The sequence below is a fragment of the Chamaea fasciata genome, unplaced genomic scaffold, assembly GCF_029207755.1.
Source record: "Chamaea fasciata isolate MVZ Bird 193981 ecotype frontalis unplaced genomic scaffold, bChaFas1.0.hap1 SCAF_18, whole genome shotgun sequence".
Classification (NCBI taxonomy): domain Eukaryota; kingdom Metazoa; phylum Chordata; class Aves; order Passeriformes; family Sylviidae; genus Chamaea; species Chamaea fasciata.
This window is the reverse complement of record NW_027094103.1, coordinates 6,986,449-7,271,154: the sequence shown is the minus strand read 5'-3', so window position 1 is coordinate 7,271,154 and position 284,706 is coordinate 6,986,449. Positions and strand designations below refer to the sequence as shown.

Sequence of the window (284,706 nt, the reverse complement as noted above, 5' to 3'; positions counted from 1 at the left end):
TGAGAAATAGCCCTGAAGTGCAAAACATACAAAGAAATACAGGAGGCATAGACCCTATCTCGACAAATGCCATTATGGGCGCCTTCAAACTTCGCAAATATTCATTGTCCAAATTCCAGTGATGGGTCTGAATTTCACAATTGCCTTCTAGGACAAGCAAGAACAAAAGGATAAACCCAAACAACTTCGAATGTAGAACTGCACCAGAGGGGGAAGGAGGAAGCATTGGAAATTCATATATAAGAGCTGTGCAGATTGGCTCTGTTTACAAAGCTTTTTTTTTTTTTTTAGACTGCCGCCTTCTCCTGTTTGTCACTGTTTTGTGGTGTACAGTGAGTGGCAATCACAGCAAGCTGTCTGTCTCCATGTCCCCTCACCTGTGTGTTATTAGCAGCAGTGGTGCCGAGAATCCAGTGGCCGTAAAAAGCCCAGCTGCAGCCAAAATCCTAATGCACTTCCAATTCCCAGTGCATTAAGCTTGGAAGAGTCTGTTGTGTATTATCCCAGGCTCTGTCCAGTTTCTCTAGAGGTTTTCTGGTGCTAAAATCTTTGCAAGCATTTTTGTCAAATGCTTCATGCTTTAAAACTTAACCTCATTACACTCTCGTCTATTTCTGTATTGAAGGAGAAGGGAGCATGGGAAGGATCTTTTCCCTGAAAATAAAAAGTCCAGCCAACTTAAGTTAGATGCTTTGGAGGTTCTTTTATTGTAAACTACAGGAAAGGACTTTGGCAATGTGTTGAAATTGTTAGATTAAAGCTTTCCCCTCCATCACCCCTCATTTTGCCATTAAAGACCAATACTGCTGTAAACAATTTATGGCTTTCTTAAAGGAAGTCAGATAATCCTGGCTGATTTGTGGCCATTCCTTTATTGCCTTGCCAAACTCTGCTTTGTCATTTCTGGTTGGAGGAGAAAGCACACACAGCCACATATGTGCAAGTTTCTGACCTCATTTTGAATGTTATGAGAGAGTGAGCCACATGTGTCTTCAAGAAAAAAAAGTAAAAGAAAAAAATCCTAGAGTAAAAGAAGAAAAATTTCCCTAGTAATTATGTTTTTTAAGAAATATGGGGTGTAAAATATACCATTACTGATTTTACAATCACTTGGCCAGTCAGGCAGGAGACCTGGCTGACCCAACCTAGCAGAGAGCACCACTCCGCATTAGTGTCAAAATGGATGTTTAGTCGTGTGCAGCCATGGTGAAATTGAAAGTGGAAAGGAGCCAATGCTTCTTTCAGTGAGAGGGGAATAAGAAACCCTCCCTCTTGTTTTACAAATCTCTCCAGGGATGATGAAAATGGCTCTCTTCAACATCCATCTCGTCCTTACTTCTAGATCAGCACATGTGGTAGGAAAATGTGTAGATATGTCATGGCTTCAGAGAGACTGTGAAAATGAAAGGGGCACATTTTTCCCCTCTGCAGCCCTCCTCCTCCTTGCATTGTGAATAATTATGTTACCAATTAGTGAATATTTATTGTTATAAGCAGAGCTTGTAGTTGAGCGTATAATGACAGCGGCCTGGCACATTTCATTAGATGCGGTTTGCGGTAGCAGGTGTGCACTGCCTGTGTCTGTTTGGTCTGGAGTATGGATACACCCTGGACGGAGATTAAACCACTTAAGTCATAGGTGTGTCAACAAAGCATGCAGTGAAAGGCAGGGACTGACAACAGACAAAAAAAGACTGATTTTCAAGACCTGTCCTCTGAAATACTTGGCGCTAAGATTGTTGAGCACTCGATTCTGCTGTGACCATTGGAGAGTTTGCAAATGCCCAGCTCCTCTCCAGGTTGGGCCAGAGAGGTTTCAAGAAGTATATCCAGTAATTCAGGGACACAGAGTTACTGTGCCTTTTTTTCCTTAGCAATTGTGATTCTGAGATTTGTGTCCAGGGTCATATGGAGAGACTTTGATGGAACCAGACTTTCCGCTTCCTAGAGTCCACTCTTTGAACTTTCTAAAAAGCAAGAACATTGAGTCTTTCACCATAATGGTGAATTGCTTCAGGGAATCTACATCTGAATGTATTTTGAAAAGCTGGTAGCGAGGATATTCTGATTTGCATTGCTCAGAAATGGCTGCAGTGGTTTTAGTGCCACAGTGCTGCTACAGACTTTTCAGATACCAACTTCATTTCTCTTTCCTTCTGTCCAGTCCAACCGTGCATGAGGCAGCAGACTAGACTGGAAGTAACTCTGTTGTAAAACATCATTTGTCAAACTGTTAAGATCTCTCCTGAATGGAGCATAATACTTGTTTGTGGCAGGGTTGAGCTGATTACATTATGAAATGGCATCCAATGCAGAAAAAAGTATTGCCACAGCAGTAATTTCCAACATCCATCTCTAACAATAAGTCATCCCCAGATCCCTACCACAGAGGGCCAGGCTCTTTGTTTACTGTCAAAAAGAGAATTGTGAGACTGCAACCCTGCTTGGCTTAAGCAAGAGCTGTGGCATCTCACCAGTGTTGTATTAGTAAGAAAACTATTAAGACCCTACACAGCTGAGTTGTGTCTCCAGCCTGCCGTGACCTCTCTCCTGTCAGACTTTGTCTGAGTGGGATTTCTCCTTGGAGAGGATCAGCAGGACTCAGCCAGAAGGGAATCTGCTCCTGAGGAAGCAACACCTGGGGAGGGAGAGCTGTGCTGAGCTCTGCCACATCTCAGCACTCACCGTGAACACATACTTAGAGGTGGTTCCTTTCTCCAGTTTCACTGCTGAATTGGAGTTGCAGAAGCCCAGGGCAATACAGCTGTAGTAACACTTCCATTTTTTCAGAAAGTCATTGGGACATGAGCTAATCCTTTCAGAACACATGTAACATCTGTAGGTTCTTAACTACTTTCCTTATTAATACAACAGCGGTGAATAAAGGGACAATGTTGTTATAGATTATTAGTAATAAACATGTCACCTCTCGAAGTATATATATTTTATTAGCCTCTTCCTAGCACAGCCCATTTTTCAACTGGTTATAATTTCTACTACTTATTCTTTCCTTCATAAATTTTAGAATACTTACTACGTGCGTGCTTGCAGTAGTGAAAATAGCCTTTGAAGATATGTGTGCACCTTTTTTCAACCCATTTTTGAAAACTGCCTTCTTTTGTGTTTAGAATGAGTGATTTTTTTTTTCCTTTATTGTAAGCAAGAAGAACTTTTTTGGTTTTAAAGTCATAATCAATAGTGATTGCAGAAGAGCCCAGAGGACACTCTGGATTTGTAATGCCAGGAAAGCCTAAATAGGCTTTTCTGATGTGATTCATTGATATCTGGTGATGGTTTAACTCAAATGATAAAGGGATTTTCCCTATCACTCTGTGTTTCAGTGATGATGTTCCACTTCTTTGCTGGCTTTTATCTGCCAATTTCCACTACCCACAGAAAAGAGAAAATGTATATGAAACACCAACAAACAGGGCATTTTTTTTTAACAATTTCTTTCAGCTTCAGCAGTGGCCATTAGGTCTCTTTAAACTGAACAGTCTCCAGTGGGAGCACATAATAATGTGTTTGGTGTCTTCTCCAGCCTCTTGAAGCTAAGTTGTTTCACCACTTCTTGCTCTCTGATGGTGTTTGTATCCAGTGGTTGTCACTGAACCCATTTCCCTGTGTTTTGGGTTGCAACCATTGAAGAACCCAACACTGCTGCTTCTTTATTGACACTCTGGATTCATCAAGCTCATAAAATTAAACTGCATGTGAAATGCTGCAATTAGGCTTCAGTAATATATGTGGTTTTAACTTGAAATCGTCACTGGTTTAATCCCGTCCATTCCTGCCTTTTCATATCCCAGTGCTCCTAATCTTTGGAACTGTAGTTCCCTCTGCCTGGTTTGGGAGCCCTGGGTTCCCCTCCAGAGCAAACCTGCTGCAGCTGGGTCAGGGCAAACCCCATCTGGCTAATTTATGGGCAGCACTAATGGGTCCTCAAGGGACCCCATCAGGAGCCTCATCCAGGATGCGATGCCCATGTCACAAACCTCCAGGGGAGGCTGGGGCTGGTTTTAGGAAGAACCTCAGGATGAATGGGGGCATGGGGAACAGGAAAGCACGGGCTATCTCTGGGGGATGGAAAAATTATCACCCCCACAGCTACCGTTGTTCTGTCTCTCATGATCTCTGAACAAATGTCCCTGCATCGTCAGGTCAGAAATCTGCACAAATAAATTGGTGTGACATGTTTTTTCTCTCCTGTGTTTAATGGCTAGCCAGTCAATAAATAATTATTAAGCAATGATATAAGGGCTGCACTCTCAGAAAATTCAAAGTTTAGTTTCAGGAAAATGAATTCATCCAGGAAAAACACCTTTGTGCAATAAAGACTTGAGAAAGTAAAATGAGATTGAGGGCTTTCTTTCCCCAGGCTTGGATATTGCTTTATCAATACAGTTCTGTCAATAAGCTGTGAACAAACGCAGGCCTTGTCAGATTTACTAACTAATCACGGAAAAGTGTTGGCAGGGCTTAAAGGATTGAGTGACCAGACGTAGTAACTCATTTTAAGTGTTTCTGCTTGCTGTATTTTTTTTTCTTTCTTTTTTTTTTTTCTTTCCTACTCCTTACTTTTGCTGTTTCAAGTGAATAGGACAGCAAATATTTTCTTCTGGTACCTTCTCTCACACATAAAGGAGAGATGTGCAAATTCCATAGATTTTTTTGTCTTCAACCTAGTTCCTGAGCCACAGACACAAAAATATATATGTGCCTAAATACTGTCGCTCATTAGGTGCATGCACATTTTTACAAGCAAATATACGTATTACATGTGTGTGCTGCCTGTGTAAGCATGTGGTAGATTTTTAATTGAAGCCATTCCATGGCTCTGATGGCTCTGCAGTGATTTCCACCCTCAGCTTTAGTGGAGCTGCTCATTTGGGCTCTTGATAACAGGCTTTCCTTTAACTGAAAAGACGAAACGGGTACATTTGAAACGTTTTTTTCCCTCTTCCTCTCCATAATTTCTGTCATGAATTCCTCTGTTTTTGCTGTTCGTTCCCTGCTGGCAGTTGCCATCTGTAGCAATTTTTCTTCTGCCAGAAGGATTGGCAAGCAACTCCCTCCAGTGCCCACATCAGTGATGCCTGGGCGACAGCCCGGGTGCCGGAGCGCTGCACTACCTGCACCTCTCCCCCCGTTCCCCCACCCACACGTTCATGCTCACACAGCCTCAGTATGTCACTTCTGGAACAAAGCTGTGCTGCTGGGGGCTCCAGATCTCTGCCAGCCTGCCTGGGGACTCGTGGGGTCCAGCCCTGGCGTGCCCCTCCTGCAGCCTGAGCACGCCCCAAAGGTAGGGCTGCTCTTCCCTCCACCTTTCTCTGCAGGCACGGGAGGATTGTATTTCAGTATCGCTCGCTTGAAAGGCAGTGCTTGGCTAAAGCAGCTCCAGCTCACATTTGCTTTCCGTTGGGAGATTCAGACCTAAAGTTAGAGTTAATTAAGTCGATAGCCCCTGTTAGAAATGCCGCAAAGCAATGATGGTGTGAGGAGAATCCTCGCTCAGAAAGGCTGGGGTTTAGATTGAAAGCATTAATCTTTGCAGGAGTGAGGGAAGGAAAAAGAGAGAGAGGATAAAAAAACTAAGAAAAAAAGAAAGAAAACATTATTCAACGTTTTTTAGATCACAAAAAATAAAGTGTTGTTACGAGAGGGAGTGGATCCTCCATTTTCTGAAAAAGGGGGGGGAAAGGGTTTTATTGCAAATTCAAAATAGTTTCGTGTGTGAGGGTTGTGATGGTTATTAAGTGGTTAATAGCTGGTTGCTGATGTGGTTTGAATGATGGAGCTGGTGTTCTTTGTTCAGGGGCAAATTTTAGATTATTTGCTGTAAAGGGACAGATATATTTTTGCACACATATATATGCACAGGATATATGCTTCCACGTGGACTTTGGCTTCGTTTAAAGCACCCATTCTGTACTCCTAATGCCTGAGACTCTGCATCATCTTGAAAGAAGTTCAAACAAAGACAATTCGTAACTGAGCGCAGCGGTGGAAGGGATCTGGCAGCTGGAAAATGCGTTGGGGTTATCACAGCTGCCGTAAATATCCCCAAGACCTGCAAGGAGCTTGTTGCAGTAGCTTGGTGGGCAGGGCAGGAGGGGCAGGCAGGAGCCATCTCATGTTGAATTTTTCTGTCAGAGCCAGGGTGAGCAGGAGTCTTGCTGCAAAAATGTCCTGCAGAGGATTGCTGCTGCCATTTAACAATGACCAGTGGTCAGGGCTGGTGTTAATTTCACTGCATGGGAGAATGTCACTGGATATCGACCTTAGTGTGAGCAGTCTGTTATTCCTAAAGCTGAAAGAGGAACATATCCAGGAAAGACTGAGGCTCTGGTAAACCCGGGCTTGTGGCATGGGTGAATTTGGCCACGGGACAAGTGGCTGTGGGTCTCACAGGACCTGTGTGTGTCAGGCCTGGCTGCAGCTCCCTGTGCGTGACTTGAAGGCAGGATGCGGCATCGCCAGCCCCATCTCCCTCGGCTCCTTTCCTACTTTCCAGAACCCCCAGAGTTCTGCCTCTGGCCATGTTTCACAGTCAGGCTCTTCCCCTCGTGTCCCTGGTGGCAGCCCAGAAGGACCTGAACTTGGCTACCTAACAGCACCTAATGGAGAGAGCAGGGCTCCTGTTTCACCCGGCAGCCAGAGCTGCGTGGCTTCCCCCCAAAGGCTCTGCTGGTGCGAGAGCAGTTTCAGTGGCTCAGGCTCTGGTGGAAAGACTAAGAGCCTCTCTCTCCCCCAGCTGTCAAGGAAACTTGAGGAGGCATTCAAATGAGAGACACATGGATGTTTATAATTCACAGTTTTGCCATTGTTGTCACCAGAGATTTGTTCTTCCTGCTTGGTGAAGGGAAAAAAGGAAGGATAAAATTGGTACCATAACATGGCCAGACATAACTTGTTTGAAAGATGGGCCTCCAATTATTTACTTAAGGAAATAGTGGGAGATTTATTAATAACCTCTGGCGACTTAAATAGCTCTAGTGATTTCCATGTGTGACCTGAGGCCTCAGCCTTCCTGGCTGATTAGACACGAAACTCAACTAAAGAGCTGACCTGGTTGGTTTCAAGCGCTCTGCTGGTTAACTCCCAGATGTGAGGCCGAGGAAAAACAACGTCTGTCAGAGCCATTACAGAGCGCTCTGCTACAACAGATTTAATCTTGCCCCTGATTTCAGAGGAAACAGTGCAGTAGGAGGGCTGAAGCTGTAATGATCTCTTAGCACAAAAAACTATTCTCTTCCATGCATCTGAGAGTGAGCAAAAGTCCTCATCTATCACTGCCTGCGCCGGGAAGTCTCCGCTGCCGTTTGTGGATGTGTCACTTTTTTCTTCTTGACAAAATAAAGATTTTTTTTTAAAATATAAAGCCCAGAATAGTATATTTTTTTTCTGGCTATGTGTACTAGTATTTCCTGGGGCTGGTATCCATATTGCTGCTGGATGGTTTTGCCAGATGTTGTCTATATAAGATAGCTGGTGACCCTGAAATATCTCTCAGGCTTCACGTCACCACGGCAGGATCTGCTCATTCTCTTTGTTTCTCTTCTAATAGAAGCTGCCACGGGTTGGAAACAAAACTTTTCCTAAAAAACACTGAACAACCCTCTTCCTGCCTTCCATTGCCTCCAAATAAATAAAAGAAAAGTACCCCATGCAAGGACAAGAAAAAAGAGAAAACCAGAGGGAGAGGTTTGTTGGGGACCATTACCTGTGCTTGGCTTTTGCTGGGGTCACCACACTGATTTCTGATGCTTTTGAGCACAGGGTGGATAACTTCTTACAGATTCCAGTGTGTTCCCAGCTGACGGGGATGAGAAGAGTTGTTAATGTCTTACAGATTTTTTGTGGGGCTAGGAGACTAAAAGCAAATTAGGGAAAAACAACAGAAATTAAAACAGCTAGAATTGCATTGGCATAGCGTGGCTCTGATTGAAATTAAGGAGGTGTTCAATTACCAAATGGCGGTTGGTATCTGACCTGAAAACAACTAAACCTGATGCAACAAATTGAATAAAACACCACTGCAAAATAATTTAGATCTACTTAAAGAATATGCTGATGGTGTGGAACTTGGTGCTGTGTTAGCATTCATCTTGATGTCTGTCTTCAGATTGGCTTCCATACTCAGGTTCTGCTCATGTCTTTTCTTTAATTTTGCAAAATTTATGACTAATAGAAACTGAAAGGAACAAATGATGGTGTTGTTTATAGGTGGTAGCTTTAAAAAGGAAAAAAAACCCCAGGCTTAAGTGTTTTCCTGTGATTTATATAGATAGCCAAAGGCTGACTAGGGGAGTTTGGGGTTTTGTTTGCTCTGTAAATCTTGGTGATTTTCTGCTAGTCGTGCATTGTCCAGCTGACTCTTAAGGACTTACAGAATTGCATGACGATGAAGGATCATCAGGTGGAAAGCTTAAAAGAACGAAACAGTTTTATTCAAGCTGTTTAGGCTTTCTACTGCTGAAGATTCTTGTGTTAGAAGTACACTGGATAAAATCTCAGTAGGTATAAACATGTATTGTTAAAAAAATGTTTTGGACGGCCTCTGTACAGCACAAATGAGCATTTTTTTTAAAAAAAAGTCTTTTCTCAGAATTACTTTTACAAGTGCTAAGAAGTAACCTTAATCCTGACCTAGGCACTGTTTGTATTCACAGTCGTACTAGTCGCTAAGGACAAGACTTAAATTATTGAGCTTAAACTATGCAAAACTCAACATGGACTTTCTTCTTCCCTTTTAAGCCAGGATTAAATAGATTTATCTTGATCTTAATTTAAATTTGCCTAGGCTTAAATAAAATTGAATTTGAAACAACTAATCTGAGTTTTGCCATGCATTAGCAAAATTGTTTTTTAAAACAGTGGAAATTTGTACATAGACATGGCATTATTGTGAATTAGGCTGTTTAATTAATTAGATGTCTCTGGCTAACTGCTAGCCAAGGATTTTGGATCATGACATTTTCGTTATGTCTCGGAGCAAACTCATACAGGTTAATTCCAAATCTGTGCTGTGCTTTGTAACTGAGGTATGAGACTAAAGAACGTGATTAAGAACTTGTGATATTTTAGGGTTCACAGAATACGAAATTGAAGTTACATCTGGGTGTTTGCAATGTGGGACTCAGTTGAGTCTGATAAATAGATTTGAGTCACTTCATCAAATATCACGTTTCCCAGAAAGTGTTTTGTTTTGAAGAGAGAGGTCTTGGGTTTTAAATGAGGTCTTTTTCTCTGCCTTTGGGTGATGAGGAAATGCTTTTAGATCACATTTTTAAGCTTCACAGTGCTAGAAATTTATCATTTTCTGTTTCATTGAACACCAAGATTCCCACAGAATTACACTTAGAGATGGGCTTCAGGAAAAACAACAACAATCATAAGACTTAAGAATTGCTCTGTGAATATGAGTCTGAGAAGGAGCTCTAGACCTGAGAGTTAAATCCCTGTTCATCTGCACCCTATTGAAGCAAACTCCTCCTGCATAAAATGCCATAATAATTCTACTTTTGTAAGACATTTGGACACAGCATTGTTTAAATTACTTGGAGGAACAGGAGTCAAAAAACTCTGCTGAATATGTTCAGCTGTTTCACCACAATTTGATCACAGTAATAGAGCAGATGCATCATACCCATAGGAATAAACAATTTATTTGGTTTAATCTTATTTGGATCTTCTTTTTAAATTGGGATGGCAAGAAGTGCGAGATACTTTGTCACTGAAATGATTACCAAAGCTTGTTTTTTATTGAGAACTATGGAAAACCTTTGAAGATTCTGGAAAAAAAAAAAAAAAGCAGCATTCTGCATGTGAACAAATTCCCTGCTTTGCAACAAATTTTACAGCTTTGTTCAGATCCAAGTGTTGTGGAGATCAGAGGAATTACCATATGGGGGTGGTTTGTGCAGCACAGAAATCCCTGTTCCATCAGTGGTCTGCAGGAGGTGCTTGGGAATGAGTGCAAGAAACAGGACTGTGCAGGGTGAACCTTTCCCCAGTCTTATCCTCCCCATGTCTGGCAATCGGCACTTCAGGAACTTCCTGAGCCAGAGGTCACATCCAGACCATTGTGTTTAATTGCCACTGGTGGGCTTATCCCCCGTGAATTTGTCTAATCTTTTTTTGAACTCATTTATATTTTTGGCCTCTGCAACATCCTGTGGCAGTGAATTCCACAGTTTAATGACATGTCAATGTGGAAAAACTGCTTCCTTGTGTTTGGTGTAAAGAAAGGTTTACAGGTTTCATTCAGCAAAACTGATTTCAGCTCAAACATCAAAATTAGCACTTCTCTGAAATGGGGTCTTGATTCGAAGCCCTCTAGAGTCAAGAAGCTCTGCTTTTTTTTTTGCAAAATTGAAAACATTTTAAGTTTCCAGACTTGTTTGACACTAGCAACATATTTTTCTGTCAGTCAGGCAAATTATGTGAAAGAATTTGGTCATACCACTCAAAAGATGGATTTCTGACTCTTACAGCTAATTCAGTTGCTGTTATTGATGGTGTTAGTAGTAAAAACCCACTAATACCCAGCCTGAGCAGAGTGATAGCCAACATATGGTGCTGCCTGAAGTCCCTGTTTCCTCACAATTTCATTGATAGCAAAAAGCATTCGAGCTGGAATTAGCCAAGTGTTGTTTGTAGTGTTTTGTATGTTTTTGTAGTGTATGTATGTTTTACTTCATTTTGACCACTTCAAACAAACATTTTCCTTTGGCTTTCTTCGGTTCTTGGTGACATTTCAAGATTTCAGCGAACCAAGAATTGGCAGAAGAAGTACTTTGGGGCTGGAGAGGGAGCAGATTTGGAGCCTTTCAAGAGAAAGGGCCATACTTCTGTTTCCTACTGTGTCATCCTCCCAGCTCAGCTTCCCTCCTGTCCTGTAAAAAGAGAAAGGAAGCATGTCTGGGAGTCCTCAGTGAGCTGCTGGCTGCGTCCAGAAGCCTGGAGCTGGCAGGCAGAGTGCTCACTTGGAAGTGGTGGGTCCCTGACAGCAGGCATCCTTTCAGAAAGGGAAAACACAAAGCATAACAAAAATAACACAGTGATCCCAAGTGTAAAATGGAGCACCAGCCTCCTCCTTCTTTGATGGGATAGAGCAAGGCAGGATATGGAGGGAGGCAGGGGGTGCCTGGTGTTTGGCCAGCAGATGGAACTGCGGCAGAAGGACAAGAGTTCTGGCACACGGCCCTCACAAAAAGGCCACTGCAGAGGCTGTGTGTTCTGTCCAACTATTCAGTACAATAAAAAAAATTACCTCTGCCTGTAAACCTCACCCTGTGCCTGTGGTGGCACGGAGGGGTTAAAGTGATCATTGCAGGTCACCCAGCAGCTCTCACTCCTTATTGCCAGGGAGCTGGTGTCACCACACAGGGCTCTTTTGGCTTTTTCTAAAATGGAAATGTGACAACCCATGCGTATTTCTCTATTTTTTCCCTAAATCCTTCATCTCCTAAGTCTGTTATTCTTAATGGTGAAAGTTTTTTTCTGCAGCTACTTGAGTGGAGTTGCAGAGGGCAGAGCTGTCCCACAGCTGGTCACTGCCCACAAGTCCCAGCAGACTCAGAAAGGGAGCAGGTGTTTCTTAAGCAGGGATTTCATTTTGGGTGTTGATATCAGGAGGTTTAGTTAAATCTTTGCCTCTACTGTAAATTCATTAGTATAGGTGTAAAAAGCTAAGAACCAAAATCCATTTTTGAGTTTTCAATTTGTCTTGATTTTCAGAGCTCCTTATCTCGTATTGACTTAGGTATCTAATGACCCAATTCATCAAGTAGTTTAAGCGTGTCGCTAATTTTAATCAAGTGCGTAATCCCACATTTAGTTGGGCACACGTGTAAGTATCTTTCTAAATGAAAAATGGGTATAAAGCCTAATTTAAGACAAATCCCTGCTTGAATGTGTTGCCTTTGTTCTTCGTGAGGAAAATGAGAGAGGGAGTATTTTTGTGAGGAGATGTTTCCAGGGCAGACCTTTAGCGTGGAGCCAGGAATGTGCAGGTGAGCTCTGCCCCTCAAGGTGCGGCAGCGGCGTCTCCTGAGCTCCTCCTCATGTGCTGACCCTCGCCTCCCTGACATCCATCCCCCTTGCCTAACAGTGACAAATGGAGTTATAATATTGGTTGTTGAACCATAAGCTGTAGATAAATGTGCTTCTGAGAACCACCATTAAGTCCCTAAATGGATTATATATATTTGGTTTAGAAACCTAATATTTAATATTAGTGTACTCTCCAGCGGTTGGCTTTATTTCTCTTGATAATCTATTCCCACTCCATTTCCTTTTAGATTTCTAACCTCATTAAACCTTTCATATCACAGTTATTTTCTGTTCTAAACAAAATTAAAGACACACCATCCCCAGGTTTTAAGAGTCTAATTTTACTCCCGAACTGGAGGAAACACAGAGATAAACATTCTTTTCAGTGATGAATTTTAAAACCGCTTTACGAGTCAGCTGAAATTGCTAACCATATTGAGGATTGTAAAAGTCTGTGAAAGGCAGCATAATAAATGATGCTTGAAATGGCATTTGTTGTATGGGAGTTCAGATGCTTACATGCTCTCTTCCCCTTTTTTGTAAAAAATGTGAAGATGTATCTCACGTCATACAGTACCCTAAGAATTTATAACGTTTTGCTTCTGGTCTGATTGTCTGCAAGGAATCTCAGTTACCAGCAGGGGTTCCTTAAATTCACATGGCCAGGAGAAAGCTGTATCTGTGTAATACTCTGCTCCCAGTGTGAACATTAAACTGTTTTTTCTTGATCGAGGACACATTTCTTCCTTATCATCGGGCACTTTGGCACATTGCTTGTTCTGATATATATAAGTATTGCACTCTGCCTTACTAGACACATTAAAATTGTGTTTGGCCATTCCTCTTGTTATACAATGCCCTGGCCCCTACAGTGGCTGCTATAAGAAAAAATGCAATATATGTGCTGTTGAAAAGAAATCTGCAGGCTGGAGGAAGCTTTAAAACATATCCTTTATTTGCCCAAATCCGTTTCTCTTTCCCTTGTTTTCCTATAGGGCCTATAATACCTCTGCAAATTATCAAATTGCATTAATGGCATTAAATCAGGGTTATACACTTCATAGCCTGCCTGCTCCTTTTCTTTCCACTTCCACCAGAGTCCTGTAACTGAGTGATGACATCCCATCAATGTGCAACATTCCCATCACAGCTGATGGGGATCTCACAAGCACAGGATCACAGGGCAGTCTCTGTTGCAGGCCTGTTGTGTGTGGTGACCGCAACAGCAGCTCTCATCGTTCTGCTACTTCTAATTCCAGTGCCAAGACCTGTAGTCTGAGCTAGTAATTAGCACTGCATCTTCAAAAACTTGTCTTCCCTTTGCCTTGCAGCAGGGCAGATACTATTTTCCATCCCTGTTGTGCAGGTAGGGAAGGTTGAGGCAGGGGCAGGGTACCCAGAATACTTATGCTGCACATCAATAGCCGGAATTACCACCAGCAGCTCCTGGCTCCCTGTCCTTTGCTCATCTGTTAGTCTATAAGGTGGGAACTAACATTTTAGGGATTTGAAATCAGAGACAGGGGGCTCTGCAATTTGCAGAAGCTCTCAACATGCCACAGGAGCAGGCCTGGTGACAATAGGCATTTGTTTGACATAGAAAAAATGATAGTGAAAATTGGCTGAGCAGTTTCTGATCACTGAAGTCCCTGCTGATAGCTTTGTGCTACTCTTGTTCGAATTCACAGTAAGAAACAGCATGGTGCTAATCGCTGAGAAGTTCTGGGAGAAGGCTGGTCAGCAGGGTGCTTATATGAAGAGTGATGTGATGAAATGATAGGGAAATAGGTCTTTACCCTGACCCTTCTCCTCTCCCTTCCAATTGCAGTTGACAATCACCAGAAAGTTTCCTGGCAAACTGACCCGCAGTTCTGCTGGTGTACTTTTGTTTTCAAAGGTTCAGCATCATTGTCTTCGATAGGATGCTCTTATCTGGGACTTGGTCGTGGCTGTGTATGAAGTTCCTTCATTTATGTTCTCCTTCTGTTTTCTTCCACCATACATAACATTCAGATAAGGACAAATGTCCTTGAGTGCACTGTGATGCAAGAGGATGCATTATTACCACAAGGGCATTTTGAACCAGTTTCCACCAGGATTTTTACACCCTCTGAATTCATTATGCTCCTGCTCACCTGTTTTTGGAGCACGTGACAGTGTTATCATCCGCCTTTCAGAGGGTAGGAGCAGGTGCCTGGGCTGCTCAGTTTTAAGCTCTAATGGCTGCTTATTTAATTCAGTTTTATTTTCACCCACTTCTAGCAATCATCACCTTAAAAATCACCTCCATTATACCCATTCTGTTCTCCACTGCTGAACAAATCAATGCGCCTCTGACAGTCAGAGGCTGTGTGAGTGTGCGGGAATCCTGAGGAATCAATCCCACCCAGGTGCATCAGAGAGGATTAGAGGTTTTCCCCAGGGAGAAGCAGCTGGCAATAGAGGCCCCCTGTTCCCGTGACTCAGCAGCTCCACTCCAATTTCCCATTTCAAGTACAGAACAGCGAGCTCTAAATCTTCATGCCTGAGTGCAGAGTGGAGAGCCCAATACAAAGTTACTTTTGAGTTTGCACTGACAGATGGAAAACCATAATAACGTCCCTTTCTCCATGAGGAGTGATGGGTTCCCACAAGGCAGGAGAGATTCCGAGTGCCGCTGCAGAGGCTCAGGCGGTGCCAGGAGCTGGATGCTCATGTGAGAATCCAACGGATGTTGCGTGGTGTCTCGCCCTAGGTGGGATAGTTGCCATCTGTCTCAGACTGTTTGCAAATCTTCTCCAGTACCCCAAAAAGGCTGGAGGTTGAAGAAGGCAGGGGGAGTGAAAGCCTTTAAGGGTTGGGATAGATTTCAGGAGGAGATCAGGGTGGGAAAGCATGTTTCTACTCCACTGCACGAGTGGAGACAAAGGATTTTAGATGTGGGCTTGGTACTTCTCACCAATATTATACTTACTCTCAGGGGTTAATATGGGGCATCTGAATCCACTATCACTCAGCAGGCATCAGGATGAAAGAGACAGATCCTTATGACCATAAAATAGTGATAATCCAATGCCATAATGTTAATGAGCCTCAGGTTTCCAGGCTTGCCATATGCAACCCCCCGTTGGCTTTAGCAGACACTGCCATATGCGTCAGATGTCCAGAACAAGGCTTTTTTTCCCATTTCTCATGTTGGAAGAGACACCTTTCTACAGAAAAAAAATCTGCAAGTTTGCCTGTAGGTCAAAATAAAAAGGTTTTTCATCAAAGGAACAAGTTTCCTTCCCGTTTTGCTCACTGGTGCTTTCAGAAGCTCTTCTCATTTACGTCCGTCGTGCCAAGTCAACTCTTGGTGTTCCTGTACAAGAGACACTCAGCCTGCCTCGGACTGACTCTGCGAGTTGGGAGCAGATGTTGGCTCTGTGACAGGTCTGTGTCAGCAACGTGTTTTGATAAGAACAGACTATTCCCAGCTGGTTTCTGAAGAGTTCTTCTCTTTTTCTCTGTTTTCCTCCTCTCTTGCTTTGAGCCCTTCATCAGCCTCAGAGCACACATTCTGAAAAGATGTGTCCAGCTCTTTTCTTGACATTGTTTTATTTTCTGCACATCTCGAGGCCCTTTTTAAAACATTATCCTTCACATGGTTGGGAATCCCCCAAACTCAGTTTTTCCTTTGCTGACTAATTTCCATAGAAGAAGGGTCTGCATGTCTTTCAGTCAAGCAAGAACATGGAGACAAGCAGTCCCTGTTTAATGTAGCTCTGCCATAAGAACCCAAATAAAAACCCCAGATTTAACACAGTTAGCTACATCCTTTCTGGGGGCTCTTGGTGTGCCAGCCCAGGGCTGAGCTTTGGTATCACTAATCTGGGCAGGCTGTGAGAGATGGGCACAGCTGAGCCCAGGGAGTGTCAGTGGTGGAGAATCACATCCGAACGGGAATGTGTTCCCTGCCTGCATCCCAGCAGTGCTGTCAGCCAAACCATGGGTTTCTGTCAATATGTTGCTGGCCTCCAAATAAAGACTTGAAGAGGAGGAAGCTTGTGATGTCTCTCTAGATTAAATGTGGGAACCGAAGTTCACCCACCACACTTCTTATCTTCGATCAGATTCAGTGTTAGATTAGTGTCAGAAGACTGAAGGCTGTTGGGATAATTTTTTATTCCACCTCCACCTTCATGCATCTGCTTACCTGGTTAATTGTGGTTGGAAAATCCTGCAATCCCTTATTTTAAATATATATGACATTTCTGTTGCCTCAGCAGGGCAGAGCTCTTGGCTGAGCCCACACTCTTAGAGGATTCTTCAGAAACAGATCCATTTGCAGAGCCAGTAGCCAGTTTCCAGGCTCATTATTGAAGCAGTGTGTGATTGTGAACAAGTTACTTGTCCTCTTTATGCTGTAAATCTATAAAACCAGGGGGAAAGTAGAACCTCTTGGAGCTGCAGGCAATTCACACCCTCTGTATTCTCTTGGGTTACAGTGAAAGTGCACGAGCCATGCTGACCCAAGTAAATAACTCTCCTTTTTTACCAGGAGTCTGTAAGACATGGTTGCTCATTCAACTACTTTCTCCTGGAGTCTCAAACTCCCTGCAGCAGTTTCTCGGTGAACAGCAGGCTTGGGGACTGTGTTGTAATGGGAGACCTCTGTTTCCCTTTTAACCAGGACTTCAACCCTGCAAAACAATCAGCTCTTCCCTTTCCATTGAGAGGCAGCAGTATCTAATCAGGTTTCACTCCTTTGTTGTGTCTATTGATCCTCAGTACTGTAAGATGCAAATTGCCATGCCTGACAGGATTCAGGGTGTTTTATCATCAATGGAGAGTAATTATCCTTGGCTGCACCAATATTGGATTGTTAAGCCCCAGGATAATGCACAAGGTAAAGACATTTAGAAGGCAGTCCACCTTGGGGATTTGTGTAAATGTGATGGATAGAGTGAGAGCAGGATAGCTGAATTACAGCCCCAGGGACTGACAGCTGCATGGGGCTGTAGCCTTGATAATCCTCACAGAGAAGCTGGTGCTGCAGTTGGTATTGAGGCACAAAGTGTGTCTAAAGCTGTAAGTTTCCCTTTCTGTTTAATCCTTGTAGTGTGTATGTGCTGAAGAAGAAAACCTATGCAAGATTTTGAATGGATTCTGTACTCTTGTGAGAATGGCCAAACAACTTCTTCTGTTCATTAATTTATTTAACCCTATTTCAGGCTTTTCACGTAAGCATGTTTTAGAGGCAGAAGGATGTTCGGGTGCTTATTTCTTTGTCAGTGGATTCCAGTTCAATACTAAAAACAGACTTACAGTTTAATAAGTAGGAGGTGCTTTTATTTTTTTCTAAAATATCTGGTTAACCATTGCAATATTCTGGAGCATAAAGTAGTTAAGCTGTCTTAGCTGTGGGGAGAAAATGTATGTCAACAGAGATGCCATGTTAGCTGACTAATCCTCGGCTGATAGCAGCAAACCTGAAAGTAGTCTCAGGGAAGAAAATCTCTTTTTCCAGAGTTATCCATATGAGCTGAGTCTTATACCTGTCACTTTTTTTTTTTTTTTTTTTTTTTTTTTTTTTTAGCAGACCATTTCTCTAGCTGTGAAATAAATAAGAACAGAGATATAAAGAGGAAAAGGAGTGTTGGTGCCTGGAAACTGCTGAGATGAATGTTGAGGGTAGTTCCCAAAGACCTTCAGACTTCAGATGCACTAAACTTGCAAGCTGCGAGTTCTGTTAACATTTTTTAATGTTTTTAGTGGCAGTTCTTTCTTGTCAAGCAGCTCCTTGTGTTTGACCAAGACCATGACTAAGATCAGCCAACTTGCTTGGCATGCAAAGCATGCTTTATTCTTGTTAAAGCTGCTAAGGATACTGCAGAGCAAATGCCAGAAACTTAAGCAAATAGTCCATGTTTTACCAGAACTGGGCCAGATTTTGCAGCTCTTTGCAGCTCTGAGCTGGCAGCCCGTGCCCTGTGCTGCCACGGAGGCACTGGGGTTACTGTACTCCAGTGGGATTTTTCTGACATCCTTCACAAGCGCCCCTGGCTGCTTCATTTCACACGTTATCATCAAAGTGTGCAACAAGCTCCTTACATTGCTCCAGACCTTCAGATAAGTGAGAGAGGGGGTTTGCTCTGCAGTCAGTTCTGACTGCAGTTTGGAAATAGGAGAAAATTGAGAAAGATTAAGAAAATTGTCTCGCATACCTACGCTGTTTGTCATGTTTTTAAAAGGGAACAAGTCTCACAGATGTTTTGATTGCTAAGTCAGAAATGCACTGCTTGGGAGGATAGAGTCCAGGGAAGTCATGTTGGGGGACAGAATAGCCCCCCCCAAGCTGGGAGGGGGTTCTGTGAATGAAGAAAAACGATGCAGTAGAAGCTGATGCTGGTTGGGCTTCTCCCCCTGCCCTTGGCTGCCCAGAGCTTTTGGGATGCCCTCCGGGGTATGCTGCAGGGGGAAGGCAGCTCCTGCAGGCACTGGCCCCATCTGCCCTGCGCTGCTGAGCTGTGCTGGCCTCGGCCACGTCGCTGCAGGTGATCCCGCAGCCGGCTGTGAGCGCAGGAGCTGCTCGGGCAGATGCTGCGGGCAAGCAGCCTGGAGCCTCAGATCCCTAATTGGCTCCCTGCAGCGCCGCAGGCAGCTCCCAGCTCGCCCTGTGCTTTCCTGGGGGGCTGCAGCACCATTCCTCACAGCTGTCCTGGCAGCCCACAGGCAGCCTGGGCATGGGATAGACATGCCTTGAACCCCCCAAGCGTGCCGGACACACACAGCCTCAAAATCCGTATTTCAGTATGTCCCTTCTGCTTTTCTGCCTGTGCTCTTCCTGTGCTGCATAGGAACACTGGGGCTTCTCCAGGCTGTGAAATCTGTGGCCAATTTCTGGAAATGTCAGTATATGTAGGGCAGTATCTTTGGGGAATTTTTGTTGCGTGCTCCCTCTTCCCCACAATCCCTCCTTCTTTTCCCCAGAAGCATCTCAAAGCTGTGCAGTTCTGCAATTGAAATGTGCCACGGCTCATAGAATTCTTTGGGATGCAGAGAGCAGGTTTGTGGCCAGCTGGCAGGGCTAAGCACTCGACTCGTGGGGGGGAACCCACAAGTAGAGTTCTTCTCAGGATGAACTGGTGATGAAATTCCAAACACCCCAGACCTGGAGTTTGGGGAACTCGAGATCTAGACCCTCATTTTGTAGGAGAGCCTGAACCTTACTCAGACCAAGCCAGAAATCATGTGAGCTGAGAGGTTTGACCCTCAGAAGGGGGAGAGATGCTGGTGCAGAACCAGGGCTGAGACCTCTCCTGCCCCATGGCATCGTGCCACAGCGCAAAGCCTGCAGAATCCCGTAGTCAGTACAGATATTTTAGGTGAAGTATATGTGAGTGGAGGATCAATACCATATGGCATGCGTGTTAAAATAAAAACATGCGTACGCTCAGGGCTGGATTTGCTGTATTCCGCACGAAAGTAGGGGTTTTTTATAGGGAAAATGGTTAGATTTGATGGCGGTATGTAATTAGTAGTTTGCCAGCAATAATTACAGGGCTGTGCTCCAGAATAAATTATGTAGCATTCCTGTGCATATAATATGGTATACCACAAAATAGGAGTTGGAAAATTGCAACATTGCTGGATCATCATATATCTGACATGTTGAAGGGGTTTTTTTTTTGCTCTGATAGTTTAGGAAAAATAGTAAGTATGGTGCACTGTGAACCAAAAGGCTTGCTTTGTTAAATTAGCCACAATTGCAACCACAAATTATGGCTTCACAAACTATAGATTTAAGACTGGCTTTTCATAAATAGAGCTTCTTTGTGTTATAACAAAACATACATGAAAGAATGGAGCTGTACAGTGATGCCAAAGTAGCACTTTCAAAATCATCAGCCCATTCAAGCCTTTGGAATACAATCATAATATTTGTTCAAAGTTTAAAATACAGGAAGAAAAGTCATAGAAATCCCATAAGCTTAACACAGTTCTGGTGTAATTTCTGTGTGCCTTAATGAAATAATAGCAAGATAGCAACCTTGAAAGATAGGTTTGTATTAATTTGAAAGTTTGTGTACATTTGAAAGGTTCACTTACACAAGTGAATAATTTGTTACTAAGTGACTAAGCAAAGTTTCTGCAAAATGAAACTGGATAGAAGAATCCTTCTGTGTTTTTTACACATAACATGTGCAAAGAACCCACATCTTTCCAAGTAGAGGGAGTTATGCCAGTTTCTGCCAAAGGTAACTGTTCCCCAAAAAAGAGTTTTCTCCAATACTGGATGATAGCTGTAGATTTCTCCAAGTTTTAAAATATCCTACAGATTATTGGCATGCTCTTCCCAATTTTGAAAGGCATACTTTTGGCAGCAGCCAACTGAGGAGGGCCATGTGTTAACATCCTGGTTTAGCAATATGTATTCCCACATGCTAAGCTCTCGTACAAATGCAGTTTTTATTGCTGTTGACTTCAAACAAAGATGCTTTGACATCTAAAGTTGTATATGTTACAGATGCAATGCCTAACCATACTCATGCTGTATATTTTAGGATGAGCTGGCTGTGGTCCCAATTATCCAATGGAGTATAAACACTCCTAGGATACAGGGCCCCATACGGAGAGTCACTTCCCTGTGTTGTGCTGTGTTGTGCTGCTCTGGAACATCTTGCCGTGTCTGACGTTTTGTACTCCAGCTCATTTGCACGTTGTTGTTTAACACAATGTATAAATAACATATAGGAGCAGGCAACATCTCTTGTAGTCTGCCTTGGAGCGTGGAACAAGCATCGTCAAGGGTAGCTTGAGTCGCTCCCAATCCACAGGGTAGCAGGCTCTCCCTTACTTTTCCATTCCGTGTTCTCTCATCCTCACACTAACAGTGAGAACGAGGGTAATAATCCAATTGGGAAGCATTTCTAAGGAAGAAAAAAAAAAGGGGGGTTATTTATTGGCCAAAATCTTTTGTGCCATGCAGTTTAAGGCTTGCTGTTTTGAAATGGTGGTTGGCTGTTCCTTTGTGGCAATAGGTTGGCTTTCTGGAAAAAAATCCTTTAAAAGTTGTGTAAATGATTGTTCCCCTTCCACCACTATCCTCAGCAGGAAACCAGAGTTCTGCTTTACTTCTGCGCCCATCTTTACCAGTAACCTGAGCCCAGGAAGGGCTGGCTGGAGCTGTCTTCTGTCCTTGTGAAAGCTCCGGGATTTGTCCTAGCTGCTGTACAGCTGTGTTGGGTCTCCAGCGCAGTTAAGCGACGACTCATCCACTGCCTGTTCTGTTTAGACTCTCCCAGCAGTAGAAACCCTGCCACTCCTTTCATTTGCATCCAGGAGGTAGCTGAGCTGGCACTTTTGAGGCATAGAAGCACCCTCAATCTCTCAGGAGCATCCCTTTGGGGATGGTTTGCCAGGAGGGAGGTCTGTGAGGGCTGACAGATCCATGGGGAGGTGGGGAACCCCGGGGGCTGCACCACACTTGGCAAGAGTCCCAAAAAATACAAGTCTCACCCGTCTCCTTGTGGTTTTGTTCTTCAAAGGTAACTGGATTTGCCCATAAGGTTTTCACTCCTGTGGCTGGCAGAGTGCGTACAGGAGTTCTTGTAATAATAATTAGCTGTAAATATTTTGCATCTAATTCTGAAAGGTTACTTCAAAGAAACATTTCGTCTTATCGCTCAGGATCTTTTCTAATGTCGAAATGCATGTTCATGAGTGAAGCACTGCAATTACAAGGATGTTTAGAGAATCACAAAGGTATTTATTCTTGTCCTGGCTAGTTTATAGTAGCAAAAATTGCAAGTGGAAAGGCTAAGAAAATGTATTCTAAAAACAAACGTGTAATTGTTTTGTTGAGAGTTAGAGTCAACAGTGTTTATTCATGAGGCTTAGCTGCCCCAGGCGAGAGCAATCAGACTGGAGGTACCACCTCCTGTATCCTTGTTCTCTTTAATTGGAGCCATAGCCTTGGATGCCCCGAGGCGAAGGGCCGTCTCTAACTGTATTCTGTTCGGTTTATGAACATTTGAAAGTGCAGTGGAAAAAAACATTCTTTTGTTTAGACAGTTTCAGACTTCCCCTCCCTTTTCTGTTCAGCAAGTGAAAATTTTATGTCAAAATTAAGCTCTTGAGCAGCTCTAGATTTTGCATGTAATGTGATCCTCCGATGGCTAAATAGTTCTGCAGTGTTGATGGGCCTGGGAGCGGAGCTGTGTGTCACCAGCAGCCTCTGGGATGGATGGGGAGCTGCAGTCCTGCTCCGGCGCTGTCTGCACAGCCCTGGCAGGGAGCTGGCACTCCTTGGCCCCGCCGCACTCCCTCGCCCCACGCACACCGGCTTTTGAGGCAAATCAGAGCATATTTTAACAGTTGCACTGCAAATTCCTGTGTAACTTCACATCTATTTTAGGCCCTGTGAGGGTACCTAGCACAGCCCCAGCCTGGGGGCAGGTTCAATAACAGATTCAATAAAACTCCTCTCCGGCTGCCTCCCGACAGAAGCCCAGGTGGGGACACACGATGCAGGAGGCGGCGGCATCTGTTATTGAATCTCGCCCGGAGTTTATCCAAGCTCTTCCTGAGTGTTTTTCTACTCTCTCTACTGTATAATCCTGATTTCCTCATGATATCTTTATGCAACACAATGGTTAAGTGCTTTCTCCGTCTGTTGTCAGCACTGCCGGTATCAAACTGCTTGAAGCTTTTAGCTCCAAAATAAGAAGTGTGCTCTGGCTCAGGGTGAGAGGAGAATCTTCCGTGCTCTCTTCAAGCATCAGTCTGGTCTGATGGATTCTGTCTCGAGGGAGGGCTCTCCACTTGAGACAGATATGCTGGTGGAGTGGATGGCTGTGATCCTGCAGCCTTGAGTCAGGCCTGAGTGAAAACAATAGTCCCAGCCTATCTCATCTCATCTCATCTCATCTCATCTCATCTCATCTCATCTCATCTCATCTCATCTCTGAGAACAATCACGCTGGCCCCACACCCTGGTGTCCCAGCACCTTCAAGAGATTAGCACCAGTTCTGTGTGGAGTCCCTCCTGTGGTGTGCTCATGCTGTGTGTAAGGTGTTGGTGGTCAGATAGCATCTTGAAAAGACAAGAAAACAAGAATACATCCCGTCTGAGCTTGGCTTTCACATTGTCCCAACCCAGTGCTTCATCGCGGTGCTCGGAGAGGAGCAGTTCAAGCAACACCCAATGTTGTCATCATGGTTTGCACATTCGAGGGCTGAATTGAGAACACAAAATGAGCATCTGATACTGCACCCTGCGTGCATTTAGCCACCAATCCCCGCCTTTCTGGAAGGGTGTTAAGCGGTTTCCCCTGCCATTGATGCTACTTTATGTTTATTCTGTGCTGCTTCAAACCACCTTTGTCCCCCATTGTGTTCTACTGCAGTCAGAAGTAGGCAAAGAGGGAAAGGGCAGTACAGTGTGGCAGGTGACTGATGGGATGAGTCCTTGGCTCCAGAACACTTCTCCTTCACTGTTGGTGACTCACTGCCAGTTCCTCTGGAGGTCCATGCAAACAGAGGTTTGGAACTCTTCAGAGCCCTTTCAGGGGAATGGCCTTTCATTTCCCACATCTTCTTAAAACAATGTTACTGAGTGATTTACCAGATATCCCAGATTTTCCAGGCTGTCATTCCAGTCGTATCTTCACTGCAGCAAATAAGGCTTTAAAAGGCACCTATTTATTTAGTTATTTCATACAACTGGCAGGGCTTAAGTTCTGTCCCTGAATGGTATCAATTCTACTAAGAAGTATGTCATAGCCCTGGAGACTTTATCTAAATAATCACAGCTTTCTGGAGTGCAGTTTTCAGATCTGAGTTATTAGATTTAAACTTCTGGTCTTCTTAGCAAAACACCTTCCCTTCCATCCCATTTCATTGCCCCTGATCCAAGGTTGAACTGTCTAGAGGATGGCATAATATTTGCTGCATATTTGCCTTGACAAATGGCTGATTCCCACTCGGATCCGTGGGGCTTTGCTGTGCACCAGGGACAGCAGGCTCCTTGGCTTCCTTGCCAAGAATATTTGTTTAAATGCAGCAAGTCCTTTCTCCAATGTTGTCTTTGCAGAATGTGGAGGGGTAAGCCTTTTGATGTTTGTATTTACAGTGTTTTCACATCTGGATGTCATTTGTGACACAGGCTCTCCTCCTTTTTCTATCCCTGTGTCTTCCTGTAAAATTCATTTTGAACATACAAGCTCATGTGGCTTTAATGTGTGGTAGTCGGCCAATGCATTTAGCAGGCCTGTAGTAGGCCAATAAAGAGGTACCTTGGGTCATGCTGTGAGCTCTTGTAAATTTATCCCGAATTAACCCTGATTGGCATCCAGCTCCCCTGCTGTAAAGATACAGATGTGCATGCTCTCCAACATCTGCTGCTTCGTGAGGAGCTGTGCCATAAATCCACAACCCCCCGTGACCTGCAGTCTGGGCTGAGGGTTTGGGGATGCTTGTGCTCCTCTGCTCCCTGGTTGGGGTGGGTGCCTGCAGGAGGCAGGTGGCAGCGCTCCTGACACAAGAGCGGCTCAATCCTTGCATTTTCACAGGAAAATCCTGTTGGTGTTGCAAGAGGTTGTTCTTCTCTCTGAGCAACACCAAGGTACAGCTTCCGGTGTTGATCCTTCTTGTGCCTCCCTGTTTCATGCAAGTGGTTTGAATATCTTCATCCAACAGGTTTCTTTGGGGCTCATATTAATTCAGCTTCATCTTTTAAAATGCAAACTTGGGCATGGCAGAGCAGGCTCTCTCTGCTGCCTTCCCTTGCAGAGGAAAGCTGGGGAATGAGATCAGTTGGAGCAGCCAGAGCGTCGCTGCAGTCCTGCAGCCGGCCAGGATGCAAAGGGAAAAACATACCCATCAATTTCTAAATGTCATCTGAGATCCCCTGGAAATTATTTATTGTGTCTGCTGTCGTATTTAATGATTTAACAATATACTAATAATCATAATGTATTAACTTTGTGTAGTGATATACCAATCAATATAAAATAATGAACACATCTAATGGATTTAATAGTATACAGATGTTTACCGCCTCTCTCCCTGAAGATTTTCAGATAATTTCTGCAGGCCGGCTGAAAATCAAGCTCGGGCGGTTCCTTTCCCCCACCCCAGAGGCAGTCACAGTGCTGGTGCCATTTGGGGACACCCAAAATCCTGCTGAGTGAGGGCCAGCGTTGCAGAGCAGGCTGTTGGGGTGCAGGCTGAGTGAACGGGGGCTGCTGACCGGGGAGGGGCCGTGCTGAAAGCCCGCGGGTGTGACGCCCCGATCCCGCAAGGGGAGGGGAGGGCAGGGTCCGGCCCCGTCCCCATGAATCAGGTTTACTGCGGCAGGCGCTAACCAGGCACGTCAGGCAGCGGGGATTGTCGGCCCTGTGGCCATTGATTAACCATTTATTAAAGCACCTATGAATCACGGCAATAGTAATTATATTTTAAATGTACCTACTAACAACTGTTTTGCAATGGGGAAGGTTAATCACTATTAAACATTTCCTTTGCTTTTCTCCCTCTGCCCGGATCCAAATCCCCTGCGGGTCCAAATGCATCTCAGGGACACGGGAGGCTGCAACTAACATAGAAAATAGAGGGAAAGGAGCCCAACCTCGGCCCATCAACAGACCGGTGGCGGGTCGGGAGCGTGCGCACACCCGCACACCAGGCATGCACACGCCCGGGCGTTCAGAGAGCACTGACACGCTTCATCCACCCTTCGACCATGTGCACACACCCGGACACCGGCTGTGTGCACGCACACGCAGGCCACATACCCGCCACACACGGGCCGTGCACACGCTGGCTGTGCACACACACAGACTGCACACACAGACACAGACCACACACGCACACGGACATAGGCTGCACACACAGACACAGACTCTGCACGCATAAGGGGCACGCAGGCACAAGGCACACACACAGACTGCATACACGGCTCACACACACCTGCCGTGCAGACGCACCCCGTGCACACCTGGGCGTGGGCCGTGTCCGCACGGCCCCCGCACACCTGTGCGCGCCCCGACAGTCCCAGGGCCCGGAGCGGGCGCTCCCGCACACGCGCACGGTCACCGGCGTTCCCGCACTCGCGCTAAACTCAGGCTCACTCTCGCACCTCTCGCCTCCCCCGCCCGCGCGCTCCCGCGGCGCGCGCCCGCCGCGCCCCGCTGCCCCGACGGCGGGTCCCGCGCGCCCCCGCGGCGGGGCGGGGCAGTGGCGCGGCGGGCGCGCGCGCGGGAGCGGCGCGGGGCCGCGCGTCTCGCGGCCGGATTGGCCCCGCGGCGCGGGCGGGCGGGGCGGGGCGGGGCGCGGCGGCCGCGGCCGCGCGGAGCAGTCGCGCCGCGGAGCGCCCGGGGAGCGGCACCGCCGCCGCGGAGCGGAGCGGGCTCGGCGCGGTGCCTCCCCGTCCGTGCTTGGGAATAATGGCTACCGAGGCGTGAACCACGACAAGAAAGAAAGAAAGAAACCCGCCGCCGGGGGAAGCCCCTGGATGGGGTCGGGCTGGCGCTGCCTGCGGAGCTGAGCGTTTCCTTGCTCCCCTCCTCGGATGCCGGCCGGAGCCGCCGCCTGGGTCGCTTTTTTAATTTTTTTCTCTTTTTTTTTGCCTTTTTTTTTGGTGCGTCTGTGGGCTTTTCGCCCCTTCGTGTGTTTTTGGCCCCGCGGGTGATGGACCCGTAGTGCCGTCTGCGCGGCGGCTCCGGGGCTGAGCGGGCGCGGGGGCGCAAACTTTAAGCCCCGGGTTCGGCCGGGGGGAGAAAAAAAAAAAAAAAACACCAAGGGGGAAAAAATTAAAAGAAGAAAAAAAGCGAGGAGACGCTGTGCCTGCCGCCCCAGGAAGAGCGGAGGGAAGGAGCGAGCGGCGGAGGACCGCGGCGGGAGGAGGAGGAGGCGGGGGCCGGCGGGACCCCCGGGGCACCTCCGGGCCGGGAGCCGCGTTGTGCCGCTGCGGGGGGGCCCCGAGCGGCTCCGCTCCGCGCCGCGCCCGCCCGGCCGCGCCCGGAGGATCATCCCGCGGGGGCCCGGCGGGCCGGCGGGGCTCGCCATGGTCTGCGCGCTGCGCGGTGAGTAGCGGCGGGCGGGTGGGCGCCCTCCGGGCCGGGGGCCCCCCCACCCCCAGGGGCTTCTCGTCCCCTCCCCGAGCCCCGTTCCTCGCCGGGGGAAGTCTTCTCCAGCCGGGGAGCTGGTGGCTTTGCGGTCAGCCGAGGGGAGGAAATCGCCGTGCTTCCCGCCGGTGTCGTGGTGGCTCCGTGCGTGCGGTCTCTGTGTGTTTCTCTTTTTCTTCTTTCCCTCTTGCGCCGTTTTCGGTGCAGCCGGAGAGGTTGGCTCGGTTTTTTCCCGGCCGCGCCGCCGGTCCCCGCCAGCCCGGGTGGCTTCCTCGGGTTGGTTCGCGCCGCGTTCTCCCGAGCGGGGGTCGGGATGCGGAGGGGCAGGAGCCGCTCGTTTCCCATTCCCGGAGATGAACCGAGGAGCGCTCCCAGCAGAATTATGGAGGGGTTTTTGCGGGAGAGACTGGGTGTGTTTAAATAAAGCAGAAGGCAAGAAAGAGGCGCAGCAGCGCGGAGCTGCTTGGATGCGATGCGCTCCCAAGCTGCCTATTTTTTTTTTTTTTCCTTTTTTTTTCACCCCATTTCGCACATTCCTCCAGTGCGACCGCATCCCCTTTCCCACCCTCGCGGGGAGGGTGAATAATAAATATTGAACCTCTGCCTTCCCCGGGCGGCAGCTCCCGAGGCGGTGCAGCGCGGGTGACCCGGCGGACACGGCTGCTCCCAGCCACGCACCCACTCGCGGGAGGCCGTGGCGGCTCCGTGGGCGCCTCGGTGGTCGCCTTGGGCGGAATATCGCGACTTGGCTCTGTCGGGTGTTGCTGGCTGGCTGGCGCTGTAGCCGGCTGCCGGATGAGGCCGGTGTTGGTCTGGGATTTTCTGGCTGTTGAAAACGGTAACAAAACTCAAAAATCCATGCCCGGCGGTTTAACCCCTTCGGTGCTGCCACAGCCCCTCTGCTCATAAGGAATAGCAAGTCTGAAAATGGTCGTCGTGGATTTTTTTTTTTTTTTTTTTTTTTCCCTGTGTGTCTTTTGACCAGAGAAATCCCCGCCGCTCCCGGGCCGGGCAGGTTGTGCGGGCCAGGCTGGATCGCGGGGTGCGGGGCTGCCGGGCTCTGCTCCCCTCCCCGCGCCTGCTGCGGGGCCCCTCTGCTTAGCCTGAATGAAAAATTTAATCCAATTAAGAAATTAAACCTTGTGTGTTTAAAGTGACAAATTTGAAAAGGGGAGGGGGAGGCGAAATAAGATTTCCAGGTCACTGGTTAACTAAAGATGGCTTGGAAAAAGAGCTCGGGAATAAGGTGAGGGCAGGGGGAAGGAAAGAAGAACCTTTTTAAATGGCAAAGGCTTGTGTGTCTCTCTGGAATTTAAACTGGTTTTTAGGCTTGTAAAATCTTCTTGAAGTTGCGCATTTATCTCAGGAGGCTGCTTGCCAGCTAATCTTCTCAAGGCATGTCCTGATTTTTTGTAACATTACAGTATCTGAGGTCCTTTTAACCTAATTTTGTAACAAAGATAATTTCTTGTTATGTAAGTTACTGTTCTGAATGATTGCTTTGGGTCTTGGAGAGCGTCCTTAACTGGTCTCCCCTGTGCCGCAGAAACTGGAATTATTTACTTCGTTATCAATTCTTGAAAGAAAGCCTTGCTCAACTGGAAAAGGCTGCCAAGGTATTACAGGGGAACAGAGTCTTCGCATTCTTCTTTCTAGAGAGTTAAATCTCTGGTCATCCCTGATCAGAATTTACTTCAGAGGTTTATGTTTATGTATAAATCCGATTTTCCCCACATACAGACTTACAAGGGTGAGCTGCTTGAATTATACACACGGCATTAACTTCCCACAAGTGGCAGGCTCCTAATGCTCTCTTCAAGAATTTTCTTCTTTGCTGACAGCAGTTCCCTAAAACTGCCCTGTGCTAAAGCCAAAAGGCACCAGCTTGAGATGCCTGATTTTCTTTTCCCGTGGAGATTAATGCTCTAAGACAAGGCAGGCAGTATTTTATTTAGCTGGATACCAAGTTTTCACTAGTATGCAGTGGGGATTTTTAAATTTTATTTTGTTTGGAAGGTGGGCTATTCTGAGTGAAACCTTAAGCCGTGTTTATCTGAGAGGGGCAGTCTGTTCTCATAAACAAACGAAGGAGCAAAATATATCCCAGTGTTATTCTATCAGGACATGCAGTCATCTGCTGGACCTTGTGGCCTGGGCTGGCTAAATCAAATAGCGGTGTCACACGTAGCTCTGCTATTTAGAAGTTTAAAAAGGGATTGGAGTATGTCTCGAGTTACAGTGACAAACTGCAGATATTTAGCAGTAGTTGATACTTATTTTCCTGTGATTTTCAAGAATGTGCGATCTTGAAGTTAACTTTGAGCAAGGGGTGTAAAGATTAGTGTTTGCTGTTGCTTTTTAAAGTGAAACCTGGTAGGATGTTTAGTGGTGATATGTTGACAGAAGTGGCAGTGAAAAGGGTTGCATTCTTCAGCTGGCCAGTCTGTGCTGTGTGGCTCTTTCGGAAAGCACAGATGTGTATGTAATTTTCTGCCTTAAATATTTTCTTTCTGTCTTTATTTCCTTTTTCTTTTTTCATTTTATTCCTTGACTCCCAGCATCCTTGTGTTGAATGACCCACAATATCTAGGGCTTGTGGTGTCTGGATACATTGAAATACAAAACAGTCTTTTAAAATCCATTACATATTCATTCAAAGAAAATCATTTGTATTAGAATAGGAAATACAACATGGTTAATTTTAATGACTTTATGAGTTTGCAAGGTCTGAGTTCAGGTAGGTATAAGAATGTGTTACTCCTTGCTTAATAGCATGTCTGAGTAAAGATTGGCATTGTGCATCAGAAATGGAAATTTTAGGGTCTCCTGGAAGTCTTTTTTTATCCTTCTGAATAAAGATGGAAATTCTAAACTAGGTAAAGAAACATATGGTTTTACCAGAAATGATTTCCTAGACTGATCAATTACTAGGAGATGTAATGAGAAATATACTCCTTAGGGGGAGGAAGGAGGGATTGCCATTACATAATATCCCTTGGGAGAATTTCTGTATCGCATAATGAGGTTGATGATGGAGCATTTGGGGAAAATGCCTATGGATAGGAATTTGTTCTTCAGATTTCCGTCAGGAAAACATATTACTGGGAAACAGGCTTGTTAGAAGTAGTACTGATACGTTAGTAGGTGGGTGCTTTGCCTCCATACACACTTCTTTTGTTCTCATAACTACTGTGTAAGAGATTAGGTAACTGTAGGATTGAAACATCCGCAGAATGAGACATGCCAGCGAATAATTTCCTCATTTACTTAACACCAAGGGTAAACCATTAAAGTCTGATGTTCTGTTCTAGGCTTTGTTAAATGATTTCTGTTTATCTCTTGAAAATAGGTCCTGAGGAGAAGTAAATTGCTAGCCTTAATGGGGTAAACTCAAATTGCCTTACCCTCATGCTGCTGAAAATAAAATATATAGAAACATATATAGGTGGTGCGTGGATTCAGCAAAACTTGGTAGCTGGACGCATATTTTCAGAGTCCTTGTGATATCCTAAGGATCACCTAGGCGTTGGTGAAGCTTTCAGATCACCTTTCAGATGGAGAAGCAAGCGCTTGTTAAAAGTTACTTAAATGGAGTCTTACTCTTTTAGTGGCAGTTGCCTTAAGGAGGTAAATAATCCATTTCCACACACCTGCCCTTCAACACTGTTCGTGCTCGGAGTCCAGGGAGCAGTGGGGCTCCAGGAGCCACAGCCTGGCCCAGAGGTGTTAAAACCAACAGAGGAAAAGGTGAACAACCTTAACACCTCTGTCACTGCTGGGGAATTTGCCTAATTTGAGCTGCTCATTTAAAACCTCGAGTGCTGGGGATTTTAGCAGTGTTTCAGATGGCTCGGCCAGCTTCTGTCCCTGCAGTTGCAGATGCGTTCCAGCCTGGCGGCTTCCCCTGACAGCCGGGTTGTGGGGGCGCGGTGAGCCCTGACGGTGCCGGGGGTGTCGGCGGTCGGTCCCGGGGGGCGCAGCCCGGGCGGGATTTGGGGGTTCGGGTGCGGGGCCCGAGCGCTCGGAGCGCGGCGTGCGCCACCGTGTGGCTGCGGGCGCGCACTGCGCCCAGGTGCGCCCCCAGCACCGCCCCGGCCGCGAGGGCTGCGCCAGCTCGGGGCACTGTCACCTGTCACTTCCCTGTCCTCAGCTGCGAGATCCTGATCCAGCTCAGGGCACTGACACTTCCCTGTCCTCAGCTGCGAGATCCTGATCCAGCTCAGGGCACTGACACTTCCCTGTCCTCAGCTGCGAGATCCTGATCCAGCTCAGGGCACTGACACTTCCCTGTCCTCAGCTGCGAGATCCTGATCCAGCTCAGGGCACTGACACTTCCCTGTCCTCAGCTGCGAGATCCTGATCCAGCTCAGGGCACTGACACTTCCCTGTCCTCAGCTGCGAGATCCTGATCCAGCTCAGGGCACTGACACTTCCCTGTCCTCAGCTGCGAGATCCTGCCCCAGCTCCGGTCACTGTCACTTGTGTCACTTCCCTGTCCTCAGCTGTGAGATCCTGCTCCAGCTCAGGGCACTGTCACTTGTGTCACCTGTCCTCAGCTGCGAGATCCTGTTCCCGCTCAGGTCACTGTCTCCTGTCCTCAGCTGCAAGATCCTGCCCCCGCTCAGGGCAGTGTCACTTACCTGTCCTCAGCTGTGAGGTCCTGCTCCAGCTCAGGGCACTGTCACCTGTCCTCAGCTGTGAGATCCTACCCCAGCTCAGGGCAATGTCACTTACCTGTCCCCAGCTGTGAGATCTTGGTCCATAGTAAGGCAAACCACAGTGCTGGCTGCTCACTGCTGACAGCTGTCTTACTGTCCAGGTTCGTGCCAGGGCTTGACTTTCCAAAAATTAGGAATGTGATGCAGGATTTAAGCACTGAGAGTTTGCATAAAGTAATTAGTGATGTTTCCGCACCATGTAGAAACCGTTTCTGCACTGTTGCCATCAAGGATATGGAGGATAAGTGTGAGTGATAGTGGTGTCAGGACTTGATTGCAAGTGGTGATTTTCCTTGCTGCCCTGTCCTGTTACCTGCCAGCCGGGGCTTCACAGACAGGGACCCCTGCATTCCCTATGTCAGAGGCACAGGTAGTGACAACATCTCTCAAGGTAGCTAATGTGATTTTGAGGACAACCTGTGATTGGTTGTTCTTGGAAACTTCAACTAGAATGGTGCTGTGGACATGTATGTAGGAGAATAGGTTCTTGAAAACACCCATCTGTACCTTATATGGCTGCATGGAAAGGGTTAAAGATAAATGTGTTTTCTTTAATGCTATAAAAATAAACCTTCTTTTCTGGTGGGTGGTAAGAGGAGAGCTGGAGTTTACACGAAGCCAGCATTTCAAGGTGGCTGTTTGTGTTGTTACCAAAAATATTTCTAGCTTGCTTACAAAATGAGGGGTTTTTTTTAAATGCTTTTATTTTTGCAAGTACTCAGTCTAGCTTATGTTCTTTATGGAAAAAGTGTTACAGTTAAATTGCTGTGGAAGGTAGCTGCAAGATTTTTAATATTGAGTTGAAGCAGTCTGGGTACATTGTTTGCCATAATGTTTCTGTGGGGGGTAAAAAAACATCTGTACATGGATGCTGTTCCTGCAGTAACTGCTATTCCAGAGGAGAATCAGGGACAATAATGGATGTAAATCTTAGGGGTTTTTTTCCTGGAGGAATCAACAATAAAAAGTGTTTAGGCTATTAAGATACCTGCAAGAATATCCTCGCTCCAGAGCTGTCGGTTATAAAGTTACAGTGTATTCTGCCTTCAAAATGGTTGGAAATCCATCATAAATATCTCTTTCCCACATCCCCTCTATCTCCCTGGATGATTGGCTTTCTAGCAAAGCCTTCCGTAGAGGGTGTACTGTAATCCTTTTACGTTACTCCTTCAGTGCAGATTACGCAGCAAGAAATAATTAGGAGATTAATTTTCACCTGTCACTGCCAATAATAGATAACCTTGATACGGCGACAGGGCGAGGAATTCGGGAGAGAGCGGAAAAGCGTTTAACCCTGTCGTGATTGCAGCGGGGACCAGGCAGAAAATGGTTGCCAGAACATGACCTCCCTGCTGGCTGCCACGGGAAGGCAGAGAGACGTGTGAGGCTTTCGGCTCCCCCGTCTCCCGCAGACGCTTTGCCTTGATCCGCGGACGTGCGCCGCGAAATTCGCTCTGTGCCGCAACGGTGCCACACGCGCCTCGTGCTAATCAGCCCCGAGCAGCCGTCGGAGACCTTTGTAGCTTAGTCTTTTAATTCAAATGCAGTTCTGTTGCTTTTCATGATTTCAATTCCCAATCCTGACCGGTGTTCCTAGGCTGCGAGGGAAAGGAGCAAACTAATGAAGATGGCTTCATTAGGCAGAGCGTGGTTTAGCCCTTGCTTCTCTCCAACGAATGCAGCTGAAAAAACATCCCAGAAGTAGCTGGGCTTTTGGTCTTCAGAGAAAGCAGAGCTGAGGTGTTTCTGCTCCCTTTCAAAATTAATTACTAGCTCTCATCAGGTGAGCTTAAAAATAAAGCCTGTGCTCTAAGGCACTGAAGGTAAATGGGAAAGGAAAAAAAAGCCACTCTCTCCCCACACACACACACACACACACACACACACACACTGGCTTCTTTTTTATTTTTTCTCTCTTTTGTGCTTAAGTTTACAATCTGTTGAAAATGTAATGGGAAACCAGCCTACAGAAAATGCCATTATTCATATCATCGTGAGCTCATTTATTTTATCTGCAGTAGTAATGATAAGACAGACTGCTTGGCAATGCTGATAAGCTGAGAAATATCTTAGAGCTATTTGTAAAAGTTAAAGCAGATCTTGGTACTGAGAGATAGGGAAACTGATGAGCCTTTGGGCAATCTGCAGAGCTGAAAGCTAATAAAGATTTTAATAGGAAGGCCTCATTAGGATTAGGGAGATCTATTATCTGCGATTTACACAACACAAACAGTGGGGCAACTTCAATTTTTGCTTCTTTGTTCATTAAATACTGTTGCTGAATGTGAAGCCTTTTAACTCAGATCTGGATCTCTTCCTCTTCAAGGAGCCATCACCAGTTGATGGTTAATAAAAGGGGCAGCTGATGTGGCAATGTGTTTGCCACACAGGAGCAATGCCAGCAAGCCCTCCTGGCTGGGTACCAGTCACTTGCTGGAGGTATAGAAATGAAGTTGTTTGCAGGTGCCTGGATGGTAGGGTTCTCCTTAGTGTCTTTTTTGTTGTTGTTGTTGTTGTGAATAATACTTATAAACAACTGGCCCTGAGCAGCATCTTTAGAAAGAAGTAAACACATTGCTGTTGTGCTGGTTTTCTGGATGGTGACACCGAAATACTGCCATGGGATAGCCTGGCCACCCAGCTCAGCCTAATGGAGTGTCTTCTTCATTAATTATGATCACCCCAGAGATCTGTTGTAGGAGAGGAGCTGTCTCCAATGCCATTGGGGTTGCTGTGGTAGGAGTATGTGCCGTGGGTGACCTGATCCAGTGGTTTGGTAGTTACGCACAGGACTGATATTAGCGCCATGTGCATTCTTAGACGTGATGTAGAAAACCTCACTTTCTAAGGTTCTGCAAACACCTCATGGGCTCAACTGCTTTAGTCCTCATATGTAATATGGTGTAAGGTGCATGTAAGCTGCTGAAAGAACATTAGTTTACCTGGGTTTACGGATGTATTTAAAATTTTTTTCAAGGACCATCCTTGAAATTTTTTGTGCTTGAACTGAGTTGTAAAGCAGGAGCAGAAACTGTGCTGGAAAATTCTTTGGTTTGCATTTGAGGTCCAAACCACATTTTAACCTGATTCTGCTAACCTGCAGGTGAAACTATTTTTACACACAGGTAATGAGATTTAATTGAACCTCTGATACAAATGAAGAGCTTTGTTAGGTGATATCCATGCTGGATGGGAGAGGCCACATGTGTGACCACACTTGTGTTTGGGAGCTGTCTGTTTTCTTCCCTGTGTGGAGCACACGTGTGTACAAGAGCCTCAGCTTCTCCCCATTTTCATGGCACAGACCAGCTCCTGTGCTGCTGCTGTATCAGATAACCCCAGTGGTAATTACAGTAACATTGCTTCCATGGAAAAGTAGTATTTGGAAAGCATGTTCTTGTACCTTCAGTTGCCTTTAATATGATGTAGCAGCCAAAACCCAGAAGGGACCACCACAGCACCACAAGCTACAGAGAAGTCCATTCCAGAGTGTAATTTGAGTTCTGCTGGTTCAAGCCAGTGCTTTTATAGGGCCTACAGAGAACAGTGCAATGATAGATTTAACTCCAAGTATCCCATCCTCCATGTGCTTAAGGAACTCAGAGCAGCTGGAGCTGTAATCCCCTCCCCTTTGCCGTCAGCAGTGTGGAGACAGATGGGCAGGGCTGGGAGCACCTCCTGCCCAGGACTAAAATCAGTTTCTCCCAGTGGGTTGGTGTCAGTCTGTTGTACCTTGTCTGTGACCACTCACAGGTTCTGTCAGCCAACCAGCGTGGCCTCCGAAAGAAGTAGCGCTGTTTGCACCTAACGTGTTGCTCCAGCAGGGCTGCCATTTGAGACGTTTCTAATATTTATGTTTGATATGAATGAAACTTTTTGTTTTGTCTGTAGACCGCAACGGAACTGGAGCTGACTCGTATCAGGAGTGCCTTGATAACAAGCAAGGTATGAGATCAAGTCTCTCCAACATGGGCACTTGGGACTGATTTAGCTTGATTTCCTGCAGCTGAATTGGTTGCTGTCTCTGTCTCTCACACTCTGTCTCCTTTTTTTTTTTATCCCCCTTTTTTTTCCCCCCACTGTCTCCAAGCCAATTCACTGTTAACAGTTCCATGTCAGCTAACCTTTTAGCTCAGGGTCTCATTGCACATTTGTGATAAGTCTTCTTGTTTCTTGCACCCTAAACCCTCAGCTATTAATGGAGGAAGTGGGAAGGTTGTAAAACAGAAGTAGCATGTGCACTTGCTTGCAGCTGTCTTCTTCCTCGAGGTTTAGTTGCACAGCCAAGCAGAAAAATATTAAAGTTGAGCTAAGGGAAGGCATGTGTTAGGCTGGGTTACCTTAACACCAGACATCCTGTTATAATTTGTGTACTGACATGCTGCCTCAGACTTGTCCAGCCTGCTGTCTTCTGCCATGCTAAAGTTGGTAAGAGCTGGAAACATCTCTTGTGACTTACAAGAGAGTGATGACAGTGAAGGAGGAATCTGTTATCCTTTTGCTCTAAACCTGGAAACAAGAGTCACATCAGTAAAAATGAAAATTGCAAAAAGTACCTCAGAAACAGGACTTCAGTGGGAAAATCACGGATGCTGTATTTAGGAGAAGGGTTGGTGTGTTGTGTTCTCTTCAGATACCCTCTCTGAGAACTGCAGTCAGAAGTGCCACTCCATTGCTGTAGCCATGTAGTGAGTGTTGAGCCTTCTGGTAATCAGGGAGCATAAGCACCCTTCAGTCCAGAATATCATTCGTTATAAGCTGTAGCGAAGAGATAAGAGGAAATGATTATCCTCTAACCAGGTTATAGGCATCAATTACAGGTCAGCTTTTACCCTGCTGTTGACCCAGATCTGTGGCAGTAGCTAGAATGATCATTTCCTGAAATTCTGATCCTTCTTGCATAATTTTCTAAAGTAGGACCAAGAAACACAAAAAACCTGTCCCAATTTTGGTGCTTGGTTGGGTTTAATTTTCCACAGGTGTCTCTGCTTTCAGTATCCATCAATCAGTGTTACGTGTGCTTTAAGTCAAAGCTGCCATGAAGTGCATCTCCCCTTGCTTGTTGTTGGGATTGGGATGGGATTATTTGCGGGGGGTTTGGGTTTTTGGCGTGTTTTATTTCCCTTCTCTCTCTAAAAAAAAAAAATGGTATGTTGTTTCTTTGGTGGCCTTTATGGTCATCCTTTTTTTCACTATTTTTCTCTACTGACTGTAGTAAATATCTAATCATTGCTAAGCTTTCATTTCAGAAGTTACAACTGGAAGACTAATGTGGAAGAACTGTAATCAATAATAGCAATTCTTATTAGATTAGGTTTAAAAGTCTTGTAGACCAGTGTAATTCAGGATGCTCCTTTGATAGATAATTTGTTCTTGGGAAGAACAGTTTTCTCCAGTAACATTTTTCTCGTTGGCTGGGGAAGGCTGATCTACTTGTCATTTTGTAGAAAGCGATCAAGTTTCAGATTTAAAGAAAAATGAGTATTCTCATTTTTGGAAACTAATTGCAGTCCCTTTGATGTGCCAGTTACCCTGATTTATCTGACAGGTGGTATTAAACGGCGTTATATCCATTACTTTCATTTGTCTGTTAATACTCCAGGTTTTTCTTGTACTGTGATAGGTTTCTTTGGCTTCACCGTTAACACATGAACAAACTATCATTACAAGTACTTTGAATCCAGTGTGAATTGGATCTGGTTTGGGTAATTTACCATGTCCATGCTTCATCATCATGTTTAAAGCTACAACCTTTAAGAATGCAGAGGTTTGAAGGAAAAAGTATACACAGTAACTTGTAGTCAGTCTCTTACTGACTCCGGTACATTTTGTGAGCATGCCTTAGAGTTGAATCCTCCATTTGCAACAATTTACAGAATATAAAATACACAGCTGACAGTGGACCCATAATTTTGGTTGTTTCTGTTACGCTCAAAACAAAACACCACCAAAGGCTGAAAGTAGCAGTGGCTTTTTAAAAGTATTAAATCTTCAAGCTATGTGAAATGCTATTGCCATGGATTCCTTTTATAACAGCATGCTTGTCTCCTAGAAATTATGCTATAATGAGGTTTGGTTTATATATTTTACCCCTCTCCTCATTAAAGTGCTATCTCTCGGAAGAAGCGCTTTGTGTTTTGAAATACTGCGCGGTTAAAACGAAGGCAGGTTTATAACGATTTAATGTACTTGGGAGCCAAGGTTTTGCAGCTTTATGGCGAAGATGTTTTAACAAAGGGCTTTATGGTAAGGGTGTGCTGTATTTTAGTCAGGCAGTTGCTCAGGGGAAAATTTCCAGTGTGAGCATGTCACAGCAGCAAGGAGAAATTCAGAGGGAAACAGGCCTCTGAGATCCAGTCACCAGCCTGGCTGATATTAAGGCTTAATTCTTCACAGTTTCAAGCCCTGATTTTCCTTTCTTTCTTTCACCTCGTCACTCAAGAAAGACAAAGCCTTCTGCCATATCGTGTAACATTACAAGCAGGCCATTTATGCTTCCCATTTTTGTGCTCCAAGGTAGGGTGCAGGAGAGCGTGCTGGGAACAGCCACAGGTGGGATTATTACACCCTCTCAGAATGGAGCTTGGTTTTTCAGCCTTATATCTCCAATATTTGTTATTAAAATTGTACCCTAAAAGTAAGGCATTTCCTGAGTGTTTGTGGTTTGGAAGTAGAGAGGGCAGCAGTTCAGAGCAGTTGCGCATCCACCTCAGCAGAAGACGTGTCCTGGATCTGCCTTCTTTCTCTGGGATACACTTAATATCCCATGGTTTCCTGAGAGCCAGGGGGTTCTGCCATGGAAAACAGGTATAAAATTACTGCCAGACATAGTTGTTTCTGGAGCTTCTCGACAGGAACTCGCTATTATTGTTAATCAAACAGTGCTGGTGTAGAGGTTTAGGCAATGAAAAGCTTTCAGTGAGGGCCCTGGTGGCAGCCAGGAGACATCACCTCTCATCCTTGAAAATAGTGTGTAGAGAAATGGAAACTGATTCCAAGCGTTTCATGTTATTATGTGTAGCACCTTCTCTTATTCATAGTAAGTGGTGTTTTACTTCGCTTGAGCGATCTTCTCTGTGTCCCCATGCCCTCAGGTGGGCTGGTAATGAGTATTCTGCCCTACTGGGCTCCAGCTTTCCAAGCAGAGCTCCAGGTTCCTGCTGGAGGAACCCAATACCTTTCACTTTTCTAACTTGTCCTGAGGAGTATTTCCCCACAGATGAATTAGCTGGTATTTTTCCAAGATGAACATGGCTTCATCTTTTTCATGGCACTATTAACTCTGGCTTTCTTTGGATATGTTACACCACTTCCTGAGTTAAGTGCTGCTTGCTGCTGATTGGTTTTGTTAGCTCGTCTCAAGAGGGAGGATGAATGTAATTTGGAGCAGTGTTTGGGGGCCAGGAGGAGGGGTGGTTAATCTTGACAGGGATCAAAATGTGGCTGCAGCTGAGCCAATTGCAGCTCTGTCTGAGGTGGTGGAGCACTGAGTGCTCCTCCCCTGGGTTTGTGCTGTGAGTGGATCCCACTGGACTGCTGAGCACAGATAGGAGGTCTGCAGCACCAGCCTTGATTTTGAAGTAGTGGACATAAACCGAAGACTTTCTCATCCTGCCTGCAGTCCCCTGGGCTGTGCAGTCCCAGTGTGTGTCATCTTCTATTAGTCTCGATGCAACCAATGACCTTGTTTGTGTGAGCACATTAAGCACAACATTAATAGCTAATTTGACTGCTTTGGATTCAGACAGGCTGCAATCAATCACCTGAACTCTCCTGACTGCAAATATGCTTGGATGGGATTAAGGAGAAAGGATAAAATGCCTGCTTGGGCCAAAACTCTAGGAAATTGGAAAACCGCTTGTGAGCCTGTGTAGCTGATGTAACTGTAGCACTTGGTGAAAGCATGTTCTTCACTGGAAAAAAAAAAACCAAAAACAAAACTGCAAAAGTGAGAAATGTGTGGTCTTCATAGAGGTTTGTTCAGCCTTCTTCCTGCCTGTCAAATACTGGCATGGTAAATGGGACCACCATGGTGCAGAGGCATCTTTTGGAAGATGTTATTTGGATAAGTTTTAACCTGCTCCAGTTTTTGGATCCCTTTTGATCCTCAACAGGATTAGTTTCAGGATGGCAAAGATGAATTATGAAGCAGATAAATAAAAATGGCAGACTGGCATATAGCTGGAGTGGAAAGTGCGGTTAAAATGGTTCTGACACTGAAGATGTTATTTCCATTAAATGTTTTAAGATTTAATATTGATTTCAGTGAAATTACCCTTGAAAACAGATTTCCTCCAAACCTTTATTTTTATATATTTGTTTTGGAACTATTTTAGGAGGCAGAAAAATGAAACTCCAGCTTCAAACAGTTTTTATGTTTTGAAATTGGCTTTTTTCACTGTATGAACAATTTTTAAAATATTATTTTTATTTGTATTCCAGTCATGCCTGTGCACTCTAGTTATGGGCTAAACGTCATTTTGCCAACCACAACGCAGTCTGGGGGGGATCAGTTTCTGCCTGAAAAAGCTTTGGGCATGTATTTCTGATGGTCTGCATTGATTGCCAGTGCCTATTTGAAGAAAAACCCAACAACATTCTCATTTTACAATATGTTGGCTGCCTTTTTGTTTAAAGAATTATAAATAAATCAGCAGATTTTCCACAAAAACACATATGCTTTCTTCCTGATGAGCACGATGATGCACCAAGAATCCTTGCAAGAGGCCTTCAAATAGAGGACAGGGCTGAGGCTGAAACTGAAATTTTAAATAACTCTCTTCTTTAAGAAGGATCCTGGTGGAGCCTTGTTAGCAGAAGAATTGCCATTTTCTGACTAATTTTTTTCTTTTTGCCAGCATGGGAACAAAGAAAGAAAGAAAGGAGGAGGTAGAATAAAAGCCTGTGTGAGTGTGCGTACAGAGGCTGCAGCTCTCTAGACTGGTAATGGTATCTGGAAAGGGTCCAGGCTGTTGTAAATATGAACTTTTGTCAATATTCCCCAAGCTTCTTTGGACTCTAGGGTGGGCTTTATTAGCTGAAGGTCACACCATTGTGCTGTCTCCCTCTCCTGAGACCTCTGATACCTTCCTGAAAGGACAGCCCATTATCCCTGGGCTTAGAAGCCGGCTTTCTCTTCAGTGGCGCTGAAGCTGATAAGCTTAAGAGGCATATTTCATCCCCCCACTGCTGCTTTCAGGAAACAAACAGTGTTTATCATTCCTGATTAATTCCAGTTGAACAAAAAAATAAAATAGAAGGCATGTGTGTGTGCACACGTGCACAGGGATGCAGAGCTGAATTTTCTTTGCAGGCTGTTCTTGTGTAAGGTCAGCTCACAGCCAGCAGTGTCTGGAGCTGGAGCTTTGCTTTTCCTGGGTGCTGCGTCCAAAGATGGATTTAGTAACATCAGAGGATCCTCGGCTGCAATCAGTGTGAGGAGAAAGGGGTGGAAATGGGGATGGGGTAGCAGCAGCCTGAGCATCAAGGTTGGAATTGATTTGTGGCAATTAAGCATTAAGGCCTGTAAGAACAGGCCCACCCGCTGGGAGATTGGCTTTCCATCACCTGGGGAAGATGAATGGCCCCAGAAGAAAAAGGGGCAGGGATTCTGTACTCAGCTACCTGAAAAGAATCATAAAACCACCATATCTTGCTTTGGTATCTTGCAGCCCTTTTTATCACCGCTAAATCCCTTTGCCGGGAGTTGTATGCAAGCGAGTTGGGTGATAAAAATGCTCGTTGCTGCTGCTTTTTCTCCATTTCTCTCTTCGGCTCTGGCTTGAAATTTGCTAGGAGGTGTCTTACTGACTTTCTTGTTATTCCTCTCTCAGTGGGACTGTGTTCCATAGATGTCTCTCAATTTCTTAGGGTTATTTTTTCCCCTTGTACAGAGATTCAGAGTGTGGAATTCATAACAGCGAATAACGCATGCAACAAATAACATATTGCCCCTGTGTGCTGATGCAGTACGTACAGCATCCAGGTGGCATGTCCCAGTGGCTGGGTGTGCTGTGTGCTCTTCTCCAGCATGCCCTTGATGGGCAGGACGCCTCAGCTGGCTGTGCATCTCCAGGTTTTCGAGTGGAAAATGAGAGCATTGGCACTGTCCACAGTCCTGCTCCTTTGGATGAGCGTGTAGCTGCAGCCCAAGTCTGGTCTTTTGGTCACAGCCCAAGATGGGTCACAGATCATCTAAGTACTGTATGTTGCATCAAATTTTTATTTCACTTCCAGCATGGGCTGTGTTTAAAGCAGATTCCTGGTACTGGGGTTACAACTGGCTTTATTTCCTTTGCCAGAACAGAGATGGAACAAAATTAAAAAACTATTTTGCAAAGCTATATTTACTTTTTGCCAGCGAGGACCATATTTAAAGACGGATTTTGGTATTATGGCTCCAGCGCTAATGTAAACAGGGTCTGAAGGGAAAGGCTGTAAAATAATAGGACTATTGGTCATGTTTGGGAGAAGAGAAATTTCCATAGTACATTTCAAACTGGAATAGCTCTGAAGGTGTGGCTGGCCAAACCCAACTAACATTTCTGATTTAAAACCGCTATAGTAGCATGCAGTGGAATGGTGGGCCAGCAGTAGCATTTTTTTCACAGGTAAACTACACAAGCCTTTGTGAATTAGAGGCACTTACTTTTGTGAATTGGGTTAAACTTGTCATTCTTCACATGAAATAGAATACAGTTAAGTTTTAGATGAGAACCTCCTTAGATATACTACAGATGCCTTTCTAAGGGCAAAGTAGATTTGAGGAAGATAATTATCTAGTAATCTTAGTGAAAGCTGCATATATGGGTCTTTCTCTAGATGTGTTAACATGGTGGAAAGATTTTTATCAGTCCAGTCGTGCACCACAGACTGCAGTAGCATATGTACTTGCTTGGACCCCAAGTTCAGTGGTAAGTGCAATGTTAATATGTGCTTGGCAGAGCAAGCTCCTAATTTCCCTTAAAATGGAGGGGGCAGAAATGATCTCATCGGACAAGATGTCTTTGGGCTACTGCCCACTGTTAGGTATGTCCTAGACAGGGTTTATTTACTCGGTGTGGGCAGATTATTTCCCTTTCCCTCCCTAAATCTGGCCTGCGGTAACTGTTAGTGAAAGAGCTTTCCACCTCCTGTATTGCAGGAAGCATTTGAGCTCTTGTTGAAATATGAAGCTCCCTTCCTTTATTAAAATTAAGAACCACTTTCTCACATGGCAAAGTGATAATAAAGACTGAAATTGGATCTATAACTTCATGAAAAGAAAAAGATTTTTTTTTTTAAGACAAATCATGCATGGTAATACCTTCATTGTTCTCTTGCTCTGTTCTTTGTATTGCTTAACTCCCTGCAAACAAAGAACCCATAACTGGAATTGTAAAAATAATCCAGGCATTTAAGTCAAAACTCAAAAGGCCCTTGGGAATCTCATGCAAAGGTGTGTCCTTGAAATGGTGGTTTATGAATTGTCTGAGCAGGTTTGAACATCCTGGCCCTGAGGAAATCTATGGGAATTTTGCTGCTGACTTCAGCGGGGTCAGGATTCCACACTTGGCGCTTTGTACGCACTGCCAGGCATTGAGCTGAGCCGTCTTTCAGCCTTTGAGAAAGTCTGACTCCCTCCTCACAGGCAGGCGGGAGATTTTCTACTTGGTTGCACTTGTGAATTCTAGTTAAGGGGAATTGCTTTTGGTCCCTCCATCTTCGTCACTTACTTAAACAAACATGCAAACTGGAAACATGCACTTGCTCGGGCTTCAGCAGCGAGTGCCTCCTTGAGATCTCTTGTTGCTGATCTAGAACTTAAACTGATTGAGAAAGTGGCTTTAAGATGAGGTTCAGTCGTGCTTAAATGAAACCAATTGGGCAGAGAGATTAGAAATTTTATTTGTACTTGCCATTCAGATGTCTGAACCCAGCTAGTTTGAAGTATGAAGGTTCAGTCCCTGAGCTTGAGCACAGATCAGTAGGGAGGTTGTAAATTGAAGCAGTGAGTATTTCTTCAGCAGTTTATTGCAAAATAATGGGGTTTTGAAAATACAGGTCTATCCAGGGTCAAAGTTACTGGGAAAGAAAGGTACTTAAATAAACAATGAGGGCATTAGTCTGAAATTTGCATGCAGACTCAGATAACCAGGGCCCTTTAAAACCCACCTGAACGTAGATTTAGCCTTGTTGAGGAGGAGACAGAGCCACAGGACCTCTCCCAGCCCCTCCCACTGCAGTGACTCTGATCAGATGTCTCACCCCTGCCAGGGTGTTTGGGCAAACCAGTGGTTTGTCTGGCTCTGATTGTTGTGAATGTGGACATTATCTTCCTCTGTCATATCACAGTCCAGGGAGAGGAGGGGGGAGTTACCAGAGTTGGAGGGAATTTCCCCATGTCCCCAGTCTTCCACATTCATGGTGTAGTGGCCAATGACATCATCTGTTGCTTAAGAACTGCTGTTGATGGAATAAGCTCTGTATTTAATGAAAAACAAAACCCAAAGAAACCATATTCCCCAGAAACATGATCCAGGGCTCCAAGATAATTGGCACACTTTAGTTGCCTCATCCTAGTTCTCCATCAAGAGAAAAAGTTAAGGAAAACTTACTAGAGAAAACTTTCTAAGCTTTCAGCAACAATGTCCCACAGACTGCTGTTCATCCACAAAGCTCAACAACCTGGTTTATAACAAACTTGTTTTTAATTAATACTGGTAAAATAAGGTCAGAAATGTGAGCTGTGTGTCATTCGTGTTGCTCAGTAGTTGGAAGGGGGAGTTGGAAAGCTACATCCCAGGTACATCACGAGAGCTTGTTTAGACTTCCCTGCCACTCGGGATTGCAGAAGTGTTGCACTGGTGGAAAGATTGGCTGTAACTTTTCCATGTTTAGCTGTAATGGCATGTGCAAAAGCTTGAAAAGTTCTTAAAGGTGCCTGGGGAGGCCTGGCCATTGTGTCAGCAGGAGTATGCCTTGAAAGCTGCTTAAGAGAGGGACATTTCTTAGAATAGTTGCAAAAAGTAACAATCACAGCCCAGTGATTGTTAGAGAACATTAGAAGTAAATGGTTAATTTTTCCCTACTTTTCTTGCCCAAAAAAGAAACTTGGTTGTTCCTCACTGTGGCTGTGTCTTGAGGGCTTTCCTTAATGAGCCATCTCCTTCTGTCCAGTATGGAAAGAAAAACAAAAAAGTTAGAGACCTTCCTTTGTCTCCGTGTGATTTTAATCTGATTCATTCATTCCTAATCATTTTTAAGGATTATAAAAGCAAAAAACCTGTTAAATCTTGGTTCTTACTTCTTTTCTTTCTCTCCCAAACATCATCATTTGTTCTTTTATCATGTTGCATTTCTTTACCCGTGAATCAGCTGCCTTTTTGTTTTTGCTCTCTGTAACAAAAGTCGGGCGAGGAGGGAGGGGGCGATGGGAGCGCCGCTGCCTTTGATTCGTTCGACTCACAAGTGTTCCTTGGCCTTTCATACCGAGGAGTGGATGCGGCTCTTGAACAAATTGGACCTACTTGTTTGCTGGCCTAGGCCATCTTGTTATCCAGCCAGCTGTGTTTTGATCTTGGAGGGCCATTTGAAGATTAAATTGAGACATCTTTTGTTACTATTAAGTGCAGTAATTAAATCAGCTCAGTGTTATTTAAGTGTGGAAAATGTCGCTTTGCTGGCCCATGGGTGTCTGAAGTTGCCATTAGACAGCTGTGTTGCTTCCAGTGCTAATGATGAAGAGGTAGGAGAAAAGAGCCAAGTGCTCTCTAAATAATTTTCAACTCTTTCTGGGTTATGCTGGATCCCCCCTCCCCACCTTTTTGTGTGACATTTCTCCTCCATCTCTCCTCAATTCATGAAGAACAAGGTTTTTGGGAGGGAAGTTGAGCTTTGTCGGGTGGAGGGCTGGCAGGAGTGCCCACTCCTGAGCGGAGGGGTGGAACGGTGTGGGTGAAACGTGCTGAGTCCCCTGGATGGCAGCTGCTGCCCCATCTCTGAGTTTGCAGTTGCTGGCTCTGTGAACAACAAAGAAGCTGACCTAGCAGGGTGGATCTAATAAATGAGCAAAGTTGACTGCCTCCCCCCGTTCCTCTGTGGTGGGAGTCTGGCAGTCAGGTCAAGCACCGAGTCCATTTGTTCTCAGGAGGGTCATTGTAATACAGTGTGCTGGTGCAGACTGGCCCGACTGTGAAGTGGTGGCACCGGGGAGATGTGAACTCTGGCTCGGGCCAGGGCTGGTATCATTCAGGGGTCACCTGGGGCTTACTGGGGCAAGTCGGTTGCCCTTCCTCAGCCCCCTCTGCCTGCTGCTTGCTGAGCAGATTGCTTTGAGGGAAGAGGCTGGAGGTGAGGATTGGCAGCAGAGAGCAGAGCAGACAGACGCTGGAAGAGAAAGTGAGATCCTCAGTGGGAAAGGCAGTTCTTCGGAGGTCGAGTATGTTTAATGCTGGGTTAAGTTGCACAGCAGCATTGGCTCATTGCTGCTGCCAGCACTGATCACTTGAGCGTTGCCTTACCCTTCCCAGGGTGTCCTTTAGAACCCTGTCCTACCTCCTGTGTGCAGCCGGACGTTCTCCTTGCTGCTCCCACGGTGAAACCCGGCAGCTCTCGCTCCTCGTTGGGAGAGCGGGCGCCAGGCTCAGCCGCTGCCCGTGCCCGCCGAGGCGGAGCGTGCTGCTCCCTGCCAGCCAACGCTGCCGGCCTTTCTGTGCTGCTCCCTGCCAGCCCGCACTCCCGGCCTTGCCTGCTCGTTAGCCTGTCCTCCCTGCACCCGCCTCTGGGCTCCCATCCCCAGTAATTGCCCGGCAACATCTATTTGCGTTGCTTTTTACGCCGCCGTGTTTTGTGGAGGGGGAAGTGTGTTTGCACTTCGCGAGTGTTTCTGAGCTGTGGCAAGGGCAGAAGAATGGCAGATGGGTGGGGATGAGAGAATCAGGAGCGTGATGAATCTGTTTTTCTTACCTTGTTTAAAATTGCCTGTTAAAATTCAGCAGCCGCACCTCCGATCAGCCTAATGGTGTCTGCCATGTTGCGAATACACAGTCATTAGTTGGTCCAATTCATGCATGCTGAGGTAGGAGGGTGATGTGAATGCAAAGGAGCTGGAGAGAATGGGAGCTGGGGGGGCCAGGGAAGGAGGGGGAGAAGCTTGGTAATACAGTGACAATGAAACATACGGTAGTCACACTGGAAAACTTTCTCCTTCATTAGCAGGGATCTGTTGAGTTTCTGCTCACATTAGGGTAATTAACACAAGTACAGATTGTTGAACATCTGTGCAGTTTAACTATATGGCCGGTTCCCAGGCTTTAAACAGGGCTGTGAGGAGCCAAATGCAAAGCAGTTTGAAAAGCCCACACACTATTCATTTTACTGAAATTAGCATTTCTGGATGAAAGCTGATGTTACACGTCGGCTATAAATTTTCTCTGGTCTGTTGCCAGGTTGGCTAATGATCTGAGGTTAGTGTTTGTTAAAAAAAATTTTAAAATTTGTTACTTTTAATATTCTGGAGGGGAAGTTTCTTAAAAGGCAAAACAAAGAGCAGGCAAAACAAAGCATATGGGTATATTATATGTAATGTTCTTCTAATCTTTTTCCAGTGGAAGCTCAGTAAGGAATTGCTGGTTCAGCCTCTCTCTGAGGCTCTTGGCTCCATGAAACTACCAAGGGTTTTTTAGTATTTCAGACCAAACTGCAGTTTTAATTTTCTAGCCTTGTAAATACCTGGGAGGCTCCGCTTCCTGTGTGTTGTAGATATGAGCTGTGTAAATGAAATGCAGACTTCTGTCTGCAGGATGGTGACTACCCAGGCATTGCTTCTCCGTGCATCACCGTATTTATGGACAGTCTTCTGCAGTGGTTATCACAGAGGAGGGTTGTGTTGCTGTGGCATCTCAAAGCTTCCTCCTTGCTCCCTTTTTGACCTTGCCCAGCTGAGGGCACAAATTTTTTCCACAGGTGGAATTAAGTGTTCAAGGCCAGGCTGGATGGGGCTTTGAGCAATGTGGTCTAGTGGAAGATTGCAAAGGGGTTGGAAGTAAATGGGCTTTCAAGTCCCTTCCAACCCAAACCATTCTAGGTTTCTATGAGTTGCTGTGAGATGGACAGCCCTTATAGCTGGGACAACAATTAGTGTGCCATGTGTGCGGGGAAATTTTGTCTTATTGGAGAAGACTTTCATGTGTGAGGATAAAAAGCCTACCAATGTGCATAAAAAGAATAATCCTCATTAGCATTATTTTGTCCCTGCTGTTTTCACTAAGTAAAAAAATTCTGTTCCTAGTGGAGTTTTTTTTAATGTAATCCTTGTGGGCTGATGTGAACAGAGCTGACCTTTGAAACGCTATTTAAATTTTAAAAGGTTTGTATATTTTTTTGTTTAATTGGGAAAGGAAGGGGCTTGGTGTCTTGGAGGAAGTGTTATTCTTACCAGAAGTGAGTGATTTGATCCTTCTGTTCACCCGCAGCTCTTGCTCTGTAATGGCTTGTGCTCCAGCCCAGCATTTAGTTTGGCATCACTTGAAATTGTTGGTGAAATCATTGCTGTTGCACTCGCTCCTCAAAAGTCTGCTGGCAAACATCAGAAACTGTCAGAGCTTCATATTCTTTGTGACTAAAAAACCTTCTGGGACCAAAATCCAGTCTTCAGATTCAGTCCTTTAAATGTCTCAGCCTCAGGAGCACCATCACCCTCGGCCCTGTAATTCGGCCTCATAAATGGTTTTGTCACTGAAGGATCTCTTTCTGGGATGAAGGTGTCCGCACAGGACAGACTTGTGGAATCATACAGAACTCTGCAAGTTCAGTTAAATATGTGGTTTATTTCTGAAGCACTAATTTAGTTAATCTAGTCCAAAATGAAATTTAGTCTGGCCTACTTACTTTTGTAACAGGTTTTCAGGTAATTATGTGTGCATATGTGTACACAGGTGCACACTAGCTTAGTTAGGAAGAGAAAAACTGAATGAAGTGTTTAGCTACATTAGACTTCTTACCTTCTCCACCAAGGGTGTCAGAAGGCGGCATGTTGCTTGGTCACAAGAGCTTGGAGAGCATCTGTTACAAGAGGATGACAGGGGGCATTGGCCCTTTTAAGGCAGGATTGCAGTGAACTGAACATTGAGATTTCCTCTGTGGTGGTCTTGCCAAAAGGGTCCTGATCCCTTGGATAAGAAGTACTTGTTTAAAACTAAATTGGAAGAAAAAAAGTATCCTTACTGTTTGGGTTTTTTTCCTGGACTCAATAATAGGGTTACTTGGAGTACTGGCAGAATTGTATGGCTGAAGTTGATGAGGATGTTCTGTCTTAACCACGGTTAACATCTGTGCTCCCTAGATTTGTACCCTCTCTATCTCTGCTTGGATTTTATTTTGTCTCATTCAAAGAAAACCCAGCTCTATGCAAGAGAGTCGTGCTCAGAAAAAAACCCGAAGTGTATTTCTGTTAAAATATTGGATTATTTTCACTATTAGGCAAATCAAAGTCACCTATTTGGGTGTGTGGAACAGACCATGAAATTAAAGGGCTTTTGTATTTGCAGGTACACAGCCAAAATTTAACAAAATTTTTCTTTATTAATGCCCCATTCCATTTCAGACCTGCTTTTTGGGAATATTTCCCACAAACTGGACTTAAAATGTCAGGAAATGGCAATGAATCCAGAGAAGTGGTTTTGTGATTTTGGTAGATAGAACTGCAGCTGGTGTCTGTCAGCCTTCAGTTACATGTCTGTATCTGAGAATGTATGTGTAATGATTTTTCTAGCAGAATTTGCCAGTGTGTACTGGAATGCACTGAGGAACTTGAGGACATAATTTTGAAGGCCTCCTAAAGTTTCCTTGGAATTTTCACTTCATATATCACTAAGCCAACTTCTGTGAAGCAGCAAGTTCTCTTGTTCTCCTGCTTTGAGCAGGCAGATGTATTTATTTAGATATCTAAAATAAGCTCAGGGAACCTGACACTGTTCTTTGGGCAGGCTGCACATCCTCGGCCACCTCTCAGACCTTTATCAGACTCCAGACTGAGTGTCCTGCTAACTCTGCAGTTGCGTGGTTGGAATTATCTCCATTGTGTAGATGGGAACACTGAAGCAGATTGGAAATTACTTGCCCCAGGCCATCTAATGCTGACAATAGACCACACAGTCCCTCGGCCTCTTTCTGTGCCAAAACCATTCTCTTGTGTCTGCATATGGAAAAAACAGAGTAGATCGAGCGGAGAGTGGTATTTGTTGTGATAACAATGTGCATTGGGTACCAAAAGGCCATCGGACAGTGATGGATACATGGCTGTGAAATTAAAATCACCCAGAGATGCTCAGGAGGAAGGGCTGGAGTGGTCTTTGGGCAGGGGAGCAGGCAGGGAGGTGCAGCCAGCAGCGGGTCCGGCAGCCCCTGCGCCAGCAGCACATTTGCATTCTCCTGTCAGGGAGCTGGAAGCTGCCACCGAGCAGTTTATACTCAGCCTGTGCTGGCCTTGAATTATGCATGACCAATTTATCATGCCCCCAGCTGAAAAACTAATTGTGTCCCTGGGATATATTTACTAGAAATTGTAGTTTGCTGTGCTGGGGTCCCCGGAGTGTCCGGCCGCGCAAACGACTGGGAAGTCAGAGCATGTTCAGAACAGGACTCCTGGCTCCACTGCAGCCCCCGTGCTGCTGATAGATTTTTCACTTCGATTGCCTTTCCAAGGGTTTTCCCCCTCCTTCCTATTTTTTTACACTGCATTACACTTAATCGGGCTGCAGGAGTCCTTCCAGTAGGCTCCAGTATTAAAAAGCACACGATGTGCCTGAAAAAAGGCAGTTTATTCAGGAAATGCCAGCCAGGTTGGCGGAAGGGGGCTGCTTTCTTCTGTGTGTGGTTTTACTCTTTTTTTTAATAAGCACAGTGTGGCTTCATATAATGTTTCCAATTACCGTGAACATCCCCTCCCTCTCCAGGTCTAGTGATGAGATTCCCTAATTGCTGTCATTTGAGCAAGAGGTTGAGGAGGAGAGGATTTCTTTTCCTCATACAGAGCTTGTGAGGTGGGCTGAAGCTTGCAAACCCTGTTACCACCAGGGCTGTCAAAGGAACATACAGTGTCCCAAATGGAGTTTCTTGGTGGTGAAGTGACAACTACCAAACCTGTATCAGGCTGTAAACCCTCTCATGAGGTAGTGCTAAATCATAAAGATCATCTGTGGGGGCGAGGTTTGAAAGGGAAGGAGGCAATTCACTGATAGATTAATCACCAAGTTCAGTCTGTCCTCCCCCACTTGTCACAGGAGGAGGATGTCAAGGAGTTAATCACAGTAAAGGAGTCAACAGTAACAAGACTGAGAGGCAGAGGAGCCCTCTGGAATCTCTTGTTCCCTTTCTGTTCTCCTTGTCTGATCTCATACGTTTCCGCCTGACGCCGAGGAGCCACGTCTCCAAGGTCATCAGGAGCCGTGCCAGCTCTGTCTGCATGGCCTCACTGCTGGCAGCACAGGCACAGGAATCGGAAGGTCTGCTCTTCTGAGGGGCTGGGAGACCACAAGCCAGGGCTTAGGAGAGAAGGTTTGCTCCCCTCCACAATGGGCGGGAGCCTTTCTTCTGACCATGCTGAAATGCGCCGTACGCTCCATGGCCAGGCCGGGCTTTCCCACTGCCTTGACGGGACTTGGTGCATGTCTTCTTGGGAACAGAGCTGCAGGGAGTGTGAACTGGGCTGGAAGAAGGGTGCTGGCAGAGGGGCCTTCTTAACTAAATTTAAGATCTATGAAGTAGTTTATGCAAACTGTTTGTAGCATGGAAAGTTGAAAGAAGCGAAGGTGGTTTTACGTAGTTTCTGAATGTCACAGATCTGGATCAGCTTGTAAACTTTCAGAAGCTCTCTACAGCTTACCTCTTGTCGTTCCCAAAATTTGTATTCATCATCAGTTCCCTGGAAAGATCTGGTGGAAAGATTTGTTCAGGTGACTACACGTCTTGCTGTGGAAAAAGAAGAGCAGATCTGCTGTGTGATGAAACCATGCTCTTTGCTGAAATATGATACAACCAGCATAAAAGTGGATCTGAAACTTGTAAGATCATTTCAAAGGGAAAGCATAAACAGATTTGTCCCTGGATGCTGCCAACCAAAGCAAAACCACTGTGGAGTTCAAGGTTGGCATGAACTGCCAAATTAGGACTACCCAATAGCGGATCTCCTCAAACCCTGGTGAATGAGAAATAGTCATGAGTTGAGAGATGTCCTTGCAGATCCCACATTCTAAGGTTGCCTTGCTCCCTTGAAGCTGCTGATTTCCAAAGAACAGTGGGCTGGTCATGGAGCTCGGTGGTTCAATGGGTCTGTGCAGAGGGACAAAGGAAATTCTTGAGCTGAGCTGTACAGTGTTTGTTCCGGTCCATTTTTCTGGAGGGTGTTGTAGCACTGAAGAATATGCAGCGCTTTTTGAACAGTGGGGAGAGCACAAGACAGATTGGGAATAGGATGGAGACTACTGTGATGTAGCAACATTTGTAGTGGTGTGGAAAAGGTAGGGTAGTAGACAGTGCACATCACAGCATCTTTTGTTAGTTTTTTTTAGCTGCAGCAACTCAGTGTCTGGATGCTTTTGCCCTTTCATCATTCAGAACGAAACACATTAGTGAATCCAGGTTATGTTCCTTTTGCTGGTGATTCTTATTAGCTTGTTAATGATCATGCTAGGTTTTAAGTGCCTACAAATGTGAGTTCAGGGATAACTTGAGTTCAGGGCAGCACAGTGTCCTGATTTTTCCTATGAAAATCTTCCATGTTTTGTTCTAGTCCAGACCCTGTTAACGTCACAAATAGAGGGGGAAAAACCACTGGCACTGTGTTGTGTTATGGATATTGCTCTTCCTTGAACCTGCCTCTTACGCTCTTTCCAAGGGAGCTTGTCTGGCAATTCACAGTTCCTGAGTGGCTCTACTGGGTTGGGGTTTTTTTTCCTCAGTTTTATTATTCAGGCTTTTGGCTTTGCTCCTTTTTGTCAGTCTGTTGCTGTGCTGTGTTCAAGTTGCCTGAGCTGTTTGGTTTTCTCCCATTTGCTTTGCTGCTGCTGTGGGACGAGAAGCTGCAGCGTTGCTGGGGAGGGTCAGGTGCAGAGGAACCCACAAACAAGCTGTGGCAGCAGCTCAGAACATGCAAAAAGATGGTGAAATAGGGGTAAAATAGAAGTCAGTGACTGTTTTATAACAGGCTAGATGACACAGACTGACACTCCCCTCACTCTTACATTCTTCTCACCCAAAGGTCCTGTCCTCGATCCTTTTCTTCCTCCTCCTCTTTCCTTCCTGTCGCTAGAATACTGCAGTGTCAATTTTCATTTAGTCCTGTGCCTAAAGTTATGTAAATAAAGAAAAGCAAGTTGTGATCAGCGAAGAGAGATGTGATTTTAGGAAGGGGATTTTTTTTTTTTTTTTTTTTTTTTTTTTACTCATGCGAAAGTGTTGAGGGGAATTACGCCGGCATCGGCTACAATTTAAACATAGTGCTTGCTACCACAGTTTGAAATCAGTGTGAACTTAGCTAAAACACATTCTAGCTTGGGAGTTTCTGAGGGGGGTTGGTTGGAGCCCCATGTTCTGAGCATTTTTAAAGTGTCACCATGTTTCTCCCAGTCAGGAATGAGAACTAACAAAAACAGATGGAGGAAGGGGGCAATGCATTTTTCTCATAATACAACCACGGAAGCATCTCTGGAGTCGTGTGCACGTACAGTGGCACATCCACGTCCCTGGCTTAGGGAGCTGTGGAGGAATTCTGAGGCGGGGAGGGTTTGGGGGCGGGGGGAGAGCGGGAGAATAAACCTTGCCGCTCTAAGAAATCCTGAAAATGTCCATCAGAAACGCAGCGAGTATTCGGAGGCTGCTGGAAGCGTTCCAGTATCGGAGTCTTTGTCTCCATCCATCAGAGGCACTGCAATCTTTGTGCCCCCAGCTTCAAACAAGGGCTTCACGCTGTCCTTGCAATCTGCCTTTATGCAGCGGAGTGTGGAGGCTTCTAATTACGAGGCCGAGCGGCGCGGCGGGTGGGGAGCCGTGCTGCGCCCCGCAGCCGCGCACCTGATTATCCGTTGCTGAGGTCGTTAGAAGGGTTACTCCTGAGTTTAAGCCTGCTCTGCAAGACCCCTAATTATATGCTGCTCTGCAAGTTGCATTAAAAAGAAATTGTTGAAAAGACAAAGGACAGAATAACATTTCCTCCCTCCGTCTTCCCCTCTCTCTCTCTCCCCCCTCCCCACCCACCCCGCGGCACACACAGACACACTCCCCCACCTCTCCCTGCTGGGCCCGGAGCTACTTCTCACGCTTGAGTTGGTGCAAGCTCTGATAAAGCCATTGAAAGATGCAGCAGGGAGACGGAGCGCTCCCAGGGACAGAGGGAAGCAGAAGAGGAAGCCGAAGTAAAATGACCCCCTCCCAGGTAGATACAGCCAGGCGCTGCTTGCTGAAGGAGTTGTCCCACAGAGCAGAATTAGAGAAGAGATTAACCATCCTTTATTGTTTTGTTTCACTTCCTAGGGAGCAATGTAATGTGGTTTCTTCCATGGTGAAAAACCTGCTTCATCTGGAGCTCCAGGAAGCCTGAATCACTATAGATAAGGCATTCAAAGTGCAGTATCCCTTGCACATGCTGCCAGTTCTCATTTTAATCTCCCCAGACATCAAAAAAATTAAAATGTAAAATTCTAAGCTATGCAGTTGAGTGACGTGAAGGCTGCATTCGCTGCAATGCAATTTGCAAATCTGGGACATGCACACATGTGTCCATTCCTGTCAGAGATAACGGGTTTATGTGTCCTTTCCATGAGCCCGTGAAGTGTACCACTAGCAGAGATAGAGAATTGAATGGGTTCTTCATTACCACATGTCTGGACTGCTAATGGAACTAATCCAGGTATAACAGTACCGCTAAATGTTTCCAGCACTTCCTGGTGCAATGGTAACATTTTCAGTTTATGGTGGAGATTATTACAGGGATATCTGCAGTACCAAGGGCAATGTTTTTTTCAAGATTGTTATTTCAAGGGTGGGTGTTTTTATTACTCTCTGCATTCTAGTTGTACCTGAAAGCCTGAGTGGCAGACCAGGATCTCACCACACTAGGTTCTGTACAAACATGGTGGGGAAAAAAAGGATTCCATGCTGCAGATCGGGATTTTTTGAGATGTGGCTGTGAAATTTTTTCATTGCTTTTGTAGCTGTAGAGAAACTCATATTTGAACAGGAATTTCAAAGTCAGAATGTCAAGGTTTGAGTCACTTCTGCGCTGGAGTACCTTGCCGACTCTGTCATGTTGTACTGTGCTCTAATCTGTGAGCTTTAAACCTTGCTCAGTCTCTTGGATATCTCAGCAGCAGTGCTCCATTGTATGCTCCTTGTTTCTTACTAGTTTGGCTTCATTTCATTCTGGTGCAGAGAACTGGACCCACTGCCCACCCAAGCCACTAACAGCAGGGGAACTTCTGCCCCTCCTGTCTCATAAGACACTTAATTTTTTTCCCCGCCCATGTTTTCATGCACTCAGTTTGTCTCTGCGTAGTGAGGAAGGTCCCTGCAGCAATCTCTGGGGCTCTGGTTCACGTGGCTGAAGGGAGCAGAGGTGCAGCCACACTGGCAGCACAACACCTTATTCCTGTGCATGTGCTGGCATTCCCTCTGAAGCTCTGGCTCAGGCACCAGGGAAGGATTGAACGTGCTTCTCTTGGTCACCCTGTGCTCACCCGCATCATTCCCTCCAAGGTAACATCCCAAACCACTGAGGGATAATTTCCTTGTGTTTGTGTGTAGTGTGAATTCACAAGCATCTCTCTGTGTACAGTGTGAAATAATCCCAAACCCTGAATCTGATAACCCCAGATTTTTTTCTCTGCATCATCTTGGCATAGTCCTTTTGCTCTCTAGTGTTCTGCTTTCCACCACTGCCTCTTCAAACATCTTAGGTGTGGTTATTGTAGGGCATTGTTCCTGGCTACCTCCCCAGCAGCAGGATGAAGATGGCCCTCATCCCACCTGCAGTTTGATACCGCTTTTATGTTTTGGCAAGATGGTACAACAAAGATACCAGCTCCCTGAAGTTACTCTAGAGAGCAGAATCTTCATTTCAAACGGTATTTGGGGATCCTTGAGTCATGCCTCGTATTTTCATGACATCTGTGCCTTAAGATAGTTCAAAATCTCTTTGATATAAAAATGTCATCTTGTTTGGGGTGGAGGTGTAGCCTTGTCTTCAGGCCAGGTGCAGGAGTGCTGGTACCTGTTTAGTAGCTGTGGTACTTTCCTTGTCCACACTCTTCTGTGAGTCTCTTGTTGTCTTTTCAGTTTCTGTTCTGTGATATCTCCCTGCTTTAAAACGTGCAAAGAGCCATCACGGTGTTTTCATGCATGGTTTGTCGTTTCTTCAACCCCAAAATCCCCAGAGTCTGCAAGTTGAGTCATTTTTCTGCTGCCAGAGTTGTGCAAGAGGTTTGCCTCTGGAGAGAGCAGAGAGTCTTGAGGCTTCAGCCATGCATTGTTGAACAGTCTCCAGAGTAAGTGTCAGTTTGAAGTAAAAGAACTTGAAATCTAGAAGCAGGGAAGATAAAAGTGAATTTGATTATAGTGCTTTTCAAACCCCATACATAGGCAAGATAATGAAGCCGGCAGCATGTTCAGCCATAGGTCAGGTCACTTAATTCATGTTTGACACCAAAACCCATGGTCATGGCATGAGCCACCGCTGCCTTTGGAACACAGCACTCTGACTTTCATCTGCCAAGGAGGGGTAGAAGGGACATGGGATCTCACTTGAGCCGTGATACCTTTAATCTGATCATTTCCCCTGTCTCAGAATCAAAAAGTATCTAAATTCTTACCTGTCATCTCAGAAGTCTTGCTCTGGTTCAGAGGCCACCTAGATATGAACTCAGACAAGCCAGATATGGCTCACTCCCTCTAGACTGGAAAAGGATAGCTTAGTATTTTTTATATTTTACCATGCTTTTCTTTCCATTGTGTGAAAATGGTTTTGGGAAACAGATAAGCACTGGCTGAGATCAGATATATGTTTGTACTAGTGGAGGTGAACAAAGAGTGCTTTACTTGAGCTGTATTTCTTTATTAATTACTTCCCTGTTATAAAGACTAGATCTCCTGGCTGTCGCCCAGGTAGATGGGAAGTATCCACCACAAAACACTGCAGTTGCAATGCAAAAGAAGTTTGCTTGGGTTTATATGAGACACTGATAAAATGGGCCCATGAAAACACGTGTGCCGAGCTGATGCAAGCCCTGCCCCTAGAGCTGGTGTTGATACATGGTGGCCTTGCACACCAGAAGGATTTGCTGCCATGGATTATGACTCCAGTTCCACCCTAGACTCCTTCATTTCAGCACAAAAGAACTGAACACTTCACAGTGGCTGCTGCAGATTTATATTAGGACTTGTAGCAATTGTCTACATCCACTTCAGTTTGTGGTATGGTGAAGTGTATTGAAAGAACCTGGTCTGCAAGGACTTGGAGAGATCAGGGAGCAAAGGAAGGGATACAGTGAGACAATGAATGCTGGCAATTATCTGAATTTCAGTGGAATATCTTAGCTAGGACATCCTGAACAGCTGTGAATTTTTCTGTTTGAAAAGCTCAAGACGAATCTCTTCCATTCTTGTACAGCTAAAGAAAATGTTTTTATTTGAAGTAAGGGATGAGCAGGTGGAAGAAAGTGACTTCTTTAGTGCCAGCCCTGAGCCTTACTGTAGTAGAAAGTGTAAAGTCATAGAGTCAGTGGTCATGATTCAGAGTCAAAAGATTACAGGGTAAAAAATATTTGAAAAACACCAGAGTTCCTTATTTGTGCCTTCTGAGTAGCTGAGCTCTCTGTCTGGCCAGCTGCCCCAACCTTAGGACTGTAAGCAGCTCTGTGTATGGAACGTTTTCTTTCCCAACATTCCGTCAGTTGATCACTCAGTTTATTCCTCCCACTCTTTAGGATTGATACTAGGCAAATATGTTTTAAAAACGTTGTCAGTGGCCACTGCTCTCACCTTGTCTTCACCAGCACTTGTGCTGTGGCTGCAACTGGTGGAGCTGGGTGAGCAGAAAGCTGGGATGGATCAGTTCAGCAGAGGTTAATGCCACTGGTGTGCCACAAGAGCCCCATATTAAATCTGAACCTCGCAAAGATGTCTGAAAACCAGCAGAGCGGGTGGCTGGAAGATTAACTCTGCACAGGGACACTTCGGAGAGCAGAGAGTCACAATAGCTGTTCCAGTGCCAGCTTTGTCCCAGCTGCCAGAAGGGACTTTGTCAGGGGAGTCCTTTAGCATGGCACTGCTCCCCCAGCTGCTGGAACAATTGCTTGAGACCACTGGCAGTCAGCATGATTAAAGCAGCCTTCAGGCAGCTTTATTTTACATGGGCAGCTAGCCAGGTCCAAGGGTTGGCTCTGCCGGGAAGGATGGAGAAGGAAGTTTGCTGTGTTGTACCCTTCCACGTCTCGTCTGTGTTTAAGGGACGGGCCTGGCTTTGTGGTTGATCTGTAGTCACCCCATGCTGAGCCCATTAAGTGCTCCCAGTACTTCTAGGTATTGACTGATCTGACAGGACAGACTTTTTTATTCTTTGTACATAGAGGTGCCATTTAATTGAATTAATTACCTAATCTGTTGCTAGATGAACTGGGATTTTAGCTGTATGAATTAATAATACAAAGACCAGGAGCATCCTTAAAACTTAAACCCCTTTCCTTTCCTCAAACTGGGTTGCAGCTGTTAGATCCCGTTTACAAACCATAAGTAATGCAACTGCTGATAACACAGTTATCAGTTCCATGTCGGGATTGAACTTTAGGAACCAAACAAGGCTACTTGCTCAAGCTTCAGTTTCTTCCTTAGACCAGGTATAGCCTTTCCTTTGCCTTTGTATTTTTAAAAATGGGAGCTAGGAGGTATGTTTACTAAAATGGATTTTTGTCCCAATGGGAATAGCCTTCTTCTGCTTTCCTCTGCTTTTTTATATGTGAGTATGTAAATATATGTAAATGTATACAGGGGCTTGGATTTACCCTCTTGGTCTCCCCCTCCCATGTATAATGTATGTGTTAAACACGTAATCATTAATCAACTTTGTGGGGAGTGGAGACAAGAAGGGCTCTTTGGTGATAGATGTATACTCGTGACTGTGCTTGTATGCGTGTTTATTAGGCAGCACAGTGCTATCAAAAGAAACTCCAGGTCCCCAAGGATAAGAAACAGCACAGGGAACAAATGAAGAGGAAAAAAAAAAAATCCAACCCCTCTTACTGTAAAACCCTCTGTCTTCTACCATCTGTCTCCTTTTTTGGAGTGAAATAAATTGGGGAGAGAGCTTTGAATAAGGTGCTTATTTGTAATGCACTGAAACGCTCATGTAGAACAGAAGCAAAGTTATGGTTAATGTTGCTTCTGATGGCTGGGAGTGTTGGAGGCAGGATGACATTATTTCTTTTGTCTGTACGTGCTGGAAGTAGTTTAGAGAAAAAAAAGCCTTCGGGATATCATGCACGAGCCCAACTATTTCTGAGGTTTTAATATCATGTTTGATGTTATGGAAGTCACAAATTAAAGGTGGTCATTGCCCTGAAGTGTTCATAATAATGATAACAAAACCCACAGTGGTTCTTTGTGAGTACCCGGCTCAGAACATGCTTCAGGCTGCTCTCCGTTGCTGGAGGAGGACTTGGGACTCTGGAATTACGTGTCTGGAGATAAAGGTAGGGGCATAGGGATTGATTTCTTTGCATTACTTGCATACAGCAGTAAGTCTTCGGACCTGAAAGCTTTGGGCTGGATGTAGAAAACCAAACATTTCCTTGGTTGTGCTAAAGGGGAGCTTAGTAGAATTGTGCTTATGGTCTTGCACAAAACTGCCTTGTCTAAAATGATAAGTGTAAACAGATGTGTTTGGGGCAAAAATTAAAAATCTAAAGTATTTAGGTGCCTTAGATTATTTTTTTTGCTGTTCTCATTTAGCTTGTGCTTGCAAGTGCCTATTTTGAGAAATACCTAGTCAAATAGCTGTTTTAAATGAGCTTAAAAAGTGGCTTTGGCTCATTGGATGTAGAAGTGCTGCACCTTTTGCTCTGTGTTCTTGCAGAGGTGGGCAGGAGACACCAAGGTCTGACTGGAGTGCGTGGGAAGCAGCAGTCCCAGCTCCATCAGCCATCTGCTCCAAGTCCAGCAGCCTGCACCAGCCAGGGGCCGGGGGAAGGGCTTGTGAGTCTGTTCATGGGGAGCAGCAGCAGTGAGACCAGGAGGCAAATGGGAAAACAAAATTCCATTTTCTGCAGTCTGCTCCATGTAGAGAAGCTGATGGATTGGCTGCAGCATGCCAGATTTGTCAAGGTGTATCTGATATTGTTTTAGCAAAGGAAAAAAAAATCCCAGGAAGGTTATACTCAACAACAGATACATACATTTGCTTTGCACTAAGCTAGGCTATGTTTATGATAACATACCCTCATCCATTCTGGCTATTTTTCTTTATTTTCTATTTATCTCCTCCTCCAATTTGTCAGTCAGCACTTCCAAACTGTTTTACAGATAAGCTGAAAGACACAGAAATTCAGAATTTTCCTAAACTGTTGGCTGTTCAGGTGTACGTTTTTGTTTTTGGAGGTCTTTCCACCATTTTATTTTTCACAGAAGGAATAAGTGAGGCATTGGTTTAGGAAAGTGCTTCAGCTATAGTGAGATTAAGCACATACATGAAGCTAAGCATTTGATCAAGTGCTTTTCTGAATGCACTTTCTAGAAAATTGATGTCCCTTCCACTGCTCTTGCTAAGCTAATCGGGAGATGCTGAGGTCTGATCAGAGCCTTTTGTGCATTTTCGAGATAGTGTCTCTGGAGGATCATTACACACATCCCTCTGCAGAGACTACAAGGAGATTGTCACCAGGAAAGTGTTAGTCACTGTGTATTAACATGCAGGATTATTCTGCCTCTTTCTTCACTGTAAGCTTTTCATCTCCTTAAGCAGGCACAGTCATGTCTGGGCTAAAATCACAAAGGTTTCTTACAATGCTCTGTTTGTGCTTCCAGTTCAGAAATAAACTCTGGTGTAATGAGCTGTTAGCTGTTGAGGGGCTTTGGAAGAGAGGCAGGGAAAGGGCAGTGGCTTCAGCCTCTCCTTCCACAAAGAGTCCAAAGGGAGATGAGCCAGGAGCAAGGCACAGGAGCCCAGCACTCGGCTCCTGGAGGTGCAGTTGTCTCAGGGGGTGAATGACCTGACAGCTGAATAGAGAGTTGTTGATGCCTTGGCCGACCAGCAGATGATCAGCCAGAGAAAGGTCGAGTACAGCTTGCTCTCCTGTTCCTTCCAAAAGCATCTCCCGTGCAAAGCTGGTGGTTGAACACACACCAGTGATGTTCCTCCTCCTCTGGACAGCTTTCCTGCCCAGTGTCGGGGCCATGCCTGTGGCAGCAGCAAGGCAAGCCGTGTCTGTGAGTGTGCTGGAAACTCTCCAGCTGGTAGCTGAGCATGGCAAGCATTAGTCGGTGACTGAAAAAGCATTTCAGACATCACCATGACGGGAGAAGAGCAAAGCCAGGTCAGTGGTGCTCTGCATATTCACAGGTCCATGAGCAAACGCAGTTGAGAGTTTTAGAACACAAAACAGGCAGACATCTATCGCTCGCCGCAGGCAAATGGAACTTTATAGGTGAAATTGTACTGGTATATATGGAAAATTAACCTAGTAATTGCCCTGCAATTATGCCTCATCAAAGCAACTGCTGTTAGATGGCGTGTCCGGCTACACACCTTCCCAGAACGAGTCGAGCATCTACACTTACAGCCTTCCATCCTTCCTGAGAACCGCCAGACTCCAAATGGAGCAGAACCATGTTTTTGTTGGAAATAGCTGGTTACTGATACAAGCCAGTTACTGGAGATGTTTCTTATAGTTTATGCATGAGGAAATGGCCTGTTTTTGTGGTCAGCAGTTGGCATGGTATGCATTTGACTGCTTTAATAGTTTTTGCAACCCCACCCAAATACTCGCTGTAGTACAAAAGAAAGAAATTTGGAAGAGCTGTTTGGGTGTAGCTGATCACATATTCACCCTATTAGCTTCAGCTGGCGTGTGGAGTTCCTGTACCCAGAACACTGAGAACAAGGAGCTTTTTGAAATAAAACTAGCTTTTCCCTATGTCAGATCAGTAGATGTCTGTGCAGATGGTTTCTCAACTGGAATTGCCAGTAACATCATTGGCAAAGGCTCTGAAAGACATTTTTTGTCCATTGAGGTTTGGGGGATTTTTTTGTTTTGTCTCTCTGATTGTATTCATAGAGGAAAAAATTGCAAAGAAAAGAGTCAAAGGAAAGTCAAGAGGCATTGTACAAGAAGGAGAAGATTATAGCAGGGAGACATAATGTATTGGAAGTGAAAGACTGTTCCTGTCTATTGGGGATTTTCTCAAGAGTGTGAATGTACACGTCTACTAGAAGAATGGGGAAAGAAGGGCTGACACTTTGTGGGGTTCAGACAAAAGAATATAGATCCTTTTCACTTCGCGTCAAGTGGTCCATGGAAATTAAATTGTCCTCTCAATGCAGGGGGGAGTTCCTGTCCAGAATGGATCACAGCATGATGGTGACTGTAAAGAGGTTTTCTCTTCTACTACCCTTCTCCACAGGGCATTTTCTTGAAGAACATAATTAGGATGTGCATCTGGAAAAACACACCGCCAGACAGAGATACAGTAACACGCTGGAACTCTAGTGTATTTTAGTCTGCTGCAAATGATAGAAAAACTGAGATGAGCACCAGCCAAACTTACTTCCCATGAACTTTCTCTCATCATTTCTTCACATACTTTGGCTTATTCACATACAGACCTCTTTCTGTAATGGAGAAAGTTGAGTTATTTAATTGCCAAAGAAGTTTGATTTAAGAGGAAGTCTGAAAAACTGAATGAAGGCCTGGCTGGCAGGGCCAGGAAAGCTTTTCGTGCTTTGGACAGAGGGCACAAAGAGCCTGGATGACTCTGCTGGCCCAGGGTTTATAGTGTGGCTGTTGGTGCCACAGCTGGTTTCTCAGAGCTGGGAGGTGCTGAAGGGAGTTTGTTGTTGGCCAAGTTAGTCTTAGATTGCGGGGGGTGGCAAGATGCAGGAACTGAGAGTCTTTTAGGATTTTTGGAGACAAGGATGAGAAGATTGTTTGTGAAAGCAACTGGAATGGGGCATGGAAAAATCCAGGAAGGCTGTTTTACCCACGGGTGAAACTCTCTCTTTGGTTTGGACTGTAGCCAGTGGCACAGAGTAACAGAAACTTTTGAATTCATGCATCTGCTGCTTGGCCAGTCCTCGCTGGAGGCTCACATGGAGCTGCCTGTTCTGGAACCATTTTAGCTCGAGTCAGCTCCCAGAAGACGGTTGTTAATAACTCATGTCTCACCAGCCCTCTCCTCCTTCACTACACTCCCTAAAAACTGGGCTGAGACACTGTGCAGGAACTGGGGCTCTCCTGGGCAGGCCAGCAGCAAGGTGACAGGCTGAGGTCATCTGCTAAAGCCATCGCCGTCCTGCAGAGCAGCCACAATCCGGAGCACAGCCCTGTTCAACACTCGCTCGCTTTCTGTCCATTTTAATGCTTTAAACAGGGCTGAGCATTCAGCAGTTATTTGTGTAAGCGTTCTCCAGGCATTTGAAAAAGACTTCTGTTTTCCAGAGAAGAGAAGGAAAGGGGCCGGAAGGAACTGCATGGGGCAGGGTAGGGGCGAGCGATAGGGGAGCAGCCAAAATAGAGGGGTTTGGCTGAGCTCGTGTGGGGGTGGCCGTGGGCAGACACAGTGCTGCACATGGACTTGGTAGGGCTCCCCCATACCTGGTATTAAATCAGAGAAAAGCCTTCCACCTTCTGGTGCTGGGAGTTATGCTTTTTAGAGCCGAGTTCGACAGTTGTTATTGCAATTTTGTGGTGCTCTTTTGATTTACAGCTGTTTTTACGACCATTGAGGCAGCCACAAATCGAGGAAATCTCATAAAACAGAGAGTAAACGTCTCCTTCACAACCCAGGCAGAGTTTTGGCATCCGTGCTTATTCCATAGAGCAGGATGTGTAAACAATATTGTGTCCCCTGAGTGGCTGATATCAGTACAGTTAAGTGGTAACAGCTTGAAAAATGCATTTCTCATATATTGGTGGTAAAACTCGAAATGGGCCCCCAGGCTAAAGTAAATTGGCGACATTTTGCAGCAGAAAGGGGGGGGGGGAAAGGGGAAAAAAAAAAAAAAAAAAAAAAAAAAAAAGAAGGGCAGCAATTGGAAATGCAGGGCCCCATCTTTGAAAGCAGTGGGACTGGAGCCAAAGTTGGATTTATCTGCATTATTGCAGTATGGAAATAAATGGATACACCACACTTGTTGCAAAGCATATCTAATTGGAGAAGACAGATTATATGTTGGCTGCAAATGGGGGACTGCCCCATTCACCACCTTCTTATACAGAAGATGAGGTCAGTTAATGCCATATTTAATCAAGGCATAACAATGAGAGCTTTTTTCTTGACTTACTGTATAGCACAGGAGCAAAACTTGGTGACCCTTTCCTGTAGAAAGTAGGTGAGTGCACTTCACTGCCCTTGAATGAGTGAGGGATAGGAAGCCAGATGCTTTGCAGATGTGAACCATGGGCTTCCTTCCATATTTTTTCCCCTGCAGCCTCCATTTGTAGAGAAATTTATATGCTGTCCTTTTTTAAGGTGTTCCTAATCCCTTCTGTTGGGTCTTTAAATACGTGCCCCCCATGGTGTGCCTTCTGTGGTGGGTGAGGGTGTCCACCAGTGGGAACAGACCTGTGGGGAGCAGGCAGTCCAATGGAGACTTTTTTTTCCCCCTAAAATGTAGAAACATGAGACCTGACACAGAGGGAGAAGGGTTGATGGGCAGATTTGATAATGAAGTTAAAAGAGTCAATCTAATAAAACCCGAGAGACAGCTTCTAGAATTTCTCCCTGTTTTGGGATTACCACATTCGTATTGTTTACCTAATGAATATTTGATGTTTCCTTCACGTATAGAGTTGCTGTTATACGATGGGGGTGACAGGAGGTGTTGTCATCCTGTAGCTTCTCCATCTGATTACCCAGGGTCTGCTGAACATAACGAGTGGGGGTCCAGTCCAGCTCAAATTAATCTGGTGTCTGTTGGCGGAGGAGAGCTATGAGGAGACCTTGGGCAGCTGTCTGCTTCACAGAGCCTGGCAGGGAGTTCTCAAATAAAATGCTGTCGTTCCTTTCCTGGACTCATACTCATCATCTACTTGCCCAGTTCTAATTAACCTAATGGATAGTGTTAAAACTGGGCATCTGCAAGGGTTCGCAGACCAATAATCCAGGTGGTTTGGGAAATAGTTTCCTCATTGGATCAGGAGAGGAGGAGAAGGCAGATGAGCATTCATTTTTTGTTTGATTTTGCTTTCCGGTGCTGTCTGAAAAGAGCTAGTTTGAGGATGTTGAGTTAGGCAGTGGCTGCCCTCTATTTCTGCAGTTTCTGTGGGCAAAATGGGAATGGCCATTCCCCAAGATCATGCGCACACCCGGCGGTGTTGGTGGTAAAGCTTCAGTGAATGACACTTTTATCCAGAGGTTATTTGTTAAATTCTTTACTGATGTGTGAATAGAAAGCATTGGACGGGAGGTGGTTGCAGTGTTTGCTTATGAATGTCTTCATGTTGGTAACATTTTTATTAAAATTTTACCTTCTGGAGTCATGTTGCTGCATGAGAATCTCGGTTTCCACACATATTGCGCTTCAAAGGAAAAATCCAGCTGTGTGTCTTGGTCCCAAGGATTAAACTTGAAAACTTGCATTTAGAAATGATTGTTGACAAATGCAGACTGATGTCCAAACTGGTTTCCTTTAAAGTTGTACTAAATTTCAAACCTTTCTCGTGTGAGTCCCCTTGGTTTTTATAATTCCTTTGCGTTGTCCTGCCATCAGCACAAAGCTGGAGGCTGAAGCAGGTACTGGCACTGAAGCAGAGGAGAGCAATCCCTGAACGACAGTCCACTAGCGGAGGCAGATCTCCCAAATCCCTGTGCTCTTACAGCAGCTGAGGTGCTCGGAGGGGGCAGGGCCAGCTCTGCTCTAGTACAACTCACATGACTGTAATATTCATCTTGTAATAAGAATCTCTCCTACACATAATTCTGGTGGGATTGAAAATTTCCCAGTAAACCTCTTAGCAAGCCTGCTGAATTAAAAAGAGGAGATACTTCTTAGGTGGCGAAGCCTGCCCGGCTCACAGGATTTCTGCAGGAGCTGCTCCCATACCCGGGCACATCCTAACGCTGCTTGTCAGGTGCTGGTGGGCCAGTGGCCCCATCCAGGAGCTCTGAGTCTCACGGGGTTTGCCTTCACGTTCCGTATGAACACATGCGGCACGCCGCAGCTCTGGGTGAAGCCAGGGATGTGCTTTGTGTCCAAACTGAGTAATCTTCTGCATGAAAGGGAAGCCCGCTCCAGCAGCCCCATCCTCCTGGGCTGCACAGCTGTGCAAGGAGTGGACCTGGGAAAGAACGGTGCTTTTGTGCGGCACAGTTATGTGTTTAACATAATAAATGTTTATTGTCCTCTGGAGCAAAGGAGCAATAGGCTAAATTATAGCCCGGGGAGGGAAAGCCAGAATCATGAGGTATAGGCTGTTAATTATCTTTTTTTTTTTTTTAGCTGTCATAATGTACTGGCGTTTCCCTGCAGCTCCCCACCTCCCACTGCTCCATTACCTCCACCACCACTATCTCTAAAATATCTGCTTCCCTTACCACTGGGCCCTCCTCCTCTCTGGCCTCCTGCTCTTTCATTTGTAAGGCATCTCTGGCCTCCTGAGAGATTTGTGACTTCTCTCCCAGCAGCCGCTTATGGTGATAAAGGCCCTCAGACTGCCTCTCTCTGATTAATCAGCCCTCATGCAGCCTCGATAGGGTGTTAATTTGTAAACTCAGTGGACAGGCAACTGTGATAAGCCTCTGCAGCTGCTGTGTGTCTGCCGGGGGGATGGGCAGATAAGGCTTCAGCCCTGGGATGCAGCCAAGAAATATTTTGGAGCAGTGAATTAGAAACAACAACAACAAAAGAGCCTTCTGCAGAGGCACTCCTTTGAGGTTCCTGTGGGTAAGACAGCAAGTTTCAATGGCAGCAGACAAGAGCCGCCTTCCTGATAAGCTCCCTGACCCCCCAGGCCCAGGAAGAGCCCGTGTCGGGATTGCATTCTCAGCTGGGAAATTCTGTCAGAGGGATGTCCGTGTGTCACACGCCGTGGTCTGGGCTGAGAGGACAATGCCATCCCTGTGCCTCGTGTACTCACTGCAGTTAACCTGATGCTTTTCAGAGAGCTTGATGCTGGTTTGTCAGGGCTGTCTGACGTGACATGTCACCTGCAAGAAAGGCATAGACACTAAGGGTGTCCAGACCAGCATCAGTGTCAAATGATTCTTGGGCATCCTTGAATGTTTGCTCTGTATATGGGTCACATAAAATTCTATACAGAGTCCATTATGTATCCAGTGTATGGATTAAAAATAAGAATACGGCAGTTTCCCTAGAGAGCAGACCATGCTGAGTGCTCTGAGACCACAGAGTAGGGCTCTGAGAAACAGCAAAGCTGGGGGTTAAACCCTGGAATACCCAGGCAGATTGGAGCAGGCTGCAGTGATGACAGGCATGTGTTCTGTTTGTCTGCACAAGGAGGTTATGTTGAATGTTTCTGGTGTGCTCATGCAATTTCCCCTTTTTTATTGATTTGATTATGTTTTCTTCAAAAATTGAAAGGAGGAGATATTTCACTGCATTTTTATCAGCGCTTTGGTTCAGCTGAATCCTAATGATCCTGCCATTGTTGGCCTCCCTAATTTTACTAATATTATCTGACAACATGCAACAGACGATGGAAGCAGTTCCTTCCCTGTCTGCCAATGCAGGTTGTTATTCAGTTCGGTTTTGAACTGCAGCAATCCTCAGACAGACAGTGACCTTTTTATGAAATCAAATGTCTTGCAAAACCCTCTTGGTCTCTGAACTGTGATTTATAGCCATTTGTGTTGGAGAAAGCTGCAGGTGGGATTTGGGTGACACGTAATTGGTTAAAAGATAAAATAAAATGAAGGTTGCCCTGCTGGTACAGTGATGGCAGGAGCTACAGGAATGAATTGCTTGGCAGTGCAGAGCCTGGCCCTCCTCCTCCCGCCCTCCTCCGCCGCTTGCCAAGTCCTGTCTGGCAGGCCATTACAATGATAAATGCAGGTAGCTGGCAAAGACCACAGCTGAGAGTTTGTTCTAGCATGCCAAGCCCTGCTTGGCATTCCCAGTTGGTGCCAGCATTTGCACTCTTACTCAGTTTGACGGAAACCAGGACATGAGGTGTGAATTTATGTCCGCATCCTTCCAGGAGAGAGTTGGGATAATGAAATGCCAAGGCAGCCCAGGGAGCAGCAGAGTAATTTGGTAGGTACCAAACAACAGTCTGCCACCTGTCATTCGCAGCACAGTCCCTGCTCTCCCCCATCACTCTTCCTACAGTGCAGCCTTTGAATTACAAGAAGTTTTAGATAGTTCTGCAAAGAGCACTCGCCGCTCCCTTTGATTTAGTGCAAATAAAAAGCCATATCCCCGCCAAATAGATGGGCTGACTAGATAGGATCAAGCTGTAATGACAATAATACAAACTGCTATAGCGGTGTGTTACACAGCATTCCCAACCTTTCCTACCTGAAGGTGGGTTTTCCCTTACATTTGTAGCAAAAGATAAATCAGTAATCAAATCTGTGCTTGCCTAAGTGAGTGGTTTTGGCAATGAAAAAATTTTGAATGTGGAAGTGTAGGCTGAAAGATCTGTTTTGGGAGGTGGTGAGCTCTCTGAGAAAGGCATGAGGGCTCTGGTGTTTGAGATGTTTTATACCAGACCACACAAAGCCCTTTTCTTAAGTGTATCATGGAGAACTGTGTTTCTCTGACTGTGGTGTGTACCAATTGCCTTTAACAAGGACACATCACTGCCTCCAATTTACACTGGAAGCTGCAGCCTCATCCAGTGGCACAGGGAGAGGACTGTCCTCTTGAGTGCCATTCACAGACCAGATCACCCAGGAGCATATGAACATGTGTTATGGGGAAATCAGTGCTGGTTAGAGTAGAAAACAGCAGGACTGTAAAGCAAAGGTCGATTTGGTAGTGGCTGGGGAGCTGAGGTTTGAAGGAGGGAGATCCTAAGATAAGGACCAAGTGCACCCTAATTTAAATTAGGACACAGAGTCACACTAACATTAAGCAAGTATTCTGGCTGATTTTAATGAGGGGCAGCTGGAAATTTTCTTTTCTCATTGGTGTCTCTGGAAACAGCTGAGGAACCTTCTGCAGCTGTCTGACGAGCCTTGGTCCAGGAACTCCCCAGCTTCCTCCCTTCTCCTCCTTCACTAATTTTTTTTTCAGTACATGTATTTATTTATTTATTGGAGCTGAGCTGGGAAGGAGAGGGAGTTTGATCTTTTCCTTTGGGAGACAGCAACTGCTCAGAGGAAGATGAATCATAAAGCATCGCTAATGGAGGGGATGGGAAGGGGAGAACTCTGGGCTGCAGCCGTTCCCCTGGCGCTGGGGGGTTGGTTTGAGGAGAGAGGGAAGAGGAGCTAGCAGGCCTGTTCCCCGAGGCTCTGATGGCAGACATGCTGTAGGTCGTATGTCCCTCTGTGTCAGAGGAGTCAGTCACCCTTTGTCACAGGAAGAGGCACATCTGTGCAATAAGCAACGCACCACAGCAGCGTATGTTTAAGAATTACTGCCGCTGCTCGATTTAAACTGGTTTGTTCAGTCCCACAATGGTTGTAAAATGATGAGGAACGTGCTCAGGGTTCAAGACATGGTTAATTTAAGCCTGTAAGAGGACCAAGACAAGATGTCCAACTTGTGGAGGAGCAATGAGCTTGGTTCCTCACTGCCCTGCGCTGACTGAGTCAGACTCCACACAGCGTTTCCTTTGGTGCCTTCCAGTCCTCATCCACTTTGCCTCCCATTCCATTTGCCATTGTGTAAAGTCAGCATAATTCAGTGGTGAATTAGGACCAGTGAACTCTGCTTCTAGGCTCTCTATGGTCTAATTTAATCTGTGTTCCCAGGCTTGTGCTAGCTTCTCATAAGGGGCTGTTGCAAAAAACAGTCATGGTTATAAAAACTGCTGAGAGAAATGAGCATTCTTGGAAGAAAAAGTGACAGAGGCAAGTGCACGGTGACAGTTCCTTCCAGGAGCAGAGCTTTCCTGAATATGTGTGTGCTAAATGAATGTGAGGTGGGAACCTTAACAAGTGTGTTGCTGTATGGAAGTACAGTCCAAGAAACATTTTGTTTCTAGTGAGCATTCTGTAGAGGAAACTCATGAAAGATAGAGAAGACCCATCGCTACCTCTCAGAGCTGGCCTTGAATCATAATTGAACTAGAAGTACCCGTGATGTTTAAGGCATTGCCATCTCAATAAGTAGTTTCTTGTTTGGGGTGTTTGTGCTGTCTGTTTTAGGATTGTTGCTAGAAAGGTGGTGATTCATTCTTGCCTAGGGAATATTATTTATTATTAGTCCTTATTTGCACTGGAGATCAACAGACAGAATTTCATAAATTATCCCAACTATCGGCTGTAAACAGATTTTTCAGTACAACCTGGTCACCATTCAGATTTCTAAATGGATTTTTTGGAAATGCTCCATACCCAGTAGCTCCAGTCAAGTTGATGCCCCAAAGGCAGCTGCTGAGTGCTGAGCCCTCTTGGAAGCCCAGTCTATAAATTCTGTGGGAAGATAATCACAGTGTGGATTTGTAGAAGTCCTGTTCCCTCTTGCTTCTTAATCCCTCACACAGCTGGGCTGTGCTGTGTCCCAGCCAGCTGTGTACCACAAAACTGGATATTCGTAGAAGGTTCACAAAAATGTCTGAATTGCAGGTCTGACTTTTCTTTTGTCTTCCTAACTGAGCTGTGGTTTCTCTCCAAAATTAATGCAGGTTTTGGAAAGACTGTAGGCTACCTTGAAACATCCCTTCACAATGCAAGCAGTGTTATCCATGAGTTGCTTTCATATCCTGAAATGTGTGGAATACTTTGTTTGTCTTAAGGGGGATTTTAAATTCGGGGGTTTTGTGTGCATATGTGCTATTTCTGGGCTTCTCTTGCACCTTTCCATATGTATCAATTTCCATTTCCTACAGAAGAATCACAGCCCAAACAATACCTTCCTGTTTTAGTTATTGTTCTCGTATTACTGGATGTGGGGTCTGGTATGAATGACTTGCAGAGTGAACTGCAAAGTAGTAAAGCAGTACTAACGTGCTGAAATTCTTTGCTGGACAAGCGATCAAGTGGCATTGGAGTGGTTGGTAAAAGCAGGGGAGACAGATCAAAGGAAAGAATGAAAATTGATCCAGAATTTTCAGGTAGTGTCCGTGCTTTATGGTAAAACTTCTCTAAGCATATCCAGCACTTCTAGTGTGGAAATCTCCCAGAGAAGGGTTTTCTTGGGAGCTTTTTAGTGCTTGCTAAGTTCAGTAATTGTGCAAACAGTCTCTCTTGAGACTGGCTCTTGGCTGTCTAGTCGATAGGCAACCATCCAGATCTAAAGCTTAAACTGTATTTTACTGTCTCCTTCTTCTGCCTACCGTACTGGACTCATTTGGAGGGAATGCTTGGCTTTTGCCCTGTACATGACAGAGATACCAGCTCCCTAACACTACTTTGCTTGTTCCTTGTGAACTAGAACTGCAGCCTCATTAGCAGTTTCCCAGTGTCTTGCTATCAGGCTCCTGGAGTATCAGGCTTGGATCTGGCATTCGGTGCTCCAGGAGATGGCATGAAGGTCCACAGAGCCTCTGTTGTTGGTGATAAGGAACAGTTCTATTCCCTGTTAGCCATTTATAGGCTGCGGAAAAAAAGAAGTAATTACTGTGAGGCCTGACGTAATTTATAGTGCTGTCTTTGTCTGATGATGTTGTTCTGTTCTATATAATCATTAAATTACAAATCTGCAAGAGCTCTTGCACCTTTCAGCTGCTTTGGGTTAGTGGGAACCAGGATGGATGAGGCATGGACTTCATTATGCCTCACTGCTCACCTTCGGAGGAGAGGGTGTGTTACATCCTTTGTGGTTACCACCCCACATTTGAGGAAAAAGCTGCCTTTGCTGAGCTTTTAGTGCTGCAAATTGAATCAGTGTTTATATGTGCTGGGTTCAAGGGGAGGAAAGGGGGAGGGACTGCAGCACCACTCCTCTGCTTGCTCTCCGCAAAGCAGAAAAGGGCAGAAATGTTCTTTTCCTCCGCAGTGTATTCAGCCTGGTTTCAAACTGTCACAGAACTGGGTGGAGGCATTTTCCCCTTTAGATTAGAAAAGAAAGAAAATCAAAAGGTGACAGAGGATTGGTAACTTCATTGAATAAGCCACAAAGGGCACCTGGAAGGCTTGGTGTCACTGAAAGGGTGCTGGCTCTTAGAGGTTTCAGCAACATGAGGTTACCTCAGGAGCTGCTGCTCTGGGGACGGATGTCAGATAATGCTTCAAGTGCCACGGTTGTTATTGGGGATGAGGGTGGGACCATGCAAGCAGCATTTTTATGTGCACAAGCCTGTGGTGGGTTCTGTGGCTGTGGGCTGTGCTCTGGGGCAAGGGAGATGAGCAGCCAGTGAACAGGGAAGGTAGAGGTGTCTCCTGTCTGTGAACTTCAGGCTGGGCAGGTCTTGCTGCTGTACGTAACAACAAAAAGGAATTTGAGGGGTTCGTGAGATGGTCCTTCAGATGGAGGCGGGAGGCAACAAGAGGGGGAAAAGGGGGATTTTGATTTTTAGTTTCATTTTGCAGTCAAGAACATGTGATTTCCTGTGATGGCTTGAACTCTGCATAAAGGACTCCAAATGCCTGGTTTTGTTCACAAGGGAAGAATTCCACTTTATTAAGAATATTTTAAAATCTCTTCTTAAACATATGCAAATGATTTGCTTGGAACAGCAGTGTTTGGGAGGGGACTTGTTTTAGCAGATGTGTTGGTTTGCTGGATTTTTTCACTCATTAGTGGGCTCCCTCAGACACATAGGTTTTATTGTACGCTTTCTTTAAAGGGTGACTGATAGGGTTGAATGATGTATTCAGGCTCTTCCTCCCCCAGCTTCCCTCCTGCCTTTACAGCAGCTCACAGAATATCCTATAGCACAGGCGTTCACTGTTTCAGAATGGTGCTCGTGCCAAAAACTGCTCAGATCTGGAGCTAGAAATCACCAGAAGTGAGAGCAAAAGTTACTGTAAACTCTAGGTGTGAAGGTTTGTGTCTGTGAACTGAAGCTGCGATGTTGAAAACGCTGCTCTGTAAATGTTGACTCTGATTGTGGAAGGCGGTGGCACATGCTGATAGCAGAAGGCTGAGCAGTAATCCGGGTGTTTTACTTTGTCTATAAAGTGAATTTTCTGGCTTGACTTCCTTAAACATTGTTTTTATATAGTCTGGACCTGTAGCACCGAGATCTTTAGCTCCCAGCTGAGCAGTGCCAGGCTGCACTGAACCCGCGGTACCGAGGTGCACGGGAGGGAGTGAGCTGGTGGCTGCCACAGCGAGACCAGGGTCTCCAGACCAGGGGAAGCACAAAGCTTCTCCCAGCTGGGGTGGCTGCCATGGGCAGAGCAGCTCCTGCAGCCCTGGCTGGCTCCCCAGGGAGGGCTCTCCCTTCCAGAGCAGGCTTCTCTGGAGGGCTGCACGCCCCAGCATCCGGACCCAGCATTTAGGATTTGTGGCTCAGCGGCCGATTTACTGCTGGGGCTTTAGTGCAAGCCACGACCAAGTTTCATTGCCTGTAAAATGGGAGAATCTTATTTATCCACCTGCCATGTGTCCGAGTGCTCGTGGAGTGCTTTGAGAGTAGGCCCTGGCTTTGTGTGAGCTGTTAGCATGGGTGAGTTCGCAGAGCCTGCAGATGTGTTCTGCGTCCGTGGTGACTTGGTGTTGATTATAAATGAAAAATCTCCTAACAACGGGCTGTAAATTCAGAGTTGGCTGTCAAACGTTTTATGCACCACTGTTGTTGCTGCTGTGTGACGCTGTTACACTTTCTTTGCAAACCAGCCTAGGCAAAACGTTGTTTAATCCTGGTTCTTCCTCTTTTTAATCCATGCAGTGAAGGGATCGTGCAGGTAACTGATTTTCCCAAATTTTAGGATCTTTTTTGCTGAGCTGTGTAATGATCATACATGCCACAGCTACACGTGCAGCTTTGTCGTGGACATAATTCAGAATTTTTTTCTTATGTGTCTCAGCCTCAACCTATTTTTCATGTTGTTTTCCCTCTCTTTTTTATACATTTGCATTAAGTAAGACATTCAGTGCTTGCAGTGCCACTTTTCTTAGAAGTAACATTAATGGATCACTCTTGCTTCTTACTATATCTCATGCAGAACTTCTTGCATTTTACTATTTGTTTTTTTCCTTCTGAGTCGTCATTTAAAATATATAGCAGTGTAATACAATTTGTAGTGCTCTTTATCATGCAAATCTCCCAAGGCACCTTAGAATAAAATCAATAACATCAAAAATAAAATCAACTTAGTTCAGCCATGTGTTGAATTAATTAATTGTTTTTAAAGCAGAGCCAGGGGAAAAAGGCTTTTTTCACTTTCAGTATCTTTTGCTCGTCAGCTTTGTACTTCACCATTTTATTCATGCAGCAGTCAGTGCCAACATGTTGATGATACTTTCTTGTAGATGGTAGTAATGTTGATCGTGCTCCTGCTCCCAGACCAGCTTTGATTATGGAGAGGCTGCTTGCTATTTTATCAGATAGCGAGGAACCATAGGAAAAGCCTATGCTGAAATCGGTTGACTGTTTGATATCAGTGGGGGGAGGAAAGGAAGCCATCAAATTAACTCATAAAGGCTTTATTTACGATGAATGGACTTTTTTTTCCCTGTCTGTCGTTATCATCTTGTCTGTAACCCAGTGACCCTGATTATCATGAAGCTGTTTACAAGGTTTAGGTTAATTGGATTTCTTTAACTATTTCCCAGAGCTGTGAGGAGCACAAATACACTGCTGTGGAGTTCAGACAGCATAGTGCAACCCAGTCTGCAAGGATACGGACTTCTTCCAAGAGGAAGTCGTTTTATTTCATACTCAACTAAGTGCATAGCAGCATGTACCTATCATTTGGCATAATATTAAACAACACCCTCCTTCATACAGATGTGTTCAGTTGCAACTTGTGTTTCCAATACACAAATTACATTTTGCATGTTCAGCAAGAACTGAGCTTATTTTCAGTGAGAGAGCCTTTGAAATGTGTTTTGGTTTGGTTTTTTTGTTTGGTTTTTTTTTTTCTTTTTCCTTCAGCTTGATAGCAGTTTCACTGGTTTTGTTTTTATATGAGGAATCATGGATAAAATAGCTGTGCATTGCATGGCTGCCTAAATAAACGAGACAGGAGGATATAGTTGGGTGAGATCAGGACAGTCCTCTTGCTTGGCTTTCATCTCCTCAGGATGCATGCTCGTTCTTTAATGGCACAACATTGCACCCTCCAGGTGCAATGCGCAACTGCAGGTCTCCAGATAACCCACTTGTTTTATGAGCTGTGTTTTTGTGAGCAAGCCTTCCGAATTTCTCCTTCAGGATTATTCACCCTCTCTTTCTCTTCCTTTTTCAGGCTTCTGTAGGCTCTGAGAAGCTGTTCTCTCCTGCAGCAAATAAAGGTAAGTGATCCAGAGAAACGCTTTCCTTATCTTACAGCAAGAGATTTGGGGTGTGAAGCCGTATCATGCGAATAGCAGGACATCAGTTTTGCCAGAGCCTGTAGCTTGGCCACACATATTGCCTTAAAGATCAGCTTTACAGGCTTGTGATGATTTAAGTTAAAATTTAGAGCTGCATTGTCTCAGTGTGGCGTGGGACTTCTTCCCTTCCAGTAAGATTTGTGTTAAGTGTCTTGCAGTGAGGGATTACTGACAAAGGAGAAGTCAGTCCTTACTGTAGGGGATATGCTTCTCCCTCTAATACAATCAAATCCTCATTTCTTGTAAGCAAATCAGTATTTCAGTGCTGTCTGTGTCATGCTGACAAGGGCTTGCACATCCCTCCCCTGCCAGTGCCCACGGAGCATTTGTGCCTGCACGTCTGGGTTCTCCAGGACACGGTGGAGGGTGCTCGGCACGGCGCGGCCCCACGGCTGCTGTTAATGACAGTTACCTGTGAGAGGCACTGGGTGTTGCTAAGAGACTGCCTCGTTCCCCATCCCCTTGGGGGGCACAGCCACGGATCTCTAAATGCACCAAGCCCTCCTCTGAGGGCTCGGCACAGCCATAAAACCAGGCTGCTCTGCTTTCACGTGTTCCCAGGGATGATCTCACTGAGATGGATGCTGGGCAGAAATGCCGAAGCAGCAGCCTTGGAGAGGGCAAACTGTGGTACACAGTGGAAAGCGTTGTGCTGCGAATGGTTCCACTTTGCCATGCAAGGAGGTTTGTGTGCCTCCGAATTAATTGCCAGGGCTCGGGGCTGTCTGCAGCGTCTTCTGCGTTGAGCTGCAAAATCAAATCAGTTCACAGCAATAGTGGATGTTAGGGGCATGCAAATACCCCAAACAGCCCACCAAAAAGAAGTGATGAAATAACCTTCTTGCATTATTTCGGTGGGGCCAAGAAAGGAACAGTTTGCAGTTGTGTAGGAGTAGGTGCTGGACATGGAAAGGCGTTTTGGTGGTTGTGTGCTCCATCACCTGGATCCAGGCCCAGTTTTTAGCTGGGCTCTTCAGCAGCAGTAACTGTTAGGAATTCTCTTTCTTTCCAAGCTTTGCAGATTTTCAATGCCAAATGTGGAAACCGATGACAAGCCCATTATGTTATTACATTTGTAGATATTTTTACAAAAGTATGCAGCTTTATCTGGGGGAACGAGGGAAATTTAAACAAATGGTGGGGAAGAACATTTCTCTTCTCTCACTTGGCTCGCTGATAAGGCGAACCAGATTGCCCATACGGCACTGCCTCGGCAAAACAAAAATCTTGCCATCCTGCATAATGCCTGGCACAGAGACCTGCTGGAGAGGCTTATGTTGAAGCGTTAGCAGCTTTGTTGGCTCCTCCTTGTGCTGAAGCTCAAGATCCCCCACCCCTTCATATCATGGAGCAGCTCAGCAACATGAGTTTTCAAAATACCTCCCTATCAGGAAGTTAAATGTGCGAATGCCTGTGAATTTGCTGTCTTGAAGTTTGTGTTCAGTGCTGTTTATATCGCTGTAATTTCAGCCTGTTCGTGTTTGCTTTAGTGTGGGTGTAGACATTGCCGGCTTTGGGTTCAGATCATGGGTTTTGTCTCAGACTTCTCTTTTACCCTGGCCCTGTACCGATGCACCTCGCTTAGGGCATGGAGGACAAGCTCTCCTGGGGCTACCTCGGCGTTTGGCACTTGGCTTGGGAGGTGAGAGAAATTCGCCTCGGCAGAGATTTTGAGCAGAAACCCAAACAGTGCTAAATTTTACCCCTCGCCCTGTTATCACTCCCGCAATGCAAGAGCCAGATTTGTCTCTTGCACATGCAAATGAACGCCGCTCCTACACGACCAGGCTCGAGGATGCCATATGGCCGGGAGAAAGTGACTTTCAAAGCGTTGCACTTAAATTCCTTTTGTGAGATAAGAGCGTTGATTTAAGGCCGTGTTCTCCAGGGCTGGAGCCGTGGTGGCTCTGTGGGGAGGGGATTAGCTCAACACAGTTTCCTGATGGGCACACGCATGGTGCGGCACGTGCTCATCCTCTCCCGTGGGCATTTGCACTGTGCCCTTCTTTTGTAAACACTGGCGGCCTTTTTGGAGAGATATTAGCTAGCAAATGTTCTGCATCCATGCTACAGCTTTTATTGAGGGTAACCAGGCTTCTAAAACACGTGAAGTGGATTCATTGTCTGCTGCAACTCCCAGTGTTCCCAGTTCATTGTTTGGTGCAACTCCCTCTGTTCCCACAAACTTTCCCTGGGGATGCGTTTGGCCCTGTGTGTTTGTTTTATGCCGTCCTGGTTTATCAGCAGCTTAGCAATGCAATTAAGTATTAAGATAGGCGGGTTAGGCTTATTGGAGGCTGGAACAGCTGTAAAATGTAACCTTTGACCGCATCTGAGAGCTCCACAAAAGGCCGGAGGAGCATCTTTTGTCTGGGGCTCTCTGGGTACCGTTTGCCTTTGCCCCCTCCCCGGCGGGGCCGCGGTGGTGGCCGTGCTCCTCCTCCTGACACCGGTTCATCTGCAGCAGCAGATGCACGGCGTGGATGTCCACTTCGGGGACCAGTCGCTATTATGCTGCAGAGAGAGGTGTCCTGACCCGGGGTGACCTCAGTAGTCACAGCTGTGAAATAGGCTGAATGGGGCACTTTGAGCTTCCAGCAGAAGAGGAGATTAAATCCTCTGTGTGAGGAAATAGTAATTAAAAGTAAAAGCAGAGGAGCCCTGATCTGCTCTGCTGACAGTCTTTGTTTTCTGACGGAGAAAAGCGTTTGTTTGGCCAACTTGTCACTGCAGTACAGAGTTACAAGGGCATTTGCTGCCGAGGGCCGGGTGTTACATCCTCCTGGAGAATAAATCAATAAACAAATAATAAAGGTCTGTTTGCTCTCTCATGCAGCTCTGTTCTCACAAGAATCTGCCAGCCAGCCCTTCTTTTTTCTGAAGGGCGAGCACCAGGAAAGGCAGGGGGAGCACAGGCAAAAGCCAAATCTGTCCCTCTGTCTCCAGGTAGGGGCATGAGGCAGAGGGGTGACCGTCAGGGATAGGAAGTCAGTTGACTTGTGGGGCCGAGGAGATGAGAGGGACAGTCACCCTTAAGTCACTGCAAGGACCTCCTTCTGCCTGCTGTGATCATATTTTGAACTGTGTGGGGTAGGATATTTGTATTTTCTGGACTTGAGCGTTGGGTCCTCACCACTGGCTGCCTCCAGCCGCGGGCTTCCCTCGTGGGTCTGGCTGGAGGCAGTTGAGCTTTCTTACATCAGTCCTTGTTCCAGAGCTGCTTTGTGCCAGGGAAAGCAGGAGAGGTGGTGCCTTTTGTATCACAGTAGTCTGGTAGCTGCAGCCCAGGTGACCTGCTGAGTCCCCAGTGTTTGAACCCGTGGCCACTGTGGCAGTGAGGGTGAAATGGATGTCTTAAAGGAGCTGGTTCTCTTGCTTGGTTTGATAGCTCAGTGTCCCCTGGGAGGAAAACCTCCATCGAAAAGTGGAGCCTGGGCAGCAGCCAGCGTTTCTCCATTCATAACCCCAGGCAGGCTGTGGGTGGGGAGGTGCCTGTGAGCTGAAAGAGGTGTCCAGGAGCCCCCAGGGCATGAGATGCCTATGGAGGAGCCAGACCTGCACAGCCCTGTCTGCCCTGCAGCCCTGTGAGGCACTGAGCAGCAATGAGGGGGAAAAGAGCTTTGAAGTCTGTTGAAGACGGTATGTTGCTCCTGTCTTTGGATCAGCACCAAGCTGGGCACGGAGGGAGCAGTGTAATCCATCTGTCTGGTGGCACAGAGAGGCTGGCCAGGACCCAGCCCTGCTCTGGCTGTTGGGGGCTCGCTGAGCTCCATGCCTCAATTTCCCCCTCCTGCAAAATGAAGACTAATGCTTGTCAGCCAAGTGCGCTCAGAGACTTAATTAATGAATGTTTGTCAAGCGATTTATCAAGAGATCCTTTTAATGAGAGATTCCATAAACAGTGCAAGGCTTCATTTTCATGGCAATAATAAATGACAGTGAAAGTAAGTCTTATCCTTCCCCCGCATGTGCACCCCCCCAGGAAAAAAGATTGCTTACCCTCTGCTCTTACTTCTCCCTGGGTTTCTAGGCAGAGGGCTTTGAAGTGCTATCTTTCATCATGAACTGTACACATCCTCAAAGCTCTAAAGCTCACAGCCTGTGTCTTATCCCTCTGACAAGAGGGAGGCAAGCTTTCTCGGCATGCAGGTCATAATTGTCAGCCATGGGATGTGCCGCAGCCACCCGCCCCAGTGGGCTAATGCAGCTTATGCTTCTTTGAAGTTCCCTCCCTTTATTTTCTGTCCTCTTGACCACAAAACTGTGCCTTGGGCCAGCAAGAGAGATTTCTTGTTCAGAGACGACACTGAGCTCTGACAAGCACATCTGAACCAGAGAAGAACCCTTGTTCCTCTGAGATCACTGCTCCATAATGTTGTTGCCTTAAGGGGACTGTCTCTCCTTTTTCTCTCTGCCTCTTCTCTTCCTTTTTCTTATTCTTTTTTTTTTCTTTAATTCAGCACTAAACTGTCACACTAAATCATTTTAAAAGCTGGAACTACAAAACCTCCAGTGTAGGACATGCTGTTAAAAACTGATGGTTATTACTGTGAGATGGGGTGAGAGGGCAAAGGAGGGGCAGGGGCAGGATGGGAGAGCAGCAAGTCAGCTCTCCAGGAGGAACCTGTGAGTGCCCGGTGAAGCAGAAAACAACCTGAATGCAGCTGAGCTCAGAATACCGTGCTTGGCACAGGTTTGCAGCAGCAGCACAGCTCAAAGGATGCTCAGCACTGACAGGGGAATCAGGAGCCCAGTGTCTCCCAGGCTTGCCTGCGTGCCTTGGTCCTGTCCCCCGGCACTCTGTCTCCAGTTGTCAGGGTCAGAGACTCCCTGTCTGGGCTGGAACAGCATCTCCTGTAATCAAGTCCACCTCTCCTTCAGGGCTTTACCTTATTGTGCGAGGAGAGAAAGCTTTTTCCATCTCCGGAAGGTCTGCACAGACAGAGCAAACAAGTCTCACCGTACCAGGTCAGGCAATTAGCTGTGTTTTACATGAATGGAGGTCAGGAGAGATGTCATAAATTTTCCCAGTTTTCTTGTGTGGGGTCCACAGTGGGATCTGAGCTGCATCCTGTCTCTTGATCTCAGTTTTATCCCCGTGTTCTGGTTATATTTTGATGAGGTCACCATCTTGTGCTTGATTACCTGCGCAGCCAGGGAGCTTGAGGGAGATGATAATTTACAGCTGAACCTTTGGACAAGAGTCCACCACGATTACAGGCATGCAAAAATTTCCACAGCAGCATCTGTAATAATAAATAAATTAAGTAATGCATTTATTCAGATAGCAACCATATTGCTATGATTTATACAGTGCTCAGGATGCTCTGCAGCTGCTCTGCTCCCCATGCTGCATCTCTGGTGATTTTATCACAAGCTTACAACAACTCAGTTTTTCATGAAACCCAGGCCCTTCGAGGATTGTACCAAAATCTAAGATTTAATTTCATTATTTAGGCAAGACTTCAGTCTTCCTGACTACAGAGAAGAGCCTAGAACTTTTGATTCTTCTGTGCTTCAGAGCCAGCAGGCAGTCATAAAGAAGCCCAAATACTTTGGTTTCAACCTTGTTTTAAAGATTGTTTGTGATTTGTAAATTCTTCTGGGGTTGGCAATACTGGATACCCTGAGTTTAATGATAAATGCAGTGTGTGAGCCCATCCCAGCATCCTCTGTTTGAAAAGTTCTATCTAATTTTGCCACTGCCAGGATGAATGAATTAGCTTTCTTGCATGTGTGTAGACATAATTATACAGTGGTCTGAGAAGGACTTCGATTTTCAAAAAGCATGGGTGGTAACCGAGATGATTACCCAAGTCACCTAAGCCAATTACCCACGTTTCAAACCAAAACTAAACACAGAAAATAGTGCAGTGAGTGCAGTCTTTTAGTATTGTAGTTTTCTGATTTTGCAGGCTAGACTCTGGGAAGTTCAGCCTTCTCTTTGGGAGCGGGAATGCACTCGCTGTGTCCCCTGTTAGCTGTTCTGTATCTATTTATTAGTCCAGGCTATAGCCATCCCTGTCTGCAGCAGCTGTCTGTGAAATTATGATGGACAAGCCAGAGACCGTTCACCGTAACCACACTGTCCGGTTAGTTTGGTAAAACTGAGACTGCAAAAGTGGATAATTTATTAACTTTGACACAAACTGAGTGCTGTGTGCCTCCCAGAGTGAGAGCTGCCTGGTGCAGGCCAGCAGGGTTTGCTTGCACCGGTGGCCATATGGTTTGCACAGCCATCTCCGGGCTTCTCCCCTTCCACTGGGCCAGCATAGAGCTTTCTTTGTAGCTTCAGGCTGCAGCCAGGAGAGTTGAAAAGTTGAATTATAAACATTTCCAGGCCTTCTGGTTGGTATCTTGTGTTTTGTTTTGTTAGTTTAAGGATGTGGGGTATGTTGCTGCATTCCTGTCAGTGGGATTAGAATGAATAGAAGCAATACTGTTGGAGATAAAATGTGTTTAATTATTTATTTGAGAATTACAGACTGAAATTGCTTTTTGATTTAAAGCTTCCAAGTCATGGATATGTTTTTGGAGTAGAGAGGGACTCACAGAAACGTATATATGCACAATTATCTAGGGTAATGTAAGACGTCTCTTTGCTCAACTGCCCTTCCTCCACAGAATTTGTTCATTTCCTTAAAGATTTTAAATTTCAAATGTGGCTTTGTTAAGTATCACAGAAAGCTAACAGCATGCTGTGCCTTGCCCACCAAAACGTAAATAAAATAAATAAGGTCTTCGTTGTATAAATGTTATGAAGTGGGTGGTTTATTTTCTTTAATTATATTTTTTATTTAAAATAAACTATAAAAGCAAAATATTATATATCCTGAACGGGCCAGCACAAACTCATATTGATTGAGTAGGCACATTCTAGCTTTTCTCGGTTCATGTAAAAGTAGATAAAAGAACCATCAAACTGTAAATCAGAAGAAAAAAGGAGAAATTCCTTCCAAGTGCATGTAGTAGTTTACATTGCCTAGGCTTTTAAAGGACGTTTGAAAGATACCATCTTTTTACTCCTTGTTTATAGTTTGTTTTCCTTTTTTCTCAAGTAGCAAAAGCCAACGGGTAAAGTCTCAGCGCTGTCTCCAGCTGCAGTCCCTGGTTGCATCTCGGCACAGAATGATGCTGTAGGGTGGTGATGTTAAGAGCAGCAGTTGCAACCCCCACAAAACTGTTGGGTCTTCTCAATTCTGCTTTTAAAATGCCTCAGAGACATGTTTTATTCCTGGAAGATTTTGTAAAGCTTCAGTTTCCGATAAAATTAAACGTTGGGTGTAAACCTGATTCCCTCTTCCAGTGGAGGAGCGGTGCAGGATGAGGGGAGGTGTCTGGTCAGAGCCGTGCCCACCGCATCGCCGGGATTTCAATCAGCCTTGCTCCTTGCAAAGGAGAGTCCTTGTTCCCCGCAGCCTGAGACTCTGCTCAGCCCAGGCTTGTGCTGGTTTTCCCAGCTCTCCGGTGCTGCTTTCCGAGCTGCTCCCCGCGCTGAGCTGTGTCCGTGTGTCGGCGGAGCAGTCTGACAGGGTCAGGTGTGCAGCTGTGCCGGGCCCGGCCGTAATGGCCCGTCGGGGGCTCCTGCAGGCACCGCAGCCCGTCCCGGTGCAGGCCGCCGGCACGGAGCCGGGCCGTCCACAGGGATGGGAGCGGGCACCGCTGCTGCGGGGGGAGCTGGGTCTGACCCCGGGTCAGCTGGTGTTCCCTTCTGGGCAATCGCTGGGGGTGATCAGTGAGACCGGGGCCTGCTGTTTAATTGCAAATGGATCTGGCTACTCTTTTGTGTGCAATGCTGGCGAGGTCTCTAAGTCCCAGCAAGGGACTTCAGGAGCAGAGGATGCTGTCGGCATGTGGCTGCTTCTCCTGCTCCTCTCCCTGCCCCTCTGGAGGCTGAGGCTTTCCTCCCGGGGCAGGGCTGGGGCTGGTGACAGGACCCTGCTGTCCTGATCAGCCTGTGGCCGTTCATGCCGTCTCTGGTTTGGGCTTGGTTTCTTTCCATATTACCTCCATTTGAAATCAGTGCTGTGAAGGATGGAGCTCTCTGTTCCCGTCCTGTGGGAGGGGAGGAGGGAGGCCGCGTTCGGGGCTTGCTTTCAGCCATGGGGTTTTTTTGCTGGGGTTTTTTATTTCTTCTTTAATAACCGTGTGAGCCGTGCACGCATGTGCTCGCTGCTTCCCTCACCTCCGTGCTTCGCTGGCCATCCTTCCTGCTAACAAGGGCTGAACACATTCCCCGTGGAGCCTGTTAATGTTGCTGCCGAGCTGCCTGGGGACTCACAGCATGAGGCTTTCCTTCCATCTCTGCTGCTCCGGGCACTCGGCCCCGGCTCCCGGCCTCGGTTCAGCCAGGTAAAGCCATACTGACTCCATTGACTTCCCTGTATTTATTTGGGTTTACAGCAGTGTATAAGAGCAGGACTTGGCAGAGTGTTTGTGTTTGCATGTCTGTGTTTCTGAAAAGGATACTTGTTCTAGTTTGTTGGGTTTTTTTTCCCCCCAAACAGTAAATATTTTCTTGTAAATCGCTGGGACAGAAAAGTGACTACAGTGCTTTTAGTTCATGAGTTGCTTTAAATTGATGGCAAAGACTTGCAGGAGGTAATAGGAAATTAAAATCTTTTTTTTTTTTTTTTTTTTAACCATCCTGCAAAATTTATTGCAAAATTATATCCCCACTCTGGGATTCTGTCGGACAGTTCAAAAAGCCTGTGGAAAGGTTCTTGTTCGCCATTAAATTTTTAAAGTTATTGAAGTAATTTTATGGAACCCTATTAAGTTTCTGAAGAAACATACTGGTTTCATCACTAATAAATTCTTAAAGGCTTATCCATAAGGGAATAGTCAGAGTTCCAGATCTCTCTCCAATGAAGTGGACATTAACATTTTGCCCTGTTGGAGATATATTCTTAAAAAGTGTCAGAAAGATGAGTAGCAAAGCTGGGAGAGCCTAGTGGCACCCAAGTACCTGATGAAGCCCTGTGGGGTGGTAGGTGCTTTGCCAGTCAACCCCGCTGGAGTTAGGGTGGAGATTTTAGAAAGTGCAAGTTTGTTTGTGAGGACGAATATTGCAGATTCATCTATACAGATAAATCCCTGGTGTGGTGTTAAACTTAGACTGGCATCTGTTCCTGAGCGCCATCATGTTCAAGAGAGGTTGCAGCCTTGAAAAAGACACAGTGAAGCCTGGAAGTCCCAGTGTCTCAGGAACTCGTGGTGCTTTCAAAATAATGCGTCCACTGTGCTTTTGCACCACGTCCAGAAAAGCACACCGACACTTCCTCCCAGTGAAAGCAGAGCATCAAGCTGGCTTTGTGCTTCACTTAGTGCTCACAGGCGCCTTTCGCGTGTGAGTGCAGAGCCACCTGATGCACAACGAACGGGCTAGGAGGGAAATAAAATTGTGTAATTGCCAGTTTCCTTCAGTTCCGCTCCCTCTCCCGTTGTGCATAAAGGAGGCTATTTAAGTCTCAGCTGGAGTGAGGCTTGGTAATAAGCAGACATCTATGAACCTGCGTCTGCTGCTGGTGTCTGCTGCGTTTGTTCTGTATTTCCATATTTATTGACAATCCAGTTTTGGGAGAGATCTGTCTGATCGTTCGTGTCCCATCCAGTGAAACCTGTGGAAGAAGACTTTGTCCCTTCAGTCCCATGAGTCCTCGTCCTTGGGGCATATCGGGAAGTGCAGGACCGGGCGGTATCACCAAAGCTCACATCAGAGTTTGCAGAGGCTGAGCCTGCTCCCTGGGAAGGTCTGTGCAAAGCAGGGTGGCAGAAAAGGGCCAACCTTGTTGATGAAGCAGCTAACATTTTAATGTTTCTCAGTGTTACGTGATTTGGCTTCCAAACAGCTGAGCTGTCCCCAGTCACTTGCTTTAGCACATGGCTGGCCTTCTCTGGGCGCAGGAGAGGTGCTCACAGTGCAAGCTCTGCAGAGACAACCTGATTTAATACAGGCCTAATGGCTGGGGGAAGAAATTTATGGTGTGAGCATTGGATGTTTATACAATAGTGAACATGGCATTATTTTTGTTATTGAACCAGTCTTTGAAACTGAGTTAGAAACATGCAACCAACAACTAGTATATATTCATTACATTCTATATTGATCAATTTAGTAACCAAAGTGGAGCAGATTATTTTATGCCTTTCATTGTATCAACAGAAATGTCCTCTGAGCATAATGTACCTTTTGGCCTAAAATATTTTTGTGGTACAGGCCAGTCTCTGGGCTCTTGATGTCATTCTAGCAGTATGTGCTGCAAAGCTGCTTTCAGCAGACATCTGGGGACACCCTGCTGACTGGCAGCACAGTCAGCCAAGCTCAGTCCTGAGGCCAGGCCAGAAAAGGGCCTGACTCAGTGGTTGTGAGCAGCAGAGCACCGTTTTGCCAGCCACGCAGGTGAGAGTATTTGAGAGACCTCTGAAGATACTCCAGGTGGCTCTATGAGCTGTACTGGGAGTTTAGATGCCCCCAGGAGCTCATGTCAGTCCTCTCAAGGCTGGTCCAGTGAGAGATGCTGCCCGGGCTACACTGCTTGCAGTCTCTCCCAATCATACCGTTGCTTCACACTAACAGGCCAGCATGGCTGCATGAAGAGCCAGAGTTTGAAAACACTGCCAGAGAAGCCTCTCCTTTTCTCTCATCAATTCTCTCCTCCCAATGATGGAAAAGAACTGTGTCTAGGTTTTTGGCTCAGACCCCTGCCTGCTGCATACATTTCCTCCACCAAATGGACACAACTATAAACCTCTTTCTGCATCATTTCCTGCAGGCCTGTACTAAACATGCCACCCAGGTGTCCCTGTGTAAAGCCACTTCTTGCTGTGTTTGCTTCTGTTGCTGCTGGCAGACTTGCCTTTGCGTGCTCACGGCAGGGCTCCCATCACAGCGTGTTAATTTTAAACAAACAAAGACTGCATTTTGATTTGGAAGGGACTTTCCCATCAGTTTGTATCAGAGTTTCTCTTAAAAGGAAAGGCTGGATTTTGTTTTAGTTTATTTTCTGTTTTCCTCTCTTTTAATATGATCCCTGCAATTTTGTTTTCACTGAAATATTGACTGGCAGCATTGCAAATTGCCTGCATGCAGTCAGGAGCTTGCCAGCACTTTCTTACTCAGCTAGCCGTCAAGGTTGTGGATTCCACCACAATCGGTGCCAGGAAAGCTGTTGATCAAAAATATTCCTAACATCTGTGAATCCTCTCCATCCAAATGAGATGTAGTTACATTCTCCTTTTCCCTATGCTCCTTCCAAAGTGTTGCTTCAGACACCTAGAAAGCCCTGGTTGCAAATCATAAGCTGATCCCTGTTTGATTTGCAGCTCCATTTCCAACTCTGTCGAAATCCAATATAAACTTTGAAGTGCCCTTCCCCCAAGCATAATACATGAAAAATATCTGCCTCCAAAGGGAGACCAGACGGGGTTTCTTTGCCCCAAGCATCATTTGATCCAGATGCTGTCCCTTGCTGTCTATTGCCACTATGGTCACAGGCCAACAAGGAGGGTCTTGTGTGGGTGGGGAGAGAGGACAGGGTGCAGAGGAGGCTGCCAGGCGTGCCCAAAGCCTTCCACACGCACACACAGACAAACACACGTGTGTGCACACACAATTCTGCCAGCACAAGGAGAGGACTGGGGCGGGGGGGAAAAGCCTGATTTCCCTTCCACCGTGTTCCTACCACCACCACCAATTCACAAGCCAACTATTAAATAATTAACGTACCCAGTGGGGCAGGAGGAATCAAAAGCTGTTGTGTTCCCAAGTTTTCTCTGGCTCTGAAAGGCACGTCTCGCTGTGTATTCTGGCACCTCGGAGCGGGTTTTCCTCCCTCCTTCGCCTCCCCCTTATTATCCCGTATGTGTGCTGGAGAGGGAAGTGGCGTTCCCAGCCCAGCGGGGGATGCCTGTTATTTCAGACTAGCAACAGGGGAAAAGGAACAGCCTGTTGCCTGATTGATGTTTGTTTTTTGTGGACAGACACCAAAGGTTCATTAGAGACGGAAGGTTTGGGAGGAGAGGGGGGGCAGCGGGGGAGACGCTCGTTCTTAAGGAACTATTGTACCCCTGTGCACTGACTTGGGCCTGCACTTTCTTTGACTTCTGTGAATGTCTCAGCTGTACCATTTTGGCCCTGGCAGCTCTAGGAAAATATACACACCACAGAGGTTCCAGTGAAAGCTCTGCGATGAGGGGGTCAGGGGAAAAGGAAGGGGAGGAGAGAACAATGCAGTAGGTTTTGCTGTAATTAATTTCAAATGTGCTGCTCATCTGTTCTCCTCGGGTTTCAAAGGGAACAAGGGGAGCTTGCAGGGTTTTTCCTTCCACATCTGTGTCTTTCCAGAGGTGGGCTTGGAAAGGCATCTTTCCTTCCATCTGTGGGTTTGACCAGTCTGGCGATGTGGAACGCTGAGGGCAGCACAAACCAATGCTGAAAATGATGTGCTGTCCAGGGGTGGAAGAGAGGGAGAGGAAGGAAGGGTGTGGAGGAGCTTCTCTTCTTACCACACTGGGTAGATGAAGCTGGAGAGACTGAGGAGGTTGGTACTGGGTAAAGCAGATTTCTCTGCAAAGAGTTAGGAGGGCACGTTGGCTTAAATAACAAAAGTTGTTATATGCTGCTGTTGTTGGTCCTGAAATGCTTCCAGGTTTTGGTGCAGGTGAACTGCTAGAAAGCTTTTAAAAGTTTGGGTCAAACTCTCAATCTCTTGCTGACTTAATGGCTTTGAAAAATCTCACTTCCTATAATTGGATGTTAACTAATAAGTTTAGTGTTAAACCTCTGGTACTATGGCATCTTGGGTAGAAACAGTTTCTTCTGATTGCTGCGTCTGAAATCTCGTATGTTGGACTGTGCTGTATGACACGCAGAACAGGAGCTTGGCATCTGCCACAGGGCATTGTCCTTGTGTCCTTTGTCTTCAGGTCTTAGTATCAATGAAGTCACACAATTGCAGCAGTAAAGAGAAGCAAAATGGGCCTGTTAGACTATTGACTTTACTCCCCTCAACAAGATAACCAGATGCTAATTTGATAGCACTATGAATCTTAGCCAGAAAAATCAGTAAAACAGAAACTTAAATTACACTAAATTACTGTTAGTGCTTTAACAGCTCTATTTTCAGATTGCTCCTTGCTTAGAAGCTTGCACTGAACCCTGGAGCTGGTGGATAATGACCTCTTGTTTAAACACGTGGCTACTTTACGATCCTTAGCTCTTAGAAAAACCAATCTCGGTATCGGGCGGCGGATATTTCTGAAGTTTGCCCATAAGGAAAACATTTCTACAGGGTGGTTGAAGAAAGTGTTGTCTTTTCTGGTCAGAAACCAATTCAGTGCAGCCACAACATGCTGAATACCCCAAAGGTACTTGAGGTGGGCGTTGTTTGTAATACAGTCCTCTCCAGGATGCCAGTGCTGGTGTGTGACAAGTAGAGCGTGACCATACAGTGATGAATGTTTCTGTGGTTCTTTGGAAGGGATGTAAATACTGCAGCGCTGTTCCAGGCTGTGTAAAGGAGTGTGTTGGGTTTTGTAGTCTTACAAACTAAATAGACTTTCTGGCACTGGTGTGGGGCTGGCTGCTGAAAAGCTGGTCAGTGATGGAGTTTCACCGAATGTATGTGCAGTGCATGGGGTGGGGTGGGCATAACTTCAGGCAAACAGTGAGCGGGCAAACTTGGTATGGAGAACCAAAGATAAAGGGAGAAGCCCAGAACTTCTGAATGTGGCATATCTGTAGAAGACTGCAAGGACTTCAGACCTTTTTCTCTATAAATTTCATGTGGAGGAAAGGGAAATCACATTTGGAGAACATTCAAACCCACTGCCACCCCCTCTCTGTGGAGAGAAACCCATATGAGAAAGGAGAAAGAGCTAAGTCAAGTCCAGGTTTAATTTCCTGATTCTCCTCCATAGGAAGAAATATCCCTTCCTTTTAACTCTTGAACAAGCAACTGCATTGGCCACATCATAGTGTAGTATCCCTTAGATCACATCCAGATAAACCTGGATTCCAGCATTTGCTCCTGATTGTGGATATTTTTGTACCTTGTGCTTGCCAGAAAATGCAGGAAAGAAGCAGTTACCTGAGGTCTCTGCAGAAAGCACATCTGTTCCTCTGCCTTCTTTGCTTGTAGCTGGATTGGAGACCATATCCTAATTCCCTGCACACAGGGAGCAGCCATAACAGCATTTTGGAGCACAGCAGGGGTGCTTTGAATGCTCTCTCTGGAGTCTTGGCCATGCCTTTCCAGCTTGTCGCCTTTCCCTTCATCAGTTTTGACAATAAGGGAAGAAGAAAGGCGGATGGCAGGGCTGGAGAGGAGAGGTGGGGAGCGAGCTGCTGTCCCGGGGCTGCAGTTCTTTCCAGGAGAGCTGCTGTCTCCAAGTGCCACACAGCAAGCCCAGCCTTTGCCAGCCATGTCCTGGGGGTCCTTTCCAAGTCAGACTTCTTTACCTGTCGGGTATAAGGCAAGAGATTAAGGTGTATTGTTCACCTCAGTATATTGTGATGTTTCTCTCCGAGGCTGAAGATCAGAAAGTTACTGTAGAGGGGTTTTGCTGAAGAATAAAAGCAAAGCCCCAAGGAGGGTTTTGCAGGTCTGGCTTTTTGATCTAGCACAAAACTTTGTTCAAACATTGGATGGTTTCTGTGCGTTTGAAAAGGATAGAGGCTTTTGCTGGTTTTGTAAAGCTAGATCTCAAAATCCAGGGCAGAAGACAGGCTCAGCGCTTTGCCTGTCCCATCAGGCTCTGGAACTGATGCAGTGTTCCTGAAATCCCCCATAAAGCAGGCAGAGCCCCCCTGCTCCTTGGCATCCCGGGAGGCAGGGGGTGCAGGGACAGGGAGGACGTCCATCCTGCTGTCCTGCAGCTGCAGGGCTGGGGTGCCAGGGGGGCACAGAGCATACAAAGGAGCAGCATGTGCCCGCCATCCCAGCGACTCCCACGGGTGCTCAGCAAAACCACGGGAATCGGACTTTTCCTCTCCTTTTATTAGTTACAAATGATTTTTCTCTCCTTTGAAGGATTCCTACCACCTGTTCCTGTCAGCCAGCAAGATTTGCTTTAGAAGCTCATCTTAAAAAGGGGGAAGGGAGGGATGGGGTATTTCAGGAGCCTTGAACCACTGAGAGTTTGCCTTTGGAGACTCACAAGGGAAGAGCAGGAATAGGGAATGCTGTAGGGAGGTATTAAATGAGGCCCTTTTGTTTCGCTCCTTGTAGAGCATGAAAATGCCCAAGGCATGAATACTCTGTTCAGATTATTCTTGAACATTTAAATGTCTGTTCTGGTAATTTATAAAATGAAGGGGAGGGAAATGCCTTACACAAGGAAGAAAAGGGAGACCTTTACTGGCATCCAGCACTGGTAACTGGGGAGTTTTTTTCTGCTGCTGTGGGAACAGGGGGAGAAGGTGGATTTATCTTGTGGATGCAGCGAAGCTTTAGTCCCCAGAGATGCGGTGTGGCATCAGAGAGGCTGACTGCTCTCTCAGTGTCTTTTTCCTCCTTTCATAATGGGGAATATCTTTGTTTCCTTCCTGCCACTCGCGGGTACGTTCAGTCTCAAAAGAGGACAAGATTTTTCAGAAACATGCAGTACCCAGCATTAGGGGAATCTGGCTTTGGTTTTAACAAATTCATGGGAAGAAACATACTCATTCAGAGCAGGTTCTCCAAGCCTCTGGCAGGCCGAGAGCTCCTTGGGAACAGCCCAGCTCAGAGCCAGCCTGCCTGTGAAACAAAGGGCTGAGGAGAACCCTCTTAAAAACACAGGGATACTTGCTGTCTGTGAGAGATTGTTCCATAATTTCCCCTGCTTCCCATCTCTATATATAAAATAATGGGTGCTCTGGCCCTCCTGGCCTAATTCCTGTTTGTGGAGTGATCATAAGGAAGAATACGATAGCCCAGTCATTGCCATTAGCCGTGAGCATAACCTGTAGCAAAGCCCTGTTGCTTGTGTTTTTTTCTTGTGACAGTTACCCCGCTGTGAGGTCCACAACCCCAGCATGGACCAGTGCTACTGTTTTCTGTCTTCTGGGACACTGACAGAGCAAAGCAAATATAGGTCACTTCTCTGTTAGGGTGAGGAATCAGGAGAATGGTGTGGGTTTTATTACTTTCAGATATTTGGGCTAGAGGCTCTCATGCTGTCAGAGCTGAATCAACTCTCAGTCAGTTTGCACGCAACATATGTGATAGATTTTGCAAATGAATATGTTAATGTGGGAGGAGGTGGTTTTCCCTGAAACCGACCGCTGGCGCTTCAGAGTGTTGTCCTCAAAAATGAAACCAGATTGTGTCCTCAAAACCAAAACCAGTGGCACCAGCCCTTGGATTCTGCCCCTTGAGAGATGAGGCATTTCATTTGCAATCGTTGAATTGATTAACCATTTTGAAGTCCATTAGAATAAATGCATTTCCCCTCCCTGCAAGGATCTAGGATGTCATTTCTAGTTAGTTTAATATGAGCAAAAGTACCTCAAACCATTGCTGAAGGGCTGAGATGAAGAACTGCGTCATTGCACTTCCCTGTGAGCCTCTTTGGTACAGACGCTATGAATTGCTTCTTGCTTTGCTAAGATTTCCTATCAGTTGCAAATATTTACTATTTCTGAGCCTTCCCTCGTGCAGAGGGCAGCACTCCTCCAGCCTGTGGGTTCTGAAGTTGATGGGGAGCCAGGTAGAGATACAGAGGCTCAATTTGGACTTCACAGAGAACTGCTGGAAAGGAAATACAGATATAATGAGTGAATGATGTTGTCTGCTGTGCTAATGTGGAGTGGAAACTCTCAAGAATTAGCTTAGACCCCACTTTCCCCTCTTAATGTGCAAGAATCTGGGAAAATAGGAATTAGCCAAACCCAAGTAGCTGCTTAGGACTGGACTCCAGGCATGTTTGTGTTTGTGCAGTTTGGAAAAACTGTGACGTGGAGAGGACTTGAAGGAAAAACTTAGAGTGATTTCAGTAGGATTGTTGGTACACATGGCAAACATGTAAAAACAAGAATATGAATTATGCAGCAATTACTGTCTTGGAAAAGTATCTGCAGGCTAAGCCCACACACTTACTTGTCTCTTTTCTTTCACTCAATACTGAAGTGAAAATGTGCAGCAGTTTCAGACCAGACTATTCCTGTGATTATCTTTGCAGAAGTCTGAGCCTGTACTTGTTTGTTGCCCAAGACAGAGGTTAGATGTGGCAGTGCCTGCCCAATTCCACCTCAGAGGGTAATGTGGGGATTGTGAGAGTTGTGGCTCTGCCTGGGAAGTGGGAAAGTTCAGAGCTGTGTGCTGCTGGGGCTCCTGCAAACCCCAGGCACCAAGAAAGCCAAATGCCTCAGTCAGTAGGGCAGTGAATATTCTCCTGAACGACTTCCCTCACTACAGTGAGTAGTCTCACGCATGTCAGAATCACAAGGGGTTTTCCATGGCCTTGACAACCTGCAGCAGATTCCATCCAGCAGCCTCCTGGAAATTGTTGTGCTTGATGATCTTTGCAGGGCCACTGCAGTGGATGTAAAGGGACCCCATGGAGTCAGTGGGAAGAGGAGTGCAGAGCACACATTAGGGTTTGTAAGAGCTGAGTGACTGTTCCAGGCTTTTTGCACATCCAGGCTGGCATCACAGCAATCCGTGCTGCCTTGCACCCTCCAGCCTCGTAAGACTTTTTTCCACAGCCATAAACCCTCACACAAGAAGAGATTCAAGAGTACCTTTTCATTAATAGGGTGTGATTCCGTTGCAATGCACGGCACAGTGTTCCTCTGTTAGGTCTTACTAGATGCCAGATCATACATTATCCTCCAGCATATCCAGCCCTAAAATATTTCCAGAATTTCTACTGCCCATTGAAGAATTCACACTTCATGAAAGGAAAAAGCTGGAAGGAACTTTGCAGCTGTACTTCACACACTGAGATCATGCTGAAGGAGTTTGCCTTCTGCAGTGCAGTGAAGTGTTCTTTTCTTTCCCTTATTGCATACCCCAATCCACTCTTTCCTGTTTAGAAGGAAAAACCAATCATCCCTCACATTTTTCTTGTCGAGCATTCTGCAAAGCCATCCCTCAGATGCTGTTGCATTCTCTAAGTGTGGTTCCTGTTGAACCATATGGGACAGAAGAGATTTTTCAGAAGATGCAACACCTTCCAATGTGAGGAGTGGAAACACTATCACAAAAAGTCCAGGATTGAGAACTGAAGTGAAGGAAAGCTCCTCTGTTCTAGAACTTTTGTTATCAGTAGTTCATAACTGTGATTCACGTGCAACACAGTCCAGTTTTCTTGATAGTGGGTGTGTTTAAAGGAAGAGTGAACTTCTTCAATCTTAAAAAGCAAAAGGCCTTCTGTAGCTTCCTGATGCTGTTTACAAATGGGTTTTGCCTGTGCTGTGCTGTCAGTAGCTGTATTTATTCATTGCTCACTCTGTGAATTAAAATGTTGAGGCAGCTCCTGACATGCTTCTTCCAGCACATCCTTTTGGAGTGAATTTTTGGTTGCCATAGGGACCAAATCCAAAGGGCACACACCATTCAAAGAAAATGTTCCCTGATTAACAACTTGCAGCTTGTCCCTTAAATATTTTAATTATCCATGATGCAACTGGAAATGTTGTTGGATGTATTCAGTCTGTTAGTTTCAATATCTCAATTTTTTCTTAAGATGCCATCACAGCAGCTCGGGAGCTGCATTTTGACCATCCAAAGAGGAGTGATGCCTCACTGCTTTTAAACTTGCAGGAAAATTCTTCCAGTTTCTCTTCGTCTTGACCCTACATTCTCAACCAAGTTAGTGGAAAGAGGTGCTACTTCACAACTGCTGGTAAAATGGAGGCAATTGAGTAACAGCTGAACCTGTTGGTTTAGGGTAGTAATGTGCTGCTGCTGAATCCGTGAGAGGGGTCTGCCTGCAAGGGGCCTCCTTGTGCCTGGGAATGAAGAGGGAGGGCACTGGGAGAATGCAGGGCATGGGGAGCTGCTGGTTGGAAAGCAGTGGCCCCACTTGACAAGCACTCGATCTCAAGTGTTGTTTTCACAAATTATGAGCATATTAGCACTAATGTGACAGCAGCTACTGAGCTGTGAGGGCTGGGCATAACAAATAAACAAGATGGGATTTTGCTAATTTGTGCATGGTCGGTCACTCCTCGGTTCCTGCTTAGCAGAGACTCTCTGAAGTTTGCCCATAAGGAAAACATTTCTGCAGGGTGAAATGCAGCACAGCCTTGCATTCTCACATCTCCCACCACAGCATCAGGTATGGGCCTCACTCAAGTTACTGAGCCTGTTTCTAAACAGATCTGTTTGCCACCCTTTAGGCAGGAAGAGAACTGGGTTTTGGGCTCTTTCTGCCTCTGCTGCAGTGGGGAATAGATCATGTCCCTGCCTTCCTTTGGTGAAAGTTGCCTGGTGGTGGGAAGCCGTGGTGAGACCCCAGCAGTAACACTGCCCCTCAGCCTGCTGCTTTTCTTGGATTGCCAGATCTGGTGCCTTTTTTCCATGCCAGCAGCAAGGGGAAGCAGGTAGGCAGGAGCCAGTGCCCTTAGGCTGAAGGGTAAGGTAGGAACTCATCTCGGTTAGCTCTGTGGTGTGGGTTCATCACCACTTAATTGGCTGCCAATAGCTCCCCTAATGAAGGATGATGGATTGGGCTCCAGGGCTGTGGGAAGGGGCCAGCCTGTCAGGAGCAGGGATGCTCAGAAACACATCTCTCACCTGGAAAGGACGGAGAGCCAAGAGCTTGAGCACGGGCAGTTCTTCTTTCCTTGCATCAGGACAGGCATCAGCTGTCTTCCAAGGCAGAGATGGGGATTTCTGTGACCCTGCATACACTTGGCTGGTTAGGGCAATCGTCTGTTCCCAGCGGAGATGATCTGGTGTTTCAGAATGTTCTTTCTTTCCTTTTTCTGGTTTTGGTTAGCAAGTGTGCTTTCTCAGCCAGACGTTGACTTAACTTCTCCAGGCTGGAAGATCCGAAAGGTCATTCCCGCTCCTCCGGAACAGTCTCACTTTCTGATTTTACTTTAAATCATTCTTTGGGAGTTTGGAGCTCTGATGTCATTTAGAAAAAAAGAATCAAAACCTTCATAAGACTGTGCAGATGAAACAAAATTGTTGTCTTAGCCCACACAGGGTATTATGCAGCCTGGCAGATCCCTTCCTTGTAGCAATAAGAAAAGGATTTGGCATTTAACCTCTTGAAATTAAACCAGAGTGTGAACTTCAATAGTTCAATCTTATCAGGGCTTTGCTAGAATAACAAATTGTGAAAAAATGTAATCATGTCTCCAATGTGACCTTGGCAGATCTGCCTCTGTGATGTGAGAGATTAGGTAACTCTAAGCAGATGTCTGTTTATTTTGAAAATAATAGTTATAAAATCTTTCTTTTCCCAGTTTGTTTGCACTGCCTGTGAAGGATATGACAGAGAGAATTGTGGTCTGCATGAAGCTCTGTGTTACAAGCTGCTCTATTATGCTGAGCAGTAATTGCTCTTGGAGGTTTGAGTTATCGATCTATTGGTGGGGGTTCAATTTCAGTGTAAAGACCTGTGTTCATGATTTAATTGGAGTGATTAATAACTCACTCGCAGGCTAGATGGGAATCAATATGGATTTCAAACAGCAAAAGTAGTACATTTTCTCTGGTAATGTAGTAGTTGATGGTTTATTATTTGCCCTTGTTTGCCTAATTAAAATCAAAAGATTCCTTGGTTTGTAACAGTTCTGTCTGTTTAAAAGCTTACAGCTGGAGTTGAGGATGTGTGCTTGCTTGCTTGCTTTCATATTGGGGGAGTGTCTTTCTAAATAATTTATTTTACCTTGTTGCTTTTCTGTCACTCAGATGAGGTGTACCAGAGGCCATCATGCATTAAGAACAAGACAAACACACCTTCAGTATACAACTACAAGAAGCTTTAGTAATGTTTTCTGGCCAGGGAGGTAGAGTGGCTCCTACGTCACTGGTTTGTAGGCATTCAGCATCTGCTTAGGAGCAGTGCTGAAGAGATTTAACCCATTTGATCCAGCATTATAGCCCTGGATTAAAAAGCCTGTATGAAACTTTCAATCTCATTACAACGCCAGCATCCACAGTAGGTGATTTAGCTGCAAATCCAGTTCCAGCTTTGCATTGAGATACTGCCAGAAGCAGCATTGCTAGGAAAATGCAGTGTGACTTACTTTGGGGGGATTTGAATGGTGATCCTTCTTCCTTATGCTGTGGCCCCAATCCTTGTGTTTGGCACCCATTTTCATTCAGCTCCTGCAGCTTTGGTGTGTCATCATGCATGCTTACAGCTAACATGCCTCGATAGAGCATGGAAAGCTCCCAAATCTCTAGGAATAAAACATCCCATTAAAGAACCACGGAGCAGCAAATAGGCATCAAGTCCATAGATCTTACTGCTGTTGCTCCTCAGTTTCTGCAGGAGGGGGTGAAACCTTTCTGTGCTTCAAGTTTTCTTAACAAAGGCTCTTATCTACAGCGCTGGCTGAGGAAAACGTTCAGTGTAGTGCATTTGAATTTTCTTTTTGGTTTGTAGAGTCCAGTAAGCTTTCTGGTGGACAGCAGATTCCTGTGTTCAAATTAATCCTGGGGATGGCATTACCGGGGTGGTGGTGACCCGTGCCTGGCCAGAGCTGGCCCTGGGGGGTGCCCACAGGATGTGTCCTTGAGGGTGCAGGAGAGAGGAACTCTCTGCCCAGGTGTGTCCCTAACATGGGAATCATGGAGCACCTCAGCCCTTCGTTCCTGGGAGTTGCGGGCTCTGTGATAAAAATGAGAGCTGCTTTCCGTGTCGTGACATTATGAAAATGACTTGAAGATATTTCAGTTTTTAAACTTGGGCGCTTCGGGTGGGAGGGTGGGGGAAGACATCCTTGGAAGTTAATTCTGAGGACCAAGCTGACAGCTTTTTGCCACTGTTGCTTTCTTCTAGGTTGAAAAGCTGAAGGCTTGTTACATCCCCAGCATACAGCAATCTAGCAGGTTAAATGACTTGGGCAACACAGTTTATTAAAACTGGCAAGTGCTCGCTCCAGTTCTCTTCCTGATAGTCGGGGCTGCCTGGGAGAGTAATTGATAGTGGCAGCTGTTGGGAGGGTGTTTCAGATTGCGGCGGGGCGATGTGACTTGACAGACAGCTCTGTACAAATGAACTGAGTGATAGGGGACGAGTCCAGACCGGGCTGGGAAGCAGCTTCCCTCTTGGCCTTGGGAACGGGCTGTGGGAGCCGCGCCGGGAACAAAGGCTGGCTCCTCAGCCCACGGCTTCAGAGACAGGCACAAGGGTGTGTGCTCACACTCGCTTTACTTTTCCCTGTGAGAAAACACTGTATATTTTTGTGGAAAATCCACCAGGAGCCCATGATATTCAGAGGAGTCCGTGGCACAGGAGAACACTGCTTTGACACAGCCTAATGTGTAGCACTGCTGTCGTGATGGAAACGTGGCCTTTGCTTCTCAGTAATGCTAAAAGTCATCCTGTTGCACACCACGGACCCTTCCAGAAAGTAGCTTATGTGCAAGTCCCACGTCCTTATGTCCTATCTTGAGCTGATTTGCATTAAAATAGGTGGAGGAACTCTGTGCCCCCTTTGTTGAGGAGCTTCTGTGCTGTAGCTCTGCTTGCCTTACCTTTGCAAACAGCCTAATCACTTAAAGTCTTAAATAGTGCTCCTCTCCTAAAATGCAATGAAAAAGCCATTTATATAAAAGCAAAAGCCATCTAGGGATAAAGAATTAGCACTTAAATATTGATTTTCACTTGTAAGCACTCTACCAGCATCAGTGTTATCGCTGTCAATGCAAAATGCTTTGTTTTCTCTTCTGCTTGTGATATGTTCCATCTCCACAATACATTATGCAGCAGTCTAAGAGTTCAATTTAAAATAAAATTGAAAAAACAAACAAACAAAAAAATGAACCCCACAAAATGTTTACTGAGGCTCATTTAGTTATTTCTTTGTTTTGACCTACTGCTGTAATGTCCTGCTCTTCTTTACTCGTTCTCCTTGCTGATGCCTCAAAACTCTTCTCTGGGACTCATCAACTTGCTCTGAAATTCTCAGCTTCTTGCCACGTATAATTCCTGTGGTGGTGCTTTTGTAGCATTTCTTGCTGGAATATGGAGCAGGGTTCCCCACAGCCAGTCTGGCCTGTGTCTGTTTTCAAGGATATGTACAGGGCGGATAGATGGGCTACAGATGGTGGTTGTTGTGTTTCTTGGGAAATTGCCATTGGTAAAGATGTCATTGATGGATGTAGGAGAGGAATTTCTTTCTCACATCACCCTAGCACCCTCGCTGTTTGAATGCAACAAGGGAGACTGCAGAGGGAGGCTGCAGAAAGACATCTGAATGACTCCACTTTTCTTTTTTTCAAGAGACAAAGGAAAGGCGTGCAAGCAAGATTAGATTATTTCCAATCACATTGTACGTGTGTTGACAGTCCCCTTTCAGCAGCAACCAGCAGCTTGCAAAGAGCAAGAGGCAGGGCTGGAACTGCTGTTGCCCTAAGTACTGTTTGTATAACACAGTAACTGCTTATTGGAGTTCTCAAAGCAGCCTTTACATGTTTAATCCCTTGCACTTGAGCTACTCTTAATCAGCTTGAAAGCAAATTCCTGTAACAGAAAGGTTTAATTTGTGTCTGGGACTTTCTGTATTGTGCTTAGCCTGCAATGCCGTGTAGTTACACACTGGCAGGCATGTCACCCTGTGCAGCCTTGGGGATGGGCAGTGCACAGTTATTCCAGTCACAGATTCAGAACTCAGGAAACTTTCAGATGGGGTTTTGGCTGATGGTCTCTCAGCTTCAGGTAACTCCTCCTGAAGCACGTTTTATACAGTAATTTAAGCTGTTGTTGACTTTGGGGTTTCCCTTAAACTTCACCTCCAGTTTCTACAGATTTACACAGCAGGAGCTAAAGCTCTCTGTGCTTTTAAAATGAAGTTTTCTTCTTTACCAGTTGACGTTGGAATTGGATGTAGCCCAAGACTTAGGGAGGTTAACATTTTGCAACACTCCAAATGAACAAATCAGTCGATCAGGGAGGCCAGAATTACTAATCCCAGGTTGTTGGGGTTTTTTTCTTGTTAGAGCAGTTTCAGCTTTTTCTTCCCTGTCTCTCACACTCAGTCATCACTCATCCCTGTGAGATCAAGACATGTTTCACTCTCTGTTCATTTAAGAAAACCTCTCAATGGAAGAAGTCCAAGGTGTTTGGTTAGAAAATAAACAAAAGTTGGCATGCTCAAAAGGGGTAGCGCTCTGCACGGTAGAGAGTGGCAGATGTGATCCAGCCTTCCCGTAGCATGGTGGAACATGAATCATTACAAATGTCAGATTTCCTGTGAAGGGACAAGCTGAACTGACATGCGTTCAGGTTTAATTAAGGTTGAATTATTGGAGCTGACTGTCAAGTCTTAGGCAAATTGGCTCAGCCTGTTATCATTAAGCATGAAAATTACTCTAGGACTTGGTAAAAATAAACACATTTTTGCCTCTAGAACGTTGTGGTGTGGTCGGGTGGGTCTGTGTTTTTGCTGGGGCAGTTGTGCTCAGCTCCATGGGTCCATCTGCTCAGAAGGGCTGGATTTGGAGCCCAAGAACAGAAATTTCTGAAAGGATGTCAATGCAACCTGATCCAGCTTGCACAAAAGGGAATATTTGGTTGCTTTCCTTGGGATATTTCCATGTGTGAGCCTGGTCAGAGCTTGGGCATGCCAGGGGTGTAGTTCTCTTAGGAGGGGTATTCAAGCATCCTGCAGAGAAACTACAAAGTTTGAGATCCTGATCAGAATGGGCAACATCCCTCATTAAAATCATTAAGATTAACTTTCTGAGGGATTTCAGGAAAGATAGCTCAGAGACTTCCATGTGTGCATTGGAGCCATCAGGAGGAGAAATGACAAAGCCACCAACCACCAGGATTCCTGTGTGGTGGCTGAGAAGGCTTGGGGACTGCTCTCTCAGATGTTTTTCCCCTCTTGCCCATGAATTCGCATTGTATCTTTCCCTTCTCCGTGCTTCTGCGTTTGTGCAACATGGCTGCAAAAGGACAGAAGATACTCCCACTCATGCCTGTAGCTTTTCTGGCGAGGGGGAAACTGGCATGTGGATATTTTCATTGCTGTTGAGAACGAAACGCAAAAACATTGCAGTACTGCATCCTGAGAGATGGAAGTTGGCAGCAGGAATTAGTCATGTACCCCTGGTACTAGCTAATACAACCAGGCTTGGCTGGTCAATTCAGTCAGCAAGGGAGCCTGAGCTTTTGCTTTGAGAAAATTGCAAATGAGAGCTAATGCTGAAACCACAGGGAATCAATAGTTGCACATAAAACTGGTCAAACAGCTGCTTTTAATGTGGGACTTTATTGATTTGTTTTGGATCTAATTGACTTTTTACTCAACTAACTTTTGTGGTGCCAGTGTGTTTTGAATATACACCATTAGTCTACATTGCCTATAATTACACAATATGAAGTTTAACTCTGTAGGAGGAGGCCTGTTGGATGCGAAGAACTAATAGGCTCTGAGGAAACCTATGCTCAGGAATGAAACCCAATTGCTTTTAATGGGTAGCTCCTGAAAAATAGTGGAATCTACAGCTGTGAACACACTTGCTCCAAAATGCCGTGTGAGGAGCCCTGGCTTGACTAGGCAATGACAATTTTTCAACTGTTAGCAGTAAAATCTGAGGAAAATATACACACATAGGTGCCATTATAAAAAAATAAAATGCGCAAGAGCATTGAGAATTTGACTTGGAAAATAAATTCTAAATAGCATCGGAACCAAGTCTAGCGACATCTCACGACCAGGTTACCCGTGATGCATGAATTCATACTTGATAAAGAAATTCACTGAAATGAGAGGCTTATATTTATTGTAGAGAGTAATTTAAGATCTCCAGACATTGTGTCAAACCTGTAAAGATATATAAGGTGCTGGAAAGTACAGTGTTGATAGTACTTGCTGCCAGCCAAAACACTGGTGCTTGGAAAGGCTTCTGTTCCTGTGACTTGTGCATTTGAGGCCCCAAGACCTCAAGACATTTTCAGCTGATAAATATAGTTCATGTGTTTCCATTTGTCCTCTTCTCGCATTCTGAATTTATACATACACAGTGATGAGCTGATTGATTGATGGATGAGGGAAATGGTGCACTGGTGAGAGTGCAAGCAGAGCCACAAGCAGTGTGGGAAGCTGCCTTTTATCTCAAGGAAGGAGATGCCATCACCATGTGGGTACAGAACATGAGCTGGTGTGCTGCAGGCTCTGATTCATCGCTGTCCTCCTCCCATCTAATGCCAGCGTGGTGGCACTCAGGCTGTGGAAGTGGCACTGGGGGCTCTGGCCTCACATGGGCTGGTTCACAAACGCTGGTCAGAGCATCTGCACGGCCAGAATTAGCTCATGGGGTGAGTTGTGTGTTATTTCCACACCCTCCTACATCAGGAACTGGCTCGGTCCTTTGATGAGACGGGCGAATTTCAAAGGTGGAATTCGTTTGTGAGGGTGGTGGGAGCGCGTTAATGAGTGTAGGGAGCATCTCCTGCGTGTCCGCAAGGCAGCGAAATGCAGGCAACCCCCAGCACGTTTTGGTGGGTAACAAAAGGGTGTCTCCTAGAAGTCAGAGGGGCTGTTTGTGCACAGTGGGATGTGTGCCTGTGAAACACACCAACAGCTTAAGGTCTTGTAGCCCGTGAAGAGCTTTTCTTGTAATTGTGGGTATGTGTGCACTCAAGGATACACAGATCAGATGAAGAGGGAGTTACAGTGGGAGTTGAATTGCTTTCATGTTGGTCTTTTCAGTTGTCTTCAACCTTTTGGATACTGCTTGATCTGAAATACCTCTTCTTTCCTCCCTTTTTCCTTTCCAGCCTTTTAACTCCTTGGGATGCTTAGTTTGGCTTAATTATGAAAAGTGGCAGGGTTTGGCTCCACAGAAGGAGTAATTCCATATGGAATTCTCTCTGTAGGTGCATTTTGCAGGGTTGCAGCATTTCTGACAGTTTCAGCATGCCGAGCATACAGATGTTTGCAGTGTTGAGAGTGAGCAGGACTATATTTGAGTGCCCACTGAACTTCTGACTGGATTTTTCCAGCATTCTCTGTTCTGTTCTTCCACACAAGTGTGTGGCCAGGGGACAGCAGCATCACAGCTTCTCTGCTGAGCTGTCCCATCCATTGCTACAGAGATCCCAGGTAGTCTCCATCCTAGAAGACAGGTAGGGTTATCATTAAGGATTGCTGCTTGGGCCATGGTGTGTAGTAGCTGGAGTTGAGCCTAAATCTGATGTGGGTTACTGTGAAAGGGCATTGAAAAAATGAAATGTCTTAATGGTGAGGCCTGTGTTTCATACACATGAAACTTACATTGAGCAGGAAATACTCTAGCAGTAACTTGAGACATGTTCCCACTCCTATTGTACATAACCTTGGGTCCCTGAAGAAGTCACAAAGCTGTGTGTTCTCTGTAGTATGCATTCATTTAATGACAGCTAAGACTCTTGCACACATGCTGAAAGTACTGTGGACTGGCCAGTCAAGGACAGCGGAAAGACAGACTCAAACACATCCATCTTGTAGCAGCAGTGCTCCCACGGCGCTCCCACGAGCTGAAACATGACTTGTTTTCTCCCAGACACGTGTTCTACCAAGCAGAGAAAGAAACACAGACCTTTCAGCATGTGCTTTGTTCTTTTTCTTGTTGCTCCAAAAGGTCCCACCTTGAATGACAAGCCAGAAGCGAAAGCAGCCAATGTCCCGAAGGTGTCTGGGCTAGAGCGGAGCCGGGAGCTGAGCACCGACGTGCCCTTCGCCCTGCCCATCCCCAGCCCCCAGCCAGTCGCTGCCGTTGTGACTTCGACCTCCTCAGCGCCCACATCAAGTGCCAGAGCAAGCCCACTGCTGAAGAAGGAGCCAGTGATTTCAGCACCAGCACCACCCAGGCTCACGCCTCAGCCGCAGCCTCGGCCACAGTCACAACCTCAACCTCGGCCGCAGTCGCAGCCTCAGTTAATCCCCGACCTTCGGAGCCAGCCTCCGAGCCACATCCCTCCGCCTCTCAACTACCAAGTGCATCACCAGGTGGCCCACAACGGACTCAACAATATCAGGTATGGGGAAGGGATGCTCACGTCACCTTCAGGCTGCTGCAGGGCTTAAAGCTTGCTTCAAATAGGTAGAAATTGCTGGGAGGCGAGGTGAGCATTCATCTGGGATAAGATGCTCCATGCTTTGGATATTGGACTTCATGGCTGACTCCAGGCTGGTTTTTCCAGCTGTGGTGGATCGGTACATTTGAAACATGATAAATGCACACCTTCTGGGAGAAAGGCACGTGTTCCTTTCAGTCCAGTTTCAAGTAAGATTTTGCATGGGCTTGTCTGAGTTGGCTATTTCTTGACTTAGAAATTTAAAGTGATTTGAGTTTGAGCAACATCTTTGTTCCATATTCAGAAATGCTGCCATTGCTCACAGTTATCAGGCTTTTTGGCTCACCAGCGTCAAAAGAGGGATATCTGTCTTGGACTCTGATCTTTGTGGGTCCCTTCCAGCTCAGAATATCCTGTGATCTGTATTGGAGAACTCTGTGTCCCTGAGACCAGGGCTCCCATGTGGGCTGATAAATCTGCTTCAATCTGACATGTTCAGATCTTGCAGGAGGCTTAGCTGTGCTGTTTAAATTGCCTTCATCCAGTGAGAAGGGTGGGTGAAAATGGTATGGATAAAATGTTTCTAGAGAAAAGAGTTTAGTCAGTCAACTGGAACCTGTATAGTCCTTTTGCTAGTACAGAAAACATGCCTTGCCTCCCAAGCAAGAGCTAGGCTAGTTTAAACAAGATGAGAAACCTGATTTAAAGCATAATATTTGACCGCACAAAGGTCAGAATATGAATACAGAGAGCTCCCATTAATGTGTATTTCATACTATCCTGCATACTTAAGCTCTGTTGTAGTTTTACCTTGTAAATGCCACCATAGTATAAATGGTGAATAATATTTCAAATTATTCAAGATGTCTCTGAAGTTTAGCTTGCAACAGATATCCAGTATTGTGGGAATTACACAACTAATAACTGTAGTGATTGTATGTTTCAGCCCACAAAACTCAGATCACTTGCAATGGAATAATAATAATGGAAGAAGATGTAAAATACAAATTTCTATGAGAAAAATTATTAAGATGGTGTGCATTTTTATGCTTGTGTGACTGCAACTGCACAGCACGTGTGCAGCAGATCCAGCGAGGTCCCAGTCACTCGTGCTGTGCAGCTCTGCACACCCAGAGCAACAGAAAAAGGAATTGGTGTCAGTGTCCTCTGGTCACAGTGGACATGGAAACTGCAAGGTCATCAGAGGTTTCATGAAGGTGCAAAATCAGCTGCCTCTGTGGCCTCCATCAGTACTCACAGATAGCTCTGAAGATTGTAGCGCTGGAGGAAATGTCCCTCCAGAGAGCCCAAGGCCCATTCTGCCCTGTGGAGGCATTCATTAAGATTCGTTAGCTGTCTCCACTGCCATTAAGACAAGCAAAAGCATAAGCCTGGGGAGATCAGTGTTCCATAGGTGTGTTGTTTCTGGCAGTGTGTATCTTGCACTGTTTCTGTCCTGTATTGTAACACACTCTTTCTCTCTGTGTGTCTCTGCCCTCCCTCCCATCTCTCTCTCTGCAGCCGGAGCAGCAGTGCTAGCAGTGCAACGAGCATCAGCCTCCCGAAGCACCTGCCCCTGTCTCCCCAGATCCCGCCGCACCATTCCTCCGGCCCAGCTCTGCCCCTCTCCATCTCTAATCTTGCTACCTCGCACTTCTCTCTCAGATCGCAGACCCAACACCAGCACCATCCGGCCATGTTTGCCACCCCACCCACGCTGCCACCTCCACCAGCGTTACCCACCAACAGCCTCGTGATACCAGGGCACCCTGCGGGTAGGTCCCTTCTTCTGCCAGGGCTAATCGGCCGTGCATGCACTGGAGGGTGTGGAGAGATGGGCTGGCTGGTGGGCAGGTGAAATGCCTTGACACAGACCCCTCAGTGTGTGTGCTGGAGCTGTGACAGTGCTCATGGAACAGGTAGGAGACCTTGGCTGTGCTTTACCAGATGAGAGATTGTAGACACATCACTGTAGCTTCCTATAGGAAATGCTTCAAAAAAAAAATATATTGTCCTGTTCAGGGCATGAGTTGTCCAGTGTGGCATTCCACAGTCATCAGACCTGTTTTAGATTAACAGAAAAGTGATGCACAGTTTGCCATTCTCCCCTTCTCTCTCCCCTCTCCAAAGAAAGCTGCTGCTGCTGCTGTTAGAACTGAAGAGAAAGTACTGTTTCTGCAATTGTTCTAATTGAGCACTTGAATCTCACTGAATCCCCTGCCTGATCCTTCAACCAGCAGCACATCCTGCTGGCAGAGCAGGATCCTCTGCCTGCAGCAGCACAATTGCTCTGTGCCCATGGCTCCGTGGCCTTTCAGTCTGAGTCAGAGACAGCTCAGCTGACAAGCTCTGCTGTTCTACTCTCACTGTCTTTGCATCCTTTCAAAAAGTTTCCTTTGTTCACACTGGCCCCCATTCTATTGTCACTTCTGCCCTAAATGCCCTGTTTATAGCTTATCCATTAGCCTACAGCTGTCCCTGGAAGAGACCCTGGCAGCTGGAGACTTCCCAGCAACTTTCACTTGCTGGGGCCTCCTTTTGATCTGGCATTTGACTCCACAACTAACTCAGCAGGGATTAAACAGGACGAGCATTTTGCAAAAAACACAGTCTCTGTTTCCTATGAAGTCAGCTAAAGGAATAAGGAAAGGACAGATTTGCTGTGGAAAAATCTGATGGTCTTCGATTCCCCTTTTTTTGCTACCAGGAGCTAAATAATGTCTCATTATTTATTACTGCTTCTTTTAAGTGGGGGGAAAAAAAAAAAAAAGTACAAACTGATCCAAAGTGAGCTCTGAGAACGATGATAGACAAAAAGTGCTGTGGGTTCCCTGCCAGAGACAGGACCACATAGGCCAAAGCTGGCGGCTGTCATGGGCCCTGGCACCATCTAGAATTTCAACCACATGGCTGGGAAGATGTTGGCAGCACTGTGGGAGATCTATTCATTGCTTCCCCTGTCTAAGGCACAGGACTACTGTGATGGAGGCTTTGAAAGCATAGCTAAAGGAAATAGCAAAGCGCTCACTAAAAGCATGATATTGCAGTCACTGAAAGCAAGTATGTTTTCACCATTAACTTCAGGAGATGCAAGATCAAGTGACCTATTCACATTCAGCAGCTTGCCAGGAAACAGTAACAGTCTTGCTCCTACTAAAAGGATTTCTCCTGCAATTTAAGTAGGAGAAGCCTAAGTTAGTGGAGGAAAAGGTCTGGGTGTCTAACCCTGCAGACAGTGAAATGCCTCTTGTCTGCACTATATGAAATGCCTGCAAAGTGGCACATCATAAAATCAATACAGAGTGCTGCAGAGCTAGGAGCTTCTGTTGTCATTCACATAAAACTTCCTTAAAAGCAAACAATATCGCTGAGCAGCCCTGAAGAGCAAGAGAAGAATGCGCTTCTGGTGACATTTCTTCCTTTTGAAACCTAAAGCTAATACATGTAACTTAGGAGCAGCCCTTGCTGGGCTTCTGCCATCTGCCCTGATATACACAGAGGGATCAGTGGTCTGTCTCTCTTATCCTCGACATGAGGGCACCATGAGCAGGAGAGACCTTTTTGTGCCATGCCCAGCTCATGTGTGCACACAGGACACTGTTGCAGGTCCCAAGGGCTGCTTAGGCACCCTGCTCCTGGTTGTGTTACTGTGTGACTGGACCTGACATCACTGGCAGGTACAAGAACTTAGTTCTGATCCAGACATTGCTCAGAGCCCATCACAGAGCTGGGCTATTCCTTTGCAACTCCATCCTTAGTATGAAGCAGCCACTCCTCCAAGTGCCACACAGCTTCTCCAAACATCTTCAGGCCTTTTCTGACAGAGGCCAAAGTTGTGGTAGAGGGCTATGGGCTGGAGCCAGCTGCAGATCTATCAGTCTGACTTCCAGTCTCTTAAAGAAATTGGATATCAGAGCACTTACAACTGCCAACTTACTTTTCTCTCCCTCCAGAAAAGTGGATTATCTTGATGCTAACAGAAGGATTCAGTTTCTTTAAGTCATGCCAGATTTAAAAGCGTAAACACACACACACACACACGAAATCATGCTCATATTCTCTAAAGAGGTTAGGTTTTGGATCTAAGTGCTTTCAGCCTATAGTTTTTTTCTCATTTGCTCAATCCAAGGAGAAACGATTATAGACTCTTTTGCTCCAGTGCCTTAGGCTTCAGTATCACAAATATATATATACTTTCTGCTTTTGTATTAATTATTATATGGATTGTAGCAGTACACAGTACCTGCTCTTAGCAGTACATTTATTACTGAAAAGCAAATGACTTAGGCACCCAAAATTTGCTTTCAAATGTGACTTTCAATTGTAAGCTTCTACATGGTAGTAGGGACCTTGAAGTTCCCCATCAGAGTGCCTGTTTTTAAAGATCTTAACCATGTCACTTCAGAAAGTGATTGATTTAGACATTCCTAATGTCTACTGTAAAAAATTGAAGTGAAAGAAATCCCTGCTGAACATGAAATAAAACTTTAAAGTGCAGGTGTTCTTTTGCCCCTTTATATTCAGAGCGGTAGTTTAAAGGGATTGTTACAGTGAAAGAAGTGGATTCATGTAAATTCAGAAGCAAGTGGATCAGTCAGGACTGGGTGTGTGTCATCCACAGCTGGGGACACAGGTTGGTCTTTGCTTAAAAATATATATAACACGTTGGATGCTAATCCCTGTTTGAAGTTCTTAGGCAAAGCCACAGATAGATGAAATTGTTATACCAGCAGACGTTTTGGAGAAGTGGACATTGGTCCTTATTGTCTTCAATGACATCATTTCTAAAGCGCTGGTGTCTTCCCCTGCCCTGAACCACATTCACATTCCATGCAAGTTGTTATTCCAGAGGAAGATGCTGAGAAGAGGCCACGTCATATGCTGGAACATTTTATTTCAGCAGTCGTTGCAACCTTGATGAGATCTTGATCCACTTTAGGGTTTGTCCTCTTCCCACTGATTCCTCCTTGGTATTTTGTCAGAGGAGAAAAGCCTGGAGGCAGCGACAAAAAAACAAGAATTACAGCCTGTTACAAATTGGGGAAAGGACTGCTTGCTATTTAAGATCTCCAAAAAAAAAACTTACTGCAAAGAAGGCCTGGATTTATAGGATAGATGTTTCTGGTCATTTCATGCATGTCCTGGGGCTGAGAAGCGGGGATGGCACAAGGATGGATGTCTGAGCAGGCAGTTTCCAGCCACCCAAACCCACAGTTACCTCGTTGTGCTGCAGATCTGACCAAAATTTTACCTGTGAAGTACGTGCATGTCAGAGCTTAACACACATCAATTTTTAGTGTGTTTGTGTGTGTGCCTCTGACTGTCACACAACCAGAGGATGAAGGTCAGTACTGCTCATTTCAAAGTGAGCTGTTGGCCTCCAGGGCGCTCCCAGCACCTCGCTGGTGCGGGAAGGTGCAGCTCCTGTGAGCCTGGGAGGTGTGATCCCAGAGGATCTCTGAGGTGTGATCCCAGAGCTGGGCTGGATCTCTGAGGTGTGATCCCAGAGCTGGGGCTGGATCTCTGAGGTGTGATCCCAGAGCTGGGGCCGGATCTCTGAGATGTGATCCCAGAGGTGAAGCTGGCTCTCTGAGGTGTGATCCCAGTGGGGCTGGACCCCTGACACGTGATCCCAGAGGTGAAGCTGGCTCTCTGAGGTGTGATCCCAGAGCTGGGGCTGGATCTCTGAGGTGTGATCCCAGAGGTGAAGCTGGCTCTCTGAGGTGTGATCCCAGAGCTGGGGCTGGATCTCTGAGGGGTGATCCCAGAGGTGAGTGAGGCTGGCCCTCTGGGGCACGTCCCCAGACACACCTCGGTGGCAGCAGGTGCCGGGGAGGACAGAGCCGGGCGGGCGCGGGCGGGCGGGCGGGCCGGGCGGAGTGCGAGCCCCGATGATGTTTTCTGCTGTGATGACTCATGGTGTTCTCTCTTGTCTTTAGATACCAGCCTGTTGATATCATTCAACCAACCAATCATGTATTGCCAGCCTCATTCGGGGATTCTGATTGGTACTTTGTCACAGGCATCTCTCTTACCTCCACCAATGAGTCCTCACGTAGAAAACCACCACAGCATGACCTGCAGAAACAGGGAATGCCAGGTGAATATTGACTCTTTCTCCTCCGTCTTTGTGGTACTCACAGGCCCACGGGCCTCTGTGTCTTTTTTTTTTCTCTCTCTCTCTCCTCTAGATCACGAACTGCTCAGGCAAGAGCTGAACAACCGGTTTTTGGTTCAGAGTTCGGACCGGGCCGCTGCCTCACTTGGCCCGGTGCCGCTGCTGAGAGCGGAGTTTCACCAGCACCAACACACGCATCAGCACCAACACACCCACCAGCACACATTCACTCCTTTTCCATCCAGCTTGCCCCAGACGCCGCTCATGCCGCCCTCTGCACCTCCCATGGTGCGTACCCCAGCCCAAAATGTGAGGATAAGTAGAGCATCTCTGGTCAAAAAGCCTAACCCACTCCTGTCAAACAAAACCCAACCCTCTTCATTTCAGCCAGGTGTGCTGTCCCTGCCCTTCTGACCTGGAGGCCAGCAATCCCAAAGGGACCCCCTTTCCACCCAGAGTCCCCACACCAAGCCTCCTGGTCCCCCATGCTGCTACCCATGAGCAGATACAGCACCCACGAGACAAGTCCAGAATCCCTCTAGTTTCCTTTTCGTGTGCCTTGCTGTGTATTTCTATTCCCCCTTTCCCAGAGCCAGCTGCCTTGACACATCAAAAGACACCAACCAGGATGCCATAGGATGGGGGGCCTCCAGCCCCAAACACCGTCCCCACAACTGCTGGGTGCAGGGCAGACCGTGGCTTACCCAGAGCTCTCACCACAGTGCAGCATCTCATCTGATACCAGTTCTGTCCCTCTTCCTCCTAATACCTGTTCTGTATTGATTTAGGCATTTTATTACTTGATTACATCAACAAGCACTAATTTGTGTGTGGCTGGTTCTGCTGGGAGAAATCCTCCTGGCCGTGTAATAAGCATTTGGTCATTGAATTTGCTTGTAACACAATGGGACTTTGCTGCAGCTGTTACAAAATTGTTAGGGATCTGCTACAAATGGATTTTGTCAGTACTTTAAAACGCACTCTCTCCCCATTTCTGGCAATTACTTTGTGAGATTGAAAGCACAAGATTGAGCTTTTTCCCCCCTCTCAGTTTCACACTGTGTCCAAAATGCAGAAACAACCCTGTTTAAGGCTAGCAAAAGAAGCCTTTGGGAAGAACTACCAAGGACTCAAGGAGCATAGTGTTTCCCACTTTTCTTTCCCACTGCTGAATGCTCAGTGACATTCTTGAGTTGTAATCTGCTTAGCAGCAAGACAATTAAAAGCAATATCATCCACCCAAAATCCAGCCCCAGGTGTTTGCCCAGTGTACTTGTGTGTAAACACCTTCCCTTCTTTGCTTGGTCTGTGTAAAACAATCCTGAATCTTTTCTCAGAAATCTCCTGTGCTATTTAAAAATTCTGATACCTAAGCTTGTGAACAGCTCCCACCCCTCCCACCCGTGCCCATTGATGTCAGCCTTCAGACCAAAAACAACTTGCAAAGCTCCTTTGTTATATTTCACTCACATCTTTTTATATTCCACTAGATCAGGTCTGCTAATCCCAACATCAGAGAAGAGTGTTGAAATTACAGCTGCATGTGTTTGGTAATTTATGGTATTTACACTGGAGGGGACATGGCTCCAGTAATAACTGTAATTAATGAAATTACAAATCTACTCTCCTGCACATAGAGGAGTGTGAAACAGCAGCTGACTTGCCAAATAAGCAGCTTTTCCTGGGGTCCTGCAGCTCCCTTCCCTGCCTTCTTCCCCGTTCCCTCCTCCCCAGCAGAATGTACATACTGTTCAGAAATGCAGTGTGTGTGTGTGCTTTGGGTTTGCTTCTGAGATGGAACAGGACAAACGGGGCACAGACTACACACATGGAGGTGTTAAAACCCCATGCTGGGATGGAAAAAATTTACAGTCACCTTCTCTCTGGGGAACTCTCCCTCTTGCAAGGGAGGGGGAATATATCGAGAGAATATATTACAGCTGCAATCCAGCCCTTTCCCAAAGAATTTTGGTGCTTACAGGAACCCAGGAAATTGGGAATTTGTATTGGCTGCCCCACAGTAGATGTTGGGGTCTAATGGAAAATGTTCCTTACATGCCAGTCAGTGATCTTGGACCTGGAGCTTCCCTGTGTTTCACTGTGCTGCAATATCAGGACTGCTCTCTTCCCAGAGCAGGAGCCTGTTCACGCAGTGCCTGAGACAGGGTTCTGCGGTGAGCCTTGTCAGGGCTCAGCGTGGCCTGGGGGCTCCTCTGTGTTAGCCTGGGGAAATCAGTCATCCCCCTGATGAGCGAGTATGGAATAACCAGTCAGTTCTGCTCTGTTAAATGCTTGCACACGGGCCGTGATTATTTGTCTGTGTTGAAATCCTGATGTGTCTGCTACTGCCAAAACCAAACTCACCTGTGTCCTTTTTTTTTTTTTCTCTTTTCTTTCCAGTTTGACAAGTACGCTCCCAAATTAGACAACCCTTACTTTCGACATTCCAACGTGAGTGCTCATCTTTCTCGTCGGTTTCTTTGTTAATGGTTCTGCTTGCTCTTCTTTTGCTTGTGTTCAATTGATGAGTAGTGTTTTGATCCATTCATTTCTAAAGCTCTTTTTTCCGTCTTGATTTTTATGTTTTTTTAAGGTACCAAGTTTTCTTTGGGCTTTTTTTTTTTATTATTATTATTTTTTTTAAATTCTCTGTCTCCTGCATTTTTGCTGCTGCGGCTCTGTATCGCTGTGCCTGGGATGGCAGGGAATGCGCAGGAATTGCTCAGTCAGTGGTCATTGCAGTACCTTTGCAGCTGGTGCTTCTCCCAGTGCAGCAGCCCGGAGTGCATGGCTCTTTCACAAGGTTTTGCTCAGGTCACAGGAGTAAGTCAGACTGGTGGTTTCTTCCTGGTGCTCCCCACTGCTCCAAAGCACAAAAAAACTACATGTTTTGGGACTTGTAAAACTGCTGTGTGTGCTCAGGAGAGGCCTAAGCAAAATTTCACCCAGCCTACACAGCTACAAGGTGGTGTGCATGTGGCCTGTGGTTAGAGTGCAGTGCAGCATCTTGTGGTTCCTTTTGCTTTAAAAATTAAAGCAGGTCACATTTCAAAACAGGATCAATTTGTTTGCAACAGCAGAAAAATGCAAAGTTAATGGAAAGAGAACATAAACCCCAAATTATGCTCTGTGCTTCCTGCAATAGTCCACAATTTTTAAATGCACACTGGTTCAGCACTATCTAGAAAATTTATCAGATGAGTGCATTTTTCAAGTTTCCGATTTGCTCTTAAAAATTTTGAAAGCAAATTTGTCATGTATTTTCACTGTGGCACTTGTTCAGCACAGTACTATTTTTGTATGTGCCAGGCTTGGCACCTACCTCCATTATTGTTCAAGTCATCCTGTGACATAAGCATCTCTTTTTCTTTTGTAGTTCTTTCCAACCTATCCTCCAGCAATGCCTGGAATGCCACCCATGCTTCCACATTCAGGTCCCTTTGGGTCACTTCAGGGAGCATTTCAACCGAAGGTACAAACTTCTTCTTCTGAAGGCTTTGTTCTTTTGCTGGGAGAGAAACTGTGTTCAGAGTCTTGTCTCTGGTGATTTTGCAGCACATGATTTGAATAGCAGAAGTGCAGCACAGGGTTGGAAAGGATCGCCCCGCAGAACTGTGAGCACCCTCTGCACAAAGCAGCCAACACTTTTAGCAGAAATTTTCTCTTGGCACTGCAGATCCTTCCTTGGAAAGGATGTAGTGGTTCACTTGGGAGGTCTGCTGAAACTGGAGGAGAAGCATACAGTGAAGTGCATTATTTTGATTGAAATATTTACAGCTCATAATAGACCGATGAGTCCCAAATCATTTTATAAATCTAATGGTCTGAGATTGCAAAAGATAAACTGTGTTTATTCCCAGAAAAAACAATGAGAATTTGACTGCACAAGTGTGGGAACAATAGGGAGAGACTGATGGAAATGGGTAGAGCAATTTGAAGGAGCTGAATTTTTATTCCCAGCTCCAACACTGTCTGACCTTGGGCAAGTCGCTTAAACCTTCTGTTCCTCAGCTTCCTCATCTATAAAGTTATCTTGTAGTGGGTTTTATAAGGGTTGATTAATGCCTGCAAGCTTCTTTGAGATGTGTTTGAAAGGTGCCCTGCAGCTGTAACATGTCGTTACAACTAGCACTGATTGGCATTTGGAAATGTTGCCATCATAACCCCCATTTTTTGGCAAATTCTGTGGTGTGTACTGCTTTTTTTTTCCCTCCCAGATATGTTCTTTTTATTAACTATTTTTAAATGTACCAAAACTGTTAAATCTCTCCAAACAAGAAATAATGGATTGTATCTATATAGCATTTGTTTGAAAATGGAGCACGTACTCCCATTTGTAAGGTGACATGTTCAGCTTCCTTACATGCTCTGCCCTAAGAAATTTCTGATCTTGAACTGCATTTCCATAGAACTCTGCTACTGGGTAAGAAGGCTTGAAGGACCAGCACTGTAGCCAGGTCACTCCTGTTTGCATTTGGAAGGCGATTTCCATATCCCCACCAGGCAGGTCTGTGGGGTGTGCTTCCCTCAGCAGTCTCACTGACATCAGTGGAAGCCAGTAATTAGCAACTGCTGCAAATCAGGCCTTCTACAGCCTTCCCCCTGAACTTCATGCTTTTGATGGAAGCCGGAGGATTTGCTCAGTGCCCATCAAATCCATGATGTTATTTTGTTTTAGGGATACATTGCAAATAGCAAAGTCTCTAAAATGGCTTTGCTCAGAGGCAGTTTTGTATGTGGTGGCTGCAGGCCTAAGAGCGGGAGCAGTTCATGGAAGCAGAGGGAACATGTCCATCCCTTGATGGAGTTTGTCTGCCAGTGTTAATTGTTGTTACTCTTGCAAGGGATGACAGGGAGTCCCTACAGATCCTGAGTAGTCAGGGTGTGAACTTGATTTTCTAAGAAAAGGAGCTGCAAGAATAAGGTGGAATTGGACAAATTTGCTCACGTGCAGCCAGGGCTGTTTTGCCATAAGGCTCCTTCCTGTTCATGAGGAGCGGCTGCGGCACCAGTGGCACCGTCTTCTGCTTTCTGTCTTCACTACAGAGCTTCACAGATCTCGCTGTAAAATACCGTTAGGCCAAGGAGCAGTTACATAGTGAGAAAGAAGTGAGCACAGACCCTTTACATTTTTAAGCAGTTTGTAGTGCTGTTATAAGTACCTTTTAATTCATTTTAGATACATCAACATTTGCTAGCTTGAGTTTAAGCAGTGCAAGGTCACACTCTGGTGCCGTGGTTAATCACTGACATCACTTGATCTCTGCACAGTGCAGTATTTACAGACAATGTAACATCTGAAAAAGAGAGGCATAGATTGAGAAATGGATCTGCTGCTTTGGCACATTGCTTTCCAGTTTCCCAGAGGAGGCAGAGCTGAACTCAAGGCAAAGCCACTCCAGTCATCGTTACTGCATCGTTCTTCCGTGGTTTCTCCCTCCCAGGCTGTTTGACTATAGCCTGCATAATCACTGCAGACCTGATGATTTGGTTTTGGCACTCTGACTCCTGCACTTCTTGCTTTCCAAAGCAGAGATCTTGGTTTTGTTTTTCCCCTTCCCATGTCATTTGCCTACAGCTGTGCGTGTGAGTCCACTGCACATAAATCCAGGCTGACGGTAAATTTCTCAGTGAGTTTCCCGAAGGCCATTTCTCACAAGCTAAGAACTTGAAAAGGTCAGAAGTATTCAGTTTACTTTGCTGGAGGAAGCATTCACATCTTTCTCCAGGGGACAAAGGGACAGGATGACACCATGCTATTAACATGTTGTGATCTTAAAGCTCTTGCCTGTATGAAAGCTGTAACTTATTTGCCACCTTACATCTACCTCAGCTGTCAGAGAGGCCCTGAGAGCTCCGATCTGCCTGAGGAGTGCATTGACTTACCTACACACACACACACGAGAATTCACTTTTTAATGGGTCTGGAAGTTATGTAGCCTTAGACAAACTAAAACCTACCTTCCCTCCCACACCCAGGATTATACTCATGCCTTGTACTGTTTGAAATCTGCCATAATTTGACCTAAAACATGAGTGAAAGAATCTCTTGGGGAATGAGGTTTAACCCCTCTGCACTCAGCTGTGCAGAGGCACCAGGTGCAGTTGCTCTGGGAGTGGGAGATGGATGAATGCCGGGGTGAGGAGATGAACGAGTTCTTGGGGATCATCTAGGACAGGACAACAGGTGGGATCTGGAGGAGGCGGAGGAGGAACAGGGATTCGTTCAATGAGGTGTTTAATTCTTGCTGGAGAATGATGGGGTAAACAATGCAATGCTATAAAAGGCCCACAAGCACTTTCTAAGGTTTCTCATTTTTGCCTTGTTGAAGCAAATAGATGGGCTGTTGCTGGTTCAGACATTGTGTTACCTGGCCCCAGTCAGAAAGGGGCCATGGTCCAGTGTGTGGAGTATGGAACTGGGATGCTCGATTTATTCTGTTCCCGACTGCTGGGCTGGTTGCTGCCTGGAAAATGGAGGGAGTCAGGCTACCTCTCTCATTCTCTCTCCTACCTCCTGCCTGTTTTGTCTAAAGAATAAGCTTGGGGGCCAGGGACTGTCTCTTCCCATACACATGCACAGCACAACAGGGTGCAATCTCAGCGGGGCTTAGGGGTGCTACTGGAATACTGTTACTGCTGCTCAATAATAATAAATGACATGGTGGTTAAATGCTGTTGGCTGTCAGTAAGAGATAACATTTAGCACTAATGTAGCAATATGCGTGTTCAAAGCGCAGTGCAAACATGGACTAATTAATGCTGTTAACATCAGATAGAGATGTTAAATGTACCACTGGTGTGATACAGTATTATTCACGCTTTCTTCTTGTCTTTCAGACTTCAAACCCTATCGATGTAGCAGGTAGACCAGGCACAGTCCACCATACGCTGCTGCAGAAGACTCCAGGGGTAGGCAACAACATATAAACTTCTTTTCAGCATTTCTGGGTTTACAGTAAGCACAGTGATTGCTGAGAAAAAAAGGAGAGCAGGCTGGTGAGCAAATTGGCCTTCTAGACTGAGAACATGCAGTGGGGAGAGAAGTTGTCTTTTTCTGGTGAGACAGTAATCTCCAGCAGTTGTGAATTCAGAGGGATGTATTGGCTTCTTTCAAAAGTCAGAAGAAAATGGGGCAGGAAACCCCTTCAATGTCTTTCCTCTGAGTATTGCTTGGAGAGTAGTTTTATGTGCTCCATTTCAGAATAATTACAAGGTTCAGAAAAGCACTGGCACTGTTCAGTTGCTGGCATGAAGCTGCTTTGTTTATCATAAAATTCTGCTGAGTTTGGTTCAAGGAATGAAAGAGAAGTTTTAAACCTTCTTTAAGCCTTTTAGGTTTCCCATGTCACAGGGGACTTCTCTGGAACATTGCTTTATAAATGCTTTTACTTGTTCAGAGGAAGGAAGTTCCCCACCTTTCTGTATATTGGCTAGTTTGAGAAAGACTGATTGTTTTATTTTTGCTTTTTCTATAGGTGTCAGACCCTTATAGGCCTCCAGTAAGAGTAAGTAAGGTTTGTGGGGGATTTTATATACATATTTATACACAGACACTTGGAATATTGTGCATGTGCTTTTGAAATTTAAAATGTTCAGTAGAAAATTTCATGCTCATCCTTTACTTAAAGCAAAATGTCAGTTAGCTCTCTGCCACTTCTGATTAATAACATTTAGGTTGAATCCTGGCCTTATTTTGCATACATTTATGTGCATTAATGGTTCACGGTATGAAATGAGGGTCAGAGAAATAAACGACTGTGAGCATGGGCAGACATTCAGCAGTGCGCAGATTGGTGGTGGCTTGGGTCAATGTGCTGATGTTCCGCATAAACAGTGGAACAGCAAGTACCACAGCTCAGCTGAAAACAGGGACTTGTTCAGCTGTGGCACTGCTCATCCGGGGGATTGTTTGTCCCGACCCTTTCCCTCCCTAAAAGCCAGTAGCCGTAATAACCACGCATGACTTAGCCTGCAGTGCAGCAGGGGTGAATGAACAGGGCTCTTTTCAGAAACAGGACTCTCAACCATTCATTGCTTTCTCTTAAGCATGGCATACTGTTCTTTGCTGCCATTCATTTCAATTTGGGAAGGGGGAGTGCCAGTAGGAAAGAACAAGGCAGGATCTCAGATGTCCATGAGATGGGGAAGATATCCCACATTCTTCCTGTTTCCTTCTTAATTTAAACATCATCTGCTGCAGTACAGAAGAAAATGTTGATCACCCATTGTGCCATTTTAGTAATCAGCCTTTCTCATTGCTTAGCTGCCTGGTTGACAGTAAGGGAAATGAAATGTTCTATCTGATGTAGATTGCTAACGTATAAATTAATCTAAATTCTTGTGCTTTCCACTGCAGAAACCCGGGAAGTGGTGTGCGGTTCATGTACAGATCGCCTGGCAGATCTACCATCACCAGCAAAAGATAAAGGTAATTCACATGGTTTCTGGAACAAAGCCAAGTCTTTTAGCTTACAGATTGTATTTGAGTGAGTAATGGGCAGGAAGCAGTTACTGTGGTGATTCTCAAGCTTGCCTGTATTGATTAACTAAGACTTACACTCCTTTAACATTTATTGTAGCAACTGTAAAGTTTATCCGAGGGCAGAGGAGCTGGGTGGAAGGGTGTACAGCCAGAAAGAGGGGAGGAAAGTGAGGAGCAGAGTAATTTCCCCAAGTCAATCTTTTTTTTACAAAGCATGCACGTTTTATGTCGCTTCCCTTCTGCATTAGTACCTCCTGTGGAGGAGGTAATGAAATGGCCAATGCAGTGAAGAACATTACAGAGCAGAGAGCAGGAGAGTAGATTGATAACATCAGTGTTGCAGGTTGTGGGGCTTCCTGTGCTGCTGTGGTGGTGGGCAGAAGGAGGGGGTTTAACACTCAAGAGGTAACAGGATCTAGATACCCTGGGGTGCTGTTGCAGGCTTGAGGCTCCCTATGGCTGGTAGAATAGCTGATAAAGGGACTCATGTAGATTTTATTTTTTCATAGCTCCTGCAGTAGGTTTTTTGTCCCTTTAATGAAGGTTATTCTCTGCTTAAGTGAGTGCCTCTGATAGGGGTGTATGTCCATGTATTTTTATAAGCAAATACATAATCTTTAAGCTATTGACAGGCTTCTATGACTAAGGTGCAGTTCTGGTCATGCACAGTTCTACAGGGCAAGGATAAAAACAGCCTCTGGAAGAGCCTTCATCCTTTGGCCCTTGCCTGCACACTGAGCTGTCCCGGCTGCAGGAAGGGCACAGTATGGCACGTCTCTCTCAAACTGGAGAGGCAGAACAGAGCCCATGACCCGGCTCCTGAGGCTTGTGTTAGCAGCTTTGTTGCCTGCAGGGTCTTTTTGTCAGGCTGAGAGCACTGAGTGCTGCCTGCAGACCTTACCCTGGCATGGGGCAGGCAGCTGAGAGGCTGTGGGGTGGGATGGCCCTGCAGAGCCTGCACAGCATGACCGCGGCTGTGCTGTGTGACCGGGGACGCTGCTGTCATCTTGCTAATGCTCCCTGGCAGGGCTAAGGAGGAATGAGCCTTCACTGCCTCTCCTGTTCTCCCATAAAAAAAGGAAATGTATAATGAGATTGGTTTTATATCATTTGACAGCAAATGCAGCTGGATCCCCACAAGCTAGAGATAGGTGGTAAACTTGACCTGTTCAGCAGACCTCCTGCCCCTGGAGTGTTTCCAGGCTTCCATTACCCACAAGATCTTGCCAGGCCTCTGTTTTCTACCACAGGTAAGGGAAGATCATTCCTTGTTGATTTAAAAGAAAAAAAAATACAAAAAGCAGTCAGTGTATGTCATGCATGTCTTTACAGCTATATATATGCCTCAAAAATAAAAGCAAGGTTGGTTCAAGGGGTGCAGAGACACTGCTGTGACCAGGGCTGTGCCACCACCTCCAGTGCAGGATCCTCTGCACATCACTGAGCTGCAGCAGTTGGCTCACAGTCCTGTCTGTGCAGCTGGTTCTTATGTGCCTGATTAATAGGCCATAGAGTGATTTTTAAAAGCGATTTTGACAAAACACTTGAAAATGTTTCCATTGCAGAGGATTGGAAATGGCCCCAGTCTCTTTCTTGCTTTTATATTTGCCATGTTATTCTTCTCAGCTCCTCCACTCACCAAGTTTCAGTTTGTTTTCTGAAAACAAGGGGTTTTTTGTAAAAGGAAAACTTCAATAACAGCCTTGAAAATATCACAGAAGGTGTATTTGTTACATGCTACAAAGTTCAGCAAAGTCTGGGGCCTAAAATGATAAATTGAATTTACAAAAAGCCCCAAAGAATCAAATACACTTTACACTGATGGATTGTTTTCCAATCTGTTGGAGAAGTGATTACAATTATGCAATTATCAAAGGACAGTAACCCTCACTGTGTTGTTCTCGATGGCTCAGACCATGGGAGACTGCAGCTCTCACATTCTGGTCCAGGAGGCCAGTGTGGGTTCATGTGGACATCTGTCTACCAAATGCCAAGTCCTGTTTTTATTCCCAAGCTTAACTTTCCCCTCAACTTCTTCACATTTTCTCTCTGTGTTTGAGATGCCAAAATCTGCATTCTGAATGAGCTGCATCAATTGACGAGATGTAACTTAGTTCTTTATGTATGACATTAATTGGCAGATAATGTAATTATCTTCCCTAATGTTATCCAGTTTTATGTTGCAGTATTGCACAATCACCCTAACTCAATGCAGACATGGTCATGTTCAGCCTTGGTTCAACCCTGTTGAAATTAATGACATTAGAACTGTTTTGAACTCTATCCTAAAACTGTCAGAAAAGCAACAGATGATGATCAAGCTGAAATTTCTGTGAGAATTGAGTTTCAAATGCAGATGCCAAATAACCTTTAGGAACTCCACCAGTGCTTCAGTCTGTTTTTCTGCTCTGTCTGCGGATGGACATTCTTGAGCATTAAATGCACACTTCTACCACACACTAATCTACCACACACTAATCAGTGCTGGTACCAGCTCCACGTTGTAGGGTGCTACCCTGTATTTTGGTCTCTGTAAAGGTGTTTTGATAGTATAAGGCCAAGATACTTACTGCATCTACTTGGATGCATAAGCACAGCTTATTTACAAACCTCTGGCTGTTTTCCTGTGGCCGATGTTTCCTTCCTCAATGTGTTGCCATTACAAGAATCTTGTTTCATGTCTGGTTTTGCTGCTGAAGACTGTTCTGGACAGAGTTACCCTAACAGGCAGAAAAGCACCAGTCCAGTTGGTATCTGGAGTTTTTTCCCTTAAAAGATGCAAGTATGGCTTGCTTTTCATTCATAATAGCAAGAGGGAAAATAGTATGAAATAGAAACATTAAAGAAGGCAAACTAATAGAAAACTTTCAGTAGAGAGAAACAACCTTACAACAACTTGTCTGTGACTTTATTAATCACAAGAGGCATCGCACGGTAAATCCAGGTAAAGAGTGCTGTCAGCATGAGCAAACACTGCAGCTGGAATACGTGGAGGAATAAATCTTTTACTCTGGAATATCGGAGGCATTCTTTTCACCTTACTGAGCACGTGTGCAGCTGATGTGAATCATTGGTTCTGCTGCATTGCCTGGTTACTGGGGGAGACATAAGTTATCTTAGGGCCACCTGTCTCCAGGACGGATGCTGGGCTGCCTGGCAGACGGTCTATTTAATAACTGCCTGACAGCCTGCAATGCTGCTCCTGGCTTTCTCCAGAGGATTTTTTATTATCAGTCCATGTAGTGGAGTTTGTAAGCCGTCTCCTTTGAAGAAATCTCCCATCCATTATACACCTTCTGAAATCTTAAAGGATTAGAAAGATGACAGTCTCCATCCATCTTAAAGCATTGGAGCAGTCAGAATGTTTATAGAGAGGTACTAGATAGGTCTCGTTGCTGTGGTCTCTCTTATGTTTCTTCAACTCATTTTCTGGCTGCTTAAGTTTGAGGTGCCCAAGCTGGTGAGGGACGCAGAGCTCCGTCTCCCCCTCAGGTTTCACAGTTTGCTGATGTTCTGGACACACGAGTTTGTCTCACAGCAACCATCAGGGGCTGGGCTCTGTCTCCAAGGAAGGCCAGGTCAGGGGCTGACCAAGTACCCCAGTGACAGGTGACACCAGTGCTTTACACTGAGGTTGTGAGCCTGTTCAGATTCACATATGCTTGACTGCAGAGGAACAAAAAGTCTCATTTTTTGCTCTGAAAGGAGAGCAGAGTTTTCTGCATGAGCCTGGTCCACCTTGAAATACAGGGCAGACCTGCTTGTTTCACCCCCTTCCTTCCCATCTCCTCAGCCTCGTGTAATCCAGCATGCTGAGCAGTGGTGTTCTTTCCCACGAGGAAGCACGGCACCATGGCAAGGAGCAGTGTCTAGGAAAGGGAAAAAAATACCAGCGGGGGAGCCTGTGGATGCAGAGACAGATGTGAGAGCGTAGCTGGAGCTCTCATGGGAGAAGCATGATTGATGTTCCCTGTGTGCCTGTCATTAACTGGTGTTTCATATAGACTCTAATCAGTCACTTCTGAGCACCTTCTGTCTGGGCCCATAACCTGGGCTGACCCTTCTTAATGTAAACATGGAGTAATGACTGAAAATGTCAGACAAAGAGCTTGGCGTCCTCATTACTCCAGGTAAGCAGCAGCTCTCAGTGCAAGGTCTCCTCCTGCCTCCTAGTGCCCTGTTAGACTCCTCAGGGAAATCCAGCCTCTTGCTCACTCTACTGAGGTTTGGGGTCTTCCCCTGCCTTTGTTGTTTCAATGTGGCCTTTGCACCCAGCTCTTGAATGCGATGGCCAGGAGCTCTGTGTATACAAGGAGTCACTTGCCCCTGAACTAAAAAGGGACCTTGTTCTCACAGGTGCAACACATCCAGCCACCACCCCTTTTGGTCCCTCACCTCACCACAGCAGTTTCCTGCCTACGAACCACTTGGCAGGTAAGTGTAAGTAACCCTGCCTTCACCTCTGTACCTCTGCCCCTTCCTGGCTCTCAGTGTGGTCCTGCACTGTAGCACTAGCGGAGGGAAAGGCTTAAACTGCCTCAGGATCCAGAAGTGGCCAGCTTCTCATCCCTGCCAGCTCCTAGCACATCCCCTCACTGTCCCCCAAAGGAGAGGGCAGTGCAGAGCTGTTGCATCTGTCACTGCTGGGACACTGCACCGGAGCCAAAATGTGACCTGATGAGTCCTTTACTCCTGAATGTGCCTGAAGAAATGGGGGAAATTTATGCAAAGATACCTCAGACAAGCCTCAGCTTAAAATGGGCTCCTCCTGTACCATTTTCCACCTATGAAAGTTGTTGACTAGGTTCTTTAAAAGAGTTCAGGGAACAGTTCCTGGCAAGTAGATGTTCTGCACATTTTGCCAGCCTTTCAGTTTCCTAATTGGCAGTAAGTAGAGCCTGATTTTGTCAAATTTCCTCATTTTAGAAACTCACAAGCAGCTCATTGCCAATTAAAGTTCAAGCTCTGTTGATTAATGTTTTAGTAACATTCATCCAATCAGTACATGTGGCATGCCACATGACCCAGTAGGTGTTTTTTCTCTTGCAAATACACAGATTTACATCCATTCCTGAACATTCTGTCAAAATTAACTCTCTCTACCGAGTCACTCAGCCACTTAAGATCAAAGAGGAAGGGCAAGAACATCTGTTTTAAAATAAGTAAATAAGCAAATAGCTGTTTGCTTAAAGATACAAGCTATTTGTGCCATTTGCCTTGATATTTTAAATGTGGTGTCTGTGAGGAAGTGGAGAGCGGCATTTCCTGCTGTAACATGGCAAGTTAAGGGCTTGAAAGGGACAGTCAAAAAGCCTGTGGGGCAGGAGGAGGAGTGGTTTAGAGATGACCAGTAGGAAAGAAAACAAGTACACTGGTAGGATGTAACCCATAGCTGTCTCTGGAGTGTGGAAACCTGAGATGAGCTATGTGCTCTCAGAGAGGAACCTCTTCTGGTGATGGATGCCTTTACTGGGAAAAGAAGTGCAGGAACAAGACAGTCATCTCCTCAATGCTGGCCGAGGGGCCTGCTGAGATTCTTCTTTCAAGGCAATTGCAATGTTTCTACTATTAGTACTGATAAGGAAAGAGAGTTGTAGCTCAGCAACCACCCTAATTTCAGCTATTAGACCTTAATTTCTAACTCACTTCTGATTCGCATACAGAAGTTCATTACAACACCTGTTTGCAGAGTGAGCACTGAATCCCTTCTCCATTTTAACATGATGGGAATTTTCTGTGCAAAGAACCTTGCAATGAGAAGGATCAGCTTAAAGTCTGGCCTAATCCTACTTGGATTCAAACTGTTAAGAAGGGGAGGGGTGCGTTTCATTCTCCAACATTCTTGGCTAAATGCCTGCTAAATCCCTGTTTGCCTTTCCAGATCCATTTAGCAGGTCAAGCACCTTCAGCGGCCTTGGGAACTTAGGCAGCAATGCCTTTGGAGGATTAGGCAGTCATGCTCTGAGTAAGTACTGGCTGGGTTACTGCAGACAAACATCCCTTCCAGAAAAGCCACATGCTAATATTTACAGCAGCTGGTGGTAGTTTTTAAAGAAGTTTAATTCCTAACCTCCATTCTCCTATCTGAAAACACTGCACCTAAGATTTCCAGGTCTCTGCGGTGGGAGCTTTTCTGCATGTCACAGAGGTCAGTAGCTGTGCTCTGTGCCTCCTCACTGCTGAGGGTTGGTACCTTGTGTGCTCAGAGAGACACTGGAGCTGCAAACCCCCCCCCAAGCTCTAGGACCCTGTGGGCACCTAAAGTAACACCCTTCACCAGCGAAGATGCACAGTGGGGCAGCTATTGATACTTCTTCTAATTCGTGTAGACATCCTCTGAAACTGTTGGCTGAAGTTTAAATTACCTGTATAAAATAATTCTACTTCAAATACATGTTACCTGTAGGCGAAACATGCTTGAGAGCAACACATAAGAGAGCACATAAGAGAGCATGCTTGTGCATCTCATGGTGCAACAGGAATCAGCTGAAGATGGATGGAGGAAAATAGAGTGACTGTTCTGAAAAGCCTACAGCCAAGCTCTGTGTTTATACACACACATACATACCACCAAATAGTCTGGGTTCTTGAACAAAAAAAGTGCCTGAAGCCCCAGCTGCAGGCAGCTGATTGCTTGTAACTACCCGCAAATTAAAGTTTCTGCCAGAGAGAGGAGCTGAGGAAAAATACTGCTTTTGTGCTGGAGCCCTTGCCTGGGGTGGGGGGAGAAGAGAAGCTGGGCATTTTCAGTAGCCTCTGAGTTATTGAAATGTATAAAGCTTCCTCCAACAACAGCCTTAAAAGAGCTAGTGGATCTTACACCCAGTGTTGGAATTATCTGTGTCCACTCACTAATAGCTCCCCCTCACCGTTGAAAAGCCTTAAAAGGACAGTTGTGGTTGTGACTAATATTGTGAAAAATGTCTGTATAACGATTTGCTTTGAATTATTTTTAACTCTCCCTCCCCCTGCCATTATTCTAGCTCACAACAACATTTTTACTCACAAAGATGGCCCAAACCTGCAGAATTTCAATAACCCCCATGAGCCATGGAATAGACTCCACCGGACCCCGCCGTCCTTCCCAACACCTCCCCAGTGGCCCAAGCCCACGGATTCGGAGCGAAGCTCCTCGGTGACAAACCATGACAGGGACAGAGAGCGGGAGCGGGAGCCCGAGAAGAGAGATCTTTCTCTGAGCAAAGATGACAGAGACAAAGAGAGGTGAGCACTGGGGGCTTCTGGCCCCTTCCTCCTTGGGACTGTTTTTCCTCTTTGTTTTTTCTGTTTTCCCTGAAATGTTGCTGATCTTTAAAGCAGCTGATAGGCCTTTTCCTCAGATAAGCACAAGTAGTAGCAACTCCAAAAAATTCCTCTTTGCCTTTTAAGAGTTGTCTTCTGGGGAAATACAGTAACCCAGTCCCTGCTAGCCAGGTAACAAAATGCACCAGGCTGAGGAACTGGGTGTTTTCAGTGTACTGAAAACTTCATTGTTTTCAATGCAGCTGCTTTAGGATTGCTGTGTATTCTGAAATTGTGATGGGTCCTTTGGAGACAACCATAGTTCTCATTAATGTACAGATATGCTGATGAATTCAAATGTTAGCTGGACATTAACGAGATAAAAATGCAAATGCCTGTATCTGGAGCAGCATGCATGAATCCATTAGCAAAACTGATTTTAAAAAATTGCATTGTGGGCAAGCCCTTATTAACAATGACAGGCCTGTATCACCTGGGCTATAGTTACTTCATTAGCTCCCAGTTATATGATTTTGAAGCTGTGAAACCCTTTATGTTTCAGAGCCCAGTTGTCTCCAACAGGCTACTTCTTTGTAGGCAATAACAGCCTGCAAGTCTTAGATGTGTGTGCTTGACTAGTGATAGGGGTTCATAGTTTGCTGGAGTGCTTTTAATGAGATCTTTGGGCAGTACCTGTGAACAGGATTATATGGAAGCAATAGGCTGAAAATCTTCTTGCTTTACATGTTAAATTGTCTGACATGCTTGCACAGATTTCATTCTGGTAGGGAAGGTATCCCTTCTTAGCTCTAGTGGAATTCATTTGCAGACCAAGGTTACTTTACTCTCAAGAGTGTTCACACAGGGGTTAACAGCTCTATTACACTTCAATTAATTTAGCTTAAGCTGTCCCCAGCATCCCTGTTTGGCCATGGTGTTAATAAAGCACATCTTAGACCAGCAATCAGGACTACCACAGAGGAAGAAAGCTGGGTTAGCAAGTGTAATCATAAGGGATAAATACACAGCTCCCCAAAACACCTTCAGATTTCAGCACTCAGGTCTTATAGCTCTCAAAACCAAACACAACATAAAACTTGGGCATCAGTGAGCCTCTCAGCTGCATAATTCAGTTCTCTCAATCACACGATAATATTTTGCATTTAAAGTGTCTCTCATTCAGAGCAAAGTGCTTTTAGAAGGTGAGCATTATTTATTCCCCTGTTAAAAAGGTGGGATTAACTGTGACTAATTGGCTTGCTCAGAGGCGGAGATGCAATTGGAAATGTAAACCTTTGTGCCTCTCTTTCTAAACCGTGGATGTTGTCATTAGACCCCTTGTTTATCACAGCAGGTCCTCTTGAAACACAGCTCAGTTGCTCAGTTTTGTGGCCGATTCAAGGATGTTTCTCCTGAAGCACCTGGCTTACCTGCAAGCGCTGCCAACAACAAAGTCTTGCAGTTCCATAGAAAAATCAGCTTCACCTTACAGCTGCATCCAGTCAATGAGGCTGACTTGGGAACGACCTGCATACATTTCTGTAGGCTTCTGTTTTGTGTGCCTGGATCCGTGTTTTAGGAAAGGAACCCAGGTTTTACAGCTGGGAAGGTCATTTTCTGGCAGCAAGATATACACATGAACACACAATAAGCTTTTTTTAAAGAAAAATCAGCTGTCTAGAATTCTTTCCCTACATTTTTCAGTGAAATGGTCTTAGGGTGAATTAGTATTCTTCCTGCCACATATCCAGTTTAGTCCTACATTTGTGAACATTTAACTTCTTTTTGTCTTTGAAGTATGTAAAGGTAGTTAGCGCACATTGCTTAACATAACATCTCAGCTGTAGCTGGTGTTTGTAGAGCTTTCCAAATCCTTTCCTGAGCAATCTCAAAGAGTACAACTGGGCACAGCACTGTGCATGCCCAACATCACAGGTGTGTTTGTTCACACATAACCAAGGATGTACCTGCTGTCTTTTTACAGAGACCTCATGGATAAAAACAGACATTCGAACAGATCCTCGCCGGCATCAGCCCCAGTGACGCACCAGATAAGCAATCTCATCCGCAGCAACAGCCAGAGCTCCAGCGATCCCATCAGGCAGGTCAGCCTCGGGGACAGGGAGAGGTCCAAGGAGCCCGAGCGAGAGCACCCTGACCGCCTGAGAGAGCCGCCCATAGCTGAACACAAGATCAAAGAGAGCCGTTCCCCAGTGAAGGAAACTCCAAGCCATGATAAGAGACCCTCTGAGGACAACACAAAGCCAGTAATCCAGTCTGTATCCCCATACAGCAAACCTGCACTAAGTGAGAGCCTGAAGCTTACCAATCTAATGAGCAAGGACATGGAGAGAAAGACAGAGCTTCCCAGCGACCTCCAGAAGATTAAGAATGACATCAAAGTCAAGGAGGAGAGGAAGGAAGACAGTGATGTACTAGTGGTTGGTTCTGAGCCTTCCCAGCACTCCCGGTCAGTGGAGCATCCCCCACCGCCCGCTCTCCATGGATTATCATTGCCTCACTCAATGGCTGCCTCCATGCCCATCTCCATGGGCAGCGTGCACCAGATGAACAACATGAATGTCCTGGACCGCAGCAGGATGATGACCCCGCTCATAGGCATGAACCCTTTGTCAGGAAGAGAGAGGCTGCCGCATCCCGGATTCTCCTGGGACCCGATGAGGGACCCGTTGCGAGATGCCTACCGGAGCTTAGACCTGCACCGTCGAATGGACTTCCAGCTCCGGACGGATCCTATCCATAGGTTTCCTACCACCTCTGGCTTTTATGACCATGAGCGTTCCTACAGAGACAGGGAGCCACACGACTACAACCACGAGAACCTTCTGGAAGCCCGCCGAGAGCAGGAGCGGTTGCGGCAAGTGGAGGAGCGCGAGCGCTTGCACTTACGGGAAGAACTTGAGCGTGCCAGAATGCACCACTTGCACTCGTCCCCCATCGAAAGCCACCTGGCACACGTGCCATCCTTCATGCCTCATTTGAGCGGGATGCATTACCCCAGACTGAGTCCATCCACTGCCATGCACAACGGGATTTTGAACAGGAACCCGCCGACCGCAGCGCTGAGCGCGCCGCCGCCTCTCGTACCAGCCAGCAGCACCAGACCTGCCTCCCCTCGCAGGACTACTCCACTCACAAACTCAGAGTCCAGGGACTATTCCCCCTCTAGGAACCCCAAAGAAGTAGAGGCACGATAGTCCCCAACATTGAATTTTAAACTCACCTTGTACATAAAACAAGCAAGCAAGCAAGCAAAGAAACAACAACAACAACAACAAAAAAACACAAACAGGAAAAAAAAAACCAACAAAAAAAAAAAAAACAACAAAAAAAGAAAACCTTTTACAAAATGCACTGCTGTAAACGTTTTTTTTTTATGTAAAATTTGTAGAAGTTAAGCACATTTCCATAAATAACGGGGTTGGGGACTTTCCAACAAGAAGGTTGCTGAGAATGGGAATTTAATATATAGGTATTGATTTTTGGTTTGTTTTTTGTTTCTGTGCTAAAAAAATGAGTTAAGAATATCAAGTTTGTACATTTTTTCCCAAATGTGAGAAACATTTTTAATGGATTTGTATTTTTTTTAATTTTGTGCTCTTTATTCACTTAAAAAAAGAAGAAATTTTGCTTTTGTTTTTAGTTAAATTTGCATTTTAAAGGCCTCAGATCCTTAAGAAAAAAATACCCAGGGTTTCTTAAAAGTATTATTTATGGAAATACTGTAGTTTTACAGTCCACTGTGAGGTTCCCTTCTGAGGCCAATTGATCACTTACCTTGGTACTTTGGAACCGAAGTTACAGATATATATTAAAATATTAATAATAATAATAATGTACAAAACTGTTTGTTTTTTGCCTTATTATATTATGCAGAAATTTAAGAGGAATTTTTTTTGACTTCTTGTTTTAAACAAAAAAAAAGAAAACAAACTGTAAATATTCTGTTAATATAAATGTACACCAATATTAAATTCTTAACATAGGTAGACTTTATAAAAATGGTTTCTAGAACCACTCTGGTTATTTGTTAACATGGTTACAACTCATACTCTTGTCACAGTCAGAAATTCACTCTCAGAAAGCTCAGTACGGCATATATACTTCAACTATGCAAGAACTCGGAGGCAGGTCTTAGTGGATGTTGGGGGGAGGAAGGTTTTAAAAAAAAAAAAAAATTTAAAAAAAACCAACCCAAAAACAACCAACTCGCAGCTCTGGAGACAGAATGGCAATGGCATGTGAACAGGAAGAAGGATGCTTGTGTTAAACAAAAAAAAAAAAAAAAAAAAAGAGAGACTGAATTTTTTTGTACAAACACAAGGGACAGTTCGTCAAGGAAAGAGAAAGACACACGCTCCTGGAAGGGAATTTTGGTTTCCTACTTTTCAAGCTGGCAAAAGCAGATGGAACTGGCACAGTACCATGCGGCAGACCCTTTCCTTATTTTTTTTTCTTTTTTTTTCTCTTTTTTTGTGTTGTGGGCAGGATCGCTGGCAAGCAAGGACAATTCTCCGTGGACCCCTTGTGCTAATTGTGCAGTGTTCTTATTGGAATCTGTATACAAGACAAAGTAGAATTTTAGGAGTGCAAAAAAAAAAAGTCTAATGGTTGATTAAAAAAAAAAAAAAGAAATTCTGATATATTATCTATAGTACATGAAGACCATAAGCAAATGTTTGTTTCAGTGTGGTTCTGCCTTGAACTGCTTTTTGGCATGATTTATTTTTTATTTCCAATTTTACTTTTCATCCATATGTAAATTTTGCCATGTTTTACTTGCTGTACCATCCCCCCTTCCCTTATTTTATTTTTCAGTGTCCATGTTTTATATATCCTGGGCTTTTTCTCTCTAGTTAATTCAGCCATCCGCTACTATTTTCTTGGCTCTGTAACTCTTGTTTCCCCCCCCCCTCCCCGTCCTCCCCCCTGCACCCCCTGTAATTTTAAACATTCAGTTTCCTTGTAGATCAATGAAGATAAATACAACATTGATTTTGGATGAAAAAGGCGGTGGAGTGTTTGTGTGTCGTAGCCAGCGCTGTTGACTCGAGGCTAATGGTTTATTGACGGCTGGGAGGAGGCAGCTGGCGGAAGGGGCTGGTGCTGGGACAGGGATGTGCTTCTCTGCCTGTGAATCCTTCCCAGCAGCAGGGACACGGCCCATGACACGCTTTGCAGGTCGGGATTTGGGGGTCTGGGGAGGAGAGCGGAGCAGTGCCCCCAGCCCTGCAGCATCCCCACAGCCCGGGGGCACCTCGGGCTCTGTGCCCCGAGGGCCAATCCAGCATCTCCTGCCTGGGGAAGGAAGGACAGCAAAGGAAGCCCAGCCAGCATGCAGCAGCTCAGACTCTGCTGCCGGCGTCACCCCGGGAATGTTATCGCCTCCAGCGCTGCTCTCCACTTCCCATTTGCTTCCCAGCCTTTCCTGTGGGCTGAGCCATCTGCAGGGGATGGAGCCGTGCCCCGGACCCCTCGCGCTCTGCGGCTGGCATAGCGGTGGGTGACGGTGCTTTAACAGCATGTTAGAGCTTCTGCGGTTAAGCTAGCGTGTGACTAAATTACTGAGCATGAAAAAATAAAGTGAAATAAAATAGCGGGGTCCTTAATCTGATGAAAGGAGGCTTAAAACAAAATAGGCATTAAAAATCAGCACCTGCTCTCCCGGCTGATATTGGTGGAATGTAGAACACATGGTGGATGTGAAAAGCGTGTTGGACTCAGCATAAAGATTCATAATGCTGGCTCAGGGGGATTGTAATTGTCCTGGTGCCAATGTCCAACATGGGATCTTTTTTGACACCAGCTCTGACATGGACCTGCGTAAATGAGCCCTCCTAACCTCTGTTAGAGTCCATAGCTGCATGTTCCTAATGCAGGTATGTGCGAGCAAGGAGGTTGTTACTGCAAAGTTCAGGGAAAAAAAAGTGCAAAAATGGGCCATACCCTTTGGAAGCATTTGGTCTGTGTATGACTTAAAAGGTGAGCATTAAATCAATGCCATGCTCCCCTGGCATTCTGGAAGGATTTCTTATTGTAGCCACCGTGGTGCCAGAAGAATTCATCATGACTGATGTTGTGGTGGTCTGAATATTAAAAGAAAATCAGTGGTTTGCCATTTACTGCATTAGGAGGCATTGCTCTCACGCCTTCGGAGGATGACCCATCAATAATGCTGCACTACAGTGGGATTCCTGTGGAATTACGCAGTGTCGAGTATCAGCCTTCTCACGAAATGGTTCATCATGATTAATGGTATTATTACCTAAACAGAGAAACTAATTAATTCAGCCTTATTCCTTTAAGCTACCCCAGCTGAGCTGCCTTCTGCTAAAAGAACTGGTACAGAAGGACTTCCTGGGTTTTATGCATTTCTACCACTGTTCAGCTTTCATTTTGTGCCGTTTTCACCATTTTTATTCCACTTTTGGCTGTCTCCCTAAAGACTTCCCTCAGTCACCAAAAAAGGGTGGAATTCAGCAAACAAATGACAGTGGGTGGGAGGAAAAAGATGGGATTTGGAAGGTTCATTCCTTGCCTCAGGCAACCTGTGTTCATAAAGCTATTCAGGAAGCCATAAGGAGGGAGACCAGTGGTTGCACTTACGGTTACTCCAAAATGCCACACGCCCACTGGGGCTCCATGGAAGATGTGTGCACCAGCTTCAGTTTATGGGGGTCACTCTTGGCCCAGTCAATACAAAAGACAAGCAGGATATCAGGGAGTGAGGGAAAAAGCCAATTTGTAAACCTGTAATGAATCCTTAGATCACTTGTCAAACACGTTAACTGTTCCTTGACAAAAAGATCTAGTGCTTCCCTAAAAAGCCAGCCTTATTCCCTAAAATAAGCATATGGGAATTGTCCTTTCCAGCCCGTATAGATACCATAAATATGTAGTTAGCTCTTGGTGACCTGGAGTTATACAAACAGAGGGTTGATGCAGGGAAGCCTGAGGACTCAGCAGCAGGCTGAGCTTCCACTGTCAGGTCTGCAATGCCAGCACCGCCTAGGCCCAAAGGAGGGAAAGCATAAGAAGCCAACTAGTCAGGAATGCAATATCCTGAGAGCTTAGGGAAGAGCGAGACACACCAGCTGTGCTTCAGGCAGCCCTGCAAGTGCCAGCATGAGAGCAGAGGTAGATCAGTGGTGTGCAGCTCAGGCTGGAGCCGAGAAACTGTCAGCAGAGGGGAAAACAAGATTTGTGTTTTCCTTGGCTTGTGCCAAGCAAAAATAAAAAAGGAAACCCTTCTCTTACCTCCTTCAGGAAATTCCTTTTTGCCAAAGTCTTAGGAAAATAATTGTGTTGCAGTGTTGGGGGATTTTGGTAATGGTCTTGTGAGAGGCCAAAATGGCATTGGCCATTACCAAATCCTGGGTGTCCCCATTCCAGCACCCCGTGCGGAGCTCTCACCAGTGCTTCTTGGTGCCCCTTGGCACAGGCAGTTGGCTTTGGGGAGAGTCCAGCTTAGGAAATAAAGAGAAATGGGCTTTGGGCAAACAAATTTAGCACTTTTGCCCAAATCTTGGGGAGCTGGTAGCCCAGGGCTTAGCTCAGAAACACGGTGCTTTGGGAAGAGCAGGGCAGGTCGTGGGCTCAGCCCCAAACTGGGCATCTCTGTGGGCAAGCAGCATTGTCCAGGGGATCTGCTTCTTGTCTGTCCACTTGTATCCAGCAAGATGACATCCCCTGCTGAGGCCACGGCTCTTTCACAGCACCAAGATCAATACTTTGTCAGGGAAATGGCTTTCCCAGTAGCGCACTGTATTATGTGAAACTGAATAAAAAGCAAGGAGTGGGGGAAGGCTACACCAGGCCTAAATTACAGGCTCCCATTTCTGAACATAATGGAGAAAAAGAAAAATCAAATGATGTTTTGAAGTTTAACTTGGAAAATATTTTTCCAAAGCCTTTGAGGGATGAGTGTGTGAAGTAAAAAGGTCGGCTCCCCTCATCCCAGCCCCTGCTGCTGCAGCACAGCTGGAGGCTCCCTGCACAGCGGCTGGGACCTCCTCGCAGGTGTCGGCACGGCAATTTCTTTGTCTTCTCACAAAAAACCTTCTGCTCCATTAAGCTTCCCTAATTGCTGCATTTATCATCAGCCATTTTCTGCTTGTTCTCTTCCTCATTCAGTGAGGATGTGTCAAAATAGAGATCCACCCGCCGTCCCTCGGAGATGAAGCTGTTCGAGGCACCGGCTGCTCAATTGGCCGTTCAGCAGAAGGTCCCTCATTACCGGCTCGGCGGCGGCTCGTGTGTCACACACATCACAGCAGCCGGGCTGTGCTGGCCGGGTGTCAGGCCCTTTGCACTGAGCCTTGATAAATAGCTGAAAGGAGAAAAATACAGGGCTTATTTTTTGACTCAAAACCCAGCCAGCTTCATCCTCCTCCTCCTCCTCCTCCAGCTCCTGATTGGAATTCACGCAGCGAAGTGCAGCTGCCCCCAGCAGGGTGAAGCCCTTCATCTCCCCCCAGAGCAGTTTGAGGAGCAGAGGATGTGTTTGACACCCAAAGGAGATGGGGCCCAGCTCACACCCACACCGGCCTCGGTCACACACCAGCAGCAGGAGGAACCCTGGAAGAAAAGAACTGTGGCTCAGTGGGGTGGGCAGGTTCCTGCAGCTGCTTTCCAGAGGAGTTGCTGTCATATACAAAGTCATAATTAGCTCTTCTGCAGCATTTTATCAAATACACTTTTGTTAATATTATTATTTCAGGAAAAGGAAAAACCAGTCATGACAGTGAAGGAGGAGACCATCTTCTCAAAAATGCTCTGTTCCCTTGCACAGCCTTCCCTTCTCTCCAGCATTTCCAGCTGATGGAGGGCCAGAGCCCAGCAACGTTCCTCCGACACCCTGGTGGTAGTGGGATCACTCAAAGGAAATTGCAAAGCAGAAGAACTCTGCGAATCCAAATTCAAAGAAAGCGCTGGCCAGTGAAAAACACAATAGTGAGGAACTAGTTTGGGGAAGCTTTTAGGTTTCATTATTCAAAAATCTCTCCTTCCTTTTTGAATGCTATAAAAAAGCCTCCTCCTGTGGAGGGAACAAAGGAAAAGGGATTAATTTTATGGGGCTTTTTTCAAAACTAGGATGGTTCAGGATTTTTGGTTTGTTAATGGACATTAAGAAACTAGAGAGTGAAAAATGTCTGACAAGCGAGACTCATCTGAGGGGTGATTTGCACTAAGCCACTCCGGACCGGGAAGGTGGTAGTACCATAAAACACAGTGTTACAGCTTGCATTTAAAAGAAACCCACCTTAACTCTCAGCACATACCACTGGTGGCTGTGAAAAGGCTAAAAGCTGTGCTCTGCTGTCATGGGGCTCTGCAGGTTAACCATGTGTGTGCAGCTGGGAAAGCAAGGATCGAAAGCAGCCCAGCTATTGAAGGAATTAATTCAGCTGCTGGGGCTGGCCCTAGAGGTCATGCACGGCCATATTAGCCTTTCCAAGAGCTCAGCATTTTTTGCCACGTCCTATGGAGTTTCACTAGTCCAGCTCTGCAGAATTTAAAGGTTAAGCCTTGGGCACAACACAGCTACTTTGCTGTCAGATACAGAATCAATGCCACTTCTCTGGCCAGCACACTGGGGCACTGGGCTGCCAATGGCCTGTGCCCAGGGCACGGCAGAGCCATAGGAGCAAGGAGACCCTCTCCCACCTGGGTCTGCAAAGTCCACAGTGGCCTGTTTGGACCATTACTGTCAGATCTTGTGGCAAAGGCACAGTATGGTTTTTCCACACCCTGCCTCCAATGTGTTCACTGGATGACTTCACGCAGCCAGACATGGCCAAAAATGTGCCTCTGTGAACTAATGAATTGGTTTAATTGTCTGCCAAACCTGAGAGCAGCCAAAAGTAACAAATTAAAGTTTACAATCCTGTGGTCTCATTTACAAGGGGATAATACAGCAACTGTTTATTTTGTGAGATGTTGGAGTGAGTCGGGAGAAAATTACAGCCCCTATATAATATTAATAATAATCAACATCATAAAAATACTTTCAATAGGAAACACCGATGGTTGTTTTGTTCCGTTAACTTGCACTATTGTTCCAGCCCGTCTGGCTGCCAGCTCGCAGGGCAGGGGTTGTTGGTTCCCTGGAGGCCAAGCTGGCTGCACAGCCACAGCAGCTCACAGCAGCTTCACACTCAGAGTTTAATAATCGCTCTGGCTCTAGCACGGCAGTGCCCATGGGGGGATGCACGGGGCCAGATGATGCTTCACAGGACCATGGAAAGAGCTTTGGGGGAGGAAGGCGATGCCAGGATGCCTGGAAGATCCAGGGAGAGTATAGCAGAGGTCCCAATCCCAGAAGGAGCAGACTGGGCAGGGAGGTGGGAGCAGCAGCTCTGCAGTTTTGGAAGAGCCATGCCCTTTGCCAAGGAATGGAGGTGGAAGACAGGCTCTGATCACCCCTGCAGCTGTGTCCCCAGGCAGGAGGGAGAGGCCAGCAGGCCCAGGTCCACATCCCTACTGCCTTGGTACACGCCCTGGGAGCACCCCGCAGTCAGTTGGTGTCAGCTCAGCCCCGGGGGCAGTGGCTCTGCTCCTGCTGCTCTCGGGGACAGGGCACCAGGGCTGTGACACTGCCAGGGCAGGAGCAGGAGCCTGCTGGGCTAGAGGCAGCTGTGAGCCCAGCGCTGCAGGCACCAGCACAGGCTCCAACGCCACAAAGCAGTGACCAGCTGAAGCAGGTGACAACCTCCTTGCACAAGGACAGCCTCAGGCTTTCAGCCTTTCTCAAACCATCGCGTCAGAAGCCCTGGCTGCACCTTCCCTCGTGCACAGGTTGCCAAGCGTGGGGTTCCCCCGCGCTCCGGCACCCTGTTATCACTCCAGCCATGGGCTCCAGAGATGTGAGACTTGGGATTGTGAGATGGGCTCTGGGTTGAGGGACAGTCCCAAATATGGGAAAATTGCCATGACAGACTTATTTTTCCTGCAGAAAGAGATGAGGCACATATGAAGCTCAGCAGCTGGGTGAACGGCTGTATCACCAAAGGCAGTTGAACGGGAATGCAAGAGGCGGAAAAATAAATAAATATGTCCGTACATCCCCATGAAATGAATCCCTCCCCATTCAGCCATTTCCCTTTATTTCTTCCTTTTAGAAGCAAGGTTATCGGGTCTAACATCACATCCAAACATTTCAGCACTAGCATTATATGGGATGCTCCAAGGTCAGCGCCTGCAGCTGTAAACTCATTAGTCTTGTCTTTTGTGAGAGAAGAAAGCCTCTTCATTCCTCTCTCGCCCCCTTCCCCCCTAATTAAAATTAAAGTATTTCCTGGCCAAAAGTCATTTCTGCATTCATTCATCTCAATTCTTTTCTGTTTGGATAAACCACCCTTTGGTACTCCCAGGGTGTTATGTATACAAACTATAAACTCTTAATGGTCCTGCAGTGTGTTATGACTGGCCTAAAGAGCTAAAGCAGGCTCCGAAAAAGTGGTTCTTGGCAACGCTGTGTATGGAGTTCAGGCTCATCAGTCATATGCAATTAGAGATTAAAAGTGCTTGATGGACTATAGGGGAGACCAGCACAGAGGGAGATTAGGAATGTAGGAGAGAAAAGGCAAACAAAAGCTTTTATCTCGGCACAGCAGTTGCTACTACAAAAGCAGCAATGGAAGGACAGTCCCCATTTTCCAGAGGCACCCATGGCCTTTCCAGCTCGAGGGCCCCAGCATGCCCCATCCCTGTTCTGATGACCACCCACATCTCCAGCGGGGTGATGCAAGTCCTCAGGAACACCAGGGCTGGTGGCCACTGCCCAGGGAGGGCTCAGGAAGGCCAAGCTCTGGAGGAGGCTCATGCTGCAGCCCAGGCTTTCCAGATCCTGCTGCCAGCTGCCCTCAGGCACAGTGCCTGGCAAACCAAACACCCCCAGCTGCTGGCAAGGGCCAGTCTGCCCAGAACAGAGGCAGCTGGGAGGCATCAGAAGCCTGATGGGTCTGTAGGAATGGAGAGGGAACAGTAGCTCTTCTACTTAGAACCAAGGGGTGTTTTCCCATTAGCATCCTCTTTCCCTGAAGGGGAGGTGAGTAGTTGGCATGTAAATACTTTTGAAAGTTTTGTGGCCACTTGTTTCCTTCCTGGTTTGCTGAGTGTGGGAGCCTGCTGCATGCTAAAATAGGCTATGGGGCACAGCAGCTCCCTGCTGACCATCCCTGCTGGATGCTCCCAAAGACAGGAAGCAGCAGAACACAGGGGTTGGCAGGGACACTCTTCCCCTCTCCTTCCAAGCCCTCAGCCTGTGCAACCTCTCCAGTTTTGGGCAGGCTTAAAACGCTGGGCTAACTTAAGAAATGGGGAGGCATAGAAATTATATTTCTTGCAGCAGAGAAATATTGGGGTTTGTAGACTGGAGGCAGTTTGTTCTTTGTGTAGGGGGAAGGTCTGAGCAGCTCTTCAGAGCACAGTGGTCCCAGTCTGATAAATTGTTTCTTGTAGTATCAGGAGACACTGGTGAGGCTTAGTACCTTGTGCCCTTCTTGGTGAGGCTCAGAGTGTCAACCCTGCAAAAGCTGGGAGCCTTCCCTCCTTTCTGTGCTCACAGCACAGTTGTGCTTCCATCCATTTGTTCTTCCTACCCACAGCTAACAAGAGAGCCTTGGAGGCACTTGGCCTGCCCAGCCTGAAGGAAGGAGCTGACTTTTTATGGAGTTTCATTATAGAAGTCTCAATCAACCATTAGAGGTTCATTTAAATGGGTTTTCTTGAGCATTTAATAGGATATGGTAGTGTATTCATAGCCAGCTTTCCTCAGGTTTTACTGAAAGTGGCATAAGTGGGTTTCTTCAAGTACATGTGATTGCTCATAGCCACTGAAGTTGATTTGAATCACTTGCTACCAGGCTCACCAATTTAGCCTGATAAATTGTGCATTATTAAATGGGGGAAGGGAACAAAGCTGTGTTCTCCCAGAGAAGAAAATGCAGGATTTCTCATCAATGAAGAATGATTCCTCTCATCAGCACAGTCTGAAAAAGGCCATAATGAACCATTTGCACCTAAGAGCACCAGCCTTCAGTCTACTACATTCCTGTTCAGTCCTTGCACTCTGAGATTCGGAGATGATGGGCTCTGCCCAGAGACAGCCATGAGAGCAGGTAAATCTCACCAGCAACTCCATGTGTTTAGCTAAGAGTGTGCTTACATCAGTGCTGCCTGGCCATGCTCATCAGCCTTCAGTGCTATCCTCTGTACGGTGGCTCTGCCTTTCTGCTCAGGAGCACTCACAGGCTGCAAACTGTCCATGAAAAGGGATTCAACCCCTCACCCCAAGCATTAGTTCTTGATAAAGAAACAAACAGATTTGGAAGGCTTTTTCTTTGTGCTGAATAGGAAGCATCTGCCATGCAGGAAATAACCATCTGACTCCAGGGAGCTGGCCTCACCCTCATCCTCACAAGCTGCTTGCCAGTCTACTGGTGATCACACAGGAGGTCATGGATAGGGGTTTGGGAAGGGGCTGGTCTCCATTACTGCTGTAATGGTAGTATTGTTTTGGGTTGATGTTCTGAAACGCATTTTAGGCGGTTTCAAACCCGACCCCAGCTGCAACAGTGTCTGGGTATGCAAATAACCCACTCTGCTTGGATGGCACTGAATTTAGTGTTTTTAATATACTGCAGAAGGCACAAGGCTTTCTGGATCCCACTGCTCCATCGAGTGTCCCAGCATGCGTGGGGCTGTGTAATCAGGCACCAGGCTGCATTTCCCCGTCTCACAGGGTTATTAGAGCACTGCAGTGTGACAGCCCCGTGCTCAGGCTGTGCCGCGCCCCGCGGGACCCCGGCGCCGTGCGGCTCCCGCTCACACTCGTGGCCTGATGGATGGACCCGTGTTAATGAGCTCCGAAGGGAACCACATGGAGCCCTCCTTGCTGGAGGCACAAGCCTCTGAGGGAGGGAGTTAAAAGGGGGCAAAAAAGAACAGTGGAGAAAAGGGATAGACTCCAGATAGCTCCTTTGGGGATGTGAGGGTTGTGCTTGATTAAAAGCAGTGCTTTATGAAAACGTTATTTGCTATGCTTGGAAGATGACATTCAGTGCAATAAGAGCGTACACAAAACCTAATATGGTCCCTGTGGAAAGGGCTGGGGTGTGGGCCTGGGAATGCATCCTGCCCTCTTATCTTTGATCCCTTCTCTTCAGTAGCTGGGTTTTTCCTCTTGGTGCTGGGAGGTTCCACTTTCTCCCAAATACATAGGCGTACTTACTCTGTGCCAATGTGCAAGAAATGATGCAGGAAACCTCTTTGATGCGGAGATTCTCACAAGCAGAGGACTGTGACTGCCGCTCTGGGAGACAAGGATGACTGGTACTCAAATCTCAACCCTCCAATCCTGTCCTGAACTCACAGGGTGTATTTGTTTTGGCCGCCGTCAGCTTGGCTACCCCAGCACAGCTGGAATGAGCCTTTCAGAAGGTGATGCACAGATCTATTTCCAAGTAGTTTGCACTAGACTTTGTCTGGATGTGTTTGGTTTTTAATGCTTTCCCAGAACACTTGTAAATTTTTTATTTCTGCTGAGAGCAGGAGAAACTAGCTGCTGTGCACAGAATAAAGTTGATTGTCTACAAAGTTTAATGCTGTTTTCTTGCTCTATTATTTGGCTGTTCTGTGTTTGTGCAAAGCTCACTCAGAGCTCCTGGGCTGTGCAAGGAAGAGAAAGGGGGAAAGTTATTTCTCTGCTCTGCCAAAATATACAAAATTTTATGTACCATGATGGAAAGCTAAGGTGAAAAGGGCTGGATCTGAGACAAGAAACATTTCTTTAATTTTCTCTACTTTTTTTTAACAGGATTTGCTGTTGCTTTGAAAGCCTCCTGCTATTTTACAGGCAATAAAAAAGAGAGACTGAAAGCATTTATTTCCTGAGACCTGCTTGTTTCTTGAGCTCTGTTAAACTGAGCTTGCCTAGCAAAGGAAGGGAGTGGCAGAAGCCCAGCAGAGCCTTCATCCAGCTGGGGAGACCAGGGTTTGCCTGCCTGGCCATAATAACTGAAAGGTCCATCCTGCTTTGCAGCCTTTGTGCTGTGCCCTGTCCCGTGCAGCCCTGGGAGCTCCTGAGGACGGGAGCTGTGAGCTCCTGGTGCTGAGAGGCCGTGCAGGTGAGCAACTTGCTCCTGTGTGCCTACATCGGGGACTGCTCTGGGCTCACACATAGCACTGAAGATTTTACCCAGCCAGAGGCTGCTGGCTGCACCAACATCCCCCTGCTTGGCCCACAGTGCCAGGCAGTGCCCTTCCCAAGGGCTGACAGAGGTTGCAGGTAGCAACAGAGTTTCAGGCGTGGCTCATCCCCAGGCTGGAGAGGCACAGGAGCTTCTCCTGTGCCACGGGCTGCACCAGGGCTCCAGCAGGACAGGGACCCTGTCCTTCCAATGAGACTCAGCTGTTGGCAAATCCAGGCCATGGACATGAAGGTCAAACCTGCAGCTGCACGTTAACATTCACAGGCCATTTCAGAAGCATGTGCTGTAAGTGAGAGGATGTGTGAAATCAAAAATATTTTCACATGATTCTCATGCAGTTTAGCCTTCCTTTGACCCACAGCTTTACTTTCACTTACTGCCATTGTTTTTGGCTGAAAATTACAAAGCTGAAAGAGCATCTGTTCCAAATAATGCCGGTCAGGCTTCTGGATAACAGCTTGGCAGCTTCCTGCCAGGAGCAGTTGCTGTGGCTTCTTGATTACTCCTAAGTATTCAATGTTTTGAGGAGGATAAGAAGGTATCATGAGGATATCATTATCCATTCCAAGATATTTATTAGCAAAAATGATGGGAGTATAGCCACAAGCTGTACAAAAGCTAGTATTTTAGCTTTTAAACAGAATAAATAAATAAAAATTAAATCCATTGCTGAGTTTGTGACTTGATCTCTGCAGCAGCAATAGCTGGAGACTGGGAGTTACTGAACCTGCAAGCCCAGGGGTTGCTGATGGGATCTTGTGTACACAGATCCTGTGCTGGTCTGCATTCCTGCCAGATGGAAATGCAGAGCAGGTACCTTTGTGTTTCTTGGGATGAGGTAGGAAGATCTGGTTTTCTCCTGATTTACTTGCCTCCTGGTTTCTCTGGTATCTTGGATGACTCTTGTTTGTGAACATACCTGCAAGTTTCTCAGCATTTTTTTCTCTCCCTCAGTTCAGATTATTCCCTAGTTCACAGTGTTTTTCTATTATCTATTCAGATGGTAAAACTAGAAATTAAATGGAGTAAAAAGTTATTACATTGGGAAAAAAAAAAGAAGCTTCTAATTTTTAGGCTGAATTCCCCTGACTAAATTATATGGGGTTTTTATTTGCTATAGCAGGTCCCCAGGCTAATGGTGCAAAATGTTAATGGTTTCTCTCACTTTCCTGTGCTCTTTCACCCACCCCTCAACCAAAATCATGGTCTGTCCATCCTGAGTGGGGTTTTTTTTGGGTTTTGCTTTTTTCCTTTTAGAAGACTTTACTTCCCCTTGGTAGTAATGGTAGTGCAAGCACACATGGGCCATGTGGTTACCCCTAGGCTGTCCAAATCTGTACCCTAAACTTTGCAGGATGCAGATTATCAAAGAAATTATAAGAGGAAAATCAGTCAGATTGCCATACTTGTTGCTAATTTACACCTTTGTGTAAATAAATATTTTCTTGCAGTCATGTTGCTAAGCCTGAAGATAGACAGCTGAGTCTTCCAAGGATAAAATTGCTATTGCAATTTTGGGCTATGAAACAGCACTGCAAGAAGTGAATTTTTGGAATCTCATGGAGGAACAGGCTGAAGCATGCCAGGAGGTTTTAGCCAAAGTGGGTGCCTGAATGTTACATCCTCCTCTGGAGTGTTTGGAGTTTGGGAATAAACAGAGCTTCCTTGGCAGAGATCAGCCCTGAGTTAGGGACAGACACAGGGTAGGAGAGGCTCCAGGAGCCACTTGCCCAAAGAACAATCCCCCATTAATTACCAGGAAGGTTTCCATGTGCTGTACATTCCAAGAGGCTTTGCTTGGCAGCCCTGTCAATCATTCCCAATGCAGTCTAAGAAGGGAAATTTGGGCAGTTTACAATTCTTTGTTGCCTGCTTTGTGTTGAGCACAGACTTTTGCATCTGCCCTGCTGCTGGTGTACCAGGCAAAAGCTTTAGGGGGGCTGCTTTGCCATGTGAACAGCTGGTAAAGCAGAGTCATATCCCTCCCAGTCCTATGTGCTGTAGAGGCCAAAACCTTGCTGAAATGTTCATTTTTCTAACACTCTGCAAGACATGACACAGCCCTGCACTCTGGAGCCTGTCGTGCACAAAGCAGCTGCAGGTGGCGAGAGGGCAGATTACAACAGCATCATTTCAAATCTTTGGGCTTATTCCCATACCAGAAACCCTACAAACACTTTTTCCCTGGGTTTTCCGTGAAGTGAAGCTCAATACCTCCAAGGCAATGAAAAGAAAAAAAAATAAAAAACCAAACTAAAATAAATATAATATAAAGGAATTGTTATTCCCCAAACCGTCATTAAGAATGTAGGAATCCACAATCTGAGCTGCATTTTAAAGACACTGCTCTAAAAGCCTAAGCAGAGCATAAACAAAGAAATAAAAAAGGTGATTTTATGGGTATGACATTCCCAGCAACCACAACCTGACCCTGCAGTGACCTACAGAATTGTGGTTTAGGCTTGATCACTACAGACTGAGCTTTCCAAGCAATGGAGTGGTGGGGAATGTTGTTTTTTGTTTCCTTTCCCCTTTTTGGCACTGCTGTGGACAGCTTTGGTGTGAAGCAGCCGGACAAAGTGGCCTGGAGGTGCTTTGCAGCCACAAAACATTTCCACAGAGAGCTAAAACCAGGAGTTTGCCACCACAGTGTCACCTTCTGTGAGCTGTACAGCTCCTGCAGTGCACCTGGTGCTGGAGTAAGGGCATGTCAATGTAACTGGGATGGACTGGTGAATGTGGAGCTGAATTTGGAGCCAATTCAGTGATTTATAGGCTATGCCAGACCCTGTACCAAAGGCTTCAGTGCTTTACAGGGGCTGCATTCCCACTTCAGTTTGTCCCCCTCACTAGTGCTACCCTAAAGCTGAGGAAAGGGGAAGCCCTTAATGATCAGGTTTGGGGCACTCACATTAACTTAAAAACAGGAGCAGCTGAGCCAGCTCAGCTCCCAAAGCATCACCTTGTGATGGAGCACTGCCCCAGAGTCATCCTTCCCCTTGTGCAGACCATCAGTCACAGGAAGGTGGTGAGAGGCTGAGTTCTTCTGTCATAGTAACTCCACTTTCATTCCTTGAGGTTATTTGTAGCCTATATAATCATAGCAATTACATACAACCACTCTTAGCTGCATAGCTTAATTACAACTAATGCACGTCATTTCAATTAATTTTAATTATACAGAAAATGTGAAGAGTCTGTTATTCCATTGTTAAAATCATTTGGGACAAACAAGACTAAAGTGCTAAATTTCATAGAGGACCTAGTTATTAATTTTAACTCACTAATGAATGATGTATCTGTAAATTCTCTGAAGATATAGTCTCTACTTGAAGAGTCAGTGCTGTAGATTTATGGATATGCTGGCTTGTACAGAGGTATTCAGTCCCAGCTTTAAATGCAAACTACTACTGACTCCAGCAATACTACCAACGTTATTTCCTGTTAATTAAAAGTAACCACCTTAAAATTAACATCCACTGTTGCTGAAATATCACTGTGTGGACATACTTCTGACAAAACAAATGTAGGCATGACCATTTACTTGGAATAATTTTAGCTTCTAATTAATCCAACAATTTTCTAAGACATTGAAATCTACCTCCTACTAGCTCATTTCTATTTAGTCTTTGAAAGAAAATGTTTCATGCTCCTCAGGCAAGTTTGGAAAGTCTCATTTATGATATGTAAAATTTTTATCTGCTCTTAACAAATACAACTCCCTTAGAAATAAAATGTTTCTGGAGTTTGCTACATTAAAAGGAAAAGAAAACATAGCAGAAACTTTGAGTCCAGTTTTAAAGCATAAAAGGGTTTATCTTATCTAGAGCAACCAGTACAGGATAACCAGTGTTATCTTATCACCACATATTGATGTCAGGGTTTAAAAGGACTTGAGGCTGTTATGCTACACGGAGCAGAACTCCTACACTGATAAACACCGATAAAACTGCAGTGCTCTAATCTAAACTACACCTTCTTTCTGCCCCAAATACACATGAGAAGAGCCAGAAACATTTTCTCCTTGCACAGCACAATCCTCCAAGTGAGGGTGGGCTCCTTGTCCCACTGGTGCTGCTGGGGAAGGTCCCTGAGCATAGCCAAGGCTGACAAGAGCCTTGAGGAAAAGAAACAAAACCTGTCTCCTGGCTGAGCTTCGCCCATGGGGATTGCTGAGCTCCAGCTGTACAGGAATAACCTGAACCAAAAGCATGGGGTTTGTCAAAGGGTAATGTTCATGTGAGAGGGTAATGAATGGGCCTAAACCCAATTCCCTTCTGTAAGTGGCAGCAGCCCACACTGGTAGTGTTGACTGCACCGGCTCCAACTCTTCACCAGCCTGGCCGGAATCGTCTGCAGTTTCTTTAGGAAGGGATGTTCAGCCCTAAGGACTTTGCTTGGAGAAAAAGAGACACACACAAAGTGAATCAGGTCCTGCAAAGTGAGAGCTTGTCGGGTGTGGGATGCAGGCTGGGACCCCAGGCTGTGTAAGTTGTTTCTGCTTGCTTGAGTAACATGAGTGCCAGTGACTGATGTTAAGCCATGGAATCAGCCCTCAAAAGGAGCAACATGAATTCCAAGTCAGAGAAAGATGTTAATGACTTCAGGGGTCCTGCTTTGCCCTGCACAGCCAGGTGCTGCACTCCAGTGTTGCTCACTCACAATACCAGGCTCTGGACACAGCCTATAGCTGCCCTAAGTTTGTTTCATGGTTTGCTTCAAAGAAGGGGTTTTCTCTGCAGGCTGTGGTAAGGACATTGGTGTGACACTGGTAACATTGAGGCTGTTGGAGCCAAGAAGAAATCAAGTCATGGACAAGGTCCTGGCTCACCTCTGTGCACACAGCCCGTCACTGGGAATGGTGCAGTGTAACGAGGCCAAGGGCACAAGGGTGTACAATAGAAATAAGGATGTACAACATCAGTAACCAACATGAAAGCTCATAGCAAGGACCGAAGTACAAGGCAGAGATACTCATGCTGCAGATGTTCAAAATGTAGTACATAGGACACCCACACAATCTATGCATGAACTCAGAGCTTGACACCTCTTGCCTGCTTGTGCAATTCCAATTAAATTTGGGTGCATTAATCTCTTTATTCTTAATAGGAACTCACTTGCCGCTCTCTCTCACCTCCATTTTCTGCCAGCTGCAGATAAAACACCCAGTCAGCCCTCTGCTTATTTGATCCTAAGGTGAAGCGATCAAACATTCTTGCAGCTTCACTGAAGGATCACACAGAATGAGAAAGTGGCCTGCAAGGCAGATTAGTGAAATCGCTTCCATTACAGCTCCAGGCACGGACAGTTGCTGTCTTGGCATGTGTCTTCCATGACAAGCCTAACTTTTCCTACCTTTCCCTTCAGTTCTGCTGTGGCTTGGTGTCCCTTTCTCTGGGTGCTGAGGTTAAAATCCCACACTTGGGAAGCATGGCAACCTTGAAGGGTCTGATGTTATGCTCTACCATCAGCTGCACCAGCTTCTTTTACTTCAGTAGAGCTGCTCCACACAGACGTAGGTGTCATGACACATATGGTACAACATACATTCTCTTTGTGTTGCCTTGAGCTGACAGAGTGTGACTCCCAGCCGTGCGGCAGCATTGCTTTACAGTCCTGGGACCAAGATTCTGCTCACTCTTTCCACGCTTTTTTATAAACAATATGTGGCAATTTTACCAATTAAGTGTGTGGGGAAGCAGCGAGTTTGGATCAGATGCACACAGCAGCTGCCACAGCATGACTGCGCAGCACAGAGAGGCTGCAAGCACTTAAGCAAGACAGAATTATCATAGCACAAGATTAGTTCAGATATCATAAAGCACTGTTCCAACAGCTCCCCACCAGGAAATCTCTACCCATCCCTGCAGTGAGATGTGTATCCATCTTACAATGTTAATTGTGCTGGCCCTGCCACTTTGCTGTGGTTTCTGTAGGCAGCTCACCATAACAAACCTGGACGGTAAGGGCATCCCAGTGCTGGGGTGCACAGTCCAGAAAGGAATAAATGTAAGTCATGTAGTTCTGCTGAACCTGTGGTTTAAAGCTTCTAATTGCTAACTTTCATCTTTTACCAGCATAAATAATAAATGTGGCATGTTCCCCATTTTCCATCACCACCACATTATTAAAGCAATAAAACAATTTCAAAGGTGTGGTTATCATAAGCTAATGGCACCTCTAGGGGCTTACTAACACCCCAGGAGACTTCTTAGTCTTAAAAAACTCGATACCCACTGTCACTCTCTATTAGCTCAGTTGTGTGCCAGCACGTGCACAGCGGGCCCTGCTCATGCCATGCCACTCGGCACGCAGGACAAGTCAAGTGACACAACTGCGGGCATAATTAGGTCAGAAGATGCTTCCAGGCAGACAAATAAAAGAGTGGAACCGTGCAATCACACACAGTTCAAATGATGCACACACGCAGGTAACCCAGCTGCCTACAAAGCAGCTGCAGTTCCTTCCAGCCCAGTTCAGAGCGAAGGGAGAGAATCCTCCTTACAGGGAGAACTGGGGAGCAAGCGCTCCCTACAGAGCACTGCGGAGTGAATGCAGAGAGCTCTCCTTGTTGCACACCTGAGGGCATCTCCTCAAGTGCAGGTTGAGGAAGCAGGTGACTGTGAGAGAGCATCTCCTCGAGAGCAGGCTGGTGGAGGCATTAGTATGCCTGGAGGCATCGCTTGGTGGGGTTTTGTTGTGCTGAAAGCAGAGCTGTCTCTGAAGACGAGCCTCCCGTCTGCCACATCGGGTGATTAGGGAGCACTTCTTACACACCACTGCCTTGTGGATACTCCTCCCTTACCGCCCCAGTCTCTGTAATCTTGGAATGACATCATCGGGAATTGGTTAGTTAGCTTTAGTATCTGCTGGGGCGTTAAGCCCAAGCTATTTAGCACATCAAAACAACAGTATTAGCAAACAGACCTTCCTTTAAGGTAATTACGCACCAAGGAGACTGCCTTATCTTTCATCTCCTGTTTATTTTGCTAACAGTCACCCAGATTCTTTAAGTAATACCTTCCCTGCTATCAGTTATCAAAGCAATGATGGAGGTGGAAGACAGCTGAATGCTCTAAGCTCTAACAGCAAAAGCCTCACAGGTGGGAGGAGGAGGAGGAGGAGGAGGAGGAGGAGGAGGAGGGACAGCTGAATAAGGATGAGGAATGTCTGTCTCTGCCTTTGTCTGCCTGTCAGCAATGCTAAGCTGGGAGTTCTGATCCTACAGGACTTTGCACAGTCCGGAGCAGGGGTGGGATTTGGAGGACATGCCCTACACTGTGTCGTGCCATGGAGGATTCACCTGAGCACAGGCTTTTGCTAATTGCTCTTGCAAGTGATCAACAGCAAACCTTCAACTTCCACTGTGCCTACAATTCACTATCATCTGCAGCGAAGATAAAGGGGGCAAGAGTGGGAGGATCTAGAGAATGGGAATAAGGCAAAGTACAACAGCCTCAAAAATCAGTATCAGGCTAAGCAAGGTCTTTAGGTGAGCGCTGCCATCCTCCCCCATGTGAAGGGTGAATTCATGCTCTGTGGTAGACAGCAGAAGGCACCGGTGTGACCCGTGCCTTGGCCACATTATCCAGAAAGCACACTGGGAACTGAGCTGCTTGACCATGTGCTCAGCTTTAAAATAAAAATGAACAAAGGAATCTTAGGAACATTTTTAAAAGTCCTGCAGAAGGGAGTGAGGTGGAGTGAGTCCTGTCTCAGTGATGTTAAAGCAATGGAGTTCTTGAGTTTGGGGAGAAGTATTGCAAACTGTGGTTTCTGGAGGACATGATAGGCCAAGAGGCCAGTCGTAGAGGTAAAAATCTTCCTATCACTCGTCAGGAGGACACAGTACCTGTGTCCTGTCTCTCAAGCGCATTCAAAAGAAAGAGCAGTGAAATGCCTTGAGAGAACCAGACCTTGGAGAAAATCATAGTGCAGTGCTCAAATTGCAAACCTACCAGGAATAAGAAAGAACATAAGATGTAGGATCTGTCTCCATTAAGGAAAGAGCAGAGGGAAATGGAAGTAGCTCTCTCTGTAAGCAATGCTGGGACACGAAGCAGACAATAATGTGAGTGTGCTGTAGCGCTCGTTGCTTCACCAGCAGGGAGCATGGGGACTGAGCATGGAGCTGCCTCCCTCTCCTCACTTATGGCCAAGCAAAGCTGTACAGACCAGGAACAGGGGCTGTCCTGCAGTCTCTGGGATGCACCGGACTGCCCTGGCACTCTGGCCAGCTCTGCCATCTGTGTGTCCTTCAAGGGGAGCTTTCTCACAGGCTCTCATAAAGGGGAGCTTTAGGGGCTGTGGCAGCCCAGCACAGCCACAGCCTCCAGCTCTGCTCCTTTTTTTTTCAAGACAGGTTGTGTAGCACTTGACCTCAGAGCATGAGGGTCAAAAATAACAGCATATCTGGATGAAATACAGAAACGCTGATGAGAGGAAGTGTGTTTTGGGAACACAGTCTACATTTGCTTTCATCCTGAATTCAATACATGGAAAAAACAAAGGGTAGAAAGAGCACTCTTTAAATTCACTCACCATCTCATTTCATTCTGTTATTAGACATGATTGCTGCCATTCAAAAAATTTCATTTCTTTTATGGGCCTATTTATAATGTTATATCCATGAATTAAAGGACAAAATAATATTTTCTGCTGGTTACAACTAAGCAATGGACAATCGATATTATACTGGCAGAAAATAGGGTGAAAATTAAATATCCAAACAATTTTCAAACAGGAATCAAAAATGATCTGGAAGTTACTGTAAGCTTATGTTTAGTAAAATAATGCAGATGCTAAGAGAAAAATCTTTTAACGTTCAAAAGATAATGTAATTATGGCTGATAAGCAGAACAATTGGGGGAGTTATTTGGGTTTTTATAGCTTTTTCATATGTGACTGATGGAAACAGTAATTTAAATCCTTTTGGGTATTGGCACAGTCATGCAGATGACAAAAGCATGAACTGTAAACAAAGGACTGCAGGAAGTGAATGCACTGTGTTACAGAAGGACATCCAGGAATGTGTGATTCATTCATAGTTGAATACAAAGAGTAAATTGGGATACCAGAGCACTCTGCTGACTCCACTAAATGGGGAGATTTTTTAATGCACCTGGAGGAATAATAACAAAAAAAGGACCTACATAGACTAGAAAGCAACAAAATAGGGAGATTTAATGTGGAAAACTGTAAGTAAATCTGTCTAGGGAAAACTAATCCAAAACACAGATGTTTTCCTGGAGAGAGAAATCTTGAAAGTAATCATGTTAAAGCAGACAAGGAATGACAACAGAGTTAATGGTAAGTCCCTGGTGCAACAGGCAGCACAAATTAGGCTGGGGAGTTTGTCTGCATGGACTGACAGCCCAGTGTTCACCATCCCTCACTCCTGCAGAGCACAGATCTTGCTGTGAAATGCTAATTCTAGCTGTGCCATGGGCACAGAGAGAACTCAGAGGGGAGGCAACCCTAAGAAGTAAGGTGTAAGACAGGAGATAAGCCCATTAATTCTGAAACTGAAATATTAAATGTTCCTTGGCATGGCAGATTTAAAAACTAAACAGAAACTAGAAACCCAGTGGCAGATCGTCTCTGTGTTGCAGAGTTCAGGGTGTCCTTTATCATTCATCTGAAAATTTTCTCTTAAAAACCTGCCCATGACTGACAGATAAAACTCCATCCAAAGGCAACAATAGAAAAGGCTCTGTCTGTGACTTTTTAGAAAGAAAAATGCTTTCCTTTTAAAGAAAAATTCACTGGATTAAGGGTGATTAATAAAATGTCCAGAAACCAACTCTTAGAAATGTTATTCTGGGCTCAGGAAAGGAAATGTTAACCCTTTCTGGGGAGAAAATCTGCAGAAGGCAGAGTGCAGCTAGTGGTGGCAGTGCCCGGTGGTGCCCAGGCTGGTGAGCCCCAGCACTGCCTGCAGAGCTGCAGGTATGTGGCCTGGTGACAGCTTGGGCACACATGCAGTGCTGGCACACGGCCTGCCTGCAGATGGGGTTTTGTGCCCCACACTGGGTCCCAGCAATAGCAGGTTAGGCTGGGCAGGGAGATGCTGCTCCCCTCCACAGGAACACGGGTTCTGGGCAGCACCGAAGGGCCCTGCTGCTGGCTGCAGCTTTCATTTCCGGAGATGGAGAAAATCTAATTTGGGAAGAGAAGCAGTTCTTGGAGGCACAGGACAATGACAGCCACACAAGCAGCATTTCTTTCCTCGTTTTGCCCAGGAGACCGCCTGAGGTCTTGCGAGGGTTACAGGGCGGGATGCAGAGGAGCGCGCAGGGATGCGCGCTGATGCTCAGGGGGTGCCCAGGGGTACCCTCCCCCGGGCTCCCCCAAGGTTGCCGCCCCAGGTCTGCTGAAGACCCACATTGCCATCTAGTGCCGCCGGAGCACAAGGACAGCCGGAGGCATCGCCGGCCCCGCCGCTGCGCACAGGTGGCCCCGGGCCCCTCGCCCTGGACCCGGTAACTCCCCTCGCTCAGGAAGCGCAAGGCGGGGCGATAAATCTCAGGCTGTTCTGCCAAAACTCAGCAAGTCATGTGCAGCCCTGCCGTAGATCCTGCTTTGTCCCACGGACGCTGAAGGGTTTAAGAAACATGCAAATAGCTTTGCTTAATTGCAAAACATTACCGCTACTAACAAGCTCATCCTAGCAATGGAGCAACTGAAGTAAATTTCAGCAATGTTTGAAGTACCTGATAATTCTATATTTTGAGGGAGCTTTACATGCTGATGTACTTCTTACCTACTCACCCTCAGCCTGGCTGCTGTGGCCCTGCTCTGCCCCAGTGCCAAGCAGGCAGGTTTAGTGCCCACAGGAGCGTTGAAGTGGTGTAGAGGACTTTGGTCAGGTAACAATAAATGGTGACAGTTCCGGTGAGAACTGGGGTGTTCACCTTGGTGCCTTGCCAGGATCCGGCTGGGATAGCTCACTTCTGCCAGCTGTGGTTTGCCTGCAGGGAGAAGGCAAGGGGAAGAAATGAGGCTGAGCAGGTTGGGTCCTGCCCTGTTCCTGGTGCAGACGCTGTATGTCTGTCCTGGCAGTGCTGCTGCTCCTCCTGTGCTCTCCACCCGGAGGTGAGCACATTGCAGCAGTAAATCTCTACCTCCAAAAGACAAGATTATAATTATAGTATGGCATCTTTCCATGCCGATCACTTTTATACACACAAAGGCACATACTAAATATTTTTCATGGGACTTCCCACCATAAGAGATTGAACTGTAAAGTGTTACTATGTGTGTAACAAGAACACCTAGAAGCCTGAGGCGAGACAAGGGTTACAGTGTGCTCAGTAGGGTATGTATGTTTAATAAAACTCAAGGCTTGTCTGTGCAGAGCTGGCAATCTGATTGTGACTGGACGGAGGAGAGAACACAGCCCAGTGATTTGTTCCACAACATAAAACAGTTCAGTAGCTGACCCAGGTCTCTCAAGTTTCAGCTTGCCAGCCAGTCTTCTCAGTTAAATGTTGTACATAGTGGAGTTTGTTTATTTTTCAGACTGTGGTGATGCCCTTGTAACAGAGGACTCCCAGAAACCAACAGCCCCTTCACGGTTTCATGGATTCAGTGACAGGAGAGACCCTGCTCACTTGCCTTCCCTTCTCATGCCATAACTGAGAACTCTGAGCACCGCTTGGCAAAGGCAGAGGGATGTGGCACACTCAGCGGCAAGGACTCCTTAGTGGATCCTGAAAATTGTACCGAGCAACTTCATGACAGAGTGCAGTTACTATACTTCAACAGTGAAGTGACAATCTGTGACCAGCAAGAACTAGTGACTTTCCAGCAATGTAGGTACAGCTTTGCCATGGCAAAGATGAGGTGCAAGAGCAAGGTCAGCCTGCTCTTGTCCCAGGAAGGATGACTGGAAGGGGCGGAGCTTGAGGGCAAGTGTCCTCCTTGCATATCTTGGTCTTCTGTCAGGAAACCTTATAAAGAAAAAGCCACTCAGAAGCATCAACTGCTTGTGATCAGCTACTCAGCCCTCACTGGAGTGTATGTGCTCTGAGGGTCACTCATCAGGCAATGAAAGGGAGAAAACAGTACTGCTTTGGTAGCTGGAAGTTTGCAGGCGTTCAGAAGAATAGAAGAGGGGGCTTAAACTCTTTCCACATTTTGCCTAGGACACTGTCGAAGGTCTTACAGGCGACACAGGGGTAGACAGGGATATGCAGGGATGCACAGTGATGCTCAGGAGAGTCCAGAGGTACCCACCCCTCTGTGGGTTATTGGTCCCTGGAGAGACGTCACCTACTGAAGCCCTGTAAGCAGAACATCCTTTTATGGAGACAAGCAAACTTTTAGAAATCCAGTCACTGTAAAATCTTTCACCCCTAATATAAATTTTTCACTGAAATCTGTTTATTTTAGGCCTGCTGTGTCATAACAGATCCAAGAGCTGCATTTTCTCTTGGAAAGAGACAATGTTTTGTTTAAAAATATTAACTTTTCATGACATTCAGTCTCAATGTCTATACAAGCTTTTAAACTCTGGCTCTCTGGTGTAGATGAAGGAACAGCTTCTTCCTCAATGTAATTCTGCCTAAGTCCATGCATTTACAAGGGGGGTGAATTTTGTCCATAAGGTTTGTGATTCTCAGGCAGAGGCTTATTGACAGGCAGTGTGCTGAAGATATTTACATTCAGCAAGGCTCATAAGCCACTGAACATCTGTTCTCTCGTTAGCAGCCTCCTCAGCATTTGCCCTGTAGGCAATAATCTACAGGACAAGTTTCCCAGCATCTAAACTACTGTAGGATAATTCTTTAACTAAATGGAAAGCAAAGCCCAAGGCCCTGGGAATTCGCTTTTGTACAATAATCTTTTGTGTGCGTACAGTGGAAACCAGAGGATTATGGAGTCAAATCATGAGAATTCAGGTCAAGTGAGATTTGGAGGGGGGAGGAGAAGATGACAGAAGCACCAGTGGGAAGGTAGTGATCCCAGGGGAAGTAACGTGACGCTTGCAGATAAGCCTGTTCTGCTGTCATGGTTTAATTTTACACATCAGTATTAAAATTTCTGAGCAGTGCTGAACATCAACTCTCCTTTGCTGCATGAGGTCCTTTTGTGTTGGTTTTTTTCTCCTCTAGCAGCTGTGTTATTTTGGACTATTCCTGTGTCTGGGTTATTTTCTTCTATCATGCCTCCATTTTCTAGCTCTTTATTATTTATTTCTATCTGAGAATTTGTGTGCTTGAATCTCTAGCCTCCATTCAGCTCCCTGTTATTTTTCTCATTCTTGCACACTTAAGGCCAGATCAAGGGTTTCAAAGATTCTCTAGATATACAAAGTGATTCATTTATCTCCCCTGGACATTTGCTTAATGGAAGGAAGGAAATGTCATTAAAGAAAAGCACTATGAAAAATGTGATGCTGTTTTTTCTCTTTTTGGCAAGGGATTGATGTGGATGTCCAGACCAACACCCAGAAACTCTATTCAAATGCTTGTCTGCTCTTCCCACAACGCAGAAAGATCCAGCTGAATCCAATCAAATGTTTAATGTGCTCTTGGCTGGTTTACACTGCTAAGCTGATGGGAGGATGTGCTGTTGGGGCAGTGACTGCTGAGAGAACAGTGAAATAGAAGGTGTTAAATTAGACATTGGTGTAAGCAAAGGAGAAAACAGCATCAAGGAAAATTCATAAGACTTCTGCAAAACTGAACAGCTGTACAGCTCATCTGAACGTGAGGATTTTCCTTACCTTTTTAAGAGATAGTCAATATGACAGAAAGGTGATGTGTTCTATCTGTGTTCTAAAATCCTGTCTCAATTGCCATATGTGAGACCTAGAACAAAATACCTCCTCTACTGACTTTGTAAAATATAACATGCTAAGCAAGACACTGCAAAAAGCAGCTTCACTTTCTGCTCTGCAGTGGTGGTAGCAAAAGTTTCAGTCTCTAGGTGTTTGGAACCATGAATATGCTGCAGATTGGGAAATGCAGGGGGAGGAGAGTTTGGTTGTTTTTTGTACTGGTTTTCTTGGGGTTTTTTGGTTGCTTTTTATGTTTTGTGGGGGTTTTCTTGTTTGTTTGGTGTTTTTTGTTCTGGTTTTATCAGGGGTTTTTTTTGGTCACAGCATTTTTGTGCTTCCAAGAAAAGAGTAAATGAACCTGCCTGGATGGGATAGACTTCAGGTTGTCCAAAGTCTTGTAATTCAGTCTTTCTTTGTGTGCGTTATAAAAGACCTGAGCTGCATGTCTACACAGTTTTCCTTAACACCTCTGAGATATTCTGTGTTCTTGCTCTTTTTTCTTTGTGTCCCACTTTTAGTTGTTTAATTCATATGATCCAGATGGGGGCAGACTGCATGCTGGGCCAGGGAGAGAGGCAGGAGGGATAATAGAAGTCTTTGTGGGGAGTAACCCACAGTTTGGATGTCATATTTAAAAAGTACAGTACAGAGTACAGATGTTATGGGTTGTAATAGCTTGGTCTGCAGGGAATGACATCCTGTATTGGATGAAATGGTTTGACCTCTTCTATTGAAATGCTAATGTTTGACCATTTCCTCCAGTAAAGTGAGTCTCATTATTTCTCATTGTAGCCTACATTTACCCTTCCTCCACTCTGCGCCACCCTGACCCCAGAGTTTCTGCTTTTCCAATATGCACTTAAAATTTGTCTGCTATGTGATCGTTTTATGAGGTGATATCATGAAGCATAAGTATGTGTTCCAGCTGTGTTAGTGACCCTGCCTATAAACCAGGGAGGTTGGCTAAGCACTCCCTTGCCCTCTTGCCTAATGTGACTCACAACAAGAAGATGCAATGATCCAGACTGCAAATGTGAAAGAGAGTGAACAATCCAGATTAGACCCTGGAAAAAGGAAACTCTAAGTGAAACTGACTTTTTATCTCTTTGTGTCTTCATGTTGACACTACATTAGGAAGGCTGACATCAGATATCTCCAGAGGCCCAAATCCAATTTTGAATCAAATGTAAAAGACCAGCTTGTAAAGGCCAAGAATGAATTGGTTCTGCCAGAAGAAAAATTAGCACAGAAACAAGCTTGTTTCCAGAGAATCTACTGAAATAATGACATGATGCCTTAATAGGGATTGTGCCTATCTGAGTTTTTTTTTTTTAATTAGTGAAAGTTCACCCTTTGAAGTGACCAATGTGTCATAAGGAACATATCCATCTCCAAATTTGTTGCATGCAGTAATCTGTAGTTAAGATTACTTAGTTAGAATTGAGACAGACTGCCCTTTTTATTCTCTGTGTCTGTTTTAACACTAATCCCTGAACAAACACTTACAAAGGCAAAACAGATATATGCCTGTCCTATTCCCTTCCACTTACATCTGTGAGAAGCTGCAGAGATTTTGTGCTGCTTAGCTGTCATGCATTTTCTTAGTGCCAAGTTCTCATATTGCTGCAGTTCTAGGCCATTTGCTGTTGCAAGAGAAGATTTAGGTTAGTGGCTTTTCAACCTTTTTTGATTTGTGGACCCCTAAAAAATTTCCAGCAGTAGTGCAGACTCCTTTAGGAATTTCACATATGTAGATTGCTTGTCTGGCATTTATGAATTTTCTTTTTCTCAATCACTTTTTTCAGACTCTTTAGAAGTATTTCATGGCCTTGCCAGGCTCTGCAGACCATAAACTGCAAACCAGTGATTTAGGTGAGTTCTTGAACCATTGCTTCTCCACATGTACACTGCTATAAAAGATGAGAAGGCCATAGAATGAGTAACAAGACCAGTGTTTTGGGATTGTGACTTCCAGTACTTTACAGTCTGTCAAAGCTGAATGCAGGGTTTTTAATCAGCCAGGGTTCACATATGAAAAAACCACACGGTGATGGTGTGCCAACACCCACTTTTTCCCATCCTCTCAGTGACTGTGGATGTTGAGTTAAAGGTGTTCTAACACCCCCATAAATCATTGCCAGTTGCCTCCAGAGTTAGCTAGCAGACAATATAGGCTTTTTGGCTTCTCAAAGCCTACCCCAAATAATGGTCTCCAACTAGATTTCTTTAGACTGAGACCAGGCTTAGGAGGAAATGTGGGAAAATGGAACAAAGAGGTGATACAGACTGACAGTGTGGCAGGTAAGAGGTGAGCTTTGACTCCTAAAAGGTAATTAAAATGATAGGCTGGATAGACTTGGGTCAAAACAGGTCTTGGAAAATTACTAGAACAGCTTTTTCCTTGCTGCACTAAAGAATGGTGAATCAAAGGAGGGCTGTAAATAGAAAGTGATTTGGTCAAAGCAGGCCACTGGCTAGGAAAAAGAATGGGGCAAAACACCAAATGACAAAAACAGAGAGAATAATGCAGCAGTGAAAATGCAAAGCAAAGAGAATGTAATTAGGGGTTCCAGCCTCATGGATGGAAAGAAAACATGTGTCTGATTTGGTTTACAGACAGAAATTATATATGTGGACATTTTTTGACCAGGAGTGCCAAGAACAAGGTCGAAGTTGAAGACGATGTCTTGACCTGCATTTCCTCTTCCTCTCCTTTACTTGGCCTTTGTTGTAAGCCTACTATTCTCTAGCCTGACACTGATCTCAAGGTCACTGTTTTCATTCTGTTCTTATCCCTCCCGCCAAGAGGTTTATAGAGCTTGGTGTTCTTTATAATGAAAGTATAGTGCCCATCAGCCAATACTTCCAGATTTTCAATTTTCTTTTTGGCCTCCTAAGGCTTTAATATGAAACCTTCCATCTCACTGTCCATCAGAACTACTGCTCCTGAATTATGGCCGATTTCCTCTTAATATCCACAGCAGGGATTTTAAAGAAATCAAATAACAAATAAAAAATGTTGCCACATCCCCCAGGGTTGACTCCCTGCCAATAATAAGCCAGACAAGATGTTATGGGACCTTTTGTTTCTGTACAGGACATAGAAGACAGAACCTTCCCTTTCTCAGGGGACAGTTCAGCATAAACCAGGTTAGTCTGCAAGCCTGTGTCTACAAAGGTAATGCCAAACAAAAACATCAATATGTCTCTAGAATATGGCATTGAGAGAAAGTGAGGAATAAAGTAAGATGTTTCATTAATCCCAGTGTCTAGTCTGAAGATCATGCAATTTAGGGCATGTTATCATTAACAAAAACCATTAGTAGACTTCCAGGTATGTACTGCAAGTGACTTCTAATTATTATCTGTTGTCTCTTGTTCAGTGCCTACACCAGGCACAGCTTCCTACACGGTCACAGAAACCACTCCCAGCACTCAAAGCTTTGGTTCATGAATTCGCTGTGCTTCCACAGCAAGTCAAAGTCTACACAAGTGATCATATTTTTAGCTGATGCAAAGTTGCTGATTAGTGACTGCACTGGAGCTCCACTGTTATGTGCAGCTGAGAAATGAGTGGGGTGACTTTTTGGAATAATGAGCATCTCTTCTGCATCTCAGCAGGGTGTTAACTGACAGCCCTGGGTCCAAGATCACTCTAATGATGGATTAATATAATATTCAGGGTCTTGCTTCATTCTGACAATGCCCACGCTTATATGATATTATAGATTAATTATGTTGGTTTCCACTGCTAGTGTTGACTGTTGTTGCTAATCTCAAAGTAAGAAAAGTAAATTTGCAAGAGGACAAATTAAGTATAATATCAGAGATTTTGTCTTTAGTGTTGGAGTCTCACAGAAATTTTCTCCTTGAATACTTATCCAGCAGAGATTTTACTGTCAAGTAGAAGATAACCAGGCATTCTTTCAGTAATATTTCTGTGGGAACCAGAATGGCTTGACTGTGTGATTATTTCAGCTGCTGTGTAGATAAAAGAAAAACATGAGCAGTGAAATGTTGAAAAGGTTTTGATATTATTATATGACTTCTCAACAGTTTTCTTTTTTCTTGCTCCTTTGTCTGGAAATAATGATTAGATCAATTTCCCTAAGAGTAAAGCAGTTGACTGTTCAAGGCAAAGTTTCTGTTTTAAGTGATAGATCTCTATTTTCTGAGCCAATGAAACTTCTTCTCTGCTCTAATGACATTTACAGACATGCTACTCATAGCTGACATTCCCTGCAGACCTACAGAGAACCTGATGACACTCCTGACCATGTTTTCTCCAGATTTTCTGTGTCATTTTTGTTCTTGTGTCCAGGTTTCTGTCCTTATTCATAAGCTGGTTGAAGCTACATACAGCTGCCACTGCATTTGTTACTTCTTCCTTCCCCAAGGTCTCTTTTTTTCAAGGGCTGAGATGGATGTATTTCTCCACTCAGCCACTATTAAGGTCTTTTCTGAGGGATGTGTCCTGTCTGAACTCAGCAGAGCATGTGTGTGACATTAATTGTAGGACCAGTCAGCAGTTTCCAACTTGAAGAGAGTTTTACAAGTGAACAGCTGAAAAATTTCACTCTGGACACTGGAGCCTTTGGCTCAGACTGGAGGGGTGTATCACTCACGAGGTACTTTGAAATGTGCAGGATGGACAGTTCTGTCCTTGGTGTGGATAACTTGCACATTTTTATTTTCCAGTGGTGTAAATCTGGCACCCCCTGGAGGAAGTATGTTTCAAAACACTCAAAGGAAAGAAATATTTTTAAAAAATCTCCTTTGATGAAGTAAATTCTTTAACCAGACTGTAAATTTTCCCAATTTTTAATGGATTCTTTGTGGAAATAATAATGTAATTTTTCTGTAGGCAGTTTTTCATCATGAGATAATATATGCAATTTTCTTCTTCCTTAGACTAAACATGTCAATCTAAGGCTTACTGGAGGATTTCTCAAACATAATGAATTATGTGATCAAAAAGAAAATTTGGACAGTCACCTATAAATGACAAGAAGAACCATTAAAGAGGTCTGTTTGAATCTGATCCAAGAAAAGTGAGAGTCAGTGTATGTCCATATGCTCGTGGCTTGGGGGCTCCTGTCAGGTAAGATGGGGGAAAACTTTACTGTAGGGCTGTGCCTGGATCTTCAAAAAACCCCAAATCCATGTCTTGGAAAATCTAAGGCTACTAGGAGTAGTTTCATTTTTCTAATCAAGTGGAATTGCTTTCTTTATTAGACAGAAGAGACAATCTGCTAGTGCTTGCAAGCTACCTACAGAGCTTGATGTTTGGAAAGTAAGAAGTGCCAAAGGCAAGATTTTGAACTGCTTTCCCCCACCAGCCTGGGGGGAAGAAGGGTGTAAATAATGCCAAAAGGTGTATTTATACTGCTTTAAAATTTCATTTGAATGTAACAAAATAGTTAGTTGGTAGCGATTTCTAAGAAGAAATGTCAATAAGGTTTCTTTTGAATTATTATTATTAGCTCTCTTTGGGAAATACCTGGCTGCATTTACAAAGTGGTTTCAAAGACAACTGGGAGTGTTGTTGATCAGTGCTGCATCGAGTGAGGCTCACTGGGGAAGTGTGAACAACAATTGCATTATTTTTTTATCTCTGTTTGCCAGCTGGGCACAGAGCAGTCTCTCCTCATTGCTCCTTCTCCCTCAGCAACAAAGCAAAGCTGTGGTCCCTGCTGAGAGGATCTTCTCCCTGGGAACTGCATGGCTTCATTAGCTCCCCTGTGCATGAATTTGGTGTGTTGGTTTAGTTTGTTTTCCTGAAGGTCCTCTGAATTGCCCAGGGAGTCCTTCCTTTGGAGGTACTTAAATTCGTTGCTGCTTAACCTTGTAACTCATGGGTAATTCTGTGCTGGTCTTCCCTACTCTGAAAGGGTCCCAAGCACTGGCAGTGGTCAGTAATGGATGTCTGGATTAACAGCATAAGAAAAAGGACATAAGTGACACTTTTTTTCTTTCCTTTCATGTGATGTCTCTGGCTGCCTTCCTTTCTCTACCACATGATAAGGAAGAAATCTGGGGCTGACTGCTTGACTTGGAAAACCCTTTGTGTTAATAATGTAGTCTTATTTACAGCATAGCAGGAACATAGAATATCTGCAGGACTGGGCTATCAGTATTTGGAAAAATGCTTGAGTAAAAGCCTGTCCTTGGTACAGTTTTGGTTTGGTTTTTTGGGGGTTTTTTGGGGGGTTTTTTTTGCACTACAAAATTGTTTTTTCCTTAGCCACAGACAAGCAGCCAGCGGTCAGAAACCACAGCTGAAGATGGCTGTGGCATAATATTACTCTTGCTGGCTTAGGATGATTTTAAATACTTTATTTTCCATGCAGAACACATAGTTATTAGTTTAATCATGAAATATGTTTTCCAAGTTGCTTTTGCCAGATCTGATATTAAGAATTTGATATTGCTTTCTCCAGAGGTGAAAAAAATTGAGGAGAAAATTAAATAGCACCAGTCTCTCTGAATGTTATCTACAACAGGGTGATAGAGAGCTTCAAACATTAATGCAATACAAATGCATTTGAACATTTACAGTAGGATTTGAGTAGCTGCCTTCAGGTCCTTTTCAACCAAACTCATTTTTATATTGTAATTTGTAAGGATGTCCTAAATTTCTTTTGCTGGAACCAGTATCAGAGGTGACAGTTTCTAGCTTGTACCCCTCAATCCACCACAGGGTATTTTCCAACCGCTGGTACGTGTATTACTACTTGTAGGGCAAAAAGAAGTAATATTTGTAGCTTTTTTTTCTCCTGATTTATGTGTACCTACACAGTTCAGAGCCTGAAAACTAATTCCATCTAGAATGAGCTGGAGTCTAGGAACAAAGAAGAGGGGGAGGTATAATGCTGAACAAACATTAACTGAGGGAGCAGATGGGAAAGGTGGTCTCTAGAAAGAGATCCTGTCCATTCTGCCCAGCTCAGGAGGGTGACAAGTACAAAATGGGGCTGTTGAGAGATGGATTACTTGGAATGTGGTATAAAACTACCCTGAGCTGGGAGGGAAGTGTGGTGAGTGTACATGGAGAGCAGTTACAGCAGTCAACTGCACACAGCAGATCAGTACGTCTCTAATTATTATTTGTCTGGCTGGCTAAGCAGTGCAGCATTTAAAACCTAATTTGTTGTATAATTTAATTTTAATTGAGTCTCCTATCCACACAGGACTCGTTAAGCTAGCTGTATGTTTCACTTGCTGTCTTTTTACATGGATACTATGGGAGAGCTGCAGGAGCTGAACCAATCATTTCCGTGCTCTGTGCTATCACTGAGGTGCAGTAATTCCTTGGTATGATTGCAGAGGGATCTCTTGGCAGGAATATTTGGAAAATACGTTTTCTCAATGCCACAATATAACAAAACAACTTCCTCCCTCAGCTAATGCTACAGTTTACACAAAAGATTTGGTTGTTGGGCTGTTAGTTGCATCTCCCATGTGCTGGTATTTTCCTCTGCCACTCAGAGATAACAATTACCAGTCACTGTGGGCAGTAATAAAAATGAAGCACCATGACAATGCTTTTGAGTGATTGTAACTTCCATTGATGTGCCTCTCTTCAAATGTATAAAAGGCTCAATTACTCAGTGAGGACAAAGTTGAAAGCAAGCAGGGTATTCTACAGACAAAATCCTTTTGGAGGAATGTAGACATTCAGGTCTCAAAGAACCATTTTTTTCCTACTGTTATTACTAAGGGAAGAGTTATAGACTAAGGTCAATAACACAAAGCTCTTAAGTACATGCATCAATTTTGACTCATGTGTGCTTATATTTTTTTTTCCTCACCTGTGGCACATGTGATTGGGACTGTGGAGCAACACTGTGTTAGGTATCAGTTAAAACTGAAGATCTTAACATTGCTGTATTTGAATAATTTTTCTTCTATCTGTAGCACCGTCCATCTGTCTTGCACAGGCTGGCGTTACTGTGAGATTTCTGTGGCCGAGGGGATCTGCAGGGCTTCCAGGAAAAATAAAAAAGCAAAATCTGAGAGCTCAAGCCTGTGAACCAAGTGGGAGTATCAATGCCAAGAACTGCAAGTAGTTTTGTTTTTAGTATTTTGTTTCCTTTTTTTTTTTTTTTTTTTTTGTCTTCTCATTTAATCCAAACTTCAACTTTAAAATCATTAAAGTGAAAAGGAAAAAAAGGGTCACTGCATCTGCATATATTAGATGATTAATTTAAGAAGCAGGGACATCCAGGACAGCTCAGCTTCTTCTTCCTGTTTTGATGAACATAAAACTGTTCTGAGTCCTTCAGATGAATATAATAAACGGATAGAAGGATGCTACCGATGCTGTGCAAAAGGACCACAAATCATTTGGCTTGGAAGCCACTTTTATACAGAGTGCTAATTGGTCTACAAAAATTAAGGTGCACACGATACAAGTGTCCCAGGAAAACGAAACGAAACCAGTATAAAAAAGCAGATCAACAAGTGGATAGTAGTGATACTTTTTCACACAAACGACCATCAAATGGAGGACATGGAAATGAGGCGGTCGATGCGGTAACAAAGAGACGAGTGATGAGTCTCAAGGCTCAGAAAGCTCTGTCGCCGGCCCTTGTCCCCGATAATGCCGGGGTTTGGTCTGTAACAGTCTCCTCAGCAAAACTGGGGCTGCCTCCTCCGTGCGTGACCCCCGCCCTCAGCGGGCACCGATCCTGCCTCAATCCGAGCTTGCTTTTTAAAGCCTGGCCCTGGAACAGCACGTTGTGTTCTTTATTTAGCATCTGCTGGCAAACCAATGACCGCTCAACATCCAAGAGTTAAATTACAACAATTTTTCAGTGGATGCGACCGCTGAAATGCCCTCAGCCGGCTGCCGGCACACACGCCTCGCGGCGAGGAGACGGATCTGCCCGCAACCAAGATGGCGGCCCGCGCCCCGTCCCGCCGGCGGGCCCGCCCACACCCAAGATGGCCTCTAGGGCGTCACCGCCGCCTCAGCCCCTCCGCAGCCCCGCTTCTCCCTACGGGCGGCGCGCGGCGCGACCTCACCGGAAGCGGCGGCGCTCCGGCCGGCGCGGGGCGGCTCGGTGGCGGGCGGCGGAAGACCCGCCCCCCGCGGCGCGCTGGCCAATGGGGGCGCGGGCCCACCCCGGCCGCATCAGCTGATGGGGCAATGTCTGTTGACAGGAGCCGCCCGGGCCGCGGCGCTGGGGTGAGGGGGGACGGGACGGGCCGGGCCGCGCCGCGGGGCCGCCGCACCCCCGGGCCTCGCCGGCCGCCCCCGCCCCGCGCCAGGGAAGGCAGCGGACGGACGGAGACCGCCCCGGCTCGCTTCCCCGGCTCGGTCCCCGTCGGGCGGGGAGCGGCCCTGCGGGGTGGGGGCGCGGGGAAGGGGGTGGGCTGGCTGCGGGGAGCCGAGGGCGAGGGAGGGTTTCGCGGCGCCGCACAAAAGGGAGCGGCGGGGCCGGGGGAGCCCCGGGGCTGCGAGGGGGCTGCGAGGGGCCGGCCCGGCCCTGGGGGTGCCGGGGTACTCTGTGCCGCCCCGGGTGCCGTGTGATGATGGGGTTTGGGTTCGCTTTGTTTGTTTTTGTCAGATGTGAATCCAAATGGAGCAGTCGGAAGGAGGCGAGCAGAGCCAGCAGCAGCCGCAGCCCTGGGGGAAGCTGATCCGGCTGGGTGCCGATGAGAAAGAGCCGCACGTCCTGCTGCTGAAAAGAGAATGGACCATTGGGCGGAAGAAAGGTGGGACAGGGGCGCGCCGCGCTGGCCGGGGGCGGTGTTCGGGGAACAGCAGCCATCCCCCCTCCTGGCCTTTCCAACATTGGAAGGTGGACTGAAACTAGTTGGGTTTGGTGCTTTCAGCTGTTGGAACTGCTTGTCAGGCCACCCCGTATTCCTAATTTACCTCTTAGTTGTGTGAACAAGTAGTTTTATGCTGACATTTTCTTTCTCTGTAGCTTGTGGCACGGGCACGTTTCAAAGTCACTGTGCCTTTTGGGTAGTCTGTGGTAGTTTGTATAAATAAGGAAAACTGATTGTTGATTCAGAAGTTTCCGTGCTTCGGTCCTGTGTACGTTCTCATTTCGTTTCTGTGGTTAAAATAAATTGGAACTGTAAAGCAAAATGCTTTGGCTTCACAGAAAAGAAAACACCCACATAAAAGCCCTTAATTCTTCGGGCCATGTAAAGACTGCCAACAAGTACTGAAAGTTTCTCTGAGAGTCGATTTGAAAGCTTTATTCCCAGAGTCTAGGACTTGTACTACTTGCTTTTATTTTAAAGGATTTCATACTTCCTGTATTTGAAACAAGGACTGAAGTATTTTAACTTTCTTTTTCTCTGCTTTGACAGTGCTGGTTTTCTTTTTCCTGTTTCCTTTTTCCAGTTTAAGCTGTTTGGCTGATTAGTCACTTCCTGTAAATAGTTGTGAACAAACGCCAGATGCTATAGCTCTGTGAGAAAGGTAGATAGTGTCTTGTAAGAAAAATGTTTTGCAAATTTACAGTTGGTGATACCTATTGAGATTGCTTATCATTAAGGTGTGGGTGAATTCTTCAAGCTCATGTCTGTTTGAGGGTTGTCTGGCAGAAGAAAAGGTGGGTACTTCCTTGTTCAGTTGCTTTCATAGCTGTTTGCTAGTGGATTAGTTACATGGATGGTAACTAGAATACCAAATTGTGACTTATAAGCAATACTGCTGACTCTTCAGGAGCATTAGAGTTGCCTGTTTGAGGTCGTGGCTGGTGCTTTCCTTCTGGATCTGTTGTTGGGCAGGCTGAGGTCAGTTCACCCACAGTGGGAATAGGTGGAGGGGAATCATGGTTGTTAATTATAACTTTAGTCTAAGCAAGTACTTTGAGTCCTTTGTGAGAGATCAGTGGAAAACCTTGAGTGTTGTTTTGTATACTCAATGTTAAAGTGAAATAAAAAACCAAGATTTTCACAGAGCCCTTGAGTTGTAGGTAGGAAGGTTTCTATCACATTGTCATGACACTTCTCCTGTGTATCCCTAAATCTTAGTCCTGGATTTGTAATTTTCTTCAGTTTTATTAATAATGCTGTCAGCAGAGATGAGGAAAACTTTCCTGTTTAAAAACAAACAAAAAGGACTATAAGATAGAACAGTGATAATAATTTTAATTTTTTTAATCAGTTATTTGTTCCTACTACTTCCCTGATACACCAGAATAAAACAGAAGTTAAGCAATGAAACAGCATCACAATGATGTGGAAAAAGAGCTGAGTGCTGTGAGATGTGTCCCTTTAAGAGTTAAACTGAGCACTTCAGATACATGTGGATTTGTTTCTGTACCACTCTAGAGTAATTGTGATTTGATTTCCATCTTTGAGGGGCTAGGATTGGGGTGAAAAAGGGAACTGAAACATATTCAAATGGTTGAAATGTTTATATCAGGACATGGGGCTATCTCACCACTCGTATTTACATGTCTCACACTAGGCTGTGTTGCTGCCTGTGTGACAGCAGGAGTTTTGAACTATTGCAGATGTGCATGAGTCAGTTTGTGTTGCATTTATAGCCATGTAGAATGCTGATCTGACTGTGTAATGTGTATTTTTAAGCTTGCTGGAAAATCTTTCTTTTTAAGGCTGTGACTTATCTTTCCCTGGCAACAAGTTGGTGTCTGGAGATCACTGTAAAATCATAGTGGATGAAGAGTCTGGTCAAGTGTCATTGGAAGATACAAGGTTGGTTTCTCAGAATGTTCTTGGAGGGACTTTTGTCAAAAGCTCAGCAGGTATTTGATACTAACCCTGAGCTACCATAGCAACATATTTAATTGCCTCTGGGTTGAAATAGGGATTCAACATGATATGTCCTTCAAAACCTCAGATGTGAAACTTTCCTCTTTATCTTTGCACATCATGGGCACATTCTGCTGGCCTGCCACAGTGCCCCTGATGGCAGCTCTGCCCCTGCTTTGTTGTCATCTGCAAACCTGATAAGGGTGTATTCCCTCTCCTCTTCAAGGTTGTAGTTAGCAGCAGGTCCAGGATATCCAGGATAGATCCCTGGTTAGATTCCTGCAAGGTTTATGCTCCCAGAAGCTGTGGGATGGAATGCTAAGTTTTTGGGGAGAAAGATTAGCTGGGATATCTGGGAAAGGTTTATAGTTGTCATTCTCCCGTATAATCCTAAATTTCAGGATGTTCCAAACAACAAACCAAGCCATGTTTACCTCTCATGGCAGTCTCAGAGTGTAGCTGCAAATCTCAGCTTGAGAGACTGTCCCTGGCAGAATTGGTTTAGACCAATGTTAGGAGAGAGCAAGCTAAATAAATTCTGCATGATACAGAAATGTTCCTGCCTTTTTTTTTGTTATTGTTTGTTGTTTTTTCCCCTTACACACTCCCTGAGGCAGAAGGTGCAGCCAGCAGAAAACCAGCAAAGCCAAATTAAAGTTAATTTTGTGTATGGTATATTCATTACAAGGTAGTGTTGCAGAAAGGCTGCACCCATGGAGCATTGCCAGGGAGCTGCTTGTGCCTGTTACACTTCTGTGTATCTAACAAAGAATAATTCCCTGGAGTGTTCCCCCTCCTGTGAGTTGAAGTGTGGCTGCCAATTGCTGAATCAAGAAACCAAACAGGTTTGATAAGACTCTTCTGGTTCTTCTGGGTCTTCCAATGTTTGTGCCAAATAGCAGATGAGTCCCAAAAAAATCAGGCTGAAAGAAGATGGTTCTTGAATGTTTGAGTTGGCAATACAGATGCCTAGAGTCACAGAAAAATACTGCAAGGCCAGCTTTTTCATCTCTGAAGTGGGAAATAATTTGGAAACATTGCTGTGGTCAAGCTCAGATTTTTCTGGTGAAGAGGAATGCTTTGAAGGAGGCAGTCAGTGCCGGACAGTCAAACTGAGTGGACTTTGTTTCTCTGTTTTGTCTAATCCAAAGAATATCATCAAATATATGTAGACAGCCAACACTTTATCTTCTGATAGCATAACGAGTTCTTGAATATACTTTGGAAAGAATTACCCAAAGTTTGCAGGTGAAAGAAAATGTGTAGAGCATTCAAAATTATTGAGTAAATAAAAGTTTGGAAGAAACAAAAGCCAAGAGTTAGCAAATAGTATAATAAAATACTCAGACTCGCCCTCTTTTGGGATATGTTTCTACTTTATTTTCCAAACCATGCACTAGTTGCTTTATACTGCTTGAAAAAAAACAAAATGTACAAGCTGACCTAACACAGTGGAGACGGCGGTTGGATTTCTCCCAGTAAAAGCAGTTGTAAAATTCTCCATTTTGAAAAACGGGTTTAAAAGACAAATAGTGTAATTTCTTGTTATTTTCTAGGACTTTTTCCTTTTAAGATTCTAAGTAGTAGGTGATGTTTCAGATGAGGAAACCATTTAAGACAAGGCTGATACTCAGATGACAGGCAAGCAGATACTCCCCTTCTGTGGGTAAATTGGAGGTTGATCTGCAGTTGGTGCTGGTCTCCCTTCTGCTACTAAATTCTCCTCAGCCTCCAGTCAAAACTATGTCTATGAGCATTAAAAGAGTGGAGAATTACAGTACAGAAGGGATTCTGTACCTTAATAGAATTGAAAACTCATTTCAGTTAACAGTGTGTTATACGTCAGGATTATATGCACTTTGATCACAGATAACTGTTAACCCAGAAGCTTTAACATAAACTACATTCTTTTCCTGGATGGATCCAAATAATTATTAGAAATTATGAGACTGGCATTTTTCTTGGAAGGATATGAAAGTTTCTTACAACACATAGGTCATTCATCTACTTCCAAAGTAACCCTCTTCTTAGTGAAACTGTTCAAATCAGTTCTGCACAGCAGATGGGATTGGGAAGTAAAGAGAATTTATGGTTCATTAATGGAACTGTAGAGCCATCAGCCACAATGGAATTGAGTCAAGGCCTGATTTTTTTCTTTCACTGTTTAAAAAAGTGACATTGGAACCTTTTGTGACATAGTTTCACAACACAGAGCGTTTATATCTGATAGTACTGTTTTTCTTCTCCCTTGGAGAAATGGTTCAGCCAGTTGGCATCAATTCAATACCAAATCCTAATGAATGGCCTTCATATTTGGGATTCTCACTGTACTTTCTACTTACTTTATGGGGAGTTTAATTTGAAACATCAGAGGAATGTACAAATGTCATAATTTATCATGTGTGTCTGGTTAAAAAATACCCACAACATTAATCTGGAATGTCACCATATCTGTTAAAAGCCTCATGCTAAAGCCTGGAATTGGAAAAGTGAAAGACTGATGCAATTATCTGTGATAGTGGAATGATTTTTCCCTTTTGTTGTTGGCTGAGAGATAAATATAACTGCTTTAGTTCACTAATGCATTGAAGAAAAGCTTATGATTTTCTGTGTTAAGTGATACCCATTTATCCCTACTTCATTTGGGTCCATGTATGCTAAATAATTCATTAGTCAGCTCTCACTCAAGTCTGTGTAACTACAGAACTGAAAAGATTTGGCTGTCTGTAGTCAATTTGATGAGCAGGGTCTTGCATAGCTATTTCTGCATCTTGCTTTGTGAGACCAAGCCTGAGGGGTTACTTGATGTGTGATGTTTTGAGGTTTTTCCTTTCCCCAAAAATACCTCGTGTTACTGTCCCCCAGAATAATCTTGGAACTTGGCAGTCATGACAGAGTTACTTCATAAAATACATTATTGTGACATTTCCCCACCTATGTTTAGTGAAATGTTTGGGCTAGGAATTGCTTGTAGAAGCTAAAGTTCAGTAGAAGAATCTTGTTACTTGAATTTAGCTGATTTATTACAAAAGAAGGTCTAGAACACTTGGGGCAGATGGGAGATGCCTTCTGGAAAACTGAGGTGGTCAAATTTGATGTTTCCTAGTTTGATGAAGGACCTCTAACAGGTTTCAGAAGTTGGTATAAACTTTACCATTTATTTGGCAATTGAAGGGTATAAAATTTTTGCTTCAACATAATATTTTAAAATATGTTATCACTATCATCAGTATGAAGTTAAAAACCCTAAAATTGTTTTCTTCTTAATTGCTAAACTTTGCCAGTCATTTAGTGATTTCTCTGTTTTGCTGGCTCTTTAGTGCTTATGTGTTTCAGCCTAGTTAACATCTGTATGCCTGAGGGGAAAAAGACAAGCTGTAAGTAGTTTTCTTGCTTGTAGGAGAAGCTTGAACTTTTCATCAGTGTGACTCAAAGACTTTTTTTTCACTTGCTGAAAGTTCAAAATAGCGTTTCTATTTTTTTGGTTATCTTGGCTTAGTTGATTCAACCAGGCAGACTGTGGAAGCAGCTGCAGCAGCAAGACCAAGAACTAATATCTTGATCACCACTTTCTGTAGTGCTTCCAAAGGGCTTGTTTTTCCTATTGGACTTTTAATTCATACTTTTGTGTCAGAAAAGAGGAGGGGAAAAGTGCAGGTTTCCAAATAACTCCCCTGCAGTGGGGGACAGTCCGCGGTGCCCTGGGCACGGGCCGTGCCTCCAGGAGGTGGCAGCACAGCTTTGCTGTTATTTCTTGCAGCTGCTCTGCAGAGAAGGGAAAAGCAGGTATTTTCTGTTCGTTCATATTTGGTAGCAGTCGCTGAGATTTTGAGTGGCAAAAGTCTGAAATTGGGGAGGGCTGCAGCCCTGAAGGATGCTTACTGCAAATGAGCTGGAATTACTCAGTACTTGAAGAACTTGGTTATAAAACATTAATGGCTTGTGTATACAATATCACCCGTAGTTAAGGGGATGAAGAAATTAATTAGCAGTGCTCTGCATTTTCATTTTGCCTAGTTTAATTTCTTATACAAGTATTGAATTTTTTATCAATATCAAAATCATTCATTTAAACTCATCTTTCATTATGTATCACTTTTTTCCACCTTGTTAACTTCTCACTTTCAGTTCCAAGTAGCAAACAGTCCAAGTAACCTCACAATTTTAGGTTTTTTTTTTTCCTTTTTGAAGGAGGAGGGGATAAAAATTAACCCTGCATGACATCCCTGACTGTACAGGAGAAGTTCCTTTGTCACAGAACCTCTTGTGAGATTCCCAGTATTAATTGGAAAACGCGGCTTGGAACTTTTTGAATAGAACTCATTGTCCTTTCAGGTTTTATACTTAAAGGGTGGAGACTATTGTAACCAAACAATCATCTAATTATTTGGAGACAATGGTCAAGTATCAGGGTCTTTTGTCTATCAACTGCCTGTCTGTCAGCTGTCTCTTTACCAGTAGCTGTAAATGAGCTTTGAAGTTCCAGTAGCTCTGCATTCTGTATTTGGGAGAAATTTTTTTGTTTGTAGACTTCGTATAAAAAACAAAAATAATTGTTTAGTCCACTTAAATTTTTGGGGGGCAACCACTAGTTTTTCTTCTTTAAATTTATCTTGTGTTTTCCCTTCCTTCTCTCATGTAATTATGAAAACATTTATGCTAAGTTATCTTTTCTTTCTCTTTACAGTACTAATGGAACAGTAATTAATAAACTGAAAGTTGTTAAGAAGCAGACATACCCATTACAGACTGGGGATGTGATCTATGTTGTTTACAGAAAAAATGAGCCAGAGAACAGTAAGTGAATAATATTTTTTAAAAGGCATGCTTAGTCATTTTCTTTTGAGTCATGAGGGAAAAGAAATATCAGTATAATAAAATTGAGTAGTTTTCTTTTAAAGAGAAATATGTTTAAAAACAAGTCTCTAGAGAAGAGGTCATGGATGTGCCAGTTTTTACAGAGACAAATCTGAGCAACTGTCTGAATTTTAAATGTGCCTAGAAGTAATTTTGGTAGAACTAATGCATGGAATGGTAAGTAATGAGGTTCTAATCACATGTCCAGTGCTTCTTTTAGAAGTCAAATTGCTGGGGTAGTTAGTGATACTTTATATATCCCAGTGAAGCAGTTTTTGGCACCAGTCAGTAAGAAAGGCTGCAAAAGCTTTTTGTTTTGTGTGTGGGTTTTTTATGCGCGTATGTTGGCTTTTTTTCTTTTAAAGAGGGGAAGAGGCAAAATGGGGGGAGATGGGGAAAGCCCTGCAGTGAAAGTAGAATTGGTAAACCTGGAACAATGCTGTATTTACAATTTTCATACAGTAATAAACATATGAACTGTGAATTAAAAAAAGTTCTAGATACATGCTCACTGTTGAAGTACTTCCTTTATGAAATTGCTGTTAATTTATATACAGACAGATTTATGCTGTCTGGTGTAAATGTTACATGAAGCAGTGATAAGCTACATTTTTCTGTCTGTATAGTTTCTCTCACAAATACTTTCAAAGTTGGCACTACTGCATTCAGTGCTACTTAGATGAATCACCTGGGTGAATTTTCCAGGCAATGAACTGAATCACTGATTTCTGTTTAGGTTAATAAGTAGTTAAATTACCAAACCTCCAGTTTTGCTTTTTCAGCTTTTCCATCTTCACAGAGAAGAATTTTGATCTGGCATGCCTGTTTGGCCATTCTAAGTCCTACTGAAGGAGATAATATTTTAACTTCTGATCAGAAAAAGGATTGCTACAAACTAAGACAGTCTTACTTGCTTGTAGGGGGTTGGAGGTGACAGAAAGGTAGCAAGGTAGAGGAATTTTTGGAACAATATTAAATTGAAGTAAGATTGAAAGGAAAAGGATATTATCCAGTTGGTTTTATTAATAGCTTCTAAATTAGTTTCTGGCTGAAACTTACAGCATGTTCTAATCTGTATTTTTGAGAGTTCATGTATCTCACAAAGAAATGAAATAATATTGATTGAAGAGGTTGAGTAGTGAGCTCAGAAATAATAAGCTTCTTCGAAGAACTTTGATTCAAGTATCAGTAAAAATACAGTCTGTTCTGACAGAGCAGATTTTAGGTTTAAGAAATGATTAAGCCTCTGGTTCCATGGCTGGCACAAGTTAAACGTCACACAAAAGCTGCTCTGCCTGGTTTCCTGAGAAGAAAAGATCTTGCTGTGCTGCTCCTAATTGCCTCCTAAGTAGGAATATTAGCATGGTACTGTTGAGGTGACCCCTCATTTGCCTCTTCCATTGTCAGACACTTTGGGGATGCAGCCACTTGTGAATAGAAGTTGTTTATGTGGGATTAAGTTTAGTGAATTTTTGTTTAAAGAGCATGATTAATATTTTTTAATCTCTTTCAGATGTTGCTTATCTTTATGAATCCTTAAACACAAAACATGATGCAACTCAAGAACCAGTAGGTAAGGATGTAATTCAAGACCCATGAAGAGGGGCTAAGCTCCAATGACTAATGTAACCCTCTTGAGAGAGTTTGATTCCTTGGAATTTTGAAGCCATGATGTGGTGACTGTGACACAGATATTTTTCTTTCCTTTCCCCCCTTCCAACTGTAGAAGTTAATGTAGAAAACCAATGCCATGTGACCAAAGATACCTCAAGTACAGGAAGAAGTAATGATGAGAGCCAAATTACCTCATCACTGTCAGCCACTCAGTCTTGCTATGAGGAACCACAGCCATCTACTTCTACATCAAACCTCTTTAATGCTTCTACCTCTCCGGTTGAGTCTGCATCTGTTCAGCAGGATAATCCATCTACATCTGGTGAGACTTGGGCCAAGTATTTAAAGTTTGATCACACAATCATAGAATATGCCGAGTTGGAAGGGATCCTTCAGGACCACTGAGTCCAGCTCATCAACTGTTACTCCAGTTTTTAATTTAAACAGATTGATCTCTTACCTCTATCTCAGTCTTTAGAATTTGCTTTGTAAAGTTCTAGTGAAAATACCAGGTGGATATGTGCATTTTAACTTTCTCTCTATGAGCAGGCAGGATAAATCCTGATGGATGAGTGGAGGAATTGTGAGAATTCCTTTAGCAGTTCATTGGGACCTCATTGGCTCCAATGGAAACAAAGCTTTCCCTTTGCTGTGATCGCAACCTGTTACGTGTGATCAGTATTGCATAACTCCCGCCTGGCATCTTTGTCAGGAAGACCTGGTGTGGATAATAGTCTTAAGAATAAATACTCCACAATTGAAAGAGGAATGGGGATTTTAAGTAGGGTTACACAACTAATAGGTTGTTTCCCCCCAGGTCTTCCAATTAGTCAGATTGGTTCAGAGTGTGTTTAGTAAGTTATGCAGCCTTTGCTTTTCTGCTCCACTTTTTCCTATTCAGATGTTTGGATTGATGTGTGTGCCTCATCAGGGTTTGAGTACCTTTTGTTTTCACGTGTCCCATAGCTGTGTGCAGCCATGTTCATGTTTCTGTTTTTGTTTTGTAGGATCACAGTCCTCAGTTGTCACTCCTGTGCCTGCTTTCCCCATCTTAGAATCCATGTGTGTAAGAGCATTCCATAAGAAGCACGAAAAGCTGGATGTGGATGCTGAAGCTTCTGCAGTTGCTCCAGAAATCACTGACAAAGAAAATGCAGATTCAGATTCTCAAAGAACATGGGAGGTGGAAGGTTTGGAACCTGCTAAGAAGAAACTAAAAGGAGGCTAGTATATTATAGTATTCTGCGACTTAACCCTCATCCCCGCCCCTCCAAATTGAATTACAACAACTGTCATCAGTCCTTCAGCTTGCTTCTTGTGTCTCACTTACTTGATTTCTGGTCCCATGAAAATAACGTCTTCAGTAGCAGAAGCTGTAGTGTGTAAAGCAAGAACCTCTTTTTGGACTGTTGCCAGTGAACAGTGAATCAGTGCATATCTTTCAGGGATTTTTTTAATACTTGAATAAAAATAAGTTAAAAAAAGCTTTAAAAACTATCTCCTTCTGTATTTGTAGATGAAGATGCTTGTCCAAATCTTTCACCAGCAGCTCCAAGTGAATGTATAATTAAAATTGGCTCTGAAGATGCAAAAACATCAAATGTGAAACCAGATAAGATGGAAGAGACATTAACTTGCATTATCTGCCAAGAACTGCTGCATGACTGTGTAAGGTATGTAAGAGTGACAAAAGCTTTAATCATGTGGTAATAATGCAAGACATTCAGTGACAACTGTTTGAGGAGGTCAGGATAATCAGCATTTTCACAAGCCCTCTTGATTTTACTTTTCCTACCCCATATAGATAGTCAACTCAATGCTAAATTGTTTTTTCAGTGTTATGGATCTATCTGAAAAAATGAAAGATTTGTATTTTAACTCCATTTGTTTGTTTTCCAGCTTGCAGCCTTGTATGCATACTTTTTGTGCTGCCTGCTACTCAGGATGGATGGAAAGATCTTCTCTATGTCCAACTTGTCGTTGTCCAGTAGAACGTATTTGTAAAAATCACATATTGAACAACTTGGTTGAAGCTTATCTGATTCAGCATCCAGGCAAGTTGAACAGTGTCTGTGGCAGAATCTGATGGATTTCACACAAGAGCTGCATAACTGATGTCTGGACACACTGTTGTCTGTAAAACACCTGTGTGTTTTATTACCCTGCTTGTCAGAAAACAAGTACATTTAACATGACATCATAACCTGTAGAAGGTGATTTAATACTGTGAGTCTGCTAGGAATGCTTCATTTTAATTTGTTACTTAATTGTGAGAAGGATACTTTTGAAAAATATACTTGAATGTAGATTTAATTGACTTTGATAATGGCCTCTTGAAAACAAGACTTAAGTTGCCTGACACCAAACTTCCTTAACAGAGAGAGGAATTTAACTAAGATGATCTAGAACTCTCTCATCCAAAAACATATCTTATGGAGATGAAAACACAATAATGGTAACTGTGTTTAGAAAGTAGAGTGCAGATACGGCATGTGAGATGTTCCTTTCTCTTGAAATTTAAATTTGGTCCTCATGCCAGATAAATGTCGCAATGAAGATGATGTTCGGAGCATGGATGCCAGAAACAAAATTACTCAAGACATGTTGCAGCCTAAGGTGCGGAGATCTTTTTCAGATGAGGAGGGGAGTTCTGAAGATTTACTGGAATTGTCTGACGTAGATAGTGAATCCTCAGATATCAGGTATGTCTGGTTTTAAGTTGTGTACTGAACTAGATGTTCCTATGTTTGAATACGGACCCACAAACTGAGCTAGTTTTACAAATGCTATTACTGCTCATGGTGTTACCGTGATCATTGCCAGAATCTGTTTTCAGATTAAGTTCATTCTTGACAGTAATTAACTTAGCAGTTTTGCTGGCCATCCTTTTGAACCTTGAGCAATCAGCAAAAATTAGCACTTCCTAGAAGTCCATCAAGATTCAGTTTGTGACAAGCAGTTCTATGTTGAATTGTGCAACAGAAAAAGACAGGTTTCTGGCTAAGATCTTGTCAGGAGATAAAGCAGTCCATGATCCTGTGAGTGTGTTTGCAGTGATTTTGTTTTATGTGCCTGGAATGCTGCTTTCACTGGGTGTATGGTACCAAAGCAGCTGCTGCTTGACTTGGGAATTCCCAAGTACCAAAATATTTCCTCTTTATTTTCAATAGCAAACACTTTTTGCTCAATGTCTACAGAGGAACAGAAGAATTCTTGTAGATAACTATTCAAGTTTGTTCCTCTCTCTTTTGGTCACATTGCACTTTTCCTTTCCTTTTGTTTAAAACTTCTTGAGAAATACTACAAAACCCAAAGTTTTTATCTGTCCTAACTACAGCAGACTTCAGAGCTGTAAGGTACTGAGTTACATAAACTTCCATCTGTTACTGAATGAGGAAATCCTAAATTTAAACTTTGAGAGTCTGACCAACCTTGTCTAGCATAGTGATGTAAGTTGTATTAGCATTTGTTCGGTATAATTTCATATGACTTTATTTTGTTCTTTCAGTCAACCATATATAGTATGCAGACAGTGCCCAGGGTACCGAAGACACTCTGTTCCAACTGTGCCTGGCACAGGCCAGGAGACAGAGGCAGGAGGAATGCAGGCTCTGGGAGATGCTCCATCAACCTCTGCCAACTTCCCTGCAGGTCAGTGTCACGCTGCCCCAGCAGTGCAGCACTAAAATTACTGCAACTCAGACACTTGGGGCAGAGTCACAGAATGGCTGGGGTTGGAAGAGACCCTTGAAGATCATCTCCAAGTCAGTCCCCTGAGCTACGCAATGAACTGTGTTACAACAATGAGCTGAGTTAGAACCTAAGCAAGCTCCCTCTCACAGGACTGTGAGAGCAACTCCACACCGGTGTCTTTTCACATACAATGTTTGGCTGTGATTGTCCAAAATGGATTGCTGATGGTTGATCAGATGGTCGAAAAGTTCTTAAACTTTTCTACATATTGAAATTTTACACTCCTGTGCAGTTTAGAAGTCTGAATGCTGTTTTTATGCTGTTTTATAGGGTCTTTTTGAGAAGGTTGCTTGTTACTTTGAGATTTTTATGTTGTTAATACTCACTAAGATTCCTCATCCAGATTGCAGTTGTGTAAGTTGTTCAATAATTTTTTTTTTCTTTCTAACTCATTCAGCTGTTCAGGAATACGTGTGTCCTGCTCAAGGAAGTCATGTAATATGCACCTGCTGCTTTCAGCCAATGCCTGACCGAAGAGCAGAGCGTGAACAGAATCCTCATGTTGCTCCTCAGCAATGTGTGTACATTCTTTTAGTTTATTTTCTCCAGAGCTAACTTTCTCCTTATTTATTATTAAACTCAAATGTACTTGGAAGATTGTTTTTTATATGAATTTTCTTTATTTGGACTCTTGTAGTGACAGCATGAAAAAATCTTCCTTTATAGCATTTATTAGTTCGTTAAAGAATGTATTTTAAATGAAAAAATTGTACCTTTTTAAAACCAAGTTTATTAGGGGTTTGTTGTTACTGATTTATGAGAATGGTAACTGTTGAGTTTTGTTGTGTTCAGGTCCTTACAGGGGTTTTCTTTGTTATTTCACAGGCACAGTTTGTCTGCAGCCCTTCTGTCACTTGTACTGGGGCTGCACTCGCGTGGCGTGTTTTGGCTGCTTGGCACCATTCTGTGGTATTGTGGAGTAATTTTTTTTCTTATCAACCTGTTCACTTTGCAATAATGTCTGTCTGTCTTGGACTTTAAGTAATTTAAAAGACACAGATCAGTTTGTAGCACAGTCCTGCAAAAAGAAGCAAGGCCTGTATCCTCACATCACAAACACAAAAAATTGAAGTGGCATGTGTCTTAACTTTGAAAGGATTTAACTTTGTGTCTTCATACAATGTATGGCTTAGAAACTACACTGGCTGAGCACAATTTGTTCCAATATAAAAAACCATGGTGTGTTTCAGTCTAATAAGGGAATCATACAAAGCAGTGCAGGAGCACTGAACATGTGATAGTAATGGAATAGAAAAGAACCTTGCCCTCTTAAACATGCAGACTTCTGAAACTCAAGGTTTTTTGACATTTTGAAAAAATAAGAACAGTTGGAATGGCTTGGCTGCAGTTTGGAGCTAATGGAATATGCTTTATTAGCACTGGTAATTTGTGCAGCTTGGTAGTGTTTGTGGACTGAAGCTGAAATTGTAAAATCTCAGTATCTTGTCTTTTTCACTAGAAGTTATAAATCACATGCATTAGCAAATGTTGAATGCAGTCATGTACTTGGTGCTCACATGAGCCTGTGCATGTTATTTCAGGAAACAGAAGAACCTTCAGAAAATGTGTGAGGGCCACGGGGTTTGGGTGAGAAATAGTAACTTTTCTTCTTCTTCTTGTTCTGATTAGAAATAAATCTCGGTGATAAGTGTTTAGATGGCGTCCTGAATAACAACCACTATGAATCAGATATCCTAAAGGTATGTTTAAAAATCATTGTGTGTGATAATAACAAATGTACAAAGTTTAAGATATACTCACTGATAAAATGGTAGTGATGTGCTGCCGAATAATTCCAGTGGCAGTGTTGTGTCACTTGCACAACCTGATTGTGGAAGGCTGATTGTATGAGCTCCAAACAATCATCCAAAACATTATTTAAGAGAAAAATAATGCAACAAAAACATGCCAGGAAAGCAGTGCTTGTTAAATATTTTGTCCCAGACAAGTTAAATTTCATGCTAACTTGTATGGAAAATATTTTGCCCATACTATAAAAGGATTGCCTAAATAATGTAAACTGGGTGAAGTCTTGATTTGAGGTAAATGAGAGTGTGACTGGAATTAATCTATTTGCAAACTTTTGGCAAAAGTGGATATCTGAAAAAAAAAAGATACTTAGTGGAAGGTTTTATTGGTGGTCTGAATATATCACTCTAATTAAGTCACAGGTATTTAATTTTTACTTTTAATCAGCATTAACCCATTCTGAAAACACAGTTACTGATAGATTTGGAAATATTTGAAAATAAATGGCTTGCTTACTCTTTCAGGTTGGAGATTTTTCTAGATTAAACACCTAAATTGCTCTTTTCAGGATTACCTGGCATCCAGGGGTCTGACATGGAAAAATATGTTAAATGAAAGTCTCTTAGCTCTTCAAAGAGGAGTTTTTATGTTGTCAGGTATGTGTTGTGTTCAGTTTGCACGTGCATGACTCCTTGTCTGGATGTAACTCAGCAATGTTATCAAGAAGTTTGGAGTTCTGTGTACAGAACCAGTGCAGTCCTGGCTCTTTAGTTAAATCTGATTTATTAAGCCTTACATTTTTACAAACTGATTTTCTCCCCAGATTACAGAATTACTGGGAACACAGTGCTTTGCTACTGTTGTGGCCTTCGCAGCTTTCGAGAACTTGCCTACCAGTACAGGCAGAATATTCCTGTTGCTGAATTACCAGGTGCGAATTGTTTTGCACAGTAAGGAGGGGAAAATTTAAAGAGTTAACATCAATTTTATCTTTGTATTGGTGTTCTTTTGGCACTTTCATGTGCAAATCTTTCCGGTGCAAATCTTGTTGCAGGGCTAATGTCTTATGCTCCTTGCTTTACTTGTCAGCTGCTGAGCTTGTGTATCGATATTTTCAGACTCCCTTATGGAACCTTTTCTTTCAGTATCATTTCTCATCTGTAGAGTAAGTATATCTGCAGAGTGAAAAGAGGAATTCAGTAAGATCAGAATATTGTCAATAGGAACCAGTTCCTGTAATTAAATTTGTTTTTCCATTTAAATATATAAAACGACGCATCTTCTGAACAGTTTCACATTTTACCAGCTCTCAACCAGGAACAAGAATGCTTTCATAAACCGATTCGGAATCTTTGCATTTATAATTTTAGTATAAAATAGCATGCAAGCAACTGTGCCTCCTTCAGACCTAAATTTGTTTGGAACAGAAGCTGTTCCAACAGTTTGCTTTTAAATATTACTTCTGTCAATTTAGTTCTTGCTGTTAGAAACAGCTTCCCAGTCTTAAGCTGTTGGGAACTCTGCTTGTGCTGCTGTGCATAATGAGCAAAAAATTGTGTACCTGGTTTTCCTTAGCATTGCTTTTCAGTTCAGCTGCTGGACAGCTGAGTTGGAATGCAGGTGAAGGTGGGGGGAAGCAGCAAACTCTACCCAAATTAATAATTTTTCTTTTTTATGGAAATACATCTAGACAAATGCTGAGTGTCTAATCAAGTCCATCTCTATTAAACTAAACTGTAAACCTTCAGTTGACAGCACTGAAAACCAAATACTTTCATCATAAGTCTGCATGAACTTAACATTAAAAACTAATTTTTTGTCCTTCTCAGAGTGTTTGCTTTGTTTCCAGAAAGATGAAACAACATATTTCTACAGTTGTTTCTTGCTGATCATGTCTTGTTTCTGATGAGTAACCACCACGAGCGGTGTCTTAATAATCTGGGTCACCTTTAATGACTTTTGTAATAAATGTAGCATTTCATTTGCTCTTCTTGTAGTGACCGTCACCTCACGTCCTGATTGCTACTGGGGACGCAACTGTCGAACTCAGGTCAAAGCACATCATGCCATGTAAGTTGTACACTTTAGAAGGTGGTTTTGCTTTGTGTTCCTTAAAAAAACAAACCAACAACAATCTAAAAAGCCATCTTTGAAGTGCTAGAATTTAAATCCAGCATAAAGCAGGATTGGGTAAGCATTGGGGATTTTTTTTGTCATTTTTATTTTTAACACAACTATGAAATGAGCCCTCTGTGCATGTCAAGGGCACTGCCAGCCACATGTAAGTTGGTGTAGCCCATGGCTGACACTTCTTGAGTCTGTTTTTCCACCCATTGGGGTAGAAGGATTCTTTTAGTGAAGTGCAGTTTCCATTGAAGGGATCAATTGGTGGGAAAAACTAGCAACAGGAGCAGCTTAGAGCATGTACCATAAGCCACAGCAGATTCCTGAGCAGTTTCTAGTTCTTACAACTCTGACTCAAGCAATCTAGCATGCCTCAAAAACGAAATTTGAGGCTGAAAAGAGATTAACTCTCTACTTGTCAAGAGTTTTAATACCAGCCTTGGACTCCTGGTATCTGGTCATTTATGAGAAGTGTCCTTCCAAAGTAAATCAAGCTTCTTGAATAAAAATATCAAGGCTTCTGATGACCAATGCAGTTTTATTCTTATAAAAAGATGCACATGTAGTAAGACAAATATTAAAGACTCATAAAAGAAAATAAAAATTTTCTCCCTAAGAGCTAACTGGTTTCAGGGAGGGTTGAAAAATCCTTCTTGCCTTATGAATAATTCTCTAAATTCTTAGTGTAATTTAAGATAGAGGAGCTGTTACCCTTTATTAAGAAATTGCCTTAATGAATAGTAGATTCTGCAATATCTTTCTAATGTTGCAGTGTACATACACGCTTAGCATAATTCCTTTAATATTTCAGGTACTGTGGGTTGAAAATAACCAGTCTGTGCAGCTCAGGCAAGCAGATCATAAGACAGACTTGTAAAATATTCATCTGCAGTCTCTTACAAATTCAAGGGTTTTACCAAATAGCTTTCAAAACTAATTTTGGATTTAAGTTGCAGATGTAATTTGAAGTACCACTGCTATCTATAACTTCACATTATAGGACTGTCTGTGTTCCCAGAGGAAATTTTGTTTTGAAATGTTAGCGTTAATTCAATATCAAAGTACTCACCAGTCATCTTTGTTCATGCTGTGGATAATTTCATCTAGAATAAAAATGACTCAGGGTTTTTTTCCTTTTTTACCTTCTTCTTTCTTTTTTTCTTTCTATTTTTCCCAAGTATTAGTCCTTCCTAGAACTTTACTGGCTGCTACTCTTAGTTCCTAAAATCCATAAAAGCAAACAGTCCTGTTGTAGCGCTCCTTTATATCCAGATAATTTTAATTTTTTTTTTTTAATTGAGCTACATTGTTCTGCCAAGTAGTTAGATTATGTGAGCAAAGTTTTTCTGATCTTTGATCTAATCCAGCTCGGGGGAAAATGCAGGGTCGTCTTTGCACTGTTTCCTCCACATGTAGTGACACACTCAACACCTCAGCTTCTGTTTCAGTTGTGTGTCAGGGGCCACATGGCCCAAGCAAGAGAAAAACAAGGAGTGAACAGTGAAATGTTTTTGAGAAGTGGGAAGAAGTGCTTGGTACTAAATTATGTTATCTGTTTAATCCATGAAGATGGGTTTGCCATTCCCATAAAACTTACATAATACAAGCTGAGAAAAACTTCTCTTTCCAGAAGATTCTAAGCCACTGAGAGAATGTGTTTATGTTGAAATGTATAATTAGCCTGGTTAATTCTACTTCTTAATGACTTTTGTAATGCTGTCTACTAAAAGTTACTAATACCTTGCAGGGGAAAATTAAGTCACCGATTCCTGTTTTAATTGCCTTCTGGGTTTGAAGTATGCAGAAGTATAGAGGAATGCTTTTTAATAACAGGTTTTCTGTGTGCATAATAAAACTAATGAGGGTTAGGCAGGAGAGATGTTGAAAATCCTGCTACCTGTAAAATGGCAGTCAAGTATGATCTAAACAGGTTCTGAAAAAGAGATTTTAGTGTGTAAATGATCTACTTTAGACTATTTAACATTTAAAATACCTGTGAAAGATACTGACTTGCTTTTGTTGCCTGACTTCTGAGAACTTTGTTGCATTTTAATACTCTTATATTTTTCTTTATTTTAGGAAATTTAATCACATTTGTGAGCAAACACGATTCAAGAACTGAAAACTGTCTGTAGAGGGGGGCCAAAAACCTGTTACACTGCTTGTACAGTTTAAGGTTTCAGGGGATCTGCTCAGTTCCCCCATAGCAGGGAATCATTAACTTTTGCATCAGGTAACCTGATGTGAAATTTTTAATTTGTAGACTTTTACAGCTGTACATGAATAAGGTAGATTTTTTTTTTCCTGAGGTAGTCCAACAAGCATTGCATTCCTTGCTTATGACTACAGTGTCCCTGGATCACTTCAGTGAAGAACACAAACAAATCACACTCACAAAAACCAGCCATATCTTGGGATGACCTAAGAATAAGGAGTGTATTTGCACTACTTGTGAAGAAACTAAGAAAAATCGTTAGACTTAAAACAGAGAAGCTTTGTAAAAGTATCTGATGGGTATTTCAAGAGCCATTAATATTTAAGAAGGAAATTGTCAGTGTATATTTGTAACTGCATTTTGCGGTAGTCCGATATTTTGTTGCTACCCATTGCATTTGGGCTAGAAACCACATTAATATTCCTTTTTAAAAAATCCATCCAATAAACAGCTGTTTCATCTTAAAGCTTCTACCATATGTGCAGTGTTACAGTGGAGGTAGTACAGTTTCCTTTCTTAGTTTAGACATGTTGATGTTTTTATTCACGTGAAATTACAAAAAGAATTGCACAAAAATTTGAAGATCACATTTAAAGTTGGGGTAATACTTGAAGCAGAACAGACTTCTGCTAATATTACTTCTGTAGTGTTTTATATCAGAAGACCAAACAGTGCTTTTGACATAGAGCAGCCAGTAGGACACACTGGTTCTTTTTTTTTTGTATTTCTTTTTTGGTTTGATACCATGTGCTAAATATGTACCTCTGCAATGCAGCTGTTCTCTAGCATGCATACACTGGTGAAAATGTAGAAAAAGCTATGATTTAAAACAGAATATAGCAGCTTTACTGGAAGGAACAATCTTACAGAAAATAAGTGAGTTTGGACAAATTGTAGCAATATGGAGGCATTTCTGGGTAGGGATACAGATAGGGATCATGAAGGGACACACTGGTGTCACTGAACAGGAAACATACATTTTATTTTCATGCCTTCTGCAGAGCTCATTCAGGAGATGTCCCAAGTATCATTAAAAATAAATCCCACCTTCCCTACAAATTGATATGATCTAATCTTTTTCATCATAATCTGGTTGCTAATGTTGACAAACCTCGACTGGGACCAGTTTTGTTTTCATCATACCTAGAAGCGTGAAGCAGAATGAGAAGAAAGCACACAAAGTTACCTCCATAGAGACCATGTTATTTTGAAGTATGCCTTATTTTATGAGTGGGATTTATACTTGGATGTTCAAAAGTGTACACACAGTATCTTGTGATATAATGGAGCACAAATGATGCAGCACATCGTGTCTACTGGTTGGAGTGAATTAAACAACTATTTCCAGTAATGCACATCTTAATATGAATGCTAATTAGAATGATGTCTTTCTGTTTAGATTTTTTTATTTTTGAAAATAGCTGTCGCAAGGATGGGTCTGTTGACCATGCCCTTATGCTATTAAAAATACACTTTGGTGTGGACTTCTCTTCCTAATCTCTGGGCATTTTCTCCTGTGAGTAGGATTGAAATTGGATCTGGAATATTACTTGAAACTTCTTTTAACAACAGTGTGTTTCTGTCTTTTAGTATTGTTAACAATGTTCTGTTGCTTCTGTATTTGTATTTTATGTTTAGATTTTTTAATGGTTACTGTATCTTCTCAGGACAACCGTTCCCAGCTGGTTTTGATCTCATTTTCATCTCTGGCTGTGCATGTAGCAAATTGAGTGCAGTTGTGGAGATCAAGCCTTTGCACATTATATGCAGAAATGTGCTTTACATTCTCATTCACCACTCCCACACCCCAGATGGGCTTTCAGCACAGCCTTGTCACTGTGCTCGTGTTCAAGCCTCTTGTGCTGAAGTTGTTTAGTTGGTCAGGAGTAACTTGCACTTACTCAAGTTACGTTCGTGTAGGGGTGTGTTGTGTGACCATAAGAAAAAAAAATGGGGGAAAAAGACCCAAACAGCAGAACTCATGTGCTTAACAACTAAAGTACCTGTGCAGTAGATGTTCTTCAAATTCTTTTTATAAACTCCTCTTCCTTTTCCCTGTCACAGGTAATTAATCTGCCTTTCTATGCATATAGGGTTGCGGTAGTGCAATGGAATGAAGGGATTTTTTTTGTCATTTATATTGTACCAGGAAGAGATCAGAAATTGACTTGCAGATGGGGAGGGTGAATAAATCCTGATCTTTATATGCTCTTAAGTAAGTAAGAGTATCTGTCATGGGTATTACATACTCTACATTAGACCTTTTTAAATGTATGGTTACCAGGTGATAGTTAATGTGATAAATGTATGAACTATGCTTGGTGTAATTGTTTAAATACTGTAAAGGTGCAGCATATTTTTAACCTGTCTAAAGCACATCCCCACCTCCTTTATAAGAGATGTTTGGAAGCTGAGCATGAGATGTGGTAGAATAGATGTGGAAACCGAGGTGATGATGATAGGATTTGACATAGTGATGAACAAGGTATATAGTCTCTCTCTTTGAGAAAAGTTCTTTTATAAAGAAGGTGGAGAGTAGTTCTTCCAGTTCTCTTTTGTGGTTTATTTTTTTCCTGAACTAAGAAGTTATTAATTAAAAAAAAAAAGGCAAGAAAAAAAAAGCTAATGAAGTTGTCTGTGTTTCTTCTGTGGCATACATCCATTTCTGTCGTGGAGTATATGCAACACTTGCTAATACTGAGTCAAGCTGTTAATTATTTGAATGTGGAGATTTTACATGCAAATACCATCCCTGAACTTGTAGTAACTGAAAATGATGTGAGTTTTTATGTCATTCCTAAACTTCCTTAAAGGTGTCAGATGATACTGCAAAGGATCATCAGTATCTCTACAGGATGTATAATAAATGATATAAGCAAAAGACTATTAAATAGAAGAGGGCTTCAAGATGCTAATAAAAAGTTTGCTACTTTTTAAAAAGTAGTCACTAGTTTAGTTTCTTGCAACACCATAAACACCAAAGTGACAAGTATCTTACCACCCGATTTAACAGCAGCCTAGATGAAATTACTGTAATAATGTGTTCATCTTTACTATGATTTAATTTGTATAGATTATTAGGTTTCAAATGACTGCTGTTAATGCTTTTTTTGAACAGAACTTTAGCCTTGCTGAGTAAATAGGAGGACTTGCCTGCACCCTGTTGTATCTGACATGGAAGCCAGCAATGCCAGAGTTGTTAAGCTTCAAGTGGCAGTTTAGCATCCCAGGATTTTTGTGCTGCTGCCACTCCCATACTTGAAGCTGGATACCCTTTAATGTTGTAGCTAATCTATGTTGCTCTTCTTAAACCAGCTGTCAGACTAAATTTAAGTGAAACTCAAACTCAGGTTAAGTACCGTAAAAGTGAAAACACTGTGTTGGGTGCACCAGAAAGATGAGCTGATAGTCTTTGAAACTGGCAATTTTGGCTGGCCCTGGACTTGCAGTGGTGGGTTTAAATGTTTTTTACTCCATTATGTCAACAAATGACTTGTAACTAATTTAGTTTGAGGAAGCTGCTGATTTGGGATTTATGCACTATTGAGATATCAGGTCTGGCACAGCCAAAGCTCTTCCAAGCACTTTTTCCATAAAGAATAAAGAGAAAAATGTTGCTGTGGCTGAGAGGGAACAAATACATGGCCGCTGGCAGCTCCTAGAGCCCTCGGAGTGGCTCAGGTACGTGAACTCTACAGGAGAATTTCTGCTTAAACTCTAAAACTCTTTTCATTGTATTTAACAGGAAAAACTTGGTATTTGACAGTCGAAGGTTAATCATTAGCTCTTTTTTTCAGCAAACAAAATACATGCATTTGGTATCAATTTCTAGTCTTCAGTAGAACTGTGTAGGACAGATGGCTTAGCCTGCAGCAAGAGCTTAGGGAAATAAGTTGATTCAAGTAAAAGGAGTTAGGAATTTGGGAAGTGAATGCTTATTCCAAATTATGCTCTGAAAATCTGGTTTCTTGTGGCCCCTTAGAAGTCTGCTGGAAAGGAGCCTTATTTTTTATGGTCTGCCCTCTTAAAAATAAGTCCCTGAAAGTTAGGAAAAAAAATCTTGATTTGAAGAAGAACGTGTGAGGATTTTGCATTTTTTCCACGTATTTTATCTAACATTCTTTCTGCATGATGTTTGGGAGCTGAAATACCACTTACACAATTCCAAGGAATAAGTTCTGAAGAAAACTAATTATACTATTTCCCACAGCAATGCTTAATATGCAAAGATTGCTTCTAAATCTGCTTTCCAGGTCATCCCTCTTTTCTTCACACTTCCATTTTGACTTTCAATGAGGTAATTTCACCCTTAAGCTCATTAGTTTCCATAGGAAATGAATTATAAAAAATGCTAAGTGTGCCATATGAGGTTTAACATCAAAGACATTTCTAGACAGACCATGAATATATGTTGAAGCTGTATTTAGTCTCTGTTGGGTATTCCTTTCAGTGCTGCTGAGTTTCACTTGCTTTCATTAGGTAAGTGTTGGCTTAAGACTTCCATTTTCTTTTTCCCTGCAATCCAAATTAATCTTTAATTGTTTAGAATAAAATCTACTGACTGGACTGCTTCAGTCAAATGTGTTTTGTTAGGGCTCATGTGCCGCCCTCCTGAGGAGAATAAAACCCAACAAAACAGTTCTGAGTAGAAAGCTTTGTAACCAACTGCTCTTAACAAAAAGTTCAGAGTTCTGAAAGGAAACCTCAGTTCATGTTTTGCTACTAAGTTATAAGTGGATTTTTCTTGCTAAATGCTATTCCGAGTCTTCCAGGCTAGGATGCATTTAGCTGGATGTTAAATCTGTTGTTGTCCCTTTGGCCCTCCCTTCCCAACCCTATGTACCTGACAGTAAGAACCTCAGCACACCAGATTCTTGTCAGCTTGGATAGCCTTTATTTTGAAGCTCTGTTTAAACAGTGAAAAATAGGAAATGCCCACATACTTTTGTCCTATTTAGCCTACCTAACACATTGGCTAGAGGGTTTGACTAGTATATTCCAGAATAATTCATTTAAAAAAGAAAAAAAGGGGGAATAATACTCAGTTTTATTGAAAAGAATACTTCTCTTTGCTAGCTCCAAAATGTTTTATGACATCTTTCCCCCATGCAATCGTGATTGGAAAGATTTTTCGCCCTCTTCAATGAGTGTTTGGAGTGCTTATCCCATTTGCTGCTTGGTTACAGAACAGAGAATCATGCAGCAAACCCTGCACTGCATTTGTGTAAAACTGAGTGCAAGCCCATGCATGAGGGATGAGGTTTTCTGTCATTAAAAGTGGCAGCATAGCTCTCCAAAGTAATAATAGCTGTTGGGAACAAAATAAATGCCATAAGTAATACTATTTAAAAACGAATCCTAGTCAATATTTACAGCTGAGAGTATTAAAGTGCTTCATTCCACCCAGAGATCTCAGAATTTCTTAACTCTGCACTGTGACTTATTTGAAGAGTTTGGGTAGAAGCTGTTTGTGTTCCTGGGGGAAAGAAAAAAAAAGATGAGAACTTCAAAACAGTTGCTTTAGCTGTAAGAGAAATAAAATACTTTATACATTCTTTGAAGGTACAAAATAAAACACAAATACCTGGTAAGCAGTTAGTTTTAGTGATCTGCCTAAAAAAAAAAATTCAGAAAAACCCCTAATAAACAAAAAAACTTCAAAAGGCAGGTCAGGAACCGAAGTCTTCCCTGGGGTTACCTGCAGCACCCACCTGCAGGCATTGGGCTTCAGTATCTCCTAGTGCCAGAAAACATCACCTTTAAATAGTTGATAAATCAGCCACCTCTGTTCTGAGAATAAGCAGCGCTATTCACTATTGCATGTTCATCAGGAGCAGGGCCTCTCTCACCACATCTATGTGTGTGTGTATATATATGTATATATGTATGTCTGTATAGAGTCTGTGCTGCAGCCAGGGTGTCTGGTGCAGTCCTGTGAATAACTGGCCATATGCTGCTGCAGCAGGAAGTGATGGAAGAGTGTTCAGGCAGCAGGATCTGAAAGGAAACACAAACTCCCACAGAAACCTCCTCTGGCAGCAGTTAGCCAAACCTGGTTAGCAAAGTCTGTTCTTTGGTTACACAACAGGTAGTGGAGGAGGTCGGTGTAAACAAGCACCTCATCTTCAGTCTCGGAGAAATTGGGAAGGATCTAAAAAGGAATGTTTGCTTTTCTGCTCCTCTACCACCACTGGGGTACCCCACAAGCTGTCCTGGTGCTCTGAGGCACAACTCAGGCTTTCAGCAAAACAAAGTAAGTGTTGTTACACCGTAGAAATGAGTAGTTAAACATGCTTTTATTGAAAAAGCCACTTTTTCCAGCCCTTCAAATGTAACTATTGTCAATAATTGAACACAAGTACTTTTCAAAAGTAGTTTTTAGTATTTCAATCTTTAGAAATGTAATAAGTAACAGAACATTGAATTACGATGTATATGAATTTAATGCAGTGAAAGTTATTGTTAGAGTACTGAAGATTTCTAAATACTTTTAAAGTTATAAATATATTAACTCTTCCCTTTGAATCAAGTAGCATTAATTTAAAATAACGACAAAAAATACCCACCAAAATAGAACCAACCAACATGGAGCCAGACTTTGGCACTTCAGAACTACTCAACACAGTCTGGAAATAATAAATGCAGAGACTTGTTTGCTGTTCATGTTTGAGTCAACAGCTAAAGGGCAAATGTGTTTTTCCTTCCACTGCTACCAGCTGCACAGCTTCTATGTCTAGGCAGACATGTAAACATAGAGAGAAAATATAAGGCAAAACCTATAGTCTTGTGTTGCATATCTCAGACATTAATGGGTGGCAAATGGAAGCTGTAATAGCAGGTGAAATCATAAATAATTCAGTTAAATATTTCAGGAATCAGTCTTAAATGCCTTCACAGAGAAGGATTAAGATAACTGGATGCACACTGCAGCTAATACAGGGGAAGACTTGTGCAGATGATTTCTTTCTGACACCTGTTTTGTGACATACTATTGCTTTAAAACGATGTGCTGTCTCAGCTGCAAAATGCAGCTTCAGAGGGTTTTTTTTCATTAAAGAAAGAAAAACAATCCTGAATTGTGGGACAAACATGCAGGAGTCTCTTGCAAAGATAGGAAAATATCACCAGGAGGCAATTAAAATATTGATGGGGTTATTAAAGGCAATAGGGACTAGCAGGCTTCCCTTTGGTTCAGAGTTCCATTGAATGCCCTGGATTTGTACTCAGGGAGGCACAGCCACATAGGGTTAATTTCTAAAGAAAGTGAGCGCGCAAAGTTTGCCCCACCTTCATTTTGTCGTTCAAGTCTTGCCTGCTAAAGGAGGGGGAATAGTTCTCTAGTCAATGTGCGTTACCAGCAATAAATAGCTGGTGGATATAGGATCAGAGCAGCTGCAAATATCCAAGTGTTGGATGCTGAAGACTATTCCTAGTATTTCAGTGTTTTTGTACACATGCTCCTGTTGCCATGAGGAGTCATTTAGTGTAGTGGACTGAGGTGTTCTAAGCCTATGTAGACCTAACAAAGATAAAGCTACATCAGACTTTAATAGAACTACCATCTGGTATTGGCTTGCCTTCTCTCAAGAGTTAGGAGATGAGATAATTTTGCTCTTTAATATTAGAGCTGCTAATGCTAGGTAAGCTTTGTGCTAGACTGCAGAAGTTATGATATACTTAAAATGAAGTTTACAAAACTGTATGCAAACATGCACAATTGAATTCTTACCCTTGGCTTGGCAAGGCTTGGATTGTACAGGCAGAGCTATAAACAGAAGTTAACTCAGAGCTCCCAGCAGAAAGACTCAAGTGATACCACAGGGACAGGGGACTGATTTACATTTCAGATATAAACCATCGTGTGACTGCCCTAGGTTACTTTCATTCCCCTCCCAGAAAAGGGTTTCTGCAGTCTGAAGTACCTTTTCAGAGGATGCTTTTTTATACAAACTACATCCAAATCTCATGCAGGAGAAGAGAGATGAGGTTAGTGAGCACAAGGGGAGATGGCATTTGTGCTGTGCTGTGGTTTGTATCCTTGTAATCTCAGTCCCACGTGTGGGAAGCAAAGACTGCTCTCAACAAAGCTGCCACATGTGACTGCCACACTCAACTGCTCGGCACAGCTCCTGCTCTGCTCATGTCCCTGTTCCCTCTGGGTTTGGGAACTGATGTTTCAATCTTTCAAGGACATCACTGGACTGAAGCTTGGCACAGCGTAGGAGCAGCGGGGGTGTCGCAGTTCTGTGAAGTCTCAGTAGTGTTGGCATCTCCACTTGCTGAGCTCTGCTGGTCCCTGGAGGAGCAGGGGGCCTTCCCATGACCTTTGTATGAAGTGGGGGATTTTGCCCAAAGGGGAAGACTCGATGTGAAGGTGGCAGAGCTGTTCCCCTCCGCAGTCAGAACCACCGGCTGTTTCTCTGGCGCGGTCGGTGCGAACACAGCATTTCGCTCTGACAGGTGATCTCCACACTGACTAAGGTGTTCTGCCAGGACCAGAGGCTGCTGATCATCCCCTTCTTCAGAAATTACAAAAACTGGTTTGTTTTTATCCGTTTCTACCATAAGCTCCTTTGGTTTTGAACCGTTGACCAAGTTGATTTTCAGTGGGTTGGAGCTCTCTAGAAGATTTTTGGGGCTCTGGCTGTTAACTGGAGATGCTGCCCCTAGATGTCTTGAGGGATCCAAGGACTTCACATGTTTGCTGTCAGGGGAACTGGCTAAAAATCCAAAATAAGGGTTCCCAAATCTGGATTTCTTCAAATTGCAGGAGGTTAACTTCCGCTGCCTCTGTGCAGACAGAGTGAGGGGATATGAGGCATTACTGACAGATGAATCAGAGTAAACAGTCTCTGATGCTCCCTCTATCTCAGTGGCTGAGATTACCTTTCTGGTTGGCACACCTTGGGATCTTGCAGCTGTAGAAAAACCCTGCACAAAATAGTACAAAATTAGTAGATGAAGCTAATGAAAAGCAGCTCTCTCAAAACTTTGATCCTGAGAAAACTAGAAGTTAAATTTCCTGGTTATTTTAGAGGTAAGATGCATTCTTTAGCAAAAACCGAGGTTATTACCTTAAAAAGGAAGAAACATTCTTTATTAGCTTGGTAACAAGCTGTTAGTTTGATGACTAGAGTCAGTGAGACCCAGATATCCCTGCCACACCTATGGATTCCTTGCAGTGCAATAATAATACATTAATTATAACAAATTCAAGGCATAACCAGAGGAAAGAAGCACATGTCAGAATACTCAATGAGATAATCTTGTCTGAAGGCATTTTTTAATGTTCTTCTGGACTGGAGATAATTTCTTAACCAGGCGCCAACTGCTGGTATATACAGCTGCTTAATATTTTAGGAAAGCCAGGCTAAATTACAATATAATTAGGCCAGAGAGTTTCCCATACACCAAGGAAGTTGGACTGAGATGTGTTTGCAGTGCAGGGCAGAGAAGTGAGGCACTGGCCAAGGGGAAAACATGTCCTAGCAGTGCAGAGTGGGAAATACTGGAGCCAAGACCCCAACATCCTCCCCTCCCTGCAAGACTTACACTGCTGTCAACCAGCTTTGTGAAGGGGCTGTTGGTGCTCCAGCTACACCATTTTTTCTGTAGCTGTGGGATTGGAGCCAGGAAGTCGTGGAAAGTGCGGGCGCTCCACGTGCGCTGCCTGGGACAGGGATTCTCCAGCTGCACATTCCCCTTCTCAGCAGCGTCCGCCCCCGCAGCCGTGGGGTGGGAGCTCAGCCAGTCTGACACAGAGGCCGGGCTTGTGACACTTCTTTTCAGGTTTTTGTCCTGAAAAGAGTAAATGAGGATCATTTACAGGCATCTTTCATCACAACATTTTTAAAACGCTTTGAAAACGGGCTGTTAGCGCAGGAGACTGATGGATTCAGTCGTTCCCAGGGGACACAGGAATGCAACTTCTCCTCCTCGTTGTTCCAGTGTGCTGCCTGAAGCTCGCTGGCTTCCCTGGAGGAAGGCTTTACTTTGTTTCCCCAGTTCCGGATTTAACGCTGAAGTGGGAAATTTCAGTTACATAAAATATAGTCCTACAACCCTCACTAAATACATGAAATATCTACAGCTTAATTTTACTGGAAGTATTTGACAGATCAGAGTTGTAAACTTCACTATGTAAACCAGAATTCTTCTGCTCTGCTTGGCTCTTGGAAGGCTCCAGGTGTGTTTGTCTGGGGAAATAAAACTTAAGGGGGATGGAAGCTCCTGAAAGAAATCCAGAAGCAAGCAAGAAGTCTCAAAAATGCACAGTTCAGGAGAAAAGACTGAAGCAAGTGTTGCTCTTTATCCTATGTAAGGGAAGAATTTAAAAAATAAAAAGAATGGAAAATAGGAAATAATCTGTTCTCATTGTTTATGCTGAATAGAACAAGAAGCGCAAGAACTGGATTGGAGCCAAGGAGATTTGCATTTCACATAATAAATGCTCTTCGGGCGGACAACATGCTTTAGGAGTAGAACAAGACATCCAGACGGGTGTAAAATTGGCATCATCAGAAGGTGAGACTACATTAAACTGCTATCACCAGCCCTGTGTATGAGCAGAGTTGATCAGACCTGGGAATGAGCTATAGACAAACATCTCTTCCATGCTTTATAAGTTCTGATGTTGCATTCGAAATCACAGTTTTTGTCCTTAATATTGGTATGAGCTTAGAGCCAGAAAGGTTAGAGTCCCTGACAATTGTGTGAATCTCCTTTCGTTCTTGCTAATACTTCACCTGTTATTTAAGCCTCCCGTTACACAACTCCCTCTATATTTTTAATTTTCAGCTGTGCGAATATGGTTGTCATTAGAAGAATGCAAAATCCACATTCCCAAAGTTTACATAGTTCTTAAAGAGTGTCTGAAATAAATCCCACAGTGTCCTGGATTTAAAAATCCTGAGAAACCAGAAACATGTAGTTTGTTATTTCTGAGAACCTGAATCTCCCGAGTTTCTGCAAATCAAAGAAACTATTCAGTGAATGTGTCATATTGGAAATGGATGGACAGGGAGGCAAAAAATTAGCACCAGATCAGAAAAAGAAACTCAGTAGGAAGCCAGGAGAGGCATCAGGCTCTGGATAAGTTTCAATATTAAGCTCCTAGTCTAAGATTTTATTAAAGGGACAATCTTTATTTATAAATTTTTAAGCCGGCTGTCTTCTGCTCAGTGGCCCCTTCAAGCTGTCTTAGAATTTATTATTGTAATATTATTATAAATACCTCCAAACTGATGTAAAAATTAGCCACTGGTTTTGAGATAGATACACTGGAAGTAACTGGGAAGATGAGCAATGTATTTTCTAGCCTTTTGAAAATGTTTTGGCAAGAAATGTTTGTTAAACTTGCACGATCATACTCTTTACTCAAACCTTTGCATCTGAAACTTGCAGTGTCTGATCAGAAGTCAGAGATCATAGTCATAAGTCAGCCAAAGGGCTGACTATGGTTTCTAAACCATGGGGGATTTAGAAAGCCATGACTCTGCTGGAGGACACCTGGAATCTTCCCTAAAGCCTCTGTTTCCTCATGCCAGTCACAAACAGAGGGGGTTTTTTTGCTCTCCCAGCTCTTCCCTCACACCACAGAACTGGTTTTAAAAATAGGTTTTAAAAGCTGCAGAGCAAAATCCAGTTAATCACTGGCTCAGGCCCAGCAGAGCTGAGGCTCACACTTGGTGGGCAGCACAAGACCAAGCAGCCAGACACAATTTCTCAGGGAAAAGATCATGATAATTTTTTTAATGAAAGCTCCTTATACCATGACAAATTCTAGTCAAGTATTTTGCGTGAGGTGAGTCTGCTGGCATTATTTACTGTACTGTGAAGGCTCAGGATTTCACACATGTTTTCACATAGGGATAACTGCTTAGCTCCTGCCAAGGAACGGGCTGTGCTCCAGCAGATATCTCGTCCCACTGCCTAGTGCTGGGCCACAAAGCCATGCTCCATATCCTCTGTGAGGCCTGGGGGCTGGCTGGCCAGCGGCATTTCACACCCTAAAAATACACATCTGAAAATTCAACTGTAAACATGTCTAACATCCAGAAACCCTCAGTATAAAGATCTGATGAGAACCCGTTTGAGTGCAGGTTTGTAGTTAGTCTGCTGTGCTCAATTTCCACACCCCTGGAAAGGATGGTCTTCAGCTGTTGGGAAAGGCCCAGGGCTTTTAAAAAGGCCCTGCCATGCTTCCAGGCTTGGTTTTCTGTTCCTTGAGGAATTTGGTTGGGAGTATTGCCTCACTTGTGTGCTGCATGGACATCACTGAGGAGCTGCTTTCTGAATTAATAAAGTGTTTAATTCTTTGGGTTACTTTCACTGTTTTAACACTCTTTTTTTTTTTTTTAATGTATAAATGCCCTCTGAAGATTGCTTGCAGAAGCAATGTCAGAATAGAAATGGGAGGGGAGGGTTATGTGTATTTGTTCCTTCTGACAAAAGTGGGGGAAAGGGGCAGAAAAACGGTTTTCCCTCCTGCCTAGAAGCTGGATGTGTGTGGGGCTGCCACCAGGTGAAGCTCTCTGCTCTGGAAAGGACTGGGGAGGGCAGGTGTTTGTCCAAGGGTCCCAGTGCCCTCCTCCACAGAAAGAAACGTTCAGGCAAGGGAAGGCTCCAAAGCTGTTTTCCTTTCTTTCCCTCTTTCTGTTCATCAGGGTGGCCAGCTGGAGGAAAAGCTCAGCACGTGTCTTACAGCAGCATAGGAAAATCCTGACCAGCCTGGCCTCCTGGCTAATTTCCTAATCAAGTGCAAGGATACAGAATGCTTTTGTTTTGTAAACTGTGACAGAAGTATTACACAGCCTGTCCTGGGCATGTGAGTTCCTTGTGCTGGTTGTTTATCCTCTTGTGGGAAAAAGAGAGGGCACTGGAGAAGAGAGTATTGACCTGGGAAAGGCTTTAGCAGACACTTGTAACGAATGTGCTCTGTTTGCACTCACTCGAGGTTGAAGAGGTGACAGCCAGACCTGAGGCTTCTGAGCCATCATCTGTTCCTAAACAAATAAAGGACCAGGAGTCCAGGGGAAAGAGCTAAAATAAGAGAGGAGCTGCTGAATCAATTCAGGTTTCTGTCTGTGAATTTGTGAGGGCCTCGGTGCTTTCACTTGAAGTACTTGATTTGTTTTGGAGCCTAAACTGTTAATTTTCACATCAGCTTGGTGAGACAATTTCCAACAAGCTGAGGAGCTGAGTAACTTCCCTGATCACATGGAGTGGTGGGCAGGAGTAGGTCTGACTCCCAGGTCTTTCAGTTGCTACAGCTGGTAATTTTAATGGAACATCAGCTTTGCCAATTAACACTTCTGCAGGTTGGTTCTACTGCCTGCTGGCTAACACCTCCATTATTTGCTAGCAGAGGTGAGGTAGGGTTCTGCATTTGCTCTTCCCAAAGCTGGGAAGATGCTGGCTCAGGGGATCACAGTCCACATCATTTGGTGGCAGCTCAGCCTCAGGGGTAGGAGAACTGCCTGGTTCAGTCCCTGCCTTTCCAGAAATGGGCATTAGGCATAAATGGATAGGTATGACAAGTGCTGTCCAAGAGGGACATCCTGCAGCTTGCTAAAGATGCTAGGGAATGTACCTGTATCCTGTAGGTGGTAAAGCTCAGCCCACTGGTGCCAGGTCCAGCAGAAATGATAAACACTTCATCACTCCCAGTCTCAGTGGTCACTGCAGAGATGGAGGAAGGCACATCTGGGTCAGTGTCCTGTGGAGACCGTTCTGTGCTGCCTCTGCAGGAAGTGACTGAGAAAGGAAGAAAATCAATAAAGACTGCTTGCAAGAGTCCAAAACCTCTGTTTCCAACTCCTCCATGACAAACCCTCCTCCCTCCCTCCCCAGACAATCTAGAACAGGCTTTGGCTGGCTGTTGCACCAGCCAGAACAAAAATCTAGTCAACAGTTTGCTCTCTTGAAACTGTAAGCTTTTAAAAACAAGAGAGGAGAAAGACCCTTGGGTCTGTTTTCTAATAAAAACAGACATGAACTGAAATTCCTTGTGTTGAACACATGAGGTTTGCTGCAGATCAGAAACTTGCAGACTTGCTCAACTCCTTATTTATTTTTATTTACTCATACCTGCTAATACTGGGAACTGTAGTTTTTGGTTAAACCCCAGTGAAGCTGCTCCTACAGGCAGCCTGTTGCTCCAAGGACTGCCATGGAGGGGGGTGTGTGTCTGCACGTGTCCCCAAGGCCTGTCATCTGGTCCAGGCAAGGAGAACTCTGGCCACAGCCTTCTCAAGAAGGAGATGGGAAACTGCCATGGCTGGGAGTACAGAATTGGCTTTTTATGGAAATTCTCTTGTGAGAGCTGAGTGTGTAGTGGCTGATGGTTCACTGGGAAACTGATGGTGTGTCACAACACAACATAAAATCGCTCCCTGTTGGTCTCCACTAACCAAAAGGGGCACTGGGACAGTTCATGTGTCGTGACTCAAAATTGCAGCAAATGGCATTGTCTGCAGCTTGGCTGGGATGCTTTTTTCTGGAAGCACAGTTGTGAGGTAAATGTCACCCAAAGCACCTCCATCCATGCGGACCCACAGAAACAGTGAGCTCTGGGAGCTGGAGCTGGCCAAAGGCAATTTGAGCATTGTGAACTCCATCCTTTCTGAACAAAGTTAGGCCCGGGGCAGGTGAAACTCTTACCCAGTTTATGGGTCTGTGTAAGGAGTTTGTAGCAGCCTGAACCCAACACATTTGCTCTGCTAACCCAGTGTCTCTGCAGCGCCATGTGCTGTGACAGCTTGTGCTGGCAGCGCGCTGGAGCTGTGCTTGTGCGAGCTCCTTGCCAGGGGAATTACCCTACCAGGGAGGGGGGAGCAGCAAGGGACAGTCCCCACAACAAAGGCTTTCTGCTGTGGAGTAGCTCCCCAGCTGTGCATGGGCGAGACGGTGACGAGGACTGCGGGGAAGGAACGATCTGATGAGCTGGCCCGGGGCTCCGGGGTGCCCTGACCCGCTCCGGCCCGTGCCCCGCCCTTACCCGCCTGCTCCCGGCTCACAGAGTGGTTGTTGTTTTCATTCTCCCGGCTTGGCACCACCAGCTGGAGCTCATTGATATCGACAGTGGAGTTCTGGATCCTGTTCTACAACTCAGAACATGCCCCAGTAAACATCGTCAGATAAACAGTGCAACAGCCAATATGAAAGAGAGAAACAGAAATTGCTGAAGCCATTAGCACTAACCTCCTGGTCACTGCATGCGTTGGATGAGCTCCTTTTGGGGCACGTTCTCTGCCTGAAAAGGAGAGACAGCAACAACAACAACAAGCCCTCGAGTGAGTTAAAGATCCACAGCAGGAAAGTTCTCGGCTCTGCTCATCCTGCGAGCGGAACCCAGCAGGTTATGAGCATCCAAAATACTTGCCAAGACTCAAGGCAGCAAGGCCTGTAAACAAGGGGAGAAAATTATATGCTCATGTGGTGGAAAATCAGCTGAAGAAGAGAAGAACCTGTCATCATCTCCCCATGCTCACTACAAAAGCAGGAACAGAGCTCAGACCTTGGCCAAGTCCCACCAGACTCCCCCGACAGCTGCTCTTTCACATCAGTAACTGAATAGCAGGACTGAGATCCTCCAGTCTGGGCAGTGACATCCTTCTTATCCTGCTAGACAGAATATTTCATCTGCATAGCTAATTCTGCATGCTGGGTTATATTTAGCAAGCAGAGAGCATCGGATGCTGTTCATTTGTATGACTGTTTCACTAAAAGGCAGTGCTGTGGCAGATGATGATGGGATGAACTTGGCTGAAGGGAGACACATGCATGTTCTTAGCCATTTTTTCACGTTTTTGTTAGAACTGAGGTTACGAAACAACTAGTGTTATAAACTTTTGGATGAATAAGACTTAAAGATATCACAAAGAAAGGCTGGCACAGGTGGATGTAATAATGACTGAAACAAGGGTAGTCTGTGCCCAGTGGTTCTCCAGGGGACAGTGCAGACACGGGGCAGCATTAGGCACTGATGGGATGCAACCCTGGTTATTGCAAAGGCCAATTCTCACCCCCAGGTGATGGATGGGCAGCAGGCAGGGTGGGGAGAGATGGCAACACTGAAGGCTCGATGGGGTCACTGTACACTCAAGGGTCGGGAGGCCATGCAGATGTAAGGTGCAGTTGCAATTCATAGGTTGCAACCACACAGCAAAAGTTTGACTGCATGGGACAGGACTAAAATTAAATAAGGTGGACGTATCTGTTGTTCTTGGGGCTTGGGAAAGAAAATAAAAAATCCCCCATTACTCGAGCCAGGCTTCATGGCCAAAAGTAATTAGAATTATTGGCCAACTAACAACTGAAGCTTTCATTCCCTCCCCAAGTAGCAAACAAAAGCTGCAGTGTGGCAGAGACTTGGAGTTTCCCCAGAGAGCTTTGCCCTGCTCAATGCAATGAGCCTGAGCAGATACTGCTGATGACTTGGTGCAGTGGAGTGGCAGTGGGTGCCAAGCCCATCCCAGGCCATTTCTACTCCTGGCAAGGCAGAGGCTGCTACTTTTAGCTGAGCAAGAGCAGCAGAGAGAAATGGGAAAAAAAAAAAAAAAATCAACAGCTAAACCTGGTACCAAAGGAATAAATAAAGTATGAAGAGAAAAGAAATTGGAAGGCAAGTTTACAAGGCCAAGAGCTTCCAGGTTCCTCTTGGCATCCTCTGCAGTGCCCAGTCCAGCCAGGACAGTGTCCCTGTGCCTCGGGGGGCTGGCCCCAGTTCTGAGTGTGCTGCACTGGTAAAGCACCATCATTTCCCCTCTCAGCCCACCCCGTGCCACACGGACATTTTCTGCACTGAGGACAGACTGTGGCTAATACACATTTGACACCTGATTTCAAGCCCCTATTTAGGACAAGAAGCATAAAATAGAGCTTGATGGGCTCAATCTAAAAGAAGTTTAATGCTTAGCACTTAATGGCCTCAGCAGTCTTATTCTGAGCTGCATTAAAAACCCACAGCTGAGAGGTGTAGGCAAGCTCCAAGCAGTGCCAGTGGTTCTGGGGTCAGACACCAATACCCCAAAGCAGTTACCACAGTAAAGAGTGGGGAAAGATTTTCCAGTGCAACACAGGCGAGGTAACTCAGCACAGGTCATGGCATCATTTTCACCTGGTCTCAGTTAATGCTGTAAGTCTGACAAAAAATAAAGTGGTGTAATCAAGGCTTCCTAGGAACAGCTTGCAGGGAATACAGGAGGCTGGGATAGTAAACACCCTGTCAAGAGGCTAAAGGAGTAGGGGTAGTCTCTATTTACATTCAGTCAATAGCTGGCTGAGGTATAGATATCTTCTTTTAAAAATTTAAAAAAAGAAAAAGAAAAAAAGAAAAAAAAAAGGGGAAAAAAAAAAAAGAGTTGTAGAGCAATGAAGAGGCATAAAAGCCAGTGTTAAAAGAATCAGGCCTAATCCTGAGCCATAGGACCCCTGGTAGGATGTATTCCCAGCGACCAGAACACACAAACATTGGTGTGTGGGGCTGAAATCCTGTGGACTTTTTTTTTTCTGTTGGTCAGCAGGAGCAGAACATTATTTTGTAAACATCTGACAAGCAAAAAGCCAAGCTGTGAATGTGAGCAGCATGGCCTGACTTTCTAAACAGGCTTTGCAGAGGAAACCTCAGCCAGTGGAGCCTCAGATTGCCAGTGTACTTTTTGGGTTGAATAATACTCTGCTTCATGGATCGTTACAGTGAAATTAAATAGGGGTACTGGAGCAAGAACAGCCTACTCAACATGTGTATCAGCCCAGACTGCTGCCATAGCAAAGGGAGCCTGTTTCTGTCTCTTTTGAAGATTGGCGAGGGTATAAAAATAAAGTATTTGGTATCTGGAAGACATTTTCCACCAGACTTTTTCCTTTAGAGCTAGCAAAAAACTGTGGTCTAAATTAGTGTTCTGCGAGCTCTTTAAAAACAAGAAGGTTCATTAGATGTAGCACATGCAAGTTTAACTCTTACGGCTACAAAAAGCTCAGACCCTGAAAGCAGGAATTTCTGTTTATACAGCAAGAGAGATGATATTGAAGCTTCACCACTGTGCCCATGTTCTCTGGTGCCCAGTGTGACTGGCCTGCATTTAGTTTTTATTCAGCCAGAGCTAAAATGCAGCCTCCATAAGGACAAGGAAAACCAAGTAGCTCTGTCAAACCAGCCCCCGGGGCGAGGGGTGTCTGGGCAATCCTGAGACCTCTGGGGGTGGAGGATGCACACTGGGTGAGGCAGGGGATGCAGGAAAGGAGAAACCAGAGCAGCTGCATTATGCCTCTGGGAAATGAACACTCCTGCCAACACCCAGCCACCAGAGTGGAGCCCTGCAAGGGGCACTGCTTGCTTCAGTTTACCTGATGTTTTCACTGAAGTCAAAACATTTGAAAAACAGTGTTTATTTTGACAAAAAACCTGGGGAGCATGGGCTCTGTTTAGAATTCGTTGGAAGAGAGAGAAATAAATCACTGTTTCTACAAAAATGTTTTCACTAGGAAGTTAGAAAAATGCAAACATATGCTGGGGGGCGGAGAAGTGTTCCTTGGATAGATATATAGAAAAGAAATATATAAAAGAAAAGCAATTGACTGGAGAGGCATGCTTGTGTAACTGTCTGGTTTTAGCCATCTAAGTAGTTAACATCAGGGCCTGGAAATCCACAAGCCAGCCTGACCATCAGCTCACTTGACTGGATCGTTTTAGATTGCATTTGGGAACAACGAGAGGTACTGCAGCATGGCTCTGGGCTCTTCCCCAGCATCAAAGGGATGTGCAGATGACTTCTTAACACACTGAATGCATTGGGTTTAAAATGTCTGCACAGTCTCTTCGATAAAATATGCTACAGATGGGAAAATAATTTAAAATCTTAATTCTATGTGCTAATACTTTGGTTATTATTTATTTTCTGCAGAGTACTAGTGATAGTTAGTTAGAGCCAAACTGTGGGATCTCTGTGAAAAGATGCGGTGACTGTCAGCTCAGCCCGCTCAGGAGACTCAGGGAAGGATAATCTTCCTGTGCTGATTTTGTCCATCAGCCAAAAGCTAAGGTTCAAAGGCACCACTGCCATTGAAACAAAAAATTCCCAGGAAAGTCATTGTTCGGGTATTTCTGCAGGAAAAGGAAAATAAATCTGAGATACAGGAGCTGTAGAAGTAGGAAAGAAAACTGAGGAGCCTAGGGGCGGGCAGTCAGTGGCATTGACTTCCTCTGTACCCACTTTACCACATTTCAATCACAGCAGGAGTTAACAGAGCAAAGGAAACATAACTCTTTTCTGGAAATGTAAGTCTTTTCTGGTCTTTTCTCTATGGATAATATCACATGCTTCCAAGGCTCTGGTGTGCATCACCTTACCTGCAAGCTACGCAGAGGGCAGAGAGCAAAGCGAGAGCAAAGACAACGATCCCTGTCACAATTGCCAGCATCATCATGTTTTCCCTCCTCTCCTGCCTCACAGCATCCACAGAGTTGGGGTCAGTGATGTTCCTGTACTCGAACAGCATCGCAAAGCCTCGGCCCCGGTCCGTGGTGGTGATCAGCTCCATGATAACCTCAACCATTTCCAGAGATGAACCAAAGACCATGGTCTTGTTTACAGGGGAATTTGGGCCGCAGAAGCGAGAGGAAAATGTGATGAGGTCGGAAACATATAATACATCATGGGGACAGACATCCACTGCTGGCTGAGGGCTGGAGGAGATTTCCATAGGCAGTGCTGTTGAGGGAGGAGTCCAGCTCTCTACTGTGACTTCATCTCTCTCACTGGCAGCTAGGTGGGCAAGCAAAATCTTCCCTTCCAAATCCTCTCCTGTTTCCAGGCCACTGGTATTTTGCCTCTGCATTGGGGCACTACCAGCCGCAGGGAACGGCAGCTCCGCTGGCTGAGCCTTGGTAATCGCTTTGGGCTCCTTCATCTGCTTCCACTGGTTTTCTTCAAATGCATGTTTGGCTTCATCTTTTTTTGACATGGTTCCTGGAAGTTCATCCAGGTGACCAGCAAGGTCCTTTGACTGGTCTCCAGTGCTGCTCAGATTCTGAGCCACCTTTGATGTGAAGGTCCGGAGAGCGGGTTTTGTGGTGTGGACAGCAAAGTCCATGTTTTCCCCAAGAGAAGGCATGTCCTTATTTTCTGTTGTAGCAGGGGCTGAAAAGCCATCCCAGGGGGCTGGAGTTTCACTAGAGCTCTCAAAAATGTCAAAGTCAAATATTTCCAAGATGAGATGGGTTCTCATGGGAATGAAAAACTGCCAGACGCAGTGTGTCCCTGGGTAGTAGTTGTTTGGAAAACCTGGTGACAAAATCAGGCCTCTTTCCATTGATTCCACCACAGCACCACAGGAGTAATACACCTGGGAAATAAAACAAAGAGTCTTACATCTTGCCATAGATTATACCCAGGATGCAGTCTGCCAGACCAATGGAAGTTCTGGCTCTTCTTTCCCTTCACAGACTGGTTTAAGATTCCCTTAAGACAGGGAAATTCATTAAGCTTGTACAAGTCTTAGCTCCTACTTTTGTGGAGCATCAATCTAATATGGGAAATCACTCTTAGAGACTATAGAAGTGTATATCGGATAGTCAACCTCCAAGAGAAATATAACCCACGTAAGTAATTCACATAATTCTCACTTCCTACTACTGATAATTTGTGCTGTTGGCAAACATACAACTTTTTGACCAGCCAAATGTGTTGCCCTAAACAGTTGGTTGTGTGAGAAAAATCTTAGGAAGCTAAAGGAAAAATGTGTTACAGCATTTTGTGTTATTTTCATTACAAAAACATTTTCATATAAAAAAGAACCTTTGCATTGATGATCACCCATGATTCATCCAACCAACTCATCTTCTGTTTCAGGGACATTCAGCCTTATTTACTTCAATTAAATGTAGCTGCTTTTGATTGGGCAAACTATCTCTTTTTCAAGTGCAAACCCTCTCAAAATAGTGACAGCAGATACCAGCTCTCACCAGTAAACCAGCAACCAACATGCATTTTACATAACACAGCGACAGTTCCATGTGAATCTGCTATTTCTTCCTTCGCCACAAATAGCCTCCAGCCTCCGAGGAGGAAGGAAGTCCATACATGGTGGCACTAACCACCATTCTGTGCTTTTCTAAAGGTGCATGAGGCTGCTTTTGCGCATCATATTTACAACTACCTTCTCCCAAAGCCACTCTCGGAGCCTTTTTTCAAGATTCTTTCATAAATTTGCAGAGCACAGAGCCCAGTCTGCGCCTTAGGCAATTGTTTTTGAAAAGAAAAGAAAAAAAACCCCAACAAAACCCAAGTGCTTAGGTCACAAGCCCCGTCTAGGAGCATGAGTTTACAAGCATTAATTGGAAAAGAAAGGGAACGCTTTGGGTTTGGTGTGTTTTTTTTTATTGGAAATGATTAGTCGTCTTGGTCTGTTATCTATTTAAACACAAAGGAACTTGGCAGTAGAACAAACAAAGCTTATGAAGTCCACATAAAGCCACAAAGATCAAAATACTCCAGATTTTTTTCCTCTTGGTCCCTCCCCTTGGCTCATATTGAAATGGAAAGAAAAAAATTGCAACGCCAAATGTTAAAAGCTCCTAAACAGAAACAAAAAGCCAGACCTGTTCTGTGAGGTACAATCTTTGTTTTCCAGCAGGTGTTGCTCATAATCTGGGGGATTTCAGGGTGGTTGCAGGATGGCCACAGAAAAGGACCAAAACAGCAACGTGGGTAGAAACTGTGTTCTGTATTCAACATGGAATCCAATATTTGACTTGTAAAAGTGTCATCTAAATCAAAGCGCATGTTAATTATGGTGGAATAAACTACAGGCTGCTCATTTAAGGCACCTGGGCTGGACTATGGCTGGAAGTCTCAAATGGAAAAGAAACCACATTCATTGCCACACACATAATGCCTAAAGAGTCCCTCATGTAAAATCAAAACATATTATAGAAATTTACTGATCTTTTCTCCTGGAGGTAAAATTTTGGGGTTCAGTCTGGATTAGTTAATTCATGGTAAAAATCCAGGGAAAACAAGCAAAACTTTATGTCAGTTTAAGAAGCTACAGTTCCTAACAGTTAGATCCATTTGCTAACATCAGAATTATAGATACATCTGTTGCCACTTGGATTTTACTGAAAACTTGATGGTTTCCAGTGAATATGCTCCTCTTTCCTCAGGGAGAGGATCCCTCTTACTCTTGGAAGAAGAATAGAGGGATTTTCTCTTACTTCTCTTGTATTCTTCGCCTTCATCCCAGCATATTGGTGCAGTCATCCCTTTGTTCCACACTAATCTTCTGAGCTCACTTTTAAACAAGATATTTGCAAAGCGAGAAACAGTAAACACCGCCTAACTTTTGCACTAAAATATGTGCCCAGTTTAGGAGGCAGAATGTGCACCAGAACTCCTGCTCTCTCAGGGTGGCACTCCTGGATGTGGGAGGATCACAGATTGGCTCAAGCCTCCTTAAATTAGCAGTGATTGAAGGTTGAGATCTTGTTTTGAGGAGTATGTGAAGTGATCCAGTTGCCTTTTTTCAGACACTGAGAAGGCGCTTGGAGGCGTTCACAGCCCCTCCTCTACTACCAGGAGACTCTGTTAACACCCGAGAGCTGTGGCCACCGGATCAGCGGGGCCTGTGGGATTCATCGCCAGAGTGCTGAATGGGGAAGCACATCCCCCCCAAATCCCTCGCCCCTGCTCTCAGGATAAACTCCCTTCCCTGCCTTCACTTTCACTCAGATCTGTCAAACTGTCAGCATTAAAGGAGGAATATCTTGCACATTCTGTGCACGTCCAAGGAGTCTCAGATGCAAGGTGCCTCTTGAGCCACCAGCTGGCTACAATAAAAACCCCAAGAGCTGCCCTGCACCCCCAAACCTGGGCAGAGGGGGAAATGCAATGTGTGAATTCCAGAAATATGGCTGAAAGGTCATGGCAGCAGGAGAATTGTTCATTTATTGTGGCTTGTGAGACCAAAAAGATTCAAGACTTGCTCTGCGATCAGGGAAAAAAACCCCACAAGGGACAGGAAATGCAAGACAGATCTGAGGGAAGGGGAGGGGGAAGGATTTCTGATTAGTTTATAATCCCCAACTGAATGAATGACAAAATGGTTTTGTTCGTTTGGATCACCCATTATGAACCCTGAGTTTTGCCAATTAGACACAGATGTTCCCTTCTGCAGCAAGCTATAGACTTGTGGGCTTTTGATAGATGCATGCAAAAAAAATTGGCCCATTTTTAATCTTTCCAAATGATAGGTTCTTGTCTTTTTAAAAACAACACTTGATATATGCACACACCAATTATGAATTAGGTGAATTATGAGCAGGGAGAACCAGATTACCAGTCCTGTTTGTCTGCTTTTCAGTACTTTCCTCTCTGGCCAGAGGTTCCAAATGTTTCCAGCAGCTGTGTGGAAATGAATCTCGAGTCCATCGTGGTCAGACAAATTCTATCTGCTTTCTGTATTGGGGTAACTGGGGAATTGCATTTAGTATGTTTAGAAGTAACTCAAATCTCAGCTATTGCTGCTTGGCCATAGACACAATGGCTGGCTATTTCAGAACATGCCGAGATGTCGCATTTTCCCCTTCCACACTACACAGCCCACTCAAAAGCTTAAATCTTGTGCCATTACTAAAAAAATGCCCCATTGTCATGTACTTACCTCCTCCTGTGCTGGTGTTTGGACTGAGAAGTTAATATTGACATCAGCTTTGAGCTATTTAAGATACACATGTGTAAGGAGTTATGAGGCCTCTGCACCAGGAAACACAGGGCTAAGGAGTACAAGGAGGACCTTGTGCTTGTCCCTCAAAGGTGATTGTGGAAGTGGTGCTCTGATGGCGCTGAGAATGCTCAGCTGCCCTCTGAGGAGCACATCTAAAGCAAACCCATGTGTGATGCAGTTGTAGGGAGTTTTTTCTTACACATAAAGCTGTGCTGGGTTGGAACAGATGTGGTCAGAAGTGACTGCAGGACATTGTTCAGGAATCTCACCAGCAGCTGCTTCCTGAGGAGCACCAGCTCCCAAAGAAAAAGAAGCCCATGCTGTATTATACAGGCATAAAGCTGGTGTGTTATTGCTTCAAACTGGATTCTGTACATCAAAGAGCTCTTGAGAAGCAGGAGGCACGGATGGCAAGCAGAATTCCCATGCATAAAAAGGAGAAAATTATTGTTTTGGCCAGATGGGATTTTACCATAAGGCCCACCCAAGAATATGTACTGGGAAGAGTAGTTATCATCATCTGAGTAATAAAACTCTTAATTCTGCTCTCCACTCACACAACACCTACAAATGTAGGCCTGGAGCCTCAGCATTCTTCCCGTAGGATCACTGTCAGGGAATCAACACGTTCTAAGGGAATCCCACTCTCTACAAGATTAATTTAATATAATAATATAATTATCACCCTTTAGTCACAATTACTCCCAAAGAAGGCACCAGGCTGGAGCTGAACCAGAGGCATGCTCAGAAGCAAGCTCCTCACTTTGCCAGGACAGGACAAGTTCTTGCAGCAGCTCAGAGCAACCCCATGCTCAAAACCCGCAGGGATCTTGCAAAAAGCCATGAATGGCAGGTTGTGGCAGCCTCTAGCTGGCCCACAGCCTCTTCAGTGATGGGTGCCAGCCTCTGCCTGGACCACGGGGAGCAGGCATGGCTTGGTTTCTCAAGCTTCTCTGTCCTGCCTCCAGGAGAGAAGTGCTGCTGGCCTGAGATGATGCTGGGAACCCAGAGGGAACGAGGGAGGATGCTGTGACATGTAGCTGGGAAGAGAAGGTGACACGACCATGTGGCTCAGCTTGTAACGATATAAGCCCTGCTGAAGAGAAGTGGAAACAAAGTGATGCAAGGCCCTGGGCAGGGAAATCCTCAGCCCATTTGTGTTCTTAGATTTTGCCTCTTTTTCTTCATTCATATTAATGCTGGTTATGAGAAGCTGCTGGTTGCAACATCCTAGAGGACATCATCCCACTTGCATCCCAAAGACTGTTTATTTTTAAAATGTATTTATTTCAAAGAATGGGAAGGAGGACATCCTGTCTTGATGTTTGATATTCCTCTGTGAGCACGATCTCAGATTCTCTGGCTTGGGACTTGTCCAACGTAGCTTGTTTTCTTTTACAAAATACCCAAGAAATAGCAAGTTCTTGTTGTGCATACCCAGAGTCAGAGTGAAAACTCAGCAGAGGAAACTGGAGACACAGAGCTGAGCTGAGCCACTGCATTTCCATGACATCCTCAGGGGCCAAGCCACACACCTAATAGAGACACCCAGCTGCAGGCTTGCAAGGAAATGATGTGCAAAGTTCATAACACACTTTGCCCTCATTAATTCTTTATGGACATCTCAACTTCTGTGCATTTCTCATATGTATTTCGAGTTTCAAGCAGATTTAAAAATGTCATTTCCACATCTTTTTAGAAACAAGCGTAGGAATAATCCACTATATTTCAAACTGACTGAACATTTGAGAAGTGCTGCATTTATTAGTCTTCTCAAGCAGAGATGCCTGTCAACTCCTTATCCAAGTAAAAGGGCTTTTTGGTCTTTACTTGAAGACTGTACAAGAAAAAACTAATATGGAGTAATTAGTGGAGGTGAGGATAGAAGCTTTTCATGCAGACCTTAGGACCTTTAAAAAATCATTCTGAAGTGAGAATACCTGGTTATGATCCCATGACTTGAATCAGAGGGTTAGTTTATGTTTTGTCCCTTCCTGTAAAATGGCCCCACTACTTAAAACACTTCTAAGAGTAGAAAAGAAAGAACTCCTCTACAGGTAGATTTTTTTGCTTAATTTAAAAAATCAAAATCCACTGCAGCTGCCTAGTGCCAGAACAGGACAGTCTATGGGCATTCCACAGAAGCCTTATCTTGTCAGCTTACAGCTGATTCAACAGAAGCCACAGGGGTAAGCAAATAGTTTCTGCACAGAGATGGATGCAGTCTTAGGATCCAAGATTGTTTAGCATGGATGATTAAATTTAGCCATCTGAGCTCAACATAGTATCAGTGGGATGAAAATCCAGCAAGCTTTATTTGGGATCACTCACCCCTCCAAAATTAAAAACATCTTATGTGCACACATGCACACACACGTGTGTTCCTTTCAAAGAGCTGGAAACACTTCAAGGCTCCTTCACCAGCTCCTTCACATTTATTCTGCCCAAGGGACCTCTTTAAAACTCTGGCTACACCAACATCTTTGCTCCAAACAGAGAGGGGGAGGTATGGCATCCCAGCTACTTTCCCCTTTTCCCCTCCAAACATAGGAAGTTCATTCCAAGTGAAAGATCACTCGGACTCCTGAGGACATTTGAACAGAGCCAGACACCTGGGATGAAATATGAAGTGGCCCAAACATTCAGCCAGAGCAGAAAGAAAATGCTAAACTTGGGGTTTTAAAAAGGAAATGAGAAGGAAAAAGGGAAAGTTGTCATTCCACAATCCCAGCTTACAGGGGAAAAACAAAATAAAGACAAGTCTTTACTTGCTGAGATGGCTGGAACTTGCTGCAAAGCTACCAGAAATACGATTCTTGTGGTTGCCAGCAAAAGCCCCAAGCTCTCCTCTCACAGTATTTCCAAGCTAGGGAAGTCTGAGCTTTTTTGGATGCTCATCAAATACAGGATCTGAGGAAAGACTATCCCAAGAATGAGATAGAAAACTCCAGTCTGTTGGTTTAAGAAGTGACCACATTTCCTCCACTAGCTGACTGATCTAGAGACCAAAGCTGGGAGGACTTTTTCCAAGCAGAGGACAAAATTAATCAGAGACTTTGGAAAATTGGTGCTCTATTTAATTTTGCATTTTCAGCTTATCTTTGCATGCAGGGTTGATTTTCTTCCATTAGAGTGAACTAGATACAGCTGCAGCACATCTAACCTATTTTTTCCACCTGGCAGTACAAGAATTCCTAGAAATGCCTTGGAATCACCACTTCCCTCTCTGCCAAACTGCCTTTGCTGTTTGAAGCATGAGGCAACAGCAAAAGAAGACTCTCACCCCATATTAGGGCAACTCTTCAGTCTGGATGACTGAAAGTAGCAGTTAGCAGAAGCAGATCAGACAGAGTGCAACAAAATTTGCTGATGCTTTGCTTAGTTATTAGCTTCCCATCTTTTTTTAGTCTTTATTTGTAACTATTTTTTCAGCTGATCTCCAAAAGAGTTCCCATTAATGGTGAGAGTACCCTGCTTGCTGAGGGGTCTCCCTTGCCCTCCCAATTTCCCTGTCCCAACACAAACCCACTTTCTGCACACGTGTATGCTCTCCTTGCTCCCTGAGCCAATTCACTCAAAAAAGTTCTGAATGGGGTTCAGTGTGGGACTCAAGCTGGGCTGAGCATCCATTTGTTTTTAATACATTTATGGTACCAGAGCAATTGCACTCATGTTTTTAAACGAGGACCTAATACTTCTTGAAGTGAGTGCAACCTGCTGGATTTAAGCAAAACCAAACCCACATTTTTCAACAGATGCTCTGTTATTTTAGTGGTGGGCAGCAGCAGTTCCACCACATGAAAGTGATTATGGATGTGACATTTCCACTCTGCAAATCTCACTTTCAGGAAACTGACTTGTCTTGTATTCCTTCTTGGCACACATCAGGGCCCCATTTTCACATTTATCTCTAAGTTTTCTATTGTTTTTAATAATTTGCAGGACATTTGAAGAGAACAAATATGCAGTAGGAAGGAAAGGAGGCTGTGAAAGCCTCTTACTACAGGAGACAAGGAAAACAAAAATACTGATGGAAGAGTAGGGGAGGGAAGCAGGAATGCAGTTCAGCAATTAGAGCAAAGAATGCAAAGTCTGAATGAGACTTGAGGACTTGGAGGCCCAAACATGCCTCAGACTGCAGACATGCTATTCTCTCTTATTCTTCCCATATGTGACTCTGCTGCAGCCCAAGCATCACAAAGGAAGGCACTGCTTTATTTCACTGGAGAACAGGCAACCTTCTCCTTGCTATGGAAAAAAGAATAATCAGGGAGGATGGGAATGTTTGCATACCCTTGGATGGAGGCAAATAAGCTCTGCTGGGACAGAAAGAGACTGGCAGGGCTTGGGGCACCCTCACCTGCTCTAGGTCTCCAGGGCCAGCTCCCAGAGCCTGCCTGGATGCAGCATTCCCTGTGGCAGCTTTCCAAACCGTTAGGCAGGCATGGCCACAACAAACCCCTGGGAATCAAAGCAGCTGCAGAAGAAGTGGCAGGAGAAGGTCAGTGATCTCATTAGAGCCAGGAGGCCAGGGCCCCCAGCCACAGCGAGGTCCCAGCTCCACAGCTGCAGTGTGTTTTGATACCTGGCTCTGGCAGATTGCATAACTGCACCATGAGGTCACCAGCCCTCCTGCTTGATCCTCGCTCAGAACAGGAGGTGGGGAAAAGGAAAATCACGAAAAAACAAACACGGGCACTCCGACAACCACCAGGCACAGCGAAGCACTCCAGCCTCTGTGGAGAACAACAGCCCTCCTCATTTAACTCCAGAGATGCTTGTTCCCAAACAACAAAAAAATGCTTGTTCCCGGGGACACAAGCAGGGGCTGTTTTCTGAACAATCACCCATGGAACCGCCCAGCTTTCCATAGCATGATCAGCAGTATATGCAAGCTGAGCATACATTGACATTTCGTGCTTGCCTTCGGAGCACGTGGAGCAAAGGCAGCCGAATGCTCTGCTGCTTTTGGGAGGTTCTGGTGAGAAGGAAAACCAGTTCATCCTCATTATCCTCATTAGGCCAGAGATGCCAACCTACACCGTCGTTATGTACAGTGGGCAGATTTTTCTGCAGCAGACACAGACCTTTTTGAGTACCTGATGCAAGATTCCTATATCAGATGAAGAACACCCAGCTCTGGGTGCAAGACTTTGCTGGCTAATTTGACTCATTTCCCTCTGCAGGCAGAAGCCAGAGGTGTTTCCTACAGAGGGAAATTCAGAGCAATAGTCAGAGATGGTCTTAAAAGCCCTCTGGAAGAATATGTACGCCTCTCAGCAAAGGTGGAACTGCAGGAGGCTCATTGCTAACTCAGCCACATAAGGGCTCAGAGGTGAAGTCTCAGAACTGAACTGAACTCAGCACTGAACTCAGAACTGAAAAGAATTCTTGTTCTCTTCCACCACATCACAAATAGACAGAAGTTTTAGTCTCCCCTTTCAATTCTCTAATTAGGATGGATTTGGATTCACCTACAGGATCCCTTACAAGTTACAGCTATGATCTATATTTTTAGAGCTAGAAATGCTTATGATGAATAGTTTTCCTCTGGGCTTGGCAGCTCATGGGTACATTTGCTACCTGTCAGATTCCCAGATTGAAGTTATGGTTACAGGAGTAATCCTAGCATTCACTGATTACTCAATAGTTGTTGCATATTAAGGTGCAGACACGCTTATGAAGTGAATAAAATGTTGGTAGAATGTGAAATACAGATAGAGATGCTCTGGAAGAGACTTAGGCCAATGCACGGGACATTTTTTCTTTAATTTCATTTACATCCAGGTGCTTTTACTTAGAAACTAAGTGCCAGGTCTTATCCTGAACTCTTCTCTATCTTGACTGCAGCCGCACATTACAATATTAATTTCCTTCTTCTCATATCAGTCTGAAAGAGACAAAAGCCAGATTGTTTTTCTGTCAAATGATTTGAAAAATCTATTTAAAATATGCAAATCCAGTGCTTGGAAAGACCCACTTGACTAGGCAGTGTTCCCTTGGGGACTATAACCATTACACCCATAAAGCAGAACTATTTTAAGCAGAAACCCCCCATAACTGTCTCATAAATTTATTGTGCTATGCTCACGCAACAAATGTGATCTAGGTCCCTACGAGAGCAGTCTGAACATTGGCTTTCCCCTTTCATCACAACATCAGCTTTTATGCCCAAGGAAGCATACAACACATCTAACATAACATCCACCAGGGAGTGCTGGAATTCTCAGCCTTTTCTTGTGGACCTTTCAGACTAATCCTTGCGGGGGGGGGTGGGAAAGCAAACTCTTGTGACTGGACACTCCGCAGACAAATAGAGATTCTCCAACAAAGATGCAAGATGCCCTATCAAATAAGATCCTTCATCTATACAAAGCTGCTCTCCATGTTCTAGTTTGTTGGGTTCCTTTTTCAGAAAATACCCTCATTCAAACATACAAAAAAATGTAAAGCCTTAGAAAGAGAAACAAAGGCATCATTTAGAGTGTCTCCTCAGGCAAATAATCCTGAATATGATGGGACCATGGTAAATAAAAGTAAGGCAGTGTAATGAAGAGTTCAAGATGCCATGGCCATTTGCTTCAGGGCTTTAATAGGTCACATAGGTCTATTCTCTACTGGAGCAAGTTCTCATTAACAAAGTGTACACAACACACCATAGAAAAATTAACAGTAAACGATAGGGGTGGTGGGAACTGACAGGGTTGATGGGGCAATTTCCAGAAGATCAATCTGGTTTTAATTTTCAATAAATTGAGCAGTTTAAAGCAGCTCAAATTAAAGAGTAGAAAATATGGTCAGATTGTTTTCTACTGCTTGGTAACCAGATGGAGTATATAACAAAACAAAAGCTACAGTCCTGCAGTAAAGGTTTACTTGTGGAGTTCAGTATAAAAGTCCACTGAACAAGTTATGTATATCCATAGGAAGCTGTAAAACTAATGTTCCCAAATTAACTTCAAATATATCACCTCCCAAATACGTGGGGGAGATTTAAATAATGAAATCCATATGCACCTTAGGTGCCCCAAACTGCTTTGTTTCATTTTGAAAGGACAAGAAACAGGAAAAAGAAGAATTGAAAGGCAATCCCATGCAAAATTTGCTGGCCACTTCCTGAGAAATAAACTTGGATTTTTAAAAGCAAAACCCCCACACATATATACGTGTAAACTGACCTGGCAAAAGAAGAGCTGTTTGTGCTTGGACTTCCAGCTACGTGACCCTATTGTTTCATTCAGACACTTCAGATGTTTCACATGCTGGAAGTCTATTGTACAAACATATGGAGAAAGAAACATTCCATATGCGAATGCAAAACCTGCAAATATTCTGTGTCACCATTACCTTGCTGCAGAGCTGTTATCCCAGCCTTTTGGGAATCAGGTTGTTGTGTCAATAAATGTCACTAGCAGGTGGAAGGGCTTATGCAGAAAACATGGGTAGTGAAATTTAAAATGCAAGCAAAGAAAAACGCTCTCCCTTTCACACAATCTTTTTTCCACGTGAGCCGTTGCTGCAGCAGGAGCATCCAGGGGTCTGCTATGGTCCGAGTGCTCATCCTTAGTTTTGCCTGGGACACAAACAGCAGCACTTCTCTCCACCTTGTTCTCCCAGGATTAGTCTCCTCTTGTGCACTCTGGAAAGGGAAATTTCCAAGACTCTTTTTTTGCCAGGATTTCAGAGAGCAGGATGCTTGTAAATTTACTTTATTGCTTACACATAAGAAGAGACCATGAGGGCACAGCAGGGAGGGTTGGGAGAAAGCTGAAAAAAAAGTATCACAGATACTGCAGACAGAGGAAAAACTAAGCCTGGGTTTGTTGTTACAGGGTCCCAACCAGTGAGCAGTTTGTTTTCCTAAATAAATCTGCTTTGCAGACATCCTTTCTTCTTCCCCATTCAAGTTTCAACCAGGAAACCTGGAATAAGTTACTGTTGATTTTAGAGGCAAATCAAAGTGCTCAGCCTGCTAAGCTCGCATTCAAAGTTAGTCTTGATGAGCAACTCCTTGGGGCCCTTGTATTCAAATAGTGAGGTCTCGGATTTACCTGAAGTGCCCACCCATGCAGATCTGGAGCACAGGAGGAAGTCAAGGACATGGGCAGCCTGGGCTTTGAGCCTCAGTACTACCAGTAAAGGCTCCATGTTTTCAGTCAAAAAAATGCCTTTAATAAAAACTCAGTCTCTCAAAACAGTGGAATATTTACTAACCAAGACCAGGAGAGAGCTGGATTAAAGTAGAATAAATGGATTAGACCTCCTGTGGCTAATCCCAAATTAAGTACAGTACAGAGCAGGCACACTGTCCTTGGAAAGGCTGAGTGACCAACCTTCTGGGATTTGGTTCATGCTGGACTTTCAGAGACATGTCGTCCCAGAGCTCCTGTACCCAGGAAGCTGTCATTATTGGCCTCCTTGGCACCTGACCCTAGCTAAGTCCTGCTACACCTTAAAGAATAAAGAAATACACAAAATATACAAAGAAATACAAATACTATGAAAACAGATCACTAAGAGATCGATGAACTTCCAAAATCCCTTCCCAAGAGCTGACAGCAGTTCTGAATGGAGGCTTGTGGCAGCCCATTTTGTTTAGCTCATTTGGTGTTGAAACCTGGCTGCTAATATAAAGAAATGAGAGGAGTAAAACACAGGATGAAAATGAGATAGTGAAGCAGGTTATGGCTTGCATGCGAAAAATTCGCTTTTGTTTTGCCACTTTGAACACCACCCACCCCTGCTTTCTATTGAAGCATAATGGTACTGCCTGTACTCCCCCAGGACCAAGGATTTCACATGGTTTAATAGTTTCTGTAATTAGATATTTGTGAAACTCTGAAATCCTCTGATGAAAGGTACTCTAAAAGTATTACCAACTCTTCTACCATGAAAGGGCTCCACCCAAACCCAAATACAGATGTTGTCCTCGATGCACATCATTACTAATCCAAGCCAGCAGTACTTATAACCTGATTTAAATCCTCCTGAAGTCTCAGATGACTTCGGTGAGCTCCAGTAGTGCTTCAAGAACTCAAGAGAGGAAATACAGGCAAATTAGCCTTTGCTCCTCTCAAAATTGGAACCGCCTTTCCATTGGCAATGACGTGGGTGAGGATATTCAAAATGAACCATGGGGCCATTTGCTGCTGAGAGCTTGTAAGAGGAATGATAATGTTCTTACACTGAGTTTGAAAACCAAGGCTGACAGTCAGGCTTCTCCCTGCTCCTGGAAAACTGTTACACATATTAATGCAAGTCCCTACAGCGCCCTGTCCCTATTCTACCCTTCTCCTGCCACGAATTTGTAGAAGAGGATGACTTTTCTATTTAGTACTTCCCATACTCAAGCAAGTACCTAAACACCAGGCTGAATATTTATCATTTATAGATCTGGGATTTCAGTGCATACTAAGGACAGTGTGTAATGGGAAGAGCTGCTTTAGCAGACCTGCTCTAGCTACACTACTGCAGGGTAGCCACTCTTTGGTACAAAATAAGCCATGAGTTTGTTTTTTTTTTTAAGAAGAAAGAGATCTGAATATTTTACCACCATTCCTGCTCTGTCACACAAAAAAGCAGAGAAAAGAATAGTAATTATTGGTTACCACAGGAAAGTTTGTTTGCTGGGTCTTTGCAAACCAGTGCAACAGGATTGTTTGCTCCAACCCCTTAGATAGTAAAGAAAAAAAGTTCTTTCAGCTTTTTCACCCCAAGGATGGTTGGTATCTCTGTCTATAGCTTTTATCTCCTTTTGCACAAAGATTACCCACTTAATTCCAGAAATCTTCTGCCACTGGCTTTTTTCTCTTACCTTGGCTGCTGCTTCCACTGCTGGCCTTGGCAAATGAGAGAACTATGGCTCAGCTCTACGAAGAGAGAATCCCCTGTGCTGTGCAGGACCTGAGGCCAGCCTTGTCCATCTTCTCAGCTCTCAGCTTCCTCAGTGCTTCCGTAATTAGAATTATCAGGACTAAAACACTGCGGACATTATTGCTGCTTAGCGTGAAGCTAACAAGGGAGCGCCAGATTTATAACACTCTGGCCAGACAGAATTAAAAAAAGAGTTACAAATCATTGCCCAGTTCCAGGGATATGTACTCCAGGATCTTATTTTGCCAGAGACTCCACGTGAACTTTAGCCTCTAGAAGAAATTCGCCTGCAATTTTCTAATTTAAATACCAGTCAGTGGCGGGATGTAAACTAACATGCATGAAAAATAAGAGTTCAATGACCCAAATCAATTATGTTTTAAGGGCACTGCTCTGGACTCAGTAGGAAATATTTTAAACAGGAAAAAGAACTAAATAGGATCATTCATTGAACTGACTTGGAAATGAGGCAGAAATTTGGTAAATAAGAAGTTCAATGCAAGCCAGCTTTATGAATCAAATTTAGTGGATTAAAAACCCCAACAAAACAACAACAACAACAAAAACAACAAAAGAAAAACCAAACCAAAACCAGAAAAAAATGAACCAAAACAACAACAAAAAAGTCCAGATAATTTTTAGACTCAAATAATGTTTCAGGCTCCTGGGTACTAAAGTGAACAGTGCAATAAAACAAAGCAATTCTCACATCTTCTTTGAGCCCAGGCAGTTTAGTACAGTTTACTTCCAGACATTAAAAAAAAAAAAAGTAGTTTATAGAAACCCTGAAACTGCATCTTTATTAAAACAGTACAACCTGCAGGTCTTCTGTATAAAGCAAAAACAATAATTTAAAGAAAAAAACAGCTTCTGAAGTTCAGAACCAGCTACTGTGACTGGATTTTTAAAGCACATATACAGAAGCTAGGGAGAAACAGCTCTACTGCTTCAGAATATACGAATATAGCTGCTCCCCAAATTGGCCAAACATCCAAACTCTCTGCACAGTAAACATCTGATCTGCCAAGATACATTGTAAACACAATAGGATGCAGTTATGGCAATTAATCAAGATACAAAGAAAACAGAAGAGACCTATCATTTCTCTGCTCCTCAAGCACAAAGTACTTTCACAAATAGTGAAGAGATTAATAGATATTAAGTTCACTGCCAACAAAACTTTCAGGTTCTTTGAAGGTGCCTTATTTGTCTTGACTGGCTTCATCTCTTGAGACAGAAATACAGCCTGGTGTGCATACCCAGTGCTTTACAATGAAGAATAAAGCAAAAGCTACCTGGATCTAAAAATCCCATTAAAGTGTTACTGAAATAACCCCCACACCTGGCAGCTGCTGGGATTGGAACCAGATGTGCAGTACATCTGGTGAAGAATGGGACTGCTGCTAACAAACACTGAGCTATTGGAGGGACATACTTTTCCAGTCCAGAAATGGTCCAGAAAGACTTAGTAAAAGTTACATATTTTTCCTCTACTTTTCTCAAGACAGATGCTGACAGACCTATTGTGTACCAATTTAAAACATTTGAGACCTTCCCTTCCCTCCCGCCCCAATCAGAAGTGCATATTTTGCTGCTCCAGTTGCATAATTTACTGATTCAGCTGCATGCTTGGTTGATCTGGTAGGAGTTGAGATTCTGGATACATTGCCAACTGTGCAGCGTGCTTTGTTGATCAGGGCTGTAGAATTTAATAGCTGAAATTTCATACACTTTACTAATCAGGCCACATTCTTTGCTAATTGAGGTGCATATTTTAGTAGTTGATTTTTTTTAATCTTTCACTGATCTTGGGAAGGATCCTGCTCTCCCTCTAACCAGCAGGAATTTTGCCATAGTTCTTGCTGGGTAAAGCACTAAGACTTTCACTAGAGACTCTAGGACTGCTAAGATTTCTTCTCTTAAACAGAACAAGAAGGGCTTGATTTTTTCTTTAAGCCAGCAAGTGAACAGAGGAATACCAGATGAAGGATGGCACTGGCATAGAGAACTCCTCCACAGGGATTTGATTAAACAGATAATATTTAATGGACATACAGAGACATAATTTTGACTGTGTTACTCTTTCATCAGGCTTACATTCTTCCTTCAGGATAAACAAGCTGCTTATCTGCACATCTTGTTCCATTTGATACAGACACACAGAAGGAAACATCATGCACCTTATCTCCAAATTTTCTTTCATTTGCTCTAACTCCTATTTTTAAATTGCGGTAGTACTCGGTGAAGGATTCCAGAGAGAGCTCTACTTTGCCACAAAACATGTTGCAAACATCCACACTACCTCAAAGCATCACAAATTTTCTCAGCTCTCACTGGCAGAGACCACCTTCCTGGATGAAAAGAACGATTCAGTTTCCTGTACCTCATGCAGACTTTGCCCCTGCCAAGGGAGTTTCTGTTATGTTTTTACATTGTTTTCTCTAAGCCAGAAGACAAATAATTTCTTATAAATCGTTGAATACCTTTTTTCAGCTGATAAATTGAACTGCATTTGAACCACTAAGTTAGAGTGGGATGTATATTTCTTTACTAGCATAGCAACACTATCAGTGTAGCCAAAAAAGATAAAAATAGTGACGCCTACGCAGCACAGTGCAGTCCTTGATGAGTGAAGAGCAAGTGCAACTTACTCCACGAAATAATAAAAACAGGGAGCAAGAGATGTACACATACGTCTGTTTGGACACAGAGTCACATTTAGGAAGATAAGCAATAGAAAATGGTTTTCATTCTGCAAAAGAAATTGTCCAGTATGTTAAGAGCCTATGAACAATGTGATCAAAAGAATAATTGACACAGCAAGAAGTCAAGTCGGGGAAAGCAGGCAGGAGACTGCTGCTTCTTCATTAAGGAGGCAGTTTCTTTTCTGTAGTGCTGTTGGTCAATACTCTAGTTTAGTTACTACCTGGCGTGAAATCAAATACTCTTGATTTCAGAGTTAGAGAACAATAGAAGTTGACTAGGATATATTAGAGAAAAAATTAGCAAAAATTAGAGAGTTTGCTGATGTATTCAGAGTCCCACCATTGCCTTTCACCCCCAAATGCACAGCACACAGCCAGTACTTGCTCCTCATGACTGTACAGGCAAAGGCAGAAGAGAAACAGCACAGGAAGGATGCAATAATTCAGGGAAGCAAGCAAGTTATGTAGTTTAATAAGAGAGGTATGCAACTGGATGAGGGTAAGCTTGCATTCTGCAATGCAATCCTGACTTGAAAGAGAAACAAAATACAAAGCCCCACAAGCATACAATTCCTCAGATCTTGGTAAAGTTAGCATTTCAGGGCCAGAAATGTGGCTTAATTAAGTTCTCACTGTAGCTATCTTCACTAGGATACCAAAGTGAGATAAAACATCTTCATTTCAACCACAGTCACTGCTGTGTGTTCATGTGCTGTGGCAGGGAATTTATCAGGCAGAATTATAAGGCTGTTTGCCACTAGAGAAAGCAACCCTACACCTTTTTTTTTTCTTTATATATGAATATATATGCAACAAGACATAAATGTATGGAAAAATATTTTCTTATACTCTAGTGGCTCATGTTTTATGGAATTGAGAATCGCTATTAGAAGTGTCAAACCTTGGTTCTGTCAGGGTCCATAGGAAAAGTCCCACTCCCTTCATCGGGACTAGGACTGCTCATCCTTCCCAAAGCTCAGAGCGACTGCTCTGCAGCTGCCCCTGGTTGTGAGGTGCTCTGTGTTTCCTCCTCTGCCTTTCCACCGCACCTCGGGTGCCGCCCGTGCTCAGCCTCTCTCAGCTCCCCGTGTCCACTCGCTCCCAGCTGTGCCCGGATCCCTGCCCTGGGAGCTGTACCTGTCACTTGCAGAGTTCACCTGCTCTCCCTGCTACAGCCGAGGTGCACAAGAGCGGGGAGAGCGAGCCTGGGGACTGTAAAACAGCGCGAGGTATTTGGGTTGGGCTCCCCAAGCCAGGCTGTGCCCGTGGCAGGGATGCCTTTGGGCAAGTGTTCTCATTTCTGCTGGGAATCCGTAGTCATCGGGCTTTCACCGGATTTCGGGTCCGGCTGTACCGAAGCGGAGGGGTCGATCCGGAGTCCCGGAGCATCTCGTCTCGCGGTGCCTTTCGCACCCCAAGGCGGGTCCCCGGCCAGCCCTACACCCAAACACCGAGAGACAGGGGCCGAAGGGACCCGCCGCCCCGCCGCGGCCGCCCCGCTGCATCCCTCCTCCCGGTGTCCGCGGCGCATCCCTCGTCCCGGCAGCACCGGCGCACCCCGCACCCGGGCTGCCGACAGCTCTGCTGCACCCCTCGCCCCAGGACTCCCGGTGCCTCCCCTCCTCCCGGCGGGGCTCCCGGGGCACCCCCTCCCCGTCGGGCTCGCCGCTGCCGCGCTGCCCTGCCCGGTGCGGGCGGGGGCCGGTGCCGCCGGTGCCGGGGGTTACCTTGGCTCCCGCCCCGCCGAGGCAGAGCGCCGCGGCCGCCGCCAGGACGAGCCCCGCGCCGGGGCCGCTGCGGAGCATGGCGCGCCGTGCCGAGCCGTGCCGAGCCGAGCCGTGCCGCGCACAGCCAGCGGAGCTGCCGCGCCGAGCCGTGCCCCGAGCGGCGCCGCTGACAGCGACCCCCCGAGCCCGGCCTCCCCGCCCCTCGCCCCCTCCCCCGGCCGCTCCCGGCCCCTGCCCTCCCCCGGGGGGTCACCTGCGGCGCGGAGCTCGGCGGGGAGCGGGACAGGCGCCGCGGGAGCGGAGGGGGCTGGAGGGGGCTGGAGGGGAGCGGCGGTATCCCGGTCCGAGCCTCCCTCCCCGGGGTGCGGTATCCTCGGCGGGCTTGGGGACCGCCGGGCTGGAGGCAGCTGAGCCCCTGCGAGCAGCGGCGGGAGCGGGCTCCTGCGGGAAAAGTTTCCCCTGCGGGACGGTGGGAGATGGAGGGGCTGCGGTGCTGGCACTGAGAGGGGCGGCTGCCCTGGGCAGCGCAGCCGGCCGCTGCTCCAGTCCCCTGCCAGACCCTGGAGCCCAGTCAGGGGAGTGGGCGGTCAGAGGAATGGGAAACAGGAAAGGGGCTCGGGTCTTTCCAAGCAGCTAAAAGCACCCTGGCTTCATCTGAGCACGAAGCAAAGGACAAGAAAGGAATATTCACGGGCATCCTGGGGAGCACAAAGCACAGGAGCTGCACAGAAACCAGCAGTCAGGGTACAGCAGTCACTTAACCTTTCTGAAGGTGATGGGAGGGCAAGGGACACTCCTTGTTTCTGATGTAGCTTTCTGGTTTATACTCACTTGTACTCCCATTGAGTCACACCACATCCTGCAGTGAGTGTCAGATGACAACTTAATCAATGGGAAAAAACGGATAATATCTTCAGCTGGTGTCCAAGTGGGTGCATATAATAAATAGGAAGTTGCAGAGCTGGTGTCAAAGAAAACTTTTTTTTTTTTCATAAATGCAGTCTTGTGTTGAATGCATCCTGGCACTGAGCTCAGGTTGAACTCAGGCCCATTCACCTGCTCCATGGGTTTGATGTCCTGACTGTAGGAGATAATGCTTGGATACCAAGGAAATGAAATAGATCTCCAGCTACTCTTTGCAGTGCTTGTGAGATGAAGCTGCCTGTTAGCCTTTATTGGACACTTCCAAAAAGTAACAAGATCATTAGCCTAAGGCTGAGGGAGGCTCAGGGACAGGACTCTGCTCACTGCCCACAGGGGCCACGCTGCCTCTCTGGGAAATTTACATATGCTAAATTAGGAGTAGCCCTTCTATGGAAGGACACATAAGGAATGTCTCAATAGCTTAATTTGCTTGTTTGTACTTCTTGCAATGAAAGCAGAAGATGCAAATAATTCTTTGTGTGACCAATTCGTATTTTACCCTTCTTTTTTCAGGGCAAACTCTGTGTAAAGGGGGTTCCTGGGCTCTGACCTTGTCAGTTATTTACTGTGACTGCTTCTGTTTGAATTTACATTTTGCTCCTCCTGGGTAATATTTCTTTGAGTTACCTGTCAGATGAAAAAGCATATATCAGAGAATTTATAACTACATTTTATCTGTTATGAATAAACACAAAACCCAGGACACTTGGCATCCTTGGCAAGAGGGTTTTTCTGAGCAGAACACTTCTGCCTGAAGGGCAGTCTGGTCTCTGTAGCATAGCACTATGGCACATTGCTTTTCTCTACACTCACAGTTAAATCTCAGGGCGATGTCACCATAAATGTATGTTAAGCTTTGAAAAATCCCTGGAACAAGAAACCTACTTTTTTTTCCACGAGGCTCAGTGTGACAGAAGTAAATGCAGAGATTCCATCTGCCGGTTTCTTATGCTGATGCACAGTTGTTGAGGATGTAAGTCAAGGACTAGCTGGCAGAAAAGGGTATTCAAACCTGATTTTTTTTTCTTTCCTTGGACACTGCTGGAATAATAATATAAAAATAACTAAATGAAAGAGAAAGAGCAAGTCCAAGTCTAGCAGCTCTCTTTTTAAGGATCTTACATCCCTATTATTTGGATTCCTTTCCAAGGGTCATCTAAGTGCAGGGACCTGTAATCCTTTGGAGGTAAAGAGGGTGCTGTGTGGGCCATGCTGCCATTCCAAGTTGTAGACCTTGGGCATGCAGCACAGACACAACTGTATGCTGATTTCTCATGTTTGTGTTTGCCCTGCTGTTGGCCTTGCAAACTCAGCCAGTACATCTTTGTTCCCTTATCTCAGCATCCCTCTGCTAGCAGAACCTGTCTACACCACACTTGATCACTGTGGCTTAGCAATGACTTATCATCTAGAATTAAGGATCAAACGTACAGTAGTCTGCTCATAAAGTATTTTCCGCTCAGATTGTTGACCCTTTCAAACCATATTTTTAATGAGGATGTTTTATATTTACAATCTCCTTCCGTGAGCAGGCAGGAGGACTCTGTGTGGGCTGGAACAACTTCCCAAACCAGGCAGTATAGAAGACTAAGTCCAAAAGGTGTCTGACTGCCCACTGAAGGTAATGTCCATGAAGTCAGGCTTGCAAGTGGTACCTGCAAACCTCTTCTAGGTGAGCTGTCTTCCCCCAGTGTCACAGCTGCCTGTTAGGCAGCTGGAGGGAGACTGGAGATAGATTTACTGGAAGGATCAAGAAAGGACAGAAGGGTAAAAGGCACTTTGCTTCCTGCTAATCTTTATTCCCTGTCTCACCCTCCCTACAGCCCCACATCTCACAGAGCTGCCACTCAGCATCAGAGTTGTAGCCCATTCTCACCACCTGTCAGGATACAGGGGCAACAACTGTGCATATCCCTGAACGAAGGCCAAGCCTCTTCCACAGTCATTGAGACATCTTTAGGAAAGTAAATGTCCTGTTCTCTGTGTTGGACTCCCTGTTGAAAACTTCGACGTTTTCATGCTCTTTTAGCAAGTCCTTCCAAGGACAGTGTTTCCTATTGTACTATGCCATTTTGAGAGCTCTTGAAATGTTAAGCAAGCTCCAATTTCAGCAGAATAGTGACATTTATGAAGTTAGTGGATAGGACTTGTGTGTAATGGCAGCACTTTCTTAACCAGTAGCTCCAGGCTGGGAAAGTAATTTCCAGGAAAAAAATAACTAGAAACTTTTCTTCCAGACTGGCAGCAAAAATCATTTATTGTGGGAAAGCTAAGCTAAGCTAAGCTTGAAACCACTAAAACCCAGTAATTTCCATCAACTCCCTCTCTACCACACACACAGAGATACATAGAAAGAGAACTTTCTGAATTAATTTCCTGGAATATGTAAGGCATCCTGATACCAAAAGTAACTCTCCTTGCCCAGAGAGACTATTGTAGAACGTCCCACAGAAATGAACGCAGCTCTTAGCAGTTTCTGTTTTTCAAAACAGCTGGTGTGACCAAACTGAATCCAGATTTAAAGGGGAGGAGAGCTTTGGCAAGATACTTTCAGTAACAAGGCCTTAAATCTTGGTTTATTCTCTGTACGCAAGAGTTCCCATCTGCAAACCTTATGGTTACACAACGTGGCTTTTTATGCTTTCCCAGCCTTCTCTCAGTTATAGTAAAGGTTGATTAAATCCATTCTGAGCTATGTTGCTATATCAGACATACCACAGTTGCATGTCTTCACTGTTTATAGAAATGAGTCAGGAAAGTAACATTTTAAATACATATCCATGCTAGAACAGACATGCTAAAAATTACTTATGTATAATGCTGCAAAAATGTTTCACATACATAAATAAAATTTATGGGTAAATAAAATACATAAATTAAATATTAAGGCAATGGTTAATAAAGCATGTCACTGAACACCTGCATTCCAGTTCCATTGCCTGTATTTAATACAAAACTATTTTTTTTTCCTCAGTGGGTGTGAGAGGCAAGCCGGATGCCTGAGTCTGATTGTAATCTGTCAGTAATATGCCAGTAATAGAGCTATTTTTATGTGGTTAGCACAGGTTTCTTTTTTGATGAAGTTTTAGCAGACTGAGTGACACCAAATAATAGAAATATGTAAGCAGAAAAACATGCAGTGAGCACAGGGAATTGGAACATTGTTTTGTCAGTGGTTAGAGAGCAAGAACTTCCCTAAGGAAATATTTAGAAAAACGTGTTTGTAGCAATAAAAGCTGTAAATTGAAAGCACCACGCATAGGCTTTGTGCTGTGCAGAGAGTGCCACCCTCTGCTCCTGCAGGGTATGGAGCCTTTCCCTCCTACCTGACTCTTCTTTCACTAGTTCAGTTCTCACACACGCTGTGAGTTACTAAAGAATTTGTTGTGGTACATTCTGATCTTTCTTCCTGAAGAATTAAAGAGTGCTCTACAAAAAGAACAGGCTTTGGGATAAGCCATGGGCTCTGTCACTGCTGCAGACAGAGATTGCAGCTTACACAAGTTGTCTCCTGCAAATTTACAGGAATTCCTTCCCTTAAAGGCCTCATTTGTGATAGTGTTTGACTTTTTTTTTCTGGCTTTTTAAACAACTACCACAACATTCCTCTGTTGTGCTAAAAATTACATTACTGATGATAGACATCTTTCAGTATGAAGGATTCTCCTTCTCTTTCAGGCAGCCTGGTTAAGCCTGCTGCAGCTTTGTGCCGTGCTTGGGCAAGAGTCTCCAAACAAGTGGCTATTCCTGTAGCTGGGGCTTTGGTGCTATGTGGCAGAGCAGCAAGTAAAAGAGAGAAACTTTGGAGCTTTACCCAAGCATTACATTGTTCTAGAGAGATGGCATCAAAGTCAAGAAGCAAACATAGACAAATATTTCAACTGAAGAGAACAACTGCTTGAGTGACTCAACAATTGAGTTCTGTTAGTTATTGTTTTTAGGTTTTGAGTTCTCTGCAAGAGGCAAAAGTCCAAGCTTTTACATTCTTAAAAGAAAATCAAAACCAGATCAAATGAAGATCAAGCATTCAAGTCTTCCTCACCATATTGTTTTTGACATCTGTGGAAGAGTATTCAGTGAACATCACTAGTGAAGATTGGAAGCACTCATTCACACACACAGTTCTCAGGGTTTCCTTTCATATCTCAGCAGATCCTCTCTCTCTTTTCACTCAGCTCCCCTTCACACATTCAGATCTGGTTTATGAGCTCAGTGCCAAACATGCATGCAGCCAAGGTGGTCAAACTTCAATTGACACTGGTGTTGAGCCCCAGGCTGGGACTGCCCATTCATACCAGCAGCAGAACAGCAGGAAGCTGTCCCCTGAAACCAGAGACACTTTCTCTGGATACCTCTGGTCATACCTCTGACTCTTACATCCATGCATTTGCCCTTGAGAACAGTCCTCTTCGTGACTTAGTCTGTAAAGTAATGGTCTCTTCCAAATAATGCCTAGAGGGCTGTGTAATGTCTGCAAGAAAACACCCAGTTGCTGGCAATATCCAGGAGCTCGGTTAACAGGTTTGCAGTACAAACAATATCTTCTGGTTTTTCGGTTTATCAACCCTCCTGACCTGTGGAACAGCCTCCCGTCTTCCTGGAGAAACAGCTCAGAGGATTCATGTTCATAATAAGGATAATTTGGAAAGGTTGATAACAGAGGAGTACCTGGCAAAGCGGATACTGTTTAGCTGGCCATTATATTTAAGGTGGCAATATGACGTTAGCAGTAGTTTTCATCATGGAATTTTGTGCTCCGACGTACCCGCTCCCAGTATCCCTGAGGACTTGTGGGATGCGCGGCGCCAGAAAGACGCTGAAAACTCTAAGGACCAATTCATGAGGAAAGGGCCTTGGGGAAGGCTGAAAACGTGACATTTACAGGACACGTCACTAGACTCTCCTGACTCAGACCCTGTAAAAGGCAACGCTAATGCAGGAACATGAATGATGCAGACACGGAAGACTGCCAGGAGCGCACCACAGACACAAAGAAATTTCACCAAAAAAACTTAATTTTTTTAATTTATGCAGAACTTAATTTTAATTTCTGCAAGTCACTGCCAGCCCCGGGGTCCCGACGGAGGAGCCGACCACATCCCCGCCCCTCAGAGAGCCGCGGCCCAGCCCCGGCCCGAGAGCCGCTCCCCCTGCGTCCCTCCTCCCGTCCGTGCGCTGCCGGAAAGGTCCGTCTGGAAAAGCCGCCGCTTCTCCCCGGGCCCGGCGGCCCCGCCGCCGCCTCGGAGCGCCCGGGCCCGGGCCCTGGCTGTGCCCGGCGGGGCCGCGGACGGCGGCTCGGGGCCGGCAGAACCGCGGGGCCCCTCACGGGCCCGCGCTCGGCGGCGGCGGCGGCGCCCGGGCGGCGGCGGAGGGAGATCCGCGCCGCACCGCCCCGCCCGCCCCTTCCCGGCGCAGGCAGCGCCACGTCTCGGGCAGGAGCCGGCGCCGGGCGGGCGGCCCCAGGTCTGCGGGGGGCTGGCCGGGATGGGGGGCGGCGGGGGCGGCTCGGGGGGGGCCGGGGGCCGCTGCAGGCCGCGGGGCGCTCGGGGCGGCCGGGGAGCGGGGAACCGCCCGGGGAGTGGGGAACCGCCCGGGCCGGCTCCGTGCGCTGCGGCCCCGGGCCTCCCGCTGCCTCTGCCGGCGCCCGGGGACGTGCCCGGCCCGGGGACCCGCGGCCGTGTCTGCCGGTGCCTCCCCGTCTGTGTGACCCGTTGTCGGCCTGGTTGGTCGTGTTTTAAGTAAAATCGGTGACTTTCGTACAGCTCTTTCCCTGTGGGGTTATCGCTGTGTTCCCGTGGCGTGCCTACATCTCTGTGTGCGTCTGTCTGCTTGTGTGCAACACAGGGATACGAAAGGACTCTGAGGCCAAAATACCATTTAATATTGGGAATGGGTTGTATAGGAGAAAGCCATTCTTCATCACAGTGATCGTTTCAACGTGTTTTGTGACAAGGACAACAAACTAGCTCGTATTGGCTGGATTTTGATAACGTGGAAGGAGTCAAAGTCTTGCTTTTCTTTTGTCTGTAATTCCTCTTGGTAACCTGTCATGTAACGTCTATTTGCTGTACAGTGGCAGTTCTAGGAGTTTTATTGAAAGCTTTATTATACTGAAAACCTTTAAAAATCATAACAAATCACAGTGAAGGTATTGATTTTTTTGTTTGGTTTCCCGTTTAGAAAGGTGCTGCAGCTTTCTGGCTCCTTCACGGCTTATCTCTGTAAGGGTCACCTACATGACCGTGTTTTCCTGTGTGCCCTGAGCTGTTTGCTGCTTCAGTAACATTTTGGGGTTGATGTGGGGTTGCAGGGTGACCGGGCCAGTGTGGCACAGTAGCAGTTACACAAGTGCTCTCTAGAGATACGAAAGGAATGTCGTTCAAAATGTTTGTGTTCATGTAAAAGTGCAGTCAAAATGTTCCTGATTTGACATTCTCCAGCACGCCCTCCCCTCTCCCCCCCCAGAGGTTAGATCTGAATACCTGAAGAATCATTTGCAAATTCCATAAACTGTGATTGGAAATCCTTTTCTTGGCTGGTCATAGGAGAAGGCAGTGTTGAGCTGCAGTCCTGGCCGTGTTCTGACTGCCAGCTTGTGCTGTAATGAGTGGTTCAGAGTCTGTACAGTGATTCATAGTTGTTATTCTGCAGACAAGTAAACAGAAATGATGTAATTTAATTTTTAAAATGTTAAATCTGAATTCTGTACTTCATTTAAACAAAAGATATTGAAATCTATTCCTTTAAATGAAATACATGATGTGTTTCCATATATGTACTGTAATTTACATAGGAGGATACTACTCTGATACTGGCTTTGCTCTTAAAGCAGAGGCCAAAGACATCTTTCCATTAAAAAGGACAATGATTTTAAATCCGCTGTCTTGCTAAATATTATCTGTTGCATTGTTCTGCAGTATATCAGTGCTACTAAAACAGTGAGCATAAACAGATCACTTTATACTTGCTTGTGTTTCATTGTCTCTGTTGTTACTGCATGACCTGATTCTGTCTGTGGGCACTATTTTATTTTTAACTCATCTTTTCAGAGCTCTAGTAAATGTTTGTAAATTCAGTATATTTTGTTTCTAGAGGATGCAGCTCCTTGGTGATTACGACTTTGGCTGCGAGCTGTTTCCATGATGTGGAGTTAGCAGCTGCCTGCTGCACACCAACGGCTCTGCAGCTCAGAGCTGTGCTCCTGTGTGACATCTTGATGCTGTTCTTGCTGATGGAGAGAAACAGGACTTGGTAGTTCACTTGGTGGCCAATTGTTGAGAAGAAGAACTTTCCAGGGATCTGGATTATTTTTACCATGGACTCCTCATCTGTCCAGCAGGATGTTCACTTGGAGAGCAGAAGCAGTAATGGGGCTCCCAGCAGCTCTGAAGAACTTTTGGATTGTAAAGCCAAGTCACAGCTAGTTACTACAGATGAAATTAACAGTAAGTTATTTAATATGCACCAAATAATTTCCTAGTCTTACCCAGGCTTTTATATAATCATCTGTGTTACTGTTCAGGGGAAGTTTTTCCCTGAGGTCAGGAATTTCCTTTATAGCAGTTTTAAGCAAGTTTGGTGAAGTCTGTAGCTCTGTGTGTATGTGAAACTGTTTTTTTTTAAGCTGTAGAACTTGTTCTTTTGAAAGCAAAACCAAACTATTAACTTAAATACTATCAGCTGTCAGGTGAGTATTTGTTGTTCAGGGTGTTAGTCTTCAGATAATGTTTCCAAGAGTGTACACCTGGAACTCTCTAGAACGATCCGTTCTGAAATGACTGTTCCAGAGTAAGCTTGTGAGTGGAGTACTTTATTCTGGCAGAAGAAATCTTCCTAATAAATTAGATCACTTAGGCAAAACCCAAAACTGGCTCTGCTTCCCTTTATGAAAGAGATGCCAGCATGTTCTCTCCAATTTATCTCAAAGTAACTTTGATACGTAGACAAGCTCTCTAATAAAATAATCATGCAGCTGTTTACGAGAAACTATTTAGAGTCCACTATCTGAGTAGATTATAGCGTCAAACTTGAGTTGGAAGGGAGCTGTGTGGGTTATCTAGTCCAGCCTGCTGCACTGAGCACACCTGGTTCTGGAGCAAGATCAGGTTGCTCAGGGCCTCATCCTGTTGAATTCTGAGAGTGTCTGTTGAGAGGGCTTCAGCAGCCTCCCTGCCCATTGCAGTATTTAACTGCTTTCATTGTGAAAGTATTTTCCCTGCACTGAATTGAAATCTGCATGTTTCCCTGGCAGGAGTCTGAGGATATGTTGGTGTATAAGGATGTGGCCTGGCTGGGTGGAGAGGTGTGTACATTGTGGCTGCCTAGATACACAAAAACACAGTGGTTCCTTATGCAGAAGGAGGTGACGTGGTGAGGTTGGGGCCTTCTGGTACCACAGGTTTGTCACGGGCAGCAGAGAGGAGGCCCTGACACTTTATTTGCTTCTCTTAGGCTGCCCTCAGAGTGGCAGAGTGTTCTTAGGTGATGATTCATTCATCTTTTATGAAGCTGCAGATCACACGTTCCTGTCATCTCCTGTGCTGGACAATCGAATTGTGGCTTACAAATAGATAGTGTGTCTTTCTACTGTTTTTATTCTAATTGCATCTCCTTGCCCATTGTTCTAAAAAGACAACAGCTGTATTGACACTACTGCCTTTAAATTACTTTAGTTCAAGGAGTGTTTAGATGCTGAGTGTCTCCTGGTCTCAGGAAGTTGCCAGAAAACCATTCCTCCAGAATTTTCCTCCAGCATCCCTTTGGTGTATGTATACCACTCACTGTTGTGAAGAAAAAATGTGAATAAAGTGTAAACCTGATGCAGTTTCTTAGATGGGCAGAAAAAATATTACTGAATGTATAAGCTATCTTCTATTTTTTGTCTTCTTGTGGCTATTCTTAGCATTGACATGTATTTTAAATTTGGTTTTGCCAATATTCTGGTTTTAAAATGTTAGTCATTAAAAAGCAGTCTTTCCCTTTGTCCTCCTTTACATCCTTGTTCAACCCATCATGCCTGCACCTGTTTTTTGTGAGACATGATGATCTAAATCAGAGAAGTGATTAAGGCTAAATGGCCTGAAAGGTTATCTGCATGGCAAATAAGGTACTCAAAATTATTTTGATTCAGATCTTAGCGCTGGTGGGTTTTGGCAACCTAAGTCTGAAAGCTTTATATTTCTACCCAAATTCAGTTTCCTCATTCAGTTTCCTTTGTGCTGGTTCACACTGAGCCTCCTTGAGGGAAGATGCATTGCAGAAATGGGAACTTGATTTTTGTACTTGCAAATACTTTGTGATCATAAATGTTAAATGTTTTCCACCATCTTTAGGAAAAAAATAAATCTTGCATATTATTCCAGTGTGTTCCAGTTACTTCAGTGATAACGTGGTGTGGGAATGAACAGAAAGGCAGTGGCTGTTTCAGTGCTCTGCTCATTTGAGATCTATAGTAATTAAAGTTAGATACACAGGTTTTTTACAACAGCAGCTTCCTAAATGTTCATAGTCCCTAGCCAAGTGAAATAGAAATGTTTGAGAAATCCAGAGTATAAACCTTGAGATGTTTATCTGGTTTTGAACATGCATTTTTTCCTGCTGGAAAAGAAAAATACTAGTAAGTGGGGGTAAAATTGCTGTTGAAGTAGTTCTTAAATTGCATTTTTAATTGGTAGGTTTATTATTTTGATACATATGAGCTTTGCTACTGTACTTTTGATGAAGATACCCTATTTGAAAAAATGTAAACTCAGTCAATTAATTGAGAAACTGCTTGGGCCAGGCTGGAAATCGAGATGGTGGATGCTTTCTCCCCAGTGCCCTGCTGCTCATCAAAGAGCTGAATCATTCAGCACAGGCCTGCAGCTGCTGAGGCTTACTTCTGGTAGACTGCTCCTCAGAGTTCCTTACACTCAGTGTTTCATGCTTCTAAACCTAACGAGATTTAAAAACCTCTGTGAAGTTCTCAAGATGTTTTATATGATGACTTTTGAGGGCAACATAGTAAAGCAAATGAAAAGCACCTGTTTTGATCTTTTAAAGTAAAGAATCAAAAATCCTCTATGAAATTTCTCCTGCCAGTTGCTGTCGGTAACAGTTTCCATATTCATACACTGTAAAGGCAGTAGTGCTGTATTTGGGTGGAGCTATAAAGATGAATGGGGTGGCTTAAAGTGTAGTTCAGTAAAACTTTCTTTTCCAGCTACCAGTAATAACACCAATGAAGTGCCAAATGAAGAGGGAAGTCTGGAGACAAGCAGCAAAGTGGATGCCTGCCAGAATGGGCCAGAGTCGCTCTGCCCCGACTCTCCTGGATCTTTTGATCCCACCAGCAGTGAGCAGGGTGAAGAGTCATCCCCAGGTGTGACTGGTTTCCATGACAGCCTAAGGAAGTCTCAGGGAACTAGTGCTGAGGGCGTAGCTCTTAGAAAAGAAGCTTTGCAGTCTCTCAAACTAAGTCTTCCCATGCAAGAAACTGAATTGTGTAAGCATCTGTTTATGGTGGTGCCCCTGCTTTCTCTTGCTGCATAAAGCTGTTTACTCTGAGCCTGGCTCTGGACTCCTGTAACATCATTTAAGCTTGAACTAAACTTCATTTTTGCAGTAAACTTTTACTTAGAACTACAATTCATTTTCTTTCAGTAAACCACCCTCTGCTGCAGCTAAGGCATGTGCCTTACCATTTAAAACTGCCTCTTCACTGGAGGGGAATTCATGCTTTCTGGGGCTGAAGCTATTCTAATCTTCTTGACTATTGGGAGTAACAGGTGACATTAAAAAAAAATAAAAGAACAGCTGAAACAGGTGATTTTAAGCTAAGAAAAAAGGAAAGGAGAGAAGAGCAGTGAAGGGGGAAGAAGGGAAAGGCTTTATATTAAGATATCTAAAAGCCTTACTACAGGAAAGGCTTAATGTGAGTTAATAAATGGTAAGAAAATGTATCTGGGGAACAATTTTCCACTACTTGTAGGGAATGAATGGACTATGTAGGTCTTGCTTAGTTTTATAATTTTCGTACTGTCAGAAATGCAGGACAGGTGAGATTAAATGACAGTAATATTTTATTTCTTGCTGTATAATCTCTTGTCCTATATCTGTGGAGGAACTATAGCATTTGCAAACTGAGCAGTGGAGGTCCACAGGCTTTATCAGTGCTTACACAAGGATATATTTGAAGAGGATCATTTGAGGTGCATGTCAGTGGGCTTTCCTTTTATTCCTTGCTTAAGCATGAAGCATGTTGCTGATGGTAGAAGGGGCTTTTAACTTTGCGTCCCTTTTGCCTGTGGTGGAGTTTTCTGTTTGACTGTGAAGATACCTTTCCCTTGCAGGCTCAGCAGAGTCTTCACTGCCCCTGGAAAATGAAGAGCAAATCAGACTTCAGGCAAGAAGGCGTCTGGAAGAACAGCTCAAACAATACCGAGTGAAGAGACACCAAGAAAGAGTGAGTACCACACAACACATCTTCTAGATTGTGTTTTGCTGAGAAGCTTGAAAACTTTACCTTTTCTGTGCCCTGAATTAAAACATTCAGTAGTTTTCTCAAATGAGAGAAAGCTTTTTTTTTTTTTCTTCTGGACAGGCAAAGTTTGGTTCTGTTACCTCATCAGTAATGTATCGTTTCGTGCTACTTAAAATAGGGGAGGAAAAAACAGACACCAAATTTAAAGTAACCTAAATGTTCAGTTTTGCTTATATTTTTCAGTTACCTTTGGAGTCTCATATGAGCATTTTCAACATCTGTATACTGAACCTTGATAGGGTTGATTGCTGATATAATTTACCTTGTTTATGAAAGGACATAGGTTTAATATCAATGTAAAAGTGTAGAGCTTTATATCTTAAGTTAAGCAAAATAAGTCTTTGATGCTCTTTCAAAGTTAACATTCTGGAATTTATTGTTGACTCTTTGCTTCTTTTAGTCGAGTCAGTCTGCATCCAAAACCCGTCCCTCCAGCACCCTGGATCCTGAGCTGATGCTAAATCCAGAAATCCTGCCAAGAGCCAGCACTGTAGCAATGACAAAAGAATACTCCTTTTTGCGGACCAGTGTCCCCAGGGGGCCAAAGCTGGGTAGCTTGGGACTTCCAGCGTCTTCAAAAGAAAGAAAAAGCTCAAAATCCAAGGCCAGCAAGATCCGGTCCTTGGCTGACTACAGAACTGAAGATTCCGATGCTCGAAATGCTGCTGGGAATTCTGTGGCTACTGACTTACCTGGGGGGGCTCTGACTCAAAGCAGAAGTGGTCCAACATCAGTTGTCTCTGAGATCAGTCTGCCCTCTGACGTGGATGATCGAGTAGAGAATTCCTCCTTGGCAGGAGACAGCATTTCAGAGATTGATGGGAGTGAAGTGGGAATGAGGCTGGATGGAAATGAGAGCGACAGCTCTACCTACAGCAGTGTGTCAGGGAAAGGGCTGTATAGCAGTTTACAGAATGCAGAAGGCAAACAGGATACTCCGTATACAATAAATGGCCAGAAGATCCATCCTGAAGCAATGGGGCAGTTTCCTTCCATCAGCGAGGTGCTGCAGGCTGCGGCAGTGGAGCACCAGGCCCAAGAGCAAGACGTTAATGGAGAGGTACGGAGCAGGAGAGACAGTATTTCCAGCAGGTAAGAATGATCTATTGTTAGCTACTGATATTTTCTTGGAATAGGCAGCCTATTACTTTTCCCTCCTACTAACTTTAGATCCAGTTTTAACTTACACTGTGATTGATTCTGTTAGTAGCTTACAAATTCGAAAAGAATCTGAGAGGTCGCTTCATGTGAGTACCTATTTACTAAGTATATCTTTAGAGAAAGATATTTTTGCCCCCGGCTGTGTTAAATGTACTGCAAACAGTTGTTTCTGTCTGTATAGAAGGACTTCATTCACTGAATCACTCATGAGCTTTGCTCTATAAAGTCTCAAAGTGTAGACTTGACTGCCTCAATGGCATTTAGTGTTGTCCTTTTCCTAATCTGTGCATGTACCTTTCAGACCTCACAGAGTTAAGAAATGCCAAGAGTCTCGTCCTAGATATCTTATCCTCTTCAGCCCTTTGAGAATGAGATTTAGTCTCCCAAGCTTATGTGTATATGACAGGTATTAAACTGATTCAGAAAGCAAGTGCATGACTGGTGAAGCCCTTAACAATGTGTGCTTTTTATCAGTTGTCTGCAGATGCATGTTTTATATGTCCTATTTTTGAAATTACTTTCCCCCCCCGCTTTGTTGGAATAAACAAACAGAGATGCTGAGGTGTACAATCAGTTGTTGGTGATTATTCTGGCTTAGATTTATTTTTTGTGGTAATGAGAGAAGATCTTTTTCTCCAGATGCCTTGGCTGTACAGCAGGGAATCAGTATAAAGAATCCCTTATGCCAAATACCTGTTCTTCCTTTGTTTACAGCAGCTATTGGTATCTCTCAGGCACATTAAAGCAGACAGTTACGAGAATAATTGTGGAGGTTTTGTGATCCCGTCATGTCCAGTTGTCTGTTTAAAATGGGATCTGTAAATACAGAATACGATGAAGGCAGTGATTGCACTTCTGTAAAAGAACAAATACATGGTGCCATGCTGGACTCTAGTTGCTGCAAGTACAGGAAACTGAAGTATAAAACCTTAGCATGAATATAATTTCTTTCTATTTTTAACAGAGGGTATTACACTGTGTTCTGGATCTATCATAAGCCCAGAAAAAATGTCCTACAGTCTAAACCACATGGAATCTGAGTACCTCTTAAATTAAGAGTCACTTTTCTTCAACAAGATGAGTGTTGTATTCTAACCCTGTAACTGTGCTTGTGCTGTCTCTGTCTCCAGTGTTTCTATGGAAAGCTCGATCGCAGGAACACATGACGAGATGCTGCAGGTTATGAAGGAGAAGATGAGACTTGAAGGGCAACTAGAAGCACTCTCACTAGAAGCTAATCAGGTAGAAAATGAATTTGGAATTCTGTATTCAGCAAATCAGTATTCTAATTCATTTTCAAGAGCCTCTTGCTCCTTACTTATGGAATTGTGTTTTGTAAAAACATGGTTGAATAAGGTACTCTATAAGAATGCCGTGGTGGGCTGACCCTGGCTAAATGCCAGGTGTCCACCAAAGCTGCTCTGTCCCTCCTCACCTGGCCAGGGAAGAGAAGAAATAACAATGAAAGGCTCATGGGTTGAGGTAAGGACAGAGAGATGGGGAATCTCATCTCCAGAGCATGGGGCACCTCCTTCCCCTCCCTCTGCACTGTCCTTGGTGTCTGCAGAGCTGTTTCTCTCGCAGTTTTCTTCTTATTTTTGCTGTTGCTCTTCTGCTATTTTTTTTTTTAACTTTCTTAAATCCCTCATCCCAGAGGCCACTGTCACTGCTTGGCTCAGCTTTGGCCACAGCTGGGTCCATCCAAGCTGGCCTTGGCTCCACTGGAAAAGGGGGAAGCTCCTGCCAGCTTCTCACAGGGACCACCCCTTGTAGACCCCCAGTACCGAAATCTTGCCATGTAGACCCAATACAGATGCTGAAGAGGATAAGTAGAAAGCTGGTTAAGTCTTCAAAGATTACTTAAAAAAAGAAAAAAACCTGGGGATTTTACATGTTTTGTTTTTAAAGTCAAATTAAAAGAGACCCAGTAAATCTAGAGCAGTGCTAGTAATGTCTTTTAAGTATTTTCTCTTTGGTTTAATTGATGGTATAGCACTTCAAATAGAAAGCATTCTTCCTTAAAGTGTGGAAGTATGTTTTAAATGTGTTTCATGAAAAATCCTGATGTGGTTACTGACATACAATGCTCTAAGTCTTGTATGTCCTTTTCTCTATTTTCTTTGACTATTTAAAATACCTGATAGGTGAGATGTTGCTTTAAAAAGAATTTTTTCCAAGCATGTGGTCTTTGCCTTATCAAAGCCATTTAGCTGGGCATCTTTTTTAGTCAGCCATTAATATATTTTCTCATGAGACTCCTGTATTTTGATTTTCTGGACACATTCAGGCTCTCAAAGAGAAGACTGAGCTACAAGCCCAACTTGCAGCTTTGAACATGAAGCTTCAGGCACAGATGGAGCACAGCCAGAACAGCCAGCAGAAGCAGGAATCCCTGAGCTCAGAAGTGGCCACATTAAAGCAGTCTTGCTGGGATCTGGAACGAGCAATGGCTGACCTGCAAAATGCCTTGGAAGCAAAGAATGCCAGTTTGGCTTCTTCAAACAATGATTTGCAGTTAGCAGAGGAGCAGTACCAGAGACTCCTGCAGAAGGTTGAAGATATGCAAAAAAATGTTCTCACCAGAGACAGTACAGGTGAGATGATGTAAATGTCAGTTTTTAAAATTTGTTGTTCCATAAATCATTTTATTTCAACTTTATTCTGAAGTCCAGAAAGAAGAAGAAATTTCAACTTGTGTTAATTTGATATCATACGAATAAAATGGTCTGAATTTTAGGATGTTTGGTTTTGATTTTGTGTCACAGAAGTGTCACAGTTTGCAAGCTGCCACTGCTAGCCTGGAGAGGAAGGCATAAATATTTAGTCCAGACAGTGGCCTGGTTGTTTTCTTGGAAAATTGTACAAATGCCAATTTGTAATGATGACTCTATGTGCCAGGACACCTACTTCCTTGTCTTTAGTTAGTTCATATTTTCTGCCTCTAAGGAGCTGTAAATGCTTACAGAAGTGATTCATTTTGTTTCATTTTATTCTGCTTATGACCCTGTACTTTGGATTCTAGCAGTTAGGCAGGAAAAGCCAATCTTTATATAATTAGGCATATGTACTTTTGTTCAACAATAAAGGAAAAATATTAAAAAACTATGAATATAGCAATAATCCTTGAAAAAGTGTGCATAAAAATAGCACAGTGGGCTGTGTTAGTCCAGGTTCTTTATTTTTGTTTTTCTAGTCCATGACCTGCGACAGCAGCTGGCTTCCTTGCAGACCCAGCTTCAGAAGGTGCAGCTGGAACGGACCACACTGACCAACAAGCTGAAGGCATCTGAAACAGAAATCACATCTCTTCAAAATGTGAGGCAGTGGTACCAGCAGCAGCTGGTCCTGGCACAGGAGGCTCGTGTCAGGCTGCAGAGTGAGATGGCCAATATACAGGTATTGTGATTTATTGCCTGTGGGAGAATCTCTTTTTTTTGTCAGTTTTATCCACAGGACAACCTCGTGGCCTTCTACAATGGCCTGACTGCACCAGTGCCATGAAAGTGTAGCTGAAATAAGGCACTTACTGTTTCAACTCCTTTTTCCTTTTTTTTTTCTTAACTCTTAAATTCTGTTGGTATTAATCTGATTTTTTTCTTTCCTTTAGGCTGGGCAAATGACTCAAGCAGGGATGTTGGAACATCTCAAACTAGAGAATGTGGCCCTGTCTCAGCAGCTGACTGAAACCCAGCACAGGTCCATTAAAGAAAAGGAACGCATTGCAGCACAGCTACAAAATATTGAGGTATGGTTGTAGATGGTTTTTGTGAGTTATGTTCTGTCTAGGTTGTGTATTTATGTTTTGCAAAATCAAGGGTATTCTGGCAAAGTAGCATAGAATTCTTACGATTTGGTTCAGATCCTGCATTATGAAAGCAGTAAATATTTCAGAACAAAGAAATTTGCATGGCATTATGAACAGTAAGAGAGAACAAGTCCATATATTTCCCATTTGAGGGTGATACTTGCATTTTCAGTTCTGGTATTTGTTTTTAATTGGACTTTGAAAGCAAATGTAAATGTTGTCCTTTGCCCATCCATGAACTTGTTCAAGAGGAAACTTAATTGGGAGTTAATCTAAATCAGTAATGTGCTTTTTTAAGTGTGTGAAATTGCTCAGTAATCAGGTCCTTCCTTCCCTCTAGTAAGGAAAGTTGGGTAAAATCTGAAGTACAGTATGGTCACTTACAAAGCTCTTGGAACCTTAAATTCCCCTGATTTTCAGTGACATTCTTGCTTCTTAGTATCAAAGGAAAGTAAAGCAGCAAGTTAGTGGAAACACCCCATCTGCAATGTTACTGATAGCTTGTGTAAATGATAGGACTGTTTCCTGAGTAGCTACAGCATCCAAGGAATGCCTTCTGGTTTAGAATTTTCCCAAACAGCTTAATTTTAATCAAGATTCTTTTTCTTCATGTCTTGCTCATCAAGTGAGAAAGGACAAGGTGTTACTTAATTCAGATTGTCACAAGTATGCAAGACATTCACTATTACTGTAAGGTGTTTTAAGGATAGGAATGAGTGACTTCAATAAAGGCATACAGGTGTGTAAGGCAGACATCGGAATTATTTTGTGTTTTTCCTCTACAAATTTTCTTGATAATTTACTTTTCTCTTTTACTTTGTTGTTTTGTTTTGTTTTTCCCACTCCTTCCCCTTGATTGAAACTGCCGAAGTTGATTCCATGCTTTTTCTATGCAGGCTGACATGTTAGATCAAGAAGCTGCCTTCATGCAGATCCAGGAGGCTAAAACCATGGTGGAAGAAGACTTGCAGAGAAAACTAGAGGAGTTTGAGGATGAGAAAGAACAGCTTCAGAAAATGGCTGATTCTGCAGCAACATTGGAGCAAGAATTGGAACAGGTAGACTGTTGTTCATCACCTTCCCAGGAATTCCAAGGGAAATACTTGTTTGGCAGAAAAAGCAGTAGTAAATAGATACTGAGCTCTGAACTTCTTTTTAAAACCTGAAAGATTGCTGCAAAAATGAAGTGCGTAATAAAGTCATCCTGTTTCAGGTGAAAAGGCCCTTTTTATCAACCATGTCAGTAGTACTTTTTAAAAATTTCATAACTACTGTCTTGCCAGATGCTGGGTTTTTTTTAGTGAATTCAGTATGTGATTATTGTAAGTATAGACAAGAACCACAGATCCATGTTCAGAGCTGTTAGGCAGTCAGGATATCATTACGTACCTTTACACTTACAGAGCCCTGCTTTAACCTTGTAACCTTATGCAGGCAGCATGTCAAGGGCTGCAGTGACATGAAGTATGTGACAGCTCAGTACTATATTCCATGTCATGATATGGTGTTATTAATAATGCTGAATTTACCTGACTTTACTGTGGACATATTTTTCAAGTGAAACTTTAGAATATAGTGAGTATTAGGATAGGTTTGTCATTCTGGTCATTGCTTAGCCTGCAAAGTAATAGATGCTGCTCAAGGCAGTCAATACAATTAACAGAGCAAATAAAAGTGGCCTAGGACACTTAAAAATACTTTCACCTTCTGCTATTTTCTCCTACAGGCTAAAATATTAATTTATAATACTTGATTTTGATTAGAGCGCTTTTGCAAACATAACCTTTGTTTTGTATTAATTTAATCTTAAAATATGTCCTGTCAGGTCAAGTTGACTTTGCATCAGCGAGATCTGCAGCTTGAATCCTTGCAGCAAGAACACCTCGACCTGATGAAGCAACTGACACTCACCCAAGAGACACTGCACACCAAAGAGCAGTCCCTGGATGACCTGCAAACACAGTATGATGAACTGAAGGCCAGGCTAGAAGAGTTCCAGAGTGATGCTGCTTCCAAAGATGACACGATCCAGTATTTGCAGAAGGAGAAGATTGTGTTGGAAGTCGCTCTGCAGGCAGCAAAAGCAAGTCAAGAGCAACTTGATGAAGGAGCAACACGCCTTGGAGAAGATACAGAAGTAACATCACAAATCTTGGAGCAGCTGAAGCAAGAAACGGCAGTCAAGTCAAGCCAGGTGATGATCTTTCTGAAATCTTACCAGTTTTAAAACACAGTAATTTGGAGTGCAGGTCAGAGTTTGGGAACTAGTTTTGTAACGTGCTCTTTTCTGTGGCACGGTGGGCCAAACATCTTTCCTGTGCAGTAATTTGGCTCCCAGTGTGGTGACCTGGTAAATGTATTTCTGTATAAGGTGTTGTGTTACCAAACCTTTGAGATGCTTAGTCAGCAACAGCATCCTTGTTAGATTAGTCAATTGTTACAAATCAGACAGATATGCTCACTGAAGAAATGAGGTATAATATGACATTTGGCACATAAAGCAATGTTTGCTTTTTCCCCCTCTGGCAGGTGGAAAATCTGCAACAAGAAAATGCCAGCCTCAAAAAACAGCTCCAAAAAGTAAAGGAACAGTTCCTGCAGCAGAAGGTAAGAAAAAGCAAAGAAATTTCAGAGACATAAACCCAAGGAATCACTTCTTTTTACAGTCAAGGCATGTACTTCTGGTGAGGTTATGAGGATATTTAAATCTATTTTTTGTATCACAGAACTTTGTGAGATTAAAATACAGGAACTGTATAACTTACAGTTGAATTTCTATCTGCATCTAATGTAAAAGCTGATCCACCAACCAATTCATGCTTTGATAGGGCTTCAGGGAGTTTGCCAAGTGATTCACCATAGAAAATCTCTCTTTGGTTTGTTGATTAGGTCTGCTTTTGCCAAAGCACTTGTCAGTCCTCAAGTGTTGTTATTGCCTTGCAGCATTGAAAAATCATAGTTGCTTCAGTAATTAGATGGTAAATAAGTGCTTTACTGCAAATTTTACTCTGAATTTACAGTTTTGAAACAGTAATTTGAAATGGTTATGTCATTAGTGTTGCACATATATGTGCCTTATAAGGTGGCACGATTAATTTGCTGCTTGATGGCTTATTAACCTAATGTCAAAGTTTGTTTTAGCATGTTATGTTTAAGTTTTGGAAGGCTGTTTAAACTGTTAATCACAGTTAAGCCCTCTTCTCATGGCAAAAGTTACTAATTGTGTGCGTGGGATGGTTAATTTATTACAATTAGTTTGGTTTTTTAAAATGGCACATAATTAATGCAGTTTCCGTAAAGAACGTGAAGAGTATCCCTTACTGCAAGGAACACTGAGGTGTTTCATTTAATGAACTGCTAATACGAACTGTTACTTGATATCTGAGCTTCCATAAAAGCCTTTGAACCAGAGTAATTACCTTACAGAAGCTGATGCTGGTTTGTATGACACACCCACCCCCTCAAACTAAAAGAATATCGATAAATGCTTTCTAGTAAATTAATCAAAAATTTGCAAAGCTGAAACAGTTTTGCAAACAGCTGAAACAGTGACATTACCCTCTTGAAACCCTTGTGTGCAAGGTCATGGTGGAGGCTTATCGAAGAGATGCGAGTTCCAAGGACCAGCTCATCAGTGAGCTGAAAGCTACGAAGAAGCGGCTGGACTCGGAATTGAAGGAGATAAAACGAGAGCTGCTGAAAATCCAAGTTGAAAAACAGTCACTCGAATCTGAGCATTCAAAACTACAGAAGGAGTTATCTCAGGTTCACCAGCAGATGGTGGAAATAGAAAATCACCTCCAGTCAGTGCAGAAAGAGCGAGATGATATGGAAACACGCCTACAGGTATGGAAGGTGTAAGGCTTTGAACTTGGAGAGTGTTACATCCAGGATACACTGCTGTTTCTATTAACTTTGGAAATAACCAGAATGACCACCTGCAAGTTAATGTTCTTGGTTATATATTTAAAATAGTCTAGACATTTCAGCATATACTTACCAATATTCTGTAAATGCATGACCTATAAGTAAGTGGGGAGAAGCACTACAGCAGTGGTAGAAGACTGATGTGGAAGCAGTGTCCTTGGTCCTAAAGTGAACTCCCATCTGAGAACAAAATCCAAACTCTGTTCATATGTGTCAACAGTGGTGGCCTCAGAGGGAAGAGTTAAAGAGGAAATAAAAGGGAAAGAGAATATGGAAAACTGGAGAGCAATTTATATTTAGAGATGGAAGTAATTTTGAAATTTCATGATTCTTCTAATCAATCATACACAGCAAATATGCTTTTGTTTTTATGCTCATGGGTCTTCTTTTCCTTTCTGTTAAGTCTTTGCAGTTCGATAAGGAACAAATGGAATCTCTTGCTGAGGCAAATCAGGCATTAAAAGAACAAGTAGAACAAATGCAAGAAGAAGCAAAAAAGTAAGTGTTTTTCTAGCACAGACAAAAGAACTACAGCATTTAGTTTTCATATTTGGCTTTCAGATGCTGGGTTTTGTTGGGTCATGTGAAAAATTAATCTTGTAGTACTATTTGTCAAGCAGCTTTTGTTTTTACCTGGTGTTTTCTTTTCCTTTTACACCAGGGCCATCACAGAGCAGAAACAGAAAATGAAGCGTCTCGGGTCTGACCTGACGAGTGCTCAGAAAGAGATGAAAGCAAAACACAAAGCCTATGAGAATGCAGTCAGCATTCTCAGTCGGAGGCTGCAGGAATCCCTTACTGCAAAGGAATCTGCTGAGGCAGAGCTGAGCAAACTAAAAGCACAAATTACTGATGGTGGGAACGACCAGATTGCTCAGGTATGCAGATGTCCTTTGACATTGTACAAAGACAGAGCTATAAGTCTTTAAACACCATTTCACCCTGAAGTGATGAAAATATTTGAAAAATAAAGCTAGATAAGAACATAGTGTCAGGGTTCTGAGCACTGAGATCTTCTTTAACTATATTTGAGAGAGGTGTTTTGGCAAGCTGGTTTGACTGATTAAAATTTTATTGTTGGTGGGATTTTCTAATTTTTTTTTTTTTAGGGTTAGTATCTGAAGATTTTCCAAGACTGTAGCTCTTACTGCTTTTTTCTCATTGACAGCTAAAAGTTTCTCAAGGTAGCCATAGCTTATTCATATATGTTAGGCCTGTAATAAGAAAATTAATTTACTGAGGTAAGCTCCAATTTCTTGAACCAATGGAGCAAGATATCAAATACACCAACAGCAGTAGCTGGATGCAAAGGTGAAATTCTGAGGAAGACTTTTAAACACTAACACCTTGTTTCATATTTGCTAGAGAAGCAGGCTTTTTAACCAAAGCAGAAGTGGCTCCTGAAAATGGGTCATGCACTAATCACATGTGGCCCCTTTGTCTTTAGGAGAAGATTCAAGCTCTGAAGACAGAACTGCGAGCTGTGAGCAGTAGTAAGTTGATGCTGGAAAAAGAGTTGCAAGAAGTGATTTCACTGACCAGCCAGGAGCTTGAAGAATACAGAGAGAAAGTGGTGGAACTTGAGGATGAGGTGATTGCTTGAATTTGCTTTATAGATGGGTATATGACAGTAAAAAGTGCCTGAGAGACAGGAAAAAATGTTAGTACCAAAATTTTATTCCAGTGGTAGAGAAAATCATAATCATGGATAGGAAACATCATGTCAGTGCTACTTGCAAATTTTGTTGCCTTGTGCTGCTTCTTTGTGGTTTCATGAGTCATTGTCTTTTAGGGAAAGAGGATGAGAGAGAGGAGCGGTTCCTGTATTAGATACCAGCTGTGTCTGGTCATGAGACGGGATACATGAATCATTAGCTTTTGGAACTACTGGCAATCATGGATCCCCAGTGACACTGAGGGCCAGGTGATGGTCTTCAGTTGTGGAATGGCACAAAAAAATTATATATATCAACTACTTTGGATCTGTACCTGAACAGTACTCCTGGATTCTTCTTTCTAGCAAGCATTTTAGTCTTCCAACAGGAAAAAATACCAAGTGAACCTATTTTTTAATGTTCATTTAAAAAAGAAAAAAAGAAAAGAAAAAAGAAATCCCACTCTGGAAAAACAAGACGCATAATGAGTTTAACTCAATTTTTTTTTGTGATACTAGCCTGAGGCTGTTTAGGGTTTTTTTTGTTTGATTTGTGGTTTGTTGTTTGTTTTTTTTTTTTTTTTTTACTATAGCTTCAGGAATCTAGAGGCTTCAGGAAGAAGATAAAACGTTTAGAAGAAATCAATAAGAAGTTGGCCCTTGAACTGGAACATGAACGTGGAAAACTTACAGGTCTCAGCCAGTCCAATGCTGCTTTGCGGGAGCACAATAATATCCTTGAAACAGCATTAGCAAAAAGAGAGGCAGACCTGGTACAACTGAATCTACAGGTATTTGACTTCCCAATGTAATAACTTCAGAAAGGAATTGGCTCATATGACACAAAGTCAGTGCATTTTCTGCGGTTCTGGATCTCTCACGTGTTGCATAACAGCATCAATACATGGGTTGAACAAGAGATCAGAAATGGGACTTGGCACTAAACAGAGTTTTCTTTAGGAAAAAAAATCAGTAAGTTTGCACTACAATATTTGCAATAGTGAAAGTGTAGGTAGTTGGAACATACAAAATCCATATGTGTTACTGAGATAAATAAATTTTATTCCAGTAGTCATACATTCATGTGGACATAGGCAATGAGCTACCATTTAACCATAGCTACTTGTCAGGTCGAAGGTACTGTGTGGAAAGAGGGATCAGTGAACAGCAGAGAGTTGTTCTGCAATCCCTGCATTGGCTTGTGTTTATATTTCCTCTACTTCCAGTGAGCCCACACAAAACTTGAATTTGTTTTTGTGATGTGTTACAGGTTCAGGCAGTCCTAAAGCGGAAAGAGGAAGAGGATCAGCAAATGCAACAACTTATTCAAGCTTTACAGGCTGCCCTAGAGAAAGAAAAGTTGAAAGTTAAAGAGCTTCAGAAGCAGGTAATGGTTCATCTTTTATTTACTTACTTTTAAAACATCTTTAAATTACTTTGTATCTTGAAATGAAATCTATGTTTTATAACTTACTGCTTCCTGCAGCGGGTCTGTCGCTTGTGGCCAGTGGCTGAAAGATCAGTTGATGTCTTCTCTGTTGTGTCCTGTGTTAAGCTCCCTTTATGACTCACCTACAGAGATAAAACAAAGTAAAACTGCATCTCTTTGTCCTGTTAGGAAGCAGCAGCCAAAGCAGATGCAGCCCATAACCGGCGGCACCACCGGGCAGCGATGCTGGAGCTCAGTGAGATCAAGAAGGAGCTCCACGCCAAAGAGCTGCTGGTCCAGGCCCTGCAGGCTGAGGTGGACAAGCTGCAGTAAGTAAATGTCTCAAAAAGAACAGTAATTAAACAAATCCTCTGAAAAAGACATTCATTAGTGAATTTTGGGTTTGCCCCTTTGGGGTGGGTTATGTTGAATGTTCCCCAGCAGAACCTGACTATGAGATGCTTGTTTGGACTCTGAGCAAAAACCTGCATTTTTCTGTCTTTATAATTCAGTTAGACCTGAGGTACACTGTTTTTAGGCTTCACTGTCTGCTTTTTTTTCACTTTCACCACACGCTTCTACTATTTCACATTGCTACTAAGGATTAACACTTTATATATATCCTATTATTCTTCTCTTTTATATCCATGAGGAACTACATAGAGGATAAAATTGATTATTAACTATGTTCCGCAATGTATTTAAATTCAGTTTGCTCATATGTATTTTTTTTTCTTAAATAATAAGAAATTATCAGACCTACATGAAAATGGATATAAGTTTAACCCTATTCCTCCAAAAACAAAGTAAAATTACTGACAAGGTTCTGTTTTTTTTTCTTTTTTTGCTGCACTATCTGTTGTTTGTAATTGGACTATTACCAGTGCTCAAGAATTTAGAAAATTATTTTTCAATATTTATTATCTATATATCACTTTCATAAAATCTTTTTGTGATTTAACTCTTGCTCTGTGAATGTGTTGGCAAAGCCCTCAGTCAAAGCTGTAATTAACCAGGTTCCATGCACGGTCCTGTCATTTATAGTTAACTGGCTAACTCAGTGAAGTTCTTGTTTTAAAGAACAGATTGAGTAACTGCCGTGTCTGTTAATCTTGCTGTGCAGGGCAGAGGATGGAAAACATTCCCAAGAGGTATCTCAGTTTCAGCAAGAGCTGGCAGAAGCCAGATCTCAGCTCCAAGTTCTGCAGAAAAACCTGGATGACAAACTTAGTGAACAGCCTCTAGTAAGCCAAGAGGTAAAAAGTGAACACTTACTGTGTTTATCTGTATTTCTATTGCATTGTATGACTTTGTCTTTAATTCACCGTATTTAATAAAGTTTTGCTAGGGTTTCTTAAGAAGGTTTTCATGAGACAAAAGAATATAGTGCAGATTTTGTGTTCGATTGCACCTGTAGATAATTCCATTGATTTTGTTTGTTTGTTTTTTGCCCTGGTAGGTGGAAGACCTGAAATGGGAAGTAGAACGAAAAGAAAGAGAAATTGAAACACTTAAGCAGCAGCTGGACATGACTGAACAGCGCAGCCACAAGGAGTTAGAGGGGATACAAGTTGTCTTGCAGGTATTTAATCGAGCCAGTTCTGAGGGACTGGGGTTTTGATTGCTGTAGGGGGATAATTAAAACATTTTTTGAAAGCATGCTTACACTTTTTTCTGAGTTTTATTTTGACTGTGCTGTTACCTTTGTGTTTCTTCAACCTTTATGCCATTAACATAGGCTACTGGCTTTCTTTTAACTTAACCTCTGATCTTGTGCCATAGCAAATTTGTTTCAAAGAGCAGTGTTGTGTGTTGTTTTTTTCTTCTAGTTTCCTCTGGAAACTGAAAAGATTATAAAAACTTTAGTTGGCTGCATTTTTATGCTGTTCTCTACATCACACTGATTCTCTTCCCATTTAGAACATCAAGACTGAGTTGGAAATGGTGAGGGAAGACCTGACAGTGACTCAGAAAGATAAGTTCATGCTGCAGGCTAAAGTGACTGAACTGAAGAACAGCATGAAGTCACTGCTGCAGCAAAACCAGCAGCTGAAGTTGGACCTGAAGCATGGCAAGATGAAGAAGGTATTTAAATAGCAAGAACATGTTGTAAAGTACAGGAAAATTCTCTGCTAATGCTCTTAAATAGCCTATCATGAGTGTGCCTGTGATTCCTGCTCTGTAATGCAGATGTGCACCAGTAGTGTGATGTGAGACTCATTCTAGGTGGGAGAAATGATACTGATGAAATAACTTTCTGACTCTCCATTTTTCCCTTTAACCAGAGAAAAGAACTGAAAGGCGAGAATAACTCTTCCAATCCTGTGACTCCAGTCAAGATTCCTGATTGTCCAGTGCCTGCTGCCTTGCTGGAAGAACTGCTGAAACCAACAGCTGTGAGCAAGGAGCCTCTGAAGAATCTGAACAGCTGTCTCCGGCAATTGAAGTATGCCCTGTTATTTTAAACCATATTAAAGAATCTTTAAAATGTTTTCAGGAAACCAGCTGCCACCATGAGGAAAAAAGGATTTGTAAAATTAATTCTTTATTGGGACTATATTTAGGACAGTAGGATGTTCTGTCATTGTAAGTGCTTGCTTATATGGTCATTACCATAGTGAAAGAAGACTTTACAATAAAATAAACAAAATGTCTATCCTAAATTGTACACAGCAGAAAAAAATCAGAAACAGCTGTTAATGTTTTTGAATTAAGCATATTTGTTTTGCTCTTAAAGAAGACAGCTCCTAAGCTTCTTTTAGATTTCTTTCTCTTGTATACAGCTATATCTTAGATAGTATTGGAGTAGGTATCAAGAATCAGAAATTTTGCATTTAGCTGTTAATTTTCTGCTTGCTAATTTTTGCTTTTTTTTGCTCTCAATACATTAAAAGGCAAGAAATGGACAGCCTTCAGCGCCAGATGGAGGAACACACCATTACAGTACATGAATCAATGTCTTCATGGACTCAGATTGAGGGCAGGTTAATGGACCTCACTTCTACAAGTCCTACAACTGCATCAGACCAGCAGGAGACTCCTACTGCAAATGAAAAGAAAGAGAATTCTAATGTTAGTGACAAGGAAGCTTTGACACTATAACCTCCTTATCAGTTGTCTTTCTTCCTATTGCTTTAAGTATATAAACAAATCTTTATAAAAATTATTTATTTCATTTTTTAAAATGGTGTTCAGAGTTGTGCTTTTGCCTTTAGAAGCAAAGGGCACTGATTTGAGAAACTGACGGAATAGGAAATGCAGAATGTGCTATTCTAGGCGTTTGTTTGAAACCTTGCCATAACAATTCTGTCACGTTGGGTACTGCCAAGTGGTGAATCTAGCTCATTTGAGGCTTTAGTAAGAGATTCAGATGAAGGTTTAAAATGAGGTCAAGAGGAGCATCTGGTTTCAAGTATGTAATTGTTCAATCTGGGTGAGTTTGTTAAGGAATTACTGTTAATTATGTAGCATCTAGGTTTTCTTGTTTGGATTTTTTTTTTTTTAAATTTGTGGGAGCAAGATGGTTTTTTCCCCTATCTTGGGTTGTAGCCAAACTACAGAGAAAAATAAGTTCTCATGTTCAGCCATTAGTAGTGGTTGAGAACTGGATATGCTGAGTATTCTCTTGTCCCTCCTATAATCTCTTATTCTTGAAATTCAGATTATAGATACCTGTATTTGAAGGAAAAGATGTTATTGTAAGACATTTTGAAGATGACCTTTGACCTACTGCAGAAGAAACAAGACTGTAAAGACGAGCAATACAGAGCAGTTGGTATCTTTGGCAGATTTGCCTGGAATGTTTGCTGATGTTTTTCTCTTAAAGTCACAGGCCAGTAGTGAGCTTTGCTTCACTGCACAAATACTTTGCACCTTTTTATTTCAAGTTTTGAAGTAGACACCCATTTAAAAAGTATGCGTGTAAAATATATATATATATATATATATATATGAAAAAATCATAATTTTCTGACTTTGAATATCTGGTTTAATATGCTTATATACTGTAAGTTAAGGCTACAATGAGGGGTTTTGTTACTGTCATTGTTTTAATGTTACGTGTAAGTTTGCTCTTCTTCAACATACTGTACAAATGGCTTAGGGAAATGAGCCCCTAAAGCCAGAGCTTTTAGAAATGTAATTATTTTTACTTTAAAAGACATAATTATAATGCCTACAAAATTATTATTTTTAATAGCTTTATCTTCTCCCACACACTTCCTCTACTTTTTGCACTCTCTGTTCCAAGGTGTCCACGTGAATGGAAGTGTTGGTATTGTGGCAGCCTCTCTGCAGAGCACCTTGACTCAGTTATTTTTAAAGCAGCTCACTTTGGTTTCCTTCCTCTTTGGTCCCTTTGCTCCATGTGGCTCATAGTGCAGTGACAAGCCAGCCCTCTCCTCACTCTAAAATTCAGTGTTGGGCTATTTGGAGGACTTAGTGGCAACTCATGTAGTAGAATGTTTTTGTCCTTAAAACATAAAACAAGTCAATTATATCCACTGTAGTCTGGTGTTTACAAAAAAAAAAAAAATAAAAAATTAAGTACAAGTGGAGTCAAAGGCTGGCGTAAAAAAACCTTCTAGTTCATGTATTTTTCCAAAGAGGCTGTCACTGATTTTGGGTTTGCTTGATGCAGAGGAGGGGGAAGGATATTGCATTTTGTTTAGCAGTAAGGTGAAAAATAAATAACCAAACCAAACTCCCAAACCCGCCTATATTTATCCAAACTCTGATTTCTTATAACTACCACTTCAAGCTTTAGTCCAGTTGAACACTTTGCACTACAAGTGTTTATACTGAATGATTTCATGCCCTGCAGCTACTGGATTTTAACTTAGATTGTATTGGGATCAAAGTTGAGTGATGCTGACAGTCAAGGTTTTGCAACTAGTAAAGGAAGAAATGCATTGATGTGGCATTGGGTGCCCAGCAGATGGATTTACCAAACAATTCAAAGTCAAAAGCTTTACAAACTAGCTTAAGACATGTCTGCACACTGCTGCAGTCTACTTTGTAGAGTAAATGGTACTGATTATCTCACTGTTGTCTAGTTCTTGAAGTTGTCTGTATATTAAGCTCAAAGAAGGAAAAAACCAAACCACAGTATTGTTAAAGAAAAAAATAAAACTGTAATGAATAATATATTCAGTACAAGAAAACTACCAAATGTCCGGGATTTAAAATACTACTTGTGCAGCGTTAATGTTGCTGTTCACTTTATTAAATACATTGCCTACAGTTCAGAATCCACTATGTTCTAATCTGTTAGTTCAGCAGTATGTTGTATGGATAAAGGTTTTATCTGGTATCAAAGATGCCAGAATTGTTAGAAACCTTCCTAGTTGTTCTCAATGTCAGCTCTCCTTTTTGTGTTCATTCTGCATCCTGCTGCAGTTTCTCACTAGCTCCTGAAGACATCTGAGCTTGCACAGTCCAGTAGCCTTAGATGTGCGTTTCCCTTTCCAAGATGAGGGAGCTGTTGTGGATTGGATTCCTGCGTTGACCCAACTGCTTCTGGCAGTACCTGGACACTGGGTTTTGTCCTGTTATATTCACTGTGTGCTTTTTCTACAAACAGAAACACCATGTCATTTACTTAAATGAAGGACAGTGAGACTTTTGAGGGTATTCATCTGGTGAGGTATGAAGTGAAGTTAGAGAAGTCGCTGGGAAGTCTTTTGGAAGGAGCATGTAGTGTGTGGTGAAAGCAAGGCCTTTTCTTTGAAGCTCATCAGCTATGTTTTTAATGACCCAGAGAAATAGTTGCTGCTTTATTAAATAGCCTCACCCTGAAGCTGAGCTTGCTCAGTCTACAGAGTCTTCAGGTCTCTGCTGTCTAGGCAATAAAATAACTTAGTTGTAAGAATGAAAATTGTCTCCCTTCTGCCTGTCACAGCACTGCCAAATAATCAGGAGAATCTGAAGAATAGTCTCTTAAAAATTCATTTTCCTTTTTCAAGCACTGCAATAGAATGTATTTTCTGTGTTTCTTCAGTGCTTGCATATACTAAACCAAATCTAGTTAATGAAGGAGAAATGTCACTGCAATGTGAGAATGTTCCCCAGTGCTGAAAGCTGGTAAATGGTGCAGCATTCTTTTTTCAGATGCTGTTGAGTTTTTGAAGGCTCTTGAATAACTCTGCATAAAAAAAAAAATCACAACAAAGACCAGCAAAACCCTACGATAGAATAAAATGTTACGGAGTCTCTGGCATTGCTGAATGTTGCATAATGCTCTATTCTATTGTCTTCCAGATTTCTTGGAAATATTTGTGCACTGTGTTGGGGTCAGCTGAGCCCCCTATCCACTCATGCAATGGGAGGATCTGATCCCATCCTGTTTATTCAGGCAATATCCTAGCAGAAATCTATGACATTTTCACATGTGTAAAGTAATATCCAGGATGAATGTTCTACTGTTCATATTGTCATGGATTATATATTCCTCCTTAGGGGAGAGAACTGCAGTGGCATGGCTGTTTTAGTGTTAGCTGTGACAACATCAAAGGTGTGCTGGGGACAGGTACTATTATCAATATAAATTTACCTTAAAGATGACAAATTCACTCCTGGTGATGCAGAAGCTTGTGATGTACATTTTATTAACTTTGCAGGGAAAGTGGGAATAGCTGCATGTGACTTGTTGTGATCAGAGCCTTTAAGTATTTTCCAGTGAAAGCAATTGCTGTCCAGAGGAATTACTAATGCTCATCAGCTGTCATCTGATCACTCTGCCTCCTACTAACGAGCAACACTTGAGTCTTGGGCAGCCTCATTTCCAATACACATGCACAGGTTTCTAGGGGAGGGAAAGATGTTCTGGATATTGTAAATGAAATGGTTCAGTTTCATGTATGACATTCAGTAATGTCTGCTTAGGCTGTATTTGTAAAGATAGAAGTTAATAATTCCATGTTCTTGAAGAATGGATGACCCAGGGGCTGGAGGAGTTACACTATGTACAATTAATGTTTATGATCATACACAGCATGTTGATTATAAAAATTATGTGCATAGGGATTCCTTTAAAAGTTTTGTGCAATAAACTATTTTTGCTAAAGGGCCCCATGTTGTTTCTACTTCGAACGAGTTACCCTCTTCTCTTTGGTTTTGGGAAGTAATTTCTGTGTTGGGATTATGAATATGCTGCATAGCCACCTTTAAGGAAAAAAATCATATTCTGAAAGACAACATTATTGTGTATTGATTTTTCACACATCTAAACTTCATTGTGTTTGTATTTTCATTTTGTTTTTCTCAGCTGAACTCATCGGGGAAGAAAAAATTCCTTGGACTGAATTTGTCAGTTTCAGTATACAAAACGGAACAATGCAGGAATGTCGTCTTCATTCTAATTTAGCCAACTGCAATGACGAGATGAATTCCTGTACCTTGCTTGCAATGCTAAACGGTGTGAATTAAAGCGGTATTGTTTTCTTCTTAAAGGACAGCAACTTAAACCAGCAAGTGACTGCACTGCACATAATACAGGTGCCTCTACTCCTAAGGTAGGAATGTTGCACTTGCTGGCAATTGTTTCATTCTCATGCTTTAGAGGCCTCCTCTGCGGTTTTCCATCTCTCATGGCCTATCCGAGACTGCTGCAGCATTTTGAGGTAAATTCCCCGGTCGGCACCTTTCTAAAGAGGCCCGTGTGGAAGGGCCGCTGGCGACCCGCGTGCTGCTGGCCGCGGGAAGACGGGAGGGCGCAGTTCAAACCCTGCCCGCCTGTCCCGGCCCGGGCAGCGCCCTCCCTCCCGGCAGCCGCGTGTTCCGCCGGGGCAGCGGCGCCGCGCTCCCCTGGGCCTGCCCCGGCCCTTCCCCGCTGCCCGGGAGCGGCGGCCGAGCGGAGCCGCGGTCACGGTGAGGCCCCGGGCGGCGGCGGAGCCCCGTCAGCGCCGGGCGGAGCCGCCGCCGCGTCTGCCGGGGGCGGGCGCGGGGCGGGCGCGGGGCGGAGGAGGTGGAAGCCGCGAGGCCGCCGAGGTACCGTCCCTGAGGGCGAGCGGGCGCAGCCGGCGTGCGGCGGGCGGGCCGCGGGCCGGGCATGGAGCGGTGGGTCGGGGCCGCCGGGGGCTGGGATGCGCTGTGGGGAGCCGGCTGGGGCCGATGGCCGTGCTGGGAGCTCCTGGCCGCCTGCGCCGTCATCGGCGCCGTGGGCTGGCTGCTGCGGCTGCGGGACAGGAGGCCGGGCGGCCGCCGGGCGGCGGCGGCGGCGGCGGCCGCCATCTCCTCCCCGAGCCCCACGGCGTCCCCGGCTCCCCACCCCGCCCCGGCGCCGCTCGCCGCGGGGAGCCAGCGCTGCAGCGGGAGCCGCCCAGGTGAGAGACTCGGGGGAGGCCGGGGGGGTGGCGCTGGCCCTCGCCCCGCGGGAGGGCCGGGAGCGGGCGCCGGGCACCGCCCGGGGAGGCCGCGCGGCCCTTCCCGCCTGGCCGGGCCCGTTCCCCGCCTGGCCGGGCCCGTTCCTCTTCCCGCCGCCCCGTTCCCCGTCCCGCCGCCCCGTTCCCCTTCCCGCTTTGTCACGGCCGGGCCCCGCCGGCTCCGGGCTCGGCGGCAGCGCCGGCTCCGCCCGCCCCAGCCCGGCCCCGCGGCCCTGCTGCTGGTCCCGCATCCCCTCCCGCGCCCTGCCCGCCCGCTCCGGGTCTGGACATAGGTGTGCGTTTCTCCTCCCTGAGAAGTTGTCCCTTTTTCCTTCTCTTTCTTCTCTCCCGTGGCTTATTTCAAGTTTGTTTAGCAGTTCCCTTTCAGCCACGTAGTTCATAACTGGTGGCTCATTTGCCCACAGGCGGTACAGACAAATCACCCCATCGCGAAGCCGCTGTTGCTCTAACATACGCAAATCCTATCAGCCGAATACAGCCAAAGACAGGATGTGACTCTCCATTCCTGCCTCGGGAAAAAAAATAACAAACAACAAAACAAAACAACCCCCCAGCCAAATAGAGCAGTTTTCTTACATTACTCGTTTATTGAAGGATTTAATGAGACTAGTAGAATAAAATAATACTGCCATCCTTAGAAGTCAGTCGTTCATTCTGTCATGAGTCTAGTCTTAATTTTGGGGATTTTTTTGGAAGCAGATTCTGCTGTTTCATACTGATCCAGTGAGACAAGGGAAAATGCAATTCTTGCCCATTCTTCCAGGTTTTGATTGATTTGGAAGAACCCTCGAACGTGTGGTTGTTGTTAAAGTAGTTATTCATATTTGCAAATGTAACTTGCAAGGCCTTACATGCTGGGCTAGAAGAGGTAGCAGCCTCAGTGCTTGCTGGGCTCTGGATCATTTGTAGTTATATAATACATTTAATGGTTCAAGTAATCTCATTTTGCACCTGCATGTAACAAACGATTGAAGGATTGTCTCCGAACGAGCAGTTGCTGTTTCTCAGGTTTGCAAGTCACGTTTTGTTTTTGACAGATTAAAATAGGTAATGAAATTAAAAACCAATAATGCTTATCTGAATTAGCTAAAACCTTATTGTCGGAACGCAAACAGATTTTGTGAGAGTTCTGTGTTGTCATTCCAAAAATATTTTCCCTGTTTCCACACCAAATGCCCTGTAGGAACCACTTCACACTAACAGCAGATCTTAAACCAGGTTCTTCACTGCTGGTCTGCTTTGCCATCTCATTTTAATTTAGTTGTGTCAAGAGTTGTAATAAATACATAAAATAAATAATTTATTTTTTTTTTTAAGACAGAATTTTGAGCACTAAGTTTTAGGTACCAGGTTCTGTCAAAACATGAGAAAGCAGAGAAAACACTCCCTCACAGCATTTTTTTGCTTAACCACAAGGCAGGAAGGATTTTTGCGTGTTCCTGTCTGCTCTCCATACATGAATTATATATGTACAGGTCTGCTCTTCTGCAGGATGATTGTGCTAGTTCTGAACCCTAAAAATAGGAGCATTTCTCAGGTAATTCTTTAAGGCACTATGTTGGCTGCTCAAAGTGTTTTCATTCAGCTGTTTTTGTGCCCAAGTTTTCATCTTGTGATTTTACAGTTATGCAGTCTCAAAAGGAAAATCTTTAGAATAGCAAGGTTGGCTATTTTAATTGACCTTTGGGGCACATCCTTTGATGAAAACGCACTGGTATCAGATTTTATTTTTTAAAAAAGAGGATTAAGAATTGAAAACAAGTGAGAGGTTCTTTCACATCTGTCGTCGTAGTCTTGTGGGCAAGTCAGATAATCGAAACAATGAGGTTGCCTGGAGGCTCGGGAATCACAAGGGAACTACAATACTTTGGGGAAGCGGCTCAGCAGCAGCAGCTGGGGCTCTGCTGCTCTTTGGTGGTTTTTTTTCCCTTGGAAATAACTCTCATTTCCCATTGTTTCGGCGAGGTTCCAGTTAATACTTGTGAAATGTTCAGGGACTTGAGGTTGTGTTGTTCTCTAACCACAGACGTTCAAAATGAGATGTTCATGTGAAAAAGAGACGGCTCTCAAAGGAAATGTCCCTCAAACTCACATGACTGTTGACTTGTAATAACTGAAGGACTATTTAAGTTTGGAGTTAAGTGCATTTTCATGGTGTTTCCTGAGACTAGGAACGTGTTTGTTCTGACTCAGATTGCAGTGAAACTTAACGTGGTGCCCTGTTGACTGCTGCTGAAAGCTGCACAAACTTACTGTGCATCTGGGTTTTTTTAGTATATGAAAAGTAGCCTTAAGTTTCGTTAACTGAAGATGAAACCTAAAATTGAAAATAAAGTGCTAAATCGGCCATACACCCTTGTCCAAAGCAGTACAAGCCTCATGAAATGGCTCAGGAGGAAGGGGCAGTGTAAGGCAGGAGTGAGGTGAGCTGAGAGAATAGCACAGCTGAACCATTTGTGTCTGGAGCTTCACTTCCTCTCCACGAGAGTCACAGCCTGTGTGCAGGTACCTGATGAAATAGTGGGAAAGCTTCTTCCCTTCTTGAGCTGCCCAAATCCTGTATTTTTCAGCTGGGTTTTTCAGAGCAGGAAATTTATGTTGGTTTTTAGCTTGGTGTTAGTACCTTCTCGCTGACCAGTGTGGAAGCTGTCAGTGTGGGTTTCATGGAGGGACATGAGCCGGGGGAATTGTATCATAGCAGAGGGAAGGATGTTCCTTTGGAAATGGAGAAATCCTCCCGGCTTCTGTTTTTTGTTGGAGAGGGAGATCTGAAAAGATCAGTTGTTTTTTGTCTTCTGGCTGTTTGCTCTCTAAACAGGCCTGGGAAACAACACGTTGTGTACATATTTGCAGCCTTGCATCATGGCCAGAGAAAGCCTGCCCTGGCTGCTGTGATGTGCTCATGCCTTAGACTTCTGTCAGCCAGAAAGTCCTAAGGAAATACTAGAAATACTTCTGTGCCTTTAGCTGGAGGTGCAGCCCCTTTTCTTGGGGCTGACTGGTGCTCGTGTCCTTGTATTGCATTGCACAAATAGATTGTGCCTTTCTTGTCAGGAATCAGATATTTCTTAGCCTATCATAAATTTTAATGAATAAATGCTCTAGATTGAGTTTTCACTCCAGAAGAAATTGAAAAAGGACTACCAAGAATAAGATGTAAGCTGTAAATATTATTTTAAGTAGCGAAGAGAGGAGGAAATAAACTTGGTATAGGTCTGGTAGCTTAAAAACATTGAATTGAAAAATATTTTGTCTTCTCAGCATTGCAAGGGTCTCTTCAGAATCCCAAGAAATTGCTAAGAGGCACTTTTTCCCTTGGCTTTAATACACCATTTAAGTAGCAGAAGAAAAGTTGTGTTTTTTACAGTTTCTCTCCTTTTTTGCCTTTCCTGTAGGTGAAATAACAATGGATACAATATTATCCCGATTAAAGAAGCTCAGCCACGATGAGCTTAGAGAAGAGATTGTGAGAGCAGGACTGAAATGTGGGCCTATTACCGCAACTACCAGGTTTATTTTTGAGAAAAGATTGGCTCAGGCACTGTTGGAGCAGCAAGGAGCACTGGAGGAGGAAGGGTCTGCTGGAAATGTCCCGGTGAATCACAACGGCCATGGGAGTGCTTCTGAGGAGGCAGACTTTGGGTACTGCGTGGGTCTGAACCCTCCAGAAGAAGATGCAGTGACACACATGAACTGTTCAGCCCCAGCCTGTGGTGCTGATTCACAGATCACTGCTCAGACACTGTCCAGAGATCCTCCACTCTTCTATGGAGTTTGCCCAGTTTATGACGACATACTGGCAAGGAATGGTAAATACTCACTTCCCTTATTTCCCTTACTTCCAGCATTTTAGTCATGTCTGAGTAGAATTCTTTTATGTGGCAGGTGTTCTGAGCACCCTGCATTAGTGTTGTAAGCATTGCTTGAAGTATTTCTTTGTTCCTGTAAATAGTATTTATTTGATCCTCTGCGGCAAAGAAACACAGTTATAAGACATCACAGGTGTTTGCCATTACAGTTCCTACACGTGAGGATCCTCTCCCCTGTGTAGCTAAGATGAAGAAAATGATTTCTTACTGCTACTCTTGGACCCATCCTGTGCCTTTAATCTTTCTCAAGAATAAAACGTAATCCTGTAAATAATCAAAACACTATTTACACTGTCATCAGGTGAAGCTTAAATGATCTCTTCTAAAACTTTTCACAGCTTCCTTTCTGTTCCTGGCTGGAGTAGAGTAGTGCACAGGATCATTTCCTCTGAGACAGCAGTAAGAATTCTTACTAAGAAAAGACCCATTAAGATATCCTTGTTTGAACAATACCATTAAAAGGAGAAACAGAATGATTTGTTTATTATCTAAGAATCTCTGTAGAGATCTTAAAGCTGTGGATGATTTACAAAGTTGGTCTTTCTGAACAAGACAGCATCAAAAGTAATGCAGGATGAATAAGCTGTGAGTTTGCTTTTCCATCTGGAAGTGAAATGCTTTGTTGGAGTTGGCCCATCCGTTCGAAGGGTTGATTGATGGGAATGGCTGAGCCCTGTACAGGGACCACCTGACATTACCTGGAGTGTGTCGGAGGCTCCTACTCAGTTTCCAAGAGCCAAGATTTCAAAGGACTTTTGACCTTTATGCCATGTTTGGAGGAGAAACACTCTTGAGACCAAAGCTGGAGTGATAGTCTAAGAGTTCTGTAATCTGTGTCTAGGAATTGAAAGCTGAGATGATTGAAACAACGTAACTTTGGTCGTTCTTTGTTGCAGAGAGAATACATGTATATGAAGATAGGAAAGAAGCTCTCCAGGCTGTTAAGATGATTAAGGGTTCCCGTTTTAAAGCTTTTACAAACAGAGAGGATGCTGAGAAATTTGCTAAAGGAATCTGTGATTATTTCCCATCTCCAGGCAAGTCCTCTTTATGTTTGTCTCCAGTGAAAATGGGATCATTTAACAGAGGTAAGTGGGGAACTTCATCTCTGTACAATAGATGCGATAGACAGCATTGATTTTTTTTGTGAGAGAAGAAGCTGCCTTACCAATATGCTAATAACAGAAAAAATTGAAAGGGTGAAGCATGAATAAATTGAAGTGTAAAAGAACTTTTATTTTAAATGTAGAAATGTTTAAAATGTGAAAAATGTTTTAAATACCATTGCTACTCCTCTAAAGCTGAAATGTAGGTAATGGTCTGCATGGATACCTTGCTTAGTATTCCATGGTCACATTTGTTAGGATTGGATTTTACTCACGGACTTCAGGATTTTCAGGTTTAGTAAGATGCTGATAAAATTGCACAGTATAATAAAACTGTCCTCAATCCTTAAGTAAATGTGTAAGTTCAGAAATAAAATGGTAAGCACTGATCATATTTCACAGTGTTCCCAGTTGCTAGATTAAAGTGATTTTAGAGTGACAGAACTGCAGAAGCAATTTTAATAATCAGAAAATTGTTGTTTTTTGATGAATTTTGGTTTTAAGTTTGGGTGGGAGCAGACTGGTAATTATGAAGTTTACCAGTCCTTACTAAAGTCTGAAACAGTTTTACAAGATGATTAATCATTTTCCCCTCCCTGTTACTAACTACTAGTGTATTTCAATGTCTTGTTAAAATGTCTTGTTATTGAGTTCGGTTTCCTTACTCCTGTATATTAAAGATGCTACTTTAATACATGGTTTCGATTAAAAGCATAATTTTAATGGCCTGGATGTGTGAGTGGTGATGACTGGAAAGAATGCATCTAGAAAGGAGGGATTTTGTGTTTTGATAGATGGCTTGTGCTCCCCTGAGAGCGACACTGTGAACAAGGAGAGAGCCAACAGCTACAAAAGTCCGCGGACTCAAGATCTCACAGCTAAGCTCCGGAAAGCTGTTGAGAAAGGAGACACAGCAACCTTTTCAGACCTTATTTGGAGTAACCCTCGGTACCTGATCGGCTCAGGAGACAACCCAACCATTGTGCAGGTGAAAAAACAGCAACAAAACAGGAAAATCTGGGTTCTTGTTTAGTGATGGAGCTTTTGGGGCCCGAAAGCAGAAGTGGAAGGAATGATGTTTCCTGCTCCTCCTTCAAGACTCTTTGTTCCACCCAGGGCAGGGTTTCTCTGTTCACTGACAGCAGCTGGGGCACTTCTCTGTAAGTCACCCTGAGAGCTCCCTTTGCTCCAGCAGAGCTGGAGGAACTGAGTGTGCAGTTCTTCAGGGGAGGAACAGTTGTATTCAGTAGTGCAAGAATAGTCTTGTCTTCTTATTCTTTGGTCTCCTCCAAGTAATTGCAGTCTTTTTAAAAACAGATTAATTTTAAAGACCAGGGTAGGGCCTAGGCTGTAATTAGGTGTTCCTACAGCATTGCTTACCTAAGCACCCCTATTAAATTCCAAAACCGTGTACAAGGTGCCATTTAGCAAACACTGACAGTCTTATTTCAGCTTGTATCAGAGCAGCTTTGTGAAGCTCCTGAAATTTTTTTATATAATAGAGCAAAGCAGCTGAATTTTTTATATCTATACCCTTTTTCCTGCTCTTTTTGTAAACTGAACGTGTTGCCTCTCTTTATTGTGTAATGTCTTAATATACCTTTTTTGCCACAATTATTCCTTAAATAAAGGCACTCAGTGTAAGAATAATTTCATTAATTATAAGAATAATATGGGTGTCTTTACAAAGCTAAAATATAAGTCTTTACAAAAATATCCATTTAAGACTCAGTGTAGGAACGCATGTATTTTCAGTTAAATCAGTTACATCTTTGGGTGTAAGAAAGCTGTGTAGATCAAGGTTCATTCTAATACTGGTCTGTTTTTCCAGGAAGGGTGTAGGTACAATGTCATGCATGTTGCTGCCAAGGAGAATCAGCCTGCTGTCTGCCAGTTACTGCTGGACACTCTGGAAAATCCAGAATTTATGAGGCTGATGTACCCAGATGATAACGATGTCATGTTGAAGAAGCGCATCCAATATATTGTTGACCTTTACCTGAACACTCCAGACAAAATGGTAAAATTTGGGGGGTTACCTCATCATCATCATTATTATTATTTTTATTATTATTATTGTTATTGTTATTATGGAAACAACTGGAAGGGGTTAAGGATATGCAAGGGAGACTGAAAGAGAACAGAAGGGGAAGTGTCCATGAGTTTCTGTGGGTTTTGGTAGTTATTATTCTGCACTGTGGTGGGAAAAGATCTGTTAAGAGCCTGGATAATTAGTCATGACATGTATTTACTTTCTTCAGTCTCAAAATTAAATGTGTGGTGTTGACTTTATCATCTTTCTAAGTGCATGTGAATTTTTCCCTTTCTCCCACTGCAGTGGTTTGATACTCCATTGCATTTTGCCTGCAAGTTTGGGAATTTGGATGTGGTTAACGTGCTTACCTCGCACCCAGCCATTGTAAAAAATCCAAAAAACAAATATGATCAAACTCCAGCAGAAGTAAGTCTCTCCATGTCCACAGCAAACCCAAAAATGTTATCCTGATCAGTATTTTTCATATTCAAATGTTACTGATTGCCGTAGATAGAAGGCTTGTAGTAAGGTGCTAGTGTCATGATTAAATTCTGTATAACATTAAAAGTATTTTATGCTGATTGTGTCAGTGGAAAAGTTTTAGAATTTATGGAGTTAGATGTATTTTAGTTGGTCTGCTATGAATTAAAGTTCTGGGTGAGATGGGTAGGGGCCAATAATGTGATTGTTCAGGAAGAACACACATTACAAGTGATTTGAAAATGAGGTTATTATGCTGCCCTAACAACTAAAATTATATTAACAGGTAGTTTGTGAAAGAAGCAAGAATAAATCTGCAGAACTGAAAGAAAAGATAAGAGAATCCTTGAAAGGTCTGTATGCAGAGTTTTATACTATGTCATGCATGTATTTTGGCTCTTTGCTGTCTTCTGTTTGCTTTCTGTAGCATTTTAGTTCATAAATGATGCTGCTGTACAGTGCTCTGAAAACCAAAGGGAAACTTGAAAACTGAGCAGGGACAGAAAACTTTTTGTCTTCTAAATGACAGAACTCTTAATGTATGGATCACAAGGTTGCCCTCATGGCTCTGTAATGTGGGCAAGATTCAGTAAGGCAGAGTGTTTCATCTGAAAGGAACAAAAACCCTTTGCAGGGCAAGAGATGTGTCTGTCGTGCTGGAGAGTTCTGTAATTTTGTAATTTCCTTGACAAGGAATTTTCTTGGTTTTAACGTGTGTGTGTTTAGGCATTTACCAAAGGAGGTTGTGAAATTTGTTAAAGACCCTGTGGGAAGGGATCTATGGATCCCTGCAGGTCTTCTTGTGTTTGAAAGGGAAGGGAACCTACACTGAAATGTGATCTGTAATCACTGAAGCTGTGAGTCTGAATTACAGGCAGTTTTACTAATGAAGTCAAGTCAGATGGTTCAGTGTATGGGTGCACTGACAGTACAGGAAGAAGCAGCAGGCTGATGTACCGTGACCTGGATGAGAAGGTTGTATGATGTATTTTAGGTCGCTATTATGTCCCACTCCTGAGGGCAGAAGACAATTCCTCAGCTCCGGTCATTGGGGCGCCGTGGTCGCCCGACCAGACGGACGATGGTCCCCAGAGAACTTGGCCTAAATTCCCTGGCAGCCCCAAAGACCCAGTGCTGTCCATCAGGGCTTTTGCAGGCCCCATGAGCCCCTCAAAGGTAAGGAGAGAACTTCCTGTGACTCCTGTGCTTCTCCTTTTCATGAACAAAGAAGATAACCACAGGGTACCTTGTGTAGTGTAGCTTGCTCCTGGCACAGATTGTGGTTCCCTCTTTAATGAGGAGATGAATCTTCCTCTATGGAGAAGCACAGAAAATTGTAAATATTTTTTTTTATTGATGAAAACAGAAATGTGGTGAAATAAGAGGAGTAGAAGTTCAGTGAAAAATTGTTTCCTTTTTCCTCTCCGAATCCTTTCAAAGAGCGCCTTTGGCAAACCTTTCATTTCTAACAGATAATTGCTGTAACTTTCTAACCTGAAGCAAAGCCTTTCAAGGCAGCTATGAATTGGTTTTTAAAACCTTAACTGTATCTTTATCTCATTTCTAGAAGTTGCCACTGGATGTAAGAAGAAGTTTAACCTCTGCTTGTTGAATTAACATTAATAGATTTTTCTAGATAGAAAAACTGACAACAAGTAGTAGGTGTTGGGTTGGTTTTGGAAATACATTGACTGTATAGTGGAAAAGCAAAATCTTCAGTTTTCAGAAGAAATACTTAGATACTTGTTAAATATATTCCAGATTTACAGGTGTTTATTTGACTCATTTATTTAATGTGAACATGCTGCAAGGACAACAGCTTTAGAAATAGTGAATAAATACAGTGGAGGACTTTGCGTCATCTGATGGTTGCATTCTTTAAGACTGCATTCTACCAAAATGCTTAATGCTTTTTCTTCTGAATGTTCTTGATAAATTTTCTATTCAACTGACAGAAATTTAAGTATCATTTATACTCTGAAAAATATTACCTAGGGTGTAAACAGTTTATAATTTTGATTGCTGACAGGTATTTTTAATGTCTGAATGTTATTCTTAGTCATCGTTGTGATCTTGGTCATACAGAGTCAAGAAGTGAGGGATTTTGCAAGAGATTTCCCTTGAGGCATTTCAACTTCAAAATAGACGGCAAGAATTTATTATAATAATTGTAGCAAGTCTGTGCATATAAAAATGTCCCCTTTGCATCCTAGAAAACAATGACCAGGAAGCATATGTAATTAAATAGAATGACATGGCAAAACCACAACACACTTGTGTTTCCTGCTGCGCACACATTAAAACCAGGCAGCTGTGGTGTCTGTGCAGTTGATTTTCAGATGGCTGTACATTATGGTCCTAGATCAAAATAACCACCAGTAGTGAAAGGAGTAGCTGTAGATCCAGTGTGAGATCCTTCGTAGCTGGGGTTGAACAGCACTTGTGCACAGCAAACAGCTGAACATCTTCTAGATCTGTAGGTGGACGTGTAGCCAGCCCGGAGTTAGTTCATACTGTGGGGGGTCGTTTCTGAATTTATTTCTGTTCTTTAAAGGCTGAAGAATTTCGCAGGCTGTGGAAGACTCCACCTCGAGAGAGAGCTGGCTTCTTTCACAATGTCAGGAAATCTGATCTGGAGAGAGGTGTTGAAAGAGTTGGAAGGTATCTAAAAGATTGTCAATATGAAAAATTAATAATAGAGCGTGTAAAAGCAAAGGACTGTGCTGAGAGTACAGTTATTACTGCACAATATCTCGGGGCAAAATCTACTGCAGAAGTATTTAACGAAGTATTTTGCAGTTGGATTTTTACTGTATTTTTGTGTAAACAAGATAGTTAAAATGTGAGACCTGACTTTCTTAGCTTTGGCAATAAAGATATTTTAGTTGTTATTGATGGATGTATGCAGTGCTTTTCACAGACATTTACTTGCCTCATTTGCCAGATCTAAAATTATGCATAGCCTGTTCTGTGAAAGCGAGGGATTGTTAAAAGAGGGAGCAGAATGAAAAGATCCTAATACAAATGTGCTGCTTTATAAAAGCTCTGTGTGTGTGTGTGTGTGTGTGTGTGGTGTGTCCCTGCAGTTAAAATACCTTCTATCAGCAACACATGGAAGACAATACTTGGTTAAAAGCTGACTGCATTTCATTCTTTAAAATAATCCCTCACTTCCTCCTCCCTCTCCCATTCCCAAATAGAAAAAGCTGGTGAATGCAGTATCAGTGGGGATTCTTCTCTATCTGATGTCTAGATACAGTCTGCTTAAAAATAGCAATGTTTATGCTGCTAACTGTAAAAGTAGTAGATGAAATGTGAAAAATACTCTAGAACAAATGAGGTAATGCTTTGATTGCTAAGGATGTGTCTGTGCTTTTGCTGGCTGTTGATTGTTGTGGGATTGTGTTGCCTGGTTGCACGTTTGTGCTTCTGTTCATAGCTGTTAAAATATGATGAGAAAAGTTATTGTCAAACTGATATTTCTGTCTTCACAAATGATTCATTTTATTTTATTTATTGCAGGGAGTTAGCTCATGAACTGGGGTTCCCGTGGGTTGAATACTGGGAATTTCTGGGCTGTTTTGTTGATCTGTCTTCCCAGGAGGGGCTGCGAAAATTAGAAGAGTACCTGAGTCATCGTGAAATGAGCGAAAAGGCTCAGCCAGAAACAGGGGAAAATGAAACCTGCAACAGATATAAAACTCCACATCCCTCTGGTAAGAAAAGGGCAAATGCTGCAAACAATGGGCTGTGCCTGGGGAGAAGAGGGACAGAAAAAGCCTGGTGCCCAGGGGAAGCAGCATTCACCTGTTGTGGTTGCTATTATTCATCGGTTATCCAGTCAGTCTGATGAGAGCATCAAAAAAGGAGACAACCACATTGTGAATGTAGTACAGTCTTTATCTTTCATACGAAGTACTTTATTTGAGTGTAGCCCCCAATGAAATCCTGTAAGAAAACCTCTGTCTTCAGTATGTTTTCACTCCGAGTATTTGGGCATTCATCTTAAAGTATAGAATTTTGTAGTCCACAGATGTGGAATAAATAACATTTTAAAAATAAAAGAATAATTCTTTCCAACTGTGAGTGTGAAAAGACACAAGAAGCAAAACCCAGGAAAGCTTTTATACCTTAGACCACTGCTTGCCACATGTGCATCTTGCATTTTTAGCTTTAGTCAGGTTAGTTCATGCTGTTACACAAAATCAGAGAGGTCTCCAGAAAATAGAAGAAGGCATAGTGTCTTTGTTCCTAGCTTATGTACTTGACATTGTTTAAAGTCTTCTTATGTGTTGCTCTTGTTAAAATTGTTTACAGGCAAAAGTAAAAAGTCCTGCAATTCCATTTCTGTTGGAGCATTTTTGGATGAGGACGACGATGACATGAGCTTAGAAGAAATTAAGAACAGACAAAATGCAGCACGAAATATCAGCCCCTCTCTGGTGTCCAAGGAGCCCAGCATTGATGCCATTGGAGATGCTGAGTGTGATATCCTGTCCATGGAGTGTGCAGGAAACATCATAGAGACTTCAGCTCACCCTCGGCACTACGAGAAGGGAGCTGCTGCCAGCAAAAATGGCTTTTGCAGTCCTGTGTCCAGTGAAAGGATCATCAGTGACAGAAGGCAGCTGCATGATGGGTCAGAATGCCTCATGGCACCAGTTTCCAATTTGATGTCAGAATTTGAAAGCCTGTCATTCCAAGAACAAGAAGTTGCAGGAGTATCTCACAAAATCACTGAAAAAACTGAGAATGAGGGAATTCTGAACAACACCTGCTCTGCAGTGTCACTGGCAAGTTCTTCTGAGCCAAGTGTTACAGGAAAACATGGAGAGAACAAGTTAAGGACAGACCACAAAATATCATTAGAAAAGGAGAGAGTGTCCAGAGAATCTGCAGTTCAGACTAAGGAGACACAACAACGTCAAGAACTTTCTTCCCAGAAGTTTCTTTTGAAGACTTCACCCACAAATGACAATTTAAAGATATTCCTTCTTGGGTAAAGAATTGCCTTTTTAACTCTTAACTTACACAGGCAATCTCTTTGCTTATATAAAACTAAGTGTTTTGGAATTGGGGTGTTTTATTGCCTGAACAAATACATGGTTCTCTTTTCATCTAGTTCTGTTTCCATTCTAGGGAGCAGCCCTCGAAGCTGGATGGTGATGTGTTAGCAGCTATAGAAGGAGCAGAGATTGATCCCCAGAAATTCCCAATGATTTACAAATGGAAACACGCAGTGCAATCCTACTCCTCATCTGACAGGCAAAGGTATTGCTGCAAACTCAGTCACAGGAGTTGAAGTACATTTTAGTGGGTCAGCTTGAATAGCAGGTATTCAGGCCTTGTTGCCCCCAAACCCATATTTTAAATATTCAGCAGAATTGACTGATTTCTGAAATTAATCACCAAAACCTTTTTGACTGGTGTCTGTTGATAAGAGTTTCCTGGTGCTGCAGTCATGTTCTTTCCATTCCACTGCTGTTCCAAGTAACTTGAGCATATCTCCACAGACAAATCAGACGTGACTGTTGCCTTCATGGCCATTTTGAAAGAAACAATGTCTTACTGATTGGGGCAACACATCTGTATGGAATACTGTGTGCTCTTCTTGTTCCTTCTCTTCTTCCAGACCTGTCTCTTGCCCAGATAGGATTTTTCTCAGCTGGTGAGATCTGAAGTGATTCTAAACTTATTCTTAGTGTTGCAGTTTCCTTTAAAAAGTGTGCAATGACTTCTGGTTTCTTTCAGTTGGCCAAGTCCAGCACTGAAGTCCAGATTCCGGTCCCAGTCCATCACTGCTGGCCTCCCAAATGCTTCAGGGTATCCCAGTTCAGGAAGGAACAGTCCCATCCCAGGAAGTCCAGGAAAACACGGCAGCCCTGGGAGCCCTGGGCGCTACAGCCCCGCCTGTGTCCTGCGCTACTTTGCAGATCCTCCTGCCCACTAAAATACAGCTCATCACCCCGGGACTTCAGTTCTGCTTTCATTGTTACAGTGGAGGAAAAACTACAATGTTACTAAGGTGACATGAGGTTTGTACTTGGCTACTTATTTCTCCTCAATTGAGGACAACTGTATGTTTAAAAAATGGAATATATGTCATAATGCCATATACGAGGTAGATTATTACTGGTGATAAGCAAGAAGTTTGTGACACTGCAGTTGTCCGGTAGTTGAATTAACCCTCGTCGCCAGTCCCACAGTGGGCTGAACTGTCCCTTAGCAATGGTGGTATTTGCTATCACTACTTATCCTCATTGTAATGAGAACACAGCCCTCAACTGCCTTTCTTGACCTTGGATAGCCAAGGAAATGCATCATCAGCAAATAGAACGTGGGAGAGCAGATTGATGGCAGGAAGTGAAACGTTCTCCCACTTGCAAGGGGAAAAGCCTAAGACCTGCCTGGGAATGCAAGGATAACTTTGCAGTGTGGAGTTGGGATGTGAAAAGTGCATAAGCCGAGAGTGTTTCCAGCCAGCTGGGCTGGGCAGTTGATAGCCACAGCCACCCTCACCTGTCTGTCCGTGTGTGTGTGCACAGATTTGCACAGAGACCCTCAAGTCTCTGCTTGTTCTGAGCTGTTACAGACACTGAGGTCTACTGAGTGCTTTAGAAACAGGGCACTGTAGAAACTATTGGGATTCCTTTAAGTGGTAGTGAAAAGACATAAGGAAAAGAAAAAATTAAAAATTAGCTGGTTATTTTTTCCCCAGAGAAGCTGTTAACACGAGCAGATTTGAATAGTTATTACACAAAAGCACATCAGCAATAATCTCAGCAAATTTACCAGCAAGATACCTTACCTTAATGGAATAGTTTGTAATATATTAGCATAGTAGCCAGTGGCCCAGGAGGTGGCTATTTCCCAGCTGTAAAGAGAAAGGAATAAGGACAAAATATTTTTATGAAATCTGAGCTTTTACTGTGTCTCTAGTGTCGATGTGGTAATGAGTTTTTGTTACAGCAGTCAATAGTTTTGTTCTGCAACCTTCTGTAAGAATGACTTGTTTTGACAGCGTGATGCTGAGAATAAGAAAGCTTTTCAAAACTCCAGAGAGTTTTCCGTATCAAGCCTAGTGCTTGTAATGTTGCATGAAAGGCTTCCAGAAACAGCTCTCTAGGTTAAAAAAAAAAAAAGAGAAAAAAAAGAAGAGCTATCTACTGTATAAATCAGAAAAAGAAGCTCTGCAGGGCTGTGCTGGTGGGAAGGGATGGATTAATGGGCTGGTGCCACCTGGCAGGGCGGGAAGGGCCCCAAGTTCAGCAAACACGGGGGAGGCAGGAGGGTCCCACCGCTCCGGGGCCGTTCCCCGGCTGCTCACATGGCAGTGACTGTTCTACACAAACCGTGCACCCTCACAGGTTCCTGACTGGTACAAACCTAAACACTGCACTTAATGCTTTGGCAAGCTCAGTAGTGCCTTTTGTAATATATTTTTTTAATTAAATTTTTTTGTTCTTTTAGAAGTTTTTTTTTTAAAAAAGTGGCATCCACTTACTATGGGCAGATAAAATACAGTTTTTCTCTGGGCTTTCTGAACAGGATGTCTTTTAATGTCTCTAAGCTGGATTATTTGGTGCGATAGCTCTCCATGGGGGGAGAGAATCCTCTTTTAGAAACTATTCTTAAAAAAAAAAAAAAAAAGCTGGGAAAAAAAAAAGCTTATTATATTCTTTTGTTAAAATTGAGCCTAGTTCCATGGAGCTGGACATTAGGACGAACTACTTTACATAAATGCCTCTCATTCAGTCATATTCCAGACAAGTACCAAGGGCCTGGGGGTGTCATAGTCTAGGAAACATGTTGAAAAAAACCCCAGAACCAAAAACATAACTTCTGTTACCAAGTATATTAACTGACTTTTTCGTAAAGGCTTTTTTGTTGGTTTAATTTTTTATGTAGCAGGCTCCATGGTCTTAAAATATTTTAAGATCCCACATACCCAGTTTTACTCCAAAAGGTTCGAGATTGGCTTTTTTCTTTCTGTTGGTTTCTTGGGTTTTAAAAATAATTTAATGTAAATTACATTTTTATCATTCTGGAGCAATTGATCAGCTGCTGTAATTGCTGGGGTAAGTTGCTGTGGGTGCAGCTGCTGTTCTCCACCCTGGTCCTTCAGAGCTGTGGTACAGCAGCATTGCCCTTTTGCTGAGAGTTGGTTACTGAGCCGGGAGACTGATACTAACACTCTTGTTCGTTGTCCTTTTTACCTTTATTATGCTTTGCTTTATTTTTTTTAATATTTAAATGTACATGTAGCCAGACACCCCCCACACCCACCCCTCCACCCACACACCCACCACACCCTTTCCTTTCACTTTGTAATGTTTTGGTTCAGTCAGGAGAGTATGTTTTTAACTGTGTTATATAATGTGCATTAGTCCAGTTGTACTGCACTTAAGAGGTCATTTTTCTAACAATGTGTTACTTCAGCTATGACAAAAATAGCAATTTATGTAGGGATTTGATCATTTGTGATTTTGTGAAGAAAGCCCTTCAACACTGAGCCTGTGGAGACACTTTAAATCAGACTGATAGTGCTTGAATTGTGTTTTCTCGGCCAAAAGTTCACTTTTAAAGGTGCAAAAAATTAGTTGTGTTTTTGTTGGTTGTTTTTTAATTAGCAAAGTGTCATGTTAAAAATACAGAAGTATCCCACTTTCTATTAAAATCAAATGAATAGCTGCAAGTGTCACCCTGTGTTCAGTATGGGACGTGGGAGGAGGAGCTGGGCACGACAGGGCAACTCAGTGCTTTGTCCAGGCCTCGCTCCTACAGTGCCTGCAGCTTCTGTGTGTGTGCACAGCGACGATGGACTACACCACCAACGACTTAAACGAAGAGTCTTACAGTGTTGAAGAGACAGGAACTCAGGTTACGGTAAAAAAAGACATAATTTTAAATTTCACACTTTTCACCCCCACCTTAAGTGTCACCAAAGCCACTGTTCATTTCTCAAACTGCAGAGCTTCTTCACTGACACACAGAATGTGTGTGAGAGGGTACATGTGCACACACACAGAAAGCACAGAAATTTCACCTTACAGGTGCTGGTGCTCCTGTTCCTCGTGGTGGTGACACGGCCCTGCACACGGCTGTGCACAATTAACTGCTCTGGCTCCCGCCTCAGGTTTACATTTCAGATGGTTGGTGAAAGAGCTGTTGCCCTGAGCAGTGTGGGACAGAGCAGGTCCTGCACCAGCAGTCCCTGCAGAGCTACAGCTGCCCATGCAGCCATTCAGCTGAAGAGACAGGCAAGAAAGACAGACCAAGTATTTTATTCAAAACTTTTAAAAAGTTAATAGACAAAAATTGATAAATTATTCTCATTGTATCAATGAGAGATACTTCGTGATGGTTTCCTCTTGACCCCCACACCTTACCCTACACAACAATCAGTTTGTTCCCTACCGGTCCCTGTTCCTTGAACTTACCCTGATGTAGCAGCAGTTCAGTATCAAGCCCTTAAACCCTCTTCTCCATAGGTTGTGTGCCCTGATTATGCTTCATACAGCTCTGACAGGAGTAAGTGCAGCAACTCACCAACATCCTTATTGATCAGAGAATCTGTCAAACAAGTTAGTTATGTCTGTTGTCCTACTTCCGTTTGCTGTCCTGCAGTCCGGGCTCTCCCCAAGGCAGACCCTCCATCTATTAATTAAGCCAAGTTTCTACATCGATTCAGGTGCCCAGCAAGCTTCAGAATGCTTCTGAGCTCTCCCCTCCCCTAAGCCCAGCAGTGTCAGAGCTGTATGAAGGAGGCACTTGGAGCATTCTGCCCACTGCCTGTCCTGTACACTTGCCCTAGATGAGCTGTCCCATGGGCACCGGCTCACCATTCTTGGAACAGCAGGACCTCTGACCTGCAGCATCACTACCCTGAACTCATGTATTGCTCTACTCTGAAAGCAAGGAATCAACAAATACAAACCATTGGGAAAGAGCACTCAAAAATAGTAACTGAAAGCACTTTGAGAAGATTGCTGCTTTCCTTTCCTCCCATCTTCCTGCTCGTCTCCATCCCTACAGCCTTCTCCAGACCATGTTTTGGTTAAAGGCTTTACAAGGCTGAAAAACGTTCTTAAGAACACCTTAAAGGACATCCTGAGGATGGTGGAACACTTAATATAAGCAGCAGTTAGATCTAGCACCACAGCTCTGAGGCAAATGGTTTTTCACCCTCTTTCCTTTATGCTCATAACCTCCAGGCACAGTTTACATGGGCTTTTTGGGGGCAGAGGGGAACAATGACACAACATCAATATACACACTCAACAGCTTACAAAAACTGAAGCTTTATCCCTTTGTCCTTTGGACAGCAGAATACCGTTTGTCACTTCTGCAGGAGCTGGAACAAGCTGGCTCACCTTTTGTTTTAGCTGCAGTGTGATACAAGGCTGTTCCCACACCAAGTGCTTTCCTGCACAAGAAAAATACCCACAGGAGCAAGCTTTGGTTAGAGAAATTCACAGCGGGGTGGGGGAAAAGTCAGCGCTCTTGCAACTGCTGAGCAGACATTCAACCTGTATTCCACAGCTCAGCTTTGAGTTTTGGGGAATACATAAGGACTGGACATGTTCAGGATCACAAAGGTTTCTTCTTTTCCAGACTGAAAGGCAGATATAAATATGAAGGAGAAATGGGGCTAAAGGACATTTTTAAGACAGCATCACACCCCAACGTAATAAAAATCTAGTGGTATTGTAGCAGAATGTGCTAGTGCAAAGAGACCAGAGGCATCTCCTGGACAGCCTTCCATCCATTTGGCTCACTCAGGTGCGTGTGATTTTGTCTGGAGGCATGAAACCTGTGTCACCCAGTGTTCGAAGGGCCACTCTGCCGTTGGGACGTATCACCAAGTGAGTGATGCTGCCGTTGTTGAGAGACAGTCGCAGCCAACCTTCTGGGGGGAACTGCAGCGCCCTGGTGACAAAAACACATAGAGTCACCAGCAGTTAGATTAACAAGCCCTCACAGCATCACTACCTGTCCCAGATAAGGGGGGGAAGGAGGGGAAAATCAAAATTGGTGGGCGTTGTGCAGCTTGCACACCAACGCCCCCAGTCAGCCCTGGAAAAAAGCCTTTTCTTGTGTAAGTGCTATAAAACCACAGCATTGGCAACTGGACCGGGGCCAAGAGTGCACTTGGCTAAGCAGAGTCCAGCAGATGGGTGTGATTACTGCTGACAGGATTAGTGCAAGGGGACAGAAGGCAGCAGCTTGAATGCGGTGAGGCTGCCAGGAGTGCTCTGAGCAGCCCTGTCACAGGGCAGGGCACAGCCCAGGCTCCAGCTGTCCCCACAAGGCTGCAGCACCACAGCACCTGTGCAGGTGGGACAGGGCAGAGCTGGCTCAGCACCCAAGGGCTGCCGCAGCACAGACCAGGGGGATGTGGCCAGCAGTGACTGTCACACCCCATTTCAGCCACATCCCCACAGCAGAGGCAGCGACACAGGATTCCCTCCAGCGGCCTGCAGGCGCCTAGGCAACAAGTTCACCAGAACTACTTTCCATCGGCTACATCATTCCCCAGGAAGGACAAGGAAAAGTGCCTTGTTCCTTCCACAGAAACACAGCATCACAGCTGGTCTGCAGCCATTCTGAGTTTCCGAACTCGGCAGCCTCAGGAGCTCCATCAGTTGTATTAAACAGCTGGAAAAATACCATGTTGCCTCAAACAGCTTTTGCCTCTGAAACTGAAGAATAACTTGGTTTTGGCTCTTATGACAGTCTTGTAGAAAGCCCAAGAAATTAAATACCAGCTACAGCCAAGCTAGATTTGAAGGAAATGTTACATGGATCGTGTTAGGGTTGTGCTATCAGATTGCCTGGAATCGAAGGCACAGAAGAGACATTAAAATGAAGAGGAAATCAACAGCAAAGAGAAAAAGTAAGTATTTCAGAAAAAGCCTTGGCAGGAACAGCATGGTATTTTTTGGCACAGGAAAGAATATTCTGTTTACCTGATCGATAATTTCAAGTATAGCAATTTTGAAAAGCTCCAAAGCAGCCCACAGAGCAGACAGGCCAGCATTTACCTAGCTCAGCTAAATAAAGATAACTGAAACTGTTGTAGGTATTGATCAGATTAAAGTTTAATCACATCTGTCCTGCTCACGACAAATTATCTTGCAGACAGTGCTTTGTTGATGGGGAAGAGGAATAAAACAGACTCAGCTGACTGGATACAGAGACAGGCTAAGATCCAGAACTGTTTCTTCCTTTATGAACAACCTTGATGTTATTGGAAAGATCCACTCTCCCCTTAATCCAATACTGGATGTTACTGCAAAAACACACTAATGCGACTTGAACAGAACTCAAAAATATCCATTAGTAAAGAATTCCCAAAACTGGATCAATCTTTAATGATGTAAGCTCAAATTGATGCCACCTCAAAGAGATGCATCCAGTAATGCATCTATTTGTAATCTCTTCCAACAGGCACTACCCTCAAGTTTATGGGAGCAGAAGCATATAGGAAGTAACCGTCCTTCACTGACTTAGCCATTTTTGCTTTAGAATTAGAATGGAAGTGTTCTAATTTTCAAACGTACTTTGATGAAGTTGCAGAAGCAGCTGCTTACAATGCAGGCACTGATCTCCAACCACTTCAAAGAAGTGAAATCAACCCATGTCCTCCCTGAGTGGTGCCACAAGCCAGCCGTGTTGCAGTGCACCCTCCCTGAGCAGCCCCAGGGGAGCGGGGCAGGCCCTACCTGCACACGATGTAGCGGATGACGTTGGCGTGGCACACGAAGATCTCGTAGCTGTCCTCCTCCTGCTTGGCATCAGCTCTGTGGATGAAGTTCCGAAAAGCCGCCTCAATTCGGGCTCCATCTTCGTAATACTGCTGAGGGCACCGAGGTCACAGTTACACACAGCTCAGGGCAGCACTGCTGCCCCCCGGGGGCCTCACCTCCTCCACAGCTCTTGGTTACTGGGCCGCGCACCTGCGGCTGAACTAATGCTGGTTATTTTAACTGTTCTGCACACTTACTGAGGAGGAGGAAAGAATGCAGTTATCTAAGGGCTGTGATAACAAACATCAGCTCAGACAGTGCAAGTTATTGCTACTGTCAATACAGAGTATACCCAAAAAAGCCCCAAACCATAAACAGAAAAAACGTTAAAGAAAAGCTTACCACAGCTTCTGGTTTCCAGTGCGAGACTGGAGGGTCTGGTTCTATAGGTGCTCCCTCTCTCAGCAGATCAGTACTGATTTTTTTGACTCCTGAAATATTAGATACACATTCAGAAAGGAGTTGTTCACATGCCATTACAAGCAGCCCCACAACTGTACAATCAATACATTCTTCACAGTCTTTCTTTGAGGAATGCTTACTCTCCATCCTAAAGTCCATTTTAGTCTACACACTTCTGTCAAGGGATGTGTATCTCCAACAAAACTGTTTTGCCATCAGCAAGACAATTTATTCCAACTGAACAGAGCAGCAAGCTCTTCTCCCTGTCTGTTACACTTTGAAAAAGTGTATTTGTACTTTTAAAGATAAACTGGAAACAAGCACAATCATGGCTGTAGGTTTCTTTATAAATACAGACATTCTCGCAGGGCTGGGAAATGGCTAAATAACATCTCAACTTTAAGGACAAGCTTAGGATTCTACTGGAAGCAGTTTTAAGGATCAGAAGACAATGAAAAATTAAGGGAAGTCTCTTACCTGGGAGATGTTTGCTTATAATTTCAGTTGTTTCAGTTGCTCTAGTCATGGAGGAGTGGATAATCTGATCAAATTTTAATCCCAAGCTTGCCAGCCTGCGTCCAGTCAGTTCAGCCTGCTCTCGACCTGAAAAAGCACATTCATTATATAAATGGGTGACACTCCCATTAGCACCTCACACAAACTACCAAGACAGAGTCCAGCACACAGGAGAGGTCTACATCAATGTCGGGCTTTTTCCTTTCAAAAGGCAACTGGAAAATATTTTCATCAGAGCCACTACTCACGCCAAGCTTACTGGTTGGACAATCTGAAGTTATACTTTCATCAGCAGGAAAAAAATTTGTTTGTTTCAATTAGAAAAAAAAAAAATAAAAGACAAAAACCAAAACATATTCAGCAACTTTCACTGAAGTACTCAATATTTCTGCTAGCCCCATCCCAGGAAGCAACAACCTCCTCAGGCCTGACAGTGTGTTGTTGTTCATAAAGGCAACACCAGCTTGGCACAGTTCACAGCACCTGGGCAGCCTCAGGAAGGTTCATCCCACCTTTCAGGCAGGCAGGTGAAAAGACAACAGACAGGCTAAGTCACTTACTTAAGGCTCAGGATGAGACAGGATTAACATTATCCTTTGTTACCAGTTTAAGAATGCACTTGAGGCCTACAATTAGCACTGCACTCCTGTTTGCACACCAGTAATTGAGATGTGGGTGGAAAAAAGGTCCACAGTAATAATTCTTCCCCCTCTGAAAACAGTTTTGGCACATATGTAATCAAGGAAGTGTTCACGGCTCTTAAAGTACATTATTAAAAGTAATACTAATTAGCATGAGACCTAGTCACAGGATCAGTGAGTTAAGATTAACACAGACAAAGGTTATCCTCATTTAATGTAAGTGATTAGCAGTACTCCCAGAAACAGTGACAGCAGCAAAAGTGCAATGTATTTAATTACAAACACTCCAGCTCAAAGTCAGAGGTGTTCTCTTTTTAATAAATCAGCAGATTTAATTTAGAGAAACGCAAGAAAAATTCATCTCAATGGAGTGAAGTTTAAAAGCCTCAGCCCTTAGGAATTAGATCATCTGGCACAAAAATTAGCTCAAGCAACCTTAAGATAATTTGGAATTTCCTTTGACAAGTTTCTTTACAACTGAGCATGCTTAGAACTCTAAATCACATCTTAATGTTCGGCTCAAAACTGAAGAAAACAAACTTATTCATGACATTTTTCTGCCACAAAGGAATACAGCAAATAGATTTAAGTTTGGCAGCAAGACCCAGAACAGTGCTGAGCTACTGACCTGTATTCATCAGGTGAAAAATAATTTCCTCAAAATGCAAAGGATGATGCTGCCAGTGATACCTACCCAGTGGGGTCAGAGTCCTGTCTTTATCAGCCCGGCCATCCAAATTATACTGGGAATGACGGATGAGGAATATGTGCCTGGTGGCTTTTGCTTTGCAGTGATCCAAGCGAGAGGCAAGTTCTTCTTCCCCGGTTTCTTCATGTTTCTTTTTGAGGTTGATAAGAGCCAGTGGTTCACGTCTAAACAAACACATTTAAAGAGTCATGTTTAGATAGGGGAGACTAAAAGGCAGGGGAATTTTACAGATAGATGGTCCTGCCTTAATTCCAGACATAGTTGAAGAACTAAAACTGACAAGCCACTTGTATCATAAAACTGATTCAAACCTTTGTGTGAAAAAATAAAATTAAATGCCTGCATGAAAAAGAGTTAATGTCAAGGGTTAAAAGGTGCAACTTGACATGGGTAAATCTGCCACTTAGTGCCAGCCACCTGAATTAATTCTTGGGAAACAAAAGCAGTGAGCAACTGAAAAACTTGAGTATAACAGTAGGAGCTTTGACGAGAAAAACTAACCAGGAAGGATACCCAGGAAAAGATGAAAAGGTGTTGGCTGACCATTAAAGAAAGAAAATGCTCTATATCTAAAAGGCCCTGTGATAAGGCCTACAAAATTTGCACTTTATCAATCTCATTTACATCAAATGACTAAAAAATCACCCCCCCAACAACATCCTAGAAAGACTCCAACCTTCTGCAGTGCACGTTGAGAATTATTTTCTGCTTTAAACTAGGTCACATCAGGTCTCTCCAGTAAAACTTTTTATTTTTCAGCCTGGAGTGTTTCATTTATCCTTTCATCTTTTTCAGCACTCTCTCCCTTCATGCCACTTTAATCTCTCTTCCACTTGTCACAGTGCACAGGAGCACCCTGCTCTGCACATCACCCAGACAGCTGACCTGCTTCCTCCTGAGGACACGGGGATCTTCCCCTCTCTAATATCACAGGTTTAGTGCTAGAGATGTCCCAGCACCAGCCCTGCCCAAACCTTTCCCACATTAATCTGGGCCCCTCTCTGCACTGATCCTCCACCCCCTTACTACAAATCCTTTTCTATGTCACTCCACCTCAGAGCGTATTTTATTCATACCACACCTCACTTCTTCCGTTACTAAACTTGTTGATTTGATGATGGATTTGTTTTAATGAAAAATAATTTTCATTCAGTTTGGCACAAAATAATTTGTTCACAGAAAACTGCTGCTTTCCACAGCTATTTCTCAGAGCAAGACTGGCTGTGCAAAGCCCTCCTGCCTCCATTTTGCTTTACTGAACACGTGATTTCCATCAGACAATGAGGCTCTACACACTCCTCAAGCTGTTAAAGCTCAGCAAGGCATTAAAAATGAAACAATAGTCCAGTAACAAGAAGTTCTATCGCTATTTCACAGGATACTTTTGATTCACTGGAAACTATACCGCTGGCAAGATACAATAGGAAACCAAAAAAAATCTCTAAAATCAATTCAAGCACATTTGTAAAGCAGCAAGGGGAATAACTCATCTGATGTCTGCCATTAAGTATTCCACATGAATGAAATGAGATCTGTCTTCTCCGAGAACTGAGAGCTACAATTCCTGTGCAAGTGGCAGAGACCAACATTCCAAGTGTGATACCCTATCAGACCAATAACAAGTTTGACATTTGCATTTGTTTGTTTCAAATGTGAAAAGCCATTGGTTTTTACAAATATTGTCGCATCTGGTTATCTGCTCAAGACTCCATCTTCTAAGCATTCCCTGCCCCCAAAGAGCAGTGGTCAGATATTCTGTGTATTTATAAGCCATTTAACAACTCTGCACATTAAGTGCTTCTGCCAACAACACCTAAAAGTCAAGATTAAGATTTCAAGCAGGCACAAGCTAAGCCACAGCACACCAGCTGGTAGACTGCAAGCAGCAGAAAACAAATTGGATCTGGGCTGATGTGTTCCACTGCCACCGTTTGCACACTGTGATGAATGGTGATTTGCTATCCTGAACTGCTAGAAGTATTGTCTGGCCATGTTTGGTCAGGCAATGGCCACAGCTCTGTAACTTACAGCACAATCTCTGCTTCCTGGATTGGTTTAAAAAAGATTACTTGAGTCTGAAAGTACTTTAGAATCCTTGAAGAAAATCAACACTTCAGCAGAACCAGGAAGGCCTGGAGCTGCAGTTAAGCAGCTTCAGTACCTCCCTCAGTATAATTGTGTAATCAGCTGTAACCTTATTTAATGAAGGTATTATTTTTATCACCGGGGTGTACATAGCCCTATTTACATGAGCATTTGATCCTGTAGCCTCTCAAAAATCGAAACGATGCATTATACAATAAAAATCTGTTAGTGCTTAGGTTTGGATTAACTATGATTAAACTGGAGCCTGACATAAGTCTCCCCTGGGAGATAATTCTACCAGACCGAAGCTAAATGAGCCAAAACTCCATGCAGATAACTGCACATTCTAATTACAGATTCAGAAAAAAAATGTAGCCCACCCTTGCGTGAATGTGTTTCAACGCTGAAGAACACGACGGAGGCGGGTTCAAAGCGCCACTGTCTTTACAAGGATTTAAGCCCAGGCAGCTTCAGGAGCATCAGGCCCAGTGCCTGCCCAGCACGCGAGAGCGCTTGGCATCCACACGGGAGCTGCTGCCGAGCTGGAAATCCCTGGTGCACGCATACACCAACACCGAGACACGGCTAAAAAGATAAAAAAAAAAAAAGCACGCTTCTGCCCAGTGCTTACATTTATCACAAGCCTGAAGCTTGGCAGTCTCGCTGGCTGAAAGCATCAGAATAAAGGGATGTGCACGGGGTAAGTCTCCGAGCTGTCTGAACAAAACCCAGCGCTGGAACATCACTCCAGAGCACTGGGGCGCTCCAGCGTTCTGCCGGTGCTCACGAACTCCAGCTGGATTCTGCTCGGAGCAGGTCACCACACGGAATTCCACCGGGAAACGAGCCCCGGGTCCCCGCCCCGCCTCGGGGCTGTCCCGTCCAGCCGGGGGCTGCTCCCGCAGGGACCCGGGGCCTCCCGACGCCCGAGGGGCTCCGGCCCGCCCCGAGCGGCCCGCGGGGCTCCAGAGAGGGATTCAGGGCGGCTCCGGCCGCCCGCCGCGCCCCCCCGGGCCAGGAGGCGGCCCCGCCACCGCCGCCCGGCCGCGCTCACCTGTCCCAGTTGCTGTCCCAGTAGCTGCCGGAGCCGGCGGGTCTCTCGATCCAGCCGGCGGTCGGCGGGCAGGAGGCGGTGGGCGGCAGCAGCAGCAAGCCGGGCGGCGCGGCGGAGGGCACGGCGGAGCCCCCCGGGCGCGGCTCGCTATCGCCACCGCCGCGGGCCGGCTGCTTGCCCACGACGACGGCGGAGAGCAGGACGGAGCCGCCCGCCAGCCCACAGGCGGCGAGCGCCAGGGCGCGGCGGACCGACATGGCGGGGCGGCCGCGTGCCCCTCACCGGCGAGCCCGCCCCGCGCCGCCCGCCCCGCCCCGGACGGAGCGCGGTGCGGGGCAAGATTCCTCCGCGAACGGGGACCACGGGGCTGCGCGGAGCCCACCGGCCCTCACAGACGCCCACGGGCCCGGCCCGGGCCCTCTCCCCCGCCGCGGTGCCCGGGGAGCTGCTCCTGCCTGGCCGCTCCCAAACCGCTTCCGCGCCAGGGGATCCCCGCCAGCCCTGCCCGGTTTAACAGCCGGATGCCGTGACCAGTCCTTCAGGGTGGAGAAGACCTGTCCGTCGAATCCAACCACTAACCCGGCACTGCCAAGTCCGTCACATTTAATTATAAGCCCTGAGCCTTATCACTGTGCCCAGCTGCTCCTCAGTACAACAAAGACCAGGAGTTACTGGAGAGGGTCCAGCAGAGGCCGCAAAGATAATGAGGGGTCTGGAGTATCTCTTATGAGGGCCGGCTGTGAGGGCTGCGCCTGTTTAGTCTGACGAGAAGTCTTTTTCACTGGTGCCCAGTGACGGGAGAAGGACCAGTGGCCTTAAACTGAAACACAAGACGTTTCACCTCAACATGAGGAAGAACTTCTTTATGTTGAGGATGGCAGAGCTGCCCAGGGAGGTCGTGGGGTCTCCTCCTGTGGAGACATTCCAAACCCACCTGGATGCATTCCTGTGTCACCTGTTCTCGGTGACCCTGCTTTGGCTGGGGGGTTGGAGTGGATGATCTCCAGAGGACCCTTCCAACCCCGACGAGTCTGCGATTCTGTCATACAGGAACCGAGCTCTTACAGGCAGCACTGGCTCCCTGGCACCGGAAACCAGGAACCGGCATTTTGGGAAATAAACGTGGTTACCAGCCAGGTGCACTCCGCAGAGCCGAGCTGGCAGCGCCCACCCGGGCATTCCCGTCCCACCTCTGGTGCCTCTGGCCTGAGCGCTGCTCCCCTCTTCACAGGGAGACTCCCTTCAGAAGCCAGAGCTTATTGCAGCTCCACACATTGCCTCGTGCAGAAGAAAGACAAGGCGGAACTGGAATGTCAATTACCTGTAGATGGCCAATGGTGCTGTCTTAACCTCGCAACAGAGGCCTCAGGGAGAGAGAATCAGAACAGGGCCCCTCTTCTTCTGAGCCGACATCCCAAATTCAACACAGGTATCTACCTGTCAGATTCAGTAGTTTGCAAATGGTGACAGAACTGCTGCTGAATGTGGACCTTGGGATGCCAGCAGATTCTTCAGATTCTATTATCCAGCCTTTGCTTATTTAATTATGCATTCTTACCACTCCTGTCCACCTGTTCAAGCTCCAACTCTATACCCACATTCCCCACACCACAAATTCTGTAATACTGTTCCACTAACATGCCAGCTGGGCAGACAGTTTCCAACTGCTGGATTTCAACCAGCGTGAGTGACTCCAGAGCCATTGAGACCAGAGCCTGTCCCCTGCCGAGCACAAAGACACGTGTTCCCCTGTTCCCCTTTAGGAGACTCAGCCTCCTGCGGCAGTGACAGCAGGGGTACAAGGACGCTGTGCCTGCCCAAAGGAAAACGGTCTTTCTGTTAAAGTTAAGCCACCTTCCAGCTTTCCCAGCGGAGTGTCTTTCCCCGGTCCACCACTCCGTGTCTCTGTCTCACACACATACGGTGCAAGGAGACACATCTGACCGGAGCACAGGTCCTTTGGCTCTGGGGCATTTCACAGACCAACAGTGGCTCCCAGGGGTCACTTAAGTAAATCAGACCCTGATGAAAATCTGCTACACACCCTCCTTTATCCTCCTTGCCCGCTCATTCTCTGTATTTAAGATACTGAGCCTTCTGTTTCTTCTTATATAGCTTTAAAATATTTTTAATGTTATATGGGCAGGTGTGTGTATTTATACTGCATATGGTCTTTCTTAGCAGGAGCCCAGAAAAAAAAGTTTGTTTCAAAACCTCACATCCAATTCCTCCTAAAGTAGCACGGTCCGTTTTCCCCAGGTCTCAGTCTCCCGAAGTCCTGCAAATGCTTTCTAAAGATTTTCTCTCATAATGCCTTTTGTCTTTTATCCCTAGTAATACTTATTCTCCATTAAACGCTCCCACTTGTGTCCTGCCTCTTCCTCTCCAGCGTGCCCTCTAGCCTGAATCCCATTTGACCTCCAGCATCTCACAAAAGAAGGAAAAAAACTGCACCAGACACCATCTCTCACTTAGGGACAGGGACAGGCTGAAGCTGGATTGGACAAATAAAACAATTCCTGATACATCTCTCAGTAGCTTGAACTGAATTCTAAAATCATATGGTTCTGCTTGAAATTTCAGTGCTATTCGAGGTGCACTGCTTACACAAGTAACAGCCATTTTAGGTCAAAATCCCAGTAATAAACACAGGTAAGTTTCTGGAGTGCATGACAGTGCCACCAAACACACCAGGGCTGAGCTCTGCTCACCACCACAAAAGTTTCAGACTGTTGTTAAGCAATAGTCAAAATTGTTTCCCCCCCCCAAAAAAAAGTATTGCTGAACATCTGGGCAATCTCAATATGCTAGAAAATGAAAATGGATAATACTGATTGTTTGCCTCAGTGCTGCATTTTGGCTGTCATTCTTCTGCACTAACTCTTCACCATCAGAAATCTCCTGCCTGTGCTCCATCCTGCAGTTTATTTTTGCTTGGGTTAGGTACTAATACACTTAGACAATTTATGTTGAAAAGTCTTTTGAGATTACCTTAGATTTTCCTCAGTGTGTCCAAAAATGTTATTTTTAATTAGATTATGTTTACCACTTTTTAAAACTTGCAATTCAATTAGGTTAAAAAAAAACCCTCCAAAAATAATTTGTTGAAGGTTACCATTAGCTTGAATATACAGTCCTGTGTTCCATCAATAACTACCCAACTTCTTGCTCTTTGTTCTTTTTATATGTATTTATATTGCTGCTTTTGTAATCCAGTTTTATTGTGTTGTATTTCATCTGTAAGCAGAAAATCCATCTAAGAGGATAACAACCTACTGATGCCCACTAATGGAATTATTCTGTTAGCGAAAACAGTAAATGCTTGTGCTACTGATGCCATAGGTCCAATCCTCAGGGAGGATTCCCAGGGGCTTATCCCATTTCTGTGGTTTGATGCAGAGATACCTTCAAGGAGGATGCCCAAGGTTAGGGCAGCCTCTGAACTGTGCTGTGACCAGAACAAAGAAAAGGGAAGTCAGAAAGCCAGAAAAGGTTGGCAGAAAGGTCAGCATAGGTGAGGCCCAACAAATGGTTTCCCCTGGCAGGGAGGAGAACCCTGTGGCAAAAGCAGGCCCACAGCAGCCTCGGGGTTAACTTCAGGAATACAAACAACTCATCTCTGGATGGGACTTGGATCAGCACTGGGATGAGTCAGTGTTTGGATGTTTTACCATTAGCTACAGGGAGAGCAAGGGCAGGTCTCTAGCTTACAACTGGCAAGCAAAGTTTATGAACTTTCAGGCTTTTTTTTATTTTTTAAACAAAACAGAGAAAGGGCATTTGAAACAAGAAAAACGTGGTTTTAAAAAGCCTCTTCCATGACCTCAAAAATTTTTACTCACTATGTAGCACCTTTCCCCCCCACCAAAAAAAAAAGAAAAAGAAAAAAAAAAGGTGTGAATTTATTCTCAAAAGAGCAACAGAGAGAAAGAAAAAAGTTAACATTATGTCATTTGAACCACATGTATTCAGACATACATTGCAGACTTACTGCTGGCCTTCTTAAAGGAAATATTGATGTCATCCTGGCCTGCTTCAGACCCTGCAACATTTAAATGATACATTAAACTTTTGGGTTGTAAAATGATGCTACTTAAGCTCACTTAATACTTTCTTTTTTTTTTTTAATGGAGCAAGAGAGAATACTGGTTTTAAGCACCTTTGATTTGATCAGTTAATTTTTTTTTTTTTTTTTAGCAGATGCTGGCTTCCTGACTGTGTTTGACTGCATCACTGAAGGGTAACCAGGACAAATACTATGTTGGTTAAATACAGCACAAAATTTTGGGAGATTGTGGCATGAAAGAAACTCTACATATATATATATAGTAGCAGTGATTCAGATCTTGAATTTAATCTAGGTGGTGTGAATCACCTACTAGAGGATTCTTCAGATTTCCTTTAACCAGAAAAAAAAAGAGAAGCTCATTTAAGATGAAAGACTTGTCCTCTTCCCCAGGCACATTCTCTATAAGCATATTTAAAAGCAGGCTTCGCCTTATCTAAAGCATACAAAGTCTTTATATCATGAATGATTAATCTATTTCCTAATTTTGCTCCCAGTCACCATCTTTCTAATTTAAGTAGATTGAAAGAATTTAGGAACAGTGGGCATCACTGAAAGAATTGAGGAACAGTGGGCATCACTGGTAAACTGAAGTACCTCAAATACACCTTTAAGGAACTGCTCTTGTTTCCTGGGACTGAATTGCTTTCCCTACTCCTTTAGTAAGCAGTGAGTGGGCCTCTTTACTACACTGGGACTGAGAACTATAAAAAAAAGAAAAAAAGTCTCCTTGCAAGGTCTTGTCCTTAAACTGTCCCCAAATGGTTGAGACTGCAGTGACAGGACAATTCTAGGACCAAGGCCTGTCTTTGGTCTATTGGCATGTGAAGCTTTGCCTCTGACAGAAAGCATAAAAAAAAGTTTCTACAGAGCAAAGAATGAAAATGTAGAAAATTCCCTCAGATGTGGGGGTATTACCTGCCAGATCTTCGTGTGCTCTAGAATCACATGGGGTGTGCCTTGAAGACTACGGGGGATTGGAGATGTCTGGAAATGGCTGTCACCCCATCATGTGCAGGGATTGTGTTTCCAGCCTTAGGTGTCTCACAGTTTGTTACTGACAAGTCCTTCTCAGTACCTTTGCTTTCAGTCATCTAAAGCCAGAAGTTTTCACTCTACCAAACACATTCAGAGTTGCAGATCAAGACACACCAGAAATGTAATTGTGAAAGATCTATAAAAAAAGTAATTTCTGAACTGGAAAACCAGTTTTATTAACAGTCTCTGGCCCTTTCATTAAGTAAACACTTCAGTTCTGTCCCTGAAGTCACACTCATGAAACTCAGGGTTTATAACAGCCGTACTAACGCTGCATTATCTAATGTAACGCTCTAATAAATGATGATGTATCCT

General features: G+C 44.2%; 6 protein-coding genes and 1 long non-coding RNA gene across 34 annotated transcripts in view; 5 read left to right on the top strand and 2 right to left on the bottom strand.

Annotated features, from left to right (window-relative positions):
- Positions 1 to 130,360, top strand: part of FBRSL1 (fibrosin like 1) — a 503,666-nt gene extending 373,306 nt beyond the window's left edge. For 5 of the 21 annotated variants that reach the window (XM_066199921.1, XM_066199914.1, XM_066199910.1 and 2 more), the window contains 15 exons: positions 35,759 to 35,812; positions 75,533 to 75,578; positions 103,400 to 103,796; positions 105,357 to 105,610; positions 110,027 to 110,262; positions 112,354 to 112,404; positions 113,330 to 113,425; positions 116,794 to 116,865; positions 117,432 to 117,470; positions 118,313 to 118,384; positions 119,556 to 119,688; positions 122,795 to 122,872; positions 124,320 to 124,403; positions 125,422 to 125,662; positions 127,665 to 130,360. In XM_066199921.1, coding sequence (XP_066056018.1) covers positions 35,759 to 35,812; positions 75,533 to 75,578; positions 103,400 to 103,796; positions 105,357 to 105,610; positions 110,027 to 110,262; positions 112,354 to 112,404; positions 113,330 to 113,425; positions 116,794 to 116,865; positions 117,432 to 117,470; positions 118,313 to 118,384; positions 119,556 to 119,688; positions 122,795 to 122,872; positions 124,320 to 124,403; positions 125,422 to 125,662; positions 127,665 to 128,898 — 3,087 coding nt within the window. In that variant the 3' untranslated portion in view covers positions 128,899 to 130,360. Of the gene's footprint in view, positions 1 to 26,394; positions 26,618 to 35,758; positions 35,813 to 75,532; positions 75,579 to 103,399; positions 103,797 to 105,356; positions 105,611 to 109,774; positions 110,263 to 112,353; positions 112,405 to 113,329; positions 113,426 to 116,793; positions 116,866 to 117,431; positions 117,471 to 118,312; positions 118,385 to 119,555; positions 119,689 to 122,794; positions 122,873 to 124,319; positions 124,404 to 125,421; positions 125,663 to 127,664 lie in introns of those variants that run through there. The other 16 variants (XM_066199919.1, XM_066199915.1, XM_066199929.1 and 13 more) reach the window with 15 other exon arrangements.
- Positions 130,361 to 154,498: 24,138 nt separating this feature from the next.
- Positions 154,499 to 159,785, top strand: LOC136298838 (uncharacterized). Of its 2 annotated transcripts, none has more exons than XR_010723385.1 (3): positions 154,499 to 154,625; positions 156,502 to 156,568; positions 159,608 to 159,785. It is a non-coding gene; the product is annotated as an uncharacterized lncRNA (long non-coding RNA). The 2 variants fall into 2 exon arrangements; XR_010723386.1 differs by having other exon boundaries at positions 154,499 to 154,673.
- Positions 159,786 to 163,833: 4,048 nt separating this feature from the next.
- CHFR (checkpoint with forkhead and ring finger domains) lies at positions 163,834 to 185,376 on the top strand. Of its 2 annotated transcripts, none has more exons than XM_066199572.1 (18): positions 163,834 to 163,886; positions 164,269 to 164,416; positions 166,282 to 166,381; positions 171,126 to 171,235; positions 172,809 to 172,868; positions 173,022 to 173,231; positions 173,917 to 174,132; positions 174,426 to 174,582; positions 174,809 to 174,963; positions 175,449 to 175,611; positions 176,418 to 176,560; positions 177,060 to 177,179; positions 177,488 to 177,571; positions 178,292 to 178,362; positions 178,980 to 179,067; positions 179,235 to 179,342; positions 180,409 to 180,481; positions 182,615 to 185,376. In XM_066199572.1, exons 2-18 carry the CDS (start codon positions 164,281 to 164,283, stop codon positions 182,655 to 182,657), a joined length of 2,037 nt encoding a protein of 678 aa, XP_066055669.1. In that variant the 5' UTR covers positions 163,834 to 163,886; positions 164,269 to 164,280; the 3' UTR covers positions 182,658 to 185,376. The 2 variants fall into 2 exon arrangements, with proteins under 2 accessions (XP_066055669.1, XP_066055670.1); XM_066199573.1 differs by lacking the exon at positions 163,834 to 163,886 and adding an exon at positions 163,897 to 164,049.
- A 2,275-nt stretch (positions 185,377 to 187,651) lies between these two features.
- LOC136298937 (uncharacterized) lies at positions 187,652 to 220,857 on the bottom strand. The gene is made up of 8 exons (XM_066200097.1): positions 220,780 to 220,857; positions 202,102 to 203,096; positions 197,952 to 198,003; positions 197,749 to 197,851; positions 196,342 to 196,505; positions 192,303 to 192,548; positions 191,637 to 191,681; positions 187,652 to 191,540 (listed from the first exon to the last, which is right to left on the bottom strand). The coding sequence occupies exons 1-8, from the start codon at positions 220,855 to 220,857 to the stop codon at positions 190,944 to 190,946; spliced, it is 2,280 nt and encodes a 759-aa protein (XP_066056194.1). The 3' UTR covers positions 187,652 to 190,943.
- A 6,195-nt stretch (positions 220,858 to 227,052) lies between these two features.
- Positions 227,053 to 252,266, top strand: GOLGA3 (golgin A3). Of its 2 annotated transcripts, none has more exons than XM_066200122.1 (24): positions 227,053 to 227,166; positions 228,796 to 229,148; positions 231,905 to 232,186; positions 233,034 to 233,146; positions 233,625 to 234,316; positions 235,516 to 235,627; positions 236,673 to 236,979; positions 237,579 to 237,781; positions 237,993 to 238,130; positions 239,087 to 239,248; positions 240,016 to 240,384; positions 240,720 to 240,797; positions 241,773 to 242,036; positions 242,521 to 242,615; positions 242,779 to 242,995; positions 243,565 to 243,708; positions 244,365 to 244,562; positions 245,042 to 245,158; positions 245,390 to 245,529; positions 246,324 to 246,456; positions 246,660 to 246,782; positions 247,121 to 247,285; positions 247,486 to 247,646; positions 248,095 to 252,266. In XM_066200122.1, exons 2-24 carry the CDS (start codon positions 229,019 to 229,021, stop codon positions 248,300 to 248,302), a joined length of 4,551 nt encoding a protein of 1,516 aa, XP_066056219.1. In that variant the 5' UTR covers positions 227,053 to 227,166; positions 228,796 to 229,018; the 3' UTR covers positions 248,303 to 252,266. The 2 variants fall into 2 exon arrangements, with proteins under 2 accessions (XP_066056219.1, XP_066056220.1); XM_066200123.1 differs by having other exon boundaries at positions 227,054 to 227,166; positions 231,905 to 232,063.
- Positions 252,267 to 252,660: 394 nt separating this feature from the next.
- Positions 252,661 to 269,766, top strand: ANKLE2 (ankyrin repeat and LEM domain containing 2). Of its 4 annotated transcripts, none has more exons than XM_066200126.1 (13): positions 252,661 to 252,711; positions 256,977 to 257,390; positions 258,347 to 258,538; positions 259,351 to 259,544; positions 260,388 to 260,576; positions 260,895 to 261,017; positions 261,358 to 261,424; positions 262,066 to 262,247; positions 263,626 to 263,732; positions 264,594 to 264,787; positions 265,389 to 266,070; positions 266,211 to 266,342; positions 266,823 to 269,766. In XM_066200126.1, exons 2-13 carry the CDS (start codon positions 256,988 to 256,990, stop codon positions 267,019 to 267,021), a joined length of 2,664 nt encoding a protein of 887 aa, XP_066056223.1. In that variant the 5' UTR covers positions 252,661 to 252,711; positions 256,977 to 256,987; the 3' UTR covers positions 267,022 to 269,766. The 4 variants fall into 4 exon arrangements, with proteins under 4 accessions (XP_066056223.1, XP_066056224.1, XP_066056222.1 ...); XM_066200127.1 differs by lacking the exon at positions 252,661 to 252,711 and adding an exon at positions 253,046 to 253,066; XM_066200125.1 differs by lacking the exon at positions 252,661 to 252,711 and adding an exon at positions 253,168 to 253,186.
- Positions 269,767 to 270,339: 573 nt separating this feature from the next.
- PGAM5 (PGAM family member 5, mitochondrial serine/threonine protein phosphatase) lies at positions 270,340 to 279,878 on the bottom strand. 2 transcript variants are annotated; one of them, XM_066200131.1, is made up of 6 exons: positions 279,288 to 279,878; positions 276,134 to 276,312; positions 274,760 to 274,885; positions 274,223 to 274,311; positions 273,797 to 273,927; positions 270,340 to 272,000 (listed from the first exon to the last, which is right to left on the bottom strand). In XM_066200131.1, the coding sequence occupies exons 1-6, from the start codon at positions 279,542 to 279,544 to the stop codon at positions 271,850 to 271,852; spliced, it is 933 nt and encodes a 310-aa protein (XP_066056228.1). In that variant the 5' UTR covers positions 279,545 to 279,878; the 3' UTR covers positions 270,340 to 271,849. The 2 variants fall into 2 exon arrangements, with proteins under 2 accessions (XP_066056228.1, XP_066056227.1); XM_066200130.1 differs by having other exon boundaries at positions 273,797 to 273,930; positions 279,288 to 279,877.
- Positions 279,879 to 284,706: the final 4,828 nt, after the last annotated feature.

Bases quoted from the DNA above. Each gene is read 5' to 3' on its own strand.
- CHFR (XM_066199572.1), top strand. From the start codon at position 164,281: ATGGAGCAGTCGGAAGGAGGCGAGCAGAGCCAGCAGCAGCCGCAGCCC. The intron at 164,417-166,281 runs GTGGGACAGGGG...TTTCTTTTTAAG, and splicing joins GACCATTGGGCGGAAGAAAG to GCTGTGACTTATCTTTCCCT. The intron at 179,343-180,408 runs GTGCGAATTGTT...CTCTTCTTGTAG, and splicing joins TCCTGTTGCTGAATTACCAG to TGACCGTCACCTCACGTCCT.
- LOC136298937 (XM_066200097.1), bottom strand. From the start codon at position 220,857: ATGCTCCGCAGCGGCCCCGGCGCGGGGCTCGTCCTGGCGGCGGCCGCG. The intron at 196,506-197,748 runs GTAAGGGCGGGG...TTCCTTTCTCAG, and splicing joins TGTGAGCCGGGAGCAGGCGG to TCACTTCCTGCAGAGGCAGC. The intron at 191,541-191,636 runs GTAATCTCAGCC...CTGTCTGCACAG, and splicing joins AAGGTGTGCCAACCAGAAAG to AGGCAGCGGAAGTTAACCTC.
- GOLGA3 (XM_066200122.1), top strand. From the start codon at position 229,019: ATGGACTCCTCATCTGTCCAGCAGGATGTTCACTTGGAGAGCAGAAGC. The intron at 234,317-235,515 runs GTAAGAATGATC...CTCTGTCTCCAG, and splicing joins AGAGACAGTATTTCCAGCAG to TGTTTCTATGGAAAGCTCGA. The intron at 242,996-243,564 runs GTATGCAGATGT...CTTTGTCTTTAG, and splicing joins GGAACGACCAGATTGCTCAG to GAGAAGATTCAAGCTCTGAA.
- ANKLE2 (XM_066200124.1), top strand. From the start codon at position 253,248: ATGGAGCGGTGGGTCGGGGCCGCCGGGGGCTGGGATGCGCTGTGGGGA. The intron at 257,391-258,346 runs GTAAATACTCAC...TCTTTGTTGCAG, and splicing joins CGACATACTGGCAAGGAATG to AGAGAATACATGTATATGAA. The intron at 262,248-263,625 runs GTAAGGAGAGAA...TGTTCTTTAAAG, and splicing joins GCCCCATGAGCCCCTCAAAG to GCTGAAGAATTTCGCAGGCT.
- PGAM5 (XM_066200130.1), bottom strand. From the start codon at position 279,544: ATGTCGGTCCGCCGCGCCCTGGCGCTCGCCGCCTGTGGGCTGGCGGGC. The intron at 276,313-279,287 runs GTGAGCGCGGCC...GTGTTTGTTTAG, and splicing joins TGGGACAGCAACTGGGACAG to ACGTGAACCACTGGCTCTTA. The intron at 274,886-276,133 runs GTAGGTATCACT...GTGCTTTTTCAG, and splicing joins CAGGACTCTGACCCCACTGG to GTCGAGAGCAGGCTGAACTG.